Here is a 250862-nt window from a genome sequence, read left to right as displayed (position 1 = left end):
TACACTCTTGCCCTGAGGTGGAGATACTATTTTGTCACTATCAGGTATTCTTACACTCTTGCCCTGAGGTGGATATGCTATTTTGTCACTATCAGGTATTCTTACACTCTTGCCCTGAGGTGGCGATACTATTTTGTCACTATCAGGTATTTTACACTCTTGCCCTGAGGTGGAGTACTATTTGTCACTATCAGGTATTCTTACACTCTTGCCCTGAGGTAGAGATACTATTTTGTCACTATCAGTATTCTTACACTCTTGTCTGAGGTGGAATGCTATTTGTCACTATCAGGTATTCTTACACTCTTGCCCTGAGGTGGATGCTATTTTGTCACTATCAGTATTCTTACACTCTTGCCCTGAGGAGATACTTTTGTCACTATCAGATATTCTTACACTCTTGTCTTGAGGTAGAGATGCTATTCTGTCACTATCAGTATTCTTACACTCTGTCTTGAGGTAGAGATGCTATTCTGTCACTATCAGATATTCTTACACTCTTGTCTTGAGGTAGAGATTGCTATTCTGTCACTATCAGATATCTTACACTCTTGCCCTGAGGTGGAGGTGCTATTCTGTCAGTCTCAGGTATTCTTACACTCTTGTCCTGAGGTGGAGATACTGTTCTGTCACTATCAGGTAGTCTTACACTCTTGCCCTGAGGTGGAGATACTTTTTTTGTCACTATCAGGTATTCCTTACACTCTTGCCCTGAGGTGGAGATGCTATTTTGTCACTATCAGGTATTCTTACACTCTTGCCCTGAGGTGGATATGCTATTGGTCACTCTCAGGTATTCTTACACTCTTGTCCTGAGTTGGAGGTGCTATTCTGTCACTCTCCGGTATTCTTACACTCTTGCCCTCAGGTGGAGATACTGTTCTGTCACTATCAGGTATTCTTAACACTCCTTGCCCTGAGGTGAGGTGCTATTTTGTCACTATCAGGTATTCTTACACTCTTGTCCTGAGGTGGAGATACTGTTCTGTCACTATCAGGTATTCTTACACTCTTGTCCTGAGGTAGAGGATGCTATTCTGTCACTATCAGGTATTCTTACACTCTTGCCCTGAGGTGGATATGCTATTTTGTCACTATCAGGTATTCTTACACTCTTGCCCTGAGGTGGATATGCTATTTGTCACTATCAGGTATTCTTACACTCTTGCCCTGAGGTGGAGGTGCTATTCTGTCACTATCAGGTATTCTTACACTCTTGCCCTGAGGTGGAGATACTTTTTTTTGTCACTATCAGGTATTCTTACACTCTTGCCCTGAGGTGGAGATGCTATTTTGTCACTATCAGGTATTCTTACACTCTTGTCCTGAGTTGGAGGTGCTATTCTGTCACTCTCAGGTATTCTTACACTCTTGCCCTCAGGTGGAGATACTGTTCTGTCACTATCAGGTATTCTTACACCTCTTTCCCTCAGGTGGATATGCTATTTTGTCACTATCAGATATTCTTACACTCTTGTCCTGAGGTGGAGATACTGTTCTGTCACTATCAGGTATTCTTACACTCTTGTCCTGAGGTGGAGATGCTGTACTGTGAGTGTCAGTTAGGCACACAAATGCAGGTATTTCTGAGAACACCCATAACCCATTTATGCCCCTCCCATGGCTACATCCCGTTTTGAGTTGTATGTTCTGAAATGTAGGCTCACCTGTTAGAATAGTGCATAGGGCAGATCCACACATAATTTCTAATTGCTGTTAATTGCTTGTTAGCATGTTATTGATTGAATATTATTTAATTGGCTTATTAGTTTACATACGGATCTGGAATCCATGCCCAAATTTGAGTGAGCTATCCAGAATCCAGGGGACAGGCCCAATTATCTTGGCTGAGAAGCTCTCCAGTCCTGTTTTGGGTTGTGGTGGTCCTGGTGAATCAGCAGCTGGGATTATACTTGATGGCAGTGTTTCTGAGCTGGGCTTGTCCAGGCTTGTCCTTGGAATGTGCAATGCCTCGTTCCAGTTTCATTCAGATATGATTGAGCTGTGTTTCTGAGTACTGCGGACTAGTAATCAGGCCCCGGCATTAATTAATTAATGTGTCACAGGCCTGTCTTGCTTTAAGAAAGCAAAATCCAGATCTCAGCCAGAGCTGCAGGTCCTCCTTTCAGAAGATGTGAAGCAGGACGCACGTGGCAGGAATGGGAGGGGCAATGAAATGTGTGTTTACTGTACCTACACACTCAATGCATGTACCCCCCCCCCCCCCCACACACACACACTCACACGCACACACATAGGCACACATGCACCTTTTATTTTATTTATTTGATTAATTAAAATGATATGCACACACACACACAGGAGAAGGATGGACTGGGATAGAAGAAATAGAGACTGGAACAGGAGAAGGAGAGAGTGGGATAGTAGGAGGAGGGAATAGGACAGGGGAAGAAGGGATTGAGTGGGGAAGGAAGTAGTGGGATAGAGGAAGGAAGGAGTGGGACAGGAGAAGGAGGAAATGGGATAGAGGAAGGAGGGAATAGTACAGAGGAAGAAGGGATTGAGAGGGGACGAATGTAGTGGGATAGAGGAAGGAAGGAGGGGACAGGAGAAGGAGGAAATGGATAGAGGAAGGAGGGAATAGTACAGGGGAAGAAGGGATTGAGTGGGGAAGGAAGTAGTGGGATAGAGGAAGGAAGGAGTGGGACAGGAGAAGGAGGAAATGGGATAGAGGAAGGGGGAATAGGACAGGAGAAGAAGGGATTGAGAGGGGATGAATGTAGTGGGATAGAGGAAGGAAGGAGTGGACAGAAGAAGAGGGAATAGGATAAGGGGAGAAGGGCTTGAGAGGGGACGAATGTAGTGGGATAGTGGAGAGGAAGGAATGGGACAGGAGAAGGAGGGAATGGGATAGAGAAGAAGAGAGTAGGATGGGGAAGAAGGGAGTGGGATAGAGGAAGGAAGGGTGAGATAGGAACGGAGGGAATAAGATAAGGGGGGAAGGATTGAGAGGGGAAGGATGTAGTGAGATAGAGGAATGAAGGAGTGGAACAGGAGAAGAAGGGAATTTGGACAGAGAAGAAGGATTGAGAGGGGACGGGTGTAGTGGATAGAGGAAGGAAGGAGAGGGACAGGAGGAGGGAATAGGACAGGGAAGAATTTAGTGGGATAGGGAAGGAAGGAGTGGGACAGGAGAAGGAGAAATGGGATAGAGGAAGGAGGGAATAGTACAGGGAAGAAGGGATTGAGTGGGGAAGGAACTTGGTGGGGATAGAGGAAGGAAGGAGTGGGACAGGAGAAGGAGGAAATGGATAGAGGAAGGTGGGAATAGGACAGAGAAGAAGGGATTGAGAGGGACGAATGTAGTGGGATAGAGGAAGGAAGGAGTGGGACAGAAGAAGAAGGGAATAGGATAAGGGGAGAAGGCTTGAGAGGGGACGAAGGTAGTGGGATAGAGGAAGGAAGGAATGGGACAGGAGAAGGAGGGAATGGGATAGAGGAAGAAGAGAGTAGGATGGGGAAGAAGGGAGTGGATAGAGAAGGAAGGGTGAGATATGAGACCGGAGGGAATAAGATAAGGGGGGGAAGGGATTGAGAGGGGAAGGAGTTAGTGAGATAGAGGAATGAAGGAGTGGAACAGGAGAAGAAGGAATTTGACAGAGAAGAAGGGATTGAGATGGGGACGGGTGTAGTGGGATAGAGGAAGGAAGGAGAGGGACAGAGGAGGGAATAGGACAGGGGAAGAATTAGTGGGATAGAGGAAGGAAGGAATGGGCAGGAGAAGGAGGGATAGAGGGAGGAGGGAATAGTACAGGGAAAGAAGGGATTGAGTGGGGAAGGAAGTAGTGGGATAGAGGAAGGAAGGAGTGGGACAGAAGAAGAAAGGAATAGGATAAGGGGAGAAGGGCTTGAGAGGGGATGGATGTAGTGGGATAGAGGGAGTGGAGTGGAGTGGGAGGTGAGTGGAGTTCTTGCAGCCGTTCGTGCTGTGGTCCCTCTAAATGCATCCATTTCATCATACAGAGACCACTGCTCCCTCCCTGCTGCCCCATTTCCTTTGGGGTAGGAATCCGGTGAATAAAGCCATTTAGCGAATATTCAGAAATGAAGTTCAGAAAGCAGGGTGGGGGTCATGGCTTTTATTGGACTAGTTTAACAGAGGCTTTGAGACCTGAGCTCTGTGAATCAGGCTGCCGACAGGGCTGAATGTTCCAGGATTATTTTCTCCTGAGAGCAGTGAAGGGCTGTGCAGTGACAGAATGAGGGGGGGGGGGGGGTCCCCTCCCCTCCCACAGGCGGGTGTTTTGTGTTGGCACAATGTGGAGCGTGGTATTTCGCAGGGTTCATGTCATTTCGTGCTTCTCCTTCTGTTTTTTGTGTGACTGTTTTACCAGTAGACATCACAGAGACTTCAGTCCTCATATACATATACAATATAATACATTTATTCTATTATTGGGATTTATTAACCACCTTTATGAAGAGATTCACCCAAGGTGGTGTAGAGCAGGTACAGTTTAACATAAAACTTACAATTTTGTTAACAGCATAACAGTAGTAAAATGAACAAGAATAAACGTAATACAATAAATGAAGTAAACTTGAAAACAGTAAATTGAAACCTAATAATAGAACTACCATGAAACAGTATAAAAAGTGTACACATTTACGAGCATTGGCATTCAAATACCAGATATATAATTCAATATTAGCATAATACTAATGATACACCTAATAAGCACGCATTAGAACATTCAACTAACACAGATATGATGCTAAAGATTTCTACAATACAGCTCCGAGAGCAGATATATCATGGGAACAAGATGCATGGAACAGAGTCAGCTGGCATAATTTGATGGTTGACTAAACTCAAGGCAAGTTCTTTGTATAGTTAAGCAATAGATAAGGAACAGTGTTACAGTGTGTGTAGCAAGCTAGTCCAGATGCAGAATGAGTGAATAGTCAATCACCTTATGTATTAAAGGCTTGGGAGAAGAGCCAGGCTTTCACCTGCTTCCTGAAGTGGAGGTAGTCTTCAGTTATACGTTGCCCCTCTGAGAGTAAATTCCAGAGTGTTGGCGGCTACTCCTGAGAAGGCTCGTTGGCGGGGATCACATTGTACAATATAATACATATACAATATAATACATGTAATACAAATACATATATATATAATAGATATAGACTCATTTTGGTAAATCACGTTTTGAGTGCGCTACACCTCTCCATGAAAAAGTTCACTGCCTTCCTATTAGAGAACGAATCAACTTCAAGGTCCACACATTACTCCACAAGATTATCCACGGCGAATCTCTGGGCTATATGCTCAATCTGATTGACCTTCCAGCCAGAAACATGTCTCAAAGTTCTCGAACTTACCTCAACCTGCATTACCCCAATTGCAAAGGTCTCAAGTACAAAACCTATTATGGATCCACTTCTCATTCTAGGCAGCCAACTCTGGAATGCCCTCCCCAGACCTATCCGTTCAATCAGTGAATATCTACCCTTCTGGAAATCTCTAAAAACCTATCTGTTCAAGCACGCCTACTCAAACGACCCAAATTAATCTTTGAACCCATCTACCCAACACATATCCTGGAAACAACGACAATGATTCAGACTACATCTCCCGCCTAAATTTCCCTATGCCTATATCGTGTCCCTTCCCCTCCCGCCTCCACTACTACTACTACTACTACTACTTATCACTTCTATAGTGCTACAAGGCATACGCAGCGCTGTACACCATACATGAAAAGACAGTCCCTGCTCAAAGAGCTCACAATCTAAATAGGACAAACAAACAGACAGAACAACTAAGAGGTAAGGGATCCTCTTATGCACACCTATCCTTGCTTATACCTCTCCTACTCCCCTACCACCCATACCCTTCTCTAACCTACCTTTCTCTCCTACATATCCCTCTTATTACACACACACATTCACTTCTGTGCACTTCATAAAAATGCTCCCAGGTACACTTCTCACGTTTGCTCCCTTATCTTGTCCCCTGAGCCTTCCAAAACCCACTACCCCCCCACTGTACACCACTACAATAGCCCTTATGGGTGAAGGAGGCATCTATATGTGGGTACAGTAGGGTTTGGGTGACTTTGGGAGGGGGTCACAGTTTCCACCACAAGTGTGACAGGTAGAGAGGGAGATAGGGACCTGAGTCCCCCACTCCATGGTGCACCACACTGACCACTACACTACTCCAGGGATCTGCACTGCTATAATAGACCCTGACTTTAACATCTGAGGCTGTCAAATCATATTTTTATTTACATTTTCTGGGGGTGAGGGGGGTCAGTGACCACGGGGAGATATATTGGGGTGTCATCCCTGATTCCCTGCAGTGGTCATCTGCTCACACCTTTTTGTGCCTTATTAGTTATAAAAACAGGTCTAGCTCAAAACATCTTAGTTTTAGTTTTGTGTTAGGAACACCCACATCCCACCCTCAACATGCCCCCAAAATGTCCCCTTGAGATTTGGACGCACTGCAGAAGAATAGCATAGAAAAATGTCTGAAAAATAGGTCTTGAAAATACTGATTTGGACGTTTTTGTGAGAAAAACGGCCAAATGCTAATTATGCCACTTTGTACACGTTTTACTCTTTTGAAATAAAGCCCCATAATAACATAGTAAGTGATGGCAGATAAAGACCTGGATGATTCATCCAGTCTGCCCTACTACTACTACTACTATTTAGCATTTCTATAGCGCTACAAGGCGTACGCAGCGCTGCACAAACATAGAAGAAAGACAGTCCCTGCTCAAAGAGCTTACAATCTAATAGACAAAAAAAAATTAATAAAGTAAGCAAATCAAATCAATTAATGTGAACGGGAAGGAAGAGAGGAGGGTAGGTGGAGGCGAGTGGTTACAAGTGGTTACGAGTCAAAAGCCAAAAGCAATGTTAAAGAGGTGGGCTTTCAGTCTAGATTTAAAGGTGGCCAAGGATGGGGCAAGACATAGGGGCTCAGGAAGTCTATTCCAGGCGTAGGGTGCAGCGAGACAGAAGGCGCGAAGTCTGGAGTTGGCAGTAGTGGAGAAGGGAACAGATAAGAAGGATTTATCCATGGAGCGGAGTGCACGGGAAGGGGTGTAGGGAAGGACGAGTGTGGAGAGCTACTGGGGAGCAGCAGAGTGAGTACATTTATAGGTTAGTAGAAGAAGTTTGAACAGGAAACAGTTACTCACCCTTTCAAACAAGACTAGGGGACAATTTAAAACCAATTTAAGTAAGTAATTTTTTATTCAGCATACAAAGATGTGGAAAGATATGATAGAGGTCTATAAAATAATGAGTGGAATGGAACGGGTCGATGTGGAGCATCTGTTTACGCTCTCCAAAAATACTAGGACAAGGGGGCATGCGATGAAGCTGCAGTGTGGTAAATTTAAAACGAATCAGAGGAAATATTTCTTCACTCAACGCGTAGTTAAACTCTGGAATTCGCTGCCGGAAAAAGTGGTTAAGGCGGTTAACTTAGTGGACTTCAAAAAAGGGTTGGACGGCTTCCTGGAGGAAAAAGCCATAGAATGTTATTGAATGGACAAGGGAATAATACAGTATTTCTAGGATGGGCGGGACAAATTGCTTGTTCTTTTGGCCGCTGTCGGTGACAGGGTGCTGGGCTCGATGGACCCTTGGTCTGTCCCAGCATGGCGATGCTTATGTACTTATGTAAATTGATGATGTAGGACGTGCTCATGGCTAACAGAGCAGCTGGCTTTCAAATCGGTTTAGACAAACTACTGGAAGAGATTCTGCTAATTCTTAGCCAGGTAGTTCTTAGGGTAATTGCTACCTTGTGTTTGTGAGGGTGAACAGCATGGAATGGATTTCCCCACCCTGATTGGCCACTGTCGAACGCTGCATTCTGGCCCAGCATGGCATTTCCAAAGCAAGCTGAAATTGTAGGTTCCTCTGTTCTACAGTGAGTCCCACCACCACCACCTAGGATGCATTAACATGTGCCCGGTGCAGTTAGTCTCTTCCACCCCCTTCCATATTGCTGAAGGGCTGTCTGCTAAGGTTTGCCTCTACAATAGGGTAGACACCCCTGATCACATGAGGAAGGACTATGGGTTAGGACAGCTGTTGTAGGTGTTGATTTGATCATCACGCATGTAGGTAGCTGGGTGGTTGGTGGATGTGAGGATCGCCTGCTCATTTGCCTGCCTGGTGCGAAGGTGATGGACCTCACGCGTCACCTACATAGGATTTTAGATTTTTTCAATATCACATTTTCAGTAGTGAAGGCTCTGCAGGACTTCAGGGAACCTGCCTGTCCCTAGCGATTGAAAACACTATATTAAAGAACCACCTGCCACCCACTTCCCCCCCCCCCCCTGCAGTGGCGTTCCTAGGGTGGCTGACACCTGGGGTGGATCGCCGATGTGCCCTGTCCCCCAGGTGCAGCACCCCCCCGGATGCAGCGCGCCCCCCCCCCCGGCGAAAGGACCCCCCCCCCCGTGAAAGAACCCCCCCGCCCGGGTGGACACCGCTGGGGGGGTGCTGCGTGTTCCTGTCCGTCGTTCGTTCCATGCTCCCTCTGCCCGGAACAGGAAGTAACCTGTTCTGGGGCAGACGGAGCATGGAACGAACGACGGACAGGCGCGCATGGCACCCCCCCCAACGGCGTGCACCCGGGGCGGACCGCCCCCCCCCCCCCCCCCCCTAGGAATGCCACTGCCCCCCTGGCAGCAATGCAGTTGGAGGACTCCCTGCTCAACTTAGAGGGAACAGTGATCATATTGCCGACTTAACAGCTGCCCCCTACAATTACACCTAGGGTGCAGGAACGCATCCTACAGTGAGGTGGTTAATATCCCTCCATGTGCAGTCCACAGGACTGCAACAAGTTCTCCAGTTCAGCAGAGATACCAAGTTACCCAGTTCCAGGCTGGAGATGTTGGGACACTCCTCATTTTGAACTTATACCCCAAAAGCAGTGTGGGATTTGTAGTGCCTGATCCTGCCCATTGAAATCAGCACAGCAAGTTCCATAACCTACCAGGATTGGGTGCTCAGCCTGGAATTGGGTAACTTGACAGATACCGTTCAGTGACTCTTTCCCTTCACCTCCTGAACTTCACCCAGCACAGTAACGTTCTGCGTCCTAATCCCCCATCCCCTGGCACAATCGCATGACAGAGCCAGGTGACTGTCATATCCTGTCTACTGAAACATCTCCCCCTGTCCCGTGAGAAAGGGTTCTGTGCGGAGCTCCTTGGCTTCCATATTCTGATATAAAGAACAATATCGAATCTGTTTACTGAAGACTAATCTTCACGTTACAATCCTGAGGATTAAAATGAAGAAAAGCTGCTTACAAAAGACTTTTCACCAAGCAGGGATACTGGGAAGGAACTTGATCCCCTTCCACTGATCCTTAAAGAATTTCTTATATCTAAAAAGCAGCAAAACTGATGTGAGAGCAACCGGGTCATCTAGAATGTAAATCAACAGAACAACTATCTCCACCTTACCATAGCATTATGGTGACTGCGAAGAGGGATCCCCTGCCTTCAACCCCCTCCTCTACATCACAAATGTACAATGAGTGGGAGGTTCCTGCCTTCTCCCCCTCCTTTGACTACTATCTGCTCTCCTGGCATTGAAGGCTAATATTTCTTGATGTTGTTCTCATGTCTACCATTTATTAGAATTTATTTCACGCATGGACTGTGGAAATTTAGCCTGTGCTGGAACTTCCAGCAGTAACCTCGAACACTTACAAACACTACAGAATTGCTTGTTTAGTCTTTCCAAAAATACTAGGACTAGGGGGCATGCAATAAAGCTACAAAGCAGTAAATTTAAAACAAACTGGAGAAAATATTTCTTCACTCAACATGTAGTTAAACTCTGGAATTAGTTGCCAGAGGCTGTAGTAAAAGCAGTTAGCTTAGCGGGGTTTAAAAAAGGTTTGGATAGCTTCCTAAAAGAGAAGTCCATAGACCATTATTAAAATGGACTTGGGGAAAATCCACTGCTTATTTCTAGAATAAGCAGCATAAAATGTTTTTTTTTTTTTTTTGGGGGGGGGGGGGGGGGTCTTGACAAGTACTTCTGACTTGGATTGGCCACTGTTGGAAACAGGATGCTGGGCTTGATGGACCTTCGGTCTGTCCCAGTCTGGCAATCCTTATGTACTTATATACTTAATTACTTCTCTTCAGTGTTCACAGAAGGAAATCTGGAGAAGGACTGTGGTTGGCTGCCAAAGGAATATCTGGGAATGGAGCGGATATTGCACCGTTCATGTGGAAAACATTTATATAAACAGCTTGGGGTGATGGGTAAGATGGGATACATCCCAGGCTACTGAGAGAGTTCAGAGAAGTCCTAGTGGGACCTCTTAAGGTTTTATTTAATAGATCCTTAGAGATTGAAGAGGTTCCGCAGAATTGGAGATGAGCGGATGTGGTCTCTCTTCACAAAAGCGGAGACAGGGAAGAAGTGGAAAACTACAGGATGGTAAGTCTCATGTCGGAGGCAAAATGGCTTTTCCAAAGGAAAATCCTGCCAAGCGAATCTCATTGACTTCTTTGACTGGATGACCAAAGAACTGCATGAAGGACGTGTGTTAGATGTAATCTACTTGGATTTCAGTAAAACCTTTGATACTGTCCCTCACAGAAGACTCTTGAATAAGCTGAGAGGGCTGAATTTAGGACCCAATGTGGGGAACTGGTTAGGAAACTGGTTGACCGAAAGGTGACAGTGGGTGGTGGTAAACAGAATCCACTCAGAGGGATGGAAGGCGAGTGGTGGAGTTCCTCACGGGTCGGTGCTGGGGCCGATACTGTTTAATATTTTTGTGAGAGATATTGCTGAAGGGTTAGAAGGAAATGTTTGCCTTTTTGTGGATGACACGAAGATAGCCAATAGATTGACACCCCGGAGGGAGTAGAAACCATGAGAAGGGATATCCGAGCATTAGAAGAATAGTCAAGGGTCTGGCAGTTAAAATTTAATGCAAAGAAGTGCAGAGTGATGCACTTGGGGTGCAGAAACCCAAAAGAGAGATACCGGATAGGAGGGGAGAGATTGGTAAGCTCAACTCAGGAGAGAGACCTTGGGGTAATGGTGTCTGAGGATCTGAAGGTGAAGAAACAATGCGACAAGGCGGTGGCCTTGGCCAGAAGGGTGCTAGGCTGCATCAGAAGAAAGGAGGTTTTGATGCCTCTCAACAAATCGTTAGGGAGGCCCCACTTTGAGTATTGTGTTCAGTTTTGGAGGTCTTGTCTTGATATGTAAAAAGTCTTGAAGTGATGCAAATAAAAGCTATGAGGATAGTATTGGATTTGCATTGCAAGATGTACGAGGAGAGACTTACTGACCTGAACACGTATACCCTGGAGGAAAGGAGAAACAGGGGTGAGATGATACAGATGTTCAAATATTTGAAAGTTATTATTCCGCAAACAAACCTTTTCCAGAAACAGGATGGTGGTAGAACTAGAGGATATGAATTAAGACTGAAAGGGGGCAGACTCAGGAATAATGTCAGGAAGTATTTTTTCACGGAGAGGGTGGTAGATAGCTGGAATGCCCTCCTATGGGAGGTGCTGCAGATGGAAGCAGTAACAAAATTCAAAAATGTGTGGGTCACCAACCCCCTCCCACCCAAAAAAAAAATTATAAACATTTTTTTGCCAGCCTCAAATGTCATACCCAGCTCCATCACAGCACTATGCAGGTCCCTGGAGCAGTTTTTAGTGGGTACTGCAGTGCACTTCAGGCAGGCGGACCCAGGCCCACCCCCCCCCCCCCACACCTGTTACACTTGTGGTGGTAAATGGGAGCCCTCCAAAACCCACCTGAAACCCACTGTACCCACATCTAGGTGCCCCCCGTTACCCTTTAAGGGCTATGGTAGTGGTGTACAGTTGTGGGGAGTGGGTTTTGGGGGGCTCAGCACACAAGGTAAGGGAGCTATGCTCCTGGAATCAATTTGTGAAGTCCACTGCAGTGCCCCCTAGGGTGCCCGGTTGGTGTCCTGGCATGTGAGGGGGACCAGTGCACTAGAAATGCTGACTCCTCCCACGACCAAATGCCTTGGGTTTGAGATGGGCGCCATTAGTTTCCATTATCGGCGAAAACCAATGGCGACGATCTCTAACGCCGGTGATCTCTAAGGGCGGCCCAAATGTTGAGATTTGGTCGGCCCCAACCGTATTATCGAAACGAAAGATGGCCGGCCATCTTTTTCAATAATACGGTTCGGGACTGCTCTTTGTGGCGCTGGTTAAATAGATGGCCGGCCATCTATTTGGCCAGTGCCGTTCGATTATGCCCCTCTATGTTAGAGCTACACCTTTCCTAATTACATGACATTGCTTACCCATTGATCAAGGAATTATTACAATTCTTCATATTGGTTGCCTATTATCTGTCAAATTAAGTGTAAAATTTGAATCTTGGTTCATCATGTCTACTATGCCGGAATTCCTGTCTTCTTGCTCAATCTTTTCCTTTCTTATCAGTGTCTGTGAAACTTGTGTTCACCTCAAGACAATTTTCTGATTATTTCTTCCCAAGAATAAGTGGGTCTTAATGTTTCATGTAATATCGCGTTTGCTTCTGGCGGTCCATCGCTTTGGAATGCTCTTCCCATGGAACTTCAACAGGAACCTTCTTACCTGAAGTTTTAATTAATTTGTTACATTTGAATCCAAATGTAATTTGGATTTTTGATTGAAAATTGAAATTTTCCTGAAGTTGCTACGCCTGGATTAAGTTAAGTAAACCTGGTCTGCTACATATTATGGTAGGATAGAGAAGGTTCTTTAAATATCTATTTGAGGCTTTATGTTACCTTTAATTGAACTTCAGGCTTTCTTCCTCCCAGGGGGGCTTCTCTAGGCAGTCTTTTACTGGCTGGGGTCAGTTTTGGGGTAGTTTGGTTTTTTGGTGTCCGTTTAAATTTATAATTTATATACAGTCTTCAAGAGGGAAGGAGAGTTTTTTATCCCATACGGTTTTCTCATGTAGCATGAGTTTTTGCGTTGGGGGTTTTTTCTCTTTTTCTCCCTTAAATAGAACCTATGATATTAACCTACTCCTGTTTATGCAAAGGATTGGTAATACTTTGGTATTGTTCCTTGCTAGGAGGTTTGAGGCTCTATTTGTTAAGACTTAAGTGATATAAGGGGTGATAAAATTTGTTTTTCACCAATTTGAAGGGACACCTCCATACTATCTTCATATATATTAATCAAACTCCTTTTGGTAGGTTGGTTTACATTTGTATCCCACATTTTCCCACCTATTTGCAGGCTCAATGTGGCTTACATAGTACCGGAAAGGTGTTTACAGATTCCGGTGTGAACAAATACAATGTGATGTTGTGGTAAGATAAAGTTCATATGGCAGAGCCACAATAGGGATCGTAGAGTGGAAGAGTTGTGTTATGTTCAATACGTGCTTTAGTTTTCTTGTGAAGCTGAGGTCAGGCATTTAAGTTGGATCGGGAGGGTATGCCTTTTTAAACAGGATGGTTTTTAGTATTTTCCGGAAGTTTAGGTGGTCGTACGTCATTTTCAAGCCTTTTGGTAGTGCGTTCCACAGTTGTGTGCTTATGTAGGAAAAGCTGGATGCATAGGTAGATTTGTACTTAAGTCCTTTACAGCTTGGGTAGTGTAGATTTAGATATGTTCGTGTTAGATCGGATGTGTTTCTGGTTGGTAAGTCGATTAGGTCTGTCATGTATCCAGGAGCTATTTTGTGAACCAGGGTGCAGATTTTGAAGGCAATGCGTTCTTTGATTGCGAGCCAGTGTAGTTTTTCGCGAAGGGGTTTTGCACTTTCAAATCGCGTTTTTCCAAATATAAGCCTAGCTGCCGTGTTTTGAGTGGTCTGAAATTTCTTTAAGGTTTGTTCTTTGCATCCTGCGTAGATTCCATTGCCATAATCTAGGTGGTTTATTACCATTGATTGTATCAGGTTGCGAAATGTTTCCCTCGGGAAGAATTGTTTCACGTGTTTGAGTTTCCACATTGAGTGGAACATTTTCTCCAGTGTTAGGTTAAGGTCCAATATAACGCCGAGGATTTTCAGGCTGTCTGAGATAGGGAGGGTGTAATCTGGGGTGTCGATGCTTGTGGGGTTGTCCGTGCTATGTTGGTGTTGCTGTGTGCTATTTTTAATTTAAATTGAGGTATATTTTTAACTTAGATAGTTGTTTTGGTCCAGTGACCCTTATACCTTATGTTATTATTTTACTGGTTAGATTATTGCTGTGCAAATACATTCACTTCTGTTCAGACTGTTTCATGAGGTTTATATGTTTAATCTGTAGTTTAATATGTTTCCTGTTATAACTCTGTTCTGTACAACTCTTTGACTTAAATGTTTGAAAGGCAGCGTAACATAAGAACATAAGAGTAGCCATACTGGGCCAGACCAATGGTCTATCTAGACCAGTATCCTGCTTCCAACAGTGGCCAAACCAGGTCACAAGTACCTGGCAGAAACCCAAATAGTAGCAACCGTCCATGTTACCAGTCCCAAGGCAAGCAGTGATTTCCCCGTGTCTGTTTCAATAACAGACTGTGGGCTTTTCCTCCAGGAACTTGTCCAAACCATTTTTAAACCCAGATACGCTAACCACTGTTACCACATCCTCTAGCAGCGAGTTCTAGAGCTTGAGTGAAAAAATATTTTCTCCTATTTGTTTTTAAAGTATTTCCATGCAGCTTTCTTGAGTGTCCCCTAGTCTTTGTACTTTTGGAACCAGTAAAAAATAGATTTACTTCTACTCGTACACCACTCAGGATTTTGTAGATCTCAGTCATATCTCCCCTCATCCATCTCTTTTCGAAGCCGAAGATCCCTAACCTCTGTAGCCTTTCCTCATTGCAGGAAGACCTTAGGAAACTGGAAGAGTGGACATCCCAAATGAGTGATGCACATTGGGAAGAATAAACTGAATCATACCTGATGCCAGGGTTTAGTTGTCATTGTAGACAACACACTGAAATCTTCTGCCCAGTGTGAGGTGGCGGCCAAAACAGCAAACAGGATGCTAGGAATTATTAGGAAAGAGATGGTGAATAAGACCGAAAACACTCTAATGCCTTTGTATCGCTCCATGGTGCAACCTCACCTTGAGTATTGCATTCAGTTCTGGTCGCCGTATCTCAAAAAAGATATAGCGGAATTAGAAAAGGTTCAAAGAAGAGCGACCAAAACGATAAGGGGAATGGAACTCCTCCAATACGAGGAAAGGCTAAAGAGGTTAGGGCTCTTCAGCTTGGAAAAGACATGGCTGAGGGGAGATATGATTGAGTTGAGTAGAATGGGTAAAAGCGAATTGATTTTTTCACAAACACCAGGGGAAACACGATTAAAATTCCATGGAAATACTTTTAAAACAAATAAGAGGAAATATATTTTTCATTCAAAAAATAGTTAAGAAGAACTCATTGCTGGAGGATGTGATAACGGTGGTTAGAGTATCTGGGTTTACAAAAGGTTTGGACAAGTTCCTGGAGGAAAAGTCCATAGTCCGTTATTGAGATAGACATGGGGGAAGCCACTGCTTGCTCTGGGATTGGTGACATGATATGTTGCCTACTAACTGGGTTCTGGCTATTGTTGGAAGCAGGATACTGGGCTAGATGGACCATTGGTCTGACCCAGTATGGCTATTCTTATGGTCTTATAAAGCCAGATGGAGTTGATCCAGAGGGCGGCTACTAAAATGGTCAGTGCTCTTCGTCATAAAGTGTTTGGGGACAGACTTAAAGATCTCAATACGTATTCTTTGGAAGAAAGGTGGGAGAGGGGAGATATGCAGAGGCGGTGAGTCTTTTTCAACGGAGAGGAAGCTCAAATGAGGGGGCATTTTGTAAAGGTAAAAGGATAGGCTCAGAAGTAACCCGAGGAAATACTTCTTCAAGGAAAGGGTGGTGAATTAGCGGAATGATCTTCCAGTGGAGGTGGTGGAGACAAGGACTGGATATGAATTCAAGAAAGCATGGGACAGGCATGTGGGATCTCTTAGGGGGAGAAAGAGATAGTGGATGATATGGATGGGCAGACTGCATGGGTCATATGGAGGGGCATAATCGAACAGGGCCGGCCATCTATATGGACGGCCCCGAAAAGCGGTGTCCCGACCGTATTATCGAAACAAGATGGCCGGCCATCTTTCGTTTCGATAATACGGTCGGAGCCGGCCAAATCTCAACATTTGGTCCAGCTTTAGAGATGGCCGGCATTGGTTTTTAGCGATAATGCAAACTAATGGTGGCCAACTCAAACCCGGCCAAATCCAAGGCATTTGGTTGTGGGAGGAGCCAGCATTTGTAGTGCACTGGTCCGTTTCACATGCCAGGACACCAACTGGGCACCCTAGGGGGCACTGCAGTGGACTTCACAAATTGCTCCCAGGTGCATAGCTCCCTTACCTTGGGTGCTGAGCCCCCCAAATCCCCCCAAAACCCACTCTCCACAACTCTACACCACTACCATAGCCCTAAGGGGTGAAGGGGGGCACGGAGGGCTCCCATTTACCACCACAAGTGTAACAGGTAAGGGGGGGATGGGGGGCCTGGGTCCACCTGCCTGAAGTGCACTGCACCCACTAAAAACTGTTCCAGGGACCTGCATACTGCTGTCATGAGCTGGGTATGACATTTCAGACTGGCATAGAGGCTGGCAAAAAAATTAATTTTGATTTTTTTTGAGGGGTGGGAGGGGGTTGGTGACCACTGGGGGAGTAAGGGGAGCTAATCCCCGATTCCCTCCGGTGGTCATCTGGTGAGTTGGGACACTTGGAGGCTTGGTCCTAAAAATAAATGGACCAAGTGAAGCCGGCCATCTGGTAACCACGCCCCCGTCCCACCTTCCGTACCCTGCTGAAACGCCCCCTTGAAGTTTGGCCGGCCCTGCGATGGAAAGCAGTTGAAGCCGGCCAAAATCGGCTTTCGATTATACCGATTTGGCCGGGTTTAGGAGATAGCCGATCATCTCCCGATCTGTGTCGGAAGATGGGCGCCCTTCTCCTTCGAAAATAAGCTGGATGGTCTTTATTTACCATCATTTTCTCAGTTTCTATCTCAATTCGAGATCTGAGAAGCACTAGCTTTTAAACATCCCAGTCCTCAGGACACAGACAGGAACTTTGGCAGTTTCAGGATATCCACAAAGTAGGGGTACAATATTTGTGGAGACAAAACAGAGGGCACAAAAAATAAAATACTGCCCCGCCCCTGGCCCCGCCCCGCCGCACAGTCACCTTGATCCCCCAGGAAAGCCAGATTCTATATGCAGTGAAAATACTGGGAAAAGTAAAAGAGACGCCTTTTCTTCTGTAGTCTAAATACAAAATTAGAAAAGATGTAGATTTCCAAAAAAGCAAACATCCGTAAGCAGCATGTCCCCCCCCCTCTCCTCTCCATCCCCTTTGATCCATGTGCTGCTTTTCCCTTCCCTTCCCTCCCCTCCATGTACAACATGTCCCCTTTTCACCTCCTTTCCCTCTCTTCTCCCTCGCATCCACCAGCAGCTTGCCCCCTTTTCATCCCATCCCATCCTGCCTCGAAGAAGCCACTAGGTCACCAGAGTGCACTATGGTAGGCCTGGGGGGGGGAGAGATGGCCCACCAGTCCAGAAACCCAGAAAACGGGGTGACTGAGAAAAAACCATCCAGACCCCCAGGACTTCCCTGAAAACCAGGATATGTCTGGGGGAATCCAGATGTAGGGTAACCCAATCTACAAGGAATAGACCTCTGATAGACCTGTATATGGTGGAGGTGGTGGACGGAAATCTCTGTGATGAATGTTCCATGTAGATATTCTGAAAACCTGACTTCCTTGTGGTGTCCCTAGGTTGAGAAGCCCCACCTTAAGCAAACACTGCCCTGCTGAATGTAGGCTGCGTGTTACTGAGTGTGTAAATCAGCTTCCGTTTTCCTTAATCTTTCTTTGTAGAACACCTTAAAAATAGGGTGAACATTGTAGTCCCCTGCTAGGCAGTCCTTTCCCATGGCAGCTTCATGTGACTCTGGGCAAGTCATTTAACCCTCCATTGACCCAGGTACAAATAAGGACCTGTATATACTATGTAAACTGCTTTGAATGGAGTTGCAAAAACCACAGAAAGGTGATATATCAAGTCCCATTTCCCTTTCTCTATTTGAGACTCTACATGGAATGTTGCTACTATTTGAGATTCTCCATGGAATGTTGCTGTTATTTGAGATTCTACATGGAATGTTGTTGCTATTTGAGATTCTGTTGCTACTATTTGAGATTCTACAGGGAATGTTGTTACTATTTGAGATTCTACATGGAATGTTGCTAATATTTAAGATTCTATGGGGAATGTTGCTACTATTTGAGATTCTGTTGCTACTATTTGAGGTTCTACAAGGAATTTTGTTACTATTTGAGATTCTGTTGCTACTATTTGAGATTCTGTTGCTACTATTTGAGATTCTACGGGGAATGTTGCTACTATTTGAGATTCTGCATAGAATGTTGCTGGTGGAGGTGTAGCCTAGTGGCTAGTGCAGCAGACCTTGATCCTGGGGAGCCAAGTTCAATTTCCATTGCAGCTCCTTGTGACTCTGGGCAAGACACTTAACCCTCCACTGCCCCAGCTACAAATAAGCACCTGTATATACCAGTGGTGTCTCGAGGGCAGCTGACACCCGGGGTGGGTCGCCGCTGCGCACCCCCCCCCGGGTGCAGCGCGACGCACCCTCCATAGCGCAACCCCCCCACCACCACTCGCGAAAACATACCTGGAAGGCGGTGAGGGGCAGGTGGGCGGGCCAATCCGCCGCGAGCATGCCGCTGGGGGGGTGTCGGCGCCTCGCTGGTTCCTTGCTCGCTCTGCCCCGGAACAGGAAGTAACCAGCGAGGCGCCGACACCCCGGGGATTACTGTGAGGGAGTGTCAAAGTGCATTCTGGGAGCTGTAGTCCTTCCTAGGAGGGATTACTGTGAGGGAGTGTCAAAGTGCATTCTGGGAGTTGTAGTGCTTCCTAGGAGGGATTACTGTGTGGGAGTGTCAAAATGCACTCTGGGAGTTGTAGTGCTTCCTAGGAGGGATTACTGTGTGGGAGTGTCAAAATGCACTCTGGGAGTTGTAGTCCTTCCTAGGAGGGATTACTGTGTGGGAGTGTCAAAATGCACTCTGGGAGTTGTAGTGCTTCCTAGGAGGGATTACTGTGTAAGAGTGTCACAGTTCACTCTGGGAGTTGTAGTGCTTCCTAGGAGGGATTACTGTGTGGGAGTGTCAAAATGCACTCTGGGAGTTGTAGTGCTTCCTAGGAGGGATTACTGTGTAAGAGTGTCACAGTGCACTCTGGGAGCTGTAGAAATATAGAAACATGACGGCAGATAAAGGCCACATGACCCATCCGGTCTGCCCATCCCCTGTAACCCCTAACTCTTCCATTTCCTAAGCGATCCCACATGCTTATCCCATGCCTTTTTAGTCCTTCCTAGAAGGCTAACAGTGCACTCTGGGAGTTGTAGTGCTTCCTAGGAGGGATTACTGTGTGGGAGTGTCAAAGTGCATTCTGGGAGCTGTAGTCCTTCCTAAAAGGGATTACTGTGTGGGAGTGTCAAAGTGCACTCTGGGAGCTGTAGTCCTTCCTAGGAGGGATTACTGTGTGGGAGTGTCAAAATGCACTCTGGGAGTTGTAGTGCTTCCTAGGAGGGATTACTATGTAAAAGTGTCACAGTGCACTCTGGGAGCTGTAGAAACATAGAAACATGACGGCAGATAAAGGCCACATGACCCATCCGGTCTGCCCATCCCCTGTAACCCCTAACTCTTCCATTTCCTAAGCGATCCCACATGCTTATCCCATGCCTTTTTAGTCCTTCCTAGAAGGCTGACAGTGCACTCTGGGAGCTGTAGTGCTTCCTAGGAGGGATTACTGTGTGGGAGTGTCAAAGTGCATTCTGGGAGCTGTAGTCCTTCCTAAAAGGGATTACTGTGTGGGAGTGTCAAAGTGCACTCTGGGAGCTGTAGTCCTTCCTAGGAGGGATTACTGTGTGGGAGTGTCAAAATGCACTCTGGGAGTTGTAGTGCTTCCTAGGAGGGATTACTATGTAAAAGTGTCACAGTGCACTCTGGGAGCTGTAGAAACATAGAAACATGACGGCAGATAAAGGCCACATGACCCATCCGGTCTGCCCATCCCCTGTAACCCCTAACTCTTCCATTTCCTAAGCGATCCCACATGCTTATCCCATGCCTTTTTAGTCCTTCCTAGAAGGCTGACAGTGCACTCTGGGAGCTGTAGTGCTTCCTAGGAGGGATTACTGTGAGGGAGTGTCAAAGTGCATTCTGGGAGTTGTAGTGCTTCCTAGGAGGGATACTGTGTGGGAGTGTCAAAATGCACTCTGGGAGTTGTAGTGCTTCCTAGGAGGGATTACTGTGTGGGAGTGTCAAAATGCACTCTGGGAGTTGTAGTCCTTCCTAGGAGAGATTACTGTGTGGGAGTGTCAAAATGCACTCTGGGAGTTGTAGTGCTTCCTAGGAGGGATTACTGTGTAAGAGTGTCACAGTTCACTCTGGGAGTTGTAGTGCTTCCTAGGAGGGATTACTATGTAAAAGTGTCACAGTGCACTCTGGGAGCTGTAGAAACATAGAAACATGACGGCAGATAAAGGCCACATGACCCATCCAGTCTGCCCATCCCCTGTAACCCCTAACTCTTCCATTTCCTAAGCGATCCCACATGCTTATCCCATGCCTTTTTAGTCCTTCCTAGAAGGCTGACAGTGCACTCTGGGAGCTGTAGTGCTTCCTAGGAGGGATTACTGTGTGGGAGTGTCAAAGTGCATTCTGGGAGCTGTAGTCCTTCCTAAAAGGGATTACTGTGTGGGAGTGTCAAAATGCACTCTGGGAGTTGTAGTGCTTCCTAGGAGGGATTACTATGTAAAAGTGTCACAGTGCACTCTGGGAGCTGTAGAAACATAGAAACATGACGGCAGATAAAGGCCACATGACCCATCCGGTCTGCCCATCCCCTGTAACCCCTAACTCTTCCATTTCCTAAGCGATCCCACATGCTTATCCCATGCCTTTTTAGTCCTTCCTAGAAGGCTGACAGTGCACTCTGGGAGCTGTAGTGCTTCCTAGGAGGGATTACTGTGAGGGAGTGTCAAAGTGCATTCTGGGAGTTGTAGTGCTTCCTAGGAGGGATTACTGTGTGGGAGTGTCAAAATGCACTCTGGGAGTTGTAGTCCTTCCTAGGAGGGATTACTGTGTGGGAGTGTCAAAATGCACTCTGGGAGTTGTAGTGCTTCCTAGGAGGGATTACTGTGTAAGAGTGTCACAGTTCACTCTGGGAGTTGTAGTGCTTCCTAGGAGGGATTACTGTGTGGGAGTGTCAAAATGCACTCTGGGAGTTGTAGTGCTTCCTAGGAGGGATTACTGTGTAAGAGTGTCACAGTTCACTCTGGGAGTTGTAGTGCTTCCTAGGAGGGATTACTGTGTGGGAGTGTCAAAATGCACTCTGGGAGTTGTAGTGCTTCCTAGGAGGGATTACTATGTAAAAGTGTCACAGTGCACTCTGGGAGCTGTAGAAACATAGAAACATGACGGCAGATAAAGGCCACATGACCCATCCGGTCTGCCCATCCCCTGTAACCCCTAACTCTTCCATTTCCTAAGCGATCCCACATGCTTATCCCATGCCTTTTTAGTCCTTCCTAGAAGGCTGACAGTGCACTCTGGGAGCTGTAGTGCTTCCTAGGAGGGATTACTGTGAGGGAGTGTCAAAGTGCATTCTGGGAGTTGTAGTGCTTCCTAGGAGGGATTACTGTGTGGGAGTGTCAAAATGCACTCTGGGAGTTGTAGTGCTTCCTAGGAGGGATTACTGTGTGGGAGTGTCAAAATGCACTCTGGGAGTTGTAGTCCTTCCTAGGAGGGATTACTGTGTGGGAGTGTCAAAATGCACTCTGGGAGTTGTAGTGCTTCCTAGGAGGGATTACTGTGTAAGAGTGTCACAGTTCACTCTGGGAGTTGTAGTGCTTCCTAGGAGGGATTACTGTGTGGGAGTGTCAAAATGCACTCTGGGAGTTGTAGTGCTTCCTAGGAGGGATTACTGTGTAAGAGTGTCACAGTTCACTCTGGGAGTTGTAGTGCTTCCTAGGAGGGATTACTGTGTGGGAGTGTCAAAATGCACTCTGGGAGTTGTAGTGCTTCCTAGGAGGGATTACTGTGTAAGAGTGTCACAGTGCACTCTGGGAGCTGTAGAAACATAGAAACATGACGGCAGATAAAGGCCACATGACCCATCCGGTCTGCCCATCCCCTGTAACCCCTAACTCTTCCATTTCCTAAGCGATCCCACATGCTTATCCCATGCCTTTTTAGTCCTTCCTAGAAGGCTGACAGTGCACTCTGGGAGCTGTAGTGCTTCCTAGGAGGGATTACTGTGTGGGAGTGTCAAAGTGCATTCTGGGAGCTGTAGTCCTTCCTAAAAGGGATTACTGTGTGGGAGTGTCAAAGTGCACTCTGGGAGCTGTAGTCCTTCCTAGGAGGGATTACTGTGTGGGAGTGTCAAAATGCACTCTGGGAGTTGTAGTGCTTCCTAGGAGGGATTACTATGTAAAAGTGTCACAGTGCACTCTGGGAGCTGTAGAAACATAGAAACATGACGGCAGATAAAGGCCACATGACCCATCCGGTCTGCCCATCCCCTTAACCCCTAACTCTTCCATTTCCTAAGCGATCCCACATGCTTATCCCATGCCTTTTTAGTCCTTCCTAGAAGGCTGACAGTGCACTCTGGGAGCTGTAGTGCTTCCTAGGAGGGATTACTGTGAGGGAGTGTCAAAGTGCATTCTGGGAGTTGTAGTGCTTCCTAGGAGGGATTACTGTGTGGGAGTGTCAAAATGCACTCTGGGAGTTGTAGTGCTTCCTAGGAGGGATTACTGTGTGGGAGTGTCAAAATGCACTCTGGGAGTTGTAGTCCTTCCTAGGAGGGATTACTGTGTGGGAGTGTCAAAATGCACTCTGGGAGTTGTAGTGCTTCCTAGGAGGGATTACTGTGTAAGAGTGTCACAGTTCACTCTGGGAGTTGTAGTGCTTCCTAGGAGGGATTACTGTGTGGGAGTGTCAAAATGCACTCTGGGAGTTGTAGTGCTTCCTAGGAGGGATTACTGTGTAAGAGTGTCACAGTTCACTCTGGGAGTTGTAGTGCTTCCTAGGAGGGATTACTATGTAAAAGTGTCACAGTGCACTCTGGGAGCTGTAGAAACATAGAAACATGACGGCAGATAAAGGCCACATGACCCATCCGGTCTGCCCATCCCCTGTAACCCCTAACTCTTCCATTTCCTAAGCGATCCCACATGCTTATCCCATGCCTTTTTAGTCCTTCCTAGAAGGCTGACAGTGCACTCTGGGAGCTGTAGTGCTTCCTAGGAGGGATTACTGTGAGGGAGTGTCAAAGTGCATTCTGGGAGTTGTAGTGCTTCCTAGGAGGGATTACTGTGTGGGAGTGTCAAAATGCACTCTGGGAGTTGTAGTCCTTCCTAGGAGGGATTACTGTGTGGGAGTGTCAAAATGCACTCTGGGAGTTGTAGTGCTTCCTAGGAGGGATTACTGTGTAAGAGTGTCACAGTTCACTCTGGGAGTTGTAGTGCTTCCTAGGAGGGATTACTGTGTGGGAGTGTCAAAGTGCATTCTGGGAGTTGTAGTGCTTCCTAGGAGGGATTACTGTGTAAGAGTGTCACAGTTCACTCTGGGAGTTGTAGTGCTTCCTAGGAGGGATTACTGTGTGGGAGTGTCAAAATGCACTCTGGGAGTTGTAGTGCTTCCTAGGAGGGATTACTATGTAAAAGTGTCACAGTGCACTCTGGGAGCTGTAGAAACATAGAAACATGACGGCAGATAAAGGCCACATGACCCATCCGGTCTGCCCATCCCCTGTAACCCCTAACTCTTCCATTTCCTAAGCGATCCCACATGCTTATCCCATGCCTTTTTAGTCCTTCCTAGAAGGCTGACAGTGCACTCTGGGAGTTGTAGTGCTTCCTAGGAGGGATTACTATGTAAAAGTGTCACAGTGCACTCTGGGAGCTGTAGAAACATAGAAACATGACGGCAGATAAAGGCCACATGACCCATCCGGTCTGCCCATCCCCTGTAACCCCTAACTCTTCCATTTCCTAAGCGATCCCACATGCTTATCCCATGCCTTTTTAGTCCTTCCTAGAAGGCTGACAGTGCATTCTGTGAGTTGTAGTGCTTCCTAGGAGGGATTACTGTGTGGGAGTGTCAAAATGCACTCTGGGAGTTGTAGTCCTTCCTAGGAGGGATTACTGTGTGGGAGTGTCAAAATGCACTCTGGGAGTTGTAGTGCTTCCTAGGAGGGATTACTGTGTAAGAGTGTCACAGTTCACTCTGGGAGTTGTAGTCCTTCCTAGGAGGGATTACTGTGTGGGAGTGTCAAAATGCACTCTGGGAGTTGTAGTGCTTCCTAGGAGGGATTACTGTGTAAGAGTGTCACAGTTCACTCTGGGAGTTGTAGTGCTTCCTAGGAGGGATTACTGTGTGGGAGTGTCAAAATGCACTCTGGGAGTTGTAGTGCTTCCTAGGAGGGATTACTGTGTAAGAGTGTCACAGTTCACTCTGGGAGTTGTAGTGCTTCCTAGGAGGGATTACTGTGTGGGAGTGTCAAAATGCACTCTGGGAGCTGTAGTCCTTCCTAGGAGGGATTACTGTGTGGGAGTGTCAAAATGCACTCTGGGAGTTGTAGTGCTTCCTAGGAGGGATTACTGTGTAAGAGTGTCACAGTTCACTCTGGGAGTTGTAGTGCTTCCTAGGAGGGATTACTGTGTAAGAGTGTCACAGTTCACTCTGGGAGTTGTAGTGCTTCCTAGGAGGGATTACTGTGTAAGAGTGTCACAGTTCACTCTGGGAGTTGTAGTCCTTCCTAGGAGGGATTACTGTGTGGGAGTGTCAAAATGCACTCTGGGAGTTGTAGTGCTTCCTAGGAGGGATTACTGTGTAAGAGTGTCACAGTTCACTCTGGGAGTTGTAGTGCTTCCTAGGAGGGATTACTGTGTGGGAGTGTCAAAATGCACTCTGGGAGTTGTAGTGCTTCCTAGGAGGGATTACTGTGTGGGAGTGTCAAAATGCACTCTGGGAGTTGTAGTGCTTCCTAGGAGGGATTACTATGTAAAAGTGTCACAGTGCACTCTGGGAGCTGTAGAAACATAGAAACATGACGGCAGATAAAGGCCACATGACCCATCCGGTCTGCCCATCCCCTGTAACCCCTAACTCTTCCATTTCCTAAGCGATCCCACATGCTTATCCCATGCCTTTTTAGTCCTTCCTAGAAGGCTGACAGTGCACTCTGGGAGCTGTAGTGCTTCCTAGGAGGGATTACAGTGAGGGAGTGTCAAAGTGCATTCTGGGAGTTGTAGTGCTTCCTAGGAGGGATTACTGTGTGGGAGTGTCAAAATGCACTCTGGGAGTTGTAGTGCTTCCTAGGAGGGATTACTGTGTGGGAGTGTCAAAATGCACTCTGGGAGTTGTAGTCCTTCCTAGGAGGGATTACTGTGTGGGAGTGTCAAAATGCACTCTGGGAGTTGTAGTGCTTCCTAGGAGGGATTACTGTGTAAGAGTGTCACAGTTCACTCTGGGAGTTGTAGTGCTTCCTAGGAGGGATTACTGTGTGGGAGTGTCAAAATGCACTCTGGGAGTTGTAGTGCTTCCTAGGAGGGATTACTGTGTAAGAGTGTCACAGTTCACTCTGGGAGTTGTAGTGCTTCCTAGGAGGGATTACTGTGTGGGAGTGTCAAAATGCACTCTGGGAGCTGTAGTCCTTCCTAGGAGGGATTACTGTGTGGGAGTGTCAAAATGCACTCTGGGAGTTGTAGTGCTTCCTAGGAGGGATTACTGTGTGGGAGTGTCCCAGTGTAGTGTGGGAGCTGTACTGCTTCCTAGGAGGGATTACTGTGTGGGAGTGTCAAAATGCACTCTGGGAGTTGTAGTGCTTCCTAGGAGAGATTACTGTGTAAGAGTGTCACAGTGCACTCTGGGAGCTGTAGAAACATAGAAACATGACGGTAGATAAAGGCCACATGACCCATCTGGTCTGCCCATCCCCTGTAACCCCTAACTCTTCCATTTCCTAAGCGATCCCACATGCTTATCCCATGCCTTTTTAGTCCTTCCTAGAAGGCTGACAGTGCACTCTGGGTCCTGTAGTCTATCCTAGGATGGATGCCTGTGTGGGAGTGTCCCAGTGCACTCTGGGAGTTGTAGTCCTTCCTAGGAGAGATTACTGTGTGGGAGTGTCAAAATGCACTCTGGGAGTTGTAGTGCTTCCTAGGAGGGATTACTGTGTGGGAGTGTCAAAATGCACTCTGGGAGTTGTAGTGCTTCCTAGGAGGGATTACTGTGTGGGAGTGTCAAAATGCACTCTGGGAGCTGTAGTCCTTCCTAGGAGGGATTACTGTGTGGGAGTGTCAAAATGCACTCTGGGAGTTGTAGTGCTTCCTAGGAGGGTTTACTATGTAAAAGTGTCACAGTGCACTCTGGGAGCTGTAGAAACATAGAAACATGACGGCAGATAAAGGCCACATGACCCATCCGGTCTGCCCATCCCCTGTAACCCCTAACTCTTCCATTTCCTAAGCGATCCCACATGCTTATCCCATGCTTTTTTAAATTCTGACACAGTCCTCAATTCCACCACTTCCACCGGGAGGCCATTCTACACCTCCACCACCCTTTCTGTGAAATAACACTTCCTTAGGTTACTCTTAAGTTCTGGCAGATGCACATTCCAGAAACTGACATATTCCAATCAATAAATAGTAAATAACATTCTTTTTTTTTTCTACCTTTGGTCATTTTATTTTTCTTATTCTGTTGGTCCTAGTCTCTGGCTTCTGCTTTCCTCTGTCTTCTTTTAAGTGTCTTGCCAGGGGCTCCTTGTCTATTTTCTCTCCATTTCCACCATCCATCTTCTCTCTTCATCCCTATCTATCTGACCCAGCATCACCCCTGTCTTCCCGCCACATTGAGCATCTCCCATCTCTGTGTCCCTATTCCCCCCTCCCCCAGGCAGCATCTCCTCTTCTCTCTTCCCTCAGTCTGCCTCCGCCCTTGCTCTTGTTCTGTCTCCCCTTTGTAGGACCAACACCTCTTCCTTCTTTCCCTGCAGGTCTTGGCATCTCTCTCTTTCCTTGTCCTTTCCCCAAAGTCCAGCACCTCTTTCCCTCTCTGTGACCTCTTTCTTCCTCACTCCCCTCATTGGATCTCCCTCTTCCTTACCTGAGCTCCTGTCCAGCACCCCTCTCCCGCCTTGTCCCCCTGATTCAGCACTGCTCTGCCTCCTCAACCCTCCCCCCCATGCAGAACCTCTCTCCCTACCTGCCTCCCCCTGATGCTGCATCTCTCTTCCTCCTTGCCCCCCTCCAGCTGTTTCAAGCAATCCTGGGGTCTTTCCTTCAGCCATGCCCATGTCCCAACTTTTCTGAAGCAACTTCCTGTTTCCTAAAGAGCAGGATGCGGCTGAAGGAAGACCCCTCCCTCCGGGATTGGTTGAAGCCCCCCCCCCCCCCAGGGATTGTTTCCGGCTCCTTAAGTGTGTGAACTGGAGAAGGCGTGCAAATGCATGTGACTTGGTATGTCTGAAAGTGACCTACCCAAGGTCCCAAGGATTGTCAGTAGCAGCGGTGGGATTTGAATGCTGGCTTCTCTTGCTCTAACCAGCAGGCCACTTCTTCTCTGCCTTGTAAGAGCCTGCAAATGTACCACTGTAGTCATGGTTGAGCTCTCTAAACAACTTCTCCTAGAGGGGCTTTTGCATTAAGATCAGAGCTGGGAACCCAGGGTCTTCACTTGTGTTCGTCCTTTGCACTGAGAGTGCTGTTCCTCTGGTTTTTCTGCCTAGCTGTACAGGCTTGTCCTGGGAGGGTGGGGGGAGTGTGCTGCTCCCCTGAACAAACCTGGCACAACAATTAAGGAGCAGGTGGGGGAAGCATGTCCTCCTCCGTCACTGTCTCTCCAGGCTGACTGTGCTCTCACGTTGTAAGAGACTGCTGCTGAGAGCTCAGAACAGGGAATCCAGCTGTCGCTGCTCCTGCCCCCATCACCCTCCATGTGCCCCAGGGGAACCATCTAAAACATATACTCTCAGCTCTCTTCCGGACTATACTCAATCCCAAAATGGGATATACCAATGCCCTCTGTGGGAGAAGCATCTTACTGGAAGGGCAGATCCGAGATCCCTTTACAATAATATTAATGGGAGGGAGGGAGGGGGGAGATGAGAAGCTAACATTGGCTTTCAGGAGAGGAGGAAGTCATCCGCTATTACTTACCATTTCTATAGTTGTACACAGCACTGTACATAATATATGCAGCAGGTACTTTTTCTGTCCCTAGAGGGCTCACAGTCTGTTTTTGTTTTTTTTAATATTTTTATTGAATTTTTCGAAAATACATCAATGAAAAGAAGAAAATTAGAAAGAAAAGAAAACAGTATATTCTATATTGCAATACGACGATAGACATTAAGCTGAGTTCAAACAGTGGAAAAAAGAAAGAGGTCCAGGGTTTTCCATTTCTGAAGACCATTATTGGGTCGGGGTATAAAGGTTATTGACATTTGCTCATATAGTAACATAGTAGATGACGGCAGAAAAAGACCTGCACGGTCCATCCAGTCTGCCCAACAAGATAAACTCATATGTGCTACTTTTTGTGTATACCCTACTTTGATTTGTACCTGTCCTTTTCAGGGCACAGACCGTATAAGTCTGCCCAGCACTATCCCCGCCTCCCAACCACCAGCCCCGCCTCCCACCACCGGCTCTGGCACAGACCGTATAAGTCTGCCCAGCACTATCCCCGCCTCCCAACCACCAGCCCCGCCTCCCACCACCGGCTCTGGCACAGACCGTATAAGTCTGCCCAGCACTATCCCCGCCTCCCAACCACCAGCCCCGCCTCCCACCACCGGCTCTGGCACAGACCGTATAAGTCTGCCCAGCACTATCCCCGCCTCCCAACCACCAGCCCCGCCTCCCACCACCAGCTCTGGCACAGACCGTATAAGTCTGCCCAGCACTATCCCCGCCTCCCAACCACCAGCCCCGCCTCCCACCACCGGCTCTGGCACAGACCGTATAAGTCTGCCCAGCACTATCCCCGCCTCCCAACCACCAGCCCCGCCTCCCACCACCGGCTCTGGCACAGACCGTATAAGTCTGCCCAGCACTATCCCCGCCTCCCAACCACCAGCCCCGCCTCCCACCACTGGCTCTGGCACAGACCATATAAGTCTGCCCAGCACTATCCCCGCCTCCCAACCACCAGCCCCGCCTCCCACCACCGGCTCTGGCACAGACCGTATAAGTCTGCCCAGCACTATCCCCGCCTCCCAACCACCAGCCCCGCCTCCCACCACCGGCTCTGGCACAGACCGTATAAGTCTGCCCAGCACTATCCCCGCCTCCCAACCACCAGCCCTGCCTCCCACCACCGGCTCTGGCACAGACCCTATAAGTCTGCCCAGCACTATCCCCGCCTCCCAACCACCAGCCCCGCCTCCCACCATCGGCTCTATTTTTTGTATAATAAGATCCAGTTCCACCAAAGGATAACGTGAACTGGAGAATTATCTTTCCAGTGCGATATTATTGATTTCAAAGCAATAGAGACTAAGAAGTCAAATAAGAGTTTATCATTCTCGGAAAATATAAATGGGATTCAAGTGGACTTGCAGATTATATAGTTTGGCCAGAAGATGCATAAGAGTTCCTGTACATAGATCGCAATTAGAAAACCCAGACAGTTTGCTCTTTCTAGGCGTCCAAGAGAGGGGGAGAGAGGGGAGCAGCTCTAACATGACCCAGGAGGAAAGGAGGGGAAGGCAGAGATGCCAAGTTAGGTAGTTCTATGCTAGATACTTTTTAGCCAGTGCTGGTTTTCAACTTACATCGCAAAGCAATGTGGGATTTGTAGTGCCTGATCCTAAGTACATAAGTATTGCCACACTGGGACAGACCAAAGGTCCATCAAGCCCAGCATCCTGTTTCCAACAGTGGCCAATCCAGATCACAAATACCTGGCAAGATCCCAAAAAAGTACAAAACATTTTATACTGCTTATCCCAGAAACAGTGGATTTTCCCCAAGTCCATTTAATAACGGTCTATGGACTTTTCCTTTAGGAAGCCGTCCAAATCTTTTTTAAAACTCTGCTAAGCTAACCGCCTTTATCACATTCTCTGGCAACAAATTCCAGAGTTTAATTACACATTGAAATCAGTGTTTCCAGTCCCATAATGCACTAGGGCTGTCCCACAATATGCAGCCTGGAACTAGGTAACTTGGCATCTCAGGGAGGGGAGAGAAGCAGCTCTAACATTATACAGGTGGAGAGGAAGGGGGGGGGGCTAGTGTAGTACTGCCCCTTGGGAAAGGGGGTGCAGCTCTAACATTACCCCTGGGGAGGGGATGTAAAGGGACACTGCCCTTGGGGAGAGGAAGTGGTGGTACAGTGGATTTCACAGAAGAGTTCAGAATTGTGAATCCAAGGATTTCAATTGAACAAGGAAATAATGTATCAAGGTCTCAGGAGAAGTGTTTGAAGCCTAAGTTCCAGGAGGGAGATGCAGCCCAGTCCTGAATTTCTCACAACCTCATTCTGGCCTGCAGAACTGATTTTTGCATGGGACAATCAGGAACTACAATTCCCATGGTGCTTATGGATAGAAGTTTAAACCAGGATCGGGCATATGGCTCCCTCTAGGAACTGATAACTTGAAGCTGTGGAGAGGTGCTGGCATAACAGTGCCCTAGAGTTGAGGGGAGGGTGGTGCCACTGGATGGGGGAAAGGGAATGGGACTATTATATTGCCTTTCTGTGGTTTTTCCAACTGCATTCAAAGCGGTTTACATATATTCAGGTACTATGGAGGGTTAAGTGACTTGCCCAGAGTCACAAGGAGCTGCAGGGGGACTTGAACCCAGTTCCCTTGGATCAAAGTCCACTGCACTAACCACTAGGCTGCTCCTCCACTGCAGGTGTAGCAGTGCCCCAGAGTTCAGGGGCTAAATGAGAGGGCAGGTGAGAGAAGGAGGGACTAGTGTAAGAAATGCCCCTGGGATGGAGTTTGGCTGCTGTTGACAGCTACAGTATCCTCTGTGGGGCACTAGGGGAATGCAGACCCCAGGAAGCCCTAATCTGCTCTCCTGCTTCAGGAATGCTGCTGGGCTGCATTTTCAAAGCTCATTAGTGCTGCTCAAGTGCAGGAGCCCTGTTTAAAAACCTCTAATTAGAGACAGCATGAAAACTCCTGACTGCTGCTGTACAACAGGGAGAGCTTCTAACTGCAGTCGCCCGTCTGTCCTGAGCCCTGCATGAGCGCCAAAGGTAAGCTGTCTGTCTCCTCTGTGCACCAAAAGCAGGACTCTTTCTGCCTCTAGTCTCATATGACTATGAAAGGCAGGTCTCTGTCTCGAGCCTCATATGTGAACCAATAGCAGGTCTCTGTCTCTCTGTGTCTGTCTCCAGTCTCATGTGTGCATCAAAGGAAGGTCTTTCTCTGTCTCTAGTCTCATTTGACTATGAAAGGCAGGTCTCTGTCTCCTGCTGTCTCAAGCCTCATATGTGAACCAATAGCAGGTCTCTGTCTCTCTGTGTCTATCTCCAGTCTCATGTGTGCACCAAAGGAAGGTCTTTCTCTGTATCTAGTCTCATTTGACTATGAAAGGCAGGTCTCTGTCTCCTGCTGTCTCAAGCCTCATATGTGAACCAATAGCAGGTCTCTGTCTCTCTGTGTCTGTCTAGTGTCTCCAGTCTCATGTGTGCACCAAAGGAAGGTCTTTCTCTGTCTCTAGTCTCATTTGACTATGAAAGGCAGGTTTCTGTCTCCTGCTGTCTCGAGCCTCATATGTGAACCAATAGCAGGTCTCTGTCTCTCTGTGTCTATCTCCAGTCTCATGTGTGCACCAAAGGAAGGTCTTTCTCTGTCTCTAGTCTCATATGACTATGAAAGGCAGGTCTCTGTCTCCTGCTGTCTCGAGCCTCATATGTGAACCAATAGCAGGTCTCTGTCTCTCTGTGTCTGTCTCCAGTCTCATGTGTGCACCAAAGGAAGGTCTTTCTCTGTCTCTAGTCTCATTTGACTATGAAAGGCAGGTCTCTGTCTCCTGCTGTCTCGAGCCTCATATGTGAACCAATAGCAGGTCTCTGTCTCTCTGTGTCTATCTCCAGTCTCATGTGTGCACCAAAGGAAGGTCTTTCTCTGTCTCTAGTCTCATTTGACTATGAAAGGCAGGTCTCTGTCTCCTGCTGTCTCGAGCCTCATATGTGAACCAATAGCAGGTCTCTGTCTCTCTGTGTCTATCTCCAGTCTCATGTGTGCACCAAAGGAAGGTCTTTCTCTGTATCTAGTCTCATTTGACTATGAAAGGCAGGTCTCTGTCTCCTGCTGTCTCAAGCCTCATATGTGAACCAATAGCAGGTCTCTGTCTCTCTGTGTCTGTCTAGTGTCTCCAGTCTCATGTGTGCACCAAAGGAAGGTCTTTCTCTGTCTCTAGTCTCATATGACTATGAAAGGCAGGTCTCTGTCTCCTGCTGTCTCAAGCCTCATATGTGAACCAATAGCAGGTCTCTGTCTCTCTGTGTCTGTCTAGTGTCTCCAGTCTCATGTGTGCACCAAAGGAAGGTCTTTCTCTGTCTCTAGTCTCATATGACTATGAAAGGCAGGTCTCTGTCTCCTGCTGTCTCGAGCCTCATATGTGAACCAATAGCAGGTCTCTGTCTCTCTGTGTCTGTCTCCAGTCTCATGTGTGCACCAAAGGAAGGTCTTTCTCTGTCTCTAGTCTCATATGACTATGAAAGGCAGGTCTCTGTCTCAAGCCTCATATGTGAACCAATAGCAGGTCTCTGTCTCTTTCTCCCAAGTCTCATATCTGCAACAAAGGCAGGTATCTGTCTCTGTCTCTAGTCTCATATGAGCATCAAAAGCAGGTCTCTATCTCCCTGACTCAGAGTCTCATATGTACACCAAGGACAAGTGTGTGTGTCTGTCTGTCTCTGGCCTAAGTCTGATATATGCACAAAAGACAGGTCTCTCTCTCTCTCTCTCTCTCTCTCTCTCTCTCTGTCCTGAGTGTCATATGTGTACCAAAAGTAGGTGTCAGTCCCCCCCCTCTCCCCCCCTAAGTCTCAAATGTACACCAAAGCCACGTCTCTGTCTGACGCTGGAGCCTCAGTTGTGCACTGAAGGCAGGTCTCCCTCTCTCTCAAGACTCAAATCTGCACCAAAAGCACATCCCTGTCTCTCTCTCTCTCTCTTGTCTCATATACATCAAAGGCAGGTCTCTGTCTGATGCACTAGCGTCAGTTGTTCACTAAAGGCAGGTCTCTTCCTGTCTCTTTCTCTCTGCTTGTCCCGAAACTCATGTGTGCACTAAAAGGCATGTCTCTGTCTGTCTCGAGCCTCACATATGCACCAATGGCAGGTCTCTGCCGTCCCGAGTCTCATATATACCCTAAAGGCATCTCAATCTCTCTCTCTCCTCATATATGCACCAGTGGTATGTCTCTGCCGTTCTGAGTCTCATATATGCTTTAAAGGCATTTCTCTCGCTCTCTCTCTCTCTCTTTCTCCTTCTCCTCATTAGTGCACCAATGGCAGGTCATTGTCTCTGTCCCAAGTCTCATATATGCACCAAAGGGAAGGTCTCTGGCTCATCTCGTATGTACAGCGAAAGCAGGTCTCTTCCTTTCTTTCTTTCTCTCTCTGTCCTGAGTCTCATTTGTGCTCACAAGTGTCTTCCTCTGCCTCTGTCTCTGTCCTTGACCTGAGTCTCATATGAGAATCAAAGGCATGTCTGTGTCTGTCTCTTTCTCTCTCCCCCTCATATATGCACCAATGTCAGGCCTCTGCCATCCCGAGTCTCATATATGCCCTAAAGGCATCTCTCTCTCTCTCCTCATATATGCACCAGTGGTATGTCTCTGCCGTTCTGAGTCTCATATATGCCCTAAAGGCATCTCTCTCTCTCTCCTCATATATGCACCAGTGGTATGTCTCTGCCGTTCTGAGTCTCATATATGCCCTAAAGGCATCTCTCTCTCTCTCCTCATATGTGCACCAAACGCAGGTCTCTGTCTGTCGCTGTCTGTCCCGAACCTCATGTGTGCACCAAGGGCAGGTCTCCCTTTTATTATTGTTTCAAATTGGGGGGGGGGGGGGTTCTAGAAAGTTGTAATTGTAAGCTAATAACATACCTATTTGTTTATTACGTTTATACCCCTCGTTATCCGGAGCAACCTCAGGTTCAATGTGGCTTACAAAGCACAGTGAAAACAAGCAGATAAAGACAACAATACATTACACTCAATTTCAAAAGTACAAACCCATTCCAAAGATAAATAGCGCCGAAGGTATGATAGACTTCTGTAGAACTGCAATGTTAAACTAAGCCTGGTGAAGTTGCCCTGAGGAAAAAGAGGAATAGCAAGTAATTCTCTTGATATTTGGTGGCATTTGGTACCCTGAAAAGAGAAATCGGCAGAAAGAACCGATTTATACCTGATTTTCCTGTAATTGGAGAGATGAAGTCGTAGAAACTTTCTAGTGCCAAAGCGAACGTTACGCAGAGGCAGCAGGCCTTATCAAAGGAGGCAGTATAGTGTTATTTGGGAAGTTAAGGATGGAGCTTCAAGACTGGATGGACCGTGCAGGTCTTTCTCTGCCGTCATCTACTATGTTACTATTACCCCGGCTTTAATAGGGAGCCAGTGCAGCTCATATGATAATCAAGCAGCTTGAAGGTTCAACCTAGACAATTCTCCTTACATCCAGCATCTCTAGTTAGGACTGGAGATTGCCTAGTAACCTGAAGATATCGGAAGGAAAGAAGAGTCTAATACGCTTCAGTTTCCATTTTGAAACTGCACAATGCCTTGCTGTAGGTTCCTGCTTCATTCTTAGCGTGGAAACTGCCTCTCTATTCCAGGAAACTCCGCAGATGGTGCCCAGAGCTTTAGAAATGCTTCCCCCCCCCACCTCCCCCCGTTGTCTGGCTTCATTACCCGCTTCTGCCCTTCTATGGAAGCATTTCCTTCCTAGTGAAAGAGGGAGGCTGGAACCCATTTCAAGGTGTTGGGCTTTGCTAGCTCCAGCACGTGCCTCTCTGTAGGGAGAAGCTTACCGTCCCTAAGGGGCTAATTCTGTAATCGAGTGCCTCGTTTTCACTGCCCCCAATGCTACACTGAGAGATCCTATGCTAGGATGCCCATACTGTGCACCTAGTATTTAAGTACCCCGTAGCTTCACCAACCCTAGACCTCTCCTAACTCTGGATGCTTAAATGTGTTAGAGATGACATTGATTCAGTTGCATTTACAAGGTTGTATGAAGCTGTGTTTTACGGTGGTTGGCAAGATAACTATTAGTGCGTATGGAATAGTCATTGGGTTTTTTGAGAAGTCTTAGTTAATTTCTTAAATGAAATGATGCATTACAGTTAGTTGTGTTGTATATTGTTGTTGCAGAATGATTAGTGCATATTTTACTCATAGAACTTCCTGAAGAGGTAGGTCTTTCCTGAACTGGAGGTGGTTCGTGATTCTTCTTATGACTATGGGAATTGAGTTGCACCATATTGAGCCCAGGTAGCTAAATCCCGCCGTGTATGGCTTATGGACTTTTCTTTTAGGAAATTATTAAAAAAAAAAAAAAAAAAATTTTTAAACCCCGCTAAGTTAACTGCTTTTAATTACTCGTTGAGTGAAGAAATATTTTCTCCGATTGATTTTAAATTTACTGCTTGGTTTCTTCTTCTTCACATGCATACATGACTGTAGCACCCGTGCTCCACACACGTAAACACCCTTTACGCGAAGATGCTGTGAACTAGCTATGAATTGTGTATCGGCGTTTAGGTGTCGGTGTCTCTGTGAGGCATGTCAGTGGCCGGTGTAAATCAATGCACGTAGCTGTCAGCATTCTAGAATCTTAGCGTGTAAGTGCTGGACACACCCATGCCCCTCCCACAGACACGCTCCTTCCTATTATGTACGTGTCTGTAATCCGTGTGTGCATATTTTCATGCTTGTAGAATAAGAGGGAAAATGTTCAGGAATCTCGTCCCAGGACCCTTCACTCGCTCCTTAACCACTCCTGCATTTTTCCTCTGTCTGGGGTAGCATTATGTATATTCTCTGAGCCTCATTAGGGTATGTTTTGAGGCAGGGCCGGTTAAAGGATGACAAACAGGGCAATTGCCCTAAGCCTGGCTCAAGCTGAAGGAGAGGCATAGACTGAGGACTGGCTTTTGGGGCCCCTTCCCGGTTTCTGGCCTGGGCCCCTGAATGTCTAACAGCAGCCCAGGTTTAAGGAACTTTGTTTTTCAGACTTTCCTGGGGATTTATCCATAAAGCGAGAACAGAAATAGAAGACAATCGGAGTTTATTTTGGTGGACAGAAGCCAGGAAAGTAAAAATATGTTAAGCGGATTAGAATACATAGTGGAGATATTTTCGTACGTTTTGTATAAAGCGTTATGTAACTTTTCCTGTTGACAGGGTAAATTAAAATTTCCATCACCTCTCTGCTCAGCATTATCCCTTACCCTCCCCTTCTTGACAGTCTTTCCTTCTCTCTCCCCTCTCTTCCAGCATTTTGCTTCTCTGTCCCCTCTCTTCCAGAACGTTACCTCTACATCTCCTCTCTTCCACAAGTTACGTCTTGCTGATCCCATGCCAGGGATTTTCTGCTCTCCTCGCCATAGAAAGGAATGTACTGCATGAACTGACCACCTCGACTCACCTAATGGCAGAACTGCTGCTGGTAGCCCTTCTGGAAAGTGCTACATGTATCAGGTGTACACAGCACTGTACAGAAACATGTCACAGATGGGCTCTGTGGTGTTGACTTCTTGTCGACAAGACAGATATTTGTTGACAAAGCTAACAAATGTTTTGGCAACTTCTGTATTGTCTTGCTTGCTAGTTTTCTGTGTGAAACAGGGTCGGAAGAAGCCCAGATAGGCAACTACCACTGTATCAACCCAATCCACCGCTTTTCTCGCCTCATGAAGATCATCACTGCCTCTTCTCATGGAATTTTCCAGAATTTCCATAGACTGTTTCCCCAAACATAACGTTATTGTGTCTCAAAGGATACTACTAGCGTGAAGGGCAAGTCTAGCCACCCCCAATGCTGGACGCTGAGCACCAAGATTCCATTCTAGAATAATAGCATAAGGTCGGCATCACCCATCTGGAGGCACATCCTCTTACATGGAAGAAGTCAACTGGCACACCAAGTGATGCATCTAATTTATTATTAACTGTAAGCTACTTACGTAACTGGGAGACACATCCGTAGCCTGCTCATGAAGATCATCGCTGCCTCTTCTCATGGAATTTTCCAGAATTTCCATAGACTGTTTCCCCAAACATAACGTTATTGTGTCTCAAAGGATACTACTAGCATGAAGGGCAAGTCTAGCCACCCCCAATGCTGGACGCTGAGCACCAAGATTCCATTCTAGAATAATAGCATAAGGTCGGCATCACCCATCTGGAGGCACATCCTCTTACATGGAAGAAGTCAACTGGCACACCAAGTGATGCATCTAATTTATTATTAACTGTAAGCTACTTACGTAACTGGGAGACACATCCGTAGCCTGCTCATGAAGATCATCGCTGCCTCTTCTCATGGAATTTTCCAGAATTTCCATAGACTGTTTCCCCAAACATAACGTTATTGTGTCTCAAAGGATACTACTAGCGTGAAGGGCAAGTCTAGCCACCCCCAATGCTGGACGCTGAGCACCAAGATTCCATTCTAGAATAATAGCATAAGGTCGGCATCACCCATCTGGAGGCACATCCTCTTACATGGAAGAAGTCAACTGGCACACCAAGTGATGCATCTAATTTATTATTAACTGTAAGCTACTTACGTAACTGGGAGACACATCCGTAGCCTGCTCATGAAGATCATCGCTGCCTCTTCTCATGGAATTTTCCAGAATTTCCATAGACTGTTTCCCCAAACATAACGTTATTGTGTCTCAAAGGATACTACTAGCGTGAAGGGCAAGTCTAGCCACCCCCAATGCTGGACGCTGAGCACCAAGATTCCATTCTAGAATAATAGCATAAGGTCGGCATCACCCATCTGGAGGCACATCCTCTTACATGGAAGAAGTCAACTGGCACACCAAGTGATGCATCTAATTTATTATTAACTGTAAGCTACTTACGTAACTGGGAGACACATCCGTAGCCTGCTCATGAAGATCATCGCTGCCTCTTCTCATGGAATTTTCCAGAATTTCCATAGACTGTTTCCCCAAACATAACGTTATTGTGTCTCAAAGGATACTACTAGCGTGAAGGGCAAGTCTAGCCACCCCCAATGCTGGACGCTGAGCACCAAGATTCCATTCTAGAATAATAGCATAAGGTCGGCATCACCCATCTGGAGGCACATCCTCTTACATGGAAGAAGTCAACTGGCACACCAAGTGATGCATCTAATTTATTATTAACTGTAAGCTACTTACGTAACTGGGAGACACATCCGTAGCCTGCTCATGAAGATCATCGCTGCCTCTTCTCATGGAATTTTCCAGAATTTCCATAGACTGTTTCCCCAAACATAACGTTATTGTGTCTCAAAGGATACTACTAGCGTGAAGGGCAAGTCTAGCCACCCCCAATGCTGGACGCTGAGCACCAAGATTCCATTCTAGAATAATAGCATAAGGTCGGCATCACCCATCTGGAGGCACATCCTCTTACATGGAAGAAGTCAACTGGCACACCAAGTGATGCATCTAATTTATTATTAACTGTAAGCTACTTACGTAACTGGGAGACACATCCGTAGCCTGCTCATGAAGATCATCGCTGCCTCTTCTCATGGAATTTTCCAGAATTTCCATAGACTGTTTCCCCAAACATAACGTTATTGTGTCTCAAAGGATACTACTAGCATGAAGGGCAAGTCTAGCCACCCCCAATGCTGGACGCTGAGCACCAAGATTCCATTCTAGAATAATAGCATAAGGTCGGCATCACCCATCTGGAGGCACATCCTCTTACATGGAAGAAGTCAACTGGCACACCAAGTGATGCATCTAATTTATTATTAACTGTAAGCTACTTACGTAACTGGGAGACACATCCGTAGCCTGCTCATGAAGATCATCGCTGCCTCTTCTCATGGAATTTTCCAGAATTTCCATAGACTGTTTCCCCAAACATAACGTTATTGTGTCTCAAAGGATACTACTAGCGTGAAGGGCAAGTCTAGCCACCCCCAATGCTGGACGCTGAGCACCAAGATTCCATTCTAGAATAATAGCATAAGGTCGGCATCACCCATCTGGAGGCACATCCTCTTACATGGAAGAAGTCAACTGGCACACCAAGTGATGCATCTAATTTATTATTAACTGTAAGCTACTTACGTAACTGGGAGACACATCCGTAGCCTGCTCATGAAGATCATCGCTGCCTCTTCTCATGGAATTTTCCAGAATTTCCATAGACTGTTTCCCCAAACATAACGTTATTGTGTCTCAAAGGATACTACTAGCGTGAAGGGCAAGTCTAGCCACCCCCAATGCTGGACGCTGAGCACCAAGATTCCATTCTAGAATAATAGCATAAGGTCGGCATCACCCATCTGGAGGCACATCCTCTTACATGGAAGAAGTCAACTGGCACACCAAGTGATGCATCTAATTTATTATTAACTGTAAGCTACTTACGTAACTGGGAGACACATCCGTAGCCTGCTCATGAAGATCATCGCTGCCTCTTCTCATGGAATTTTCCAGAATTTCCATAGACTGTTTCCCCAAACATAACGTTATTGTGTCTCAAAGGATACTACTAGCGTGAAGGGCAAGTCTAGCCACCCCCAATGCTGGACGCTGAGCACCAAGATTCCATTCTAGAATAATAGCATAAGGTCGGCATCACCCATCTGGAGGCACATCCTCTTACATGGAAGAAGTCAACTGGCACACCAAGTGATGCGTCTAATTTTTTATCAACTGTAAGCTACATACGTAACTGGGAGACACATCCGTAGCCTGCTCTTGCTGCACCCAAGTGTGTGTGTCCGTTGGCAGTTAGCCACTCTGTAGATCACCTAAAGTTAGCTATTACAAATTGTAGAACAACCGTTTCAATATCAATTATCAATCTTTATTAACTACTTTTCTTTACCACTATTGATTTTTTATCACAGTATTGTTTGAAACTCCCCAATCTCTATCATTCATACTCATTCATACCACTCATTAACACACAATATAAAATGACATTAAACATATACATATATCAGTACTTATAAATCCAAAATAATCAATGGTTCCACATAGTCATTAATGATTTAACTGTTCAAAGATCTTCATCTGTAAATTTTTATCTTCCATTCTTCCATTCCCAGGTAATACCAGGATTCTCTCTTGTAAACTCACATTATGTTCAACAGAAAATGTTCATCAATCCCCGGTATATTCCTTCTTCAGAGATTCCTAATAACCCCATTTCCCACATGGGGCTGAAGTCTCTGGTTCTTATTGGAATGATTGTGTCTCCTTAACTGAACAATCGTAACCAGTTTGGAGTAGATAAAGTCTCTAATCTTTGCAAATATTACTTCATCACTTAGTAAGATAGACGAAATCCGGCCCTTACAGGAAACACTGTCCACTCCTCATTGAGGCAATCCAGGGGCGTAGCCACGGGCGGGCCTAGATGGGCCCAGGCCCAGCCATTTTCCCTCCAGGCCCACCCAACCAACGTCCGCCCCGCCCCGGGTGTCAGCAGGTGGGGGGTGCTCCGCTAGCACCGCAGTCTCCACCTGCCTACCAGTTCCGTCAACGGACGACAACCCTCTTCTGCCACCCGGCACCCAGCCTTAAAAAAAAAAACCGGTGAAGCGCCTTGCATCTGCTCTGCTGTAAAGCAAGCAAATCACCTTGTTGCGTCGGCCCTTCAATCACTGTGTCCCGCCCTCGTGGAAATAGGAAGTTACATCAGAGGGTGGGACACAGTGATTGAAGGGCCGACACGACAAGGCAATTTGCTTGCTTTACAGCAGAGCAGACACGAGGCGCTTTGCTGTTTGTTTTTTTTTAAGGCTGGGTGCCGGGTGGCAGGAGAAGAGGGTCGTCTGTCCGTCGATGGAGCTGGTAGGCAGGTGGGGACTGGGTCGGAAAGGGGGGCTCAGATGGGAGAAGGGGTGGGGAGGGGCTCAGATGGGAGAAGGGGACGGGGTCTGGGGTCTGAGAAGGGGGCAAGAGGGAGAATGGGGCCATGCCTGGGGCAGGTGGGAGAATGGATCTGGGGCTGAAAAGGGGGGCCCTAATGCAAGGCATGTGGATGAAGGGAACTGGGGGCTGAAAAGGAGGGTAGGTGGGATAAGGGGGCTAGTACTGGAACTGGGGGCTGAAAAGAGGACAGGGAGAAGTGGCTGGGGCTGAAGCTCGGGACTGGTGGGAGAAAAGGGCTGGGGCTGAAACTGGGGACTGGTGGGATAGTGGGGCTGAAACTGGGGGCTGAAAAGGAGGGGCAGCGAGAGGGAGGGCAGACCCTGGATGGATGGGAGAGGGAGGGCAAATGGTGGATTGAAGGGGCAGAGAGAAAGGGCAGACAGTGGATGGCAGAGAGAGACCGAAGACAGATGCTGGATGGAAGGAAGACGGTGAAAAGAAGATGAGGAAAGCAGAAACCAAAGACAACAAACTGTAAACAAAATATATATTTTTATTTTTTTGCTTCAGGATAAAGTAGTTTTGTAGATAAACATAAAGGAATCCTGTTCAGAAGGAATGGATCCTAAGGAGCTTAGCCGGGATTGGGTGGCAAAGCCGGTGGCGGGAGGCGGGGATGGGCAGACTTATATGGTCTGTGCCAGAGCCGGTGGTGGGAGGCGGGGCTGGTGGTTGGGCGGCGGGGATAGTGCTGGGCAGACTTATACGGTCTGTGCTCTGAAAAGTACAGGTACAAATCAAGGTAAGGTATACAAAAAAAGTAGCACATGTGAGTTTATCTTGTTGGGCAGACTGGATGGACCATACAGGTCTTTTTCTGCCGTCATCTACTATGTTACTATGTGTTAATAAATGTTTATAAATAGAACATGTAAATAAGGTAATCTTTTTATTGGACTAATTTTAATACATTTTGACTAACGTTCGAAGAACAAAACCCCCTTCCTCAGGTCAGGATAGGATACTGTAACAGCACTATACTGTACTGAGCTGAGGACGGAGGATATAGATGATCTACAAGAGCTAAGCAATAAGCATAGGAAGAAGACATTTTGGATATCAAATAAGAGGTGATGTATTAAGTTCCTATTATGGGTCATTGTAGTATGCCTTGTTGAAGAGATAGGTCTTCAGTGATTTGCGAAAGTTGATGCGTTCCACAGCTGTGTGCTCATATAGGAGAAGCTGGATGCATGTGTTAGTTTGTATTTTAGTCCTCTACAACTGGGGAAGTGAAGATTTAGGAATGCGCGTGCTGATCTTTTAGCATTTCTGGATGGCAAGTCAATCAGGTCTGTCGTATAGGCCGGAGCATCTCTGTGGATGATTTTGTGAACCAGAGTACAGACCTTCTTTGTAATACGTTCTTTAAGTGGAAGCCAGTGTAACTTTTCTCTTAGGGGTTTGGCGCTTTCATATTTTGTTTTGCCGAATATGAGTCTGGCAGCTGTGTTTTGGGCTGTTTGAAGTTTCTTGATGAGTTGGTCTTTGCAGCCAACATATAGTGCATTGCAGTAGTCTAGATGACTTAGCACCATTGACTGGTATTATTTTATTTTCTATATTTGTTTTATTTCTATTTGTTAATTTGTAAAGTGATTGGTATTTGTTAGTTTTTTCAAATTTTATATTTTGCACAGTACTAGGGGACAGTTTCTGTTTCTGTGGTGTTGCATTGTATGCAGAGTCTGGCATCGGGGGTTCAGTTTAATTTTTGTCTAAATAGAAAGTTTATGATTACTTATTCTATAGTGGATTAGGGTGTATCTGTGTTTGTGAAAAAGACATGGCTTTCAGTTGGCATTGACTGTGCAGGATCCACGATCTGTCTGGTTTCGTTTTACAATAGGTGAATTGATGTTCTAGTGCTCACTGTAGTGTTTAAGATGCTTTCCTTTTCCTTGTGTGACTCGTAGAAATGACTGCTTATGGTATGGTAGAATTGCTCTATAGGTCCTGAGTGTTTTGTATTCTCGATATGCCTAGTATTGGATTTTGGAGGGGGGTATTAAAAAATGACTGGCCCCGGGTGTCAACTACCCAAGGTACGCCACCGCTTTGATCGCTGTCACTGCCTTTTCTCCCGCGGCTGATGCCAAACTATGGGGGAGGGGGAAGGGCAGGGTTGATGCCGGGCTACAGTTCCAGGCTGGAGATTTTGGGACAGTCCTGCATTTCTGACCACCCCATTGTTATGGAACTTGCAGCACTGATTTCCATGGGCAGAATCAGGCACTGCAAATCCCACACTGATTTGGGTTATAAAGTTTAAATCCGGACTGCACAAAATCTCAAGCCTGGAACTGGGTAATTTGCCATCTCTGTGATTTCTAATTTTTTGTCTTTTATTCTGCAGTTGGTAAGGGGTGGTCTGTTCTGCATGTGACCGATGTAAAAGATTCTGTGTGCATGTAGTTTGTGTGGGGATCTATATGAGTCTGACTTCTCTGGCTTTTTAAATGGGAATGTCAGTTTCAGAATTTACCTGTTTTATGAATACAGCTTATCAATAGAAATCAAACAAAATAAAACATGGAAAAGAAAATAAGATGATACCTTTTTTATTGGACATAACTTAATACATTTCTTGATTAGCTTTCGAAGGTTGCCCTTCTTCCTCAGATCGGAAATAAGCAAATGTGCTAGCTGACAGTGTATATAAGTGAAAACATTCAAGCATTGTTTGATTTCTATTGATAACCTTTAAGAGTGGACTAACACGGCTACCATACCTCTCTACTTAAGATGAATACAGCTTAATCAGGCATTTGCATTTGTTACAAAGCTTGAAGGATATGTGCCATTGACATGTTTGCCTTATAGCAGTCATATTTGGTCAAGTTTAAGATATGGGATAAAATCACTATATTTAAAAATGTCGGTGTTCCATGAACCAGGTATGTGGTTTGTGTTAATACAGGAGAGCTGTTGCACAGACTGTTTACTTAGAAATCCCAAGAAACACTACTCACACCTAGTGTAACGTGGAGGGGCATAATCGAACGCGAACGCCTATCTCCATGGGCATCTATGTCCGAAAACGGGTACGTGAAGAGGCGGGACAGACCGTATTTTCGAAAAAATGGACGTTTTTCAGCTGGGCATTTGTTTTTTTTAGCGATAATGGAAACTAAAAATGCCCAGCTCAAAAACGTCCTAATCCAAGCCATTTGGTCATGGGAGGGGCCAGGATTCGTAGTACACTCGCCCCCCTGATATGCCAGGACACCAACTGGGCACCCTAGAGGTCAGTACGGTGGACTTCAGACAACGCTCCCACATGCATAGCTCCCTTACCACGGGTGCTGAGCACCCAACCCCCCTCCCCCAAAACCCACTACCCACAAATGTACAACACTACCATAGCTTTTAGGGGTGAAGGGGGCACCTACATGGGGGTACAGTGGGTTTTGGAGGCCTCCCATTTACCAGCACAAGTGGAGGGTAGGTGGAGGCGAGTGGTTACAAGTGGTTACAAGTCAAAAGCAATGTTAAAGAGGTGGGCTTTGTCTAGATTTAAAGGTGGCCAAGGATGGGGCAAGATGGGGCAGTTAACTGCAGATCAGAGGTTGTGCCCCACTGGCAAAGAGTCTTCCTGGTACTGAGATTAGCAGTAGGTCCGAGCTGGCAGAATGGTGTACAATGCCCTCTTTCAGCCACATTCAAGGTAAGAACTAAGTTCTGTAACGTGGCTAACACGTGAAAGGGATCTAAAACTGGCTTACAAAAATGGCCACTACCTCATGGACTACCGGAAACAAAACAGGGCACACTCTGACCCAGTAAGCAGGGGGAAAAGCACCATGGGAGTAGAGCCTACCAACTACCAACATCGTGAGCATTTGCCACAAGCTAGTGGAATCACGGAGCCCAATACCCTACCCCCACCACAATGCATTGCTGATGTGACTCTGCAGTGCGCATAACAGAAAAGGTGTCACACCCAGCCGAGAGCCACATCAGGACCAAGGAAAGGCTGTTAGAGGATAGAAATTCAGGAAATCCAGACTGTCCCAATTTGAGCGCCCCTATCAGACTCACTGTTCACGTGTCCTTTAGATTGTAAGCTGTTTGAGCAGGGACTGTCCTTCTATGTTAAATTGTACAGCGCTGCGTAACCCTTGTAGCGCTTTAGAAATGTTTAGTAGTAGTAGAAGACATTCTGTGTCATGGAGGTGGGTACGGCATTTGAGGCTGGCATACAGGCTGGGAAAAAAAGTTTGTAAAGTGGGCGTTTTTTGGTGGGAGGGGGTTAGTGACCACTGGGGAAATCTGGGGAGGTCATCCCCGATTCGCTCCAGTGGTCATCTGGTCAGTTGGGGCACTTTTTTCGGACCTGCTCGTGAAAAAAAAGGGTCCAAAAAAAGTGACCCAAAATCGCGGTAAAAACGCCTTTTTTTTTTTTTTTCGATTATCAGCTAAAGACGCCCATCTCTCCTCGGCCGATAACCACGCCCCAGTTCCACCTTCACCACGCCTCCGACACGCCCCCATCAACTTTACCAGTTTCCACGACAGATTGCAGTTGGAAGCGCCCAAAATCGACTTTCAATTATACCGATTTGGGCGCCCACGGGAGAAAGATGCCCATCTCCCGATTTGGGTCACAATATAGGCGTTTTTCTCTTTCGATTATAAGCTGGATAGTAACATAGTAGATGACGGCAGAAAAAGACCTGCACGGTCCATCCAGTCTGCTGAGGAGGAAGGAGGTGTTTTAGTGAGCTCTGCTGACTTCCAGTGGAAAGGGAGTGAGACCTAGCTCCCTCCCCAAAGATGAGGAGGGTCCCTGGGGAGAAGGCCTCAGGAAAGTCCCAGGCTATGGGGCCTCCTGGGGCCCGGGACCAGAAGGCCGAAAGGAGTGGCTCTCTACCTGGTTTGACTACCGGGAGAAGGGAAAGGAGTCCAGTGGACCGAAGGGAGAAGCAGCCCAGTGGAGGCCATCAGAGCATTTCCCCCTCCATGGCCCAGCTTGCGGAAGGTAAGCGAGAAGACAGTGGAGGGGGGAGGAAGATAGTACAGGCCCCAGAAGGGCGCTTCCAAGGAAGGGAGAAGGAAGAGGCGATGGAAGTTTGTCAGAAGCCTTTGCTGGAGGCAGATGAGAGTGAGAGTGAGGAGAGTGGATCGTCAGATGAGGAGTTCCTTGAAGTGAGCTATGACCCTGATGATCCAGCAAGTAGTGTGGTAAATATTGTAAGACGAATTAAGCTGGTGGAAAAAGAAGTAGTGGAGCTAGGAAAACGTCTGAAAATGGCAAGAACTATGTGTAAATTTGCCCCAGCGGAGCACAGACAAATGTATGTTAAAGAGGAAGCCCGGATATCAAAGTTGTTGGGGAAAAAAGAACACTTGTTGAACTGTTTAAAAAAGGGCTCTGTGAATCCTTTGAGGGAGCTCTATGTTAACCGAGAAAGGATGGCTTCAATACCTCAGTCTGGGGGTTCAGGAACACTACAGTTGCAGCAAGCTTCAGTGTCTTCAGCAGCATTAGACTCAAAAGAGTTGTCTGGGTTCAGAGGTGACCCCACTTTAAAATACATGAGACAGTTGGCAACACAGTCTAGAGCACTTACCCAGCAGCCAGAGGATAAGGAGGCAGCGGCAGGACATGGCTCTGAGGTGGGGGCTGGAGTAGAGATCCTACCTGTGGAGGGGAGGACAGAACTCAGTAACTTTTCAAAACTCCAGATAATGGAGGCAGCAGAGGGAGACGCAGGTAGCAGCCTGTTTTCTACAGAGGTGGTGGTCGAAGTCTCAGAGGGCTTACCTGCAGTTGTGCAAACAGCAGAGACAGTTGCCGTGAAGGAGGCCCTGTTGGAAAAGGGTCAGCAGAGGCAGACTCCGGTATTTTTGGCCGGGTCTGCAATGACTGAAGTGGAAACCGAAGCAGCATGGCATCTGGAGAAGCCCCGCCCACGAAGTCCGGGAGCAGGGGAGGTCTTCCCTGAGCATGGAGTAGCTGGCGGTTTACAGGAGAGGGGTCGGAGAGAGAGGAATAGGAGCGGGCAGCAGCTGGGAGCTCATTTGACCAGCTGTCCATTACAAGAGGTGAAATCGGGGGGTGCTAACAGCCAGCCTGTGGCGGAATCAGGAACAGACAAGCCATGCCCCCGGGAAGCGCCAGCCATTGGGAGAACGCAGGAGGGACTGCACCAGAAGCAAGGGGGAAGTAACCCGATTGTTGAGAGACTTTCGTTGACTACAGAAGTGGACATGGCAAGTCTAACAGATGTGCAGCGGGTGGTGGAGCAGACCTGCCAGCAGGACGGCTGGGAGCGAGGAGCCAAGGGGAGCGGCGGAGTTCCGGAGGCTTCGCCCCTGGTGCCGGAGGTTGGAGGGAGTTCGGGGGCAGAGCGAGCAGGGAGTCTGGTATCGCCAGCTGCAGACCTGACTGGGCAGGTGCCAGAGTATCGCCAGGAGACAGAGGAGAGGAGGCGATTAGCCCAGAGGCTGGAGCCTGCAGTGGCAGGGACGAGCAGGGACGTTCCAGGAAGTGGTGATGGGCAGGACAATCAGTTGGAGGCAGCCCAAGCCGCAGAACTGACTATGGACGTTGCTGGATGTTTGTCTGAGAGGGAAGGGGACGGGGGACAACGGGAGGGGGAGGGGGCGGTGGATATTGAGGAAGGGAGAGGGATGAGGGGAGGGGCAGAGGGACAGAAGGGGGGGGAGGCAGAGGGAAGGGCTGGAACAAGTGTGGAGGGGGGGCGGTGGGGGCTGGGGTCCAAGTCCTTTGCGGCAGTAGTCCAGGGAGGGGGAAGGAGGGAGGGGGGGAGATCGGGTGGTTTTGAGGGCCCAGGGAGGGGTTGGGGGGGAGCGGGGACAGGGGGTGGACAGCTGCCTAAGCGGCGAAATGTGGTACAGCTGAAATGGATAGGGGAGGGGGCAATGCCCTCCAGGGATCGGGTCTTGAGGCTGGTGATGGGGATGGGGTTTATACCCGAGGACTTTTACGCGTGTATACACCCCATCAACATCCCAGAATATGACTTGAGCTTCATGACCCAGAGGGGGATGGAAATATTCTGGGAAAGGTACGAGGGGTTGAGGGGAAAGGGGGAGTGGCGGGACCTCAGGGCCATTCCAGTCAGCAAGCCGGACCTGGTGCAGATCACCCTGCTCGTGAGAAATGAGTCTATCTCTGGGGCAGATTTAGCCTACTGGCTACAGAGGTACGCGGAGCTGAGATCCCCACTTGCAAAGTTACCGGATCCAAGCAGGGTTTGGGCAGGAGGTTGGGGAGCCCTGGTCAAATTGAGACAGGAGAGCCATGTGGTCCAGCACATTCCTTCGGCTGCCTTTATCGGTCGTGACAGGATACTGTGCTTTTACAAGGGGCAGCCGCGGCAGTGCTTCAGATGTGGTTCGTTTAGGCACTTCAGCATGTCATGCCCAGTGGTAAAGTGTGGAAGATGCGGGGATCAGCATGCCACAGAGGACTGCACCGCGATCAGGTGCAACCTCTGCGGCGGGTTAGGCCATGCATATCGGAACTGCCCTAGGGCGGCCCATAACGAGTGGGATATGTGGGGGAAGGGACGTGGAGGGGGGGTAATGGAGGAGGGGATAGGGCAGGGGGTGATAGGCAGGGAGGGGCAAGGGGGGGAGAAGGAGGGGATGCAGGAGGGGGGGCGGCAGGGGGCTGGGTCAGGAGTGGAGCAGGGGGGAGAGGGGGAGTGGGTACAAGTGCCACAGAGGAAAGGGAAGTTTCGGAGGGGGGGGGAAAGTAGGGGTGGGCAGGGAGGGGTCGCTGCAGGGGAAGAGGGGGGGGAACAGATTTCAGGTGTTGGAGGAGGAGGAGGAGGATAGGGAGGTTGGGAGGGAGGAGGAAGAACAGGGGGAAGGAGAAGAGGTGGAGTTAATGGAGGAAGAGGGGGTGGCAGGGGGGATTGGGGAGGGCAAACGGAAATATGAGGAAGCACTGGAGGAGGGTACTGGTGGTAGGAAGAAGGGCGGGAAGGCTCTGGGGAGAGGGGGAGGGGTGAGGGAGGAGGAAGAGGGAAGGGAGGGAGGGAGGGGAAAGGGGAGTAAGAGGAAAGCTGAGGGGGCCGGGCAGGTGGTGAAGGCCCAAGTGCAGGCTTGGGGGGACAGAGTGGAGCTAGAGGAGGATCTGGAGGACTTGGAGGACTTGGGGGAGGTGGAGGACTTCGGAGGAGGAGGTAGGGGGCGGGGGGTGAAGAGGGGAGAGGGAGGGATCAGGGGGTGGGTCCGGATAGAGCAAAGAAGAAAGGAAGGAAGAAAGGGGGAGGGGGGGGGGTAAGGTGCAGACAGGACGGCTGCGGGGGGGGGGGAGGGGGATCTGGCAGGGGATGATGTAGACCGCATAGCAGAGGACCTGCTTCAGGGTAAGAAGAGGGTATCCCAGGAGATAAGGAAAGAAGTTGGGAGTGAGCAGACCCGTGACTCGCAATGAGGATGGCAGGCTTAGTGTTGACATTTGCCACGCTGAATGTGGCCAGCATCGCCTCTCCGAAGAAGCAGGGTTTAGCGTATGACTGGTTCGCGAGGGTCCAAGCAGATTGCTTCCTGCTCCAGGAGACTCGGCTGCGGTCCATTGAGGTGATCAGGCGGGCAAGGCGGGCCTGGAAGTGGGGTCCCTCGGTGTGGGGGTTGGGCGGGGGAGAGGTATGGTGGGGTGGGGATCTTATTTAAGTCCCACCGGGTGAATATTCAGCGAGTGGTGGAGCTGGGGGTGGGGAGATGTCTTGTTGTGGATGCGATTTGGGAGGATAGAGCACTGAGGGTGGTGAATGTGTATGGGCCCCAAAGCAAGAAGGAAAGGGTGCTACTCTTTGGGAAGATCAAGCCCTACCTATACACTTCGCGCCAAGTAGTCTGGGGGGGAGATTTTAACACCATATTGCGGAAAAAGGATAGTGGGGGACGATCGGTACAGGTGGGCTATGACGGGGTGAGGCTGGCAGGGATCATGCGGGAGGCGGAGCTGGTAGACGCGCATGTGGCCTTCTGTGAGGAACAGGAGGGGTTCACGTTCTTTCGAGGGCAGTGTAAAAGTAGAATCGATAGATTCCTGGTAAAGAAGGGGGTTTGTCTGGGGGGTCCACGAACCGTGGACGTGGACTTTTCAGACCACCACATGGTCCTCCTTCAGGTGGGGGGGGCGGCAGCGCAGAGGCCAGGGAGGGGGTTATGGCGACTAAATTTAAAGTGGTTAGGTAGCGAGCAGGTGCGGGAGGAGTACCGCCGGTTTTTGGAAGATCAGGTGTCAGTGCAGGGGGCATTTCAGTCATTGGGGGAGTGGTGGGATACAGTGAAAAGACGAACGCGGGGATTCTTTCTCAGACAGGCGAGAAGGGAGGGGAGGGAAAGGACAAAGTTGGGCATGGCAATAAAGAAAAAGAGGGACACATTGATTTCACAAGGGGGGAGGGAGGAAGAAATACATGATCTCCAAGCACTCCTGGAGCAGGTACAGTACAACCGCTACACCTCCTTGGTGTATGAGCGGGACTTCGGGAAAATGTGTAGCCCGGACCCCTTCGCATGCTGCCGGGAGCGGAGGGCGCGCAGGGTGATGGAGGGGGTGCGGGATGCACAGGGGGTCCTGCAGGACACCAAGGAGGGGATTCTGGGGGCAGTGAGGGACCACTTTGCGGCGTTCCTTTCAGCCCAGCAGATTGATATGGAGCAGATGGAGTGTTATGTGGAAGGAACCCCGGGGATAGGTCACGGGGGACCCCAGCTTCAGGCCCTCTTGAACCCGTGGACAGAACAGGAGGTGGAGGAAGCCATCGGGGCGCTCCACAGGAAGACCTCGCCGGGGCCGGATGGGCTAACAACTGAGTTCTACCAGGCCTTTAAGGAGCAGCTGGTGCCGATCCTGGTGAGGGTATGGGGGGCAGCCCAGTTGGAGGGTTCCTTGCCTAGTTCCTTGACAGAGGCGGCTCTTATCCTACTAAGTAAGGGGAAGGACCCGGCGATGCTGGCCAACTGGCGGCCTATAGCACTGCTTAATACGGATCGAAAAATCTTTGCGCGAATGCTATTCCAGAGAATGAGGCAGGTGTCTGGGGATTTGCTAGCAGCCTCGCAAGCATGTGGGGTTAAAGGGAGAGGGGTCTTGGAAGCTGCAGCGTGGGTGCGGGAGGGGGTAGAACGCAGTAGAGTGGGAGGGCATGGTAGGCTGTTGGTAACACTCGACCAGGAAAAAGCGTTTGATAGAGTGCAGTGGGGTGTCCTATGGAGCATTCTGGAGCGCTATGGTTTCCGAAGGGTTGGATAGAGCAATTACAGCTACTCTATCGGCATGCGGGGTGTTTTCCCCTGGTTAACGGGTGGAGAGGGCAGGGGTTTGAGGTAGGGGCAGGGGTCCGACAGGGGTGCCCACTCAGCCCGCTGTTGTATGCATACGCCATCGACCCTTTTATAAGACGGCTGGAGAAGGGGGGGGCGGAGGGGCTGGAAGGGGTGGAGGTGGGGGACAATAACCAGTTAAGGGTCGTGGCGTATGCAGATGACGTTACAGTGTGGGTAGCGGACCAGAGGGAGGGAGGTAGATTGCAGAACCTGATCCAGGAATACTCGCAGGCAACAGCGTCGCAGGTCAATTTTCAAAAGTCCAATAGCCTGTGGGTTGGGGATCAGGGGCTGCAATTTGAGTTGGGAGGTAGGTTTCCTACAGCTGTGGAACGTATACGGGTCTTGGGAATATACTTCGAGAAGGGGGATTATAGGCTCTACAACTGGGATAGGTGTCTCCAAGAAGTGAAGGGGAGGGTGGATAGATGGAAGGGGTGGAAAATGACCATGGGGGAGCGGGTACAGCTCATCAAGGCACACTTAGTTCCTTTGTTTCTGTTCGTCAGTTACATCTGCCTGCTGCCGGAGAGCCGGTACACGGCCTTGTATGGGGTGTTCTTCCGGCTGCTCTGGGGCAACAGGACGAATCCGGTAAAACGGAATGTTACCTATCTGCCTAGGAGGGAGGGGGGGGGTGGGCATGATAAACCCAGTCCTGTTTTTCAGCGCTTTGTTCCTGCAGTTCAATCTGGGGAGGGCGGTAGGGCGGGAGCCACCGGGGTGGGCTAGGAGTGTCCTGCAGTGGTGGCCGAGATATTGGGACCTATGGCGGGAGGGGGGGAGGGTAGTGGCACTGCGAAGGGGGGCTCCGGGGGGGGTGAGTTATTGCAAGACCCTAGTGAAATTGGTGAGGGTGTGGGGGCTGACGGTGGGGGAGGTGAAGGCAGGACAACGGGGGGTCTGGATGGACAGAGTACGGGCGCAGGTGTTCTCAGCTCCTCTGGCGCTGAGGGACGCGCCGGCCCCACGGATGCAGCAGGGGTTACGGTTGATTGCTTCGAACCGCATCCCGGTGAAGTATAAAGACCTGGCGTGGCTGTCCTTTCACGGTAGACTGTACGTCCGAGGAAATTTGAAATATCGCAATGTGCGGGATAGAGGGTGCCCACGGGAGGAATGTGCTGGAACTGAAGAGACGATGGAGCATTTCCTGGTGAGGTGCCCATTTACAGTCCAGGTCTCTGACCGGGTTTCCTCGTTGCTGCAGATCCCCAGTTTCCGCAACTACAGCTATGCGGACTGGGTGTATGGCCCAGAGGGTGGAGAGGGACGCGGGGATCCGGTAACACGCTTTCTGATTTCGGTGATATTGCGGTACTGCCTCTGGATGGCGCGCTGCAGGGTGTCCCTGTACCAGGAGGTCCGGCCGGCGGAGGTAGTCAGCTGGGATGTGGTAAGGGCGGTGCAGGAAGCGGCGAAGTGGGAAAGGGTGGAAAAAGGGGTGGGGGTGGCTTCGAGGTGGTGGAGACACGTGAGGCTTAAGCCGCCATGAGGGGACATGCTTCCCAGGGGATTGTGTGCCAGTTGTCTGAAGGGGTTGTGGGGGGTCGGGGGGGGGGGGGGGTTGATCCATTGTATTATTGAGGAGGGGGTGTACATAGATAGGCAGACCATGTCTAGCTAGGAGCCTGGGGTTTGATTTGCATGTCCGGTTTTTTTCTTTGGTCTTTCTAATAAACAGTTTCCACTGTACTATTGAGGAGGGGGAGGGGGTGTACATAGATAGGAGGACCGTGTATAGCTAGGGGCTTGTTTTTGATTTGTATGTTATTTGTTTTTAGTTTTTTCCAATAAAAAGAGTTTTCCAGTCTGTCCTACAAGATAAACTCATATGTGCTACTTTTTGTGTATACCTTACCTTGATTTGTACCTGTCTTTTTCAGGGCACAGACTGTATAAGTCTGGCCAGCCCTATCCCGCCCCCCAACCCCGCCTCCCACCACCAGCTCTGGCACAGACCGTATAAGTCTGGCCAGCCCTATCCCCGCCTCCCAACCACCAGCCCTGCCTCCCAACCACCGGTTTTGGCACCTAAACTCGGCTAAGCTCCCAAGGATACATTCCTTCTGAACAGGATTCCTTTATGTTTAGCCCACCCATATTAGCTCTGGGCCCACCCAAAATGTCAGGTCTGGCTACGCCACTGAGGCAATCACAATTGGACCCTACACGATCGTGTTTCGCTATACAAGCGTCTTCAAGGGTCTTATATTCTAAAGGAAACAACAACAAAGTTAGCGACTGCCATTATGGAATGCTAGTAAATCCGCCTTTTACACACCAAGCATTTAAGCTACATCAATGACTGGTGTAATTTGGACAGGCTTAACTAGCAGTGTAGTTGCCTGAAATAGTCAATTCAGCAGGCAAGGAGCTTGAACTCAGGACTGCTGCTGCACGCAATTACTGCAGTGATATCAGTTGCGCAGCGTAATTAAATCCAAAAAATGGAATCTAAGCTGTGTAATGAACAATATGGCTCTCACTAGCTTTATTGACAATCAGTGCAAGATACAGCACAGAGCCTCATCAAACATATAAATGACAAGTGACCGACTCACCCGCAAATGTGCAGTAGAGACTTCCCTCTCTGTCCCGCCCTCGCGTCAAGACGTGATGACGTCAGAGGGCAGAACAGAGAGGGAAATGGACGCTGCCGCTGGAGCCTGGAGCCGCAGCAACATCGCTGGCGCACCAACCTCCACCCCCTCCCATCCCCGATGTCGTCGCCACCACTCCCGCCCCCCTGCACTGACATGACAGCGCCTCTCACCTCCGTGTGGAAGCACTGCAGGCAGCAGCAGAGCGATTTGCTGCTGCCTGTAGCACTTTCACATGGAGGTGAGAGGTGCTCTCATGTCAGTGCAGGGGGCCCGGCACAGAGGGGGGAGGGAGCGGCGGTGAGGAGGTTAGCTGGACATGGGGAGAGAGCAGGGCAGAGAGGAGGGTTGCTGGACATGGGGGGAGGGAAGGGGAGAGAGGAGGGTCGGTGGACGGGGTGAGGCCAGGGGAGACAGGAGGGCTGCTGGACATGGGGGGGGGGCAGGGGAGAGAGCAGGGTTGCTGGACATGGATCGATGGAGGGGAGGACAGGGGAGAGAGGAGGGTTGCTGGACATGGGGGGAGGGCATGGGAGAGAGCAGGGTTGCAGGACATGGATCAGGGGAGGGGAGGGCAGGGGAGAGAGGAGGTTTGCTGGACATGGAGGTGAGAATTACAAATCTTGCCCGTTTTAATGGGCTTAATGGCTAGTTGTTTTATAAAGCAATGAGGTCCAAAATTATTGCCTCATGCTCTTCATAAGTAGATAAGTATTGCCATACTGGGAAAGACCAAAGGTCCATCAAGCCCAGCATCCTGTTTCCAACAGTGGCCAATCCAGGTCACAAATACCTGGCAAGATCCCAAAAAAGTACAAAACATTTTATACTGCTTATCCCAGAAATAGTGGATTTTCCCCAAGTCCATTTAATAACGGTCTATGGACTTTTCCTTTAGGAAGCCGTCCAAACCTTTTTTTAAACTCCGCTAAGCTAACCGCCTTTACCACATTCTCTGGCAACAAATTCCAGAGTTTAATTACACGTTGAATGAAGAAAGATTTTCTCCGATTCGTTTTAAATTTACTACATTGTAGCTTCATCGTATGCCCCCTACTCCTAGTATTTTTGGAAAGCGTGAACAGACGCTTGACATCTACCCGTTCAACTCCACTCATTATTTTATAGACCTCTATCATAGCTCCCCTCAGCCGCCTTTTCTACGCAACATGTATGGGAAATGGATCTCAATGATTCATTGTCAGATATTCAATGGTGTCGTATATGATCAACTGGCCCAAGGGCTTTCCTTGTCGGCTGCAATAACACAATCTCTTTTCTTTATGTACCATAGGGCCCTCTGGATGCCTAGAAAGAGTAAATTGTCTGGGTCCTCTAATTGCGATTTATGTTGGTCTTGCAAAAAAACTACTGGAACTCTTGTACATCTTTTGCTAGAATGTCCTAACCTAGTCTTATTCTGGTCAGATGTCTGGGATAAACTAAAAAGGATTTTTTGGGTTTCAAGAATCCTTTTTACCCAAGTCTGGAAGTCCATTTTTATTTTCAGAGAATGATAAACTACTGTTTGTCTTCTTAGTTTCTGTTGCATTGAAACTAATAATATCGCATTGGAAAGAACTCTCAAGTCAATGCCGTCCTTTGCTGGAACTGGATTTTACTATACAATAAACTCTATACCTGGTCTTCAGAAATGGAAAACTCTAGACCTTTTTCTCTCATCTACGGCTTAACTTTATAGACCTTCTCTGTTTGAACTCAGCTTTGTGTATTTTATTATATGGTATGTTGGGGTTTTTTTCTTTTGTTTGATGTATCTTTAAAAATCTAATAAAAATATTTAAAAAAACCAAAAACTAAAGATCCCTTTTTTGTGCAAAACAACTTCTATTAGTATAGAGCTGCTTAAAGAGAGATTGCAAATCCAGAAAACTGGTGTACAGCTGCATTTATCACTATGACAAAAGATGGATCTGTACAGGGTTAGAGAAGAAAGAAAGTAATGTGCTTGAAAGAGAAGTGTGTCCTTGGATCCTCTTCTCCAGGCTGCCAGTGTGTGAGATAATCCTTTGCTATAACTTTTATTTATTCGAGTATTTGATGTACTACTGTTTGAACACAAATTAGCCATTATGGTGGTTTACAAGACCTGTCACATCTGCCCCAGCTTATGCCTCGTATCTCCTCCTAATTAAGAAGGCTCCCGAAGGAGGTGGTGGAGGAGATGAAAACGGTAACGGAATTCAAAAAATGCATGGGATAAACATAAAGGAATCCTGTTCAGAAGAAATGGATCCTCAGAAGCTTAGCCAAGATTGGGTGGCAGAGCTGGTGGGGGGAGGCGGGGCTGGTGGTTGGGAGGCGGGGCTAGTGCTGGGCAAGACTTCTGCGGTCTGCGCCCTGAAAATGACAGATACAAATCAAGGTCAGGTATACGTATAAAGTAGCACATATGAGTTTATCTTGTTGGGCAGACTGGATGGACCTTTCAGGTCTTTTTCTGCCGTCATCTACTATGTTACTATGTTACTTCTGTCTTTATGTAAAAGTTCTGCTTCTACTGGAAATGGTTTTCAAGGGTGATGATGTGGAGGAACTGAAAGAATAGCACCCTCATGGTGAAGGAATCATGATGAGTTGTTGGAACTAAATTTAAAGTGATGCACTTTGGGAGTAGAAATCCACGGGAGACATATGTGTTAGGCGGTGAGAGTCTTATATGTATGGATGGGGAGAGGGATCTTGGGGTGATAGTATCTGAGGATCTGAAGGCGACGAAACAGTGTGATAAGGCGGTGGCCGTAGCTAGAAGGTTGTTAGGCTGTATAGAGGGAGGTGTGACCAGCAGAAGAAAAGAAGTTTTAATGCCCCTGTATAAGTCGTTGGTGAGGCCCCACCTGGAGTATTTGGAGGCCGTATCTTGCTAAGGGTGTAAAAAGAATTGAAGCGGTGCAAAGAAAAGCTGCAAGAATGGTATGGGATTTGCGTTACAAGACGTATGAGGAGAGACTTGCTGACCTCAACATGTATACCCTGGAGGAAAGGAGAAGCAGGGGTGATATGATACAGACGTTCAAATATTTGAAAGGTATTAATCCGCAAACGAACCTTTTCCGGAGATGGAAAGATGGTAGAACGAGAGGACATGAAATGAGATTGAAGGGGGGCAGACTCAAGAAAAATGTCAGGAAGTAGTTTTTCACGGAGAGAATAGTGGATACTTGGAATGCCCTCCCGCGGGACGTGTGGGATAAACATAGAGGAATCCTGTTCAGAAGGAATGGATCCTCAGAAGCTTAGCGGAGATTGGGTGGCAGAGCTGGTGGTGGGAGGCGGGGCTAGTGGTTGGGAGGCGGGGCTAGTGCTGGGCAGATTCTATGGTCTGTGCCCTGAAAATGGGAGATACAAATCAAGGTCAGGTATACGTATAAAGTAGCACATATGAGTTTATCTTGTTGGGCAGCCTGGATGGACCATACAGGTCTTTTTCTGCTGTCACTATGTTACTATGTAAATAAAAATATAAGAATAGCCATGCTGGCTCAGACCAATGGTCCACCTAGCCCAATATCCTGCTTCCAGCAGTAGCCAATCCAGGTCAGAAGTACCTGGCAGAAACCCAATTGGTAGCAACATTCTATGCAACCAATACCGGGGCAAGTGGTGGCTTTCCCCTTGTCCGTCTCAATAACAGACTATAGACTTTTCCTCCAGGAACTTGTCCAAACCTTTTTGAATCCCAGATACACTAACCACTGTTACCAAATCTCTGGCAGCGAGTTCTAGAGCTTAACTATACTTTGAGTGAGAAAATATTTCCTCCTATTTGCTTTAAAGGTATTTCCAGGTCCTCTGGCCTTTGTACTTCTTCAAAGATGCACATTGGGAAGAATAATCGGAATCAGTTACCGGATGCTGATGTTCACCTTAGGAGTTGGCACTCGAGAAAAAGATCTAGGTGTCATTGTAGACAATACCCTGAAATCTTCTGCCTAGTGTGTGGTGGTGGCCAAAAAAGCAAACAGGATGCTAGGAATTATTAGGAAAGTGTTATGACCCGGTAGAAGTGAGCCCCTGTGCCCCGACTGAGCATGGCAGAGATGGAGTGACGCCGCACTCGGTCAGGCAGCCAGACAACCCCTAGCTTCACCTGGGAAGCGACCACCGTTCACCAAGAGTTGAGCTCCCAGCTGCAGGTGGCCACCAGGTCTTCTGGAACTGGCAGGGTTGCACAGCCACTGACCAGGCTGACGGGCAAGCAGACACAGTCCAATAGCCAAGTAATCCGTAGGGCAAAGAATAGTCAAACCAGTCCAAGGTCTAGGCAGGCAGCAAACAATCATGGTCGGGAAAACAAGCTGAGGTCTGGTACACACAGGAATACAGGAACTGAGGAAAGCTGGTGAACAGAACTCCAGCGTGGACCTCTGAGACAATTGAGGCCGAAGCAACGAAGGACTGAAAGCAGGGCCTTAAGTAGTGGAGGAATTAGGCTCAAGCATTTGCAGCTGATTCAAGATGGCTGCCCCCATCAGCAGAGGTGCCTATGTCCAAATATGGGCTTCCTTCCTGACCTCGTTACTCCGAGATGGCTCCCCAGGACCTGATCTATCCAAGATGGCTACGGCCATTGATCCAACACAGATGACAGTTGCCAGAAATAGGAAACAGAAACAGACCCTCCTTCCTTCCTGAAGCTAACCAAGATGGCCGGCTATCTTCGCCAGGCCACGACTCGCCGGTGAATCGGCCGCGTAGGCCTGGAACCAAGTGAGGGACGTAACAGAAAGGGAGGGCAAATAAGACCAAGAATACTATAATACCTCTGTATCGCTCAATGGTGCAACCTCATCATGAGTATTACATTCAGTTCTGGTCACCATATCTCAAAAAAGATATAGCAGGATTAGAAACGGTTCAAAGAAGAGTGACCAAAAGGGGATAGAACTCCTCTCATTTGAGAAAAGACTAAAGAGGTTAGGGCTCTTCTGCTTGGAAAAGATATGACTGAAGGGAGATATGATCAAGGCCTACAAAATCCCAAGTGGTGTAGAACAGGGGCGTAGCCACGGGTGGGCCTGGATGGTCCTAGGCCCACCCAGTTTGGGTTCAGGTCCACCCAGCAGCGGAGCGGAGGGAGCAGGCAGCGCTGATCCTGCATCTGCCTCCTTCTCTCTGACGGCAGCGCTTCCCAGACGCTGCCTACCGCCGCCACGATCTACCTCCTCCCTCTGTCTCACTCTCAACAGCAGCGGTAGCATCGCGATTCAAACACGCTGCCTCCTGCTTCTAACCCGGAAGCGTCTCCTCTGCGTCTGGGAAGCGCTGCCGTCAGAGAGAGGGCGGGCAGGTGGAATGGGAGGGAAGGATGCATAGGGGTGAAGGAGAATCGCTGGACACATGGATGGGAGCGGGAGAGAGGAGAGTCACGGGATGGATGGATGGGGGTGGGGATCAGGGGAGAGAGGAGAATTGCTGGGGATGGATGGATGGAGGTGGGGGGCAGGGGAGAGAGGAGAATTGCTGTGGATGATGGATGGATGGATGGAGGTGGGGGGAAAGGGAGAGAGGAGAATTTCTGGGAATGGATGGATGGATGGAGGTGGGGGGCAGGGGAGAGAGGAGAATTGCTGGGGATGGATGGATGGAGGTGGGGGGCAGGGGAGAGAGGAGAATTGCTGGGGATGGATGGATGGAGGTGGGGGGCAGGGGAGAGAGGAGAATTGCTGGGAATGGATGGATGGAGGGGACAGGGGCAAGAACAGAATTGCTGGGGATGGATGGATAGGGGCAGGGGAGAGAAGAGAATTGCTGGGTATGGATGGATGGATGGAGGGGAGAGGAGAGTTCTGGACATGGGTGGATGGAGGGGAGGGAAGAGGAGAGAGGAAGGTTGCTGGACATGGATGGATGGAGGGGAGGGCAGGGGGCAGAAGAGGGTTGCTGGACATGGATGGATGGATGGAGGGAAGGGCAGGAGAGAGGAGGCTGCTGGATATGGATGGAGGAGAGGGAAGGGAGAGAGAAGAAATGCTGGACATGGATGGAGGGGAGGGAAGAGTGAGGAAGGAGATGAGATGAGGGAAAAGGAAGAGAGGAGAAAATTGCACATGGATGAAGAAAATAGGCAGAAGCTGGATCCACTGGACAGTCAAGTCTACGGAGGACCCAGAGCAAGAAATGAAGAAGAAAGGCGGAAAGTAAAGAAATAAATGGAAAGGAAGCCCTGGAAACGGAGTAAAGAGGACAGATAGCAGCAGAATCAGATACTGGGCCAGTATGATCAGAAAAACAAAGTCACCAGACAACAGAGGTAGAAAAAAATCATTTTATTTTCATTATAATGATTGGAACATGCCCACTTTTTTGTTGTTGTTACATTTGTACCCTGCACTTTCCCACTCATGGCAGGCTCAATGTGGCTTACATGGGGCAATGGAGGGTTAAGTGACTTGCCCAGAGTCACAAGGAGCTGCCTGTGCCTGAAGTGGGAATCAAACTCAGTTCCCCAGGACCAATGTCCACCACCCTAACCACTAGGCCACTTTGAGAATCAGGTGCTCAACATTAAAAGTTTATATTTATTTACTTATTTATGGCATTTTATCCCACATTAAACATGAATTAGATTGGAACCTGGGATCATTTAATGTTTTTTTTTTTTTTTCCTGGAGAGAGTAATGCATTGCCTCTCCTACCCCCCAGGCTCTCTCCCCGGCTATAGCCAGCTCTGCAATTTTGAGGGGAGGTGCACAGGTGGACGGGGGGGTGGGGGGGGGGGGGGGGGGGGGCGCAGAGGTGGACTGGGGAGAGAGCCTGTTGTTAAACATTTACCAGCACACCACTGTTTAGTGCCCACCCATCCAACCTGTTGGCCCACCCAAAAATTGACTTCTGGCTACGCCACTGGTGTAGAACGAGTAGAAGTGAATCGATTTTTACTTGTTCCAAAAGTACAAAGACTAGGGGACATTCAGTGAAGTTACATGGTGGAAATACTTTTAAAACAAATAGGAGGAAATATTTTTTCACCCGATGAATAGTTAAGTTCTGGAACTCTTTGCCAGAGGATGTAGTAACAGCAGTTAGCGTACTTGGGTTTAAAAAAGGTTTGAACAAGTTCCTGGAGGAAACGTCTATAGTCTGCTATTGAGGCATACATAGGAAGCAACTGTTTGCCCTGGGATTGGTAACATGGAATTTTGCCATTATTTGGGTTTCTGCCAGGTTCTTATGACTTGGATTGGTCACTGTTGGAAGCAGGATACTGGGCTAGATGGACCAATGGTCTGACCCAGTATGGCTATTCTTCTTCTTGTGTGTTTTGTTGTATGTCTACTAGAAATTAGAAAATGTAGCATGTTCAACATGATGTGGGTACTGAAAAGAGTAAAACCATTCCTCCCACAAAAAACTTTCCGCAATCTAGTACAATCCACAGTACTCACCCATACCGACTACTGCAAAACCCAAATAATGAAAAAACTCCAAACCACCCAAAACACAGCAGCCAGACTCATTTTTGGCAAATCACGATTTGAAAGTGCAACACCACTTCGTGAAAAACTTCATTGGCTCCCTATCAAGGAACGCATACACTTTAAAGCTCACACAATGATCCACAAGATCCTCCATGGCGAATCTCCTAGCTGCATGACCAACTTGATCGATCTTCCAGATAGGAACGGGTCCAAATCTTCTCGAACATATCTTAATCTTCATCTTCCCATTTGCAAAGGCCTACTACGCATCCAACTTCTCCTTTATAGGCAGCCAACTCTGGAACGCAATACCCCGACACATCCGAACAACCAATGAACACCTACCCTTCCGAAAGCTGCTGAAAACTTACCTCTTCAAACAAGCCTACCCAAACAACCCAACTAAACTTTCAAACCCAATCCACACCACTAACACTACCCATACACCAATTCTATCCCACACGTCTCTTCCCACTGTCCTATTCTATACAACTGGGTCCTCACTGTGATACCTTGTAACATATTTTGTGCTTCCCTGTGAAAACTTTGTACCACACCTTGTAAGCCGCTCTGAACTTGCTACCGAGCGGGAAAGAGTGGGGTATAAATGCTATAAATAAACAAATAAATAAATTGTCATTTGTGCGTGGGAAGAGACATTGTCTACCCCTCTATCTTTTGCTTCTCACCTTCTGATTTCCACAATCTGAACTTGGGCTAGGTGGATCACAACTGAATAGCATTCTAACACCACCATGATTCTTTTCTAGAAGATGAATTTAGGCTGGTGTGGAGTGATATCACCACTTACCAGGGTTTCCATTAATTTACTGACCTTTGAGGTCGGACTGGCTGGCTAGTAGTTATTGGCCGTCGCCTTTATTTACATGCTTATGAAAGGGTACAGTGTCCGTGCATCTCCATTTCTGAGGCACATCTTCTAATTAAACAGGATTGTCAGGAGACCTGCAAGACTCTCCTAGTGTGCTCTCATTTTTTCGCTAGGTTCGTGCTCACCCTAATTAAACTGAGAGATCCCTCTCACTTTGTACGTGTCAACCTGGATAAAGGACAAGAAGTACTATTACTATCCCTAGATTTATCCACCGCTTTTGACCTGGTAGTCATGTGACTTGAGAACTTGGGTATCTCTGGTTTGGTCTTAGATTGGTTCAACTCTTATTTACAGCATGGAATGTTCCAGGTTCTGTGGTTGTATACCTCTTCTGATTTTCAAACTTTCTCCTGTGGAGTATCTTAAAGGGTCCGTCCTTGGACCAATTCTTTTAAGCATTTTCTTAGCACCTCTTTCTCTGAAGTTAATCTCTTGACATCACTTTTTATATTTAGGCCGAGGGTGGGCCGAGCAGGCACTACACACTACCCCAGCTACCAAGCCCTGTACACACACGCAGCAGTCAATTTGCACCTCCAGAAAAGGGAAGATAGGGCAATCAGGCGGGCCTCACAGCCTATTGGGAACCGATTCACTCAAAATTCAAGCATGCGGGCCTCACGGCCTAACTGGAACTGACTCATACTTAGGGAGGGGAGAAAGAGACTAAACGAGGGATCCCCCACGGGGACCAGAGTGCCAGCAACACCCTCGCTGCTGGTAATCAAGGAGAAAGGGAAGCATACACAGAAACACGTCAAGCTGTAGCCCACCACACACAAAGAAGGTGAGGGACTGTAATTTAAGATACTGTAGGCAGAGACCCTCAGCAGACAGGGAAGGGAAAAGTCCGCAAAACGGAGTGCAGAGCCTAACATACACAGCCAGCACAGAAAGGGACAGTGCTCTGTAATACAGGAGGTAGTACAGCAAAGAAAGGACTGAAACAGTCACAAAGGGAAGACTGCAGTAAACAGACAAGTGCCAGAAGCAGAGAAGCTCTGCAGACAAAGAGTTAAACCAAGCTCAGCACACACACAGCAACCAGAGGCAGGGAAGACTGCAGACAATGGGTTAATCGGGAGTACAATGAAAGAGCAAACAAACAATCCCCACGGAGAGAAACAAAAGGGTCCCCACAAACACGGCACAAAGGGAACTCCAAGGAAGGGGAAGCAAAACAAACAAACTGGAACAGAACGAGGTAGGAACTCACCACCCAGCACTACAGCCAAACAGAGAAACCCAGGTGCAGTGAGAGAGGTAATTAGACACACACAGGCAGCAGCCGACAGGCAGAGACAGAGCAACAAAAACTGCAAGCAAGGAAAGGAGTAATAACTCCACGCAAGCACAGAGCTAATAGCTCAGACAGAACAAAGGTAAGGCTTCAGCAGAATTGAAGTAACATAGTAGATGACGGCAGAAAAAGACCTACACGGTCCATCCAGTCTGCCCAACAAGATAAACTCATTTGTGTATACCTTACCTTGATTTGTACCTGCCTTATTCAGGGCACAGATCGTACAAGTCTGCCCAGCACTATCCCTGCCTCCCCACCACCAGTCCCGCCTCCCACCACTGGCTCTGGCACAGACCGTATAAGTCTGCCCTCCACTATCTTCACCTCCCAACCACCAACCCCTCTTCCCCCCACCTGCTCCGCCACCCAATTTTGGCTAAGCTTCTGAGGATCCATTCCTTCTGCACAGGATTCCTTTATGCATATCCCACGCATGTTTGAATTCCGTTACCATTTTCATCTCCACCACCTCCCGCGGGTCTCAATGTGTCAGCTAAATGCTGTTAAGGCAATTCTCTGGATGGGACCAGAAATGATACAGTCTGGTCAAAGAATTTTCAATTGATTTAACTTTCAAAATTGCCCTAGAATATAAAACTTTCCTTGTTGTAATATAAATCTAAAATATTCCCAATAATTATATCAGTTTCAACAATGTAAAATGCACTTTTAGAGCCTCAATGCAATGCAGTTTAAACAGCCTCCCTCTCTATCAGAGCTTGGCAGGAAGAGAAAGAAAGAAAATAAGAGGTTTCACAGGGCAAATTAATTAATTAAGCAATAAGCATTAAATTAAAGAGAATATCAGGTATCTCACCTATAGCCAGAAAGTTGAGAAGTTTGGAATTTAAGAGGTCAGAATTTACTTTACTTTTGTAGGAGTTTGGTTCAGGGCAGCACCTGAGGAAAGTTACAAAAATAAAAAAGTAACGCCAAAGCAGGGGTTGTAGGGAAAGGTCATCTTAAGAAGATCAGACTGACATCAGCTCAGCCCCTGACAGACCAATCAGGAGCGGTTCCAAGCATTCCCCTGTCTGACTAGCAGAATTCTAACAGAATCATAAAACTTTACCAGATCTGCCCAGATTCCTTCAGTAGATTGTCAAAGTTCTTGGTGTCCTCTTAAGACAGTAATCTCACTTTTTCTGCGCATTTCTTTGAGATGGTCAAAAGTCTCTCTTCATACTACGTCACATTCGAGCAGCATGTCCACTATTTGATACTCAGTCTCCCTGTTTATTGATCCATTCCCTCACAATATCCCACGTAGACTATTGAAATTTCCTTCTTAAAGACTTGCCTTCATATCAGTTTAGGAGCTTACTATAAAGGTAATCCATGGTACAAAGAATTATGATAAGGTTACTCTACTCTTCATGGAAGAACACTGGCTCCGTGTATTCTTTCATATAGCATTCTGAAATGTTGATTTGTAGATCTTCCATTTGGGTCATCCTTCTTTCCTCTCATTGTCTTCTCCTGTGTACTCCCGTTGTGCTTTCTTCATTCTTCAGAACAACTTAATGGCTATTCCCACACACTTACACATCTGTTTGACCTCTGCAAGAAACTCACGATTCAGTATTGTAGCATTCTAAAATGTTGATTTGTAGATCTTCCATTTGGGTCATCCTTCTTTCCTCTCATTGTCTTCTCCTGTGTACTCCCGTTGTGCTTTCTTCATTCTTCAGAACAACTTAATGGCTATTCCCACACACTTACACATCTGTTTGACCTCTGCAAGAAACTCACGATTCAGTATTGTAGCATTCTAAAATGTTGATTTGTAGATCTTCCATTTGGGTCATCCTTCTTTCCTCTCATTGTCTTCTCCTGTGTACTCCCGTTGTGCTTTCTTCATTCTTCAGAACAACTTAATGGCTATTCCCACACACTTACACATCTGTTTGACCTCTGCAAGAAACTCACGATTCAGTATTGTAGCATTCTAAAATGTTGATTTGTAGATCTTCCATTTGGGTCATCCTTCTTTTCTCTCATTCTCTTCTCCTGTGTACTCCCGTTGTGCTTTCTTCATTCTTCAGAACAACTTAATGGCTATTCCCACACACTTACACATCTGTTTGACCTCTGCAAGAAACTCACGATTCAGTATTGTAGCATTCTAAAATGTTGATTTGTAGATCTTCCATTTGGGTCATCCTTCTTTTCTCTCATTCTCTTCTCCTGTGTACTCCCGTTGTGCTTTCTTCATTCTTCAGAACAACTTAATGGCTATTCCCACACACTTACACATCTGTTTGACCTCTGCAAGAAACTCACGATTCAGTATTGTAGCATTCTAAAATGTTGATTTGTAGATCTTCCATTTGGGTCATCCTTCTTTTCTCTCATTCTCTTCTCCTGTGTACTCCCGTTGTGCTTTCTTCATTCTTCAGAACAACTTAATGGCTATTCCCACACACTTACACATCTGTTTGACCTCTGCAAGAAACTCATGATTCAGTGTTACAGCTCCCCCCCCCCCCCCCACCATAATGGTCTCCGCCCTAGAACTCTATGCAAAGTCTAAATGTGTGGGATAGACACAGGAGAAGCCTAAATAAAAAGAGAATGAAAAACACAACATGGCTGTTGAGGTGTTAGCTGGGCCCCCTGAATTAAAATCATAGCGCCTCACCTCGACCTCGCTCCATGTGAAGGAAGTGCAGCAGCAGCACTCTGCAGATCACCTCCCTTCGAGCCTCCTTCCCTCCCTGTGTCCCGCCCTCGTCTGATGTAACTTGCGCAAGGGCGGGACACAGGGAGGGAAGGCCTGAAGGGAGGCGATCTGCAGACTGCCGCTGCTGCGCTTCTTTCACACTGAGCGAGGTCGAGGTGAGGCGCTATGATTTGAATTCAGGGGGGCCCCGCCCGGTGGTGGATGGAGGGGGGCGGCACCGGCGATGACCTCGGGGGAGGGCAGCGGCGGCACCGGCCCAGGCTCTCGGCAGCCATGGCCCTGATTGTGGCTGGATAAAATTGGATGGGCTGAAATGAAGTTTTTCAAGGGCTTCTATGATAACTCCTGAAGTTTAAGAACAAGGACAATGCTGGACAGACTTCTATGGTCTATGCCCTGAAAATAGCAAGGACAATCAGGATCAGGTATAATCACATGTTGCATCACCTCAGTGGCGTAGCGAGGGCGGCTGACACCCGGGGTGGGTCGCCGCTGCGCACCCCCCCAGGTGCAGCACGGCACACCCCCCCTTGGTGCGCGCACCCCCTCCCGGAGCGCATTCTTACCTCTGGCGCTCCTCCCCGAGTGCATGTCGTCGCAGGGAGCTGCGTCGGCTCCGCTGGTTCCCTGCTCTCTCTGCCCCATAACAGGAAGTAACCTGTTCCGGGGCAGAGAGAGCAGGGAACCAGTGGAGCCGACACCCCCCCCCCCCAGCGGAGTGCACCCGGGACGGACCGCCCCACCGCCCCCTCCCCTTCCTACGCCACTGCATCACCTCATACCTTGTGTAATGAGGCCTGGTCTGAATTTACAACTTTAAAAAGCAGTTGATGACTTAAAGCCTTAATCCTAGATTGCCAACTAGTAGGACTGCTAACTACTAACTAACTACTAACATTTCTAAAGCGCTACTAGGGTTACGCAGCGCTGTACAATTTAAACATAGAAGGACAGTCCCTGCTCAAAGAGCTTACAATCTAAAAGACAAGAGAACAATCTAAAGACAAGTGTACAATCTAGAGGACGAGTGAACAGTTAATCTGATAGGGTGGATAGATTGGGGCATTCTATATTTCTCAAGCGGTTAGGCGCCGAAGGCAGCATTGAAGAGGTGAGTTTTAAGCAGAGATTTGAAGATGGGTAGGGAGGGGGCATGGCATATGGGTAAAGGAAGATTGTTCCAGGCATAGGGTGAGGCAAGGCAGAATGAGCGGAGCCTGGAGTTGGCAGTGGTGGAGAAGGGTACTGAGAGAAGGGCTTTGTCCTGTGAGCGGAGGTTACGGGCGGGAACATAGGGGGAAATGAGGGTGGAGAGGTAGTGAGGAGCCACAGACTAAGTGCATTTGTAGGTAAGGAGGAGGAGCTTGAATTGTATGCGATATCTGATCGGAAGCCAATGAAGTGATTTGAGGAGAGGGGTGATATGAGTATATCGGTTCTGGCGGAATATAAGACGTGCGGCAGCGTTCTGAACGGATTGAAGGGGGGATAGATGGCTGAGTGGGAGGCCAGTGAGGAGTAAGTTGCAGTAATCAAGGCGAGAGGTAATGAGAGTGTGGACAAGAGTTCTGGTAGTGTGCTCAGAGAGGAAAGGGTGAATTTTGCTGATGTTGAAGAGGAAGAAGCGACAGGTCTTGGCAGTCTGTTGGATATGCGCAGAGAAGGAGAGGGAGGAGTCGAAGATGACTCCGATTTTGCGGGCAGATGGGACGGGGAGGATGAGGGTGTTATCAACTGAGATAGAGAGTGGAGGAAGAGGAGAAGTGGGTTTAGGAGGAAAGACGAGGAGCTCGGTCTTGGACATGTTCAGTTTAAGGTGACGGTTGGACATCCATGCCGCAATGTCGGATAAACAGGCCGATACCTTGGCCTGGGTCTCCGCGGTGATGTCAGGTGTGGAGAGGTATAGCTGGGTGTCATCAGCATAAAGATGATACTGAAAACCATGAGACGAGATCAGCGAGCCCAGGGAAGAGGTGTAGATTGAGAAAAGAAGGGGTCCAAGGACAGATCCCTGGGGAACTCCAACAGATAGTGGGATGGGAGTGGAGGAAGATCCATGGGAGTGTACCCTGAAGGTGCGGTGGGAGAGATAAGAGGAGAACCAGGAGAGGACAGAGCCTTGGAACCCAAAAGAGGACAGCGTGACAAGAAGTAAATCATGATTGACAGTGTCAAACGCGGCGGAAAGATTGAGGAGGATGAGGATGGAGTAGTGACCTCTGGATTTGGCCAGGAGCAGGTCATTGCAAACTTTAGAGAGTGCCGTTTCTGTCGAGTGCAGAGGGCGAAAACCGGATTGAAGTGGATCGAGGATGGCATGAGAGAAGAGAAAATCAAGGCAGCGGCTGTGAACGGCGCGCTCAAGTATTTTGGAGAGGAAGGGTAAAAGAGAGATGGGGCGGTAGTTGGAGGGGCAGGTAGGGTCAAGTGAAGGTTTTTTTAGGAGAGGTGTGACAACGGCGTGCTTGATCCACAGGGTGGACTGCAGTGCCACCCAGTGAAATTAGCCTAACTAGCTTCTGACACAAAGAATGTGCCTTGGTCTGGCAGACTAAGAGACATCGTGGATCCCAGTGGTGTGTGGGAGAGGAAACTATAATCCCCACCAACCAAAGAGAAGGCAAAAGTGCAAGAGGTTAAACACCTAATAACGGTACTTAAAAGATCACCTCAGTGCCACACCAAAGTTACCACCAGCACCCCTCCAGACCACCCTTGGGGAACTATAGGACTGGTGAATGCCAGATCAGCTGCAAAGAAATCCCGGTGATCCATAATGTCATACATGAACAGCATTGTAACATCCTAGGAATAAGTGAAACCTGACTAGATGAAAGTGGGGGTTTACCTCTAGCTGAGCTATGCCCAACAGGTTTCAATATTCAACATCAACCAAGACCAGGAAGATGAGGTGGAAGGGTAGCAGTCTTGAGTCAGGATACAATGAAACTGCGCAGAAACCCCCACTTGACTGACTGTACATTTGTTCTTTAGATTGTAAGCTCCTTGAGCATGGACTGTCCTTCTATGTTAAATTGTACAGCGCTGCGTAACCCTAGTAGCGCTTTAGAAATGTTAAATAGTAGTAGTAGAATCTCCATCCTCCAGCTAAATGAATCAGAATCTCTTTCAATCCAGCTTGAAGAGGACAATCTGTCTTTCTCTTGGTATACCGAGCACTTCGTAACAACACATTATCTGTGCAAGAACTCCTAGATCTGATTACTCAAGTGACCCTGAAGTACCCTAGGCTGGTGATTATGGGAGATTTCAATCTACACATCGAAACCCCAGATATCGCCACAGCTGCTTTTCTGGACATGATGATGGCAGTAGGGTTCATAGAGGTGGCCAACTCTCCAACCCATGAAAAGGGTCACATACTAGATTTGGTATTCTACAAAGGGGTTGACATCCCAGAATTCCAGGATAGCAGTATTGAAATAACACCCCTATCATGGTCAGACCATTTTCTAATTAAAATTTTTGTGACCACCTGAAACAAATGGCACCTCCCACAGTTTAGAAGGAGATCAGAGACAAAAAAAAAGCTGACCATTGAGAAGTTCCTAGAAGCTTTGGACTATCTACATGTCATTGAAAAGACAACTACAGTGTCGGAACAGGTTGACATTTGGAATACACGCTTAGCCAAAACCGCATTTTTAGGTATAACTTGTCTGGAATGTTTTTACGTTTGGGGAGCGTGCCAGGTGCCCTTGACCTGGATTGGCCACTGTCGGTGACAGGATGCTGGGCTAGATGGACCTTTGGTCTTTCCCAGTATGGCACTACTTATGTACTTATGTACTTAGAGAAAACGGCGCCATTAAAAAAGGTCTTATGCCCCATTTCTCCAGAACTTTGGATCCTTAAACATGAAGGACGGAAACTGGAAAGGACATGGTGTAAATGTCGCCTGGATGAAGGCAGGCTAAACTGTAAGAAGCACCCAACAAAGCACCACCAAGCCTTAACAGCAACCAAACAACAATGTTTCTCTCAATGCATTGCCGAGGCTGCCACTTTAACCAAGCAGCTGTTTAGTATAGTAAACAGCCTACTGCAACCGATTGGCTACCAGCACAATACAATAAATTTAAACTCTATGAACTTCTTCAATGTCCTTAAAGGAAATCACGCACATGCACACCTTATGTAAAATGAGTTTATCTTGTTGGGGACTGGATGGACCGTACAGGTCTTTATCTGCCATCATTTACTATGTAAGTCACTATCCTGCTTATTTTCGAAAGGGAAGGGCGCCCATCTTTCGACACAAAACGGGAGATGGCCGCCTGTTATGACTGGGGATGTGTAAGCCCTTGTGCCCCGACTGAGCATGGCGAAGATGGAGTGACACCACAGTCGGGGTTGCACGACCACTGACCAGACAGGTGGGCAAACAAACACAGTCCAGGAGCCCGTAAACAGCAGAGCAAAGAATAGTCAATAAACAGTCCAAGGTCAAGGCAGGCAGTAACACAACGCGTAGTCCAGGAACAAACCAAGGTCAGAAACACCGGAACACAGGAACTGAAGACAAGGAGCACCGGCCTGGATCTCAAACACAATTGAGGCCGAAGCAACGAAGGACTGGAGGCAGGGCTTTAAATAGTGTAGGAATCAATCCCAAACATGTGCAGCTGATTCAAGATGGCTGCCCCCATCAGCAGAGATGCCCTACGTCCAAATATGGGCTTCCTTCCTGAAGCTACCCAACTCCAAGATGGCTGCCACAAGCAGAGATGCCCATCCCAAGATGGCCGACCTCTCCTGGAGAAACCACATCCAAGATGGCCGGCTATCTCCGCTGGACCACAGCTTGCCGATGACTCGGCCGTGCAGGCCTGGAGCCAGGTGAGGAACGTAACACCGCCCTTCTGAAGCCGGCCAAATCGGCATAATCAAAAGCCGATTTTGGCCACCTTAAACTGCTTTCCGTTGCGGGGCCGGCCAAAACTCAAGGGGGCGTGTTGGTAGTGTACTGAAGGCGGGACGGGGGCGTGGGTAAGAGATGGGCACCCTGGGCCGATAATGGAAAAAAGAAGGCCGGCCCTGATGAGCATTTGGCCGACATAACTTGGTCCCTTTATTTTCAGGACCAAGCCTCAAAAGGGTGCCCAAACTAACCAGATGACCTCCCCTTACTCCCCCAGTGGTCACCAACCCCCTCCCAACCTAAAAAAAAAATTAAAAACATTTTTTGCCAGCCTCTATGCCAGCCTCAAATGTCATACCCAGCTCCATGACAGCAGTATGCAGGTCCCTGAAGCAGTTTTAGTGGGTGCAGTGCACTTCAGGTAGGCGGACCCAGGCCCATCCCCCCCTTACTTGTTACACTTGTGGTGGTAAATGGGATCCCTCCAAGACCCACCCGAAACCCACTGTACCCACATGTAGGTGCCCCCCTTCACCCATAAGGGCTATGGTGTGGTGTACAGTTGTGTGGAGTGGGTTTTGGGGGGGGATTTGGGAGGCTCAGCACCCAAGGGAGCAATTAATGAAGTCCACTGCAGTGCCCCCTAGGGTGCCCGGTTGGTGTCGTGGCATGTGAGGGGGACCAGTGCACTACAAATGCTGGCTCCTCCCATGACCAAATGCCTTGGATTTGGCCGGTTTTGAGATGGCCGGGCTCGGTTTCCATTATCGGCGAAAACCAATGCCGGCCATCTCTGGGGTCGACCCAAATGTTGAGATTTGGCCGACCCCGACCGTATTATCGAAACAAAAGATGGCCGCCCGTCTTGTTTCGATAATACGGAGGGGGATGCCTCATTAGGGGGCCGTTCTTAGAGATGGGCGCCCCCGTTCGATTATGCCCCTCTCTGTTATTTTCTAACTCCTCTTGCTCTGTTACCTATCTAATATGTTCCACCTTCGCTTATACCCTTCACTGTCAACTAAAATGTTCTATTACGTATTGTGTTGACATTGTAGACCTTCTGAAAACTCACTAGTTCACGCAGGTTTTTCCTCTATAGCTAAATAAGTGGCTTCCAATTTTTACACTGTACTTCTGTGTTCTGTCCCTTGTGCTCTTTTCACTACCTACCCTCCTCTGGTGTTCAAGTAATTACTTTTCTCTCTTTACCTTCTCCGTATTATAACGATTTAATTGTACTTCAGAGCTCTGATCCTTATCTGCCCTTTTTATGGTTTTATTCATCCTAAACAGCTTAGATATTTTTTTTATTATTATTTGCAGTATATCAAATAAACTTGAAACGTGAAGCGTGCGAAAGGTTAGCCAGCTTGGCGGTAGCTTCTTACACAGTTCCAAATACTTGGGGGATGGATAACGCTGAACTCTCACGGTAACGTTCTTGGCGCTGACGCCGTCGGAGTTTCTCATGATCTCCGAGCTCTTCCCTCGCTCCAGGGGAATGGCGCCCACCGGTGGTCTGTCGCATCCAGGAGCCCTTTTTAAGTACCAGCGTCGCTGGGACAAGGTATTTTTCAGCTGGGTTCGGTGTTTAACGTTAGCACAGCCAAAGATCTTCAGCTTCAGATTAGCCTTTGGCTTTTATTTGTTTTGGTGAAACGATTAAGATCTGCCCAGTTAAAGCACAGTTGCCTGCCTACGCTAACTCTCAGCTCTTCTAACAATACAAAGTAAAATGAAAGGTGAAACTTTAAAATGTTTGGCTTCAAACAGGTCGGTTGTGTCTGTGTTTTGAGTCCTTCTTCAGGTAGGGGTGGAAGGTGAGTCGATCAGTGGTGGGGTGGGGCGAGAAACTACATGCTGAATTGCCGCGAGTAGAAAAATGAGCTTGTAAGCCCTTTGGGGCAGGGACCAAGGATCGTGTAACTCTCCTAGATTTCAGATCTGAAATGTTTTTATATAGCTTATCAAGTTCCTTCTCTACAGTATTTCATTTCTGAAGGCCTTTGGGTCCAGTAAACCAGGGGTGTAGCCAGGCACCCAATTTTGGGTGGGCCTGGGCCCAACATGGGTGGGCAGAAGAACTCCACCCTGTCCTACAAGTGATTTGGTTTCTCCTTCTCTTGCCTGCATGCCATATGGTCTCTCAAACATCCCTCCTCCCCCCGGATACCTTTTAAGTAGCAGATTTTCACCGGCAGCAAGCAGTAACTAATACACACTGCTCGTGTTGGCCCCACAGCCTTCCCTCTGACACAATTTCCTGTTTCCGCAGAGGCAGGAATATATCAGAGGGAAGGCTGTAGGACCGGTGCGAACAGTGTGTATCAGTCACTGCTCGCTGCAGGTGAAGATCTGCTATTTACAAGGTATGCAGGAGGGACAGTTGTTGGGAGTTTTTGGCTGGTAGGGCTTGGGGACCCCTGCCAGCCACTTCATAGGTGTGCTGCTACTGGGTGGGCCTGGGCCCACCCGAGCCCACCTTTGGTTACGCCACTGCAGTAAACTGAATGATCTTTAGTAAAGAGGATCAGATTTATCACAGACGAATTATTATAAAGAGATGTTATAATAATAGTTTTATGTATGTTTGTGAGTGTTGATTCTTATGATGTACGTGGTTTTTCTTATCCGCATAGGATTTATGAGGTATGCGGGCTATAAGAATTTTTACAATACACAATAATAAACCTAACCCTCGCCGGATTGTGTGACTAATTGGGGTTAAAACTTAACAGCAGCCTCGCACAGATGTGGTTTTGGACTGAATTTGAGGCTGGAGAGAGAGCATGACTCAACAGCTCAGGAAGTCGATTCAGCTGCATAGTGCAGCAAGGTGGAAAGTAGGAGGGCGAGGTTCCCTCGTGCTTCACAGATCTGTGTAGGGGTTTTGTTAACTCTGACTGTGAGTTTTATCCATTCAAAGGTCCTCTCAATTTAACCCCCCCCCCCCCCCCCCCATGGCTGCAGTGTTAATTACAGCCTCTGTAGCATCACAGATAAAGATACCGGAAAAGGTGACGTCCTCTTCCCCCAGACCCCCCAGCCTCAGTGGACACCATTGACCATCACACTGTGCTCTGTCTGCAGAGAAGGTGCAAGGGTAGGGAAGACCCAGGTGAACCTTAGGCCTTATCTTCCCCTCCCCCAATTAACTTTCAGCCTTATCTCCCCCCCCCCCCCCACCTGACTTTCATAATTGAATACAGCAATCTATAATTATTGGACACATATCATATAAAGCTCAAGTTTAATCTGTGTTCATGGTTCGTTGATGCTCTGACTGTCGTTATGCCTTGCTGGTGCTGTTAAAAGACTTTTCTCTATATCCGCCTTTCTGCAAAGCCAGTCGAAGCCTTGGCTCCACCCACTCTACATGGCTCCGCCCTCTGGCACACCTCAAACCCACGGCCATTTCAGAAATAGCCTAATTAGCTTTCAGAGGCCAAAACCTCCTGCCTCAGGTCAGTATAATGCTGTTATGGTATCCTCTCCTGACCTGAGGCAGGAGGTGTTGGTCTCTGAAAGCCAATAAAAAATGTTTTAAAATCAGTGAAGGTATTACCTTATTTTCTATTTTATTTGCATTTATTAAACTTTATTAACACAGTTACCACATTTCTTTATCTAAATTTAAAATAACATTATTTTCTTTACCTTTGTTGTCTGGCCATTTACTTTTTCTAACTGTGTTGCTCCCAGTCTCTTCATTCTGCTTTCCTTCGTCTTCTCTTAACTCTCTTCCCAGGGTTTCCTGTTCATTTGCCATTTTTCTCTCCTTTTTCTTTGTTTTCTTCAATATTTTCCTGCCTCTCTCTCTCTGTCCAGATTTAATTCATTCTTACTATCCATTCATTAATTTCCTTTTTACTTCATCTACCTATGGATTTTCATCTGTTCCTCACCCTTGTTCTCCCCATGTCCCTTCCTCTTGTTCTCCAGTCTTTCACTACTCTGTCCTCTCCCCCTTTCCATCCAGCAGCTCCCCTCTTTCTCTCCCCATCCTTCCAATGTCTCCCCTCTTCCTTTCTGCATCCTTCCATCCAGCGTCTTCCCTGTCTTCTGATCCTTCCATCTAGTGTCTCTCTCCCCCCCTCCAAAATAAGGGAAATGGGACTTGATATACTGCCTTTCTGAGGTTTTTGCAACTACATTCAAAGCGGTTTACATATATTCAGGTACTTATTTTGTACCAGGGGCAATGGAGGGTTAAGTGACTTGCCCAGAGTCAGAAGGAGCTGCAGTGGGAATTGAACTCAGTTCCCCTTGATCAAAGGCCACTGCACTAACCACTAGGCTACTCCTCCACTGTATATATGTAAATCGCTTTGAATGTAGTTGCAAAAACCTCAGAAAGGCCGTATATCAAGTCTCATTTCCCTTTCCCTTAGTCTGGTTTCTGCTTTCCCCAAACTGGATCAATCTTTAGATACATTTCGCTTCCCTTAAAGAACCCGGAGTGATTTTGCAAAACACAACATATCCAGCAATTCCAGTTACAGATAATTCACATTTCACTAACAATCCTAATCTTTTATAAACACTTTTTTTTAATAATATTGATTTATGAGTGGAGTTTTTATTATTATTATTAACTGATAATGCATCGTAGCGAGGGGAGCTGACACTCGGGGCGGGTCACCGCTGCGCACCCCCCCCCCCCCGGGGTGCAGCACGGCGCACCCTCCTCCCACTGGGGTGCACACTCCTCCCGCTGAGGCGCACCCCCCGGGGCGCATACCTGTTCCAGGGCAGAGAGGGCAGTGCACCAGCGCGGAGCCGACACCCCCCAGCGGCGTGCACCCGGGGCGGACCGCCCCCCCCCCCGCCCCCCTTCCTACGCCACTGTGATAATGATAGACAAATTCAAAGACTGGAATTTTATCTTGATTGGCGATTATTTAATGTGATCTTTTCTCCCCACCCCCTTTTTTTTGTAGTCGCACAAAGCAATAGTGATACAGTATATGATAAATTTGAGGCTCCTGTTTTCTAGATTAAATTCTCTCTACGTTACCTGGGTGTATATATATATATTTTTTTCCTGTGGTGCATTTGCCCAGTTCTGCATTTAATTGTTCATGTGACAATCCTAATTAAGTCATTCATAAACCGCAATCCCACCTGCCCTTCTCGAGACTGAAGTACAGAAATTGTTACAGCAGCTCTGGGCTTGGTGCCTGTGTTTGCTTAAATCAGCAGACGTTTACTAGTAACAAAATGGTAAATAATCAGACCTACGTAGTAACATAGTAGATGACGGCAGAAAAAGACCTGCACGGTCCATCCAGTCTGCCCAGACCTAAAGCGAATATCACCGGGAGGGCCACAGAATCGAAAGTTTGTCTCGCTCATTCTCTCCAGTCGATCCTCTGCCGTGCCTGGGATCCCCAGTAATTTCCGAAAGAATATTGGGAAATGTTTGTTTTTTAAATCAGGCTTCTTATTTAAACTTTTAACTACATCAGGGGTCCTTTTACAAAGCTGCGTTGAAAAATGGCTTGCAGTAGTGTAGGCGTGGGTTTGGGGTGCGTGCTGATCCATTTTTTTTAGCTTGCCTGTAAAAAATGCCTCTTTTTTTTTGCCGAAAATGGACGTGCAGCAAAATGAAAATTGCCGCACGTCCATGTTGGGTCTGAGACCTTACCGCCAGCCATAGACCTAGCGGTAAAGAATCTGGGTGGAAATGATCTATGTACGTCAAGATGCCACTTGGCAAGCGTCCGTTACGCGCACCTGAAAATAAAAAATATTATTTGTTATTTTATTTTATTTATTTGTTGCATTTGTATCCCACATTTTCCCACCTCTTTGCAGGCTCAATGTGGCTTACAATACATCATGAGTAACAGAAATACATGGAAAAGTATACATTTAGTGATAACTGAAGGATTTTGGGTACCATGATAATGATAAAACATATCTTTCAGATGCGCGTAGCAGATGTGCGCCAAAATTGAAATTACCATAATTTGGCGTGCGGCTTAGTAAAAGGGGGGGGGGGGGTGTCGGAATAAATGTGCAGGGGTCACAGGACATCTTATTGTCAGTCCAGACCTGACGTCAATTAATCACTTCTACCCCCGCTAATAAAGTGATAAGACAATTTCTTTGGTTTGGTGCTGATGTCCATGTGGGTCACATGGGCCCTGTGCCAGTGTCACCAGAAAGTGTCTCATCCTCTGTCTAGGAATCTCTGCTGCATCACATGACCTGGAGACTAAATCCCAGGGAGGAAGTTGTGAGCTGAGTCCTCTGTCAGTGTCTGCTTCTCCTCTCCAGCCAGCCATGGAGTCTGCTGCTCAGTCGTGAACACACAACGCTGAGGGGGGGTAAGTGTGACTCTGAGCTTTTTGGCATGCTTCCAGGGCTTTCTTTCACCTCAAATTAGCAGGGCCAGTCGGTCCCCTGAGACTTGGCAGGTTCAAGACAGAGGAGTCCGTGACTGAGTCATGAAAGGAGAAAGACAGACCAAAAATCTGTTCTTTAAACAGTCAGGGCTGGAAGCCCTGTCTTGCTGACAGGTGCCCCCTCCCCCTCCCTGCATGCATTCACTAAACCCTGAAGGGTGCCCCCTCCCTGAATGCATTCACTAGCCCTGAGAGCGTGCACACCCCCTCCCCTTCTCTCTCTTCAGTGGATTCCCTTGGTGAGACAGCTGCAGACCTTGAGAAGTGCCCCCTGCCCCAGCAACCCTGAGAGATGCCCCCTCGCCCTCCACCTCCGCCCCCCTCCCACTGTGTGCTCACTGATTGAGACAGCATGCATCCCATAGAAACACAAAAACTAAGGGCAAAAGACACCATCCAGTCTGCTTCTCTGCACTGACAGCCAGGTTTCTACAACCCCCCCTCACTTCCCCTCAGTGCTTGCCCCATGCTTTCTTGAGTTCAGATAAATTCCTCATTCCCCTCCACCTCTGCTGGGAAGCCGTTTTTGCACACTCATCACCCTTTCCATGAAGAAATGTTTCCCTTCCTGAGCTTCTCCCTCCTCCAGTACATTTATCCCTTGGAGGTGTGTAAATATCCTTTAACTGTATCCTAGTCACAATTCCCCCCCCCCCCCCCCCCCCCCACACCGGTACTATGTCACTTTGCTATTTTATTTCCCCTTTCTGTAAAGAGATTTAATGTTTTACTTACTTGGAGGCTTATTAATCACTTGTTCCTCACTAGGAGTAGCCTCGTGGTTAGAGCAGCGGACCTTGATCCTGGGGAACTGGGTCCAATTCCCATCGCAGCTCCTTGTGACTCTGGGCAAGTCACTGAACCCTCCATTGCCCCAGGTGTCGTCGTTGATGATATGTTGAAACCTTCTGCTCAGTGTGCTGCTGCGGCTAAGAAAGCAAATAAAATGTTAGGTATTATTAGGAAAGGAATGGAAAGCAAAAATGAGGATGTTATAATGCCTTTGTATCGCTCCATGGTGCGACTGCACCTTGAATATTGCGTTCAATTCTGGTCACCGTATCTCAGAAAAGATATAGTAGAATTAGAAAAGGTGCAGAGAAGGGCGACGAAAATGATAAAGGGGATGGGAAGACTTCCCTATGAGGAAAGGCTAAAGCGGCTAGGGCTGTTCTTCTTGGAGAAAAAGCAGCTGAGGGGAGATATGATAGAGGTCTATAAAATAATGAGTGGAGTTGAACGGGTAGATGTGAAGCATCTGTTTACGCTTTCCAAAAATAATAGGACTAGGAGGCATGCAATGAAGCTACAATGTAGTAAATTTAAAACGAATCAGAGGAAATTTTTCTTCACTCAACGTGTAATTAAACTCTGGAATTCGTTGCCAGAGAATGTGGTAAAGGCGGTTAGCTTAGCAGAGTTTAAAAAAGGTTTGGATGGCTTCCTAAAGGAAAAGTCCATAGACCATTATTAAATGGACTTGGTGAAAATCCACTATTTCTGGGATAAGCAGTTTAAAATGTTTTTGGGGATCTTGCCGGGTATTTGTGACCTGGATTGGCCACTGTTGGAAACAGGATGCTGGGCTTGATGGACCTTTGGTCTTTACTTATGTACTTATATATACTATGTAAACCGCTTTGAATGTAGTTGCAAAATACCACAGAAAGGCAGTATATCAAGTCCCATTTCCCCCCTTCCTTCGTTTCATCAGGTGCATTTGGAGGTCATTCACAATCAAATTTTTGTGGTCGCTGGCCCCTGTTTGTGGAATTCCCATGCACCACCTTTCTTCTGTGTCCCAGTTTAAGAAGCAGTTGAAAATCTGGTGGTTGTATTTTTGGACCTTTGGGTGTTTGCATGTTTTATAAATATCCACAATTATTTGCATGTTTTATGTGTTATTTTATGAGTGTTTCATTGTACCCCGCTTAGATGTTTGGCTAGGCAGGCTATAAATGCATTAAATAATGAAGTGAAAAGGGATGCCAGAACTGACAGCAGATAGACTTGAGCATTTCCACCAACCGTGGAGCTAACGCAGGTCCTCGTACCTAAACTTCGGCTTCCAACTGTGGACTTACTGTGTCGTGCCACTGTAGAATTTTTACTTTAGTGTGCATAACTTTACGCAACCTTTTGCAAATTACCCCTTCCGAGTATCTGCTTTGCTTTGTTAGGGCTCTCTGGAGGCTCCGAAGATCCAGTCTTACTGCTGTAGCCCCTTTTCTGAGCCGATTCTTCACCTGATGGGAGCTTCTCTGTTGATTTTGGGGGACTTCTTCCTTGTCCTCTGCTGCTTCTCAAGGCTGCATCTTCTGTAGGTTCTTCAGTTCCTCCCTCATCTGCAGGAATGGTGGTGTGGAGGTTCCCCTGTTCCAGCACACATCTGGAGGCTAGCGCAGAAGCCTCAAAGGTCTGACCATACTTTCCACCCTTTACTTCTCCAGGCACAGTGGCTGGGCTAATCGAGGACCCTCTTCCCCTGACTTATGTCCGGAGAAACAGGAGCCAAGACCAAGAAATTCAAAAGTGGCTGAGGTTCTAAGCCTCCTTTTCTTTACTGGTCGGGAGAGCCCTCCCCTTCTTCCAGAAGCTGAGGAGGGGTTATTTACAAGTCAAAACCCAGTGTCTAAGTACAGCCACTAGAGGTCTCTGCTCTCCCCTTGGTGAAGAACCCAAGCGCTCTCTACGTTCATCTAAGGACTTCTTCAGCAGAAGATAATTCACTCCTTCTTTGGTAGTGGATTCCATCTCTGCTCAACAACCCTTGGAAATCATCCCATGGAAAGCCGAAATGCTGTCTGACACCATCCATGCAGCCGTACATTCACCTGCAGGATGTGATGTTCTCAACCCCAGTTTCTCCCTTGATGTGGAGGACTGATGAGACCACCACCTCGGTCTCTGTGATCCTTGAACTCGGTGTGTATGCCCGCATGTCTTCCTTCTCCCCCCCTCCCCGGTGATAGCTGACAGGATCCTAAGGAGCTTAGCCGAGATTGGGTGGCAGAGCCGGTGGTGGGAGGCGGGGATAGTGCTGGGCAGACTTATACGGTCTGTGCCAGAGCTGGTGGTGGGAGGCGGGGCTGGTGGTTGGGAGGCGGGGATAGTGCTGGGCAGACTTATACGGTCTGTGCCCTGAAAAGGACAGGTACAAATCAAGGTAAGGTATACACAAAAAGTAGCACATATGAGTTTATCTTGTTGGGCAGACTGGATGGACCGTGCAGGTCTTTTTCTGCCGTCATCTACTATGTTACTATGTGTGCGTATCCTGACAGATGTAAACCCCCACCCATCTCCTTTCAATGTGATCTCTGGTATCTGCCCTCCCTTGGAGAAATTTATTTTTATTTCTTACATTTGTATCCCACATTTTCCCACCTATTTGCAGGCTCAATGTGGCTTACATAGTACCGGAGAGGCATTCGCCAGTCCGGTAAAGAAACAAATACAGGTTGAATAAGGAACATATGTTTCAGTTACAATGGGAATCAAAGAGAGGAAAGATTTAGTGTCCAGTACAAGCTTTGGCTATGTTGTGTTGCAGAGTGCAGGCATTTATGTTGGGTCGGCGGGGTGTGCCTGGAATAGACTTCCTGAGCCTGTACGTCTAGCTCCATCTCTACCTGTTTTCAAATCTATGCTGAAAACCCACCTTTTCACCACCGCTTTTGGCCCCTAGCCACTACTCATTTGCCCTCCCCCCTTGTTCCTTCTCACCCAGTATTTTAGATTGTAAGCTCTATTGAGCAGGGACTGTCTCTCTGTGTCAGGTGTTCAGCGCTGCGTGCGTCTGGTAGCGCTATACAAATGCTAATAATAATAATGATTTCCTGAAGTTTTGACAGTGTGTTCCATAATTGTGTGCTTGTATAGGAAAAGCTGTACGCATAGGTTGTTTTGTGTTTAATTTTTTTGCAGTTTGGATAGTGGAGGTTTAGGTAAGTTCGAGATGATCTGGTAGGTCTATAAGTTCTGTCATATATCCTGGGACTTGGCCATAGATAATCCTGTGGACCAGGGTGCAGATTTTGAAAGTAATACGTTCTTTGTTTGGCAGCCAATGCAGTTTTTCACGGAGGGGCTTGGCACTGCCGAATCGCGATTTGCCAAATATTAGTCTGGCTGCTGCATTCTGAGTGGTCTGGACTTTCTTTGCATCCAGCGTAATCGGCTTGGGAAGCACAGATCTATTTCGGTTGTCCTCTTCATGGAGATGATCCCTGAATGCTCAGCTGCACAACAGCTGCTGTGTTTTATTTTAGTTTTAGCCCCTTCCCGATCTGTATTGGTGCTTGGATATGGCCCTGAGAGGCTTCTCACCATTCAGTGGTGATCTGTACAGGCAGATGAAGCCCCCCCACCCTCTCCCGGGTCTCATCGTTTTGCTCTGCTTTTTTTAATTGCATTTTAATGTCAACTGTACGGCTTCAGAATTCGACTCCTATGTTCATGAGATGGTATCAATGGTGGTTCAAAGCTTCCCCCCACCCTCAGGGCTCTACACTCCCTGCACTGCTTTTAATGTCCACGCTGAACCCCTTAAGTGAGAGATGCAGCTGCTTGCATCAAAATTAAAAGTTTTTAGCTCCTTACCACACCAAAAATAGTTTCTCAGACTAGGACAGTCATTTAATTATAACCTGTTCAGCTATTTTTCTCTGACTTGACAGTAACAGCAGATAAAGACTGAAATGACCTGTCTAGTCTGCCCAGTAAAGCACTCGGGAGGCAGGTAGGTTGTAAAAATGGGGGTGGGGGAGAGAGGAGTGAAAATGCACCCTAATTAGCAGATAGGTGCCAAAATGCATAAACTACCAGACCTAGGCAGTGCTGTACACTTGAACATGAAGAGACCGTCCCTGCTCCACAGAGCTTACAATCTAATTAGGACAGACAAACAAACAGGACAAATAAGAGATAAAGACAAAGAGTAGCAAGATTCCGGAATCCCAAAGAGTAGCAAAGATTCCGGAATCCCAAAGACTACTACTACTTATCATTTCTATAGCGCTACTAGACATACGCAGCGCTGTACACTTGAACATGAAGAGACAGTCCCTGCTCGACAGAGCTTACAATCTAATTAGGACAGACAAACAGGACAAATAAGGGATAAGAACAAAGAGAAGCAAGATTCCGGAATCCCAAAGAGTAGCAAAGATTCCGGAATCCCAAAGAGTAGCAAAGATTCCGGAATCCCAAAGACTACTACTACTTATCATTTCTATAGCGCTACTAGACATACGCAGCGCTGTACACTTGAACATGAAGAGACAGTCCCTGCTCGACAGAGCTTACAATCTAATTAGGACAGACAAACAGGACAAATAAGGGATAAGAACAAAGAGAAGCAAGATTCCGGAATCCCAAAGAGTAGCAAAGATTCCGGAATCCCAAAGAGTAGCAAAGATTCCGGAATCCCAAAGACTACTACTACTTATCATTTCTATAGCGCTACTAGACATACGCAGCGCTGTACACTTGAACATGAAGAGACAGTCCCTGCTCGACAGAGCTTACAATCTAATTAGGACAGACAAACAGGACAAACAAGAGATAAGGGAATATTAAAGTGAGGATGATAAAATAAGGGTTCTGAACAAGTGAATAAAGGTTAGGAGTTAAAAGCAGCAATAAAAAGGTGGGCTTTTAGCTTAGATTTGAAGACGGCCAGAGATGGAGCTTGACGTACCGGCTCAGGAAGTCTATTCCAGGCATATGGTGCAGCAAGACAAAAGGAACGGAGTCTGGAGTTAGCGGTGGAGGAGAAGGGGGCAGATAAAAGAGAGATTTACCCAGTGAACGGCATTCCCGGGGAGGAATGTAGGGAGAGATGAGAGTGGAGAGGTACTGAGGAGCTGCAGAGTGAATGCACTTATAAGTCACTAAGAGGAGTTTGAATTGTATGCAGAAATGGATAGGAAGCCAGTGAAGTGACTTGAGGAGAGGGCTAATATGAGCATAACGACACTGGCGGAATATTAGTCGTGCAGCAGAATTTTGAACAGATTGAAGAGGAGAGAGATGGCTAAGTGGGAGACCTGTGAGAAGCAAGTTGCAATAGTCTAAGCGAGAGGTGATAACTCCAGCCAGTCAGGATTTTAGAATATCCACAATGAATATTCATAAAGATTTGCATGCACTGCATTCACTGATTGCAAATCTCTCTCATGAATATTTATTGTGGATATCCTGATAACCTGACTGGCTGGGAACCACCGGTCTAGGAGATAGCCAGCTATTGTAATCAGCCACATTGGGCCACGTAAATACCTGAATATCTTTGGCCAGTTTACAATTAACCGGCCAGCGCTGAATATCGGCTTGGCTGGTTAAGTTGAAACCAGCCCAAAATTAAACTGGATATTCAATGCCGGTGACCAGAAACAGCCCGTTATTGAATATCTGGGTTCATCATGTTTTTTAATGGATTCTTATAAGGGAACTCCACAATTTTATGTTTTTCAGAGCTGAATCCTAGGTTAGAGATACAAGTGAGTACATTATATTTTTATGTAAGGTGGTAGAATTAATAAACTATAAACTGGGGGGGGGGGGGGAGAACACATGGCCGGACCATGCCCACAACTTAGAAAATTCAATTGGTTGCATGCTTTGGATGGCTCGTTTGCTTACAGCAGCCACTGACGTAGCGCAATTGATCACAGCTGTTAGCGCACCAATGCAAATTCTGCCTACATACCATAATAGAAATGACACCCATCGTGCTCCGTCGCAGTGCCAAATTCAAAGTGCCACCTTGGGGATTCTCAACCTAGTCGTCGGGATGCAGCCAGCCGATCGGGTTTTCTGGATATCCGCAATGAGTATGCACGAGAGAGATTTGCATATAATGGAGGCAAGCCATGAAAAACTCTCATGCGTAATCATTGCGGATATCCTGAAAACCCGACCGGCTGGCTGCGTCCCCCGAGGACTGGGCTGAGAACCCCTGCGGTAGAAGAACATAGGTATCTACTTTCGTTTTATAAAATCCCAGGATATTTAGACGTTGAGCACTGGGCACGTACTCCAACCACTGAGCTGTTGTAAGCGTGAACAGCGCCTAAATGATGGCCATATGTGCGTAATTATAATATTCTATAAGTTAGGCAAACGAGACAGCTGCCTGGGAATGGGGTTAGCGAGAATCCCGTGGGGATCCCCTCCAGGTCCGTGGGGATGGACGCAGGTCCTGCAGGGTTCCAAATGTAGTGCCAGGCCAGCCTACTTCTCCTTTTGTTGCGCCATGGTCACCATCTTCTCACTGATCAGGGGACTGGACTGAGAATTCGTACGTCGTCAGATGCGTTTTTACTGCTTACGTCAAGTCTTGCTCTTGGTCACTGCATGTGATTTGCAAATTGTGTCATTTATATATTGCTTATTTCTGCTTTGGGTATTTCTTTAAGGTCTTTGAATTTTACAGTGTGGGTAATAAGATAGCACAGCACTTGTAATAGTTCTAAAAAAATTAATGGATATGGTCGATGGCATTGAAATCCCCATAAGCACTGAGAGGGGAAGGTTATCAACATGGGCTACTGTTAAGTCGGGTTATTTTAGTACCGGAGATGGGTGGGGATGGAGGAGATTCCAGTGGGGACAGGTGAAATTTTGTCTCCATGCAACTGTCTCTGAGGTAAACAAGTGTCAGCTCACCCAGGCTCTATCCATGTGCGCCCTCTTGTGGGATACAGGTGCCAGAAATGGTATTCGAAGCTGACGAGTCAGAGAATGAATTCTCTCTAAACCTGGAGGATGTACTGGGGCAGTTCTACAAACTGAAGAGTAGCAAATCTCCTGGACCGGATGGTATTCATCCCAGAGTATTGATAGAACTGAAAAATGAGCTTGCGGAGCTATTGTTAGACACATGTAATTTATCCTTAAAATCGAGCGTGGTACCGGAAGATTGGAGGGTGGCCAATGTAAGGCTGGTTTTTTTTAAAAAAGGTTCCAGGGGAGATCCGGGAAATTATAGACCGGTGAGTCTGACGTCGATGTCGGACAAAATGGTAGAGACTATTATAAAGAACAAAATTACAGAGAATATTCAAAAGCATGGATTAATGAGACAAAGAGGGGCATAATTGAACGGGGCCAGCCATCTATAATGACGGCCCCGTAAAGCAGCGTACCTGACCGTATTATCGAAACAAGATGGCCGGCCATCTTTCATTTCGATAATACAGTCGAGGCCAGCCAAATCTCAACATTTGGGCCGCCCTTAGAGATCTCCGGCGTTAGAGATGGCTGCCATTGGTTTTCGCCGATAATAGAAACTAATGGCGGCCATCTCAAACCCGGCCAAATCCAATGCATTTGGTCGTGGGAGGAGCCAGCATTTGTAGTGCACTGGTCCCCTCACATGCCAGGACACCAACCAGGCACCCTAGGGGGCACTGCAGTGGACATCACAAATTGCTCCCAGGTGCATAGCTCCCTTACCTTGGGTGCTGAGCCCCCCCAAAACCCACTCCCCACAACTGTACACCACTACCATAGCCCTAAGGGGTGAAGGGGGGGGCACCTACATGTGGGTACAGTGGGTTTTGGGGGTTTTGGAGGGCTCAATATTTACCACCACAAGTGTAACAGGTAGAGGGGGGGGGATGGGCCTGGGTCCTCCTGCCTGAAATGCACTGCACCCACTAAAACTGCTCCAGGGACCTGCATAGTGCTGTGATGGGGCTGGGTATGACATTTGAGGCTAGCATAGAGGCTGGCAAAAAATGTTTTTAAATTTTTTTTTTTTTTGAGGTGGGAGGGGATTGGTGACCACTGGGGGAGTAAGGGGAGGTGATTCCCAATTCCCTCCGGTGGTCATCTAGTCAGTTTGGGCACCTTTTTGAGGCTTGGTCATGACAAAAAGGGACCAAGTAAAGTCGGCCAAATGCTCGTTAGGGCCGGCCTTCTTTTTTCCTTTATCGGCCGAGGCCGGCCATCTGTTAACCACGCCCCTGTCCCGCCGTCGGTGCACTGCCGACACACCCTCTTGAACTTTGGCCGGCCCTGCGACGGAAAGCAGTTGAAGCAGGGGCGTGTCGGCAGTGTACCGAAGGCGGTAATGGAAAAAAAAGACCGGCTCTGACGAGCACTTGGCCAGCTTTACTTGGTCCATTTATTTTTAGGACCAAGCCTCAAAAAAATGCCCCAACCGACCAGATGACCACCGGAGGAAATCGGGGGTCACCTCCCCTTACTCCCCCAGTGGTCACCAACCCCCTCCCACCCAAAAAATAAAATATAAACATTTTTGTCCCGGCCTCTATGCCAGCCTCAAATGTCATACCCAGCCCCATCACAGCACTATGCAGGTCCCTGGAGCAGTTTTTAGTGGGTGCAGTGCACTTCAGGCAGGTGGACCCAGGCCCATCCCCCCCTACCTGTTACACTTGTGGTGGTAAATGGGAGCCCTCCAAAACCCACCAGAAACCCAATGTACCCACATGTAGGTGCCCCCCCCCATTACCCTTTATGGGCTTTGGTAGTGTTGTACAGTTGTGAGTAGTGGGTTTTTGGGGGGGGGGGGGTTGGCGGCTCAGCCCCCAAGGTAAGGGAGCTATGCACCTGGGATCAATTTGTGAAGTCCACTGCAGTGCCCCCTAGGGTGCCCAGTTGGTGTCCTGGCATGTCAGGGGGACCAGTGCACAACGAATGCTGGCTCCTTCCATGACCAAAGGGCTTGGATTTGGCCGGGTTTGAGATGGCCGCCTTTAGTTTCCATTATCGGCAAAAACCAATGGCAGCCATCTCTAACACCAGCCCAAATGTTGAGATTTGGCCGGCCCCGACCGTATTATCGAAACGAAAGATGGCCGGCCATCTTGTTTCGATAATACAGTTGGGTATGGCGCTTTACGGGGCCGGCCTTAGAGATGGCCGCCCAAATAGATGGCCAGCCCCGTTTGATTATGCCCCTCCATGTTACTATTTTCTACCACATGGCGCTTACCCAGCAGTAGACAGTAGAGGGCGCTTGCTGCATGCCTACCACCCGGGTAGTACATGAGACCTTACCGCTAAGTCAGTGGGTGACGGTAAGGTCTCAGGCCAAAAATGGGCATACCTTAAAAAAAACACCCTTTTTTCCAGGACACGGTAAAAACTGCCCTGGTGTGCACACGAAAGATACGTGCGCTGGCGCGGCTTAGAAAAAGGGTCCATAGTGACTAAAGATGAGCGCAAATCAGCAAAGGAGCAATTATCGACACTAATTGGCATTTAGAATTTACATATGCAACTTTCTAAGCGTATTCTGTAAAGTGGTGTGCATAATTTCTACTGAGTGGATCACAAAAGGGGCGTGGCCATGGGCATTCACGAAAATTACAGAATGTGCCTGATCTGCGCCTAAAAAACACGTGGGGCATTTTACACCAGGTTTTAGTTGTGTAAATGGCTGGGCCGAAATTTTAGTCACGGGAACGGTCGCTACATGTTTTCTATAAATCACGCCTAATTGGAATAGCAGAAGTTCAGCAGTTTGCATATTTTCAATTACGACACTATATTTCCACCCTACAGTGGACGGACTTGACAGAGGATGTCCTAGATGTACAAACTGAGACGTATTCATTAGGGGCTCAGCAATCTGTACCGCTAAAATTTCACCATCAGAAGTAGAAAGATACCGTTACAGAGTTGGGTTATGTGCGCTTGGCCTCTTGCTGGTCATGTGACTTAGGTTGTGAAGTGACAGTTGATTTGTGCAAAGCGTATATTAAAGACCTGTATTCGATGAGAATGTCAATCCCACAGCGGGAGAAGTTGTACAGATTTCTTTTAAGGATGTACATGTCACCCAGCAGGGCATTACGAGCAACCATATCAAGTGATGGCTCTTGCCCAAAATGTGGGAGTGGGTCTGCTACCCTCGGGCATATGCTTAGGTTGTGCCCTCAGGTCAAACAATGCTGGGCAAGCATCTTGAGTGCTGTGGAAAAAACCTAGTCTATGATCCCTTGTTTCTTTTCAACAAATATAGCTTAACGGTGGTTTCAAGAGATTCATACAGACGGCCATATTTTTGGGGTTCAATACCATCTTGAGATCCTGGTTGTCACATCAGGGGCCATCTTTGGTATCATGGAGATCACACTTAATTCACCAAATGAGATTAGACGGAAGTGGCATTCAATCCACTCCTTGGAAAATGGCGTATTGTCAGTTAGAAAACCTGAACTAAAAACCCTGAGCCCTAGCCGCTTTAGCCTTTCCTCATAGGGAAGTCGTCCCATCCCCTTTATCATTTTCATCACCCTTCTCTGCACCTTTTCTAACTACTAGTACTACTACTTAACATTTCTAAAGCGCTACTAGGGTTATGCAGCACTGTACAATTTAACATAGAGGGACAGTCCCTGCTCAAAGAGCTTACAATCTAAGAGACATGTGAACGGACAGTCCGATAGGGGCAGACAAATTGGGGCCGTCTGGATTTACTGAACGGTAGGAGTTAGGTGCCGAACGCAGTATTGAAGAGGTGGGTTTTAAGCAAAGACTTGAAGATGGGCAGGGAGGGGGCTTGGCGTAAGGGCTCAGGAAGGTTGTTCCAAGCATAGGGTGAGGCGAGGCAGAATGAGAGGAGCCTGGAGTTGGCGGTGTTGGAGAAGAGTGTCGGCGACCAGAATTGAACACAATATTCGAGGTGCGGTCGCACCCTGGAGCGATACAAAGGCATTATAACATCCTCATTTTTGTTTTTTTAACTGACAATACGCCATTTTCCAAGGAGAAGAGACTAAAGAAGTTTTTTGATTATCCAATATTTGGGCACAAATTCTCAATGGTGTATTACATTACACTGCAACACCTGAGATTGATCAAGACCCCTGAGGCATGCCTTAGGGCCGAAACACGGCTGTGTCGGGTCGCTTTTTAGAAACCCAATAAAAGGGGGGGGGGGTTTGTATCCTCCTTGGTTTTTCCTCACTATTTTGTTCTACATCTCACCGCAGCGTGAGGTTTTTACCTTCTTTTTTTTTTTTGCCGCCTTGTTGGAAATACACAACTATGTTCAAGTTCTCCTTTACTCCTCAAGAGTGGGCACTGCAGATTCCCTGTTCCCCACTGGCCCCCTTCACGGCTCAGAGCTTAAGCAGCTGCTGTCTCTAGACTGACCTGAAGAGGGTTGATCATCGGTAAGTCTTGCCTCACCAAGCTGCTTCATTTCTTTGAAGCCGCGAATCCACCTGTTCCACTCCACTCAGTATATAAAATAATGAGTGGAGTGGAACAGGTGGATGTGAAGCGTCTGTTCACGCTTTCCGAAAATACTAGGACTAGGGGGCATGCGATGAAACTACAGTGTAGTAAATTTAAAACAAATCGGAGAAAATGTTCCTTCACCCAACGTATAATTAAACTCTGGAATTCGTTGCCGGAGAAAGTGGTGAAGGCGGTTAGCTTAGCAGAGTTTAAAAAGGGATTGGACGGTTTCCTAAAGGACAAGTCCATAAACCACTACTAAATGGACTTGGGAAAAATCCACAATTCCAGGAATAACATGTATAGAATGTTTGTACGTTTGGGAAGCTTGCCAGGTGCCCTTGGCCTGGATTGGCCGCTGTCGTGGACAGGATGCTGGGCTCGATGGACCCTTGGTCTTTTCCCACTATGGCATTACTTATGTACTTATGTACATACGTGGATAAAGGTGAGCCGGTCGATGTAGTGTATCTAGATTTTCAGAAAGCGTTTGACAAAGTCCCTCATGACACACTCCTGAGAAAATTAAAAACCCATGGAATAGGAGGCAATGTTGCAGGGGAGGATTGGCCATTCAGGCAACCAGCCAGTGCCCGAGGGCCCAGAGGCTCGGCCCTGATGCCCGCTGCACACTACAGCCCTCCCCAGTCCTACCTTTAAAAGTGCACAACTGGTGATCTAGTGGCCTCTGCAGGGAGGAGGGAACATGTCCTTTCCTGCCCGTTGTGCTGGCGCTATTCCCCCTCGCGACAGACTCCCTGCAGCAGCCTCGTGAGACTGTCAAGACCCACAAGACTACCATTGGAAGTCTTGGCCGCCGTTTTGAAAACACAGTGGCACCAGCAGGCACAGTAATAGCAGCAGCGCAGTAGGCAGGAAGGAACATGCTTCCCTCCCCTCCCCCACCCGCAGAGACCAGTAGACCACCAGGGCCCTTCAGATAGGACTGGGGAAGCGGGGGTGTTGGCTGTGGCAGTAGGGGGAGCAGCAAAGTGGCTGTGGGGGGGGGGGTCTCAGGCAGCAGCTGGGCAGGCGACCCAGACCACTCTCGGTGCCCGTGGACCCAGACCACTCTCGGTAGCTGGGGACCCAGACCACTCTCGGTGGCAGGGGACCCAGACCACTCTCGGTGCTCGTGGAGCCAGACCACTCTCAGTGCCCAGGGACCCAGACCACTCTCAGTGGCAGGGGACCCAGACCACTCTCGGTGGCAGGGGACCCAGACCACTCTCAGTGCCCATGGACCCAGACCACTCTCGGTAGCCGGGAACCCAGACCACTCTCGGTGGCAGGGGACCCAGACCACTCTCGGTGCTCGTGGAGCCAGACCACTCTCAGTGCCCAGGGACCCAGACCACTCTCAGTAGCTGGGGACCCAGACCACTCTCAGTGGCCAGGGACCCAGACCACTCTCGGTGGCAGGGGACCCAGACCACTCTCAGTGGCAGGGGACCCAGACCACTCTCGGTGCCCATGCACCCAGACCACTCTCGGTGGCCAGGGACCCAGACCACTCTCGGTGCCCATAGAGCCAGACCACTCTCGGTGCCCGTGGATCCAGACCACTCTCAGTAGCTGGGGACCCAGACCACTCTCGGTGCCCGTGGACCCAGACCACTCTCGGTAGCCGGGGACCCAGACCACTCTCGGTGCCCATGGAGCCAGACCACTCTCGGTGCCCGTGGATCCAGACCACTCTCAGTAGCTGGGGACCCAGACCACTCTCGGTGCCCGTGGACCCAGACCACTCTCGGTGGCAGGGGACCCAGACCACTCTCGGTGCCCGTGGACCCAGACCACTCTCGGTGCCCATGGAGCCAGACCACTCTCGGTGCCCGTGGATCCAGACCACTCTCAGTAGCTGGGGACCCAGACCACTCTCGGTGCCCGTGGACCCAGACCACTCTCGGTAGCCGGGGACCCAGACCACTCTCGGTGGCAGGGGACCCAGACCACTCTCGGTGGCAGGGGACCCAGACCACTCTCGGTGCCCGGGGACCCAGACCACTCTCAGTGGCAGGGGACCCAGACCACTCTCAGTCCGCCCCTGCAATGTTGTCTTGTGGATTAGAAACTGGTTGATGAATAGAAAACAGAGTGTAGGGTTAAATGGCCAATTCTCGCAGTGGAGGGTGGATAGTGGAGTGCCACAGGGATCAGTACTGGGCCTTTGGAGTTGAGTTTAACATTCTCTTTTCCTTTTTACTTCACAACTGCTCGTTGACCTGTCGGTTGAGGCCAGACTGATCAGCACCGGATATATCCGTTTATACGTTACATGCTTGTTTATGTTTTAAGAATTTGTTTCCTTTTTCTTGTTTGCAATTTGCAATGGTTTTTTTCTATTTTATTAACCGTGGTGTTCTTTTTATTAGTTTATATTGAATTGTAAACCGATGAGAAGGGACTGTCTTTCTTCTATGTTTGTGCAGCGCTGCATACGCTTTGTAGCGCTATAGAAATGCTAAATAGTAGTAATAGTAGTCTCTTGTAACCAGAGCTAATATTGTGATGTCATAATGCCTCAGGCCACCAATAAGAGCCAGCCTCATCAGTGATGTCACAATGGCTTGATTGTCCTATACTTGGCTCACTTTTATTACATAGCTCTTTGAGCAGGGACTGTCTTTCTTCTATGTTTGTGCAGCGCTGCGTTTGCCTTGTAGCGCTATAGAAATGCTAAATAGTAGTAGTAGTAGTCTTTTGGATAGTATATGAAATTTTAAATAAACTTGGAAACTGGTGCTATTTAACATTTTTATAAATGATTTAGAAATGGGAACGTGTGAGGTGATTTAAATTTGCAGATGACACAAAACTATTCAAAGTTGTCAAAACACATGTGGATTGTGAAATATTGCAGGAAGACCTTAGGAAATTGGAAAACAGGGCATCCAAATGGCAGATGATATTTAACCTGGGAAGAATAATCCAAATCATAGTTCCCTGATGTTAGGGTTCATCTTAGGAGTCGGCACTCCAAGAAAAAGATCTGGGTGTCTGTAGACAATACACTGAAATCTTCTGTCCAGTGTGCGGAGGCGAGCAAAAAGCAAACAGGAAGCTAGTAGCACTGTAGAAATGCATATTTACATACATATATTTTTTTGAGGGGCAATATTTTCACCATGCCTGTGTACATTGGCTCCTACTTTGCATGATACAATGGAGCTCCTTATTCACTTGCATTGCAGTAGAGAATCCTGTATTAGTTTCCACTCGCAGCTTAGTAAATAGCAATCTGGTTTAGGAGATCAGAGTTTGAGGATTTCTTAACATTCATAAATTCGTAACATAATCCGTGATGTTTCAAAGAGTGTAAATATCATCATTTTAAGCTGGGTGTCGTTAGATGTTTCTCTTTCTTTGAAGGTCTGTTGTTGTGTAGCACATGTCGGATCTGGAAGTCATTAGTGAGTGTGAGTGCAGGTGACTCGGTTGGCTTGCTTAAGGGGTCCTGGGATCTACTGAAGTGCCCTCCGCTCTTGAGGGTCTGATCATAGGAGGGAGGTCTGCACTCCAGCAGAGAGAACTTCAAACAACTTTCCCAGCAGGACAAATTCTGCCCCTCTCCTGCATGGGTCGCTAATGGAGATATGGTGGGGGGGGGGGGGGGGGGGGGGAGAGAAAAAGAGACTGAACAAATGAGAGCACAGAGTAATGTGTATTTCTTTCTTTCATACTGAATCCTTTCATCCAGAAATTTGTTTTAACAGCTCATCTGCACAACTCTGTCTAAAACAAAAATGATAAAGGGGATGGAACGACTTCCCGATGAGGAAAGGCTAAAGCGGCTAGGACTCTTCAGCTTGGAGTAAAGATGGCAGAGGGGAGATATGATAGAGGTCTATAAATTAATGAGTGGAGTGGAACAGGTAGACGTGAATCATTTGTTTACTCTTTCCAAAAATACTAGGACTAGGGGGCATGCAATGAAGCTACTAGGAGTGGCCTAGTGGTTAGGGTGGTGGACTTTGGTCCTGGGGAACTGAGGAGCTGAGTTCGATTCCCGGCATAGGCAGCTCCTTGTGACTCTGGGCAAGTCACTTAACTCTCCATTGCCTGCCGCATTGAGCCTGCCATGAGTGGGAAAGTGCGGGGTACAAATGTAAAAAAAAAAATTGTAAACAATTATTTCTTAACTAGTAACTAAGGCCTGTTTCTGACACAAATGAAACAGGCGCTAGCAAGGTTTTCCTCGGAGTGTGTATGTTTGAGAGAGAGAGAGAGAGTGTGTGAGAGTGACTGTGTGACAGAGAGAGAGCGTGAATGTGTGAGTGTGTGACAGAGAGAGTCTGGGTGTGATTGTGTCTGTGAGAGTGTGTGTGTGTGTTTGAATGCGAGTGTGTATGTGAGACACAGTGACTGTGAGAGAGTGTGTTTCACACAGATACACTGTGTATGAGAGAGAGTGTGTGTGTGAGACAGAGTGTGAGAGAGTATGTGTGCGATACACAGACTCTCTGTGAGACCGAGAGAGTGACTGTGTGACACATAGAAAGTGAATGTGATACAGTGTGAGACATAGTGTGAGAGACTGGGAGTGAGAGAGAGAGAAAGACATTGACTGTGAGAGAGTGTGTGTGAGAGAGAGAGAGAGTGTGTGTGACAGAGATACCTCCCCCCTCCCCCCCTCTGGTCTCAGGATCCCCTCCCCTCCCCTGTGGTCTCAGGACCCCCTGCCTCTCCCCCCCTCTGCGTGGTTGGCAGCACCGTGCGAGTGTGTGTGTGCGAGTGAGACTGGGTGCGAGTGTATCTGTGAGAGAGAGTGTGTGTGCTTGTCCTCTCTCCCCTGCCCCCCCCAGCCACCCAGCGATTCTCCTCTCTCCCCTGGTCCCCCCCTCCAGCTACCCAGCGATTCTGCTCTCTCCCCTGCCCCCCCTCCAGCCACCCTGCGATTGTACTGTGTCCCCAGATTAGCTCTGTGGAAGTGGCGGCGGCGTTATTGAAAGCCCTGGCCGTCAGTCCTGCCTTCTGATTACCCGCCCTCGACGTCATCACGTTTTGACGTGAGGGCGGGGCAGAGAGAGATGTGACACCGTTACAAACCCGTCACTGAAGCCACGGAGTCAGCTTCAGAACGTTGACGGTGCTTTTTATTATAGTAGATTATATGTGTAATTAAACTCTGGAATTCGTTGCCAGAGAATGTGGTAAAAGCGGTTAGCTTAGCAGGTTTTAAAAAGGTTTGGATACCTTCCTAAAAGAGAAGTCCATAAGTCATTATTAAGATGAACTGAAAGGACACAGAGGTGCAGAGAGAAGCTTGCAAGATTGTACTCAGTGTGTACCAAAAGCCCTGTGAGGATAAGGCTCTGTACAGAGGTCATAAATATTCAAGTATAATGTACACCTGCCCCTGAGAACTTATCCTTAAGCAGGTACCTGATGAAGTGGGAGATAAAGCAACTTGACCAAGGTCACAAGGTTCTTTAGGAAGCCATCCAAACCTTTTTAAAACTCTGCTAAGCTAACCGCCTTTACCACATTCTCTGGCAACGAATTCCAGAGTTTAATTACACGTTGCAAAAACCACATAAAGGCGGTATATCAAGTCCCATTTCCCTTTCCCTATTTGAGATTCTACATGGAATGTTGCTAGTGGAGGAGTAGCCTAGTGGTTAGTGCAGTGGACTTTGATCCTTGTAATCTGGATTCGATTCCCACTGTAGTTCCTTGTGACTCTGGGTAAGTCACTTAAGCCTCCATTACCCCAGGTACAAATAAGTACCTGTTTATCCTATATAATAATTTGCACCATGAACATTCCATGAAGCTGCCTGGGCCCGTGCCTCCATTCTGATTGGCTGTGCCTGGGACTGAAGCCTCGGATGATGTCATCCAGAGAGCCCAAGCAACAGCAGCATTCTGACAGAGAAAAAAAAAAGTAGCACCCTGTCAGAAAACCTCCCCTGTCTCACACATACAACTCTCTGTGACACACAACACACACAGTTCACCCTCCCACACAAACACAACACACACAGTCCCCCCCCCCCCCCACACACACACACAATTACTGACTCACACACACACACACACACACACACACACACACACACGCAACATCTAAAACCTCCCCCCCCCCCCCTGTCATTCTGACAGAGAAAACAAAATGTAACACCCTCCCGCGGGAGGTGGTGGAGATGAAAACGGTAACGGAATTCAAACATGCATGGGATATGCATAAAGGAATCCTGTGCAGAAGGAATGGATCCTCAGAAGCTTAGCTGAAATTGGGTGGCGGAGCAGGTGGGGGGAAGAGGGGTTGGTGGTTGGGAGGCGAGGATGGTGGAGGGCAGACTTGTACGGTCTGTGCCAGAGCCGGTGATGGGAGGCGGGACTGGTGGTTGGAGGCGGGAAGTACTGCTGCGCAGACTTGTACGGTCTGTGCCCTGAATAAGGCAGGTACAAATCAAGGTAAGGTTTACACACAGGTTTGTCTTGTTGGGCAGACTGGATGGACCGTGCAGGTCTTTTTCTGCCGTCATCTACTATGTTACCCTATCACTCAGAACACCTCCCCTGTCTCACACATACACACACGATCTCTCTCTGTGACACACAACACACACAGTTCACCCCCCCCCCCCCCACACACACAATTACTGACTCACACACACACTCATGCAACATCTAAAACCTCCCCCCCCTACTCTGTCATTCTGACAGAGAAAATAAAATGTAACCCTCACCTCTGGCACTGTCAGACACACACACACACACACACACGATAACTCTCTGACATACACAATCACTGTCTGTCTCATAGACACACACACTGACCCCTCCTTGGAGAATACAACACAGATGATAAACACTTCGGAACCCCAATACAAGCCCAACACCGACACAGACCACTTCACCACACCCATCACCCCACCCCCTCTCTCATTCTGACAGAAAAAAAAAAACTGTACCACCCTCTGAGAAACCATCCCCTGTCTCACTTACACATAAACACACGATCTCTCTCTGTGACACACAGCACACACAGAGGGGCATAATCGACCAGAAACGCCTATCTCCATGGGCGTTAATCTCCGAGAACGGGTCCGTGAAGGGGCGGAGTGAACCGTATTTTTTAAAAAAAATAGACGCCCATGCTTTATTCGCCAAGGTGTGAGCTGGGCGTTTTTGCTTTTCACCGATAATGGAAAATGAAATCGCCCAGCTCAAAAACGAATAAATGCAAGGCATTTGTTCGTGGGAGGGGCCAGGATTCATAGTGCACTGGTCCCCCTCACATGCCAGGACACCAACCGGGCACCCTAGGGGGCACTTTTACAAAAACAAAAAAAAAGGTAAAAGAGCTCCCAGGTGCATAGCACCCTTCCCTTGGGTGTTGAGCCCCCCAAATCCCCCTCAAAACCCACTGCCCACAAGTCTACACCAGTACTATAGCCCTAAGCGGTGAAGGGGGGCACCTACATGTGGGTACAGGGGGTTTGGGGGGGGTTGGACGACTAGTAGCATTAAGCAGCACAATTGTAACAGGTAGGGGGGGGATGGGCCTGGGTCCACCTGCCTGACGTCCACTGCACCCCCTAACAACTGTTCCAGGGACCTGCATACTGCTGCTTGGGAGGAGGGTATGACATTTGAGGGTGAAAGTAAAAAGTTGTGAAACATCATTTGTTGTGGTGGGAGGGGGTTAGTGACCACTGGGGGAGTCAGGGGAGGTCATCCCCGACTCCCTCTGGGGGTCATCTGGTCATTTAGGGCACTTTTTGGGGCCTTATTCGTCAAAAAACAGGGTCCAGGAAAAGTGCCCTAAATTCTAGCTACAAACGCATCCATTATCGGCGAAGGGCGCCCATCTCTGTTCGGGTGATAACCACGCCCCAGTTCCGCCTTCACCACGCCTCCGACACTCCCCCGTCAACTTTGTCCGCATCCGCGACGGAGTGCAGTTGAAAGCGTCCAAAGTTCGGCTTTCGATTATGCCGCTTTATTTGTTTTTGTGAGAAGAACGCCCATCTCCCGATTTAGGTCGGAACTTGGGCGTTATTCTCGTTCGATTATAAGCAGGACAGTTCCCCAACCCCCCCCCCCCCCCCACAAGGTAACTGTCACACACACACACAATTACTGACTCACACACACACACACACACACTCATGCACCATTACAGTTCATCAAACCCACCCCCACCACTGTCACTGTCAGAAACACACACACAATCTAACTATCACATACACAGTTACTGTCTGAATCATATACACACACACTGAAAAAGCCAAAAACTACCCCTCCTCTGTCAATAGAACAATTATGTACAACACTTAGGAACTCCACTCAAACACAAATTATCAATAAAAAAAAACAAACAAACGTATATTAAAACAGTTCAAGTCAAAACAAACACAAATAGATAAAACCCTTGCTAGCACCTGTTTCATTTGATTGAGAAACAGGCGTTTCTTACTAGTACCATATAAAACACTTTGAATGTAGTTGCAAACACCACAGAAAGGCGGTATGTCAAGTCCCATTTCCCTTTCCCTATTTGAGATTCTACATGGAATGTTGCTAGTGGAGGAGTAGCCTAGTGGTTAGTGATCCTGTGGTGAAATGAGTTCGATTCCCACTGCAGTTCCTTGTGACTCTGGGCAAGTCACTTAACCCTCCATTGCCCCTGGTACAAAATAAGTACCTGAATATATGTAAACCGCTTTGAATGTAGTTGCAAAAACCTCAGAAAGGCGGTATATCAAGTCCCATTTCCCTTTCCCTTATGACATCACAATATCAGAAGTGAGCCAAGTATCGGGCAATCAAGCCATTGTGACATCACTGATGAGGTTGACTCTTATTGGTGGAATGAGTGGAGGAGTAGCCTAGTGGTTAGTGCAGTGGACTTTGATCCTACTGTATCTGGCAATCAAGCCATTGTGACATCACTGATGAGGTTGGCTTTTATTGGTGGAATGAGGCATTATGACATCACAGTATCAGCTCCAGTGGAAGAGTAGCCTAGTGGTTAGTGCAGTGGACTTTGATCCTGGGGAACTGAGTTCGATTCCCACTGCAGCTCCTTGTGACTCTGGGTAAGTCACTTAACCCTCCATTGCCCCTGGTACAAAATAAGTACCTGAATATATGTAAACCGCTTTGAATGTAGTTGCAAAAACCTCAGAAAGGCGGTATATCAAGTCCCATTTCCCTTTCCCTTATGACATCACAATATCAGAAGTGAGCCAAGTATCGGGCAATCAAGCCATTGTGACATCACTGATGAGGTTGACTCTTATTGGTGGAATGAGTGGAGGAGTAGCCTAGTGGTTAGTGCAGTGGACTTTGATCCTACTGTATCTGGCAATCAAGCCATTGTGACATCACTGATGAGGTTGGCTCTTATTGGTGGAATGAGTGGAGGAGTAGCCTAGTGGTTAGTGCAGTGGATTTTGATTCCCACTGCAGCTCCTTGTGACTCTGGGCAAGTCACTTAACCCTCCATTGCCCCTGGTACAAAATAAGTACCTGAATATATGTAAACCACTTCGAATGTAGTTGCAAAAACCTCAGAAAGGCGGTATATCAAGTCCCATTTCCCTTTCCCTAGATTCTGTAAGAAAGAGATGGAAATAGCTACTCAATTCCTACTTAACTATAAAGTTCTAATGGCAGAAATTTTCTATATGGAAAGACACAAAGTGACGAATCTCATCCACTGGAAACTTTTTGCAGACATTATAACATCACTCTAACAGAACATAAGAATAGCCATATTGGATCAGACCAATGGTCCATCTAGTCCAGTATGCTGCTTCCAACGAAACTACATGGAAATAGGAGGAAATATTTTTTTCACTGAAAGTATAGTTGAGCTCTGGAACTCTTTGCTGGATGATGTGGTAACAGTGATTAACGTATCTGGGTTTAAAAAAGGTTTGGACAAGTTCCTGGAGGAAAAGTCCACAGTCTTCTATTGAGGCAGACATGGAGAAGCCACTGCTTGCTTTGGGATTGGTAGCATGGATGGTTGGTACTATTTGGGATTCTGGATTGGCCACTGCTGGATTGCAGGATACTAGGCTAGATGGGCAGTTGGCACCATGGGCCTAGCCAGACCTCGATGGGAGGGGGGTCCAGAGCCCAGTGGGAGGGCACATTTTAGCCCGCCTCCCCCAGCCGCCACCCCTCCTTTGCCACTTCTGACTTCCCCCCCCCCCCCCCCCGGTGCCACCGCTGCCACAAGGTACCTTTGCTGGTGGTGGTCCCCAATCCCCACCAGCCGATGCCTTCTTCACCGCCGGTCTCCGGCGCACCATGTTTGCTGATCTGTGCTTTCTTGAGTCGTGACCTACACATTCCTTTAAGTGAAACTGAGCATGCTCAGTTTCACTTAAAGGAACGTGCAGGACGTCAGGACTCAAGAAAGCACAGATCAGCGAACGCGGCGCGCCAGAAACCGGCACTGAAGAAGGCTTCGGCTGGTGGGGATTGGGGACCACCACCAGCAAAACCAGGGACTCGAACTAAATCTGGTGGGGCCCAGTCCCCCGTGCTCCCACCTAGCTACGCCCTTGGCTGGCACCTAGATTCTTTTCTTGGGTGTTGACTCCCAAGGTGGACCTTAGCATCAGGTAACTACTATTTAGAATATTCGTCCCAATGTGCATCACTTTGCATTTGTCTACATAAAATTTGATCTGCTATTTAGATGTCCAGAATTTTTCCTGCTCATTCCTGATGTTTCTCTCTCGGTTTTGGAAAATGTGCATCTCTGATCTTTGTTTTACGCAGTACAGGAGGAAATGCATTTCTTTCTGTGTTCTATGTATTTATTTGTTGCATTTGTATCCCACATTCTCCCACCTATTTGCAGGCTCAATGTGGCTTACAGTATGCCGTAATGGCGATCGCCATTTCCGGAATAAGAAATACAACATATTATTACATTAAAGTTCATAAATGTTGAAGTAAATTATAAAGTAAGTTGGATAAACAGTTCATTTCAGGCATGAGAGATAGGGGGGTAGGACGTTAATGTTCATTGGTGACAAATTGATTGAAGCAATCAGGTGTAAAGAATTCGGTTTCATCTGGTTCTGGTAGAGTTTTGATGTTAGGTCATTTATGATGTCTCATTATGGTATGTCTTTTTGAACAGGTTGGTCTTTAGTAATTTCCGGAAGGCAGTAAGGTCGTGCATTGTTTTTAAAGCCTTTGGTAGTTGCGTAGAGCCTGGCTCCTTAGATTCCAACTTTTCAGCTCTGTGGCCTCCTGTTCTGTCAGAGGTGATGTTCGCTCTGTGTTCTGGCTGTGCAGCCAAGGTGAGGGATTCCGCTAGCGTGGAACTTTCTCTGTAGCGGTGTAGCTTGTACTGTTGTTCTCCAGTTGTAGCTGTTCTATCTAGTGTTTTGGTGTAAAAATGTTTGCATTGCTGCTGTTATTTTGCTTTGGCTGTGTTGCAGGATTTTCATAATGGCAGTGAAAGAGGTTTGAGTTGCTGCTGTTTGAAGTAAAGGCATAATTTAAACACTTGTTAGGATGTGTTGTAGTTCTTCAGTCTGTGATGATAATCCCGGTGTATTTCTGGTACAGTGATGAAGTGTTTTTAGTCTTCAGCGGATGAGACAATGTTATCTTAGGCCTTTCTTTATTCAGACTCACTGACATCATGTCTTCTCCAGATATGAGAGAGTATTGATGATGCTTGGTTGGGGGTAAGTGAAGTTCTCCCGGTATTCGGGGAGGGAGGGGTGGATTTGTCTTTTACTACTACTACTTAACATTTCTAAAGCGCTACTAGGGTTACGCAGTGCTGTACAATTTAACAAAGAGGGACAGTCCCTGCTCAAAGAGCTTACAATCTAAAAGACAAGTGAACGGTCAGTCCGATAGGGGCAGTCAAATTGGGGCCCTCTGGATTTACTGAATGGTAAGAGTTAGGTGCCGAACGCAGCATTGAAGAGGTGGGTTTTAAGCAAAGACTTGAAGACGGGCAGGGAGGGGGCTTGGCGTAAGGGCTCAGGAAGGTTGTTCCAAGCATAGGGTGAGGCGAGGCAGAATGAGCGGAGCCTGGAGTCTTTTGAATCATGAATGTATGCCTGCCTTCAGTATTTGTTCCCTGTGTCTATCTGCCTCTGTTGTTGGGGGGGGGGGACAGGGGGGGGCTGGTCATCATTAATAATTGCTTAATACCTTTCCTAAAGAATGCAAAGGAGATGGTGGGGGGAGGGGTAAGTGACTGTTCTCTGATGTTTCTGCTTGTTCAGACTCATGTGACTTTATTACTTCCCGTTTTTCCGAGTGTGGGGTTTGTTTGTTTTTGTTTGTTTGTCGGGATTTTTTTTTTTGCCAACAAATCAACAGACATCCTTCTCTTCTTCCCAGATTCCATTTGCTGGAAAGGATAAACATGAACATTTTTTCCCCATTCATGTCAAACAATGTCTCCTGGTTCCCCCTGTTTATCTCTCTGACTTTGAGGTTTTCCTCCCTTCTTTCTTTATTCATTCTGCCGTCAGTCAGTCGCAGGCCTGGCAAAACAAAGGTCTTTCTGTGGGTAAAAAGGTTATCATGTGTTTGGATGCATCAGTCTTTCTCTGACTCACATCTACCTAAAACATCCCCTCCAGGTTTAATAATACTTTGCTTAATTTTGCTCCCCCGTGAGCAACCTACATAGACAATTAGATGACGGAGCCCAATCGGCGTTAACTCTTCCAGATCTCTGAACCATCGGCACGTTTTAAACTATCCACAAAGAAAGGACATTGCTGGATCCCTGCTTTGTTGGGTTTACATTGTTTTTAGGAGATGGGCTCAGTGGCGTTCCTAGGGGGGCTGACACCCGGGCGGATCGCTGATGCGCCCCGCCCCCCGGGTGCAGCGCCCCCCCCGGTTCAGTGTGACCCCCCTCCCCCGGCGAAAGGACACCCCCCACCCCGGTGAAAGAACCCCCCCCCCCCGGGTGCACGCCGCTGGTTACTTCCTGTTCCAGGGCAGAGGGCGCATGGAAACGAACGAAGCTGATAGCACGCGGCACCCCCCCAGCGGCGTGCACCCAGGGCGGACAGCCCCCACCGCCCCCCCCCTTGGTACGCCACTGGATGGGCTATCTTGAGATCATTCTGAAAGGAGCTGTTCCATCTTGTGGGGTTCCCTTGGGAGCCATTTCACCTCCTGTTAAGAAACTTGTTAGTGATCTGGCTGCTTTTATAGCAGGGGCGTAGCCAGACAACAGATTTTGGGTGGGCCTAGGCAAGAATTGGGTGGGCACCAAGTGTTCTCCCCCCCCCCCCCCACCATCAAAGCAGCTGGCGGAAAAACGTTTCTTTCCACCTTGGCAGTCTGCAGCACGCATACGCTGAAAACTGAGCATGCGCAGGTGCCAGTATTGTGGAGAGTAACGTTTTTGTTACCATCAGGAGGAAGTCTTCAGCTGGCAGAGCTTGGGATCACCACCAGCTACTGCTAAATGTCTGCTACTGTTGGGTGGGCCCCGGCCCACCCAGGCCCACCTGTGGCTACGCCACTGTTTTATAGGGAAAATTATAGCAGCCATAGAGCTGGTAACTTATAACCCATAAATGGAGCCCCACTCGTGTCTTACCCGTCACACATTTTTTAAAAATTAATTTTCACATATATACATTTTCAAGAATTTACACTTGATTTGAAAAGTGTGCTAAGGATTTTAAATAAAGAAGAAAAAACAAACATAAAAGGTATATCAAACAGTCAAGTCCACATTATCATTGGAGAGATATCAATTAAACAGGAGGATTCAAAACAGGAAAATGCTTTTAAGGAAATAAAGCATCTAAGAGAAATTAAGCAGGGTTATATTATTTCGATCCTTCAACTTTCTTAGAAGCCACAAAGGCTGTTAGATGAGATGAATTCATGAAAACATATCTCGAATCTTTATAAGATATTATACATTCGCAAGGAAACCGAAGGTAAAAAGACCCACCTGGTCACAACACTTCAGGTTTCAATATCAGAAATTGTTTGCGGGGTTTTTTTGTGTTTCCTTTGAGACATCAGGAAACAGAAGTATCTTATAACCTAAGAATGGTTTGTCCTTGTGTTTAAAAAAAAGAACCACCCAGGAATGCTAAAAAATCATCTCGTACATTCCTTAATCTCCATTTCCCCAACTGCAAAGGTCTAAAATACAAACTAATGCACGCATCAACCTTTTCCTATATGAGCACGCCATTCTGGAATGCGTTGCCACGCAACCTAAAAGCGATCTATGAACTGACCAACTTCCGAAAACTACTGAAGACCCATCTCTTTGACAAGATATACCACAGAGATTAACACATGTGAAACTCCCCACATATACCCAGAAATGTTTAATAATGCCTTTTGTTACATTACTATCATGTATGCTATCAAATCTAAGCTAAAAGCCCACCTTTTTGATGCTGCTTTTAACTCCTAACCCTTATTCACTTGTTCAGAACCGTTATTTTATCATCCTGTCTTTAATATTCCCTTATCTCTTGTTTGGCCTAATTAGATTGTAAGCTCTGTTGAGCAGGGACTGTCTCTTCATGTTCAAGTGTACAGCGCTGCGTATGTCTAGTAGCGCTATAGAAATGATAAGTAGTAGTAGTCTTTGGGATTCCGGAATCTTTGCTATTTTTTGGGATTCCGGAATCTTTGCTACTCTTTGGGATTCCGGAATCTTGTTTCTCTTTGGGATTCCGGAATGTTGCTTCTCTTTGTCTTTATCCCTTATTTGTCCTGTTTGTCTGTCCTAATTAGATTGTAAGCTCTGTGGAGCAGGGACTGTCTCTTCATGTTCAAGTGTACAGCGCTTCGTACGTCTAGTAGCGCTATAGAAATGATAAATAGTAGTAGTAGTCTTTGGGATTCCAGAATCTTGCTACTCTTTGGGATTCCAGAATCTTGTTACCCTTTGTCCTTATCCCTTATTTGTCCTGTTTGTCTGGCCTAATTAGATTGTAAGCTCTGTCGAGCAGGGACTGTCTCTTCATGTTCAAGTGTACAGCGCTTCGTACGTCTAGTAGCGCTATAGAAATGATAAATAGTAGTAGTAGTCTTTGGGATTCCAGAATCTTGCTACTCTTTGGGATTCCAGAATCTTGTTACCCTTTGTCCTTATCCCTTATTTGTCCTGTTTGTCTGGCCTAATTAGATTGTAAGCTCTGTCGAGCAGGGACTGTCTCTTCATGTTCAAGTGTACAGCGCTTCGTACGTCTAGTAGCGCTATAGAAATGATAAGTAGAAGAAGAAGTAGAACCACAATGCATGTGCCCGAGATTTAATTTGCAAATATGGAGTTTCCAATGGATGCTATGGATATCCTGCAACAGAGTAGACAGAGTGCACAGCCACTGAAGAAAGCTCAGTGACCTGCATGAGTGCACGGCTGCTATAAATTCAATGTAGAATCTCAGCCACTCTAATGTTACATCATTTCTTCTTTCTGATGTTCTCAACCCTTTTCTGCTATTGGAATTATGTGATCTTTCTTCCCGTAGCTTTTGCTCTTCGGTGGAATAAGCTAACAGTCTTTAGTGACATAGTAAACGACGGCAGATAGGTGGTGGAGATGAAAACGGTAATAGAATTCAAACATGCCTGAAATAAACACAAAGGAATCCTGTTTAGAAGGAATGGTTCCATGGACTTTTAGCGGAGATTAGGAGTGGCCTAGTGGTTAGGGTGGTGGACTTTGGTCCTGAGGAACTGAGTTCAATTCCCACTTGAGGCACAGGCAGCTCCTTGTGACTCTGGGCAAGTCACTTAACCCTCCATTGCCTGCTGCATTGAGCCTGCCGTGAGTGGGAAAGCGTGGGGTACAAATGTAACAAAAAATAAATAAAAATAATTGGTGTTGGGCAGACTTCTATGAGCTACACTCTGACTGTAACTGAATAGAAAGGGATGGGCTGGTGTGTGAATTTAAGGGGCTTCGATGTTAGTTTCAGAACATTTAGTACAAGAAGAGTGCTGGGCATTGGAGCCGACTCTGTGGGTGCTTGAGCACCCCCAATATTGAGAAAATTCCTTTTGTGTGTCCAGGGAGGGGTTATTTCCATTGGGCTTAGCACCCCCAGTAATTTTGAAAAGTTGGCTCCTACGAGTCTGTGCCCTGAGAAAGGCAAGGACAAATCAAACTCATAGTAACATACATAGTAGATGACGGCAGAAAAAGACCTGCACGGTCCATCTAGTCTGCCCACGATAAACTCATGTGTATACCTTACCTTGATTTGTACCTGTCTTTTTCAGGGCACAGACCATATAAGTCTGTGCAGCAGTATTTCCCGCCTCCCAACCACCAGTCCCGCCTCCCATCACCGGCTCCGGCACAGACCCCGTATAAGTCTGCCCTCCCCCATCCTAGCCTCTCAACCACCAACCCCTCTTCCCCCCGCCACCCAATTTCAGCTAAGCTTCTGTGGATCCATTCCTTCTGCACAGGATTCCTTTATGCCTGTCCCACGCATGCTTGAATTCCGTTACCGTTTTCATCTCCACCACCTCCCGCGGGAGGGCATTCCAAGCGTTCACCACCCTCTCCGTGAAGAAATACTTCCTGACATCTTTCCTGAGTCTGCCCCCCTTCAATCTCAGTTCATGTCCTCTCGTTCTACCGCCTTCCCCTCTCCGGAAAAGATTCGTTTGCGGATTAATACCTTTCAAATATTTGAATGTCTGTATCATATCACCCCTGTTCCTCCTTTCCTCCAGAGTATACATGTTCAGGTCAGCAAGTCTCTCTTCATACGTCTTGGAACGCAACTCCCATACCATCCTCGTAGCTTTTCTTTGTACCGCTTCCATTTTCTTAACATCCTTCGCAAGGTACGGCCTCCAAAACTGAACACAATACTCCAGGTGGGGCCTCACCAACGTCTTATACAGGGGCATTAAAACCTCCTTTTTTCTGCTGGTCACACCTCTCTCTATACAGCCTAGCAACCTTCTCGCTACGGCCACCGCCTTGTTGCACTGTTTCATAGCCTTTAGGTCCTCAGATACTATCACCCCAAGATCCCTCTCCCCGTCCGTGACTATCAGGCTCTCCCCACCTAACACATATGCCTCCCTTGGATTTCTACTCCCTAAGTGCATCACTTTGCATTTCTTCGCATTGAATTTTAATTGCCAAACGTCAGACCATTTTTCCAGCTTCTTCAGATCTTTTTTCATGTTTTCCACTCCCTCCGGGGTGTCCACTCTGTTGGAAATCTTGGTGTCATCCGCAAAAAGGCAAACTTTACCTTGTAACCCTTCGGCAATGTCACTCACAAATATATTGAACAGAATGGGCCCCAGCACCGATCCCTGAGGCACTCCACTACTCACCTTTCCCTCCTCTGAGCGAACTCCATTCACTACCACCCTCTGGCGTCTGCCCGTCAACCAGTTCCTAATCCAGTTCACCACTTCGGGTCCTATCTTCAGCCCTTCTAGTTTATTCAAGAGCCTCCTGTGGGGAACCGTGTCAAAAGCCTTGCTGAAATCTAAGTAGATGACGTCCATAGCACGTCCTTGATTTAATTCTCCCGTCACCCAGTCAAAGAATTCAATGAGATTTGTTTGGCACGACTTCCCTTTGGTGAAACCATGTTGTCTCGGATCTTGCAACTTATTGGCTTCCAGGAAATTCACTATCCTTTCCTTCAGCATGGCTTCCATTACTTTTCCAATAACCGAAGTGAGGCTTACCGGCCTGTAGTTTCCAGCTTCTTCCCTATCCCCACTTTTGTGAAGAGGGACCACCTCCGCCATTCTCCAATCGCTCGGAACCTCTCCTGTCTCCAAGGATTTATTAAACAAATCTTTAAGAGGACCCACCAGAACCTCTCTGAGCTCCCTCAGTATTCTGGGGTGGATCCCGTCCGGCCCCATGGCTTTGTCCACCTTTAGCTTTCCAAGTTGTTCATATACACTCTCTTCCGTGAACGGTGCTCTATCCACTTCGTTTTCAGGTGTACTTTTGCCAGTCCCTCTCGGTCCTTCCCCAGGATTTTCTTCAGTAAAAACAGAACAAAAGTATCTATTTAGCAGGTATAAAGTATCACATACCATGTAAATGAGTTTATCTTGTTGGGCAGACTGGATGGACCGTAAGGTCTTTTTTATTTGCCGTCATTTACTATATTACTCTCTGGGGTTCTAAATGGAATGTTGCTACTAATTGGGATTCCAGAATCTTCAGAACTTTTAGTACAAGAACAGTGCTGGGCAGACTTCTCCGGTCTAAGCCCTGATCATGACTGAATAGATAGGGATGGGCTTGAGTGTAAATTTTAAGGGGCTTCGATGTTAGCTTCAGAACTTTTGATGAGTGCTGGGCAGACTTCTACGGTCTGTGCCCTGAGAATGGCAAGGACAAATCAAACTCAGGTATAAAGTATCACATACCATGTAAATGAGTTTATCTTGTTGGGCAGACTGAATGGTCCGTAAGGTCTTTATCTGCCGTCATTTACTGTGTTACTATATCTAAGACACTGAGGAGAAAAATGAAAAAGCTATGAAATGAAATAAGGCCGACATGCAACACTGAGCAGAGCAAAGGAAGGCATTTTCCCCTGCAATATAGAGTTCAGCCTGCCGCCCTGGGCCCGTTGCACGAAAACACAGGTTTCTGTGTCTGTATCTCGTATGTAGCCTTCACTGTGCTTTATTAGAACAGGACAGGGGAGTTTGGCAGAACAGCTGTGACTCGGAGAGGGGGGAACCTACTTTCTGAATTGGGATTCTGGCAAAACTTTAGTCTCGGGGTACATTTTGAACCTGTAGATTGATACCTGCGTGTCTATTTTCTATTTTCTAGGTTATGCTGTGCCACGATCATCCACTGAGTCAGCGAGAGAAAGAGAAGGGTTAAATCTACCATCCCGTAATCCAGCACTGGGCTTCGTGGCCTAGTACCCAAGGCCTGCATCATGAGCGATGCGCAGGTATCTCCCGAGATTCATGAGATTATATCGTCAGCCATTCAGAGTGTGAGTATCGGGGTTTTAGCGCTGGTGAGGGACTTTTTTTGGAAACGTCACCCCACATTTAGTAAAGGATGAGGCTTGGATGAGAGTCCGGGTTGCGGTGCAGCCTTTCCTGGGTTCGAATCCCCGCTTGTTCCTCCCACACTCATTCTGACCTTGGGCAAGTCACTTCACCCTCCACTGCCTTGGGTACAGTTGGGATCGTAAGCTCTCTGTGATGGGGAAATATCTACTGTGCCTCTCTGTAACGCAACTTAGTGAGTGAGAAAAGCAAAATTCAATGGCACCACTGACTGGGAACAACCCTACCAGGGTATAAACCAGGGGCATAGCCAGACACCCAATTTTGGGATGGGTGGGCAGAAGAACCCACCCCATCCCACAGGTGATTTGGTCTCTCCTCTCGCCTACATGCCATATGGTCTCTCAAATGTCCCCCCTCTCCTGCACACCTTTTAAATAGCAGATTTTCACTGGCAGTAAGCAGCAACTAATACAGAGTACTCATGTTGGCCCCACATCCTTCCTGTTTCTGCATAGGCGGGAATAAGTCAGAGCGGAAGGCTTTGGGGCCGGTGTGAGCAGTATGTATCAGTCGCTGCTTCCTGCAGGCAAAGATCTGTTGTTTATAAGGTATGCAGGAGGGAAAGTTGTTGGGAGTTTTCAGCTTGGGAATCTCTGCCAGCTACATCATAGGTGTGCTGCTACTGGTGGGCCTGAGCTCAAAGTGCAAGCCCACCCTTAGCTACGTCACTGGTATAACATAGTGACATAGTAGATGACGGCAGAAAAAGACCTGCATGGTCCATCCAGTCTGCCCAACAAGATAAACTCATATGTGATACTTTTTGTGTATACCTTACCTTGATTTGTACCTGTCCTTTTCAGGGCACAGACCGTGTAAGTCTGCCCAGCACTATCCCCGCCTCCCACCACCGGCTCTGGCACAGACTGTATAAGTCTGCCCAGCACTATCCCCGCCTCCCAACCACCAGCCCCGCCTCCCACCACCGGCTCTGGCACCCAATCTCGGCTAAGCTCCTGAGGATCCATTTCTTCTGAACAGGATTCCTTTATAAACTGTTCCAGAGTGGGGAGAAGCAATAGGAAAGGGGGAGGGGCACCCTATTTGCCAGTCCTACACAACTCCTCCCGCTGTAAAGACAGATCAGTGCGTGTTATAAGAAAAGTGGTAATAGGATGGATGCTGGTAACGATAGACTGGTTAGTCTGCGCTCAGAAGCGATTTGTGAAGCATCTTAAATCCAGAGTTGCAGCATCCGAGGCAGTGTGGTTTCAGTAAAGGGTAGATGAGTCATAAAATGAAGTACAAACTGAAAAGGCTTTACTTCTGTAAGGGAGACCACGCTTTACGCCCAGATAGGTCCTTATGTAACAGTGTGTGTTTATTGTGGGACCACGGTTGGTACAGGCAATCACTGGGAGACCGTGTGCAGCATTCCATTCTCTCTGTGTTTTCACTCTTTCAATAACATGTGAATAACAAATTTTTCCTCTTCAATTTCCCGCCAAAAACTCCTTCCTTCCTTCCTGAGGAAACCACCCACCTCAAACCCCAGTCAATCAGCTTTTCTTTCTGTGCGTCCACTCTCTCCATAACGTGTGACTAACGAATTTTCCCACTTCAGTTTCCCACCAAAAACTCCTTCCTTCCTTCCTGAGGAAACCACCCACCTCAATCAATCAAGCCAGTCTGGTTTTCAAGATTTCCACAATGAATATGTATGAGAGAAATTTGAATGTACTGCCTCCATTGCACGCAAACATCTCAGATGGAAATGCATTCTGGCCCCAATGCTGAAAATCAAACACGCCATTAGCGCCAGACTAGCGCCTGCATTAACTAGCACAGAATGCTCAGAAGGCTCTAGTGCGAGAAATGAGTGTGCCAAGGATTAGCACAAATAGCATGCTAATGTAGTCAAATGGATGTAAATGAGTTCATCTCCTATTCCTTCCCAATGCTCGTACAACAGCGCACGAATCAAAGCCGCCTTAATGCTGCAAAAAATAGCGCCAACTTGGAGTAGGCATATGGGTGTTTGAAGAGAAGATTTCTCGTGATTCTTTCTTTAAAATCCGCCGACCCAAAGTGAAAGCACACATTGGCGTTTAAAAAAAAATTGAAATGCTTATATTTAAATATGCAGGAAACGGACACCAATGTGTGCTTGAGAACATGCAGCAGTGATAGATATTTCATTAACCGGCACCTTTTCCTCCTCCTTTCCTCCTTCCCAGGGCCACCAAGACACACAGCTGGGCTCAGGGCAGGACTGCTGGCACCCCCTCTGGGCTCCCCCACTCAGGATGTAGTCACAGTTGCTGCCCCTTCCTCACTTGCTCGTTTGGGCTGCCCCTGCTTCCGTGCATTTAGACAGACTTGGGGGAACCGGAGCCCAAAGTGGGGGGTCCCATTTTGCCTCATTTCCCTGCCCCCTTCACCTTTCCACATACCTTGCCTGGCAGGGGTCCCCAAGCCCCACCAGCAGGAGCCTTCCTCCAGCATTGCTCTCGTTTGCATTGCCTGCCCTTCTCAGTGCTTCCCCTCACATCGCACATGTTCAATTTCATCAAATCTGAGCATGCGTAATGTGAGGGGAAGCACTGCGCCAGGGCAGGCAATGCAGGGGAGAACAGCACTGGAGGAAGGCTTCTGCTGGTGGGGCTTGTGAGCCCCCGCCAACCAAACCAGAGGCCACGAATCCAATTTGGAATCCTGTCTGGTTGTGTGCTAAGCAGAGCTTTTCAGAACATGCCCAGAACGCCAGAGGGAAGGAGCAAGGCCGGTGAGAGAGGGGGGCCCAGCACCTGTCTTTCTCCTGCTCCTGTCAAGAGCAGGAGAGAGACAAACCCCGGCACCGGGTCCCCCCCCTGGAGGCTGGGCCCGGAGGAATCTTGCCCCCTTCCTCTCTCGGCGGCCTTGCTCTTTTCCTCTGGTGTTCTGGGAATGCTCTTAAAAGCTCTGCTTAGCACACAACTCTTGAGTTCATGCACCAGGCACCATCCCCTCCTAACTTCTGAAGAACTACCTAACACTTATATTTGCATCTGGCCATTGAGCATTAGGGAGTTGTTCGGAGGCGCTGTTCTGGCGCTGTTTCTCCAGCGCTGGAGTTTTGAGCCTGTGTGTATTGAGAGAGCCTAAGTGCTGGGTGTGGGTTGAAAGTCCCTGCTGTGTGGCAAGTTTCTTTTCAAATTTTCTCTTAGTCTTCTTTACCAATGCTGTTCACCTAACTTGCCAGTGCTTAAGCTGCTTCTTGTTTACTTCATTCGGATGTTTTTTTCCATTTTTTTTTTTTAAAGATGTTCTTTTGGCTGTAATAGTCTCTCGCCTCACCTTTTAACCATACAGGATATCATTTTGGCCTTTTTTCCCCCAAACTTTTTGATAAGTGGAATGCATCTGGGCTTCCAAGATTGTTTAAAAATACCATGTCCATGTTTGATTTTGACACTTAATCTTTGTAGCTGCTTTTTTTGGAAATGAAATGCTGCTACAGTAGATTTCCTCAGTTGTTTATTTTGTCCAGGAATTTTACCTCCCTAACATTTCTTGACCCTCTATCCTGTCCCTCTATACCAGACATTTGTACACAGGGGCTCTGTATTCTCCCTTTAACATAGGCAGCCGAGACCCCTCGTGATATCGAAATAATAACAAGACACATAGTATTTTCTTAACTTGGCACAACTTGGCCGCAGCTTTATTTTAAATCCAAACATCATAACCCTGGGTATACCCAAGCCAATCAACCTTCCGGCTTAGCAGCCAACCCAGTCCGCCGTCATAGCAAGACTGACCAATCGTATGCAGAGCTCCCCGCCGTACAGCAAGGGCGCTCAACCGTAAGCGCAGCTATCCCAGCTGCCTAGCTTACACCATCAGGCTTGGGTACCCCGCCAAAGCTGCGACAAAATATATACATGTACGTCTCCCCATAAAACCGGGAGGGGGGGCTGGGTGCACGCAAATGCCCGGACGCCAGAAGAGGACGTCCGGGCTCCGCCCAGGGGTTTTAAACCCCTTTTCCTCTCCGCCCTTCCCAGCGGGGTGCCTCTGAGCGGCGGGAATGCGCCCACCGCACCCCGCTCTACCTCGCTGGCAAGGTGCGCGTGCCTGTCGGGGCACGGCGCCATGTTAATGGTGGCTCCGTGCACCCGGGGGGCACTGCGCCTTGCTTATTTTGAGACAAACTTGACAATTTCTACATGAGTGTTATGGAAATGAAAAGAGAGAAAGTACATAACAGTGATGATGATAAACAGATAAATTTACTGGGTACAGAGAGGACAATCTGTGTGTTTGATTCTGGTTTATTTTGTCCCTGGTCAACAAACATTTCTTCCCTGGTGGCAAGATTTTATAGCTCCGGCTGCTGTTTCTCCTCTTTCCTCAGGGAAAAGGGAATGGGACTTGATATACCGCCTTTCTGAGGTTCAAAGTGGTTTACATATATTCAGGTACTTATTTTGTACCAGGGGCAATGGAGGGTTAAGTGACTTGCCCAGAGTCAGAAGGAGCTGCAGTGGGAATCGAACCCAGTTCCCCGGGATCAGAGTCCGCTGCACTAACCACTAGGGACTCCTCCACACAGGATTATACAGAGGGTTTTTTTGCTCATTCTTTGATTTTTCTCTCAGTTTTGGGAACTCTGCATGCCTCCGATACCTTTGTATCCCTCTGTATGTACACAGTGACTCTCATTTTTTTTCTCTCATTTTCTTGCCTCTCTACCCTGAGTGTGAGCCATGCTTAGGAGCAGTTAGCTCTGAACAGCCTCTGTAGATAAGTTTAGACAGGCAGAGTGAATAAATGAACACTTGTTTTGTAATTAGTCTTTTGCTGGGTCTTTTCTTATTAAAAACACACTTGCTTTCTTATCACTGCTTGGTGTTGCCTCTGGTTAGTCCACACAGGGTCTCTTCTGTTGCTCCTAGTTGAGGGAAGGTTAATCGTTAACCCCTTTGTGGCATCCTGGAGCAGCCACTGTGCGATTGGGCAATGTGTTGTTGGCCGTGACACAATCACGCAGCGTGTAAGGAGTGACTGCAGCTCACGCTGGCCTCTTCAGCATGCGGAGTGTCTCTCCGACTGCAGCTTGCACCCTGATGCTCCCTAGGAGTGAGGGGTAGCATCCGGGGCCTCTGTCCTTCAGTGCTATTTCCACCTGTCTTTCCATGGGGGGGTGTGCCTGTGTGAGTGGAGATCTCTCTCTCATCCTCTCTGGAAAGTCCCTCTGAGAGTCCTCTCAGAGTGTCTCCTGAGAGAAGTACATGGATTTCCTTCTCGGTTCCCAGGTAAGACAATTATGCTGTCCTGTGCGGCCTGATTAAATTCACTGCCTTACATCTGGCACATCTGAAACCACAATTACAGAACAAAGTGTTCTGACTGATAATGATCCGTTCCCATCACCAGATTCTGCACTAATTCAGCCCTGAGTGCTCTGCCGTCCAACCCTTTCAACTTTCACACCTTTCTATGAAATAAGCGACTGCCTGAGAAACTCTCTGAATAGAGCTGTTATTGAATGCTGAGCTGCAGGATGCTCAGGCCCTTGGTCAGGAATTAGAAATAGGTGCAGAATCGTAGATGTGAGCTTCCCCCCCTCCCTCCCAACCAGGCCACAGTGCGCCTTGAAGATGCGGAGGCTTCAGGAAAGGAGATGTTGGTGAGGAGCAAAGAGCACCCGTAGGGTACTGCAGATGCAGGGAGGGGGAGGATGGCAGGGCAGGGGAAATAAGTCATGGGGCGAGGGGGAGGCAGTGCTATTTTGTGTCAGTAGAGAGAGTTGGTCCATGGGGAGTTGCCAGTCATGGAGCTTCCATCAACATGAGGAACATGGGGGAGATGGTATTGGGTTGTGGGTAACACTTTGGCCTGTGGTGTCAGGTTGTTTTGCTTGAACCTCTGTGTTTGTGGTTCAATCTCAACTCAGTCCTCGAGACCCACCTAGCCAAGTTTTCAGGATATCCACAATGAATATGCCTACACTGGAGGTGGTACAGGCAAACGTATCTCATGCATATTCATTGTGGTTGGCTAGGTGGGTCCTGAGGATCGGGTTGACAACCCCTGCTTTGTGTTACTTTACAAAGACAACAAGACTTATTTATTGCTGTTGTATTTCATTAATGTCTTCTGTTGTTGTAATCTGCAGACAGAAACAGAGAAAAACGTAAGTAGATAACCCTATCCAGTCTACTCTCCCTATCGCGCCCTGAGAAGCTCTCTTGAATTCAGATACTGTTTTCGTCTCCTCCACTTAACCGGGAGGCCATTCAATGAACTCGCCAATATTTTCTCGGGTTACTTCTGAGTCTATCCCAGGGGCGTAGCCAGACAGCAGATTTTGGGTGGGCCTAGTCAAGAAGTGGGTGGGCACCAAGTGTTCTCCTCCCCTTCCCCCCCTCCAATGCGATGAGGCCAGTATCAGCAGCTTAGGAAGCTTAGACTGCTGAAGTGGAGAGCAGTGTTTTCAGCACCATCAGGGGGAGGTCTTCAGCTGGCAGAGCTTGGGATCCCCACTAGCTAGCACGTAATATGTGCTGCTGTTGGGTGGGCCTGAGCCCCTTTTACCTTTCAACAGAAAGAGCCTCCTGTGCATTTATGCCACGTAGGTATTTAAATGTCTTTATCATATCTTCCCTCTGCCGCCTTTTTCCAAAGTACACGTATTGAGATCTTTAAGTCTGTCCCCACCAGTCACTTGGATTACTGTATTGGTTTCTTGTAGGGAACTCCCGTGGTTAAGCTGAAACATCTACTTATTCAGAAGAAATCAATTTAAGTGTCATTATTGGTGATACGTTGAAACCTTCTGCTCAGTGTGCGGCAGTGGCTAAGAAAGCAAATAGAATGTTAGGTATTATTAGGAAAGGAATGGAAAACAAAAATGAGGACGTTATAATGCCTTTGTATCGGTCCCTGGTGCGACCGCACCTCAAATATTATGTTCAGTTCTGGTCATTGCAGCTCAAAAAAGATATAGAAAAGGTGCAGAGAAGGGCAACGAAAATAATAAAGGGGATGGGACTACTACTACTACTTATCACTTCTTTAGCGCTACAAGGCATACGCAGCACTGTACACCATACATGAACAGACAGTACCTACTCAAAGAGCTCACAATCTAAATAGGACAGGCAAACAGACAGAACAACTAAGAGGTAAGGGAATTAAAGAGGTGGGGATAAGAGGGTAGAGGGCAAGAGAGTAGTGGTTAGGAGTCAAAAGCAGCGTTAAAGAGGTGGGCTTTTAGCCTGGATTTGGAAACGGCCAAAGACGGGGCTAGATGTACAGGCTCGGGAAGTCTATTCCAGGCGTGAGGTGCAGCGAGATAAAAGGAACGGAGTCTGGAATTAGCAGTAGAGGAGAAGAGAGATTTATCCACAGAACGGAGTACCCGAGGGGGGGCGTAGGGAGACACAAGAGAGGAGAGGTACTGGGGAGCGATAGAGTGAATGCACTTATAGGTCAGTAAGAGAAGTTTGAATTGAATGCGGAAATGGATAGGGAGCCAGTGAAGTGACTGGAGGAGAGGGCTGATGTGAGCATAGCGACTCTAGCGGAAAATGAGTCACGCAGCAGAGTTTTGGACCGATTGAAGAGGAGAGAGATGGCTAAGTGGGAGGTCGGTGAGAAGCAGGTTGCAATAATCTAGGCGAGAGGTGATAAGAGTGTGGATAAGGGTTCTGGCAGAGTGCTCAGAGATGAAGGGATGGATTTTGCTAATGTTATAGAGAAAGAAACGACAGGTTTTGGCAATCTGTTGAATATGAGCAGAGAAGGAGCGAAAAGTGTCGAAGATGACCCCAAGGTTACGAGCTGATGAGACAGGGAGAATGAGAGTGCCATCCACAGAAATAGAGAAAGGGGGGAGAGGAGAGGTGGATTTAGGGGAAAAGATGAGAAGCTCGGTTTTGGCCATGTTAAGTTTTAGATGACGTTGAAACATCCAGGCAGCAATATCAGATAGGCAGGCTGATACATTGGTTTGGATGGTGGTTGAGATTTCGGGGGTAGAGAGGTAGATTTGGGAGTCATCAGCATAGAGATGGTAATGAAAGCCTTGGGATGATATCAGAGAGCCAAGGGAAGAAGTGTAGATAGAGAACAGGAGAGGACCGAGAACAGAACCTATTCGTAGTGGGATAGAAGTGGAAGAGGATCCACCAGAGTGTACACTAAATGTGCGAAGCGAGAGGTAGGAGGAGAACCAGGAAAGAACAGGGCCCTGGAATCAAGTGAAGACAGGGACGACTTCCATAACAGGAAAGGCTAAAGCGGCTAGGGCTCTTCAGCTTAGAGAAAAGGCGGCTTAGGGGAGATATGATGGAGGTCTGTAAAATAATGAGTGGAATGGAAAGGGTAACTTAGTAGATGACGGCAGAGAAAGACCTGTATGATCCATCCAGTCTGCCCAACAAGATAAACTCATATGTGCTACTTTATGTGTATACCTGACCTTGATTTGTATCTGCCGTTTTCAGGGCACAGACCGTAGAAGTCTGCCCAGCACTAGCCCTGCCTCCCACCCACTAGCCCCGCCTCCCACCACCGGCTCTGGCACCCAATCTCCGCTAAGCTTCTGAGGATCCATTCCTTCTGAACAGGATTCCTTTATGTTTATCCCACGCATTTTTGAATTCCGTTAGCGTTTTCATCTCCACCACCTCCCTCATGAGGGCATTCCAAGTATCCACCACCCTCTCCGTGAAAAAATACTTCCTGACATTTTTCTTCAACCTCATTTCATGTTCTCTAGTTTTGCCGCCTTCCTATCTCCGGAACAGGTTCGTTTACGGATTAATACCTTTCAAATATTTGAACGTCTGTATCATATCACCCCTGTTTCTCCTTTCCTCCAGGGTATACATGTTCAGGTCAGCAAGTCTCTCCTCATACATCTTGTTACGCAAATCCCATACCATTCTCGTAGCTTTTCTTTGCACCGCGTCAATTCTTTTTACATCCTTAGCAAGATACGGCCTCCAATACTGAACACAATACTCCAGGTGGGGCCTCACCAACGACTTGTACAGGGGCATCAACACCTCTTTTCTTCTGCTGGTCACACCTCTCTCTATACAGCCTACCAACCTTCTAGCTACGGTCACTGCCTTGTCACGCTGTTTCGTCGCCTTCAGATCCTCACCCCAAGATCCCTCTTCCCGTCTGTACGTATCAGAGTCTCACCACCTAACACATACGTGGATTTCTACTTCCTAAGTGCATCACTTTGCATTTCTTCACATTGCATTTTAATTGCTAAGCCTTAGACCATTCTTCTAGCTTCCGCAGATCCTTTTTCATGTTTTCCACTCCCTCCCGGGTGTCCACTCTGTTACAAATCTTAGTATCATCTGCAAAAAGGCAAACTTTACCTTCTAACCCTTCGGCAATGTCACTCACAAATACATTGAGCCTGCAAATTAGGTGGGAAAATGTGGGATACAAATGCAACAAATAAATTGAACAGAATTGGCCCCAGCACCGATCCCTGAGGCACTCCACTACTCACCTTTCCCTAATCTGAGCGAATTCCATTAACCACCACCCTCTGGCGTCTGTCCGTCAACCAGTTCCTAATCCAGTTCACCTATCTTCAGCCTGTCAAGTTTATTCAAGAGCCTCCTGTGGGGAACCGTGTCAAAAGCTTTGCTGAAATTTAAGTAGATTACGTCTATAGCACGTCGATGATCCAATTCTCCAGTTACCCAATCAAAGAATTCAATGAGATTTGTTTGGCACGATTTCTCTTTGGTAAAACCATGTTGTCTCAGATCTTGCAACTTATTGGCTTCCAGGAAATTCACTATCCTTCCTTCAGTATCGCTTCCATTAGTTTTCCAATAACCAAAGTGAGGCTTACCGGCCTCTAGTTTCCAGCTTCTTCCCTATCACCACTTTTGTGAAGAGGGTAGACGTGAATTGTTTACACTTTCCAAAAATATTAGGACTAGTGGGCACGCAATGAAGCTACAAAGTAGTAAATTTAAAACAAGCCATAGAAAATATTTCTTTACTCAACATGTAATTAAACTCTGGAATTCATTGCCAGAGAATGTGGTAAAAGTAGTGGGTGTAGCAGGGTTTAAAAAAGGTTTGGACATACTACTACTACTACTTAACATTTCTAGAGCGCTACTAGGGTTACGCAGCGCTGTACAATTTAACAAAGAGAGACAGTCCCTGCTCAAAGAGCTTACAATCTAATAGACAAGTGAACAGTCGGTCCGATAGGGGCAGTCAAATTGGGGCAGTCTGGATTCACTGAACGGTAAGGGTTAGGTGCCGAACGCAGCATTGAAGAGGTGGGCATGTTCCTAAAAGAAAAGTCCATAAAATATTATTAACATGGACTAGGAAAATCCACTGCTTATTTCTGGGAAAATCAAGCAGTTAATGTATCTGGATTTAAAAAAGATTTTTTGGACAAGTTCCTGGAGGAAAAGTCCATAGTCCACTATTGAGAGAAGCCACTGCTTGCTCTGGGATTGGTAGCATGAAATGTGGCTACTAACTGGGTTTCTGCCAGGTACTGGGCTATATGGACCACTGGTCTGACCCAGTATGGCTGTTCTTATGTTGTTATGTACTGTGGGGTTGAAGGAGGCAAACACATTTTTAACTTCATGGTGTTCCCTCTAGGATGTGGTTAGTTGGACTGGGCACTGTACATATTCTAGCTTGTATTTTAATTTTCATGTTTTTACCTTTGATTCTTGTATTTTCTGATTGCTTTTTCCCCGCTGTCTCATCATTTTGTGTGTTTTAACAGTAACTAATTTGGATTTTATCCATATTATTGTAACAAGTTTTAATGTTTTGTTGAGGAACAGTACATGAAATGTGTAAATTAACAGTGATATCAACAGCAAGACCAGAGTTGCAGGGCCCAGACAGGACTAGAATTACAAGAGGACCTTACGAGACTGGGAGACTGGGCGGCTAAATGGCAGATGATGTTTAATGTGAGCAAGTGCAAGGTGATGCATGTGGGAAAAAAGAACCCGAATTATAGCTACGTCATGCAAGGTTCCAAGTTAGGAGTTACGGACCAAGAAAGGGATCTGGGTGTCGTCGTCGATAATACACTGAAACCTTCTGCTCAGTGTGCTGCTGCGGCTAGGAAAGCGAATAGAATGTTGGGTATTATTAGGAAAGGTATGGAAAACAGGTGTGAGGATGTTATAATGCCGTTGTATCGCTCCATGGTGCGACCGCACCTTGAGTATTGTGTTCAATTCTGGTCGCCGCATCTCAAGAAAGATATAGTAGAATTGGAAAAGGTGCAGCGAAGGGCGACTAAAATGATAGCGGGGATGGGACGACTTCCCTATGAAGAAAGACTGAGGAGGCTAGGGCTATACAGCTTGGAGAAGAGACGGCTGAGGGGAGACATGATAGAGGTATATAAAATAATGAGTGGAGTGGAACAGGTGGATGTGAAGCGTCTGTTCACACTTTCCAAAAATACTAGGACTAGGGGGCATGCGATGAAACTACAGTGTAGTAAATTTAAAACAAATCGGAGAAAATTTTTCTTCACCCAACGTGTAATTAAACTCTGGAATTCGTTGCCGGAGAAAGTGGTGAAGGCAGTTAGCTTAGCAGAGTTTAAAAAGGGGTTGGACGGTTTCCTAAAGGACAAGTCCATAAACCGCTACTAAACGGACTTGGAAAACTCCAAAATTCCAGGAATAACATGTATAGAACGTTTGTACGTTTGGGAAGCTTGCCAGGTGCCCTTGGCCTGGATTGGCCGCTGTCGTGGACAGGATGCTGGGCTCGATGGACCCTTGGTCTTTTCCCAGTATGGCATTACTTATGTACTTATGTAACTGTTCCTTGTCTGCATTGTCCCTGCTCAACTCACATTTCTTGTGGCAGGATACAACTTGTTTTGCTTTTGCTGCTGCTGTGTCTCCTCTTCCTCCCAGGGTTATACAGAGTTTTTCTTGCTCATTCTTTGGTTTTCTTTCTCAGTTTTGGGAAATGTGCATCTCTTATCTCTTTGTGGAGGAGTAGCCTAGTGGTTACTGCAGTGGACTTTGATCCTGGGGAACTGAGTTCGATTCCCACTGCAGCTCCTTGTGACTCTGGGCAAGTCACTTAACCCTCCATTGCCCCTGGTACAAAATAAGTACCTGAATATATGTAAACCGCTTTGAATGTAGTTGCAAAAACCTCAGAAAGGCAGTATATCAAGTCCCATTTCTTTGTATTTTGTAGAGTATGGAAGGAAATGCATTTCTCTTTCTTTTTCTCCTCTTCCTCCCAGGATTATATTTTTCTTGCTCATTCTTTGGTTTTCTCTCTCAGTTTTGGGAAATGTGCATCTCTTATCTCTTTGCAGAGTACGGAAGGAAATGCATTTCTCTTTGTATTTCTCCTCTTTCCCAGGATTATTCAGAGTTTTGTTTTGTTTTTTTCCCCTGTGTTCTGAAGTCTTTCCTTGCCTCGGCCTCACATTAAGTGCTCCCTCTGGCTCCTGCTCCTCTTTCCTGCTGCTCTCACACACTTTCGCTGTGGTCAGATGCTGCTTGTGGCAGGTGCAGGTGCTGATGTCAGGGGAAGGACAGATTGTCCCAGTCTGCTATCCAGCATCAAATTGGAGCCGTTCCCTTCTTGCTGGATGCAGAGCTGGGGTCTGAAGGTGAAAGCTGTTGACCTTCCTCTCAGGCATAGCGTTATCCCTCTCCTTGAGTTGACGTCCTTTCCTTTAATCTCTCGCCCTGGTTCTCTGCAGATAGCCACATAAAAAAGCTCCACAGTCAATATTTGGTGTGGCCTGAATCCTGGTACCAGCACTATAGGAAGGCAAAAGGGGGTTGGGTGGGGGGGGGGGGCTGTGTCCTACAGATTTCACCTTAATCACAGCTACAACTCTAGAGTTAGAGGACGCAAGGCTAGATCAGGCTGCGGACAGCTCTCTGACAGGACACACTTGCTCCCTGCTATAATCTCTGCAACAGAAAAGGAGAGACCCTGTTCCTGACACTCCTGCAGCATGACTGAGGTAAGAGAGATCGCTACTCTGCCACTGCACTTTGGATCGAAGCTCAAGAATTTGTACAAAATGATGCACAAAGTGTTGTAAAAAATAATGGTGAAATACTCAATAGGGAAATAAAAAAAAATCTGCAGAGAAAAGAAGAGGGTCCAGGATTCAGACATAGGCTGATGAAGGAAAGGACAGGAGACCAGAACCGATTCCTGTCTGTGAATGGCAGCTGACTGGTCTCATTGTACTGATGAAGGAATCCCAGGTCGGTCCGTCTGTCCGTCCATTCATCTGCACCAGCAGGGGTAGAAGCAGAGAGAGAGAGCCCAGTTGCGAGGTGCAGGAAACATTATTGGTCGGACAATATACACACAAAATTACGCACAGTCCAGCCTAGCTTAATGGTTAGTGCAGTGACCTGAGAATCATGGGAACTGGGTTCAATTCCCACTGCAGCTCCCTCTGACTCTGGACAAGTCACTTAACCCTTCATTGCCCCAGGTACACAATAAATATATAATATGTAAACCACTTTGATTATAACCACAGAAATGGAGTCCCATCACCTTTCCTTTCCCTACCAGGGAGGAGTTAACATATATGTTTGTAACATAAAGACTTTTTCATGCACCTTTTCTGACGTCACATGCAATTTTTCCTTACCTCTATCTAACTCCCATTACTCTATCTTAATTTCTGTATGTTGCACCTTCACTTACAAACAAAACAAAAAAAGGATTAACCCCTACGTGAAGGCCACAAAACAGCAAAGAAGTAGGGGTGGACCCCTTGACCTTCCCACCTCGGAAAGATGTTGCCAGAGACTGAACAAAAATCATAATTTTATTACGTGAAGACCAATCCAACACTGCACCAAAAGGCTTGTTGTAATAAATAGACTTGATCCGGGTCCGTGTTTTGGCAAAAACGCCTGCATTAGGACTCGCAACATCTGGAGAGTCACTTAACAACCTTGGTATCTCTGAGAACAATCAGGATTGAGATGAAATTAAACGCCAACGAGTCTATGTACTACAGCAAACCTTTAGGTGCAGTGTTGGATTGTTTTTATTTGATTTATTTATTGCATTTGTATCCCATATTTTCCCACCTATTTGCAGGCTCAATGTGGCTTACATTGTTCCATCATGGCGATCGCCATTTCGGGAGTGAAGATACAAGTGTTATTAATTGGTCGTCACATAATAAAATTATTATTTTTGGTTCAATCTCTGGCAACATTTTTTTCTGAGGTGGGAAGGCCAAGGGTTCACCCCCACCTTCACTTACTCTCGATGCTGTTAATTACGATGTTTTATTGTGTTTCGATGGTATGCTACTTACAATGTCATAATATGTATTGTGGCTTGAATATTTGTAGTCTTGTAATTGTCTATTGCCTATGTCCTGCTCATTATGGTTTAATTAGCACTTAATATACCGCTTTTATGGGTCCTTTTACCAAGCTGCAGTAAAAAGGACCCTGCGGTGGTGGCAGGGGCCGTCTTTGCCGCTTGCCAGAACCTTTTTTACTGCAGCAGGTAAAAAGCCCCTAAAAAAGACATGGCCATGCGGAAAGATTATTCTTACCACATGGTCATGTGGGGGGAGCACGTACCGCCCGCCACCCATTGAGGTGTCCGTAAGGGCTCCTACAGTAACCAGACAGCATCACGCTAGAAAATATGGAACTATTTTCCGCAGCACCAGAAATGGCGCGTGCTCAAGGCGGAACCACCACCGGCGATCGTGTTGAGCCAGCAGTAGTTCCAGGTTGCCGCATGGCAACCGTTTAGTAAAAGGTCCCCTTAATACCTTACTATTTGGTGTACCTCAGGGATCTGTCTTCTTTTCTCCATCTGTACTTCTTCCCTTGGTACTCTGATCTCATCTCATGATTTTCAGTATCATCTTTACGCTGATGACGCCCAGATCTACCTCTCCACACCAGAAATCTCAGCCAAAATCCAGGTCAAAGTATCAGCCTGCCTGTCTGACATTGCTGCCTGGATGTCTCAGCGCCATCTGAAACTAAACATGACCAAGACTGAGCTTCTTATCTTTCCCCCTAAACCAACCTCTCCTCCTCCCCCATTCTCTATTTCTGTAGATAACACTCTCATCCTTCCTGTCTCATCAGCTCGTAACCTTGGGGTCATCTTCGACTTCTCCCTCTCCTTCTCTGCACATATTCAACAGACTGCTGAAACCTGTTGTTTCTTTCTCTATAATATCAGCAAAATTCGCCCTTTCCTTTCTGAGCACACTACCAGAACCCTCATCCACACTCTTATCACCTCTCGCTTAGACTATTGCAACTTGCTTCTCACAGGTCTCCCACTTAGCCATCTCTCTCCTCTTCAATCTGTTCAAAATTCTGCTGCACGACTAATATTCCGCAAGGGTTGTTATGCTCATATTAGCCCTCTCCTCAAGTCACTTCACTGGCTTCCTATCCGTTTCCACATACAGTTCAAACTCCTCTTATTGACCTATAAGTGCATTCACTCTGCAGCTCCTCAGTACCTCTCCACTCTCATCTCTCCCTACATTCCTCCCCGGGAACTCCGTTCACTGGGTAAATCTCTCTTATCTGCACCCTTCTCCTCCACTGCTAACTCCAGACTCTGTTCCTTTTATCTTGCTGCACCATATGCCTGGAATAGACTTCCTGAGCCGGTATGTCAAGCTCCATCTCTAGCCATCTTCAAATCTAAGCTAAAAGCCCACCTTTTTGATGCAACTTTTAACTCCTAACCCTTATTCACTTGTTCAGAACCCTTATTTTATCATCCTCACTTTAATATTCTCTTATCTCTTGTTTGTCCTAATTAGATTGTAAGCTCTGTCGAGCAGGGGCTGTCTTTTCATGTTCAAGTGTACAGCACTGTGTACGTCTAGTAACGCTTTAGAAATAAGTAGTAGTAGTTAATACAATGTACAGTACCTCCTTCCCTGGCCAGTCCCACAAAAGAGGTCTGTGTGTAAAAAAAACAAACAAAAAAAAACCTTAAACTTAGTAAATACGGCTCTACTTTTAACTCGTGGAGACAAAGAAAATAAAAAGCTGAGTGGTAAGTGCTGTCCAGGGAGAGAGAGAAGCAGCTCACTGGATGAGCAAAGGTGTCTGGAGGGTTTATAAGGGCCTAACTGCAAAGGTGCATTTGAGTAAAGCGACTTGTGAATTATGGTAATTATATTAAATTTATTTATTAAAGTTTATATACCAAGTCATTCAAGATGGTATAAATTGATTGCACCGGTATACAGTGATGATGAATAAACAAAGGAGAGACGTGAATCAAATTTTCCTGCATGACAGAGTATCCTAATTGCTGTGTTTTGTACATTTTGAAGTCGTTTCGTAAACTGAGACAGCCCCATCAGTACATACTTACAATAGTCAAGTCTTGAAAGCACAAGTACACACAAGGTTGTGCATTGAGCCAAAGCATCCCAACTGATCTAAGTTGACGTAGGGCAAAAGAGCTTCAAAGGAAAAGTAATTGAGCAAAAGTACTCTGAAATACTTAAAAGAATTAACAAGAGGAGTGGAGGTCCCAGGTAGACTAGGGGCAAATACCAGAGGTGGAAGACAATTTGTAAACCACATTGCAAACGTTTGATATGGATTTAAGGCTAGGAAATGTTCTGAAAAAACAAAAAGAAACCAGTGTTAGATGGTGCTGGAACAGTGAAGTATCTGGAACATTCTACTACTTCTTTCTGGTTGGCTCCTGTCCTTAGGAATAATCTTCCAAAGTCAATACATGCAGAGATTATTAAAGACTCATTTTTTTTATTCTAGCGTTTGATATTCAACCAGATGGGGAACATAAGAATAATCATACAGGGTCAGACCATTGGTCCATCTAGCCCAATATCTTGTTTCCAACAGTGGCCAATCCAGGTCTCAAGTCCTGGCAGAAACCCTAATAGTAGCAAAAATTCCATGCCACCAATCCCAGGGCAAGCAGTGGCTTCCCCATGTCTATCTCAATAACAGACTATAGACTTTTCCTCCAGGAACCACTGTTAACACATCCTCCAGAAACGAGTTCCAGAGATTAACTATTCTTTGTATAAAAATATTTCCTCCTATTTGTTTTAAAAGTATTTCCATGTAACTTTATTGAGTTTCCCCTGGTGTTTTGATTTTTCACTCTTTCAAAAAATACATTCACTTCTACCCGTTCTACACCACTCAGGATTTTGTAGACCTCAATCATATCTCTACTCATCCGTCTCTTTTCCAAGCTGAACAGCCCTAACCTCTTTAGCCTTTCCTCGTACGAGTGGAGTTCCATCCCCTTTATCATTTTGGTCGCTCTTCTTTGAACTTTTCTAATTCCGCTATATCTTTTTTTGTGAAAGATATATATTGACGGATCTGCAATATGTGGTAGTATTGAAAAGTGTTTAGGGTTTTTCTACTTTTGTTTTTATGGAGTGTATGCGTTAGGATAGGCCTATCATGATTATGGAGTTCTTTTCTGACTATATTTGTATTTTTTTGGTGGTAGATCAAATGTTAATTTAACTGTAGCTGTAACAAAGGAGTCAGTAGCATGATTTAACAGTATGCCATCAGTGTAATAATAAACAGAAAAATCAATGTCTTGGACAATTGTAGTTAATGGATTTAAAAAGATCTCTGGGATACTCCATGTAGTAAAAACCAGAGGGGAGGAGGTATTGGTTTGCTCACAGTACTGCAGTTTTCTCCAGTAATTTGGTGGGAAAATGCAAGCTTGAAACAGGTTAATCATTCTCAACCGATGATGCATCAAGAGTGAGTTTTTCCAGCAGTGGGTGACTGGAATTAATTATCATCACGATAAATGGGGAAGCCCCAAACTGGGTTTGCAAGTCAAGCTGATGGAAGTGGATCCAAAGAGCACATACAGCAAGATTGATTAAGGCACCAGGAAAAAAAAGAGAGTGTGTATGAAAAACTTGAAAATCTAAAGGTGGACAAAGCCATGGGACCAGACAGGATCCACCCCAGGATATTGAGGGAGCTCAGAGAGGTTCTGGCGGGTCCTCTTAAAGATTTGTTTAATAAATCCTTGGAGACGGGAGAGGTTCCGTGGGACTGGAGAATGGCGGATGTTATCCCTCTTCACAAAAGTGGTGATAGGGAAGAAGCTGGAAACTACAGGCCGGTAAGCCTCACTTTGGTTATTGGAAAAGTAATGGAAGCAATGCTGAAGGAAAGGATAGTGAATTTTCTGGAAGCCAATAAGTTGCAAGATCCGAGACAACTTGGTTTTACCAAAGGGAAATCGTGCCAAACGAATCTCATTGAATTCTTTGACTGGGTGACCGGAGAATTGAATCATGGACGTGCTATAGACGTAATCTACTAAGATTTCAGCAAAGCTTTTGACATGGTTCCCTACAGGAGACTCTTAAATAAACTTGACAGGCTGAAAATAGGACCCGACGTGGTGAACTGGATTAGGAACTGGTTGACGGACAGACACCAGAGGGTGGTGGTTAATGGAATTCGCTCGGTTGAGGGAAAGGTTAGTAGTGGAGTGCCTCAGAGATTGGTGCTGGGGCCAATTCTGTTCAATATATTTGTGAATGACATTGCTGAAGGGTTAGAAGGTAAAGTTTGCCTTTTTGCGGACGATACTAAGATTTGTAACAGAGTGGATGCCCGGGAGGGAGTGGAAAACATGGAAAAGGATCTCAGGAAGCTAGCAGAATGGTCTAAGGTTTGGCAATTAAAATTCAATGCGAAGAAATGCAAAGTGATGCACTTAGGGAGTAGAAATCCACGGGAGACGTATGTGTTAGGCGGTGAGAGTCTGATATGTACAGACGGGGAGAGGGATCTTGGGATGATAGTATCTGAGGATCTGAAGGTGACGAAACAGTGTGACAAGGCGGTGGCCATAGCTAGAAGGTTGTTAGGCTATATAGAGAGAGGTGTGACCAGCAGAAGAAAAGAGGTTTTAATGCCCCTGTATAAGTCGTCAGTGAGGCCCCACCTGGAGTATTGTGTTCAGTTTTGGAGGCCGTATCTTGCTAAGGATGTAAAAAGAATTGAAGCGGTGCAAAGAAAAGCTACGAGAATGGTATGGGATTTGCGTTACATATGAGGAGAGACTTGCTGAACTGAACATGTATACCCTGGAGGAAAGGAGAAACAGGGGTGATATGATACAGACGTTCAAATATTTGAAAGGTATTAATCCGGAAACGAATCTTTTCCGGAGATGGTAAGGCGGTAGAACTAGAGGACATGAAATGAGATTGAAGGGGGGCTGACTCAGGAAAAATGTCAGGAAGTATTTTTTCACGGAGAGAGTGGTGGATACTTGGAATGCCCTCACGAGGGAGGTGGTGGAGATGAAAACGGTAACGGAATTAAAAAATCCTGTTCAGAAGAAATGGATCCTCAGAAGCTTAGCGGAGATTGGGTGGCAGAGCCGGTGGTGGGAGGCGGGGCTAGTGGGTGGGAGGCGGGGCTAGTGCTGGGCAGGCTTCTACGGTCTGTGCCCTGAAAATGGCAGATACAAATCAAGGTAAGGTATACACAAAAAGTAGCACATATGAGTTTATCTTGTTGGGCAGACTGGATGGACCGTGCAGGTCTTTTTCTGCCGTCATCTACTATGTTACTATATAATTGCTATTGTATAAGGGACGCTCCAGGCTGAGTGCTCTTCATAATAACACTTAGCATGGATTGCCACACCTGGCTTTGGACGTGAGAACTTGTGTAAATCATGGCAGGCACATAACCCCAGTACTTTATAACACTATGCCTACATTTTGGGAACACCCCTGAGCCATACGGGTTCCTCCCATGGCCATGCGCCCTTTTGGGTTGTACAAGACAATTTAGGCATGCAGGCAGATGCCCCCACAGATCCAAATTAGTGCCATTTACCCAGGGCAGTGGAGTTGGTATCTCCAGCTCTGATTCTGACTCAGATTAATCAGTACTTTAGATGCAGGATCTCTGATCTTTTTGTATTTTGCAGGGTGCAGGAAGAAATACCCTTCGGTTTCTATTTCTCCTCTTTCTCCCAGGATTATACAGTGTTTTTCCTGCTCATTCTTTGATTTTCTCTCAGATTGACCAGATGACCACTGAAGGGAATCGGGGATCACCTCCCCTTACTCCCCCAGTGGTCACCAACCCCCTCCCACCCAAAAAAAACCACACTTTTTGTGCCAGCCCCTATGCCAGCCTGAAATGTCATACCCAGCTCCCTGACAGCACTATGCAAGTCCCTGGAGCAGTTTTAGTGGGTGCAGTGCACTTCAGGCAGGTGGACCCAGGCCCATCTCCCCCCCCCCCCCACCTGTTACACGTGGTGGTAAATGGGAGCCCTCCAACCCCCCCCCCCCCAAACCCACTGTACCCACATCTAAGGGCCCCCCTTCACCCATAAGGGCTATGGTAATGGTGTAGAGTTATAGGGAGTGGGTTTTGGGGGGGGGGGATTCTTCTACTTCTTCTACTAACCTATAAATGAACTCACTCTGCTGCTCCCCAGTATCTCTCCACACTCATCCTTCCCTACACCCCTTCCCGTGCACTCCACTCCATGGATAAATGCTTCTTATCTGTTCCCTTCTCCACTACTGCCAACTCCAGACTTCGCTCCTTCTGTCTCGCTGCACCCTACGCCTGGAATAAACTTCCTGAGCCCCTATGTCTTGCCCCATCCTTGGTCACCTTTAAATCTAGACTGAAAGCCCACCTCTTTAACATTGCTTTTGACTCGTAACCACTCGCCTCCACCTACCCTCCTCTCCTCCTTCCTGTACACATTAATTGATTTGATTTGCTTACTTTATTTATTTTTTGTCTATTAGATTGTAAGCTCTTTGAGCAGGGACTGTCTTTCTTCTATGTTTGTGCAGCGCTGCGTACGCCTTGTAGCGCTATAGAAATGCTAAATAGTAGTAGTAGTAGGATTTGGGGGGCTCAGCTCCCAAGGTAAGAGAGCAATGCACCTGGGAGCTATTTTAAGTTGTTTTTGTAATCCCCCTAGGGTGCCCGGTTGGTGTCCTGGCATGTCAGGGGGACCAGTGCACTATAAATGCTGGCTCCTTCCACGACCAAATGCCTTGGATTTGGCCGGGTTTGAGATCGCCGGCATTAGTTTCCATTATGGGCGAAAACCGATGCCAGCCATCTCAAACCCAGCCATCTTTGACATTTGGCCGGCCCCAACCGTATTATCGAAATGAAAAATGGCCGGCCATCTTTTTCGATAATACGGTTCGGGACCGCTTTTTGCGGCACTGGCCATCTAGATGGGCGGCCATCTAGATGGCCGACACCGGTCGATTATGCCCCTCCACGTCACTCATGATCTTTATGTAATACCACTTGTATCTCTCATTCTGGAATGGCGATTGCCATGACGGAACAATGTAAGCCACATTGAGCCTGCAAATAGGTGGGAAAGTGTGGGCTACAAATACAGCAAATAGATAAATAAATACTTGTACCTATTCACTTTGATAGTCTTAAAGCATATTGGTTTCACTCTCACTCCCAAGAAAACTCTCCACTCCAGGTTTTATGTTAAACGCAAAACTCAACTTTACTGAAACGCCGCAACAGGCAGATAATCCGAACATCAAACTTCTCATTTATAACAGTTCACTTTGCTGAGAGATGTTTTCGTGCCAGATTCAAGACTTTTGGTGTACAGTTCCAATCTACTATGTTACATAAGTACGTAAGTATTGGCATACTGGGAAAGACCAAAGGTCCATCAAGCCCAGCATCCTGTTTCCAACAGTGGCCAATCCAGGTCACAAATACCTGGCAAGATCCCAAAAAAGTACAAAACATTTTATACTGCTTATCCCAGAAATAGTTGATTTTCCCCAGTCCATTTAATAACGGTCTATGTTGATAGTCTCTTAATAAATACTAGGGTATTTATATATTTCAAGTTCCCACCAGTCCTCCAATACCTATCCTTTCTGGCAGGAGAATCCAAGGCTGTGGCTTCCCACTTCTTCCACAGCAAGCTGTTCCACTAGGCTTCTACCTAGCCACGGGACCAGACCTCCGTGTCTGCCCTTCCTCTAGAAGTTCATTTTACAAGCTTTTTCCTACTCTGCTCCCGGGGGGGGGGGGGAGGGGCTTAATCCTTTCCACCCATCTCAGTTACTCTCCTCTCAGTTACTCCTTAGTTCAGCCTTAGGTTATTGGGCCTGATCAGGATACCCCCTCTCCTACTTACATGCTCATATTACTTCTTGGATTGACTACTGTAATTCTATTTATGCTGGTCTTCCAACACTTCTTAAGTGACTCTAATCTGTACATAACACTGTCATACGATTACTTTGCCATGCTCACTGATCTGATCACATAACTCCATCGCTTTATCAACATCAATGGCTACCAACACATTTCTGCTTTCAAATTAAAATGCCAACCTTGTCCCATACGGCCATCCATAGTAACATACTATCTTAAGTACATAAGTATTGCCATACTGGGAAAGACCAAAGGTCCATCAAGCCCAGCATCCTGTTTCCAACAGTGGCCAATCCAGGTCACAAATACCTGGTAAGATCCAAAAAAAAGTACAAAACATTTTATACTGCTTATCCCAGAAATTGTGGATTTTCCCCAAGTCCATTTAATAACGGTCTATGGACTTTTCCTTTAGGAAGCCATCCAAACCCTTTTTAAACTCCGCTAAGCTAACTGCCTGTACCACATTCTCTGGCAACGAATTCCAGAGTTTAATTACACGTTGAGTGAAGAAAGATTTTCTCTGATTCGTTTTAAATTTACTACATTGTAGCTTCATCGCATGCCCCCTAGTCCTAGTATTTTTGGAAAGCATGAACAGACGCTTCACATCTACCTGTTCAACTCCACTCATTATTTTATAGACCTCTATCATATCTCCCCTCAGCCGCCTTTTCTCCAAGCTGAAGAGCCCTAACCGCTTTAGCCTTTCCTCATAGGGAAGTCGTCCCATCCCCTTTATCATTTTTGTCGCCCTTCTCTGCACCTTTTCTAATTCCACGATATCTTTTTGGAGATGCGGCAACCAGAATTGAACACAATATTTGAGGTGCGGTCACACCATGGAGCGATACAAAGGCATTATAACATCCTCATTTTTGTTTTCCATTCCTTTCCTAATAATACCTAACATTCTATTTGCTTTCTTAGCCGCAGCAGCACACTGAGCAGAAGGTTTCAACGTATCATCAACGACGACACCTAGATCCCTTTCTTGGTCCGTGACTCCTAACGTGGAACCACGCATGAAGTAGCTATAATTCGGGTTCCTCTTTCCCACATGCATCACTTTGCTGAACACAGAGTCAGAATTGCTGACCAATGCTCAACACTAACAGTGTGCAAATGATATTGGTCGGTAAAGGGGTCCGAACATTCCTGGTGCATCCCCATGAGAGCTGTGCAATAGGCACAACTCTTGTGCTTATGTCCAGTGACTGGACTCCCTCCTGAACCCTCTAACCTAAAAAAAAATCCCTGAAGAGCCACTGGACTCCCTCCCAAGACCCACCCCCCAAAATACCCTGGTGGTCCAGCAGGCCTGCTGAACTGACTCAATGGGTCCCGGGCTGGGCCAGGCTGAGCCTGAGTCCTAGTGAGCACTGGCCCTGGTAGTCTAGTGAAATCCCCACCCCCACCCCTTCCTCATACCTTTTTCGGAGGCAGGAGGAAACTTATTCCCTCTTCTCATCAAAAAGGCAGTGCCTAGCCCCTGCCCGGTGCATCCTGGGATGTGGCAGTGGTTCCCAAATCTAGATTTGTAATGCACTGCCTCCACTGCATGGAACTCTACCTCATGAATATTCATTGTGGATATATTGAAAACCTGACTGGCTGGGGTGCCTCCAGGACAAGGTTTCGGAATCACTGATATAAGGAGTACCCTTTATGGTACTTAGGCCCCTTTTTGATGCAGGCGGGCCCAGAAGCAGGAGAGTGTAGGCTTCCTGATGCCTCTGACAAAGGTATATGGAGGGGTTGGGGGGCTTAGGATTTCACTAGACCACCAGGGCCAGTGTTCACTAGGGGTCAGGCCTGGATCAGCCTTGGGTCTGCAGAACCACCACTGTATTTTTTGGTGGGTGGCGCTCCACTGGATTCCTGGGGATTTTGTTTGTTTGGGGGTTGGAGGCTTGGGCTCAGGAAAGGGTTTGGGGGACAGTGCCTGAGTCAATCAACACTCAGGCAGTGACAGGAAAGTTAGCACCAGATACTATCAACTCAGTGTGCAGCTACATGTCTGATCGTTGACGTTAAATATGCATTTCATATTTCTCTGGTTGGAAGAGAGCCTTCCTATTAAATATCAGGTCATTTTTAAAACCTTTCGTCCCTAGAGAAGTATTTCGATATTTAGTTCAATCAATGGTATTAAGTCACCTAGAGACTACTGTAATGGAATATACGCAGGATGCAAAGAACAACTTGTAAAGAAACTTCAGACTGCCCAAAACACAGCAGCAAGACTAATCTTTGGTAAATCCAAATTTGAAAGTTCCAAGCCCCTTCGAGAGAAATTGCACTGCCTCCCAATAAAGGAACAAATTAACCTCAAAATCTGCACCCTAGTCCACAAAATTCTTTATGGAGAAGCCCCAGGATACATGAAAACCCTAATCAATCTTCCAGCCAGGAATACATCAAGCACATCTCGCTCATTCCTAAATCTCCATTATCCTATCTGCAACGGTCTCAAATATAAATCCTCTTTTTCCTTTATCAGCACCTGATTATGCAATGCATTGCCAAAAGCTGCCAAAACTACTCAAAACCATCTCAACTTTAGGAAATTACTCAAGACCAACCTATTCCGGAAGGCCTCACCCTAACCTCCTCCTTCAACCTCCAACTGAGCTCCACCACCCCTACTCACAAATCTGGTCACTGTCTTGATCTCGTCCTCTCCTCTACCTGCACGCCCTCTAATCTCTGCGTCTCCGCTCTTCCCATTTCTGACCATCACCTGATCACATTCACACTTCATCACCCTCCCCCTCAGTCCCGCCCAACCCTAACTACTACCTCCAGGAATCTCCAGGCAGTTGATCCCCCCACCTTATCCGCTAGTATCTCTGACCTCCTCCCGTCCATCACGTCCTCCGAGTCCGTCGACAAGGCTGTCTCCAACTACAATGCCACTCTCTCCTCCGCCCTTGACACCCTTGCACCGTCTGTTTCCCGTCCCACTAGGTGCACTAATCCCCAGCCCTGGCTTAACCCTTGCACCCGTTACCTTCGCTCCTGCTCCCGATCGGTGGAACGCCTAATGAGGAAATCTCGCACCCATACTGACTTCATTCACTACAAATTTATGCTATCCTCCTTCCAGTCCTCCCTATTCCTCACCAAACAGGACTACTACACTCACTTGACTAATTCCCTCAGCTCTAACCCTCGTCGTCTCTTCGCCACCCTCAACTCCCTCCTCAAAGTGCCCTCCGCTCCCACCCCACCCCCCTTCACTCTCTCCTCAATCACTGGCTGACTTCTTCCGCGACAAGGTCCAGAAGATCAACCCCGAATTCACCACTAAACCTTCTCCTCCCCTTCATCCTATCTCCCACTCCCTCAACCAATCAACCCAGGCCTCCTTCTCCTCTTTTCCTGATATCACCGAAGAGGAAACCGCCCATCTTCTCTCCTCCTCGAAATGCACCACCTGTTCCTCAGACCCCATCCCCACCAACTTACTTACCACCATCTCTCCCACTATCACCCCTCCCATCTGTCAAATCCTCAACCTCTCTCTCTCCACCGCAACTGTCCCTGACACCTTCAAGCATGCTGTTGTCACACCTCTCCTCAAAAAACCTTCACTTGACCCTACTTGTCCCTCCAACTACCGCCCCATCTCCCTCCTACCCTTCCTCTCCAAAATACTTGAACACGCGCCGTTCACAGCCGTTGCATTGATTTTCTCGCCTCTCATACCATCCTCGATCCGCTTCAATCTGGCTTTCACCCACTTCACTCAACAGAAACGGCATTATCCAAAGTCTGTAATGACCTGTTCCTCGCCAAATCCAAAGGTCATTACTCCATCCTCATTCTCCTCGACCTATCCGCCGCTTTTGACACTGTCAATCACAACTTACTTCTTGACACACTGTCCTCTTTTGGGTTCCAGGGCTCTGTCCTCTCCTGGTTCTCCTCTTATCTCTCCCATCGTACCTTCAGAGTACACTCTCATGGTTCTTCCTTCACCCCTATCCCGCTCTCTGTTGGAGTCCCTCAGGGTTCTGTTCTTGGACCCCTTCTTTTCTCTATCTACACCTCTTCCCTGGGCTCCCTGATCTCATCTCATGGCTTCCAGTATCATCTCTATGCTGACGACACCCAGCTTTATCTCTCCACACCTGACATCACTGCGGAACCCAGGCCAAAGTATCGGCCTGCTTATCCGACATTGCTGCATGGATGTCCAACCGCCACCTGAAACTGAACATGGCCAAGACCGAACTTCTTGTCTTCCCACCCAAACCCACTTCCCCTCTACCTCCACTCTCTATTTCGGTTGATAACACCCTCATCGTCCCCGTCTCATCTGCCCGCAACCTCGGTGTCATCTTCGACTCCTCCCTCTCCTTCTCTGCGCATATCCAACAGATAGCCAAGACCTGTCGCTTCTTCCTCTATAACATTAGCAAAATCCGCCCTTTCCTCTCTGAGCACACCACCCGAACTCTCATCCACGCTCTCGTTACCTCTCGCCTTGACTACTGCAACCTACTCCTCACTGGTCTCCCACTTAGCCACCTATCCCCCCTTCAGTCCGTTCAGAACTCTGCTGCACGTCTTATCTTCCGCCTGAACCGATACACTCGTATCACCCCTCTCCTCAAGTCACTTCATTGGCTTCCGATCAGGTACCGCATTCAATTCAAGCTTCTGCTACTAACCTACAAATGTACTCGATTTGCAGCCCCTCCTTACCTCTCAACCCTCATCTCCCCTTACGTTCCTACCCGTAACCTCCGCTCTCAAGACAAATCCCTCCTTTCAGTACCCTTCTCCACCACCGCCAACTCCAGGCTCCGCCCTTTCTGTCTCGCCTCACCCAACGCGTGGAACAAACTCCCCGAGGCCATACGCCAGGCCCCCTCCCTGCCCATCTTCAAATCTCTGCTTAAAGCCCACCTCTTCAACGTCGCCTTCGGCACCTAACCTCTACACCTCTACCCAGGAAATCTAGACTGCCCAACTTGACATTTCGTTCTTTAGATTGTAAGCTCCTTTGAGCAGGGACCGTCCTTCTTTGTTTCGCTCCATGGTGCGACCGCACCTTGAGTATTGTGTTCAATTCTGGTCGCCGCATCTCAAGAAAGATATAGTAGAATTGGAAAAGGTGCAGCGAAGGGCGACTAAAATGATAGCAGGGATGGGACGACTTCCCTATGAAGAAAGACTAAGGAGGCTAGGGCTATACAGCTTGGAGAAGAGACGGCTGAGGGGAGACATGATAGAGGTATATAAAATAATGAGTGGAGTGGGACAGGTGGATGTGAAGCGTCTGTTCACGCTTTCCAAAAATACTAGGACTAGGGGGCATGCGATGAAACTACAGTATAGTAAATTTAAAACAAATCTGAGAAAATTTTTCTTCACCCAACGTGTAATTAAACTCTGGAATTCGTTGCCGGAGAAAGTGGTGAAGGCGGTTAGCTTAGCAGAGTTTAAAAAGGGGTTGGACGGATTCCTAAAGGACAAGTCCATAAACCGCTACTAAACGGACTTGGAAAAATCCAAAATTCCAGGAATAACATGTATAGAATGTTTGTACGTTTGGGAAGCTTGCCAGGTGCCCTTGGCCTGGATTGGCCGCTGTTGTGGACAGGATGCTGGGCTTGATGGACCCTTGGTCTTTTCCCAGTATGGCATTACTTATGTACTTAAATTTTGTACAGCGCTGCGTAACCCTAGTAGCGCTCTAGAAATGTTAAGTAGTAGTAGGATCCAACATAAAACCTAAAGTCCTTCAAAACAGCATATAAATAATGGACCATTTTAGACTCTCTTACCTTTTACCCTTTTTCTCTTTATACCGTGTTCCTTCTATCCTCTCTGACTACCACAATTTATTGCATTTGTATAACTACTGGACTGCCGATAGCCTTTTCGGTATATTGTAAGCCACATTGAGCCTGCAAACATGTGGGAAAATGTGGGGTATAAATGTGATAAATAAAATAAATAAATGTTTGTGTATGATGTTTAAAGTCGTTCATACACTAACCTTTACGAATTTGAAGTACCGTTCTTTTGCCCCTTCATTCTTCACGAGAGGGACTGTTGACTTGTTCCATCTTTTTTGTTTTTGGGAACCCCAGCTGTGGAATACTTTGACTGAATTATGTGGAGAATGGGATTTATTTTGAAAGGAATTGAAAGTGCCGTTATTTTTAGTGGCTATTTTAACGTAGTAAGTGTTTACGTTTTTTGTACAGAGAAGGGCAATCAAAATGATAAGGAGATGGAGCAACTCTCTTGTGAGCAATGGCTAAAAGGATTAGGGCTCTTCCGCTTAGAGACAAGGCAGCTGAGAGGGGGGATATGATAGAGGTGTACAAAATCCTAAGTGGAGTGAAACGAGTAAACGTGAATTGACTAATCTAAGGCAAAATGGATGTCTACTCTAGGGCTGTAACAATTACATTTAAACTAAGAGAAAAGAATGTTAGACTATTTAAACAAGCTCCTAATGTTTGCTCTGCTAAATGAAATTTAAACAAATTTTTATCAATAAACCTACAAATTCTCCTTCTCCTCCTTTTTATTTTTTTAATATTGATTATTGATTCTCTTCTATCCCAAGCTTTAATTCACTATCTCCCAGCAAAGACCAAGAGACATGTCATGAAGTTACGTGGTAGTAGATTTAAAACAGGAGAAAATATTTTAACTGCTTTTACCATATCCTTTTTGCAGAGGATATGGTAAAAGCAATTAGCATAGCTGGCTTTAAAAAATATGTGGACAAATACCTGGAGGTAAAGTCCATAAATCATTATTGAGGTAAAGCCATTAGGGTAAGTGACATGGAAATGTTGTTACTTTTTGAGATCCTATCAGGTATTTTGTGACCTGGATTGGCCACTGTTAGATACTGGGCTAGATAGAATTTTTGGTCTGATCCAGTATGGCATTTCTTATGTCTTATTTCTTTAATGTGTATAATTATGAAAGTATGTTTTGTAAACCCCGTAATAGTGTAACAACGCATGGGAATCAATGTATTACATAAAATTAAATGACTTGCCAAGGTCACAAGGAGTGTTAATATGAGAAGCTTCCCTGGTTTTCAGTCTGCTTTTGTAACCTCTAACCTACTTCTCCATTACAGAGTAGTAGAGTAGATTTATGCTTGGTTATCTGCCTTTGAGCTAACTTTTTCGTTCCCTGCTTAACACTGAGTAACAGTTGTCTTTTTCTCCGCAGCCTGAGCCAGAGGCCTCCAGCATCATCTCCCCACGTTTTGAGGAGTCGGAGGAGGAGACTGACCTGAACAAGGCACTGGGAGTGGAAAGGTTTGAAGAGATCCTATTAGACGCCCATCCCCGTAATGTGGATGAACTGGGACGCAGCTACAGCGAGGAAGACTTTGAATGTAAGTCAGGATCCATGCAGAAATTAGGTTAGGTTATTCTGATTTGATGTACTTCCATTCACTCACTTGCAGACCAAAGCAGTTTACAATAATTACCAAAATAAGAACAGAAGAGTCATTACAATATTGCATAGGACAGCCAGCAATCATTCAAAGAAGAGTGAAAAAAATTGAGGGTAAAAGTTCCAAAAAGAAAAAAAAGAGAGATTAAAATGAGAATTAAAATCAAAACTAAAAAGGCTCATAACTCCTGTCGAAACCCTAACTCAGCTGCTCATAAAGCAATCCCCCCAAAATGTGTCTCCAGTTAGTGAAAGACAGGGTGGCTGGGGTGGAATAGAGAAACAGAGAAACATGACGGCAGATAAAGGCCATATGACCCATCCAGTCTGCCCATCCTCTGTAAGCCCTTATGCTTCCATTTCCTACGCGATCCCACATGCTTATCCCATGCCTTTTTAAATTCTGGAACAGTCCTCGACTCCACCACATCCACCGGGAGGCCATTCCACGCCTCCACCACCCTTTCTGTGAAATAATACTTCCTTAGGTTACTCCTAAGCTTATTCCCTCTTAACTTTGTCATATGCCCCCTCGTTCCAGAGCTTTCCTTCATTTGAAAAAGGCTCTCTTCCTGTACATAAATGCCCTTGAGATATTTATGTCTCCTCACTCCCTCCTCTCTTCCAGCATATACATGTTGAGGTTCATAAGCCTGTCCCTATAATTTTTGCATTCAAGACCGCTTACTAATTTCGTAGCTGCCCTCTGGACCGACTCCATCCTGTTTATATCTTTCCGTAGGTGCGGTCTCCAGAACTGTACGCAGTACTCCAAATGGGGCCTCACCAGAGACTTATATGGCACTATCACCTCCTTTTTCCTGCTGGTCATGCCTCTCTTTATGCACCCAAGCATCCTTCTGGCTTTGGCCATCGCTTTTTCTACCTGTTTGAAAGCTTTAAGGTCGTCAGATACAATCACTCCCAAGTCCCGCTCTTCCTTCGTACACTGAAGCACTACACCTAGGAAGGGATAGTAGTGTTGAATGTGTGGGGAAACAAGTGGTTGAGTTGCATGAAGAGGAAGTGTAGTAGCCTTCATCGTCACTAGGAGGAAGGCATCAATGATTCAGGTTGGGGAAGTTGTTGGAACATAGAAGTTGTTGTATGATGAAGGACTAGCTGAGTGTGTCGAGCTGTAGATGAATGATGAATTAATTACATGGCTATGCCACTCCTTTACAAATGGACGTTCTGGGCAAAGATCATGTCAGTCAGAATAATCATTCAATAACACCCCATAATCAATAAGCAGGACATGAGCACAACTTCAGTTTTAACAAGTGACAGAAAGTTATACAAAGGCATTTTGGGCTTGATGAAATCAAGAGACAGGTTCAAGATGACAATTTTTACAAACGTCTGACGACTGATCCAACATCATCATTTAAAAATGATAGCAGATTCTGTTCTGGAAATAGGCAAGCAGGCGGGTTTTCTCACTCTAAAGATTACGATTTCATGCAAGTTCAGTTCCCAACAATTCCAATTATATATGTTTACCTAAAATACACAAAACACTAACAAATCCACCTTTCTGCAATTGGGTCTGTGTTAAGAGCCGCTTTCTGTATTTGTAGACACCTTCCTCAGATCTATGGTGCTTCTTATCGCATCACACACATGCAACACTACCCATATCGTTAAGGGTGATTGTTTTCATTAAATGTATTTATTTATTGCATTTGTATCCCACATTATCCCACCTCTTTGCAGGCTCAATGTGGCTTACAATACATCATGGATAGTGGAAATGAGAGGAGAATAGACATTTAGTGTTACAGAAGTATTTTGGTTGCATGGTAGTGGAATACATGATAGTGAAATGACAATGACATAAGGCATTCTTAACATTACTAGATATATGTGGGGATTTCACATGTGTTGGTCTTTGTGGTATATCTTGTCGAAGAGATGGGTCTTCAGCAGTTTGCGGAAGTTGGTCAGTTCATAGGTCGCTTTTAGGTTGCGTGGCAATGAGGCATATTTTCAAAGCACTTTGGGAGGCTAAGTTCCATAGGTTTCTATGGAACTTTGGGAGGCTGTGCTTTGAAAATATGCCTCAATGCGTTCCAGAGTTGCGTGCTCATATAGGAGAAGGTTGATGCGTGCATTAATTTATATTTTAGGCCTTTGCAGTGGGGGAAATGAAGGTTAAGGAATGTACGAGATGATCTTTTAGCATTCCTGGGTGGTAGGTCTATCAGGTCTGACATATAGGCCGGAGCCTCACCATGGATGATTTTATGTACTAGGGTACATACCTTGAACGTGATGCGTTCTTTGAGTGGTAACCAGTGCAGCTTCTCTTGTAGGGGTTTTGCACTTTCGTATTTTGACTTTCCAAATATGAGTCTGGCTGCCGTATTCTGGGATGTTTGGAGTTTTTTGAGTATTTGCTCTTTGCAACCGGCGTAGAGTGAGTTGCAGTAGTCTAGATGACTGAGTACTAATGATTGTACCAGATTGCTGAAAACGATCCTTGGGAAGAATGGTTTTACTCTCTTTAATTTCCACATTGAGTGGAACATCTTTTTGGTTGTGTTTTTCGCGTGATTCTCAAGTGTTAGGTGCCGATCAATGGTGACTCCAAGAATTTTCAATTTTTCCGAAATTGGTAGATTTAGTTTTGGTGTGTTGATGGTGGTAAATTTGCTCGTGTTGTGTTGAGAGGTGAGTATTAGGCATTGGGTTTTTTCTGCATTGAGTTTTAACTGAAAGGCATCTGCCCAGGAGTGCATGATATGTAGACTTTGGTTGATTTCATTGGAAATTTCTTTTAGGTTTTGTTTGAAAGGGATGTAGATCGTTACATCATCAGCGTAAATGATACGGCATTTCAGAACCATTAGTCTGTTTGCTGGTTTATTACTACCATCCGCCAGGACACAACGAACAGACAGGAAGAAATGTTTACAGAAATTAGGAAAACTGTCAAATTGGGCAACATTATAATAATGGATGTTCTCAATTATCCGAATATTAACTGGATAAATGTTATATCAGGGAGTGCCAGGGAGATAAAATTTCTAGATGTAATAAATTCAATTTTTATATACAGCTAATATCCCCTTTCCAGGGTTCAGATTCTAGGTGAGACAAAAGCAGATAATGTTAGTGTGAGATTTGAGAAACATTAGAGACCACTGGAATAATGCATGAGACTAAAAACATCAAGGAAAGGATAATGGATGATACATAAGTACGTAAGTATTGCCATACTGGGAAAGACCAAAGGTCCATCAAGCCCAGCATCCTGTTTCCAACAGTGGCCAATCCAGGTCACAAATACCTGGCAAGATCCCAAAAAAAGCCCAAAACATTTTATGCTGCTTATTCCAGAAATATTTTCCCCAAATCCAATTTAATAATGGTCTATGGACTTTTCCTTTAGGAAGCCGTCCAAACCTTTTTAAAACTCTGCTAAGTTAACCGCCTTTATCACATTTTCTGGCAACGAATTCCACAGTTGAATTACACGTTGAGTAAAGAAACATTTTCTCCAATTCATTTTAAATTTACTACTTTGTAGCTTCATCGCATGCCCCCTAGTCCTAGTCTTTTTGGAAAGCGTAAACAGACACTTCACGTCTACCCGTTCCACTCCACTCATTATTTAATAAACCTCTATCATATCTCTCCTCAGCCATCTTGTCTCCAAGCTGAAGAGCCCTAGCCGCTTTAGCCTTTCCTCATAAGGAAGTCGTCCCATCCCCTTTATCATTTTTGTCACCCTTCTCTGCACCTTTTCTAATTCCACTATATCTTTTTTGAGATGCGGCAAGCAGAATTGAACACAGTATTCGAGGTGTGGTCACATCATGGAGAGATAGAAAGGCATTATAACGTCCTCATTTTTGTTTTCCATTCCTTTCCCAATAATACCTAAGATTCTATTTGCTTTCTTAGCCGCCGAAGCACACTGAGCAGAAGGTTTCAACGTATCATCAACGACGACACCTAGATTCCTTTCTTGGTCGGTAACTCCTAACGCGGAGCCTTGCATGACGTAGCTATAATTTGGGTTCCTCTTTCCCACATGCATCACTTTGCACTTACTCACATTAAACGTCATCTGTCATTTAGACGCCCAGTCTCCCAGTCTCGTAATATCCTCTTGAATTTTTCACAATCCTCCTGCGATTTAACTACTTTGAATAACTTTGTGTCGTCAGCAAATTTAATTATCTCACTAGTTACCCCCATCTCTAGGTCATTTATAAATATGTTAAAAAGCAGCGGTCCCAGCACAGATCCCAGTAGAAGTCATGATGGATTATTATGAAGCAGTCTTCGGGAAGAGAAAGTTTTTAGCCCCTTCCTGAAGTTAAGGTAGCTGTTTTCTGTTCTGATGGGAATAGGTAGAGAGTTCCATATTTTGACTCCAAGACGGGGAATAGAATGCTGAAAATGTTCTGATTTCTAATTGTCTTTTGAAATGGTGATGATATCACTGGCTCCCACTTAAGGAATGGACCATGTTCAAGATTTGCACGATTGTACACAAAATCATCCACGGAGACGCTCCGACCTACATGCTAAATCTCGTGGATCTGCCTCCTAGAAATGCCAAAATATCATCCTGAAAATTTCTTCATCTACACTTCCTCAGCTGTAAAGGACTAAAATACAAGCTTATACATGCGACCTCCTTCTCTTACATGAGTATGCAGTTGTGGAACGCACTACCAGCTGACCTGAAAACAATCGACGAAACATCCAACTTTCGTAAATCCCTGAAGACGTATCTCTTCAATAAGGCCTACAAAGAGGACCCATAGCTTAACTTTACCACTTCACCAATCCACCCCAGTCTGAAAGTCATCTCTCTATATCTATTTTCTTACAACTTCTTTCCCATCCTTATCTCTTTGCATCACCAATTGTATCTGACACCCTGGAATGCCAATGCCATAACAGATCTCTGTAAGCCACATTAAGCCTGCAAATAGGTGGGAAAATGTGGGATACAAATGCAATAAATAAATAAATTAGTTGTTGAGTTTGGATGACTAGTTTCTGGTCAAGCTTTACATCCAGATATCAGTGGTGAAATCCAGTTGGTCAGACCATGGTACTGGCTTCCATTTGAATGAACTAAACCTGAAAACGATCTACGAACTAACCGACTTCCGCAAACTATTAAAGACTCATCTCTTTGAAAAAATCTATTGAAAGGATCAAAACAAATGAATTACACACACACAGTTAGCAATGCATCAATACACTCTCTTCTATATTCTCATCCCCAGTAATTTTATCACATTTAAACCTCAATTTACAGATAAAATGTTATACCCGAATGTTCTCTTGCTATTGTTCTGTTGCCTTATCAGCATCCGTTGTTCTTCCACTGTTCCACCGTTTTTTTCCTTGTTTATTCCCTTAATGATACTTTGACTTTGTCCTAACCTAACTCCTCACAATGTAACCCATAATCGAGTTGTAACAAATTGTATTTCCATCAATACAATGTATTGTAAGCCACACTGAACCCGCAAATAGGTGGGAAAATGTGGGATGCAATAAATAAATAAAATCAAGCTATTAGGATAGGATGTCATGAAGTCTAACATATGTCTTGTTTCATGAGTTGCACCCTCGGAGAATGTAGTTAGTTCACAATGCTTCAGGAATGATTTGAAGTTGTGGACATTGGTGCCTGCATCATTTTCCAACTGTAGGTTTAAGTCTCTCAGGAAGATAATCCTTAAATTTTGGCATGACAGAGGAAGCAATAGTGGTTCTGCCTTGGACCAAGCTCCTAGAGGACGGTAAATGAGGAGTAGGGTAATTTAGATTTGCCTCTTTTGAATCATTGCATAATTTGCATAGCATGTATTCCAGTTCCGGGAAAACCCCAGAACTAACTAAAGACATGTGGAAAAAAACTCGTAAATATAAGAGCAAGTCCGCCTCCTTTTTTACCCTGTCTTGGAGAATGAAGAATACCATAGCCGGGTAGATAGATGTGGGCCGTGGTGTGCTGGTAAATTTTTAACAACAGGCTCTCTCCCCGGTCCACCTCGGCGCCCCCCCCCCCCCCCACCCGTCCACCACTGCACCCCCCCCTCCCCCGTCCACCTCTGCGCCCCCCCATCCACCTCTGCGCCCCCCAAAATTGCAGAGCTGGCTATAGCCGGGGGGGGGGGGGGGGATGCATTACTCTCTCCAGGAAAAAAAAATTAAATGATCCCAGGTTCCAATCTAATTCATGTTTAATGTGGGATAAAATGCCATAAGTAAATAAATATAAACTTTTAATGTTGAGCACCTGATTCTCAAAGGGAACATATTCCAAACACTATAATGAAAATAAAATGATTTTTTCTACCTTTGTTGTCTGGTGACTGTTTTTCTGATCATGCTGGCCCAGTATCCGATTCTGCTGCTATCTGTCCTCTTAACTCCGTTTCCAGGGCTTCCTTTCCATTTATTTCTTTCCTTTCCTCCTTTCTTCTTCATTTCTGGTCCTCAGCTTCTGCCTATTTTCTTCATCCATGTGCAGTTTTTCTCCTCTCTTCCTTTTCCCTTATCTTATCTCCTTCCTCACTCTTCCCTCCCCTCCATCCATGTCCAGCATTTATTCTCTCTCCCCTCCTCTCCCCCTGCCCTCCCATCCACCCATGGCCAGCAGTGACCCTCCTCTCCCCTGCCCAGCATGCACCCATACCCAGCGACCCTTCTCTCCCCTGCCCTCCATCCACCCATGGCCAGCGACCCTTCTCTCCCCTGCCCTCCATCCACCCATGGCCAGCGACCCTTCTCTCCCCTGCCCTCCATCCACCCATGTCCAGCAGTGATCCTCCTCTCCCCTGCCCTCCATCCACCCATGCCCAGCAGCTCCCTTCTCTCCCCTGCCACCCCCTCCCGACTTGTTTCACAAATTCTCCTGCTTCCTCCCTCCCTCCCTCCCGATCCGGTCCCTCACCGACCCTACCTTGGCCATCAAATTCTTCGGGGCAGGCAGTGTTGCCTGCCCGCTGCCATCGCTGACTTTCCTCCGCCGCCCGATCGCGCTTCAAAATGGCCGCCGAGACTTACAGAAGTCTCGCGAGGCCTCCTCTGGAAGTCTCGGCGGCCATTTTTAAAGCGCAAACAGGCGGCGGAGGAAAGTCAGCGATAGCAGCGGGCAGGCAACACTGCCTGCCCCGAAGAATTCGATAGTCAAGGTAGGGTCTGTGAGGGACCGGATCCGGAGGGCGGAGGGAGGGAGAGCCGGCTCACCCTTTCCAACAACCGGCTCGCAAATCCGGCCAAAATTTAACAACCGGATCTTGCGAGCCAGAGCGAGCCAGCTCCAGCACACCACTGGATGTGGGGCAGTATCGGACTGTCAACTTCCGTGAGCCATGTTTCTGAGATAAACAAGAAGCCAAGATGTGAAGATTCTCGCAGATCCCTGAGTAAGAGAGCCTTGTTCACCAGATATCTAGCGTTGATATAGCTGGCTGGGACAGGAGTGAGTTGAGACTTGTGTTCCAAAGGGGAGAGTTGTTTGGTTAATTGCAAAAGGTAGCAAGGTTTTTTTTAGGCCATCAAATGTTAACCATTTTGTTCTGGTCCATAATCATAGTAGTATTCTGATGATATATATTGGTATTGTCTAGCAGGTATCTGACAATACAATTAGAGTGTTTCTTAGTACAGGGTTTTCTAGACTGATTATAGATTATGGGGATAGGATTAGGCACTAACCTGCTTATTTTAGAAGGAGAAGGGCGGCCGGCCATCTTCCGACACAAATCGGGAGATGGCCGGCCTTCTCCTAAGGCCGGCCAAATCGGTATAATCGAAAGCCGATTTTGGCCGGCTTCAAGGGGGCGTGTCGGCAGTGTACCGAAGGCGGGGCGGGGGCATGGTTAAGAGATGGCCGTCCTCGGCTGATAATGGAAAAAAGAAGGGCAGCCCTGACGAGCATTTGGCCGACTTTACTTGGTCCCTTTTTGTTCACGACCAAGCCTTGAAAAGGTGCCCGAACTGACCAGATGACCACCGGAGGGAATCGGGGATCACCTCCCCTTACTCCCCCAGTGGTCACCAACCCCCTCCCACCCAACAGAAATTTTTTTTTTTTTTTTTTTTGCCAGCCTCTAATGTCATACCCAGCTCCATCACAGCACTATGCAGGTCCCTGGAGCAGTTTTTAGTGGGTACTGCAGTGCACTTCAGGCAGGCGGACCCAGGCCCATTCCCCCCTACCTGTTACATTTGTGGTGGTAAATGGGAGCACTCCAAAACCCACCCAAAACCCACTGTATCCACATCTAGGTGCCCCCTGTTACCCTTTAAGGGTTATGGTAGTGGTGTACAGTTGTGGGTAGTGGGTTTTGGGGGGCTCAGCACCCAAGGTAAGGGAGCTATGCACCTTGGAGCAATTTGTGAAGTCCACTGCAGTGCCCCCTAGGGTGCCCGGTTGGTGTCCTGACATGTGAGGGGGACCAGTGCACTACAAATGCTGGCTCCTCCCACGACCAAATGGCTTGGATTTGGCCGGTTTAGAGATGGCCGCCATTAGTTTCTATTATCGGCGAAAACCAATGTCGGCCATCTCTAAGGGCGGCCCAAATGTTGAGATTTGGCCGGCGCCGACTGTATTATCGAAATGAAAGATGGCTGCCCATCTTGTTTCGATAATACGGTCGGGTACGCCGCTTTACGGGGCCGTCATTAGAGATGGGCGCCCTTATAGATGGGCATCCCCGTTCGATTATGCCCCTCCACGTTATCTGGTAGGCTGCCGCCCAACGTGCTCAAGAGGGGCTAAGCAAGTCCATGTGAGCCACTTTATGGTGATAGCTTTTTGAGCTAGTTTAAGACAATTGGGTTTAGCATTGTTTATCAGTTTTAAATTGTGCTATTAAAGATTTCAGAACTGAGTTCTCCTTGAAGGTAGAAGCTATTGATGGTGTAGAGAGGTCATGGTGTCTCATGAACTCATAAGGTGGGGAGGTGTGGATTTAGCGTTGTGGCAGACTTCAAAATGACGCTGTCACTTAGGTAGGGTTTCTCATTTAAGCTGCCATTCTTCCACAGTCAGTCATGCAGCCGTAGGGACAGTTTGTATCTGGCAAGAGGCTACGGTGTAGCTCTCATGTTATAGAGTTGTTGATTTCCTTTGTTTGCTATTTGAAGTGTGGTTATAAGTACAGAGCTGAGCAGGTCAAACATTTGGAGAGAATTAACCTTAAGCATTCCTTGGGTTCTTCTAACAGGCTGCCGTTCTTCTATAGTCAGTCGTGTAGCTTTGAAGGGAGAGTTTATGGTGAACGCCAGGCCACAGTGTGTCTTTCATGGTTACAAATCCAGATAGTTCTCATATTTACTCAGGAAAAATGTCAGGAAGTATTTCATGGAGAGGGTGGTAGATACTTGGAATGCCCTCTTGCGGGAGGTGGTGGAGATGAATACGTTAACAGAATTTAAAAATGCGTGGGATAAACACAATGGAATCCTGTTCAGAAGGAATGGATCCACAGAAGATTAGTTGAGATTGGGTGGCAATACCGGTAATTGGGGAAACAAAGCTAATGCTGGGCAGACTTCTACGGTCTAAGCCCTGAAAATGGCAAGAACAAATCAAGGTCAGGTATGCATATAAAGTATCACATATAATGAGTTTATCTTGTTGGGCAGACTGGATGGACCATACAGGTCTTTATCTGCCATCATCTACTATGTTACTATCAGGCTTATTTTTGAAAGAGAAGGGCGCCCATCTTCCGACACAAATCGGGAGATGGGCGTCCTTCTGTCAGGGTTGCCTAAATTGGCATAATCGAAAGCCGATTTTGGGGGTCCTCAACTGCTTCCCATCGCACGGTCGACCAAAGTTCATGGGGGCGTGTCGGCATCGTAGCGAAGGTGGGACTGGAGCGTGATTAAGAGATGGGCATCCTCGGCCCATAATGGAAAACAGAAGGGTGTCCCTGATGAGCACTTGGCCGACTTTACTTGGTCCATTTTTTTCTTGCGACCAAGCAGTGAAAAGGTGCCCGAACTGACCAGATGACCACCGGAGGGAATCAGGGATGACCTCCCTTTACTCCCCCAGTGGTCACCAACCGCCTCCCACCCTAAAAAAAACTTTAAAATTTAGTATTTCAGACTTATAAGTGTGAATCATTCCTTGCTAAAAAGTCACATCGATATATATTTCTTACAAGGAGAAGTGGTCTTTGTTGCTCATGTACTTTAGAGATGCATGTTGAGAAGTCCTTTCCCTCCTGGGTGTTTTTTTCTTGTTTTGTTTTTTAATTGCTTCTTTTTCTCTCTTTTCCCTCCCTCACGCTTTTTGGCATTTTTATGATGTTATAATGCTTTCTAATATGTTATTCTGTTCTTAAATCAATAAAAATACTAAGACTTAAAAAACATTTTTTTTGCCAGCCTCTATGCCAGCATCAAATGTCATACCAGCTCCATCACAGCAGGTCCCTGGAGCAGTTTTAGTGGGTGCAGTGCACTTCAGGCAGGCGGACCCAGGCCCATCCCCCCCTACCTCTTACACTTGTGGTGGTAAATGTGAGCCCTCCAAAACCCACCCGAAAACCACTGTACCCACATGTAGGTGCCCCCCTTCACCCCTTAGGGCTATGGTAGTGGTGTACAGTTTTGGGGGGCTCAGCATCCAAGGTAAGGGAGCTATGCACCTGGGAGCAATTTGTGAAGTCCACTGCAGTGCCCCCTAGGGTGCCCGGTTGGTGTCCTGGCATGTCAGGGGGACCAGTGCACTACGAATTCTGGCTCCTCCCACGTCCAAAGGGCTTGGATTTGGTCGTTTTTGAGATGGGTGTCCTTAGTTTCCATTATGGCTGAAAACCATGGACGACCATCTCTACATCTAGGTCGACCATCTCTAAGGAAATTGCAGACTGGTAAGTCTGATGAGAGTGGAATCTATTATAAAGAATACAATTATGGAACATATAGATAAACACGGTTTAATGGGACAGAGTCAACATGGGTTTAGCTGAGGGAAGTCTTGTCTCGCCAATTTGCTTCATTTCTTTGAAGGCGTCAACAAACATGTTGATAAAGGTGAGCCGGTTGATTTAGTGCATCTAGATTTTCAGAAAGCTTTTCACAAAGTTTTTCATGACAGACTCTTGAGAAGATTAAAGAGTCGTGGGATAGAAGGCAATGTCCTTTAGTGCATTATTCAGAGTTGTCAAAACACATGTGGACTGTGAAAAATTGTAGGAAGACTTTAGGGAATTGGAAGACTAAGCATCCAAATGGTAGATGGAAATTTAATGTGGACAAATGCAAAGTGATGCACATTGGGAAGTTACCTGCAGTGCATTTTTTTTTTCTAGCAAAAAAGGTGCCTGTACTCAAATGCTAGGCCACCCTTCAGGAATGGGGTGATCACTGAGGGACCCACCCCACAGTAGCCAGGCCCCCTGCAACCAGTCACAGAATCTATGACAAGACAGAATTGGTGGTAGAGCCTGAGCTCTTTCATTAAAACTTGGGGTCATAGTAACATAGTAGATGACGGCAGAAAAAAAGACCTGCATGGTCCATCCAGTCTGCCCAACAAGATAACTCATATCTGCTACTTTTTGTGTATACCCTACTTTGATTTGTACCTGTGCTTTTCAGGGCACAGACCGTATAAGTCTGCCCAGCACTACCCCCGCCTCCCAACCACCAGTCCCGCTTCCCACCACCGGCTCTGGCACAGACCGTTTAAGTTTGCCCTCCACTATCCCTGCTTCCCAACCACCAGCCCCGCCTCCCGATCTTGACTAAGCTCCTGAGGATCCATTCCTTCGGCACAGGATTCCTCTATGCTTATCCCACGCATGTTTGAATTCTGTTACCGTTTTCATTTCCACCACCTCCTGCGGGAGGGCATTCCAAGCATCCACTACTCTCTCCGTGAAAAAAATACTTCCTGACATTTTTCTTGAGTCTGCCCCCCTTCAATCTCATTTCATGTCCTCTCGTTCTACCATCTTCCCATCTCCGGAAAAGGTTCGTTTGCGGATTAATACCTTTCAAATATTTGAACGTCTGTATCATATCACCCCTGTTTCTCCTTTCCTCCAGAGTATACATGTTTAGTTCAGCAAGTCTCTCCTCATACGTCTTGTAATGCAAATCCCATACCATACTCGTAGCTTTTCTTTGCACCGCTTCAATTCTTTTTACATCCTTAACAAGATACGGCCTCTAAAACTGAACACAATACTCCAGGTGGGTCAATTTTAGCAGACAATGGAAAAGGTGCCGGTACTCGGTACCCCTTCAAAAAAAAGTCCTGGTTACCTGAAACTAGAGCCCACCTTAGGAGACAGCACCCAAGAAAAAGATCTAGGTGTCATTGTAGATAATACACTGAAATCTTTTGCCCAGTGTGCAGCGGTGGCCAAAAAAGCAAACAGGATGCTAGGAATTATTAGGAAAGAGATGAAAAATAAGAATATTATAATGTATCACTCCATGGTGCGACCTCACCTTGAGTATTCCATTTAGTTCTGGTCGCCCTGTCTCAAAAAAGATATAGCGGAATTCGAAAAGGTTCAAAGAAGAGTGACTAAAATTATAAAGGGGATAAAATTCCTCCCACATGAGGAAAGGCTAAAGAGGTTAGGGCTCTTCAGCTTGGAAAATAGATGGCTGAGGGGGGGGATATGTATTACAGGTAAAAGTGAATCAATTTTTCACTCTTTCTCAAAAAGTACAAAGATCAGGGGACACTCAATAAAATTACATGGAAATAGGAGGAAATATTTTTTTTCACTAAATGAATAGTTAAGCTCTGGAACTCGTTGCCGGAGGATATAGTAACAGTGGTTAGCATATGTGGGTTTAAGAAAAGGTTTGGACAAGTTCCTGGAGGAAAAGTTCATAGTCTGCTATTTTGATAGACATGGTAGGTAAATATATCATGTTAGGGCAATACTCTTACTAAGGAACTGTGGGGCCCATTTACTGAGGCATGCCCAAAAGTGGCCTGTGCTGATGTAGGCACATGTTTTAAGACGTGCGCTGGTCCGTTTCCCGAGCCCACCTGGAAAAAAGGGGATTTTTTAAAGTGCTGGAAAATGGACATGTGGCAAAATGAAAACCAGCACACGTCCATTTTTGACTTAGCGGTAAGGTCTCACGTGCTAACCGAGCGGTATGAGTGCTCGCCAACTGCCAATTACCGCCGGGTAAGGGCCCCGCGGTAGAAAATAGAAAATATTTTCACAATTCTTATTTTGCATCCCTTTCCTAATAATTCCTGCTCCTTGTGATCTTGGGCAAGTCACTTAACCCTCCATTGCCTCAGGTACAAACTGTCTTCACTCTCTCTCTCTCTCTCTGCCATCCAGTGTCTGCCCTCTCTGCCGTCCCTTCCATCCACCATTTGCCCTCCCTCTCCCATCCATCCAGGGTCTGCCCTCCCTCTCGCGCCCCCTTCTCTCCTCTGAACACCCCCACCCCAGTCCCCTTCTCCCCTCCCCTTCCCTTCTCCCCTCTGAGATCCCCCCCCCAGTCCCCTTCTCCCCTCCCCTGTCTGAGATCCCCACCCCAGTCCCCTTCTCCCCTCTGAACACCCCCACCCGAGTCCCTTTCGCCCCTCTCCTTCCCCACCTCAGTCCCGTTAAAACCGGCGAAGCAGCGTCGCAGGCAGCGCCTCGTGCCCTGCTTGTAAAAAAAAAAAATCAAATTACCTTCCTTCTCCTCGTCTTGACGTCGACTCGGGCCTTCCAATCAAAAGGCCCGAGTCGACGTCAAGACGAGGAGGAGAAGGAAGGAGATTTGATTTTTTTTTTTTTTTACAAGCAGGGCACGAGGCGCTGCCTGCGACGCTGCTTCGCCGGTTTTTTTAATGTGCGGTGCAACGGGAACGGCCACGGGAGGCGGCGGGAGCGGAGCACCCCCCACCCACTGGCACCCGGGGCGGACCGCCCCCCCCGCCCCCCCCCCCCCCCCCCCCCTTGGTACGCCACTGCCTACATGGAATGTTGCTACTATTTGAGATCCTGTTGCTACTATTTGAGATTCTACGGGGAATGTTACTAGTGGAGGAGTGGCCTAGTGGTTAGAGCACCAGTCTTGCAACCCAGAGGTGGCAGGTTCAAATTCCACTGCTGCTCCTTGTGATCTTGTGTAAGTCACTTAACCCTCCATTGCCTCAGGTACAAACTTAGATTGTGAGCCCTCCTGGGACAGAGAAATATCCAGTGTACCTGAACGTAACTCACCTTCAGCTGCTACTGAAAAAGGTGTGAGCAAAATCTAAATAAATAAATATTTGAGATTCTATGGGGAATGTTGCTACTATTTGAGATCCTGTTGCTACTATTTGAGATTCTACGGGGAATGTTACTAGTGGAGGAGTGGCCTAGTGGTTAGAGCACCAGTCTTACAATCCAGAGGTGGCTGGTTCAAATTCCACTGCTGCTCCTTGTGATCTTGTGTAAGTCACTTAACCCTCCATTGCCTCAGGTACAAACTTAGATTGTGAGCCCTCCTGGGACAGAGAAATATCCAGTGTACCTGAACGTAACTCACCTTCAGCTGCTACTGAAAAAGGTGTGAGCAAATCTAAATAAATAAATATTTGAGATTCTATGGGGAATGTTGCTACTATTTGAGATCCTTTTGCTACTATTTGAGATTCTACGGGGAATGTTACTAGTGGAGGAGTGGCCTAGTGGTTAGAGCACCAGTCTTACAATCCAGAGGTGGCTGGTTCAAATTCCACTGCTGCTCCTTGTGATCTTGTGTAAGTCACTTAACCCTCCATTGCCTCAGGTACAAACTTAGATTGTGAGCCCTCCTGGGACAGAGAAATATCCAGTGTACCTGAACGTAACTCACCTTCAGCTGCTACTGAAAAAGGTGTGAGCAAAATCTAAATAAATAAATATTTGAGATTCTATGGGGAATGTTGTTACTATTTGAGATTCTGTTGCTATTATTTGAAATTCTACATGGAATGTTGCTACTATTTGAGGTTCTGTTGCTACTATTTGAGATTCTACATGGAATGTTGCTACTATTTGAGATCCTTTTGCTACTATTTGAGATTCTACGGGGAATGTTACTAGTGGAGGAGTGGCCTAGTGGTTAGAGCACCAGTCTTACAATCCAGAGGTGGCTGGTTCAAATCCCACTGCTGCTTCTTGTGATCTTGGGTAAGTCACTTAACCCTCCATTGCCTCAGGTACAAACTTAGATTGTGAGCCCTCCTGGGACAGAGAAATATCCAGTGTACCTGAACGTAACTCACCTTCAGCTGCTACTGAAAAAGGTGTGAGCAAAATCTAAATAAATAAATATTTGAGATTCTATGGGGAATGTTGCTACTATTTGAGGTTCTGTTGCTACTATTTGAGATTCTACATGGAATGTTGCTACTATTTGAGATCCTGTTGCTACTATTTGAGATTCTACGGGGAATGTTACTAGTGGAGGAGTGGCCTAGTGGTTAGAGCACCAGTCTTGCAACCCAGAGGTGGCAGGTTCAAATTCCACTGCTGCTCCTTGTGATCTTGTGTAAGTCACTTAACCCTCCATTGCCTCAGGTACAAACTTAGATTGTGAGCCCTCCTGGGACAGAGAAATATCCAGTGTACCTGAACGTAACTCACCTTCAGCTGCTACTGAAAAAGGTGTGAGCAAAATCTAAATAAATAAATATTTGAGATTCTATGGGGAATGTTGCTACTATTTGAGATCCTTTTGCTACTATTTGAGATTCTACGGGGAATGTTACTAGTGGAGGAGTGGCCTAGTGGTTAGAGCACCAGTCTTACAATCCAGAGGTGGCTGGTTCAAATCCCACTGCTGCTTCTTGTGATCTTGGGTAAGTCACTTAACCCTCCATTGCCTCAGGTACAAACTTAGATTGTGAGCCCTCCTGGGACAGAGAAATATCCAGTGTACCTGAACGTAACTCACCTTCAGCTGCTACTGAAAAAGGTGTGAGCAAAATCTAAATAAATAAATATTTGAGATTCTATGGGGAATGTTGCTACTATTTGAGGTTCTGTTGCTACTATTTGAGATTCTACATGGAATGTTGCTACTATTTGAGATCCTGTTGCTACTATTTGAGATTCTACGGGGAATGTTACTAGTGGAGGAGTGGCCTAGTGGTTAGAGCACCAGTCTTGCAACCCAGAGGTGGCAGGTTCAAATTCCACTGCTGCTCCTTGTGATCTTGTGTAAGTCACTTAACCCTCCATTGCCTCAGGTACAAACTTAGATTGTGAGCCCTCCTGGGACAGAGAAATATCCAGTGTACCTGAACGTAACTCACCTTCAGCTGCTACTGAAAAAGGTGTGAGCAAAATCTAAATAAATAAATATTTGAGATTCTATGGGGAATGTTGCTACTATTTGAGATCCTTTTGCTACTATTTGAGATTCTACGGGGAATGTTACTAGTGGAGGAGTGGCCTAGTGGTTAGAGCACCAGTCTTACAATCCAGAGGTGGCTGGTTCAAATCCCACTGCTGCTTCTTGTGATCTTGGGTAAGTCACTTAACCCTCCATTGCCTCAGGTACAAACTTAGATTGTGAGCCCTCCTGCGACAGAGAAATATCCAGAGTACCTGAACGTAACTCACCTTCAGCTGCTACTGAAAAAAGGTGTGAGCAAAATCTAAATAAATAAATATATCACATTCTGAAAGAAACTGAAAAAAAATTGTGTTTTCTCATTTTGAGGGTGGGTTTCCATAGTTTTTTTTTAGATTTAATTTTGAATTAGGGATTTATTTATTGATAATATTGGTTGTTTGACTCCACCAGGAGCCAGTTGACACTGGAAATAACAGAATATAAATGCTTGATTAGACTACGGTCACTAGCACATGCCATTAAATAATCTAATCTTTCCCTATATTTAAAGATATTTTTTGATAGGCTTCCCTGCTGGGTGTTCAGTAATCTCCTGATTAGGTTCGGAAAGTTAATTGTTCTTGATATCTGGGCTTTTTTTTCCATTCTTGAGAGAGCGTTCTATTTACTCTTAAGATTAGAAGCTGATTAACTCCTGTTGAAGCTGTAGTCATACCCTTCAAGCTGTTATATGTATTATAGAACAGTTATTTATAATATTTTTAGACCAAACTTTGACATGTTGTCAGCCTTAGTTCCCCTGTTTGCATTTTCAGCAGTTGTATTTTTGTCCATTTCCAGATCACCGCCATTCCTCTCATCACATCCACCACCCACTCTCCACCCACCTCCCTGCCGAGGCTCGCAGGAAGAAAGGAACTCCAAAAAAGGTGAAGAAAAAGAAGCGACGAGCTTCCATACCGGGGGAGACGCCCACCATCGAGGAAGGCGAAGAGGATGAAGACGAAGCTCTTGATACAGATGCGGAGAAGTCGGGGGAAGAGAAAATCCCTGATGCTTCGACAGAGGATGTGCAGGTACAGCAGAGCCCCAAATATTCACTCGCTGGGAACGGAGAACCCACTCCTGCACCACCAGTGAGGGGTAGAGAGGGTCAGCCCTAAATTCTGTTCTTCGTTACCAATATGGGTACCCTTGGATTTCCTACCAAGTAGGTAGGATCAGCAGCTGCCTGTGGGCACCATGGTGAAAGGTGTGTTTCTTCCTCTGTCCTGGCAGCACTTTCTCCAAAACACATCTTAGCCTGAGCAGCAGTGTCCTGTTGGACCTCTCACTCACCCCCACCCCCCTCCAAAAAAACAGAGGTAGGAATTGGACATCAGAAAACGTTCAATAGAATCACTGCGGCTGCCTCTCACTGTCAAGCTGGTGACCTATGATGGAATATTGTGTGCAGGTTGAACCTCAAGGGCCACTCGGTTGTTGTTTTTTGGGGGGGGGAGGGGAGGGGGTTCAGGTCATAAAATGTTTGATAGTGGACAGAGTTTGTATTATTATTTTTATGGTTAATAGATTGAGATCCTGCTTCTTCCTCCATATACTTGTCACCTTCTTTCCTTCTCTTTTGTCTGTTTGTCTCATGGTCTTTCCCCTGTTGTCGTCTCTTGTTCTCCCTCCCTCACTCATGTTTGCCCTTCAGCTGTTTGACTTCATTTCTCATTGAGGCAGTTTTTCCTCCATGATGACGACACCATGGATCCAAACTCTGTTCATTGTAAGATGGGAAGCCCAAAACTGTCGGCACAGTGCGAGCAGCAGTCGCCCACAGACAGCGGAGACCATGATATCCCTTCCACGGAAGAAGAAGTACCAAGGTAAGCAAGAGAAATCTCCATCTCCCTCCCCTTACACATAATATAACTTACATGCTCTCTCCTCGCCTGAGACCCCTCACTTCACAACATAGGTCAGTCCTCTTATTTCTAATCCAAGACTTGTTCTCAGCACACATCACCTTCCTGTCATCTCTAATCTAAATCTCTAACCCAAGCCCTCTTCACAGAACTGATCATCATCCTTTTTCCACTAATCTGAGCCATCTTCACAGGGCAAATTGCCACCCCCTCCCCCTTGCTCCTTATTCAAAAATACTAGGACTAGGGTGCACGCAATGAAGCTAGAAAGTAGTAAATTTAAAACAAATCAGAGAAAATATTTCTTCACTCAACGTGTAATTAAACTCTGGAATTTGTTGCCAGAGAATGTAGTAAAAGCTGTTAGCTTAGCAGGGTTTAAAAAAGGTTTGGATGGCTTCCTAAAGGAAAAGTCCATAGACCATTGTTAAAATGGACTTGGGGAAAATCCACTGCTTATTTCTAGGATAAGCAGCAAAGAATGTATTGTACTGTTTTGGGATCTTGCCAGGTACTTGAAACCTGGATTGGCCACTGTCGGAGACAGGGTGCTGGGCTAGTTGGACCTTTGATCTGTCCCAGTGTGGCGATGCTTATGTCTTAACAAACATAGTTTGAAATGTCTATATGCGAATGCCAGGAGCCTAAGAAATAAGATGGGAGAGTTAGAATATATTGCACTAAATGAAAAATTAGATATAATAGGCATCTCTGAGACCTGGTGGAAGGAGGATAACCAGTGGACACTGTCATGCCAGGGTACAAATTATATCGTAGTGATAGGGTGGGTTGAATTGGTGGAGGGGTAGCATTGTATATTAACGAGAGCTTTGAATCAAATAAATTGAAAATTCTTTAGGTCTTCCAGTTTAAACGGCTTATGCCATAATCATTATCCTTTGGTCATAATTTCTTTTTGTTAAACTACTTTGAACCTCTGTTAAGAGGGAGTTAGTGGTATACAAAAAAGACATTGCATCACATCACATCGATCTGGAAGCGATACTGCAATCACTAAAGGGCTGGATGGGACTTGATGATTCAGTGCGTAACTCCAGGGGATTTTCCTCCCTCCAACCTCTGCCGCTGGCTTGTCAACCCAGAACTCCTGAGGGTCTGTCTATCTCCTGCCCCCCCCCCCCCCCATTCTTATTCAGTGTCCTTGATTTGCCTATTAATAATCTGGTAACCTTAAATATTAGTCTCATAAGAAGTAAAGCTGACGGCCTGGCATGAAATGAGCTACCCTCACAGATAATGGAGGCCATTAGTATAATAGAGTCAAGCATAGTTGGGGTGGATGTGGAGGAAAGTGGTTAGATAAAACATTATTTATTTATTACATTTATACCCCACATTTTCCCACCTATTTGCAGGTTTACAAAGTACCGTAAAGGCGTTTGCCATTGATAACAAATACAAGATTGTGTTGTGGTCAGATGAGACAGAGCTGAATCAGTCGTCATGGGTCAAGGGAAAGAGGATAGCAAATTGTTCAGTACGATCTTTGATTGTGTTGTATTGCAGGATGTGGGAATTTATGTTGGATCGTTGGGATAAGCTTTTTTGAAGAGGTGGGTTTTTAATGACTTCCTGAAATTTAGGTGGTCATGTATTGTTTTCACAGCATACGGGAGTCCATTCCAAAGTTGTGCGCTTATGTTGGAGAGGTTTATGGTAGCCCAATTAGAACTGTAGCTATGTTTTTAAATTAACTATAAGGGTTTATGAGCTTGTGATGAGAGGCGAGAGCCAGGCTTTCATATAAACATTTGACCTATGCAGTGTGAGTTAATCTCACTCTTCTATGTCTCTTTGCAGAGGCGAGAGCGACAGTGTGACTCCTTCGGGTGCCATCTCCACAGAGGAGGATGGAAGTGCTGGGCGCCAGCTCTCAAAAACCCAAGCTGGACATCGCAGTTACAACCTGCACGAGAGGAGGCGGATTGGGAGCATGACAGGACCAGAGGACCCCTGCTACCAGAAGATGCCCACAGACGAGTCAGAAGCCCAGACCCTGGCCTCGGCCGACCTGGACCTCATGAAGAGTAAGTGCTTGCGTGACCAGGGAATGGGCCATGCAATCCTTTCCCTTCTGAATGTAACACAAGGAGGAATGGGGTGGTGCATCATAAACCACAACACATGCAAAATGCAAACGCACTAACTCGAGCATTCACAAAATGGATACACATAAACGCACGTGCATTTTCACAACCAGATACATGAATTCACTCGCCCACCACAAAACAGATACACTTACACAAACACACCCACATAACATGCACATTCACACTCAGATACATGTATTCGCTCAAAACATACACACATGCACGCATACTTTCGCAAAACAAATACACGTTCACTCACACATTCTCACTTGCACACGTTCACCAGACAGAATGCACGTTCGCTCGTATATGCTCGCTAGACAGAACACACGTTCGCTTGCACACGCTCACTAGACAGAATGCACACTCGCTCACTCGTATGTTCACCAGATAGAATGCACATTTGCTTGCACACTCACAGAGGCTCACCAGACTGAATGCACGTTCATTCGCACAAGCTCACTCACCTGTTCACCAACGCACGTTTGCTCACTTGCACATGCTCACCAGACAGAATGCACGTTCGCTCGCATACGCTCACCAGACAGAACGCACGTTCGCTCGCACATGCTCACTAGACAGAATGCACACTCGTTCACACAAGCTCACTCGTATGTTCACCAGCTGGAATGCACTTTCACTCACACACACTGACCAGACAGAATGCATGTTCGCTCACTTGCACATGCTCACCAGACAGAATGCACGTTCGCTCGCATACACTCTCCAGACACAACGCATGTTCACTCACACACGCTTACTAGACAGAATGCACACTCGCTCACACAAGCTCACTTGTATGTTCACCAGCTGGAATGCACTTTCACTCACACACACTGACCAGACAGAACGCACGTTCGCTCATTTGCACATGCTCACCAGACAGAATGCACGTTCACTCACACACACACACCAGAAAGAACGCATGTTCACTCGCACACGCTCACCAGACAGAATGCATGTTCGCTCACACAAGCTCACTTGTATGTTCACCAGATAGAATGCACTTTCACTCACACACACTCATCAGACAGAACGCATGTTCGCTCACTTGCACACGCTCACCAGACAGATGAACGTTTGCTCGCATACGCTCACCAGACAGAACACACCTTCACTCGCACACGCTCACTAGACAGAATGCACGCTTGCTCACACAAGCTCACTCATATGTTCACCAGACAGAATACACATTTGCTCGCACACTCATTTGCACAGGCTCTCCACACTGTACATTCATTCGCACAAGCTCACTCGCCTGTTCACCAGACAGAATGCACGTTCACTCACACACACTCACCAGAGAACGCATGTTCGCTCACACACACTCATCAGACAGAATGCATGTTCGCTCACACAAGCTCACTCGTATGTTAACCAGAGGGAATGCAAATTTGCTCGCACACGCTCACCAGACAGAATGCACGTTTGCTCGCACACGCTCACCAGACAGAATGCACATTCGCTTGCACACACTGGCGCGCACACTCTCACCAGACAGAATGCACATTTGCTCGCACACTCATTTGCACAGGCTCACCAGACTGCACATTCATTCGCACAAGCTCACTCGCCTGTTCACCAGACAGAATGCATGTTCACTCACACACACCAGACAGAATGCATGTTTGCTCACACAAGCTCACTCGTATGTTAACCAGAGGTAATGTAAATTTGCTTGCACACTCACTCGCACACACTCACCAGACAGAATGCACGTTTGCTCGCACACGCTCACTAGACAGAATGCACATTCGCTTGCACACACTGGCTTGCACACTCTCACCAGACAGAATGCATGTTTGCTCATACACGCTCACCAGACAGAATGCATGTTCGCTCACACACGCTCACCAGACACAATGCATGCTCGCTCACACAAGCTCGCTCGTATGTTCACCAGCTAGAATGCACATTTGCTCGCACACTCAGTCGCACAGGCTCAGCAGACTGAATGCACATTCATTCGCACAAGCTCACTTGCCTGTTCACCAGACAGAATGCACGTTCACTCACACACACTCACCAGACAGAACACACGTTCGCTCACTTGCATATGCTCACCAGACAGAATGCACGTTCGCTCACACACACTTAACAGACAGAACGCACTTCGCTCGCACAAGCTCACCAGACAGAATGCATGTTCGCTTGCTCATGTTCATTCGTATGTTCACTAGACAAAATGCGTGTTCGTTCATTCGCAAACGCTGTCTCGCACATTTTGTGGCACATGCTCACCAGACAGAATGTACGTTTGCTCAGGTATTGCATAGGTATTTAAAAATTTTTGTCTGTAATTTCCCCCCTCCTTTAAGCCTGTCTGACCCAGTAAACCCAGAACCTCATTGACTCCTTATGTTGACTGTTCTTGACACTCAGGTCACAGGTTTGAGGACGTTCCTGGTGTCCGCAGACATTTGGTCCGTAAAAGTGCAAAAGGGCAAGTTGTTCACATCGGTAAAAACTATAAGGAAGCAAGCAGCAGGCAAAAGAAGCAAGACCGCCAACCACATGAGGTGACTTAGCACTGAATCCACATGTCCCAAATCACAGCACTTCCCCCTCCCTATACCACTGCTCAGCACCCAGCCACAGGAGGTACCACCCTGTTCCTCTGTCCCTCTCCTGTTCCCTTCATTACTGTTCTACACTGAGTTACGCAAGGTATTACCGTGTCCATTCCACACCTCTATCCCTCCAGCACTGTTTTCGGTCTCCTTTGTCAGATGTTTGTACCATCCCTTTTACCTCTGGCCCTTGCAGGTCTTTGTGGAGCTGAATGAACTGATCATGGATAAAAACCAGGAGATGCAGTGGAAGGAGACAGCTCGCTGGATAAAATTTGAGGAGGATGTGGAGGAGGAGACAGACAGGTGGGGAAAGCCTCATGTGGCATCCCTGAGCTTCAGAAGTTTGCTAGAGCTGCGGAAAACTCTGTCACAAGGTAATGCTACATCCCAACTATATGCTCATTGTACTATTTCCATTTTATTTATTTATTGCATTTGTATCCCACATTTTCCCACCTATTTGCAGGCTCAATGTGGCTTACAGAGTATGGTTATTGTTAGATAATAGATTGGAAGATAACAATTAGTGTTGCATAGAGAACATGGTTGACATAATAGAACTTAAACGATTGAATTAATCAAGAAATTAAACCAGCAGGTATAAGAGAAAAACAGTTCTGATTATAAGTAAAGTGGAGATGTGTTACATTTGCATTGGCTGATCTTTGTGGTATGCCTTGTTGAAGAGGAGGGTCTTCAGTGATTTACGAAAGTTAGTTCATAAATAGTTTTTAAGTTGAGCGGCAATGCGTTTCATAACTGTGTGCTCAAGTAAGAAAAGTTTGACGCATGCGCTAGTTTGTATTTTAGACCTTTACAGCTGGGGAAGTGAAGATTAAGGAATGTGCGGGATGATCTTTTAGCATTCCTGGGTGGCAAGTCTACCAGGTCTGACACGTAGGCTGGGGCATCTCCGTGAATGATTTTATGAACTGGAGAGCATACCTTGAACGCGATACATTCTTTACGTGGAAGCCAGTGTAACTTTTCCCTTAGGGTTTTAGCACTTTCATATTTGTTTTTCCAAATATGAGTCTGGCTGCAGTGTTCTGGGCAGTTTGAAGTTTCTTGATGATTTGCTCTTTACAGCCAGGGTAGAGTGCATTGCAGTAATCTAGGTGACTAAGCACTATTGACACTACCAGGTTGCGAAAGATGGTCCTTAGGAAGAAAGGTCTTACTCTTTTTAGTTTCCACATCGAATGGAACATCTTCTTGGTTGTATTTTTCGCATGACTTTCAAGTGTGAGATTTCGATCAATGGTAACTCCAAGAATTTTCAGGGTGTCTGAGACAGGAAGGGACAAGTTTGGTGTGTTTATGGTGGTGAATTTGTTCGTGTTGTGTTGTGAGGTTAGTATAAGACATTGTGTTTTTTCTGCATTGAGTTTCAATTGAAATGCGTCTGCCCAAGAATGCATGCTATGGAAGCTTTGGATAATGTCGTTGGTGATTTCCTTTAAATCATGTTTGAACGGGATATAAATTGTTACGTCGTCTGCGTATATGTATGGATTGAGGTTTTGATTGGATAATAATTTGGCCAAGGGTGTCATCATTAGGTTGAAGAGAGTCGGCGAGAGGGGGGATCCTTGAGGGACTCCACATTCAGATATCCATGTGGCTGATGTAGTTGAGTTAGATATCACTTGGTATGATCTTGTGCTCAGGAAGCCTTTAAACTAACTGAGAACATTTCCTCAGATTCCGAAGTATTCTAGGATGTGTAGTAATATTCCGTGATCAACCATGTTGAAAGCACTGGACATGTTGAATTGCAGAAGAAGTATGTTATTGCCAGTTGCGATCACTTGTTTAAATTTAGTCAGGAGAGTAACTAGTACTGTTTCAGTGCTGTGGTTAGATCGAAATCCTGATTGAGAGTCATGAAGTATTGAAAATTTATTTAAGTAGTTGGTGAGTGTTTGGTCACCATACCTTCCGTTAGTTTGGTTGTCAAAGGAATAGATGCTACTGGGTGGTAGTTGGTTAAGTCGCTTGTACTTTTCTTTGTGTCTTTAGGTATAGGGGTGAGTAGAATCTTTCCTTTATCCTTTGGGAAGAGTCCGTTTTGTAACATATAGTTCGCGTGCTTCATGAGGTCTGATATGAATTGTTGAGGGGCAGACTTTATAAGGTTGTAAGGGCATATGTCTAATTTGCAGTGGGACTTGGCGAACCTTTTGAGCGTTTGGGAGATAGTATCGTCCGATAGTGTGTCGAAGTTGGTCCAGGTTCTGTCCGCTGGGTATTCACCAGGGCTTGGGTCTAGACAATCAAGGAATTTTGCATAGTCGATGGTGTTGACAGGTATCATGAGTCGTAATTTTATGATTTTCTTGTTAAAGTATTTCACAAGGTTGTCTGCTGCTGGTGTGTCAGTGCTGTTAGAGGTCGCCGGTGTAGTGTCTAGTAAGTTGTTCACGAGTTGGAAAAGTTTATGTGTATCCTTGTAGTCTGGTCCAATTTTAGTGGTATAATATGATCTTTTAGTTTGTTTAATGGTGTATTTGTATTTTCTTTGTAGTTGCTTCCAAGCGTTGAGTGTGGAGTCGTCTTTCTTTTTATTCCATGCTCGTTCTAACCTTCTAACTTGTGTTTTTAGTTTTTTCAGTTCTTCATTGAACCATGGTATTGAGTTCCTTCTGTGTGAGGTTCTGGTTTGAAGTGGTGCTATGTTGTCTAGTATGCTTCTGGTCCCACTCTTGGAGAAATTGGTTTGAATCTGTCATTGTAGTCCATTCATTATTGTAGAACTGTTGCCAGAATGCTAACGGATCTATTTTGCCTCTCGTGGTATAGGTTTTTCGTTCTTGTTTGTGGGGTGAATCTTTCATTCGCCATTGGAGGGAGAGGTTTGTTTTGTAGTGGTCGGACCACGGTGTGGGTATCCACTTTGTGTCTGTAAGTACAAGATTTAAGTCAGGGGAGAATTTTCCAAACTCTTTGTAAGAAGGAATGGTAGTTGCTGTAGATGCCTGTTCTCCAGGGTCCTGTAGCTGCCCCTGACCTCTGGGGTCCTGAGGGCTTACAGAATACCGCTTATACAGGTATTTTTCGGCACCGATGGTTTTTTTAAGTGGCATATGTAGGCTGGAGCCTATAACTCTGGTTGATTTTTAAAAGCATTTATATGTTGGATATGGTGCTGAAAGTTGTAATTGCTTTTTATTTATTTATTTGTTACATTTATATCCCACATTTTCCCACCTATGTGTAGGCTCAATGTGGCTTACATAGTACCGGAGAGGCGTTACAGACTCCGGTGTAAACAAATACAAATACAAATTATATCGTAGTGATAGGGTGAATCGGATTGGTGGAGGGGTAGCATTGTATATTAACGAGAGCCTTGAATCAAATAGATTGAAAATTCTGCAGGAAACAAAACACTCCTTGGAATCACTGTGGATTGAAATTCCATGTGCAAAGGGGAAAAGGATAGTGATAGGAGTGTACTACCGTCCGCCTGGCCAGGACGAACAGACGGATGCGGAAATGTTAAAGGAAATCAGGGACGCAAACAAACTGGGCAACACAATAATAATGGGGGATTTCAATTACCCGCATATAGACTGGGTTAATGTAACATCTGTACACGCAAGGGACATAAGATTTCTTGATGAAATCAAGGACAGCTTCATGGAACAGCTAGTTCAAGAGCCGACAAGAGAAGGAAAAATACTAGACTTAGTCCTTAGTGGTGCTCATGATCTAGTGCAGGGGGTAACGATACGAGGGCCGCTTGATAACAGTGATCATAATATGATCGGTTTTGATATTGGCATTGAAGGAAGTGAAACTAGGAAATCAAGTACGCTAGCGTTTAACTATAGAAAAGGTGATTACGACAAAATGAGAAAAATGGTGAAAAAAAGACTGAAAGGAGCAGCTCGCAGAGTAAAAAACTTGCATCAGGCGTGGATGCTGTTTAAAAACACCATCCTGGAGGTTCAGGACAAATATATTCCACGTATTAGAAAAAAGGGAAAAAAGACTAAACGTCAGCCGGCGTGGCTAAACAGTAAGATAAAGGAAATCATTAGAGCCAAAAAACAATCCTTCAGAAAGTGGAGAAGAGAACCAACTGAAAGTAACAGGATAGATCATAAGGAATGCCAAGCCAAATGCAAAGCGGAGATAAGGAGGGCAAAAAAGGACTTTGAGAAGAAATTAGCGTTGGAAGCAAAAATACATAGTAAAAATTTTTTTAGATACATTAAAAGCAGGAAACCGGCCAAAGAGTCGGTTGGGCCGCTGGACGAAAATGGTGTTAAAGGGGCGATCAAGGAGGACAAAGCCGTAGCGGAGAAATTAAATGAATTCTTTGCTTCGGTCTTCACCGAGGAGGATTTGGGGGGGACACCGGTGCCGGAAAGAATATTTGAAGCGGGGGAGTCGGAGAAACTAAACAAATTCTCTGTAACCTTGGAGGATGTAATGGGTCAGTTCAGCAAGCTGAAGAGTAGTAAATCACCGGGACCTGATGGTATTCATCCCAGAGTATTAATAGAACTAAAAAATGAACTTGCGGAGCTACTGTTAGAAATATGCAATCTGTCCCTAAAATCGAGTGTAGTACCGGAAGACTGGAGGGTAGCCAATGTTACTCCGATTTTTAAGAAGGGTTCCAGAGGAGATCCGGGAAATTATAGACCGGTGAGTCTGACGTCGGTGCCGGGCAAGATGGTGGAGGCTATTATTAAGAATAAAATTGCAGAGCATATACAAAAACATGGACTGATGAGACAAAGTCAGCACGGATTTAGTGAAGGGAAGTCTTGCCTCACCAATCTAATGCATTTTTTTGAGGGGGTAAGCAAACATGTGGACAATGGGGAGCCGGTTGATATTGTATATCTGGATTTTCAGAAGGCGTTTGACAAAGTGCCGCACGAAAGACTCCTGAAGAAATTGCAGAGTCATGGAATCGGAGGTAGGGTATTATTATGGATTAAGAACTGGTTGAAAGATAGGAAGCAGAGAGTAGGATTGCGTGGCCAGTATTCTCAGTGGAGGAGGGTAGTTAGTGGGGTCCCGCAGGGGTCTGTGCTGGGTCCGTTGCTTTTTAATGTATTTATAAATGACCTAGAGATGGGAATAACTAGTGAGGTAATTAAATTCGCCGATGACACAAAATTATTCAGGGTCGTCAAGTCGCAGGAGGAATGTGAACGATTACAGGAGGACCTTGCGAGACTGGGAGAATGGGCGTGCAAGTGGCAGATGAAGTTCAATGTTGACAAGTGCAAAGTGATGCATGTGGGTAAGAGGAACCCGAATTATAGCTACGTCTTGCAAGGTTCCGCGTTAGGAGTTACGGATCAAGAAAGGGATCTGGGTGTCGTCGTCGATGATATGCTGAAACCTTCTGCTCAGTGTGCTGCTGCGGCTAGGAAAGCGAATAGAATGTTGGGTGTTATTAGGAAGGGTATGGAGTCCAGGTGTGCGGATGTTATAATGCCGTTGTATCGCTCCATGGTGCGACCGCACCTGGAGTATTGTGTTCAGTACTGGTCTCCGTATCTCAAAAAAGATATAGTAGAATTGGAAAAGGTACAGCGAAGGGCGACGAAAATGATAGTGGGGATGGGACGACTTTCCTATGAAGAGAGGCTGAGAAGGCTAGGGCTTTTCAGCTTGGAGAAGAGACGGCTGAGGGGAGATATGATAGAAGTGTATAAAATAATGAGTGGAATGGATCGGGTGGATGTGAAGCGACTGTTCACGCTATCCAAAAATACTAGGACTAGAGGGCATGAGTTGAAGCTACAGTGTGGTAAATTTAAAACGAATCGGAGAAAATTTTTCTTCACCCAACGTGTAATTAGACTCTGGAATTCGTTTCCGGAGAACGTGGTACGGGCGGTTAGCTTGACGGAGTTTAAAAAGGGGTTAGATAGATTCCTAAAGGACAAGTCCATAGACCGCTATTAAATGGACTTGGAAAAATTCCGCATTTTTAGGTATAACTTGTCTGGAATGTTTTTACGTTTGGGGAGCGTGCCAGGTGCCCTTGACCTGGATTGGCCACTGTCGGTGACAGGATGCTGGGCTAGATGGACCTTTGGTCTTTCCCAGTATGGCACTACTTATGTACTTATGTACTTATGATGTTGTGGTAAGATAAAGTTCATGTGACACTGCCACACTAGGGAAACATACAACGGAAGAGTTGTGTTATGTCCATTACGTTCTTTAGTTTTGTTGTGTTGCAGAGATCAGGCATTTATGTTGGATCGGTAGGGTATGCCTTTTTAAGCAGGTTAGTTTAGGTGGTTGTTCGTAGTTTTCAAGGCTTTTGGTAGTGCGTTCCACAGTTGTGTGTTTATGTAGGAAAAACAGGACGCATAAGTTGATTTGTATTTGAGTCCTTTGCAGCTTGGGTAGTGCAGATTTAGGTACGTTCGTGTTGATTCGGATGTGTTTCTAGTTGGTAGGTTGATCAAGTCTGTCATGTATCCTGGAGCTTCACCATAGATAATTTTGTGAACCAGAGTGCAGATTTTGAAAGCAATGCGTTCTTTGATTGCGAGCCAGTGTAGTTTTTCTCGAAGGGGTTTTGCACTGTCAAATCGCGTTTTTCCGAAGATAAGCCTAGTTGCCTTGTTTTGAGCGGTCTGAAGTTTCTTTAAGGTTTGCTCTTTGCATCCCGCATAAATTCCATTGCAGTAGTCTACATGGCTTAGTACCATTGATTGTATCAGGTTGGAATATTGGGCTCCGTATGCTTTAATTGATACCTAATTTTTCATTTTATTTTATTTTTAAGTAAATCATGTGCTCATTGTTACCCTCCAGAGGACAGACAGAGAGAGACCTTTCTGGGGATGATTTTTATAAAGGAGTATTTTACGGTGTAAAGCATTTTTATATCATTTTCCCAGAGTTTGTCTGCATCGAAGTACTTGTTCAGGGAGTTTGGGCAGGCGCAGGCAGTGTTGGAATTCCCAAGCAGGTTCAATCTAGACGTCGTTTTCTTCTACTTTGCCCCTAGAATTTTGTAAAGATACATATGCGCCTGACCTGGAAATAGTTGCCTACTTGGCTTATGAATTTACCCTGTATAGTCTCGGGACTTGGCTCAAACAGGTTCATCTTACATTCTGCTGTCTTCACCAGGAGCTGTGCTTCTCGACCTGGATCAGAGGACCTTGCCTGGAATCGCTCACCAAGTGGTAGAACAAATGATTATATCGGATCAGATCAAAGCAGAGGACAGAGCCAATGTTCTGAGAGCACTTCTGCTGAAGCACAGGTAACCCCCACCCTGTAGTCCATCCCTGATTATCTTCTCCTGCTGTGGAGCCTGTCTCCGCATTTAATGCTGTTTCTCCTTTGCAGTCATCCATGCGACGAAAAGGAATTCTCCTTCTCCCGGGACATCTCTGCCACCAGCCTGGGCTCACTTCTGATTCACCACAGCTCCAACCACGTGTCCCAGTGCAGCGAACCCAACCTAACAGAACCTCTGATGGGCAGCTACACGTCTGAGCAAGAAACCAAAATTGATATGGAAAGAGAGGTGAGTGCGCTCACACTGCAGTTGCTCATTTATCGGAGGATAAGCAGGATGGAGGCATCCAGTGGCATCAACCCAACACTTCCTAGAAAGCCAAGGAAAAAGTGAGAATAGGGTTTCACAAATGAGTCCCGGGGGCCTCACAGCCAGTTAGGTTCTCAGGATATCCCAATTAATATGCATGAGAGAGATTTGCATGCACTGCTTCCACTGTTACAAATTCATCTCATGCATATTCATGACCTAGAAATGTAACTGGCTGAGGGAAGCCCTGGTCTTAGAAGGCTTTTACAGGATTCTGTGTAGCTTCCTGTCCAGCTGCTGCACACGGGTCCCCTCTCTCTTCCCCTTCCCCAGGTGTTTTTTTGCCCTCAGATGAAACTGGATGTGTTTTCTTTGACTGAGGAGTCGCCTAGTGGTTAGAGCACCAATCTTGACATCCAGAGGTGGCCGGTTCAAATCCCACTGCTGCTCCTTGTGATCTTGGGCAAGTCACTTAACCCTCCATTGCCACAGAAAGGCAGGATATTAAAAAAATTTTTTTTTGTTACATTTGTACCCCACACTTTCCCACTCATGGCAGGCTCAATGCGGCAGGCAATTGAGGGTTAAGTGACTTGCCCAGAGTCACAAGGAGCTGCCTGTGCCGGGAATCAAACTCAGTTCCTCAGTTCCCCAGGACCAAAGTCCACCACCCTAACCACTAGGCCACTCCTCCAGCGGTTAAATCCCTTTCCCTTCCTCTAAAGTGTTGATTCGCATCCACCGATTCCTTCAGGATGTGTAGACACCAAATATCTGTTGCAGAGTGAGGTTGCTCAAGTAATAAGATGCAGCAAGAGTCTGAAATAGGATTTTATGTACAGGATATTTTGTCTCGTATAACAGTAAACATTTAGTGAGAAGAGGAGCTGAACAGAAATGGGGCGATTATCCCAGCTCGTTAACTGAGCAGGAGAGGCTCCTACCTACTTAACTAGGGCAGATGGGTCTAGACAGTGGCGTACCTAGGGTAGTTGACACCCGGGGCTGGTCATTTTTTAACACCCCCCTCCAAAATCCAATACTAGGCATACCGAGAATACAAAGCACTCAGGACCTATAGAGCAATTCTACCATACCATAAGCAGTCATTTCTACGAGTCACACAAGCATCTTAAACGCTACAGTGAGCACTAGAACATCAATTCACCTATTGTACAACGAAAACAGACAGATTAGTACAGATCATCAATCCTGTACAGTCAATGCCAACCGAAAGCCATGTCTTTTTCACAAACACAGATACACCCTAATCCACTATAGAATAAGTAATCATAAACTTTCTATTTAGACAAAAATTAAACTGAACCCAAGATGCCAGACTCTGCATACAATGCAACACCACAGAAAATTTGAAAAAACTAACAAATACCAATCACTTTACAAATTAACAAATAGAAATAAAACAAATATAGAAAATAAAATAATACCATTTTATTGGACTAATACCAGCGGAGCACCCCCCCCCCCCCCCCCCACCTGCTGACACCCAGGGCGGACCGCCCCCACCGTCCCGCCCTTGGTACGCCACTGGGTCTAGACAGGATATTCGGTGGCACATGACCAGATAATGCCACTAAATATCCTGGCTGATTGCCACAACACTAGTTCAGTGATTGCCTGCCCAGCCAGTCAGGGCTTCCAGGATATCCACAGTGAGAGATATTTTCAGGCACTGCCTCCACTGCAAATCTCTGATTATGAACGGCGTTGAAGTTCTTTTGACCGTCTGACCCTAATGCAGCTTGAAGAAACGCTGGCCACCGTTGGTCACGGTCTACTTTGCTATAGAAGGAAGAGACTAAGTATTGATAGCTGTTATATACTATTTTGTATTTATTTATCTGTTGCATTTGTATCCCACATTTTCCCACCTGATTGTAGGCTCAATGTGGCTTACATTGTAACCGTAATGGCGATCACCAATTCCGGATCAAGAAATACAGAGTGGTATTGTAGTAAAGTTCGTACAAGACAAAGTAAATTAAGCAGTCAAGTGTTAAAGATTGTTTTCTGGGATAAGAAATCAAGTGGTATTGTGTTAAAGTTCAGTAATTGACAGTGTAGGTGAAGTAGTTAGGTATTGAAAGTTCATTTTATCTTTTTCTAGTATCGGTTTCGTTGTCTGGTATTTAGGATGGATCAATTGTGGTAAGCCTTTTTGAACAGGTTGGTTTTTAGTAATTTTCGGAAGTTTGTTTGGTCATGCATTGATTTTATGGCCTTTGGTAGTGCAATCCATAGTTGCGTGCTTATGTATGAGAAGCTGGATTAATATGTTGATTCATATTTTAGTCCTTTGCAGCTTGGGTAGTGGAGGTTCAGAAATGTTCGAACTGACCTTTTTGTGTTCCTGGTTGGTAAGTCTATGAGGTCTGTCATGTAGATTGGAGCTTCGCCGTGAATAATTTTGTGTACCTGAATGCAGATTTTGAACGTAATACGTTCTTTAAGTGGGAGCCAGTGTAATTTTTCTCTTAGGGGTTTGGCGCTTTCTTATTTTGTTTTTTCCAAAAATGAGTCTGGCTGCTGTGTTTTGTGCAGTTTGGAGTTTCTTTAAAAAAGGAGACTATGATAAAATGAGAAGAACGGTAAAAAAAAAACTTAGGGGGGCAACTGAGAGAGTAAAAACTGTACAACAGGCGTGGACGCTGTTCAAAAATACCATCCTGGAGGCCCAGGCCGTACATATTCCGCGAATTAGAAAAGAAAGACGGAAGTTCAAAAGACAGCCGGCCTGGTTGAAAAGTGAGGTGAAGGAAGCTATTAGGGCTAAAAGAAACGCCTTCAGAAAATGGAAGAAGGAACCGTCTGAAAATAACAAGAAGCAGCATAAGGAGTGTCAAAGCAAATGCAAGGCGCAGATAAAGAAGGCCAAGAGGGATTACGAAAAAAAGATAGCATTAGAGGCAAAAAAACATAGTAAAAATTATTTTGGTATATTAAAAGCAGGAAGCCGGCAAAAGAATCGGTTGGGCCGCTGGATGACCGAGGGGTAAAAGGGGCGATCAAGGAAGACAAAGACGTAGCGGAGAGACTGAATGAATTCTTTGCTTCGGTCTTCACCGAAGAAGATTTGGGTGGGATACCGGTGTCGGAAATGTTATTTCAAGCGGACGAGTCGGAGAAACTTACTGACTTCACGGTAAACCTGGAGGACGTAATGGGGCAGTTCAGCAAACTGAAGAGTAGCAAATCTCCTGGACCGGATGGTATTCATCCTAGAGTACTGATAGAACTGAAAAATGAGCTTGCGGAGCTACTGCTAGTGATATGCAACTTATCCTTAAAATCAAGCGTGGTACCGGAAGATTGGAGGGTGGCCAATGTAACACCCATTTTTAAAAAAGGCTCCAGGGGAGATCCGGGAAATTATAGACCGGTGAGTCTGACGTCAGTGCTGGGGAAAATGGTAGAGGCTATTATTAAAAATAAAATTACAGAGCACATCCGAGGACATGGATTACTGAGACCAAGTCAGCACGGCTTTTGTGTGGGGAAATCTTGCCTGACCAATTTACTTCAATTCTTTGAAGGAGTGAACAAACATGTGGACAAAGGGGAACCGGTTGATATTGTGTATCTGGATTTTCAAAAGGCGTTTGACAAGGTACCTCATGAAAGGCTACAGAGGAAATTGGAGAGTCATGGGATAGGAGGAAATGTCTTATTGTGATTAAAAACTGGTTGAAGGATAGGAAACAGAGAGTGGGGTTAAATGGTCAGTATTCACAATGGCGAAGGGTAGTTAGTGGGGTTCCTCAGGGGTCTGTGCTAGGACCGCTGCTTTTTAATATATTTTTAAATGATTTGGAGATAGGAGTAACTAGCGAGGGAATTAAATTTGCTGATGACACAGAGTTATTCAAAGTCGTTAACTCGCGACAGGATTGTGAAAAATTACAGAAGGACCTTACGAGACTGGGAGACTGGGCGGCTAAATGGCAGATGACGTTTAATGTGAGCAAGTGCAAGGTGATGCATGTGGGAAAAAAGAACCCAAATTATAGCTACCTCATGCAAGGTTCCACGTTAGGAGTTACGGACCAAGAAAGGGATCCGGGTGTCGTCGTCGATAATACACTGAAACCTTCTGCGGCTAGGAAAGCGAATAGAATGTTGGATATTATTAGGAAAGGTATGGAAAACAGGTGTGAGGATGTTATAATGCCATTGTATCGCTCCATGGTGCGACCGCACCTTGAGTATTGTGTTCAATTCTGGTCGCCGTATCTCAAGAAAGGTATAGTAGAATTGGAAAAGGTGCAGAGAAGGGCGACTAAAATGATAGCAGGGATGGGACAACTTCCCTATGAAGAAAGAGACTAAGGAGGCTAGGGCTATACAGCTTGGAGAAGAGACGGCTGAGGGGAGACATGATAGAGGTATATAAAATAATGAGTGGAGTGGAACAGGTGGATGCGAAGCGTCTGTTCACGCTTTCCAAAAATACTAGGACTAGGGGGCATGCGATGAAACTACAGTGTAGTAAATTTAAAACAAATCGGAGAAAATTTTTCTTCACCCAACGTATAATTAAACTCTGGAATTCGTTGCCGGAGAAAGTGGTGAAGGCGGTTAGCTTAGCTGAGTTTAAAAAGGAGTTGGATGGTTTCCTAAAGGACAAGTTCATAAACCGCTACTAAACGGACTTGGGAAAAATCCACAATCCCAGGAATAACATGTATAGAATGTTTGTACATTTGGGAAGCTTGCCAGGTGCCCTTGGCCTGGATTGGCCGCTGTCGTGGACAGGATGCTGGGCTCGATGGACCCTTGGTCTTTTCCCAGTATGGCATTACTTATGTACTTATATGTACTTATGATTTGTTTTTTGCTCCTGCAGCTTTTGGCTGGGAACTTCTTCAGGCTTTTTCCTCCTTATTTTTGATTTTTTTTTGTTTATAATTTGCCCGCTGCTCCGAGTTTTGTTCATAGAGAATCTTGTCTTTCTTTTTAATTCAACCTTTTTTGATTCTCTTCCTTGTATATATTATATTCTTATGTGATGACATACTTCACCCTATGGCCCACTTTTTTAATTTCAGGTTTTCTTCCTGAAATGCATTTGTCTGTGTTTGTACTTTGTAGTTTTTGGATGAAACCGTTCATTTATATCTAACTCTCGTTGGCTCTGGGATCTTGGGGCAGGATGGACCAGGCAGTCATGGGCAGAAGACCCTAGGGGTCAACGGCTAGGCTGTGGTGAGTGTAGAAGGCCGTGGGTTAGAGGGGAGTTATTCTAGGCCCAGCTGTATTGGGAGGTGGGGGGAAGGGAGAGGAGGTGGGTTCAGGCCTAGCTGTGTACTATGTCTTTGCTTCTGTAATACATGGTAACATAGTAGATGACGGCAGAAAAAGACCTGCACGGTCCATCCAGTCTGCCAACAAGATTTTTTGTTTATAATTTGTTTATAATTTGGCCACTGCTCTGAGTTTTGTTCATAGAGAATGTATGAACTCTATATCGTGATTCCAGTTGCCAAAAAGGAGAGACAAACTAAATGAAACTCAGACCTTCAACGTGCAAATCACGAGTTTTCTGAGCCTAAGTTTAGCTATCTAGAATTAATTGTAATAACCATTATTTATAAACAATGATAACATTTTAAAAAGAAAGGCCAAACCCATTGAAAAGACTCCTGAACATAACTGTCTCTCTCCCTTATGTTAAGGATGCCACTCATCTCTTCTCTGCGCTTGCAAGGCTCCAGACCACATGAAAAAAAAAAAATCACTCCTCTTTCTAGCCATTTCTCTTCAGTCTGTGTGTACCTCGGACTCCCTACTCTCTTGTCTGTCTCCTAACTACAAGTATTCACTTCCCTTCAGAGAGATTCGCTGTCTCCAGTTCCACTCCCTGGGATCCAGAGGTCAAAATCAAAGCACGAACTGAAACTACTGGAGAAGATTCCCGATGATGCAGAAGCCACCGTGGTTCTCGTAGGTAAGAAAGGCCCGATTGTACCACAAAATCCTATGTTGAAAGATAAGAGCCCCCTGCTGACAGTGCTAAAAACCCTGTCATACTCGTAGGTAAGGGTGCCCCCTACAGCACTGAAATACTAAGATTCTCAATAACTAAGAAAGGCCCCTTCTACTCTGTTGAAGCTCTATGTACGGCTTTCAGGCCAAAACTCAGTTACCCCCCTCCTTGAATACTTTCCACCTCATCTCTCCTGGCTTTTATTGTAATCTTCCCGTTCCCCTTTTGTCATCTTGTGTCCATCCTTGGTTTGTTGTCTGTTGACTTACTGTGGTATTATTCGTTGCCTCCTCTCTACGTATACATTAGTTTATAGAAACAGTATATCAAATTAATTGAACTTGAAGTAGATCAGTCAAAGGCCCCCTCTTGAACGTGCTGAAACAATATGGAACCTTTTGTTAAAGGATAGCTCTGCATTGCAGAACGGAGAGGGTGTAATACTGTGACCCAGAATTGGGAGGAGGTGTGAGGTAGTGGACAGGGATGGTATAATAGTGATGCCCGTTTTTGAGATTTGGGTCCGGGATGGTGTAATACAGCTTGACATAAGTACAAGCCAAAAATGGATGGAGTGACACTGAAAACCCAGCAGTGGAAAGAGGTACTATTCCCCACTACGGGAATGGGGAAAAAATAATGAAAATGGTAAAGGGGATGGGACGACTTCCCTATGAGGAAAGGCTAAAGCGGCTAGGGCTCTTCAGCTTGGAGAAAAGATGGCTGAGGAGAGATATGATAGAGGTCTATAAAATAATGAGTGGAGTGGAACGGGTAGATGTGAAGCATCTGTTCACGCTTTCCAAAAATACTAGGACTAGGGGACATGCGTTGCAATGTAGTAAATTTAAAACAAATCGGAGAAAATATTTCTTCACTCAACAAGTGGAGGAGTGGCCTAGTGGTTAAGGTGGTGGACTTTGGTCCTGAGGAACTGAGTTCAATTCCCACTTCAGGCACAGGCAGCTCCTTGTGACTCTGGGCAAGTCACTTAACCCTCCATTGCCCCAGGTACAAATAAGTACCTATATACAATATGTAAGCTCCATTGAACCTGCCATGAGTGGCAGGTGGAATTTGTTGCTTGAGAATATGGTCAAAGAAATTAGCTTAGCAGGGTTTGGATAATTTCCTAAAAGGAAAGTCCATAAGCCATTATTAAGATGGATTTGGGAAAATCCATTGGGTTTTTTTTTCTAGGATAAGCAGCATAAAATTTGTTTCATTCTTATGGGATCTTGTCAGATACTTCTAACCTGAATTGGCCACTGTTGGAAACAGGATATTGGACTTGATAGACCTTCGGTCTGTGCTAGTATGGCAATGCTTATGTTCTTGTTGGTTTGAGGTGTATAAGATTCACTACAATACCATTCTTTTAGTGTGACTTAGTATTAGGATGGGGGGGGGGGAATAGAGGGAAAGGTACCAGACAAGGACAGTGTTATACTGATATCTAGCAATGGGAAAGAGTGTGAGGTACACTTCAAAGATAAGACCCAGTGTTGGGAAAGTGTGAGCCCCTTCTTGAAAAATTACACTGGCTTCCCATTAAGGAACGTATTGCCTTTAAGGTTTGCACCTTGATTCACAGGATTATTTACGGAGAAGTTCCTGGATACATGTTAAATCTAATAGATCTACCAGCCAGAAACAGTTCCTGCTTTTCCCGATCCTTCCTAAATTTACATTATCCAGATTGCAACGGCCTTAAATACAAATCTACCTACGCATCCAGCTTCTCCTTCATAGGCACACAGCTATGGAACGCACTACCCAAAATCTTAAGATCAATTCAGAACCATCTAAATTTCAGGAAATTACTGAAGACCACCTTGTTCAAGAAGGCCTTCCTCCCAGACTCAACCTAACTTACTTCTTTGTTACAGCAAAATTCATGGACTCTATTATCTTTTATTATCTCTGTTGTCTTATACATAGTAGATGACGGCAGAAAAAGACCTGCACGGTCCATCCAGTCTGCTCAACAAGATAACTCATAAGTGCTAATTTTTGTGTATACCTTACCTTGATTTGTACCTGTCCTTTTCAGGGCACAGACCGAATAAGTCTGCCCAGCACTATCTCCGCCTCCCAACCACCAGCCCCGCCTCCCACCACTGGTTCTGGCACAGACCGTATAAGTCCGCCCAGCACTATCCCCGCCTCTATCTTATTATTACATTGTTTAATTGGAGCCTGCACTACGGTATTGTGTAAGCCACATTGAGCCTACAACTAGTGGGAAAATGTGGGGTATAAATGTGTTAAATAAATAAATAATGTAATGAAATTATAGAAGGAGATATGAAACAAAGCTTAATGAGAGGTATATGTATAACACTGGTGCATTTATATCCCCTGCAGGCTGCGTGGAGTTTCTGGACCAGCCGACCATGGCGTTTGTGAGGTTGCAGGAGGCAGTGCAGTTGGACTCTGTGCTGGAGGTACCAGTACCAGTTCGGTTCTTGTTTGTACTTCTGGGTCCTAGCAGTACCAACATGGACTACCATGAGATTGGACGCTCCATTTCCACCCTTATGTCGGACAAGGTAAGACCACCTCTGCCCCCATCCTCTTCCCATTGGCCTTCTATTCTCAATGGAAGATGAGCAGAAAAGCTCTTCCTGAAGGGTGACTTGAGGGAAGCAGCTTTCGCCTGTCCTGCTAAAATAATACTTTCCAAGACCAACCCAAAACCAATCGGTTAGGTCCATCAACTAGCTGATGGAGACAGAGAACTAGTTCTTGTGAGCCCAGTCCCTAAAAGGGCACCGTGCAGCCTGTGCTCACCAGTATTCTGTGTCTCCAGCAGATGGTTGTGGACCTACTATGCAGCTGGCTCTGAACTGATCTGGTAGGGGAGCTCTCCTGGGCCCAGCTGAAGAGTTGGTACCCCTGTTGAGCATATGTGAAAAATCTAGGGTCCTGCGGTGCCATCCGTGGCTTGGGGGACATCTGGGGAAGTCCAGGCCTTTCCCCCGCCCCCATGTTGGTATGTTGATGGTTTTTGGGTTCTGCGTTCTTTTTGCCCTTCCTCCCCTGCCCCTACCCTCCACCCCCCCCCCCCCCCCCCAGAGATAAGGATTTTAAAAATCATACATAAATAAAGAAAGAGCACAAGGTGAGTGTAGTGAGGTGATACCTGGTTACCCAATCTACTGGGAGACAGACACTGGGCAGAAGTGTTCAGCATCCATCATCTATAGAAAAACATAATATAATATTATTAACAGGTTATGGGGCTTATTTTCAAAGCACTTACAGTTACAAAGTTACATAGGTTACTATTGGGCTCATTTTCGAAGGAGAAGGAAGTCCATCTTTCGATGTAAATCGGAAGATGGACGTCGTCCTCCCAGGGACGTCCAAATCGGTATAATCGAAACCCAATTTAGAACGTCTCCAACTGCACTCTGTCGCAAGGACCGCCAAAGTTCAAGGGGGCGTGTTGGAGGCATAGTGAAGGCGGGACTTGGGCGTGCCTAACACTTGGACATCCTTGACCCATAATCGAAAAAAACAAGGACGTCCCTGACGAACACTTGGACGTTTTCACCCGGATGTGTTTTTATTACGACTAAGGCACAAAAAGGTGCCCGAAATGACCAGATGCCCACCAGAGAGAATCGGGGAAGACCTCCCGTTACTCCCCCAGTGGTCACTAACCCCCTCCCACCCTCAAAAAACATCTTTAAAAATATGTCATGCCAGCCTCAGATGTCATACTCAGGTCCATGACAGCGTATGCAGGTCCCGGGAGCAGTTTTAAGGGTACTGCAGTGCACTTCAGACAGGTGGACCCAGGCCCATACCCATCCCCATCTGTTACATTTGTGGAAGAAACAGTGAGCCCTCCAAAACCCACCAGAAACCCACTGTACCCACATCTAGGTGCCCCCCTTCACCCGTAAGGGCTCTGGTACTGGTGTACAGTTGTGGGTAGTGGGTTTTGGGGTATCTTGTGGGGCTCAGCACACAAAGTAAGGGAGCTATGTATCTGGGAGCAATTTATGAAGTCCACTGCAGTGCCCCCTAGGGTGTCCTGGCATGTCAGGGGGACCAGTGCACTACAAATGCTGGCTCCTCCCATGCCCAAATGGCTTGCATTAGGACGTTTTTGACATGAACGTCTTTGGTTTCGAAAATCGCCGAAAGTCAGAAACGTCCATGTCTAGGGACGTCCAAATTTAAGGATTTGGACATCCCTGATGGTATTTTTGAAACAAAATCTGGATGTCAATCTTGTTTCGAAAATACGGGTTTCCCCGCCCCTGGATTTCACCGTTTTGCGAAAATGCCCCTCCTTGTAACTTTGTAAGTCTAAGTGCTTTGAAAATATGCCTTCATGGTTAACACCAGCCGCCTTGTCTAAGGTGGAGGGCAGAGTGGCTTGGATGGTTGCTGGAAAGGTGAGAATGGAAGTACCTTTTTGCACTTCTGATGGGAATGTAGTGTAATACAGCAGTTATGGGTCCAGGTACACAAATAACTGAGAATTTGGAAATTCCATGCCCTTACACCCCCCTAAGGATCCTTGTTGGGTCTGGTGCAATTTTATCCAGATGCGCATGGAGTAGATAAGAAAGAGAGACTACAAAGCTAGCAGCAAGAATGGGGTTGTGATAGCAGTGAAATGGTACATCAAGGCGGGGGAGATGATGTGTTTTGACAGATTAAAGGAAGATGCGATTAATCAGGGCAGTCTGGGGTCCCCTCTGTCACGATAAGGGCAATTCTGTACGTGGGCAAAGTGAATAAGAGCTATTGTGTAATGATGCATATGAGTGGCATAGCGTGGACATACAAGACAAGGGGCATCCACGGGGCACAGCAGGGCTGCCACGTGTGCATGCAGCATACAGAACATACCGTACGTTGCACATGCCCTTCCCTGGTGTAACTGCGAGCATTTAGATGTAAGATGTGCTAACGCTGGCTACGCTGTTTGAAATAGCGTTCAAGAAGCCTCTTGTTTTCAATCTCGAGTCTACTTTCCAAAAATACTAGGACTAGGGGGCATGCAATGAAGCTACAATATAGTAAATTTAAAACGAATCGGAGAAAATGTTTCTTCACTCAATGTGTAATTAAACTCTGGAATTCATTGCCAGGGCATGGGTGGGCAACCTTGGTCCTTGAAGACCGCAACCCAGTTGGGTTTTCAGGATTACCCCAATGAATATATATGAGATATACTTGCAGACAATGGAGGCGGCACATGCAAATAGATTTCATGCATATTCATTGAGGAAATCCTGAAACCCCAACTGGACTGTGGCCCTCAAGAACTGAGGATGCTCACCCCTGTTCTAGGCCCTGATGCTCAGATGTGCATCACTTCTCTTGTAGTGATAATGAGGAAGAGAATATGATGTTCATATCAATCCCAAACCAGGCAGTTCACTTTTTCAGACTCCTTAATTCTGATTTCTTGATATGTTTAACCTTTCCAGCAATTCCATGAAGCTGCATACCTAGCAGATGACCGCTACGACTTGCTGAATGCCATCAATGAGTTCCTGGATTGCAGTGTAGTCCTGCCACCCTCTGAGGTCCAAGGCGAGGAGCTGCTTCGCTCCGTTGCTCACTTCCAAAGGGAGATGCTGAAGAAAAGAGTGGAGCAGGACAAGAGGCAGCTGCTAGGGACTGAGGAACCGAAGTCACCGGAGGAAAAAGGTAAAGTCTGTCCGAACAAAAGGTGAAACTCTCCTCAGCAGCATTTTTGTAGCTTCCAGTAGAGAAGGCAAATATGCACCAGTCCCTCCACCGCTGGGATGCTAGAGGCGGTACCATTGCTAGCTGAAAACTTATAAAGATGAGCACTCGGGACTAGGCAGGATCTTAGAAAAAGACAACGAAATCTGTCAGTAAAGATAGTTGGGGCAGTAAGGGTACGCAGTTGGTCCTGTACATTTCAGTCTCAAAATGGCTGCCGCTGGAGGTTATGGAGGCCATTTTGAAAGTGGAACTGGAATAGGCAGGAAGACTGGGAATTGCTTCTGCTCCGATTGACCATTAGACTACCAACACCCCATAGGGAGAGGGGGAAGGAGGGGAGCTCCTTCTATTGAGGAAGGGAGGAAGCAGGGGCTGTTCCCGTTTGGGGGCCGGGCTGGACCAAGCCCTAGTGGTTTCGGAATCAGTTTTAACCAAAACTGAAATACCCAGTTTCAGTTGCCCTGTAATCGGCATATCATTTAGGTGCCCACAGTTTCACTAGTCATGTCTTGAGAGCCATGGAGTGAAGAAGTAGCCTGGTGGTTAGTGCAGTGGACAAGTCACTTAACCCTCCATTGCCCCAGGTACAAATAAGTACCTGTATATACTATGAAAACTGCTTTGAATGTAGTTGCAAAAAAAACCACAGAAAGGTGGTATATCAACCAGCTTATTTTCGAAGAAGATCGACGGTCATCTTCTGACACAAATCGGGAGATGGCCGGCCATCTCCTGAAGCTGGCCAAACCAGTGATTTTGGCCAGCTTCAACTGCCTTCGGTCGTGGGGCCAGCGAAACTTCAAGGGGGTGTGTCGGCACGGTAGCAAAGGCGGGATGGGGGCGTGACATGGGCATGCGTTGAGATGGCCGGCTTCGCCTGATAATGGAAAAAAGAAAGTCGGCCTTGACAAGCATTTCGCCAGCTTCACTTGGTCCCTTTTTTTTCAGGTCCAAGTCCCAATAAAGTGCCCAAACTGACTAGATGACCACCGGAGGGAATCGGGGATCACCTCCCCCGACTCCCCCAGTGGTCACCAACCCCCTTCCACCCTCAAAAAAACAACTTTAAAAACTTTTTTTGCCAGCCTCTATGCCAGCCTCAAATGTCATACTCAGGTCCATTGCAGCAGTATACAGGTCCCTGGAGCAGTTTTAGTGGGTGCAGTGTACTTCAGGCAGGCGGACCCAGGCCCATCCCCCCCCCCCCACCTGTTACACTTGTGGTGTAAAATGGGAACCCTTCAAAACCCACCCGAAACCCACTGTATCCACATGTAGGTGGCCCCCTTCACCCCCTAGGGCTATGGTAGTGGTGTATAGTTGTGGGGAGTGGGGTTTGGGGGGCTCAGCACCCAAGGTAAGGGAGCTATGCAACTGGGAGCTATTTTTATTTTTACTTGTTAGAAGTGCCCCCTAGGGTGCCCGGTTGGTGTCCTGGCATGTGAGGGGGACCAGTACACTATGAATCCTGGCCGCTCCCACAACCAAATGTCTTGGATTTGGCCGGGTTTGAGATGGCCGGCTTCGGTTTCCATTATGGGCAAAAACCGAGGCCGGCCATCTGAAACCCGGCAATCTCTGACATTTGGGCGACCCCAACCGTATTATCGAAAAAAAAGATGGCCAGCCATCTTTTTCGAAAATACAGTTGGCTCTGCGCACTTGCGTAGCAGGCCATGGAGATGGCCGGCGCCGTTCGAAAATGCCCCTCCCAAGTCTCATTCCCCATTCCCATTTCCCATGTCACTGGTGTAACTTTGGCCACCTAAATATGGCAAGTGCACACTATTCTATAAGTTATACATGTGACTTGAACCCCCCCCCCCCCCACGCTCTGCCAACATGTGCACCCCCTTGCATTTGCACATTACAGTAATCCAGCAGTGAGTTTACTAAAGCATGGACTACTGTAGCCGAATCTGCAACATCCAAGTACAAGCGTAGATATTCCACAATCAGAAAAAGGTTTTCTGTAATTTTAAGTACTGAATCCAGCCAAACAACTTAACACTCTGAATTTAGAGCTTGGCTAAAGAATTACTTGTCCTAACTGAAGCCCAAGACATTTCAGTTTTTCTACAACTTAATTTCAGTCTGTTAGTCACCAACTATGATTCAACAGCTGCCAGACAACAATTTAAAGGTGTCACAATTGGTTGAAATCATCTGTGTACATAGAGCCATCTATGCCCATCGCACAAATGAGATCTGCCAATGGTTGAAGATATGAATTAAATAAAATTGGTGAAAACAGCAAACCTTTGGAGGGGGGAGATGCGATAGAGACATTAAAATACTTATGTGGCATAAATACACAGGAGGTGAGTCTGTTTCAATTGCAAGTAAGCACTGGAACAAGGGGGCACAGGATGAAAGTGAAAGGGGATAGACTTGGAAGTAGCCTGAGGAAATACGTTTTCATGGAAAGGGTGGTGAATTCATGGAACAGCCTCCCGATGGAAGTGGTAGAGACGAAAACTGTCTCTGAATTCAAAAGAGCTTGGGACAAGTACATAGGATCTCTAAGGGAGTGATAAGGACAGTAGATGGCATGGGTGGTCAGACTGAATAGGCCATGTGATCTTTATCTGCCTACATAAGACGAGCCCCAACAAACCCTCTTGAGTGCGACTCCTCAGAAAGAACGGAACCAAGACAATTCCCTGCCTGTGACACCATGGAACCACAATCTAGCCAATGAAAGTTCATGTTCCATGATATCAAAGGTGTCCATCAAATCCAGAGACATTACATCACAATCATCCTCCCTATCCAACCCTTGAAGGAAAAAAATCATCATGTACAAAAGGACAAATTCCGAACTGTGACCACCCTGGATTATCCTCTGCCAAAACTTGTCTCTCCCCAATACAATTGGTCAATTGACAGCACAGTGCCTTCTGCACCAATTTACCTAATAAAGCTAAACATGAAATAGGTCTGAGGGGAGATAAAGGAATCCTGTGCAGAAGGAATGGATCCTCAGAAGCTTAGTTGAAATTGGGTGGCGGAGCAGTTGGGGGGAAGAGGGGGTGGTGGTTGGGAGGAGAGGATAGGGAAGGGCAGACTTATACGGTCTATACCAGAGCCGGTGATGGGAGGCGGGACTGGTGGTTGGGAGGCGGGAAATACTGCTGGGCAGACTTATATGGTCTGTGCCCTGAAAAGGACAGGTACAAATTCAAAGGTAAGGTATACACATATGAGTTTGTCTTGGGCAGACTGGATGGACCGTGCAGGTCTTTTTCTGCCATCATCTACTATGTTACTATGATAGAGGTCTATAAAATAATGAGTGGAGTTGAACGGGTAGATGTGAAGCGCCGGGTGCACGCCGCTGGGGGGGTGTCGTCTCCGTTGGTTCCTTGCTCCCTCTGCCCCTGTTCCGGGGCAGAAAGAGCAAGGAACCAATGGAGCCGACGCAGCTCCCAACGACGTGGACTCGGGGGCGGATCGGCCCTCCCGCCTGCCCCTCACTTCTAAACTAAGTAAGAATGCGCTCCGGGGGAGGGTGCGCGCCAGAGGGGGGGCCCCGTGCTGCACCCGGCGGGGGTGCGCAGCGGCGACCCGCCCAGGGTGTCAGCCGCCCTCGCTACGGCACTGGTCTCTAGTTTTCCAGTTAGGGCCGAGACTTGAGTATCGCAAATCTGTATTGATTTAAAGATATCTACGCTGTTTCTTTGCCTTAATGCCATGCATTTGGTAATATATTTTACCCCTAATTTTCAAGTGAGTTTCAACTTGTTAGGTATTATTAGGAAAGAAATGGAAAACAAAAATGAGGATGTTATAATGCCTTTGTATCACTCCATGGTGCGACCGCACCTCGAATATTGTGTTCAATTCTGGTTGCCGTATCTCAAAAAAGATATAATGAAATTAGAAAAGGTGCAGAGAAGGGCAACGAAAATGATAAAAGGGGATGGGACGACTTCCCTATGAGGAAAGGCTAAGGTTGCTAGGGCTCTTCAGCTTGGAGAAAAGGCGGCTGAGGGGAGATATGATAGAGGCCTATAAAATAATGAGTGGAGTTGAACAGGTAGATGTGAAGCGTCTGTTTATGCTTTCCAAAAATACTAGGATTAGGGGGCATGCGATGAAGCTACAATGTAGTAAATTTAAAACGAATCGGAGAATGTTTCTTCACTCAACGTGTAATTAAACTCTGGAATTCGTTGCCAGAGAATGTGGTAAAGGCGGTTAGCTTAGCGGAGTTTAAAAAAGGTTTGGACGACTTCTTAAAGGAAAAGTCCATAGACCATTATTAAATGGACTTGGGGAAAATCCACTACTTCTGGGATAAGCAGTATAAAATGTTTTGTACTTTTTGGGGGATCTTGCCAGGTACCTGTGACCTGGATTGGCCACTGTTGGAAACAGGATACTGGGCTTGATGGACCTTTGGTCTTTCCCAGTAAGGCAATACTTATGTACTTATGTAGGTCAATAGCTATGCACAACATTGACATCCATATTCCCTTAAATCAGTTGAAGCGCTGTTTTTTTCACAGAGTTTGAGATCTTCCCTTCCTTTAAGGAACTTTTTCGCTAGGAACATTGATGATCCCTGGAGAAGAGTCCCTACTTGCTTAAGAACTATAAGCTGTCTTCGGACAAAGGATAAAAGACAATACTATTGCATCTGAACACCCAAGAACTAAAGTAGATAATTAATCAGAAACAATGGCAATGACAATGTTATTACACTAGGGTGTTGAGGATAAGTACAAAAGTATTGGCATACTGGGAAAAACCAAAGGTCCATCAAGTCCAGCATCCTGTTTCCAACAGTGGCCAATCCAGGTCACAAATACCTGGCAAGATCCCAAAAATGTACAAAACATTTTATACTGTGTATTATTATTATTATTTATTGCATTTGTATCCCACATTTTCCCACCTCTTTGCAGGCTCAATGTGGCTTACAATACATCATGAATAGTGGAAATATATGAGAGAGTCAACGTTTAGTATTACAGAAGAATTTTGGGTAACATGATAACGATAAGCATGATAGTAGAGTAACAGCAAACATTATAAGACAGTTCTGGATATGTGTGTAGGAGTTCACATTTGTTGATCTTTGGGTCTTCAGTAGTTTGCGGAAGTCAATTAGTTCGTATATCGTTTTTAAGTTGTGCGGCAGCGCGTTCCAGAATTGTGTGCTCAAGTAGGAAAAGGTTGATGCATGTGTTAGTTTATCCCAGAAATAGTGGATTTTCCCAAGTCCATTTATTTTATTTTTGTTACATTTGTACCCCGCGCTGTCCCACTCATGGCAGGCTCAATGCGGCTTACATGGAGCAATGGTGGGTTAAGTGACTTGCCCAGAGTCACAAGGAGCTGCCTGTGCCTGAAGTGGGAATCCAACTCAGTTCCTCAGTTCCCCAGGACCAAAGTCTGCCACCCTAACCACTAGGCCACTCCTCCACTCATTTAATAATGGACTTGGGAAAATCCACTGTTTCTATGGACTTTTCCTTTAGGAAGCCGTCCAAACCTTTTTTCAACTCTGCTAAGCTAACTGCCTTTACCACATTCTCTGGCAACAAATTCCAGAGTTTAATTACACGTTGAGTGAAAAAACATTTTCTCTGATTCGTTTTAAATGTACTACTTTGTAGCTTCATCGCATGCCCCCTAGTCCTAGTGTTTTTGGATAGCTTGAACAGACACTTCACATCTACCCGTTCAACTCCACTCATTATTTTATAGACCTCTATCATATCCCCCCTCAGCCGCCTTTTCTTCAAGCTGAAGAGCCCTAGCCGCTTGAGCCTTTCCTCATAGGGAAGTTGTCCCATCCCCTTTATCATTTTCGTCGCCCTTCTCTGCACCTTTTCTAATTCCACTATATCTTTTTTGAGATGCGGTGACCAGAATTGAACACAATATTCGAGGTGCAGTCGCACCATGGAGCAATACAAAGGCATTATAACATCCTCATTTTTGTTATCCATCCCTTTCCTAATAATATCTAACATTCTGTTTGCTTTCTTAGCCGCAGCAGCACACTGAGCAGAAGGTTTCAACGTATCATTAACGACGACACCTAGATCCCTTTCTTGGTCCGTGACGCCTAACATGGAACCTTGCATGACGTAGCTATAATTCGGGTTCCTCTTTCCCACATGCTCCCAAAGTGACCACCTTCCCACTGTTCTCATTACTGGTCTCTCTCATGCAAATCCTCTATCCATGGAACAGTTTGAATAGGACAAGACAATACAGAAGAGATCTCGGATATTACTTCTTGATGACGACACATTCAGCCGGGACAGGAGAGTGGTGTTGGTGCCATCAGTGGGAAAGAACTAATAAGGTCTATCTTTGGACAAATTAGTGGTTCCATTTCAGATTAAACGTGTTTGATAAGTATCCCTAAGTCCTCATATGTTTATAAAATCCTTTGGTGACTTCTCTAGTACAAGCAAATTGTCGAAAACATTTCCATGGGTTACATAGTGGTTTACGCATGGAAATGTGCTTTTATAAAATTATCTACATAATCAGGTTGAGAGCGATCCTGAGGAAAGGCTTTTGAAATTCAAAATTTGTTTTATTTTTAATTGGGATTAATAATATATAACCAACGGCCTAACAAAGCTCAAAGCTTTTTTATTATAAAACTTCCCATACATTCATAGTTCTATAATGAACCCCACCCACGTTCCATCCTCCCTCCCCCTCCGCGGAGAGGCTACCTGCCAGTCATTCATCTGCTTACAGGACGCTGGGAGGGGCTTTTGAAAATATGGGCGTGTGTGTAAATTAGCCCTGAAAATTTCTAGACGTGAAAGAGCAGATGTGAATTTTAAGCATATTTTCCCCTGAGGTAATTTTCAAAGTAGAAGTATGCATGTATTTTCCCTTTTGAAAACCCAGGTGGGTCCACATAGTTATAAAATTACCCCGTAAGAACAGAATTATTCTCAGAACCCAAATATACAAAACACGGCGAGACTACATTGTACTCTAGCTTTGAGGGGTAATAAATACTGATAGGGCAGAATACAAACCTATGTTTATTCCAGACTCTATACATAAAAACAGTAAATTGGGGAAAGAACTCAATCAACCAGACACATACGAAATTGAAATCAGAATACTTTACTACTACTACTACTTAACATTTCTAAAGCGCTACTAGGGTTACGCAGCGCTGTACAGTTTAACAAAGAAGGACAGTCCCTGCTCGAAGGAGCTTACAATCTAAAGGACAAAATGTCAAGTTGGGGCACTCAAGATTTCCTGAATAGAGGTGTAGTGGTTAGGTGCCAAAGGCGACATTGAAGAGGTGGGCTTTGAGCAAGGATTTGAAGATGGGTAGGGAGGGGGCTTGGCGTATGGGCTCAGGGAGTTTATTCCAAGCATAGAATGAGGCGAGGCAGAAAGGGCGGAGCCTGGAGTTGGCGGTGGTGGAGAAGGGTACTGAGAGGAGAGATTTGTCCTGTGAGTGAAGGTTACGGGTAGGAGCATAAGGGGAGATGAGGGTAGAGAGGTAATGAGGGGCTGCAGATCGAGTGCATTTGTAGGTTAGTAGGAGAAGCTTGAACTGTATGCGGTGCCTGATCGGAAGCCAGTGAAGTGACCTGAGAAGAGGGGTGATATGAGTATATCGGTTAAGGCGGAAGATAAGACGTGCAGCAGAGTTCTGAACAGATTGAAGGGGAGATAGGTGGCTAAGTTTTCTCTGTGCACTCTGCCGTGGGGCTCCTGAATAAAATCATTCTAGTGGCCTTTTAAAAGCAACTGGGAAGCAAAGCTCAGACCTAATGACAAGGAGGAGATTGTTCCAGAGACTAGGGGCCAAGAAAAAGAAAGCAGAAGTGTGAGTGGACTCATTAGGGGTGAGAAGCCAGAAAAATGCAAGAGTAGATGGTATTACAATAATTCGAATGGGAGATGATGATAACGTGTATCTGTGAATGCAGAAAAAGAGGGACAGCAGCTGGCCTTACGGAGTTTAAAGGGGGTTTGGACAGGTTCCTGAAGGAAAAGTCCATTGAACATTATTAAATACTAGTAAAAAAAGGCTCGTTTCTGTTTGAAAGGAAACGGGCGCTAGCAAGGTTTTCCTCTGAGTGTGTATGTTTGAGAGAGTGACTGTGTGAGAGCAGGGTTGCCAGGTGGAAAAATTTTTTCCCACCCAAACGAGCCCAAATCCAGCCCAAAACCCGCCCAAACTCAAACCCCGCCCCTGACACCCCCACCCCGCGTCATCAACCCCGCCCCTGCCATCATCAACCCCGCCCCCTCCGTCATCGGCCCCGCCCAAAACGTCACTAACCCCGCCCCCGCGGCCGAAAAAAACGCTTAAAAAACCGCCCAAAAGACACAAAAGAAGCCCAAAAAACCGCAACCCGCCGCAGGCAAAAATTTCCCGCGGCGGGTCGCAGAAAACCGCCCAATTGGGCGGTAAAACCGCCCACCTGGCAACACTGTGTGAGAGAGGCTTCTGTTCCTGCATTCCCAGTGTTGTGCTGATTCGCTGCTCCCTGTATCGTGGCTCCGCCCCTCTCCCTTCTACTGGCCAATCTGGTGTGGGTTGTGTGACGTCACTATTATCTACTACATGAGGGACACCACCTCCAGCGGAAACAATGGTTCCAGGCAGCCTCAGAATGTTGGAGGAGAGAATTATTATATAGGATATATATTTTTTTTGGGGGGGGGGGAGAGGGGTTTGCCCACGCACTCATCATTGGCTAAAAAACCTCCTATCTTTATTGTAATGTCTCTCTTATACAGCTCTATGTCATAAATATGAAAAGAGACTTAACTTTCCAGCCGCCCAGTCGTCTGCTGAATTTCTAACAGCTAACTACGGCCCGACTTTGGCCAAGGTTTCAACTACTGCGTCAGGGTCCGCAGTCGCCAGCTGGTTCCTGTAAAACAGTGGATCAATTACAACACACAATCTCACATACATAATTGCATTTCTTATCCCCTTTGACAGTCTATTACTTTCTTTTGTTGGATCCGTGTTTTTACATCCGACAAGACACATAAAATGGCGTGAGTTTATAAAGGCTCTGTCATCACACACCATTGTCCACGCTCCGCCTCTTATTTGACAGACATGTTTAAGAGCCAATCGGAAATCCCCAAGTATATTTAGAAAAACTGGTTCCATTCAATCCTGATGTTCAACCCATGTGGCTGGGTTGTTTTAAGGTGATAAATCCATTACAATAAAGATAGGAGGTTTTTTAGCCAGTGATGAGTGCGTGGGCCTCCCTAAAGTTGATGCCACACTGATATTGATAGATATCCTCTATTTTGATTGGTTGTTTGAACGGAAGTGATTTTCTACTAGCTTCAATGTGATATTTAGAGCAATTCAATACTGCCAATGAAGACTTTTATGTATTCTGTGACCAGCACTGCTGAAGAAGAAGGTGGTGGAAGATGAAGACGACCCTCTGAGACGCACTGGAAAGCCCTTTGGGGGTCTCATCCGGGATATACAGAGAAGATACCCAAAGTATCTCAGTGACTTTAAGGATTCACTCAATGCTCAGTGCATGGCTGCCGTCATCTTCATCTACTTTGCTGCACTGTCTCCAGCCATCACCTTTGGTGGTCTCTTAGGTAAGACCCATTTCTGCCTGGCCTCTAAGATAGTAATGTGTAAGCGAGAGATGACAGAGATGGTCATGGAGAAAAGGCTTAAATGAAACGGATGGGTTCTTGTGCAACGTGAGATGGGTGTGACTGAAACAGGTGGATGACTTGAATAGATAGATCTGGAAGAGTAAGCAGATGATTATGGGTGATATGGTGTGAGTGAGACTGGGTGGAGGAATCATAGACATTGAGTAGAGCAGTAGATATTCTGTTCTCAATCTGATAGTTCCCATGCCTTGGTTACCCCAGTGAAGCCAAAATATTTGCCCATGCTATAAACTCTACTCGCTCCTCCTAGGATAGAGTGCGCTGACTTCTCTCTATAGAAGTAAAGACTTGCATAAACATTAGAGAGACAGACCCATAGAACTCAATTACTCCTATCTGGGCCCTTCTTACCATAGCTTGGTAAAAGGACTCCTAAAGCTTAATAAGAAAAACAGCCTATATCTACATAATTAAATCTGTATAGGGTTACAAACCCTGTGGCTGGGATTCAACTGCAGAAAACACAAGGACCTCGAACTATTGTGTTTGATTTTCGAGGTCCTCTGACAAAATGGGCCAGAGTACTTCAACAGTAAGTTAGCCCTTTATACACCTTTAAGACCGCTAAGGTCCTCTCAAGGATCATCACTATCTATTCCTTCATCAAAAGAAATTGTACGATGTGATACCCACCAACAAGCTTCACGCTCTGGAATTTACTCCCAGAGGGGCAACGTATAACTGAAGACTACCTCCACTTCAGGAAGCAGGTAAAAGCCTGGCTCTTCTCCCAAGCCTTTAATACATAAGGTGATTGACTATTCACTCATTCTGCATCTGGACTAGCTTGCTACACACACTGTAACACTGTTCCTTATCTATTGCTTAACTATACAAAGAACTTGCCTTGAGTTTAGTCAACCATCAAATTATGCCAGCTGACTCTGTTCCATGCATCTTGTTCCCATGATATATCTGCTCTCGGTCCCTCAGCTATATGGTAAGCTGTATTGTAGAAATCTTTAGCATCATATCTGTGTTAGTTGAATGTTCTAATGCGTGCTTATTAGGTGTATCATTAGTATTATCTGGTATTTGAATTCCAATGCTCGTAAATGTGTACACTTTTTATACTGTTTCATGGTAGTTCTATTATTAGGTTTCAATTTACTGTTTTCAAGTTTACTTCATTTATTGTATTACGTTTATTCTTGTTCATTTTACTACTGTTATGCTGTTAACAAAATTGTAAGTTTTATGTTAAACTATACCTGCTCTACACCACCTTGGGTGAATCTCTTCAAAAAGGTGATTAATAAATTCCAATAAATAAATAAAAATGTCTGTTTGCATGGGTATGCCACAATATCTTTCTGAAAAATTGGCTCCTCAACGTTCAAGAGCCTTACGATCTTCACAGTGATTGAGACCATTGTATTACTCAAAAACATAGTCAGTTGCGAGGGTTCAAAAAACACATAAGTTTGTGATGTTTCGCCACACATTTACATGGAAATTTCAAAATATGAAGCCTCCCAAGGCTAATACCGTGGGTCTCGTCAGCAGAAATTGTCTACATTGCTTTTGTGTGGCCTTAAAAGGCATTTTCTGATGTTTCTATTTTCAAAGTACAAAAGGTAACAGAACGATATCTACAGTATAACTTTAAAATCCAATCCCTAGAAAGGGGGGTGCGGAGGGAGGGAGAGGGAGGGATTGTTGAGGGGAGATTTAAGATGCATACTGTGATGGTACTAGACACTTGATAGATGTTGGTTGTATAGTTATGTGAGGATGTTGGAGCTTGTGCATGTATTTTCTTTTGACTTATATAAATCAATAAAAAAGATTTAAACATAAAATCCAATCCCTAGAAACATCCAAAGAAAAAGACACTAGAAGAGTGGAAGGTATAGCAGCCCCTTCTTTGGAAGATTCTAGAAAAGCAGTCAAATCCAGACTGTCTTATGAAATTGAGGATATGATTTTTAATTTAATAATCTGATATACTGCCGTGTTACAATAATGAATAAAAAGCATAATACAGTCAACAGATAAAACAACTGAAATTAAATCCCACCCATCAATATTCATAATAAAACCTCAGAAAAGATGCAATTAAAATTCACCAAAGGTATTTTGAAACATCCAAGTTTTCAAGGCTTTTCAAAAACTGAAATAGCTACTTTAAACTGCTAACAACATCAGACAAAAGAATTCCATAAGGATGGGCCACATAACTAAAGGGTCGGTTCCTAGTCAATGATAATTTGACTGTCTCTAAGGATAATGAAGATCATAAGGTTCCACTTTAGGAGTTACGGACCAAGAAAGGGATCTGGGAGTCATCGTGGATAGGACGTTGAAATCTTCAGCTCAATGTGCTGCGGCGGCTAAGAAGGCGAACAGAATGTTATTAGAAAAGGGATGGAAAACAAGCATGAGGATGTTATAATGCCATTATATCGCTCCATGGTGCGACCACACCTGGGGTATTGTGTTCAGTTCTGGTCGCCTCATCTCAAAAAAGATATAAAGGAATTGGAGAAGGTGCAGAGAAGGGCCACGAAAATGATAAAAGGGATGGGACGACTACCTTATGAGGAGAGGTTACGACGGTTAGGACTCTTTAGCTTGGAGAAAAGGCGGCTGAGGGGTGATATGATAGAGGTCTAAAAAATAATGAGTGGGGTAGAGCGGACAGATGTGAAGCGTTTGTTTACACCTTCTAAGAATAATAGAACCAGGGGACACAAGATTAAATTAGAATGTGGTAGGTTTAAAACAAATCGGAGAAAGTTTTTCTTTACTCAGCACGTAGTTAGACTCTGGAACTCATTGCCGGAGAAGATAGTGACGGCAGCTGGCCTTGCTGAGTTTAAAGGGGGTCTGGACAGATTCCTGAAGGAAAAGTCCATTGATCGTTATTAAATTTGGGGATTTTGCCAGGTTCTTGGGGCCTGGATTGGCCGCTGTCGGAGACGGAGTGCTGGACTTGATGAACCTTTGGTCTTTTCCTAGCGTGGCAGTGCTTATGTACTTATGTACTTAAACGTTCTTGAGCAGCCAACTTTTCAGAAAGATATTATGGTACACCCACGCAAAATGCCTTAAACAGGCATTAAAGTTTAAAAGATATCCTAGCAGAGGCCAGAAGCCAGTGTAGCTTTTTCATTGTAGGAGTAATGCGATCAAACTTCTTCAATCGTGCAGCCATATTCTGAAGTAACTGTTGTCTCTTGACGAATTTCAGTAGTCGAGTCTACTAGTTACAAGTGCAAGAAGAAGCGATTCCACTCCAAAGTTTTCACCTCTAGTATTAAAAAATGAATGTCTCGATGTAACTCTCTTGTCATAGAAAAGCTGGTCCTAGGGATCTATATATATTAAAATAAACCGTAGAAACTGCAAGCAATAAAGCAGTTTTTTACCTGACAAAAATAAGTTTCAACCTATGAATCGGCCGTAACTGGAAATAGCATGAGCTTTCAATGCTACTAATATGTCTGTCAAACTTCAAAGCATTATTACAATGAAATTCCAGAGTAATAATTTCATCTTTGAGAGGAATCAATTTACCCTTCATCATTGGCTGAATAACAAGTGGTTTGGATTTCTGAGATAACCCCAAAGCAACGGATTTATCAACATTTAGAATTAACTTATGGTCTATCATCCAGTTTTCCCGTAGAGTATCTCAACATGCTAGAAAAGTACATTGGCTTCCTTTCAAGGCATGCATTGTTTTTAAATCTGTTTGTATGATTTTTCGTGTTTTTAAATGGAGTTGTTTGTTTAATCTTTTTCTTTTTTCATCTCGATTATTGAATAATTTTTTATTAAAGCTTCATGCATTTAATGGTGTTTGATTAAAACATCACTTTGAGACTATGTTCTTTTTTTTAGCTCTTATAATTTGGAATGCGCTTGCTCTATGTATTTGATCCGAGGTTAATTATGTGCAATTGCGTAAATAAATTTTAGATTGTTTTTACTTAACTCCTGTAGCTCGTCATACTGTTCTGAGTCTTCTGTTAACTGCCTTGAAACTCATGCGGGGACTAGTGCAGTCTACAAATCTCAGATTAGATTTGATTAGATTTTGCAACAGTATCAACCCCTTCCAAAGCAATGTTCTTATAATAAATACATAAAATAAGGTGGTAGGTACCTATTTTTAATATTATTTTCCATTGTCTCAATCTTGCAAAGCAAGTAGAGAGTATCTTTAATGGCAGAGATACTTCAGTTTTGCAAGGAAGAAATTCTGTTTTACATACTATTCATTTGAGAAGAAACATTATCAATTTTAGTGTCAGTCTGTTGAAATTTTGAGATACACTTGATACTAAAAACACACAATTGAGGCACAAGGAGTTCTCAATAGTGATTCTGTCTATGTGACCACTGTCCAAATATCTTTAAGAATGATATCTTTTTGAGAAATTGGAGTTCTAGGTACCAAATTAGATGGGGAAAATAACTTCCTTAGGAAAACAACACATCAGCAGTTGAAGAACTTGGGCCTTCTTGGACTTGATCGTCAGCTGCTTGCAGGGGATTCAATACCAAAGGCTGTGGTGGAGGAGTTCTTTCTAGAAGGCTAAAATAAGCTCCCTCAAGTGGTGAAACATTAGTTGGCATTCTGGGTTTCACTCCTGGTACAATGTTGTTTGTCCATAGGGCAAAAGTATTTTCTTAGGCTGCAAGACCCATATCCTGAAGAAACTTCAGACTGCCCAAAATACAGCAGCAAGACTCATTTTTGGCAAATCACAATTTGAATGCATCACTCCTCTTCGTGAAAAACTTCACTGGCTCCCTATCAGAGAACGAATCAGCTTCAAGGTCCACACATTAATCCACAGGATTATCCACGGTGAATCTCCAAGTTATATGCTCAGTCTGATTGACCTTCCCACCAGAAACAGGTCTGAAACTTCACGAACTTTCCTCAACCTACATTACCCCAATTGCATAGGACTCAAGTACAAAACCTATTATGGATCCAACTTCTCCTTCTTAGGCAGCCAGCTCTGGAATGCCCTTCCCAGATCCATCTGATCAATCAGCGGCTATCTACCCTTCCGGAAATCACTAAAAACCCACCTGTTCAAGCAAGCCTACCCAAATGAACCAATCTAATCCTAGGATCCCTTCTACCGAACACATATTCAGAAGACAACGACAATGAGTCAGACTGCATCTCCCACCTAATTTCCCTATACTTTTCCCTTGTCCCATCCCCCTCCCGCCACCTCTACCCCTCATCCAATGCTCATCTACCCCTTGCTCATACCTCTCCTACTCCCTTCACCTTTCCCCATCTCTACCTACCTATCTCTTTTATTATTCTGCTATAATTAACCTATATTTTCTCTATCAATACTTTGTAATCCATATTATTATGTAAGCCGCATTGAACCTGCTTTGAGTGGGAAAGCGCTGGATAGAAATGTAATAATAATAATAATAGGACCCTTAATGGCTGGCGTTGATGTGCCCTCTATTTCTGTTTTTCACCATTTACACAAAGTATGATGTGTAAGACTCACCCAATAAGATGACCAAACTAGCACCGTTAACATTCTAAATGACGGCAGGTAAAGACCTGAACAGTCCATCCAGTCTGTCCAAGGTAAACTCATTTTACATGTTTCTTATTGTTCCTCGATGCGCCAAGGGGCCTGAAGTGCCCCTTTCGCTAAGACCCTTTGGGCATGCCCTGCGGCTGCACACCACAGTAGCAGCTGGACTTCATGGAGAGACGAGCAACACTGAGTAATGTCAGATGCTGTGGGAGAGCCAGCCAATCCAGGGGAAGGAGGGTAAGATGGAAATTCACTCCACAACATTCTATCACCAACAATCTCCTCCTCTCCTATTAAGCAGATACCTTTAACTGGTCTTAGTCAGTGGTAAGACTGAACAGGTCAAGGGAGTAATTTTATACCCCCCTTCAATCCGTTCAGAACTCTGCTGCACGTCTTATCTTCCGCCTCGACCGATATAATCATATCACCCCTCTCCTCAAGTCACTTCACTAGCTTCCGATCAGGTACCGCATACAGTTCAAGCTTCTCCTACTAACCTACAAATACACTCGATCTGCAGCCCCTCACTACCTCTCTACCCTCATCTCCCCTTACGCTCCTACCCGTAACCTCCGCTCACAGGACAAATCCCTCCTCTCAGTACCCTTCTCCACCACCACCAACTCCAGACTCCGCCCTTTCTGCCTCGCCTCACCCCCATGCTTGGAACAAACTCCCTGAGCCCATACGCCAGGCCCCCTCCCTGCCCATCTTCAAATCCTTGCTCAAAGCCCACCTCTTCAATGTCGCCTTCGACACCTAACCACTACACCTCTACTCAGGAAATCTAGACTGCCCCAACTTGACATTTCGTCCTTTAGATTGTAAGCTCCTTTGAGCAGGGACTGTCCTTTGTTAATTTGTACAGCGCTGTGTAACCCTAGTAGCGCTCTAGAAATGTTAAGTAGTAGTAGTATAATAGGGCATTTAAGTCAGTCAAGGCACGAAAGCACATGTATTTAGTTATTCATTAATTCCATCCTCCCGACAGTGCCCAGAACAGGTTACAGAGTTAGATTCACAATATATTTCCAGGCTGACAATTTCCATTTCAACTCATCAAACTGCTAGGTTAAAACAAGCAAGTTTTAAGCCTTCTGAAATCCCCCAAAAATCATTGATGGATCTGACAGAGGGAGGAACCTTGTTCCACAACCAGGACATCAAATAAGAGTAAGCTCGAGATGGAGACAAGTCTAAGTGAAAGGATCTGGCAGGAGGTTAGAAAAAACGCCTCTCACTCAGAGAACGCAATGATCGCTTAGGAGTAGAAATTGGCGGGCTTATCAGAAACGTATCTTGATGCCATGAAACACTTTATTTATTTTATTTATTTACTGTATTTGTATCCCACATTTTCCCACCTCTTTGCAGGCTCAGTGTGGCTTACATTATGCCGAAATGGTGGTATCCATTTCCGGAATGAGAAATACATATTATTATTAATTAACAATAAGTACAAAAAAGTATGAAGTACATTAGAAGTAAATGGATATATAATACATTTCATGAATTTGACATCGAGGATAATGTATAACATTCAGTAAAGAAAAAAGAAATTAAAGTAGTTAAATAGAAGAATTCACTGTTAACTTTAAACACCAACACCAGCTTTTTGAAAATGCAAAGAAGAAAGAATAGGTGAGATCTTGTAAACCTAAATTCTTCAAAGGTTGAACAGCTCCCCTTATGCCTGTTTTAGAAGGACAACCTGTGTCCCTATGTGCTTTTGATAAAATTGTCCCCTGAAAGCTCCCGCACAGTCCAACCCGCTCTGAGGATCTCCGAAGAGAAATATGGGGAAAGTAGGGGACAGGGGCATAGAGAGAAATTTTTGGAGACGGAAGAGTGAAGGGTGATGAGGACTCGGAGAAGAAGATGGAGAGAGGGCAGAGAGAGGCAAAGGAAGATAAGCTCAAACTAACTAAAAGAACTAAGGAAAGTAAACAGGAGATAAGAAGTAAAAGATCCTATGATACGCCAAATGCGGGTAGCATTGGGTTTCCTCAGTCTGAGGAACCAAGTATGACAGTGTATAATGCAGTGTTTCTCAAGTCCACAATGAATATGCATTAGCTTGATTTGCATACACTGCCTCCTCCATTATATGCATATCTTTCATGCATATCCATTGTGGATATCCTGAAAACCTGACTGGCAAGGGGTACTCCAGGACTGGACTTGGGAAGCACTGGTATAATGTCCCTGATATGGGTGGGACTGGGTTGATCTGGTTCACTCTGGTGGATCCTCTTCTACTTCTATCCCTCTGCCTGTCGGCGTACCTCAGGGTTCTGTTCTTGGTCCCCTCCTCTTTTCTATCTACACTTCTTCCCTTGGTTCATTAATCTCATCCCATGGCTTTTCCTACCATATCTATGCTGATGACTCCCAAATCTACCTTTCTACCCCTGATATCTCACCTTGCATCCAAACCAAAGTTTCAGCGTGCTTGTCTGACATTGCTGTCTGGATGTCTCAACGCCACCTGAAATTAAACATGACCAAAACCGAGCTTCTCATTTTTCCCCCCAAACCCACCTCCCCACTGCCCCCGTTTTCTATTTCTGTTGATGGCTCTCTCATTCTCCCTGTCTCCTCAGCTCGAAACCTTGGGGTCATCTTTGACTCTTCTCTCTCATTCTCTGCTCAAATCCAGCAGACCGCCAAGACCTGTCGTTTCTTTCTTTACAACATCCGTAAAATCCGCCCCTTTCTTTCCGAGCACACTACCAAAACCCTCATCCACACCCTTGTCACCTCTCATTTAGACTACTGCAATCTGCTTCTTGCTGGCCTCCCACTTAGTCACCTCTCCCCTCTCCAATCGGTTCAAAACTCTGCTGCCCGTCTCGTCTTCCGCCAGGGTCGCTTTACTCATACTACCCCTCTCCTCAAGTCGCTTCACTGGCTCCCTATCCGTTTTTGCATCCTGTTCAAACTTCTTCTACTAACCTATAAATGTACTCACTCTGCTGCTCCCCAGTATCTCTCCACACTCGTCCTTCCCTACACCCCTCCCCGTGCACTCCGCTCCATGGATAAATCCTTCTTATCTGTTTCCTTCTCCACTACTGCCAACTCCAGACTTTGCACCTTCTGTCTCGCTGCACCCTACGCCTGGAATAAACTTCCTGAGCCCCTATGTCTTGCCCCATCCTTGGCCACCTTTAAATCTAGACTGAAAGCCCACATTTTTAACATTGCTTTTGACTCGTAACCACTCGCCTCCACCTACCCTCCTCTCCTTCCTGTACATATTAATTGATTTGATTTGCTTACTTTATTTTTTGTCTATTAGATTGTAAGCTCTTTGAGCAGGGACTGTCTTTCTTCTATGTTTGTGCAGCGCTGCGTACGCCTTGTAGCGCTATAGAAATGCTAAATAGTAGTAGTAGTAATCTGAGGGTGCGAGTGATGGCAGGAGCTGTGCCTTGTGGTGGGTAAGATTGAGACACTTGGTCTGAAAACATGAGTGTGACAGTGAATGGCAGAACGGGTTGTCAGTAGGAGTAGGGTTATTTGTGATGAGAGCGTGAGTGTGACAGTATGCAGACCTGCCAAGTCTCTCGCTTCAAGCGGGAGACTCCCGCTTTTACGGGTCATTTCCCTCACTCCCAATGAGTGGCCTTCACTTCCAGCGACAGCAGGCCTTTCTAAAACATCAAATCCTGCTCCCGCTGGACATTTTAGGAAGGCATCTGCTGCTGCTGGAGTGAGAGGGTACCGCTGATGCCGTGCTGGGTGGGCGCTAAATCTCCTGCATACGAGGTCAGTCCCCTTGGCAGCTCTGAGTGAGTGATGTGCCTGGTGGTGGGTAGAACTGGGGTGCACAGTCTGAGGGGCGAGTGTGGCAGCATATGAATACCTGGTAGTGTGTATGGAATTCAAGTCTGCTTTACTGGTGCAACTGGACAGTGTCTTGTGTCTGAACATTACAGTTCCTATTTGCAGGTGAGAAGACAAGTGGTCTGATTGGGGTGTCTGAGCTTGTAATCTCCACCGCCTTGCAAGGCATCGTCTTCTGTCTCCTGGGTGCACAGCCGCTGCTGGTCGTGGGATTTTCCGGACCTCTACTCGTCTTTGAAGAAGCCTTTTACAGCGTAAGTGTCTGTCCTTCCTTCTTCTGATACTAAACCAAGAGGCTCCTTGATACTCACTTTATTGGGGGCGATATAAAAATTGGGATAGACCAAAGGTCCATCAAGCCCAGCATCCTGTGTCCAACAGTGGCCACTCCAGGTCACCAATACCTGGCAAGATCCCAGAAATAGTGGATTTTCCCCAAGTCCATTTTCATTATGGTCTATGGACTTTTCCATTAGGAAGCTGTCCAAACCTTTTTTTAAACTCCGCTAAACTAACCGCCTTTACCACATTCTCCAGCAACGAATTCCAGAATTTAATTACACATTGAGTGAAAAAAATTTTTTCTCTGATTCGTTTTAAATTTGTTACTTTGTAGCTTCATCGCATGCCCCCTAGTCCTAGTATTTTTGGAAAAGAGTAAACAAACGATTCACGTCTAGCCATTCCACTCCACTCATTATTTTATAGATCTCTATCATATCTCCCCTCAGCCGTCTCTTCTCCAAGCTGAAGAGCCCTAGCCGCTTTAGCCTTTCCTCATAGGGAAGTTGTCTCATCATCCGCTTTATCATTTTCATCGCCCTTCTCTGCACCTTTTCTAATTCCACTATATTTTTTGAGATGTGGCGACCAGAATTGAACACAATATTCAAGGTGTGGTCGCACCATGGAGCGATACAAAGGCATTAGAACATCCTCATTTTTGTTTTCCATTCCTTTCCTAATAATACCTAACATTCTATTTGCTTTCTTAGCTGCCGCAGCACACTGAGCAGAAGGTTTCAACGTATCAACGACGACACCTAGATCCCTTTTGAAGAGTTATGCTAGCCCTTGCTCTCAGTAAAATACAGGCTAATGGCTCATAATAAGAGCTAGGCTTCTTAAAATCAAAATCATCTCTGAAACAAAAGAGAGCTAGCCTGTAAAAATCAGAGATCACCTTTGACACAGTTATATTTCACTGTGGCAAGTGCTGAAATGAGCTAATTGAGAACTGGCAAGGGTGGGGGCAATCTACTCTATAAACAGTCCTGAGACTGGCACCTGCAAGACGTCATAAGCCAAGGTTGCTATGGTTATGTAGAGATAGTGCTGGGTCAGCTGCACCCCGGGTGAGAACATCCAGAGGGGGCTAGGGAAAGTTTGGGGAAAATGCAAAGTCATCTAATAAGATGCGCTCTGAGCATATCTTGTTTATACTTAGAGCTTGATAGTATGTGAAGTCATTCTGATCAACTGATAAGAACCAAGAGCCCTGGTGAGAAAGACTGGGGTCCATTGAAATGAATAGGGCCAAAATTGTATATAAGCAGCAGTTTGAGGAGTATTAGAGGAGACGAGAGGAGAAGAAGACCAGAGAAGGAAGACTCCAGTAGGCTAGAGAGAGAGGACGTACCATGATATGCGGTTCCATTATGTGAATGCTTGACTCAACTGTATTACCATTGGTAAGATTGTAATAAACTATCTTATTATATCTACTACATACTGGGTTCCTTTCTAATTACAAGGGTCCATACTGCCTGACGGTGTAAGCCTGTCATGAGCAGATTTAAGGTTGGGGTAATTAAGCATCTAGAGGGGATTTGCAGTTCTCTCTAGGATAGTACAGAGAGCCCATGGCTTCCGCTGCGCGAATGGGTGAGGCAGATCCTAATTATAAACACTTTCTTGGTCCGTGACTCCTAACATGGAACCTTGCATGATGCCTCCTTTTAGACGTCCTGATGCCCTGCCTTGAGAACTTACTTTATGGCATCTGTGCCCCAGATCCCTAACACAACCAGCATAACCCGGCGTCGCACCCCGAGTTACTTCAGCCATAGGCCTGGCGGAACTGCAGAGGCCTAAATGTGACAAGGGTGCATCATTTATTCTGTAAGCTGCGTGCATGAGAGGCAGCATGATCCATGTGAACGCCCCCTTCGATTTTATGCACTACGGTGCTTAGGTGTGAAAGCATGCACATCTCACGAAAGTGCCTGCATGCTGTATATTTACACATACAAGTGACGGGAAAATGCAGGTTGCGATCGTAGAATTGTCATTTAAGTGGCCAGTATTGGCTGCCACAAAAAGGTCAGCTATACAGCCAGTTTTGTGATTTTTAAACTGGGGCAGACAAAAACTTATAGAGGAGAGCAGCAAAATTCAGCATTTCAGCTTCACCTTGCAGAGAATTCAGGATCTCCCTTGTGGAAGCCACCACTGCAGGATGTCTCAATCAACATCTGGGCGCCTGGGCAATAAGGATCATAGGCACCCCCCCCCCCCCCGGGTCCCATATCTTTCTCTCTCCTCCCCCCCCCCCCCCCCCCCCCCCCCCACCAGATCCAACATCTTTCTTCCCCTCCCTCCCCTCCTGGATGAAACTTCTCTCCTTACTCTTTCTCCCTCCCCCAGGTGCACCATCTCTGCCCCCTCCCCCACAACTGGGTCCAATATCTCTCTCTTATAAGTACATAAGTACATAAGTAGTGCCATACTGGGAAAGACCAAAGGTCTATCTAGCCCAGCATCCTGTCACCGACAGTGGCCAATCCAGGTCAAGGGCACCTGGCACGCTCCCCAAACGTAAAAACATTCCAGACAAGTTATACCTAAAAATGCGGAATTTTTCCAAGTCCATTTAATAGCGGTCTATGGACTTGTCCTTTAGGAATCTATCTAACCCCTTTTTAAACTCCGTCAAGCTAACCGCCCGTACCACGTTCTCCGGCAACGAATTCCAGAGTCTAATTACACGTTGGGTGAAGAAAAATTTTCTCCGATTCGTTTTAAATTTACCACACTGTAGCTTCAACTCATGCCCTCTAGTCCTAGTATTTTTGGATAGCGTGAACAGCCGCTTCACATCCACCCGATCCATTCCACTCATTATTTTATACACTTCTATCATATCTCCCCTCAGCCGTCTCTTCTCCAAGCTGAAAAGCCCTAGCCTTCTCAGCCTCTCTTCATAGGAAAGTCGTCCCATCCCCACTATCATTTTCGTCGCCCTTCGCTGTACCTTTTCCAATTCTACTATATCTTTTTTGAGATACGGAGACCAGTACTGAACACAATACTCCAGGTGCGGTCGCACCATGGAGCGATACAACGGCATTATAACATCCGCACACCTGGACTCCATACCCTTCCTAATAACACCCAACATTCTATTCGCTTTCCTAGCTGCAGCAGCACACTGAGCAGAAGGTTTCAGCGTATCATCGACGACGACACCCAGATCCCTTTCTTGATCCGTAACTCCTAACGCGGAACCTTGCAAGACGTAGCTATAATTCGGGTTCCTCTTACCTCTTCTCTCTCCTCTGTCCCCAGTTTCAACTCCGCCTCCCTCCCTCGCCTTCATTTACCTCAAGTTTCTTTCTCCATACAGGGCCCTGGCATAGGCTGTCTGCCACTGACCAGGGTACTACTAATTGCAGAAGCAGGAAGTTACATCAGAAAAGGGTGGGCGCAGCAGACAGAAGGTTCTGGTTCTGGCTTATGCTGGGATCCTGTATGGAGAAAGAAAGGAACTTTTGAGTAAAACGCAGGCTGGGGGGAGACAGAGACAGGGAAATGTCGGAGTGGGGGTGAGAGAGAGGAGACATGCCAAACCTGAGGATGGAGATGAGAGACATGTCAGTCATGGGGGGAGAAGGTAGTGGGAATCCCAGCTGCTCTGTGCCCTCGGGCAGTGCCTCATTATCCGAATGGTCAGTTTGCCCCTGTCTGAGAGAGAGAAGTTACTAGCAATAGTAGGCCTCCCTTCCACAGCAATTTTGTAAATATTTTCCGTTGCATCTCTTATCTACCTCTTCTGCCCATGATGGAGGTCTGTATATCACGCAGATATAAGTATGAGATGTTCCATTCCTTCTTCTCAGTTCACCTCCTCACCTCATAAATCCTGGAGCTAGGGTTGGAGTGAGCTAGTTTTAAATATTAGTAAAGTAGATTGATCTTAATTGTATTCTGTCTTGAATGGTAACGTAGAAGTAGGTCCTTCCACAGCAATTTTGTAAATATTTTCCGTTGCATCTCTTATCTACCTCTTCTGCCCATGACGGAGGTCTATATATCACGCAGATATTAGTATGAGATGTTCCATTCCCTCTTCCCAGTTCACCTCCTCACCTCGTAAATCTTGGAGCTAGGGTTGGAGTGAGTTAGTTTTAAATATTAGTAAAGTAGATTTATCTTAATTGTATTCTGTCTTGAACTGTAACGTAGAAGTAGGTTACAAATGCCATCTTTGAAATTATTTTTTTTTCTATTTACCTCCAACTCCTCCTCCGTTTTTCCTTAATCCTAAATTGTTAGTAAGGATATCCGCCCTCTACTTTATGAAAGGTATACTGAGGTAGGACACAAAAATGGAGTTCAGCGACTAGGCAACAGTGAAGAATGCACAAGCAGGCACAGATTGGCGCAGGTCCCTTGAAAAAGCAGTAGCGAAACCGGCGCCTGTCGGGATCAGCCATACTTTCAGTTAAGTGTGACCATCATTGATATGTGCATACCTAGTCGCTGAACTCCATGTTTGTGTCCTACCTCAGTATACCTTTCATAAAGTAAAGGGCAGATATCCTTACTAACAATTTAGGATTAAGGAAAAACGGAATAAGAAACAAAAAATGAAGAAAGATTATTATAAAAATGATCAAAAATGTTAACACAGATGCATAAGTAGTCAAGGAGGGGTTTTTTTGGTCAGTGATGATATGTTTGAAGCTGCTAATAAGCAGCATATCCTGGTGACTATTGAGACCATTTCCCCCATTTCAACAAAACACATCGAGGGGCATAATCGAAAGGGACGCCCAAGTTTTGCTGAGGACGTCCTCGCAAAATGTCCCAGTGGAGGGGCGGGGAAACCCGTATTATTGAAACAATGGACGTCCATCTTTCGCTTCGATAATACGGTCAGGGACGCCCAAATCTTGACATTTAGGTCGTCCTTAGAGATGGCCATCCCTAGACTTGGTTGTTTCTGATTTTCGGTGATAATGGAAACCAAGGACGCCCATCTCAGAAACGACCAAATGCAAGCCCTTTGGTCATGGGAGGAGCCAGCATTCGTAGTGCACTGGTCCCCCTGGCATGCCAGGACACCAACCGGGTACCCATCTATCCTCCCTTCAATCCGTTCAGAACTCTGCTGCGCGTCTTATCTTCCGCCTAGACCGATATGCTCATATCACCCCTCTCCTCAAGTCACTTCACTGGCTTCAGATCAGGTACCGCATACAGTTCAAGCTTCTCCTACTAACCTACAAATGCACTCAATCTGCAGCCCCTCACTACCTCTCTACCCTCATCTCCCCTTACGCTCCTACCCGTAACCTCCGCTCACAGGACAAATCCCCCCTCTCAGTACCCTTCTCCACCACCGCCAACTCCAGACTCCGCCCTTTCTGCCTCGCCTCACCCTATGCTTGGAATAAACTCCCTGAGCCCATACACCAAGCCCCCTCCCTACCCATCTTCAAATCCTTGCTCAAAGCCCACCTCTTCAATGTCGCTTTCGGCACCTAACCATTGTACCTCTATCCAGGAAATCTAGACTGCCTCAATCTTGATTGACTGCACTTTTTGTCCTTTAGATTGTAAGCTCCTTTGAGCAGGGACTGTCCTTCTTTGTTAATTGTACAGCGCTTCACAACCCTAGTAGCGCTTTAGAAATGTTAAATAGTAGTAGTAGTAGTAGTACCCTACGTAGCACTGCAGTGGACTTCATAAATTGCTCCCAGGTACATAGCTCCCTTACTTTGTGTACTGAGCCCTCCAACCCCCCCCCCCATAAAAAACCCACTACCCCAACTGTACACCACTACCATAGCCCTTAGGGGTGAAGGGGGGCACCTAGATGTGGGTACAGTGGGTTTGTGGTGGGTTTTGCAGGGCTCACATTTACCACCACAAATGTAACAGGTAGGGGGGGATGGGCCTGGGTCCGCCTGCCGTAAGTGCACTGCACCCACAAAACTGCTCCAGAGACCTGAATACTGTTGCGATGGACCTGAGTATGACATTTGAGGCTGGCATAGAGGCTGGCACAAAATATTTTTGAAGTTGTTTTTTGAGGGTGGGAGGGGGTTAGTGACCATTGGGGGAGTAAGGGGAGGTGATCCCCAATTCCCTCTGGTCAGTTCAGGCACCTTTTTGTGCCTTGGTCGTAAGAAAAACTGGACCAGGTAAAGTCGTCCAAATGCTCGTCAGGGACACCCTTTTTTTTCCATTATGGGTCGAGGACGCCCATGTGTTAGGCACGCCCAAGTCCCGCCTTCCCTACGCCTCCTACACGCCCCCATGAACTTTGGTCATCCCCGCGACGGAAAGCAGTTGGGAACGCCCAAAATCGGCTTTCGATTTTGCCGATTTGGGTGACCCTGTGAGAAGGACACCCATCTTCCGATTTGTGTCGAAAGATGGGCATCCTTCTCTTTCGAAAATGAGCTTGATTGTATACTTATGTGAACACAGTGTCTACTTTTTGAGTTTTCATTAAGCAGTGAGTAGACAAATTAAGCCATCGTATATTCTTTAAGAGCACCATTTGAGAGAAGAGGGATGGATATGCTGAGCAGCATGTGAATAGAGAAGATGGATGCTATTGGGTGTCAGGATCAAGAAAGAGGGCCACTGAACTGAGAGAGAGGTCCTGAAGTTCATCACCCACGGAGGATAGTACTAGGTACCTCCTGCAGCCTCCCCTCTCCTGATCGAAATAGTGTGCCTATATTTTCTCCTCCCCCCACCCTGCCCAAAGTGATGAGCTGAGTACATCTTGAGAGCCTTGTCTCCCCTGATGGGAGAACCTGTATTCACCTCATCTTACCTCCTCCCCTCTCTCCTTAGCAGTTTTGCTGGGCACCTCCTGCAGCTTCTGTTCTCTTAACAGAGGGTGTGGAGATTCATTAAACTTCTCCTCCGCCTCTTCCAATTTGCACCTCCAACAGGATGGAGTACCTAGTAGGAAGGGTATGGAGACTCATTAAACTTCTCCTCTTCCTCTTTCAATTCTGCACCTCCAACAGGATGGAATACCTAGTGGGAAGGGTATGGAGACTCATTAAACTTATCTTCTTCCTCTTCCAGTTCTGCACCTCTAACGGGATGGAGTACCTGGTGGGAAGGGTGTGGATCGGCTTCTGGCTCATTGTTATTGTCACAGTTATGGTTGCTTTTGAGGGCAGCTTCCTGGTCCGGTTTGTGTCCAGATTTACACAGGAGATCTTTGCCTTCCTCATTTCCCTCATCTTCATCTACGAGACATTTTATAAACTTGTGAAGGTAAGAACAACAAGAATCGATCCTGTATATAACTGAAAGCTGAGACATATCACCAGAAGTAACTGAGGTGCTTCAGTAGAATTCTGTTAGAGAGTTACCGGTACTGGAGTATAATTGGGTGTTGCAGGACAGGAATGTGTGTGTATGGGACCTCTGTACAATAGAAGTGGGTGCCTTTACAGGGATGTGTGTGGGATCTTGGTGGTAGAGTAGCAGGGAGTGCTGTACGGCAGGAGTGGGGGCATTAGCAGAGTTGTTTGGAGGAGGGCAAGAGCGAGGAGCACTGAGAGACCTTTGCGTGGTATGTCAGTACAGAGGTAGCAGCTATGGACCAGGAACTTCATTTCCATGCTATGATTGACAGATATTTCAGGAGCATCCTTTGAATAACTGCCTTACACCTAACACTACAAATGAAAATGAAAACACTACATTCACCTCTTCAAATGACACCGAGGTGACTCAGAAGTTGGCGGAAAAGATCACCAGGCAGCCGAACACTGCGCTGCTGTCCTTGGTGCTGATGGCAGGAACCTTTTTCATTGCTTTTTTCCTGAGAAAATTCAAGAACAGTCGCTTCTTCCCAGGACGGGTATGTGATCACCCCCTTTTCTGCCCGTTATATTTACCCCTCTTGACTGAGCTGTGTATATCTGGTATATGTGACCTCCTCCTTTCTAGCCCTTGTATTTCTCCCTCTCTCTTGGCATCCTTGGGATTCCCATGCTTGGGGGCTGTTTTTTGGCTTGACTCCCCCCACAGGCACAACATCCACTGGATTCTTTATATGGCAAGCTGCTAAGATGGTCACGCAGCTTAATTGGCTAACGAGCCATTAATGAGCAATAAATGGATGTTAATGACCAATTATTGATGTTAATTGGAGGAGTAGCCTAGTGGTTAGTGCAGCAGACTTTGATCCTGGGGAACTGGATTCGATTCCCACTGCAGCTCCTTGTGACTGTGGGCAAGTCACTTAACCCTCCATTGCCCCAGGTACAAAATAAGTACCTGTATATATGTAAACCGCTTTGAATGTTGTTGTAAAATACCACAGAAAAGCGGTATATCAAGTCCCATTTCCCATTCCCTATTGAGATTTGTGTACGCATCTGGCTGCATGCTATTCTATAGTGCCAGGTACTCAAACCCCAGAGTGGAGTGGAAGAGTGGCCTGGTGGTTAGAGCGTCTTATGATCTTGGGCAAGTCGCTTAACCCTCCATTGCCTCAGGTACAAACAGATTGTGAGCCCTCCAGGGACGGGGAGATACCCAGTGTACCTGAATGTAACTCACTCTGAGCTACTACTGAAAAAAGGTGTGAGCAAAATCCAAATAAATAGCGCACAGCTCAGAAGAAGACATGGCCATGGGAGGGGCATTCCAAAAAGTTTCATGTTACTGAATAATGGGTCGAGGCCAGCATTTACACCAGGTTTCAGCAGGTGAAAGTCTGGCATCCAAAGTTAGGGCACAGAAATTGGCGCTAAGCACAATTTCTATAAAGAATTGCGCTTAGTACCGATCTTTCTTTTCTGGCGTCCATGTTTCAGTGCTGTCCCAAGTAGGGAAGGGACATGGGTGGGACACCCAGGTGGGACACCAAAAGCTGAGTACATAAAATCTTTATTGCCAATGACCAGATATAAAAGGCTCAACATGGCTCCGTGTTTCGGCAAATGGTATGCCTGCCTCCGGAGACGACGTATCTGTGTCAATTGTGGATATATTTTCAGTTCTGTAGTCTTGTAGCTGGAAAGCTACCTTTGCTAAATCATCAGTGGACTTGATGTGTCCCGCCTGGATTGGTTGCCCCACATCCCTTCCCTACTCCTTGGACAGCATCTTCCTTCATAGGGAACACTTCTTGGTGTGTTTGCCCATTTTTGAGTGCCATTTATAAAATTCGTCCCAGTATGTCTGGCTTGGTATACTTCAGGATTCTTGTGTTGTGGCCCCTTTTATGCACTCTCTCTTTACAGGTTTGCGGTATCTCTGGCGTGGTATCCACCAGAGTTCCGTCCTGTATAAGTCCTCTGTTTGTGGTTGCTATTGTAATGCCCCCAGATTTTCAAAAGAACACGAGTGCCTTGCTGGATCGGATCAGAGGTCCATTGAGCCTGGCATTCTGTTGTTGTGCATTGACTGACATGATGGTTGTTAGATCTTTTTCTTGATTGACTATTTTCAGTCTTCTCTTTCTAATTGATATGCAACCATTTTTCTTACAGTGACATCAAATTTATCCTGTGGAAAAATTCCATTAATTTTTTTAAAAATTTTATTTATGAAATATAGAATATTTAACAAGAATAACATTTGATGAAAAGTACATGAATTAAATAATGAAGAAATCTTTCTCACTACAAAAAGGGAAACATCTTATTTCTTGTATGATAAAAGTCCACATTAATGGAGGTACAGAAATCCACAGAGGAGCAGCGATTCACAATAAGAAAAAAAAAAACTTGAGTAAACTTGATTAATTTTTATCTTCTTTCCAGATTCGCCGTGTGATTGGCGACTTTGGGGTCCCGATTGCTATCCTTATCATGGTGCTATTGGATTTCAGTATCACAGACACTTACACCCAGGTCAGTATATCCATAAGACACATCCATGATGTGAATATCAGAGGCGGCATTAATCGCCCATGAAGAATTTGGTGCACTTACGCATTTCCAACATTGAATGAAGGTTGGATATGAGCACCGCTGAGGTGAATAGTAAGAAGTATGATGATGTTGTATGGATAAAGTAGAGGGAGTTTAACTGTATCTATATGATCATATATTTTGTAAAATACTCAAGGAATTCTAAATATGCTGGTATAGACGGCCCATTTTCTAATTAGATACCGTATGCAAAATTGGGCTTTTAAAAAGCCTCATAAGTAGTTTCCCAAGCAAGATGCTCTAGGCGATGGCTGACACTAATTTTTGGCAGAATCCCTCATTAGTGATGCTATCAGGTGAGCAGTATGAAATGGTGTAGCTTATAAAGCAAGCACGTAATTAAGCACTAAGGAATAAGCTATATGAAAATCTGCACATGCTGGTTCAGATTATAAAAAAAACGTGAAGGCAGTGTTAGCAGTATATTGAGCTTCAATATTCTTACAGGAAAATGCTATGTTTTGCCCCATCCTTGGCCACCTTTAAATCTAGACTGAAAGCCCACCTCTTTAACATTGCTTTTGACTCGTAACCACTCGCCTCCACCTACCCTCCTCGCCTCCTTCCTGTACACATTAATTGATTTGATTTGCTTACTTTATCATCATGGATGTGTCTATTAGATTGTAAGCTCTTTGAGCAGGGACTGTCTTTCTTCTATGTTTGTGCAGCGCTGCGTACGCCTTGTAGCGCTATAGAAATGCTAAATAGTAGTAGTAGTATATATTTGTTGGTGAATACCAGAGGGACATGGGTTCAGAGGGTTCATATTGGGAACCTACAACGTCAACATGCCCCAAGAATTCAGTGTCAGAGGAGTGTTGTGTCACAGGGAAGGATCATCCCAATGGGGTTCACTATCGGGGAACCTGGACCCCTGAGGTTCAGTAGCAGGAATATGTGGGGTGAACCTCAGAGGATAAAGACTCATGGATTCAACATGGGGGAGGACTGTGACTTGGCTTATTATCAGGGGAACATACTTAGGGTTGTTGTTGCAGATAAAAACTTCACCCAACTCACTAGTAAACATTTTTGTACTTAATTGGGGCCAGAGCAAGCGTGCTCAGGATCTTTTATATATACCTGCACCAGAAGGCTGCACAACCAGAGGAGAAAACGGGAACAGATCAATATTCAAATGGGATTTGACTGGTTGGAAGACTCCTCCTTGGTTAAATCCCGTGGCCAGCTCTGTCACCAGTACTCGGTAGAACTTAACCAGATATTGCAACAGTCCACGGTGCTACTGGGTTACTGAGGGCAGTCCATAGACAGTCAGGGAGGTGCTAGGACTTTCTTGGTCAGAAGTCAGCACAGGACAGGAGGCGAAGCACAGTGTGGTCAGGAGTCAGGCACAGGTCAGGACAGGCGGCAAGGTACAGCGTGGTCAAGTCAGGCACAGGACAGGCGGCGAAGCACAGTGTGGTCAGAAGTCAGCACAGGACAGGCGGCGAAGCACAGTGTGGTCAGAAGTCAGCACAGGACAGGAGGCGAAGCACAGCGTGGTCAGAAGTCAGGCACAGGTCAGAATAGGAGGCGAAGCACAGCGTGGTCAGAAGTCAGGCACAGGTCAGAACAGGCAGCGAAGCACAGCGTGGTCAGAAGTCAGGCACAGGTCAAAACAGGCGGCGAAGCACAGCATGGTCAGAAGTCAGCACAGGACAGGCGGCGAAGCACAGTGTGGTCAGAAGTCAGCACAGGACAGGAGGCGAAGCACAGCGTGGTCTGAAGTCAGGCACAGGTCAGAACAGGCAGCGAAGCACAGCATGGTCAGAAGTCAGCACAGGACAGGAGGCGAAGCATAGCTTGGTCAGAAGTCAGGCACAGGTCAGGAATTTCGGGAATAACATGTACAAAATGTTTGTACATTTGGGTAGCTTGCCAGGTGCCCTTGACCTGGATTGGCAGCTGTCGGGGACAGGATGCTGGGCTCGATGGACCTTTGGTCTTTTCCCAGTATGCCATTACTTATGTATTTATATGAAGCACAGCGTGGTCAAAAGTCAGGCACAGGTCAGAACAGGAAAGTCAAAGAAACATAAGTAAACTCACAGATACAGTGCCAGTAACTGTTGCTGAAGCCCAGAGTGAGCCATGGCAGTGGCAGAAGAAGAAATGCGCTGTTGACGTCAGGAGCTGCCCGGCAGAGCGGTGCCATAGAATATGTGAGGGTGGAACCTCCTGAGGAGCGACAGAGGCGTACGCTGGAGAGAAAGAGAGAGACGCCCTATGAGGATCTCCAGCTAGAGCGCCCTGCTGCAAGGGATCCCAAACCCCCACCCAACAGCCGCCAAAGATCCCTCAATGCCAGGACGCATCAGACACCCCCCCCCCCCCCCAGGTATGAGGGCGCGACACCGAGTTAGACATATCTACATATATTTACAACACTTGGATATACTCATTAACGTACAGACAGTAGGGAATTGACGTAGAAAAGTATTCACCATAGACAATGTCAAGGGGACACACGAGGATAGGAAAAAAGATTACCAGGTCAATTGATTCCAAAAATCATAAATAGACTTGGAGATCTGTCTAGGAGATGGTCTGAAAAGACTCAATTAAAGAGCCAGGTTTTATATGCTTAAAACAATTTTATTGAGCAGAAACAGTGTGTACAAAGAACCGTGCATAGTAACATTTTTGTTTTATTTTAATATCAAGTAACTACCCCATCCCCTCCCTCCCACCACCCCATCCCTCGTGTTCCCAATCCGAACCAACTTATAGACAGGTTAAGCCTTCTCCACACTGAGCAGAGACTTATCAAAATTGTGCGGAGAGCTTGTGTCTTGTACTCTCCCCACTGATATTATGCGAAGGCAACCCCTACCCATGTCAAGATCATGAAACAATAGAGGAAAGCGACCCCCTAAGCTACCCTTCCTCCCAACATAGTATGCTCTAAGACTCCAATGCTTTTGGAGAGTATTCATGATCAGATTCCGACCTCGGAGATGTAAAGTCTGCAGGTAGAGTTCCAAAATTTGTAAATAACTTTTTGCTCGTTTTGGGGACCCTTTCGTGACCCAGGCCTCCCACATAACCAAGAGGTGTATCTGGTTTTCCAATGCCAAAAATTTGGTGAGTCTTGTGAAGTCCAGTATCTAAGTGCAAACTTCATCCCAGGAATGCCTCAACTCATCATGGTTGTAGTGGTCTTTGTGCATATTCTATTAACCCTGTATACCTCGGCCAATCTTATAGCTAATAATTTCCATGCAAAAACCTGTGATTTAGGCACATAAACAGCTTTTAAAATTGCTTTCAAAATGTTTCAAATTAACCAAGGAACATCCCCCAAAAAAGAGCAAATGTTCAGAATTTTGCCTATCTGTCAGTCATGGCCAGGTTTGAACCACTGTGAGTTGATGCTTGTTAGCGGAAGGAGCAGCCATGACAAGTTCTATCAGCATAGCAGGTATTTAGATCATGACAACCTTGCAGAAGCTCAACATTGTTTTCTCATTGGTTTTACAGAAGCTGAGTGTTCCCAGTGGCTTCTCTGTGACATCCCCCACGAAGAGGGGCTGGGTAATAAACCCACTCGGTGAGAACATTGCCTTTCCCATTTGGATGATGGTTGCCAGCATCTTACCAGCGGTCCTCGTCTTTATTTTAATTTTTATGGAGACCCAGATCACCACGTAAGCAGCAGTAGACTGGGAGGGGGGAAAATTAACTATCGGCTCCTGGAGGGAATGCAGGATTAGTTTCTACAGCTGTAGCGATGAACAACATAACAATCAAGTGGACAGGTCTTTTTCCTCTGTTTATTCGTCATTTTTTTGAACGAGTGAATCTATCCTGTCCACTTAATTGTTGAAGCGTCAACTTGTATTGGTTGTGGAAGGTTACTGCTAGCCATTGGTTGGTATATTAGATGAACAGCAGATCAACCATCAAGTGGACAGGTCTTTTTCCTACGTTTATTCACCTTTTTTTTTTTTTTGTAACGAATGAATCTATCCTGTCCACTCGATTGCTGAAGTGTCAACTTGTATTGGTTGTGGAAGGTTACAGCTAGCCATTGGTTGGTATATTAGATGAACAACACATCACTGTAGCAAAAGGGCTGAGAGGCATTCAGACTTCCATCGTTATCAGCCTACTTATCTTAAACAAAGGACGTGGAGGAAGTCAAACCAGTAAGAATTACAGAAAACGTGGGACTAGCACAGAGGATCCGCAGATATAAGAATATGATTAGGGTAAATCTGTAGTATGGTAGCACCTCAGGAACAGGCCTTGTGGTAAGGAAGCTGAAGAAAACATCAGGATTTCCTTGATGCATGTGGCCTCAAACTAAGAGGGGTGGGGGTGTTCCCGGAGACATTATATAAAAGAAAATTGTACTGGCACTCAGAAAATAAGAGGGAAAAACTGCAGAAGATTCAACAGTGCAAGAAAAGGAGGAGGCAAAATCTTGAAGCCTAAACTGGAGTAAAAAGTTAACAAATGTCTTTTATTTTGCCCATCAACATTAATATCGGAACAGTTTAAATTAGGCTTGCTTTTCTGAAGAAAACAAATGCATACGTACAAACCAATATTAAAGCAACCATCCAAATTTTCAAAAGAATATACAAATCAAAACAGTGTAAAATAACAAAAAAAATCAAAAATAAACTCAAGTAGTGGGTAATTTTATAAGGGGGACACCTAGTTTAAGAGGGTGGCTAGGTGCCTATATGTAGAGTAAGCATGAGAAATTCCACTTCTGTAACAGGCAATTTATGCAGGAAAATCACTTAGTCCCAAGAAATCAGTAGCTCAAGTCCAGAGACATGAAGAAGGTCTATAAAATTCTGTGAAACCGAGTAGAAGTGAATTGATTTTTTTTTTACTCTTTCAAAAAGTACAAAGGTTAGGGCAGTAGTTCCCAAACCTGCAGGCAGATGATCAAAAGCCCCGCACTGTTCCAAACAGCGCTCTAAAATAGCGCTGGAACAGCGCGTGGCGCTATTAGACCTATGATCAGAGATAATGCATGCAAATTTAAGCAGCGTAATTATCTCTGATCATGGGGTAGAAGTGCAGGAGAATTGTGCCTGAGCATGGGCTCAGCACAATCCTCCCGCACTTGTTGACAGCTCTGGGCTGGAGACGCCCATCTTTAAATCGGAAGATGGACGTCCTCAACTGCCCTGTTGCAGGGACGGCCAAATTTCAAGGGGGTGTCGGAGGTATAGCAACGGGGCAGTTGAGGACGTCCAAAATTTGGACGTTTCTGCAATGGGCAGTTAAGGACATCCAAAATTAGATATTTCTATGAGAAAGACGTCTTTCTCAGAGAAAAATCTAATTTTGGACGTCCTTGAGATCGCCGGATTTAGAGATGGGCGCCTTCGGTTTTCACCGATAATGGAAACCGATGGTTCCCATCTCAAAAACAAACATATCCAAGGCATTTGGTCGTGGGAGGGGCCAGGATTCATAGTGCACTGGTCCCCCTCACATGCCAGGGCACCAACCGGGCACCATAGGGGGCACTACAGTGGACTTCGCAAATTGGTCCCAAGTGCATAGCTTACCTTGGGTGCTGAGCCCCCCAACCCCCCCCCCCAAACCCACTCCCTACAACTATATACCACTACCATAGCACTAAGGGGTGAAGGGGGGGCACCTACATGTGGGTACAGTGGTTTTTGGGTGGGTTTTGAAGGGCTCCCATTCTCCACCACAAGTGTAACAGGTGGGGGGGTGGGCCTGGGTCCGCCTTGCTGAAGTCCACTGCACCCACTAAAACTGCTCCAGGGACCTGTATACTGCTGCGATGAACCTGAGTATGACATTTGAGGCTGGCATAGAGGCTGGCAAAAAAAGTTTTTAAAGTTGTTTTTTTGAGGATGGGAGGGGGTTAGTGACCACTGGGGGAGTCAGGGGAGGTGATCCCTGATTCCCTCCGGTGGTCATCTGGTCAGTTCGGGCACTTTTTTGGGACTTGGACCTGAAAAAAAAGGGACCAAATAAAGTGGACCAAATTCTCACCAGAGACGCCCTTCTTTTTTCCATTATCGGGCGAAGCCGGCCATCTCAAAGCACGCCCCCGTCCCGCCTTCGCTACCCTACCGAAACGCCCCCTTGAAGTTTGGCCAGCTCTGCGATGGAAAGCAGTTGGCGCCGGCCAAAATCGGCTTTCGATTATACCGATTTGGCTGGCTTTAGGAGATGGCCGGCCATCTCCCGATTTGTGTCGGAAGATAGCCGGCGATCTCCTTCGAAAATAAGCTGGATAGGGTCTTGTATTCTCCCCTCCTAAAGTACTGGAGGAGACACTCTTTGACCTGGGACAGGCAGACAGGCCCATCCACCACTGGCTCGCATTTCAGATAGGGTCAGAACAGGAGCAAAGATTCTAGAATGAAGGAGCCTACTTACATAAGAATAGCCATACTGGGTCAGACCAATGGTCCATCTAGCCCACTATCCTGCTTCCAACAGTGGCCAATCCCAGGTCACAAGTACCTGACAGAATCCCAAACAGTAGTAAAATTCATGCTACCAACCCCAGGGACAAAACAGTGCTTCTCCATGTCTTTCGCAACCACAGACCATATGGACTTTTCCTCCAGGAACTTGATCAAACCTTTTTTAAACCCAGATACAATAACCTCTTTTACTATATCCTCCTGCAAAGAGTTCCAGAGCTTTAACTATTGGTTGCGTGAAAAAATATTTTCTCCTATTTGCTTTAAAAGCATTTCTATATAATTTCATTGAGTGTCCCCTAGAATTTGTACTTTTGGAATGAGTAAAAAATCGATTTACTTCTACTCATTCTACACCACTCAGGATTTTGTAGACCTCAATCATATCCCCCCTCAACTGTCTCTTTTCCTAGCTGAAGAGCCTTAACCTCTTTAGCCTTTCCTCAAATGAGAGAAGTTCCATCCCCTTTATCATTTTGGCTGCCCTTTGAACCTTTTCTAATTGTACGTGAATCAAATAAAATAACCCCTGTGAAACTCCTCTAGTTCCCCTTGATGTCTCCTGAGAATCTGGCATAGATGGAACCTACAAATGCGAAAGATTTTGGGTATACATTCAACAAGCAGACTAGCTGTCTGCCTTGGGTAGAATTTTGGGGGCAAAGGCATAGGTCTCTGATGTGGCAGGTGAACAGCAGTTTCGTGCTGCTGTGTGACGTGGGGGCTTACAGCACAAGCCCATGCGCAAGTCCTGCTGTGCCCCACCCTTAACGGCAGTTTGTAAAAAGAAGGGGAGAGGGCAGAATGGGGCAGCACTTAAACATGGGCCTGTGCTCAAGGCCCCATGCCGTACAGAGTTCCTGTAGTCTCAGCTCAGGCAGAGGTAGGATGGTAGTAGGCATGGCAGGGGGAAGGGAAGGGAAGAGCATGGAGATGCTGGACATGGAGGGGGAATAGGGAAGAAGAAATGAGATGTTGGCTACCTAAGGTAAAAATATGGGGAGATGCTGGACATGGTGAAGAGTAAGCATAGGAAGGGCAGATGCCATGCTGGACAGCTGGGGCTAGACAAGGGAAGGGGAGATGCTGGACTATGGGAGGGAGAGTTAGAGCCTTGAGCCACCATGGCTGGGGGGGGGGCGGGGAGTGGAAGGAGCACAGAGCTTGAAGGTTTCCCTAAGAGGTCAGATACCCCTGGTCTGACTTTGACCTGACCCCCTCCCCCCCCCCCCCCCCCCCACACACACACACACATACACTCACAGTGATCTCATAAGTCTCCATTTTCTTCAGAAAATGGGCTAAAATGTTAATTCTCAGTAGGGAGGAAAGGTTGCTGAGAAAGAGATCATGGTTACCCTAGTAACAGGTTGTCATGTTTTCTTTTTTCATAGCCTGATTATCAAAAGGAGAGGATGCTGGGAAAGGGATCTTAGGTTACCTCGCTAACAGGCTGCCATGTTTTAACCCTCCCTACAGCCTGATTTAGTAAGAAGGAGAGGATGCTGGGAAAGGGATCTTGGTTACCTCGGTAACAGGCTGCCATGTTTTCCCTCCCTACAGCCTGATTTAGTAAGAAGGAGAGGATGCTGGGAAAGGGATCTTGATTACCTCAGTGACAGGCTGCCATGTTTTCCCTCCCTACAGCCTGATTTAGTAAGAAGGAGAGGATGCTGGGAAAGGGATCTTGGTTACCTCAGTAACAGGCTGCCATGTTTTCTCTCTCTACAGCCTAATTATCAGTAAGAAGGAGAGGATGCTGGGAAAGGGATCTTGGTTACCTCGGTAACAGGCTGCCATGTTTTCCCTCTATACAGCCTGATTTAGTAAGAAGGAGAGGATGCTGGGAAAGGGATCTTGGTTACCTCGGTAACAGGCTGCCATGTTTTCTCTCTCTACAGCCTAATTATCAGTAAGAAGGAGAGGATGCTGGGAAAGGGATCTTGGTTACCTCGGTAACAGGCTGCCATGTTTTCCCTCTATACAGCCTGATTTAGTAAGAAGGAGAGGATGCTGGGAAAGGGATCTTGGTTAACTCGATAACAGGCTGCCATGTTTTCCCTCCCTACAGCCTAATTATCAGTAAGAAGGAGAGGATGCTGGGAAAGGGATCTTGGTTACCTCGGTAACAGGCTGCCATGTTTTCTCTCTCTACAGCCTAATTATCAGTAAGAAGGAGAGGATGCTGGGAAAGGGATCTTGGTTACCTCGGTAACAGGCTGCCATGTTTTCCCTCTATACAGCCTGATTTAGTAAGAAGGAGAGGATGCTGGGAAAGGGATCTTGGTTACCTCGGTAACAGGCTGCCATGTTTTCTCTCTCTACAGCCTAATTATCAGTAAGAAGGAGAGGATGCTGGGAAAGGGATCTTGGTTACCTCGGTAACAGGCTGCCATGTTTTCTCTCTCTACAGCCTAATTATCAGTAAGAAGGAGAGGATGCTGGGAAAGGGATCTTGGTTACCTCGGTAACAGGCTGCCATGTTTTCCCTCTATACAGCCTGATTTAGTAAGAAGGAGAGGATGCTGGGAAAGGGATCTTGGTTAACTCGATAACAGGCTGCCATGTTTTCCCTCCCTACAGCCTAATTATCAGTAAGAAGGAGAGGATGCTGGGAAAGGGATCTTGGTTACCTCGGTAACAGGCTGCCATGTTTTCTCTCTCTACAGCCTAATTATCAGTAAGAAGGAGAGGATGCTGGGAAAGGGATCTTGGTTACCTCGGTAACAGGCTGCCATGTTTTCCCTCTATACAGCCTGATTTAGTAAGAAGGAGAGGATGCTGGGAAAGGGATCTTGGTTACCTCGGTAACAGGCTGCCATGTTTTCTCTCTCTACAGCCTAATTATCAGTAAGAAGGAGAGGATGCTGGGAAAGGGATCTTGGTTACCTCGGTAACAGGCTGCCATGTTTTCTCTCTCTACAGCCTAATTATCAGTAAGAAGGAGAGGATGCTGGGAAAGGGATCTTGGTTACCTCGGTAACAGGCTGCCATGTTTTCCCTCTATACAGCCTGATTTAGTAAGAAGGAGAGGATGCTGGGAAAGGGATCTTGGTTAACTCGATAACAGGCTGCCATGTTTTCCCTCCCTACAGCCTAATTATCAGTAAGAAGGAGAGGATGCTGGGAAAGGGATCTTGGTTACCTCGGTAATAGGCTGCCATGTTTTCCCTCAGTACAGCCTGATTATCAGTAAGAAGGAGAGGATGCTGGGAATGGGATCTTGGTTACCTCGGTAACAGGCTGCCATGTTTTCTCTCTCTACAGCCTAATTATCAGTAAGAAGGAGAGGATGCTGGGAAAGGGATCTTGGTTACCTCGGTAACAGGCTGCCATGTTTTCTCTCTCTACAGCCGAATTATCAGTAAGAAGGAGAGGATGCTGGGAAAGGGATCTTGGTTACCTCGGTAACAGGCTGCCATGTTTTCTCTCTCTACAGCCGAATTATCAGTAAGAAGGAGAGGATGCTGGGAAAGGGATCTTGGTTACCTCGGTAACAGGCTGCCATGTTTTCTCTCTCTACAGCCTAATTTTGAGTAAGAAGGAGAGGATGCTGGGAAAGGGATCTTGGTTACCTCGGTAACAGGCTGCCATGTTTTCTCTCTCTACAGCCGAATTATCAGTAAGAAGGAGAGGATGCTGGGAAAGGGATCTTGGTTACCTCGGTAACAGGCTGCCATGTTTTCTCTCTCTACAGCCTAATTATCAGTAAGAAGGAGAGGATGCTGGGAAAGGGATCTTGGTTACCTCGGTAACAGGCTGCCATGTTTTCCCTCTATACAGCCTGATTTAGTAAGAAGGAGAGGATGCTGGGAAAGGGATCTTGGTTAACTCGATAACAGGCTGCCATGTTTTCCCTCCCTACAGCCTAATTATCAGTAAGAAGGAGAGGATGCTGGGAAAGGGATCTTGGTTACCTCGGTAACAGGCTGCCATGTTTTCTCTCTCTACAGCCTAATTATCAGTAAGAAGGAGAGGATGCTGGGAAAGGGATCTTGGTTACCTCGGTAACAGGCTGCCATGTTTTCTCTCTGTACAGCCTAATTATCAGTAAGAAGGAGAGGATGCTGGGAAAGGGATCTTGGTTACCTCGGTAACAGGCTGCCATGTTTTCTCTCTCTACAGCCTAATTTTGAGTAAGAAGGAGAGGATGCTGGGAAAGGGATCTTGGTTACCTCGGTAACAGGCTGCCATGTTTTCTCTCTCTACAGCCTAATTATCAGTAAGAAGGAGAGGATGCTGGGAAAGGGATCTTGGTTACCTCGGTAACAGGCTGCCATGTTTTCTCTCTCTACAGCCTAATTATCAGTAAGAAGGAGAGGATGCTGGGAAAGGGATCTTGGTTACCTCGGTAACAGGCTGCCATGTTTTCTCTCTCTACAGCCTAATTATCAGTAAGAAGGAGAGGATGCTGGGAAAGGGATCTTGGTTACCTCGGTAATAGGCTGCCATGTTTTCTCTCTCTACAGCCTAATTATCAGTAAGAAGGAGAGGATGCTGGGAAAGGGATCTTGGTTACCTCAGTAACAGGCTGCCATGTTTTCTCTCTCTACAGCCTAATTTTGAGTAAGAAGGAGAGGATGCTGGGAAAGGGATCTTGGTTACCTCGGTAACAGGCTGCCATGTTTTCTCTCTCTACAGCCTAATTATCAGTAAGAAGGAGAGGATGCTGGGAAAGGGATCTTGGTTACCTCGGTAACAGGCTGCCATGTTTTCTCTCTCTACAGCCTAATTATCAGTAAGAAGGAGAGGATGCTGGGAAAGGGATCTTGGTTACCTCGGTAACAGGCTGCCATGTTTTCTCTCTCTACAGCCTAATTTTGAGTAAGAAGGAGAGGATGCTGGGAAAGGGATCTTGGTTACCTGGGTAACAGGCTGCCATGTTTTCTCTCTCTACAGCCTAATTATCAGTAAGAAGGAGAGGATGCTGGGAAAGGGATCTTGGTTACCTCGGTAACAGGCTGCCATGTTTTCCCTCTATACAGCCTGATTTAGTAAGAAGGAGAGGATGCTGGGAAAGGGATCTTGGTTACCTCGGTAACAGGCTGCCATGTTTTCTCTCTCTACAGCCTAATTATCAGTAAGAAGGAGAGAATGCTGGGAAAGGGATCTTGGTTACCTCGGTAACAGGCTGCCATGTTTTCTCTCTCTACAGCCTAATTATCAGTAAGAAGGAGAGGATGCTGGGAAAGGGATCTTGGTTACCTCGGTAACAGGCTGCCATGTTTTCTCTCTCTACAGCCTAATTTTGAGTAAGAAGGAGAGGATGCTGGGAAAGGGATCTTGGTTACCTGGGTAACAGGCTGCCATGTTTTCTCTCTCTACAGCCTAATTATCAGTAAGAAGGAGAGGATGCTGGGAAAGGGATCTTGGTTACCTCGGTAACAGGCTGCCATGTTTTCCCTCTATACAGCCTGATTTAGTAAGAAGGAGAGGATGCTGGGAAAGGGATCTTGGTTACCTCGGTAACAGGCTGCCATGTTTTCTCTCTCTACAGCCTAATTATCAGTAAGAAAGAGAGGATGCTAGTGAAAGGGTCAGGCTTCCATTTTGACCTTTGGATGATTGTCTCCATGGGTGGATTCTGTGCCTTGTTTGGTTTGCCGTGGCTGGCCGCAGCAACCGTACGCTCAGTGACTCATGCCAATGCCTTAACTGTGATGAGCAAAGCCGTGGCTCCGGGAGACAAGCCCAAGATCCAGGAGGTGAAGGAGCAGCGGGTGACTGGCCTGCTTGTTGCTGTGCTTGTGGGTAGGAGGCAGATTTTCTCTTCCCTCCCAGTTATCCAGCATGGTAAACTTGAATCCCTGCCTCTCACTGCTGTTTCTCATCTTTCCAGGTCTTTCCATAGTGATTGGTGACCTCCTGCGGCAGATTCCACTCGCTGTGTTGTTTGGAATTTTCCTGTACATGGGAGTAACGTCTCTGAACGGGATTCAGTTTTACGAGAGACTACAGCTGCTGCTTATGCCTCCAAAACACCATCCCGACGTTACCTATGTGAAAAAGGTAAGGGAATATATTACATCAGCGGGTGGAGGGAGAAGGCATGAACACGATAAGGAATAAGGGAGAATGAGCTGCTCACATTTTCAGCCCCTGTCTGCACTGTGCTGGTGTCTCCAGTTTTTGCAGCTTAGAAATTCTGCTCTCGTCTCATCCTGATGTACTCAGGAGGGATAAATTTTCTCCTCCTCCCCCATTCGCTATTTCTGTGGATAACACTCTCATCCTTCCTGTCTCATCAGCTCGTAACCTTGGGGTCATCTTCGACTCCTCCCTCTCCTTCTCTGCACATATTCAACAGACTGCTAAAACCTGTCATTTCTTTCTCTATAATATCAGCAAAATTCGCCCTTTCCTTTCTATCACACTACCAGAACCCTCATCCACACTCTTATCACCTCTCGCTTAGACTATTGCAACTTGCTTCTCACAGGTCTCCCACTTAGCCATCTCTCTCCTCTTCAATCTGTTCAAAATTCTGCTGCACGACTAATATTCCGCCAGTGTCGTTATGCTCATATTAGCCCTCTCCTCAAGTCACTTCACTGGTTTCCTATCCATTTCCGCATACAGTTCAAACTCCTCTTATTGACCTATAAGTGCATTCACTCTGCAGCTCCTCAGTACCTCTCCACTCTCATCTCTCCCTACATTCCTCCCCAGGAACTCCGTTCCCCTGGGTAAATCTCTCTTATTTGCACCCTTCTCCTCCACTGCTAACTCCAGACTCCGTTCCTTTTATCTTGCTGCACCATATGCCTGGAATAGACTTCCTGAGCCGGTACGTCAAGCTCCATCTCTGACCGTCTTCAAATCTAAGCTAAAAGCCCACCTTTTTGATGCTGCTTTTAACTCCTAACCCTTATTCACTTGTTCAGAACCCTTACTTTATCATCCTCACCTTAATATTTCCTTATCTCTTGTTTGTCCTGTTTGTCTGGCCTAATTAGATTGTAAGCTCTGTCGAGCAGGGACTGTCTCTTCATGTTCAAGTGTACAGCGCTGCGTACGTCTAGTAGCGCTTTAGAAATGATAAGTAGTAGTAGTAGAGTATTAGACAGGATCCACCTGCATATGGTAAGAAGATGAGCAGATCGAATGCCTGAATCCATGATTTGGACAGTACACATGAACATCTGAGTGTGAGAAACATGCACGCATGTCCCTGAGCATCTTCAGCTTCCCTGAATTGCCTAAGGTTGGGGATAACAGTCAACTGCTGAGTGAAGACTGGTTGAAGCCCAGTATTGAAGGGGGGGGCGGGGTAGGGACGGTCAGTGGATTAAGCATACTATGCACATTGGGGTGGGGGAATAAAATGGGTAAAAATTCTTGAGTTAGCTATAAGAGAAAAATCCTGATTCAGGATCCCAGCCCTGGTTTTTGAGACACCACAGCACTGTTCAGCCACATAGGAGGCTGCTCCCTGGCCTGAACAGTGTATGCTGAGACCTTGTGCTGAAATGGACTGGTTTGTATGGGCCGACTGCATAGCAGATGTATGGAAGATACTGAGATGGGAAAGCGACTATGTTCTTAAAATCTGGACAGAAAGATTGCATCGCCAGATCTAATTCAAATAAAAGGAACTCATGAAATCTTTCACACCCTGTGTTTCCCAGTCAGGCAACCACAGCCTAACGTGTGTTAGAAGGTTGTAGATCCAGGGTCCGCTCTTTGTATATTGTGGGTTATAAGAACCAAGTTAATGTAACCTGTGCCACTCGGAGGATAATGGTATGGAGGAGCGATCTCCAATCACAAAATGGCTACTGCATCCTCCTGCGGCAGTTGCTCCTGTCCAGACTAGACCACTAGACTGCCAGGGTTTCCAACTTAGGCCCAGGGAGGGCTTATGGGTGGAAGATCTGCCAGGTCTCCTGCTTTTGCGGGTCATCTCCCACTGAAGAGCCAGGATCTCCAGCTGAGCAACCTCCCTTCTTCCAGCAGCAGCCGTGGAGGTCTTCCTAAAACACCATCTCCTGCGGCCGCTGGAAGGAGACGCTACTGCTGGTGCTGCTGTGGGTGGGGCAGGATGGGTCCTAATTCTCCTGCATAGGAGGTCGGCCCCCTTGGCAGTTCTGGTGGCGGGAGGCCTTCTGTCAGGAGGGGCTGGAGGGGACCCATTTCTGTCGGGGTTGTGCTACTCGGATTTCAATTTCTGCTTTGGTTTTGGCCAAAACCGTGTGGCAAATTTCAGCCACAGATTTGGTTTGGGTCGAAACCAAAAAACTTGATTTGGGTCACCCTGTAAATAGTGCGTAGCTGGAAAATAGTCATTTGTATGCATCTATATCCATATATATGTTCACATGACCTGAATACCAGCTGTTTCGTGTACTGGCTCTTAATGGAATTATTCCCCCAGCATGTGATTAGTGACATACATGGATGGTTTGTGTTCTCTCCCTCAGGTTCGAACACTACGGATGCATTTATTTACAGGGATCCAGCTGGTATGTCTGGCAGTCCTCTGGGCTGTCATGTCCACTGCAGCTTCACTAGCATTCCCCTTCATCCTCATCCTCACTGTTCCGCTCCGCATGTTCATGCTGAGCCGCATCTTCACAGACCGTGAGATAAAATGTGTAAGTGGCGAGCTGCTGAAATACATCCACTGGCTTCTTTTCTGCTCCACTTCTACGCTCTTTGTTTCTGTAAGCATGACGTCTTCATCTGGGCACCCTCCCTTTCTGCAAGCTTGATCATTTGGGGGCTTCTTGGTTGCTCAGTGACTCTGAAGTACACTGCAATGCGTAGCAGAAAGCTTCAGGTCCTAGGTCAGGTCTTTTCATCTCTGTTGAGGGTGAGGGATGCTGTAGAGCAGTGTTTCCCACTTCTTTCCTGGAGTACTACCCCCTTGCCAGTCAAGCTTTCAGGGTATTCACAATAAATATGCATGAAAGAGATCTGCATACAATGGAGGCAGTGTATGCAAATCAATCTCATGCATATTCATTGTGGATATCATGAAAACCTGACTGGTAAGGGGGTACAAGAAAACAAGAAGGCAATTGATCCACAAAATCCAATGTGGAAGCAAACAAAAGAGCAGATCGCTAGGTGGTATTAATCAGACTTTATTGGAGAAATAATCGCCCAGGTCAAACTTTCAATACTGAGAGACCCGGAAGTGAACACTGACTTCCTTAATACTGGTGTCAAAGGTCAAAGAAGAAGAGGAAAAAATAAATGAATTTGAGCCTTAAAATAAATAAATCACAGCAAAGCATCAGTAAAGCATAGCACTCATTTATAGATGGTTCATGTCTAGACGTATACATGTAGCTAAAACCATTTCAAAAACTGTTCCTCCAATGAATGGAATATCACAATTATAAGCTCTACTGAGCAGGGACGGTCTAAAACTCAATCACAATAAGGAAATAATAATAAACCATGACAAAAAATAAAAATTAAAACATAAATATGAGTGTGTGGATAAGTTTCTACATCCGTATATTAGTCAAATACCATCTTATATACGTGACTCCAGGACTGATTTGGGAAACACTGCTGTAGAGTCAGTGTTGTTGGTCCCTGTTGGGTGTGAGTTGCAGCCATTGCTCAACAGCAACATCTAGTGGCCAGACTAAGGGCGCACGTTAACTGTGGTGTGTAAAGGATGGTGGCCAGCTGGCCGCAGCATCAGCTCAAGAGAGAGATGTAAGAAAGCTCAATGTGCTGTTGCTGAACAGATGCCAGGTTCCAATTCAGCAAGAAGGAACTGGGATGCCAAAAAAACCCACTGTTCATCTCCTCTGACTCCCTGTTCACTACAAACCTGAACACCACACCCTGTATTGGCTTGAAAAGCAAACCCTGTACCAACCCAATTAACAACACACCCCAAATTATACAATCATAACAAAAGGTACGCACCAAGCTTGCAGCATTATAAACAGTCTTTCAGCAAAGTACATAACCCCACCCCCCAACCAATTGTATTGAAGTTTTATGTGGTCTGCCACTGAAAATAGTGGACAGCAGAGCATTACCAGACCTTGAGTACGCTCGGGACTGATGAGAAGGGCAGTCATAGGAAAAGGCTTGAAGGACTGGATTAAGTTACTGCAATCCCGATGATCAGTTTCCCCGTGATGTTTGCACCCTGAAGTTCTGGAGGTTCGGTGGCTCTCTAGATCCTCCAATCCCCCCCCCCCCCGACAGAGGCCCTGGTGATCTAGCGCCCCCCACAGAACCCTGACCCACCCCCAACAGAACCCCACCCCCTGCCACAAGAGAGGGCTAGAAGTCCTGTGGACCTCCAGTCCCCACCTGGTGGTCTAGCATCCCCCTAGTTGTCTAGCAGCCATGAACCCCCCCCCCCCCCCACCTTAAGATGGCAGAGGAACGAGTAGCACTCCCTCCTCCTTCCAGCGGCACTGGAAAGAGGAGGGAGGCGTTCGGGGTCGGTAGACCACCAGGTGGGGTCTGGAGGTCCACTGGATCTCCAGCCATCTCTTCTGTCAGGTCTTCTGTTAGGGGGTGGGGGAGTGGGGTCTTCCGTCACGGGCAGGTTAGATCGGAGGTTCAGGGCCTCTGTCTGGTGGACCTCCAGACCACCCCTGTGTGTGTCCGGGGGCCTGTGGGGGGTGCTAGACCATCAGGGCACATCTTAGCCATTGGAGGGATGGGGGTCCAGGGATCCACTGACCTCCAGGACTGATGGTGACAGCCCAAGCTACCTGGCATGGACTGGGGTGGGGGGGGAGGAAGAGAGCTTTAACCCTAACAAAAGTGCCGAGTTGGCATAGGGTTAAGGCACTATTCTGCCCGTATGATCAGAGCATAGTACTCTGATTATATGGGCAGAATACCACAGAGCTCATTTAAATAGTATTTAAATGAGCTCTACAGTATTCCCTGGCGCGCTTGCACCAGACCCCTCTGATCTTCTCGCGCTGGTAAATGCGTGCGCTAATGGCCTCTAGTGTCTGCATTTTCCTTTGATCATTGGGGCCTGGATTAGGGTGGGGCACTAATGATGGGCTGCATGTGGGTGTTGTACATCTGTCCAACCAAAGTGGAGGAATTTCACCTGGGCAGAGTGGATGGACCAACTGGATCTTGTTACTCAGCCATATTAACTCACCAATTCAACTTTTCCCTTAGAAAATTAGCTTCCAGGCCCACAGATACAACATACACAATAGACATTTTAAAATTTGCCCTCCTACATGTAAGAGGGTTTGCCATACTGGATAGGTCAGGTCAAGTCTATGGGTAGGAAGGCTCCCCACAGTGGGCAGGGCATTTTTACATGTAAAAAGGCTACCAAGCTGGGGGGGGGGGTCACATGTAAGGGTAGTAGGGCATCCAAGACTGAGTGAGGTAGTTCCAGGGCTAAAAGGACTCCTTAGGCTAGGCTGATCACATTTAGGGGTGTTCGGTGCACTAGGGGTTTGAAGGACTCCCTAGCCTAGGTAGGTAATATCTAGGGGTAGTAGATTTCCTCGTGTTGACCAGGACACTGTAGTGGTAAGAGGGCTCCCCAGGTGGGGCTGGTCATATCTAGGGTTGACCAGTACAGCTCTGGGGTAAGGGGGCTCCCCAGGCTCAGCAGATTATATCTAGGGTATTCGGGCACCCCTTGTTGACCAGGGCTGCTCTCAGGTTATGAGGGCTCCTCAGGTTCAACAAGTCATATCTAGGATACTAGGGCACCACTTGTTTACCAGGACTGCTTTTGGGGTAAGGGGGCTCCCCAGACTCAGCAAGTCATATCTAGGGTACTAGGGCACCCCTTGTTGACCAGGACAGCTCTCGGGGTAAGGGGAATGCCCAGGCTCAACAGATCATATCTAGGTTACTAGGGCAACCCTTGTTGACCAAGAATACTCTCTGAGTAAGGGGGCTCCCCAGGCTCAGCAGATCATATCTAGGGTACTAGGGCATCCCACGTTGCCAAGACAGCTCTTGAGGTAAGGGGGCTCCCCAGGCTCAGCAAGTCATATCTAGGGTACTAGAGCACCCCTTGTTGACTACGACAAGGACAGCTCTCGGGGTAAGGGGAATCCCCAGCCTCAGCAGATCATATCATACTAAAAACAGAACTGTTCAGAAGGGCATACCCCACCGACCCAACATAAAACCTGGACATTTGTGACACAACGTAACCAAAGATATCCTAACTCTTCCTTTCTCTCACTAAGTTCTCCCCAATTGTCTTTTACCATACATGTATCTCACTCTACCATAATATCACCTTGCTATTACTTGCAACTTGTATTTGTTCACACTGGAATCGATTAACGCCGATTACTGTACTATGTAAGCCACACTGAGCCTGCAAAGAGGTGGGATACAAATGCAACAAATACAAAAAAATAAATATCTTGGGTACTAGGGCATCCCTTGTTGACCAGGGCTGCTGTCAGGGTAAGGGGGCTCCCCAGGCTCAGCAAGTCATATCTAGGATACTAGAGCACCACTTGTTGACCAAGACAAGGACAGCTCTTGGGGTAAGGGGGCCCCCCAGGCTCTGAAGATCATGTCTAGGGTACTAGAACACCCCTTGTTGCCAAGACAGCTGTCGGGGTAAGGGGGTCCCCAGGCTCAGCAAGTCATATCTATGGTACTAGGGCACTCCTTGTTGACCAGGACAGCTCTCGGGGTAAGGGGGATCCCCAGGCTCAGCAGATCATATCTAGGTTACAAGGGCAACCCTTGTTGACCAGGACTACTGTCGGGGTAAGGGGACTCCCCAGGATCCGCAAGTCATATCTAGGGTACTAGGGCATCCCTTGTTGACCAGGACTGCTCTCAGGGTAAGGGGGCTCCTCAAGCTCAGCAGATCATAGCTAGAGTACAAGGGCACCCCATGTTGACCAGGACATCTCTGGGGTATGGGGGCATTCTGACTGGGATAGCTTGGAGCTAGTCTTTGACTCACCAGTTCTGCTGCATGATTTCAGAGTTTAATATCTTCCCTTTTTGTATCTTGTGCTGTTTTATTCTTGCAGCTGGACGCCAATGAAGCCCAGCCCGTCTTCGATGAACAGGAGGGCGTAGATGAGTATGATGAAATGCCTATGCCTGTATAATGTGCCTTATGGACAGACTGTACTTGATGCAAGCCTTGGCACCATCTACGGGAAAGAGGCTCAGAGTCCTGTATCTCCGTCTCTGCCTTGCTGTGCCGCCACCTGCACTGATCACTGGAAAAGGTCGCTGCCTCCTCCACCACCCCAAGACCCTGCCCATACAAAACAGAAAAGAGACTGGATATTGCGTTAACCCTGCCCCCCTCCCCTCTCAGACTGGGAAGTATAAAAGGGCAAGATGTAATACTTCCTGGGTCTCTTAGGAAAGTTCATGCAGGATAATGGTAGATCACTGCAGGACGTTACTTTTACATCATGTGCAGGACCTGGCGGGGGTAGCTTACCCCTTACAGGGTGTAGAAGAAGTTGGCTTTGGCAGGAGGGAAAGGACGGTAACTGCTGTGTCAGCTAAGAGCTAAGCAAACACACTCTGTTCCCAATCGGCACACCTGCCCGTGTGTCTAGTACGCGCCCCTGTATTCTTCTCCCATTTAGTTACCCATTACTCTTTTTCAACTCTACAGTAGAGGCGCGGCCTATGTTCATGTACGAAGATGTTCTTGCTCTCATGTGCCTCTATCACAGCTGCACCACAACGTCCAGGAAGAGTTCTGGGGAGGCCTTCAACATCCCCAAAATTATTTAAACTTATTTTAGTATTTCAGGCCCTCAGCAGGGGCCCAGAGGCTTTACCTCTGTGAACTTCCAGACCTTTACCCCTGCACTTCCAGCCCTTGGCCAGGATCCAGAGGCTTTCCCCCCCCCCCCCCCCCATGCACTTCCAGCCCTCAGCAAGGGCCCAGAGGCTTTTCCACTTCACTTCAGGCCCTCATCAGGGGCCCAGAGGCTTTACCCCCCCCCCTGCATTTCAGGCCCTAAACAGGAGCCTGGAGGCTTTACCCCTGTGAACGAGACCTTTACCCCTGCACTTCCAGCCCTTGGCCAGGACCCAGAGTCTTCCCCCCCACCACCACCACCACCATGCACTTCCAGCCCTCAGCAAGGGTCCAGAGGCTTTACCCCTTCACTTCAGGCCCTAAACAGGGACCCAGAGGCTTTACCCCTGTGAACTTCCAGACCTTTACCCCTGTGAACTTCCAGCCCTTGGCCAGGACCCAGAGGCTCCCCCCTCCCCCCCCCCACCATGCACTTCCAGCCCTCCGCAAGGGTCCAGAGGCTTTACCCCTTCACTTCAGGCCCTAAACAGGGGCCCAGAGGCTTTACCCCTGTGAACTTCCATCCCTCTACCCCTGCACTTCCAGCCTTCAGCCAGGGCCCAGAGGCTTTTCCCCTGAGCACTTCCAGCCCTTAGCAAGGGCCCAGAAGCTTTACCCCTGCACTTCAGGTGCTAAACAGGGGCCTATAGGTTTTATCCCTGCACGTCCAGCCCTCGGCCAGGGCCGAGTCTTTACCCTTGCACTTCAGACCCTAAGCAGGGACCCAGAGGCTTTACCCCTGCACTTCAGGCCCTAAACAGGAGCCCAGAGGCTTTACCCCTGTGAACTTTCATCTCTCTACCCCTGCACTTCCAGCCTTCAGCCAGGGCCCAGGCTTTTCCCACGAGCACTTCCAGCCCTTAGCAAGGGCCCAGAAGCTTTACCCCTGCACTTCAGGTGCTAAACAGGGGCCTATAGGCTTTATCCCTTCACTTGAGGCCCTACACAGGGGCCTATAGGCTTTATCCCTGCACGTCCAGCCCTCGGCCAGGGCCGAGGCTTTGCCCCTGCACTTCAGGCCCTAAACAGGGGCCCAGAGGCTTTACCTCTGCACTTCAGGCCCTAAACAGGAGCCCAGAGGCTTTACCCCTGCACTTCAGGCCCTCGACAGGGGCCAGAGTCTTTACCGTAACCGATCCTGGATGAGATTCTCCTGTCTCTTCTCATATCCCTCAACTCCATGTCTGGCTGGCCTCTTGCAGACACAGCAGTGTTGTAGTTTTAGAGAAGCCCTTGGTGATTCCTTGCTTTAATCTTGCTTGTTATCAGAGAAGCAGCAATCAAACAATCAGGTATTTCTATAAAGCTCTTGTATTTTATTTAAAGAAATAATTTAAATGTACTAGTGTCAATAAATGTAGATTTGATATTTTCTTGTCCTGTGTTCAATTTTTGGATGTCATGATCAGGGCAGGGGACTTGGGTCTTTACAACTGGAATTCGTTATTTAGGGGTTAACCTGACACACGATTTAACTGATCTATATGACAAGAATTTTCCGGGGAAATGACGTGAGATATTCTCTGAGTTGGACCGGTGGGAGGGATTGACAATCTCTTGGATTGGCCGTATCAATGGGGTCAAGATGATAGTACTCCCCAAATTGCTTTATCCGTTTATGGCTCTCCCTATCTCTATGCCTGATCAGTTTTTTCAAGGCCTATAGCGAAAGATCTTCTCATATATCTGGAAAAAGAGACCACCCAGAGTGTGAGCGGAGGTGATGTTCCAGAGACGTGAACATGGGGGAATGGGTGTTCCTTCTTTTGTAGACTATTATCAAGCTGCCCACCTTCGAATTTTGGCAGAGTGGCTCCATGGGTCAGGAAACATTTTTCAGTCCCTCGAGCAATCATTGCTTGCCCCCCTATCCACTGAGTGCTATCCCCTGGCTACCGGATCAACTCTTGTGAAAGGTTGCCCATGAAGCCCCGCCACTCCTCCATTGGCCCTTGTTGATTTGGACTACAATTCTAAAAAAAACATTTTCCGGGACCAATATATTTTTTGCACATGTACATTCAATTCGCTTCGCAATTTGCCCCCGGGAATATAGATCCCTGTTTTCGCTCTTAGGAGAAGCTGGGTCTATGTAAATTGGGCTAAATATGGGAGGAAGGAGAATTTATATCATTTCAGGATACTCAGAAGAAGTATGGGCTCCAGGCTCTTCATGCAATTCAATACCAGCAAGTGCGGGATTTTATCACTAGATGGGCCAAGGAGGAGCTAAATCTAACTGAGACATATTTGGAATGGGCAATGGTAAGTGTGTGGGGGGGGGGCAGGGGATATATTTCCAGAATATATAAATCTATTACATACTACCTGTCAAAATGGGAAACTGCATTGGGTGCATCCTTTGAATACTCGCAATGGGAACGCATTTTAAATCTTTGCTTAAAGTATCGATATCTAATAATTTCATGGAAAATGGACATAAGATTCTACATAGCTCGTACTATACACCCAAGTGACTATCCAAAATGTTTCCCACAAGTTCAGCCTTGTGCTGGCGTCAATGTGGCCTAGAGGGTGACCATGTTTCATATATTTGGTGGGCTTGTCCACATGCCCAAGAGTTTTGGACTGCGGTATTGAACTTTGTATTAAATCTAACTAAGATCCAATATCCTTTGAAGATGGAACATTGACTTCTCCATGCTAGACCACGATGAGTGAAATCCCCCACTCATCAGTTGGTTGCTCATGTGTTTGTTGCCAGCAAATTGACACTTGCTTCTGCTTGGAAACAACCAACTCTACCAGGCCTGCGACAGATCTTGCACAAGATGGACTATATCAACTTAATGTCTAAACTCACAGCCTTATGTACTGGAAACTTACTACCATGTCATCGCATCTGGGACCCTTATGTGCAATGGTCTTCTGGTCCTGGCCCTTCTGTGTTAATATAGCTGAGATACTAGAGGGTAGTGGTTAAGTTTGGGGAGGGAAGAGGGTGGGAGGGTAGGATGGGGGTAAAAGAACAACTGTAACATCATTTAGCAATTTAGTATTTGTAATGGAGAAATTGTCCAATTGGTTATTTTGTTGCATTATCTCATAAAAGTTCAAAAATAAAAGTATATACTACTACTACTTATCACTTCTATAGCGCTACAAGGCATACGCAGCGCTGTATACCATACACGAAAAGACATTCCCTTCTCAAAGAGCTTACAATCTAAATTAGACAGGTAAACAGACAGAACAAGTAAGAGGGAGGGGATAGAAGGGTACAGGCAAGTGAGTAGTGATTACGAGTCAAAAACAGAGTTAAAGAGGTGGGCTTTTAGCCTGGATTTGAAAACGGCAAGAAACGGGGCTAGACGTACAGGCTCGGGAAGTCTATTCCAGGCGTGAGGTGCAGCGAGGTAAAAGGAACGGAGTCTGGAGTTAGCAGTAAAGGGGAAGGGAACAGAAATTTATCCACAGGACGGAGTACTCGAGAAATATAAGCAAGCTGCTTGTTCTGGCATTTGATTGATTGGTTGTTCGAAAAGAATGATTATCCCCCCATCTCCCCTTAGTGTTAGAACAGGAATATTTATTTTCTGGCATGTTAATTATCTTACACTGGTTCAGATTAATAAATGCCTCAACATTTCAAAATTAACAGCCTGTTAAAATCTCTCTCTCTCAGAGAAATTTGGAGATCCCTTGTCAGTCTGTGGAAACAAAACCCAAATTGTAGCAACTCTTGCCTGTAAGTGGTAAGGCCAATTTTTTTTTTCAAGGGATCGAAAATGCAGCTTTATCCCACTGAACTCAAGGGAGGGTTTGGTAGTTGATTGCTTAAGAAGAGAGAATGATGCGATTGTGTCCTCTGAATTGCAAAAGTGGGTATTAACTAGACAGGGAGATCAATTCACGTTACATTCAATTGCTGCATTACCTTAAGGCGTTAAATCAAACAGGTCTTCAATCTAGATTTGGGCAGAAACTTTGTAAGCCTTTGAAAAGGATACCCCTAATTGTGTGTCCATTTCCAAGTTTAAACCAAGCTTTATAAAAATGCAGCCCACCTAAAGATCATAGATAATTAACAAATAAGAGGAGTCAAGACCTGGGGCTCCTGATGAGGACGATAAATGTTAAAGTATTGATTAGGAAACGACAGTGTGACAAAGTGGTGGCCTTAGCTAGAAGGATGCTAGGCTTTATAGAGAGAGGAGCAACCAGCAGAAGAAAGGCGGTATTCAGTTTTGGAGGCTGTATCTTGCTAAGGATGTAAAAGGGCTAGAAGCTGTCCAGAAGACGGCGACAAAAATGGCATGGGGTTTGCACCAAACAACGTATGAGAAGACACTGGAAGACCTGAATATGTATGTCCTAAAGGAAAGAAGGGACAGGGGAGATATGATACAGACGTTTAAATACTTGAAAGGTATTAATATAGAAACAAATCTCTTCCAGAGAAGGGGAAATGGTAAAACTAGAGGACATGAATTGAGGTTGTGGGGTGGTAGACTTAGGAGTAATGTCAGGAAATTCTTGTTCACGGAGAGGGTGGTTGATGTCTGGAACGCCCTCCCAAGGGAGGTGGTAAGAGACAAAAACAGTGACTGAATTCAAAAAGGCGTGGGATGAACAAAGAGGAACTCTCTTTAGAAAACAGATGGTATACAACAAAAATAACAAGTTTAGGATAGTCTGGAAAGGGCTTCAATGGCAACTTAGGTAGCTGGAACCGCCTCCCACCACCAGTCCCGCCTCCCACCACCGGCTCTGGCACAGACCGTATAAGTCTGCCCAGCACTATCCCCGCCTCCCAACCACCAGCCCCGCCTCCCACCACCAGCTCTGGCACAGACTGTATAAGTCTGCTCAGCACTATCCCCGCCTCCCAACCACCAGCCCCGCTTCCCACCACCGGCTCTGGCACAGACCGTATAAGTCTGCCCAGCACTATCCCCGCCTCCCAGCCACCAGCCCCGCCTCCCACCACCGGCTCTGCCACCCGATCTCGACAAGGGCAAAGTGACAAGAGTCCAAAAAATGAGCTCCAAAGGCTGCACACTCCAGAACACTACCGTGGATAGGCCAAATGGAAACAAATGCAGGCTGCCTGAGATCCAGGAAGGGTATAACCCTGTCTGCAGAACCAACCATGACAGACTGCAAAGTTCCCCTGGAAAAGGGATAAACCTAGAACACTCAGACCTCTGGAACGTACAAACCCAGGGAAAGGAATCTCCTGCCTTGGGAATCACAACAGAAAAGGTATCCCTTCCTGTTTGCCAAGTACAACAAGAAACAGAGTCTACACAGAGTCCAAAGAAGAAGCGAATGCCAAAAGGCTGATCCGTGTGAAAACAGGACTGGAGTGTGAATGGAGATACCAAGGAACTCCGCTGCAGAAAGGGAGAAGACCAGCAAGAAATCCTGCTGAAGCGTGTTACAGTCATATTGGTCCGAGGGAAATAGAAGCACTTCAACTAGAACCGAGAGAGCTGTCCTGCCACAATGACACCCGAGAAGACAGCAAAGGTACACCTGGAGGCAAAAGCGGAGATCATGCTGTCTGCTAGAAGAATGTTTTAATGCATAGAAGAAGGAACCCTGCAAGGAAGGTCCTTCAGGTTGTAGCACAAGAACCTCCAAAACCTCAGACAAGACTGAGAGGAGGGAAAATAACCTTTAGGCTCATCCTCTGGTACACACTGAGACTGGGAGCACCCGAGGCCTGCAACCAACCAGCCAAGTCTTGCGCCAACAACGTTTTGGAGGAAATATTTTTTCACTCAACAAATACTTAAGCTCTGGAACTCTTTGCCGGAGGATGTAGTAACAGTGGTTAGTGTATCTGGGTTTGAAAAAAGGTTTGGACAAGTTCCTGGAGGAAAAGTCCATAGTCTGCTATTGAGATGAACATGGGGAAGCCAGTCCTTGCCTTGGGATTGGTAACATGGAACGTTACTTCTATATGGGTTTCTGCCAGGTACTTGTGACCTGGATTGGCCTCTGTTGGAAACAAGATACTGGGCTAGATGGCCCATTGATCTGACCCAGTATAGCTATTCTTATGTTATGTTAAAACATTGACTATTCAGCAACCTGTAATTACAGGCATAAATGCAGAGTCATGTGTATTCAGTTAACTGACAGGTAACAAAGAAAACATTCTGGTAAAATCTGCTCAATGTGAGATATCCATGACTATTGCATCATCATAGAACATAAGAATAGCCATTTAGTCCAGTAACCTGCTTTCAGCAGTGCACAATTCAAGTCAGAAGCACCTGTCTGAATCCCACAGAATAGCAAGATTCGATGGTACCAATCCCAGGGCAAGCAGTAGTTTTCAGCCAATCAGAATCAAGGACATGCCCTTGTCCCCCTGGATGATGTCACCACTGTATATGAAGTCTTGACCCTGCCCATCTGCTCCACCTTATTTGCATATCCCTGCCTCAAACACTGTCCCTTTTTTGCATAGCTCTGCCCCAAACCCCACCCCTTTTGGTGATGTGACAGGAAATGATCAGAGCCACACCCCTTTTTCAAGAAGGCAGTCATTCTCCGAAGACAAGCAAGCTGATATTCTCACAAGTGGGTGACGTCACGTCGGCCCCGGAGGATTTCAAAGCAAAATCTAAAAATCTCTTTTACGGCGTTCTGTCGCGCGAGCGATCGCACTGCGCATGTGCGCACACATCTTCCCGCTCGCTGTGCGGACACGCCCCTCAGTTCTTCTTTTTCCGCGTCTGAGGAGACACGGAGTTCGTTAGTGCTTCGTGTTTTCTTCAGGTCCTCGGAGTTAAATCTCTTTTTTATTTTACCCTTTTGGGTGTTCTTTATTTTTTCATTGGTACCAGGTATCATGGGTACCATCGGTACCAGATGTCATGGGTACCATCGGTACCAGGTATCATGGGTACCATCGATACCAGATATCATGACTATCATCGGTACCAGGTACCATCAGTACCATGGGTACCATTGGTACCAGGTATCATGGGTACCATCGGTACCGGGGGTCATCGGTACCATGTGTACCATCGGTACCGTTGGTGCCATGGGTATTATCGGTACCATCAGTCCCATCTCTGTTATGGACACGCAAGTCATCTGGCAGTCTGGTTTCGATTCCCCAGCATTTCCAGATTCTGCTCTCGGCTTCGGTACCATGGGTACCATCGGATGTCATTGGTGTTAGCGCCTCCTGCGGCATCTAGCTTTTCACCTGGGATTAGATCTCCTTCACCGATGCTGCCTCCGGTATTGGTGTTCGCAGCCTACTGGGTCGATTCTCCTTCACTGGAGTCGTCTGGAGAGTCAACTTCTCGACCCCGTCGTAGAGGTTACCGCGCCTCCATGTCGGACGGGTTTGGATCTGAGCTGCTCTGTTTGAGTAGTTAGCTCAATTCAATGATGGCTCATCTGATGAACATGACGGTCATGGGGTTTTCTCTGCTGAGAATTCTCTAGATCTTCTATCTGTCTCGACACATTACAGTGGAGATTGTGAATCAGCCCAAGGCCCCAGATGCTCGAGGTCCTGGACTATCCATCTTCACCTAAGTCTTCTGCCACATGATACAAGAAAACTGAATCCCTCTATCGGATCCACGGGGAACCCAGTTTCATTAGGCCTCAGTTACCTCATGATTCTGCGGTGGTGGATTCTGCTCTCAGAACAGATAGGAGTTCTAAGAACTTGCTTTGGCACCCCCAGGGCCAGAGCATACATCCTTACCCTCTTTTGGGAGAATGGCGTACCAGGCTGGCATGATCGCGTCCACTCTCACCTGGAGGAGGGGACTCAGCAGAAAATTGTAGATATTCTGTGCATACACTTCATCATCTCGGAAGTTCTTTAAAGAGAAGAGTAGTTTTCCTTGTGCCTTAAGGGATCGTACGTATACTCCTACTTCTCGACAGCCGGTTCAGGCTATGCCACAGCACGCTCGTTCTAGTCAACAGCGTGCACTTAATCAGGCCCCTGCAGCTATTCCACAAAAACCAGGGAGGGGTTTTTGACTGGCTTCAATTCAGCATAGCCACCATTAAAAAAAAAAAAATGTCCGTACCGGCCAATCTGCCTGTCGGGGGGCAGTTTAAATTTTCTCCACCAAAGGTGACTTCTTGTAACCTCCAACCGGTGGGTTTTCCAAATAGTCCGGTTAGGATACATTCTCAATCTGGAATCAAACCCTCCACATTGCTCATTGGGAGCTTAATCCTTTAGCTTCCATCACAAGTACTTGCAGAGGAACTCTCTGCCTTTCTCAGCGCCAATGCAGTTGAGCCCGTTCCACCAGGGCAAGAAGGGTTGAGATTCTATTCCAGGTGCTTCCTTGTGGGTTGCGTCCCATCATAGACATAAGGGGCCTAAACAGATATTTGGTTCAGGATGCTTTCCCTGGGCATCCTTCTTCCCATACTTCAGGAAAACGATTGGTTATGCTCTCTGGACTTACAGGATACTTTTACCCAGTTTGCGTCCAGAGTATGTTTTTCCTGGTGCCTGGCTGTTGTTGCAGCGTATCTTCATGGACTGAGAGTGCATGTGTTCCCTTAACACGATGATTGCCCGTCTCAACAGATTACAGCACAGTAAATATTGAGACTTCTAGGCACATGGCTTCCACAGTTCACGTAACTCCCATAGCACTTTTACACATGACATCCGCTCAGTGCATCCTAGCTTCCCAGTGGTATCAAGTTCAGGGTATCTAGAGGATGTGACCCAACAGTTCACCAGTTTTCGGAATTCCCTTCAGAGGTGGTCAATTCTCTCCATTTTGATTCTGAGGCGTCCCGTTCAACTTCCTCAGTCACAAAAGCTGCTGACGAAGGTTGCATCCCTCCTGGCTATCCAACCAAATTATTTTAATTCAACCAAACAATCGGGTTGTGATGTACTCGATAACAAAGGAGTACTGGATCTTGCCCTCTGAGTCAGGATGCCATGCAGATGTAGCGGTGGGCCCGCCAACGCGGCAAGTTTTCTCCAAGCCACTTATCTAGTTGGCGTAAACAGCAGTCTGGCCGACAGGCTGAGCAGGATAATGCTACAGTCATGGTTGTTGATCATGGCTGTAGCTCGAGAGATCTTCCGGAAGTGAGATACCCCCTCAGTGGATCTTTTTGCTACTTAGTCCAATCACAAAGTCCCTCAGTTCTGTTCCAGGCTGCAGGTTCAAGGCAGGCTAGCATCAGATGCCTTTCTCCTTTATTGGGGGACAGGCTTTCTGTATGCGTATCCTCCCATACCTCTGGTGGAAAAGACTTTGCTGATTCTCAAGCAAGATTGTGGAGCCATGATTCTGATCGCTCCCTTCTAGCCGCGTCAGATATGGTTCCCTCTTCTTCTGGAGTTGGAATGTTTTCCAGCTCTCATTACGCAGAACGAGGGGGCACTTCTACATCCCAACCTCCAATCTCTGGCTCACACGGTCTGGATGTTGAGAGTGTGGGTTTCGTTGAGCCTTCCAGAGAGTGTCTCCCGAGTCTTGCTTGCTTCCAGAAAAGATTCCACAAAGAGGTGTTATTCTTTTTCATGGAAGAGGTTTGCCATCTGGTGTGACAGCAAGGCCCTAGATCCTGCTTCTTGTCTTATACAGACCTTGCTTGAGTTCTTTCTACACCTGTCTGAGTCTGGTCGCAAGACCAACTCTGTCAGTATTCATCTTCGTGCAATAAGAGCTTATCATCAATGTGTAGAAGGTTGGCCTTTAGCTGTCCACTTCATGAGAGGTTTACTTCTCCCCCAATATTGAGAGAATTCCTTGTATGTGTCTAGGGGGGATTATTTCTGTTGGGCTTAGCACCCCCAATAATTTTGACAGTTGGCTCTTATGCTTCGGTCAAAGCCCTTATCTCTCCTTATCCAGTATCTTGGGGTCTCAATGTCGTTTTCATCCAGCTGCTGCAAGCTCAATTCGGGCCACTGGATTCCTGCCATCTGAAGTATTGTACCTGGAAGGTCGTTTTCCTTGGTGGCTGTTCCTTCAACTCGTAAGGTCGGTGAGCTTCAGACTCTAGTAGCTCAAGCGCCTTACCTTACTTCTCATCTTAACAGAGTAGTTCTCCGCATGCAGCCAAAGTTCTTACTGGCGCTGGTATCAGAGTACCATCTGATCCAGTCAATTGTCTTGCCAACATTCTTTCTCCCTCATCTTACAAGCCCTGGCAAAAGCAAGCTGCGCACTTTTTGCGTGGAGCAGACAAGCTCCCTCAGACGGTCCGCCCAGTTGTTTATTTCTTTTAATGCCAGTTGCTGTCGGAAACCGCATCATTTCTTCTTGGCTAGCAGATTGCATCTCCTTCATTTTTGTCCAAGCTGGACTGGCTCTAGAGGGCCATGTCACGGCTCACAAAATTAGAGCCATGGCTGAGTCGGTGGCTCATCTAAGATCAGTCTCTATTGAAGAGATCTGCAAGGCTGCGGTGTGGTCATCAGTCCACACATTCATATCTCACTACTGCCTTCAGCAGGATAGCCGACGCGTCAGTCGGTTTGGGCAGTCGGGGCTGCAGAACTTCTTTGGGGTTTAGAATCCAACTCCAACCCTCCTAAGCCCATGTTTGTTCTGTTCCAGGCTACACTCATTTAGATGTTTCTTTTTTTCAGGTCAATTTTTATTCTGGCCTCGCCGTTGCGAGACTCAGTTGACCACTGTTTGTTGTGTTGTGTAAGCCTGGAAGCTAGGGATACCCTACTTGTGAGAATATCAGCCTGCTTGTCTTCGGAGAAAGAGTAGTTACTTACCTGTAACAGGTGTTCTCCGAAGACAGCAGGCTGCATATTCTCACAAACCCTCCCACCTCCCCTTTTGGAGTTGTCTCCTTCATCTTTTGGATTTAACTGAGGGGCGTGTCCGCACAGCGAGCGGGAAGATGTGTGCGCACATGCGCAGTACGATCGCTCGCGCGACGGAACGCCGTAAAAGAGATTTTTAGATTTTGCTTTGAAATCCTCCAGGGCCGACGTGACGTCACCCACTTGTGAGAATATGCAGCCTGCTGTCTTCGGAGAACACCTGTTACAGGTAAGTAACTACTCTCTACTGTATGCATCATGTCACTTCCTGTTTCCACCACTAGCCGCCATCTCGGATGGGGTTATGTGATGGGAAGTGATATCATAAAAACCCCAACACTGCCCCCTACAGCCTCGGTGGAATTTAGTTGCACATTCTGGGTTTAACCTTTTTTTCTCAAAGAAAAGAAAGACATTTTTGTTTTCTTTTTCTTCTAATTTCTTTTTCTTTCGAAAGGATACCTTGTGCTTATTTTTAAAGCTGTTTCTTCACTTTTTTTCTCACAGGAAAGAAAATAAACATTTTGTTTTCTTTTTCTTATAACTTTTTTCTTTCAAAAGAATACCTTGTGCTACTTTTAAAGCTGTTTTAATGAATGACAGCCCTTTTAGGTTTCAAAACAAAAGAATAGACCGAACTTCGTCCTCTTTGCTTTTAGCTTACATAAGAAACCATAGGGGTATGACTCATTAGGCTTTTCAGATCTGTTCACTCAAGGGCAGAAGCCCGTGGGCTGTGCCTGAAAGAGTTGCCCCACTCCTGTTTTCAAGAGACAATTGTGTGAGATTGTGCTCTGCAGCGCACACACACACACACAGTCATATCCTGGCAAGTGAATTCTAAAACACAGGGATAACATGAGCAGAAAAACTGCTTTTTTTTTTTTTTTATACAGAGGTTGCCTGTATAAGATCAAACAGCCTGTAGCCAAGCAGCCCTTCCAAAAGGAAATCCCCTTTCCAACTCGTCATCTCTCAATGCAGAGCGTCCTGCTTTGTGTGACAAACCCTCCCCCTCCTCCTACTCCCCCCCTCCTGTTTTTGAGACCTCTGTGTGAGCTCAAATCAGGCTTCCAGATTTCACACAGCCAGAACCATCCACCCACAGCCCCACTCCTTCTCCCTAGCCAACCAGAACAGAAAGAAAGTAGGCATTTGTTTCCTTTTTCTTTCAAAAGGATGTGAATCTGAATGCTTTATTTTGCTTTTAGAAGTGTTCACCTGAGAAACATACAAGTTACAGATAAGAAAACCTCTGTGTTGTTTATTTTATTAGGTCTGCCTCACCCGTTTGGGCAGCGGAAGCCAGGGGCTCTCCTTACTATCCTGGATAGAACTGTACATCCCCTCTACTACTACTACTACTACTACTACTTAACATTTCTAGAGCGCTACTAGGGTTACGCAGCGCTGTACAATTTAACAAAGAGAGACAGTCCCTGCTCAAAGAGCTTACAATCTAATAGACAAGTGAACAGTCAGTCCGATAGGGGCAGTCAAATTGGGGCAGTCTGGATTCACTGAATGGTAAGGGTTAGGTGCCGAACGCAGCATTGAAGAGGTGGGCTTTAAGCAAAGACTTGAAGACGGGCAGGGAGGGGGCTTGGAGTAAGGGCTCAGGAAGGTTGTTCCAAGCATAGGGTGAGGCGAGGCAGAATGAGCGGAGCCTGGAGTTGGCGGTGGTGGAGAAGGGTACTGAGAGGAGGGATTTATCCTGTGAATGGAGGTTACAGGCGGGAACGTAAGGGGAGATGAGGGTAGAAAGACAATGAGGGGCAGCAGACTGAGTGCATTTGTAGGTAAGAAGGAGAAGCTTGAATTGAATGCGGTATCTGATCGGAAGTCAGTGAAGTGACCTGAGGAGAGGGGTGATATGAGTATATCGGTTCTGTCGGAATATAAGACGTGCAGCAGAGTCCTGAACAGATTGAAGGGGGGATAGATGGCTAAGTGGGAGGCCGGTGAGGAGTAAGTTGCAGTAGTCCAGGCGAGAGGTAATGAGAGCGTGGACGAGAGTTCGGGTGGTGTGTTCAGAGAGGAAAGGCAAATTTTGCTGATGTTAAAGAGGAAGAAGCGACAGGTCTTGGCTATCTGCTGGATATGCGCAGAGAAGGAGAGAGAGGAGTCAAAGATGACTCCGAGGTTGCGGGCAGATGAGACGGGGAGGATACTTAATCACCCCAACCTGGTATCTGCTCATGACAGGGTTACACAGTCAAGGCAGTATAAGCCTATGTAATTAGAAAGGAACCCAGTATTTAGTAGATAAAGAAATATAGTTTATTAACATTGATATCTCACCCAAATGTAGTACAAACAATTCAGGCATTCACATGGTAGTACAGCACCTCACGACAGATGACATGTGCCTTCAAAGGTTGCTGGCTTCTCTCTTCTTCTCTCCAAAGCACTGCTTAGGGAGCAGACCTTTTATACTTTTTTGATCCCATAGATCCCTATGAGCATTTCACTTTCACACCTGCACTTTCGTCATAATTGGCACATATATCCAATTATGCCCAAGTTCCAACTTTTCTTATCACTTATCCAATTAGGACCAAGTTTCAGCTTTCTTATCTCTTATCCAATTATGACCAAGTTTATTTATTGCATTTGTATCCCACATTATCCCACCTCTTTGCAGGCTCAATGTGGCTTACAATACATCATGGATAGTGGAAATGAGAGGAGAATAGACATTTGGTGTTACAGAAGGATTTTGGGTTATATGGTAATGGAATACATGGTAGTGATATAACAAAAGGCATTCTTAACATTTCTGGATAGATGTGGGAGCTTCACATGTTTTGATCTTTGTGGTATATCTTGTCGAAGAGATGGGTCTTTAGTAGTTTGTGGAAAGTTTCAACTCTCCTATCTCCAAACCTCGCTCATCCTTAAATTTAACTTTTCTTTACCTGGCCCAATTATTTCTTATAGTTTCTCAGCATGCCTATGTCCAGCTATACACAACCCTTGCCAACCTTGTAACTCTGCCAAGGTTAAGCAGGCTGTCACATTTCTTCAGTGAAGTATCAGAACTGAGAGATGCTATGATTTTAGAGGCCTAGTTTACTTTAGAAAGCCTGAACCTGTTTTTCACTGCATTCAATTTGTGACAATTATTTACACTGTGTCCCCCCACCGGCTCCCACCTTGTTATATACATCTGTAGCCTCCTCCCACCCCTTTACCCAAAAAGCTGAATGGCAGAATAAATGCTTTTATATAGGGACTGGTTTGCCCCTGTATTGATATTTGACAGCCCAGGCCTGAGACTTTGGTTCAGGCTCCAAATTGAGAGAAAAGCTTGCAGGCCGGTGTAACTCTGACTTGATCTCCAGTGTTGGAGCACTGCAGAGAACAACATGAAATCACAAGGGTGGGGGTCTAATTGAGTGACATTGTCTAGCAACATGGTGGGAAAGGAAAAGTTTGTGGTCAGAACAGCCAGGTGCAAGGTCTTGCTTAAAGTTGTGGTTGAGCAAGCTAAGGATGAGAACCAGGGTTGCCAGGTGGAAAATTTTTTCCCACCCAATCCAGCCTAAAAACAGCCCAAAACCCGCCCAAACTCAAACCCCGCCCCTGACACCCCCACCCCCGTGTCATCACCCCCGCCCCCGCCATCATCAACCCCGCCTCCCCTTCATAGGCCCCGCCTCCCCCGTCATCGGCCCCGCCCAGAACGTCACCAACCCCGCCCAAAACATCACTAACCCCGCCCCCCGCGGCCGAAAAAACCGCCCGAAAACCGCGGAAAAGAAAAAAAAGAAGCCCAAAAAACCGCGACCTGCTGCGGGCAAAAATTTCCCGAAGCGGGTCGCGGAAAACCGCCCAATTGGGCGGTAAAACCGCCCACCTGGCAACACTGATGAGAACATGTTTAAGATTTGAAGCTACTCATTAGCATAAGCCAATCAGTGCTAACCATGACATAAATTAGATCCAATCAGATGTGCTTACCTATATCCTGAGTAAACCTATAAAAGTTTGCGTACTTCCTGCTTCAAGTTAGAGAGGGGCGGCCACGGCTACTCTCTCTCCATGGGAAACAGCTGCAGCACCCAGAATTGGCTAAAAACCCAATTGCTTTCCCATGAATACCTTTGAGTGATAAAATATATCACTAAAAATATAAACTAAGGTTTGGCAATTAAAATTCAATGTGAAGAAATGCAAAGTGATGCACTTAGGGAGTAGAAATCCACGGGAGACGTATGTGTTAGGCGGTGAGAGTCTGATATGTACAGACGGGGAGAGGGATCTTGGGGTGATAGTATCTGAGGATCTGAAGGCGACGAAACAGTGTGACAAGGCGGTGGCCGTAAGTGGAAGGTTGCTAGGCTGTATAGAGAGGGAAGTGACCAGCAGAAGAAAAGAGGTTTTAATGCTCCTGTATAAGTTGTTGGTGAGGCCCCACCTGGAGTACTGTGTTCAGTTTTGGAGGCCGTATCTTGCTAAGGATGTAAAAAGAATTGAAGCGGTGCAAAGAAAAGCTACGAGAATGGTATGGGATTTGCGTTACAAGACGTATGAGGAGAGACTTGATGACCTGAACATGTATACTCTGGAGAAAAGGAGAAACAGGGGAGATATGATACAGACGTTCAAATATTTGAAAGGTATTAATCCGCAAATGAACCTTTTCCGGAGATGCGAAGGCGGTAGAACGAGAGGACGTGAAATGAGATTGAAGGGGGGCAGACTCAAGAAAAATGTCAGGAAGTATTTTTTCACAGAGAGAGTAGTGGATGCTTGGAATGCCCTCCCGCGGGAGGTGGTGGAAAAGAAAACGGTAACGGAATTCAAACATATGGGATAAACATAAAGGAATCCTGTTCAGAAGGAATGGATCCTCAGGAGCTTAGCCGAGATTGGGTGGCAGAGCCGGTGGTGGGAGGCGGGGCTGGTGGTTTGGAGGCGGGGATAGTGCTGGGCAGACTTATACGGTCTGTGCCCTGAAAAAGTTTGTGAGCCCATCAGAAGGGGGATGAGATCTTTAAAGACGCCACCACCTCCTCTGGGAGTGTTACATTTAAAGCCTCAGATTTAGCCATGTTAACTTTGAAGCCGGACACTACGGAGTATTCTTCTATCTTTCACTCTAAGTGTGGGAATGTAGTCAGGGGGCGGATAACAAACAGCAAGACATCATCTCCAAAAAGAGCCATTTTGTGAACTCTATCTGCTATTCTTGCTCCCGAGATGTTGGGATCTAGGTGCACCTGGGCCGCAAAAGGCTCCATCACCATAGTGAACAGCAGGGGTGACAGAGGGCACCCCTGTCTTGTACCTCTGTACAGCGTAAATAAGTCAGAGTTACCACCATTGACCCGGACACAGGCCCTTAGAGATTCATAAAAAGCCTGGATCCATCGCCTGAACTGCACTCCAAACGCCATCATCTCCAGGACCCTGTGCATAAAGGGCCAGTGAACCCAGTCAAAGGCTTTTTCCGCGTCAAGGCTTAAGTGACATAGCGATTTCTGGTTTCTTTTTGCCAAATACATAATGTCTACCACCCTCCTAATATTGTCCATTGCTTTTCGATAAGAGACAAATCCAACCTGGTCTGGATGGATGAGCACTGGGAGAATAGGGGCCAGTCGGCTTGCCAGTACCTTAGCCAAGATTTTTACATCAGCATTTAGCACTGATATAGGCCTATAGGATCCACATTCTAAATGATCTTTTCCAGGCTTGGGTAGTACCGCTATCCAGGCCTCCATCATGGATTGAGGTAGGGACCCGCCCCTTCCCACCTGATTGAACACATCGGCTAAAAGAGGGGCTAACTCAGGTGCAAACTGCTTATAGAACTCATTTGGCAAGCCATCCAGACCAGGCGATTTACTCCATGGTAAGCTTCTAATAGCCTCTTGAATTTCCTTAGGAGTAACCGGTTCATCTAACAATCGCTGCTGTTGATGACTCAGAGAGGACAGCTCGCTATCTTGTAAGTATTGGTCTACTAATCCCATTGAAGGACTAAGTTCTTTAGCATACAAAGCCTTGTAAAATTCTCCAAATCTCTTACGTATTTGCTCAGTTTTACCTAGATCATTCCCACCTTCATCTCGTATCTTTAAAATAGTCCGCTCAACTTTTTGCCTACGCATCTTTATGGCTAAAAGGCGCCCTACTTTATTGGCAAATTCACAAGAGCCCACCCTGCTCTTTGCTTGTAACATACTTAGTTGCTCTGAATAGATAGAGTCAAGCAGTAGTCTCTGGTCACTGAGCTCTTTCAAAACCTGTACTGACCCACTTGCCTTATGCTGTGCCTCCAGCAAGCGAATACTCTCCAAGCAGCTCGCTATCTGTGCCTTGCGGGCCTTTGATTTCTTACTGGCCAATTGCAAAAAGTAGCCCCGGGACACTGCCTTCATGGCATCCCATACTGTACTGAGCGAAGGCCCCGAGTCCAAGTTAAACTCAAGGTATTCTTTCAGCATGTTTTTATATCCTTCCACCTCTGCCCCCTCTTGCAGAAGACTAACATTTTGAGGCATATTTTCAAAGCACTTTGGGAGGCTAAGTTCCATAGGTTTCTATGGAACTTTGGGAGGCTAAGTGCTTTGAAAATGAGCCTCTTAGTGTCCATCTTTTGACTTTACTCTCAGTCCTTATATTGGGTAAAGTTACCCATACCGGGGCATGGTCCGACAGGGTCATACTGCCTATCCCCGCTTCTGTGCCCCTCTCCACTAATGCAGCATCCAAGAAGATATAATCTATACGAGAGTATGAATGGTGTACTGGGGAATAGAATGTATAGTCTTGCACCCTCTGATGATTAACCCTCCACAAGTCTACTGTGCCTAGTGATTGTGCTAAGGATCTCAATGCCAGTGAATCCCGCTGTCCCTCACTTCTCGGGGCTCCAGAGCGATCAAGGCCCAGATTCATCACGGTGTTAAAGTCCCCGCCTATAATAAGGGATCCCTGTGCAAAGGTGGCCAAAGAGTTTCTAACTCTCTCAATTAAGCCCGCCTGCGCTGAGTTCGGTGCATAGATAGATGCGATAGTGAGGTCCACTTGGTCAATTTTGACATGCAGAAAGATGTAACGTCCTCCCGTGTCCCTCTTTACTTTAATCACCTGTGCCCCAACTGTGGCGTGTATCAAGATCGCCACTCCCCCCCTTTTTGACCCTGCTGCAGCAGCAAAGTGTGCCACTGGGTAGTCCGAGTGGGAGAGAAGTCTTTCGTGTCTACTCCTCAGGTGTGTCTCCTGAAGAAGAGCCACGTGCGGCATGAGCTGCCCCAATTCTTTATAAAACTTCTGCCTTTTCTGAGGCATGTTCAGCCCTTTTACATTATAGGATAGAATCTTTAAATCTGTACCCATCACTAAGTGTTTTACCAGAGCTGATCAGCTACATCCTTCCAAGTTAGCTCTGCACAGTGCAATATTATATACAGTCTTTGACCCCAGCCATGTCCTCCCCTATCCCCTTCTTCCCTCCTTCCCCTGTCCATTCCCCCCCCCACCCACTTGAAACCCTCCCCAATCCCATCCATTGTCACCAAGTGAAAAGACCACGTCCTCCAAATGGGAATCGAGGAAGTTCTCCATCATTCACACAGTCCCCAACCACACATCCATCCCCCCCCCCCACCCCTTACCATATTGTAAACGATCAGCAGTTAACCCTCCCAACAACATCCCATCCCACCTCTGGCCCCCGTTTATACCCAGTAAACATCTATCCCTCCATCATAACCAAAACAGTCAGCCCCTTGCCACTTAAATTATGACTAATAGTAGGGAGTGGAGGAGTGGCCTAGTGGTGGTGGACTTTGGTCCTGGGGAACTGAGTTCGATTCCCACTTCAGGCACAGGCAGCTCCTTGTGACTCTGGGCAAGTCACTTAACACTCCATTGCCCCATGTAAGCCGCATTGAGCCTGCCATGAGTGGGAAAGCGCAGGGTACAAATATAACAAAAATAAAATAGATACTATTGGAGATTCTACATGGAATGTTGCTACTATTGGAGATTCTACATGGAATGTTGCTATTCCACTAGCAACATTCCATGTAGAAGGCTGCGCAGGCTTCTGTTTCTGTGAGTCTGACGTCCTGAACGTACATGCAGGACGTCAGACTCACAGAAGCAGAAGCCTGCGCGGCCACATTGGTGATCTGCAAGGGCCGACTTCTACATGGAATGTTGCTAGTGGAATAGCAACATTCCATGTAGAATCTCGAATAGTAGCAACAGTGGAGGAGTGGCCTAGTGGTTAGGGTGGTGGACTTGGTCCTGAGGAACTGAGTTCGATTCCCGGCACAGGCAGCTCCTTGTGACTCTGGGCAAGTCACTTAACCCTCCATTGCCCCATGTAAGCCGCATTGAGCCTGCCATGAGTGGGAAAGCACGGGGTACAAATGTAACAAAAACAAAACAAAACCCTCACCATCTATTACAGTCTGTAAGTTGAAACTGGTGCATCTTCCAGTTCAGAGAAGCCTATTTCCCACTCTCCATGTCCCTGGTGACATAGTCTCTGCGCCCCAATCCAGCCTGCACAGTCCAGCTCAGCACTTCTGGCTACTGCACTTTGTAGATTCTGGGACTCTTTGCCATTGTTGTAGCTTCACTCGAGTGGTGGGCGCCACCGCCCCGGGTGGGGCCTTTGCAGAAACCAGTTCAGCGGCATACAGGGCCTCCCATGCCTCCTGTAGGGTTTGCACCCTGTGCTTGTTGCCCTTCAAGTTGAAAATGAGGGAGAAGGGAAATCCCCATCTGTATGGTATTTTATGCTTGTTCAGGGACTCCAACGCTGGTCTCATCTGCCTTCTCAGCTGCAAAGTGTATTGCGATAAATCCTGGTACACCTGGATCTGGGCTCCACCATATTCCAGACTCTCTGTCCTTCTTGCGGACAACAAGATTTTTTCCTTGATTTCATATTTATGGAAACGCACAATTATGTCACGCGTCTGCTGCTCCTTTCGCACCCCCAGTGCTCTATGAGCTCTATCCAGCTCACACCGCATTTCTCCCACATCGGGTCCCAGCAAAGTGGAGCACAGTGATTGCACTATTTCCGCCACATTCTCTGTGTCACCACCCTCAGGAACACCTCGGAAACGGAGATTGTTTCTCCATCCCCTATTCTCAAGGTTGGCGAGCTTATATTCCAAATGTGCGTGCTTTTGTTCCATCTCGTGCAGCATGTTGGCATGTTTGTTTAAAGATTCAGCATGCTCGTCAAGTTTCAGCTCTGCCTCCTCCATTCTGCCGCCTAGTTCTCTAAGATCGGCGCTTAACGTGTCCATGCGCTCTAGGATTTCATCCTTGGACTGCTTAATCTCCATCTGGATGGTAGATAAAAACTTACAGAGCTCACTGGACATGCCTTTTTTCGAGGGAGGAGCTCGCGCTTCCGACATGGACAGTGCGGAATCTGAGTCTGAAGGAGAAGCACGCTCCGGGGACTCGTGGTGTTTAGCAGCCTTACTCGCCATGCTTTTCTCCGCTCTATCCGCCTCTTTTTTTCGGGTGGAAACTGTTTTGCTCATGTCTACAGCTGTTCAGAGGAGGAATCCGCTCACCCAAGCTGTGTTTTTCTTCTGTTAGATCGCTATTTTTCACAGTAAATCGGCGATGGGAGAGGGAGCTATGAGGCTAGGCTACCATGCTACTCGATTACAGTGGTGTTCCTAGGGGGGCTGACACCCAGGGCGGATCGCCGATGTACCCGCCCCCCGGGTGCAGCGCCCCCCACGGATGCAGCGCGAC

General features: G+C 46.4%; 1 protein-coding gene across 6 annotated transcripts; it reads left to right on the top strand.

The window, feature by feature from the left end:
• The first annotated feature begins 31296 nt into the window (after positions 1 to 31296).
• SLC4A2 (solute carrier family 4 member 2) lies at positions 31297 to 230373 on the top strand. 6 transcript variants are annotated; one of them, XM_030191911.1, is made up of 23 exons: positions 31297 to 31367; positions 108802 to 108973; positions 138467 to 138635; positions 155849 to 156084; positions 156737 to 156882; positions 158743 to 158969; positions 161415 to 161551; positions 161799 to 161979; positions 168728 to 168863; positions 168950 to 169130; positions 175002 to 175116; positions 177523 to 177707; positions 180612 to 180834; positions 190261 to 190470; positions 200043 to 200191; positions 207270 to 207464; positions 207829 to 208056; positions 209969 to 210058; positions 213626 to 213792; positions 222074 to 222327; positions 222416 to 222585; positions 224997 to 225170; positions 229548 to 230373. In XM_030191911.1, the coding sequence occupies exons 2-23, from the start codon at positions 108914 to 108916 to the stop codon at positions 229626 to 229628; spliced, it is 3714 nt and encodes a 1237-aa protein (XP_030047771.1). In that variant the 5' UTR covers positions 31297 to 31367; positions 108802 to 108913; the 3' UTR covers positions 229629 to 230373. The 6 variants fall into 6 exon arrangements, with proteins under 6 accessions (XP_030047771.1, XP_030047799.1, XP_030047781.1 ...); XM_030191921.1 differs by lacking the exon at positions 31297 to 31367 and adding an exon at positions 72890 to 72955; XM_030191916.1 differs by lacking the exon at positions 31297 to 31367 and adding an exon at positions 77617 to 77720.
• Positions 230374 to 250862: the final 20489 nt, after the last annotated feature.

Source organism: Microcaecilia unicolor, chromosome 1, assembly GCF_901765095.1.
Source record: "Microcaecilia unicolor chromosome 1, aMicUni1.1, whole genome shotgun sequence".
Taxonomy (NCBI): Eukaryota; Metazoa; Chordata; class Amphibia; order Gymnophiona; family Siphonopidae; genus Microcaecilia; species Microcaecilia unicolor.
This window is presented reverse-complemented; position numbering and strand designations above follow the sequence as displayed.

Excerpts from the sequence above, each read along its gene's own strand:
- SLC4A2 (XM_030191911.1), top strand. The coding sequence starts at position 108,914 with ATGAGCGATGCGCAGGTATCTCCCGAGATTCATGAGATTATATCGTCA. Across the intron at positions 108,974-138,466 it reads TATCGTCAGCCATTCAGAGT|CCTGAGCCAGAGGCCTCCAG; the intron begins GTGAGTATCGGG and ends TTTTCTCCGCAG. Across the intron at positions 208,057-209,968 it reads GTCGCTTCTTCCCAGGACGG|ATTCGCCGTGTGATTGGCGA; the intron begins GTATGTGATCAC and ends TCTTCTTTCCAG.